This window comes from Pungitius pungitius, chromosome 1 (assembly GCF_949316345.1).
Source record: "Pungitius pungitius chromosome 1, fPunPun2.1, whole genome shotgun sequence".
Lineage (NCBI taxonomy): Eukaryota > Metazoa > Chordata > Actinopteri > Perciformes > Gasterosteidae > Pungitius > Pungitius pungitius.
Genome location: NC_084900.1, coordinates 9538552 through 9791051, shown reverse-complemented (window position 1 = coordinate 9791051; position 252500 = coordinate 9538552). Strand labels below are relative to the sequence as shown.

Here is a 252500-nt window from a genome sequence, read left to right as displayed (position 1 = left end):
AAATAAAACTTGCTCTGTCATCAAGTCAAGCCGGGTTTATCAATGTGATGTGGAATAAACCATGGGGTAGGTGTTTATTTCTAAATCCAATCACAAGTACAACCAGCACTAATTGTTTGGGGTTTTGGCCTCTTCGAAGCAGCAGAAAACAAAACATTTCTTCAAAGGTGTCAGCAAAGTCGCTCATTCACACATCCAGACGTAATGCGACATTCACATAGTCCCAACTACAGGAGCAGGCTGAGGTGAAGGGTGTCGTCCAAGGACACGTGGACACGCAGGGGCCCCCATTCCGCCGTTTCCTCTGAACAAGTGTGTGGGTTAGGGTGTTATTAAAGGAAAACGACATGTGTTTGTAGAAATGACATCTGCGCCATCATCCCAGTTAATGCCAGACAACGGCTAAATATGCCTAAATGTCAAGGAGCGCCTGCAGACAACCACATGGGCCCTTTGCATGTGCACAGCATCAGCATTTTTTACCAGCGCATGATGGATATATCAATTTGAAAGGAAACTTATTGGACATTTGCAATTGTTGCGAACGTGCAGATGCATTTAAGATTCTCTGAAGAATGACACTTGCGTTATGAAAAGTCTATTTAAGGATCAGCAGTATTCTAATTATGAGCACAACATCTTGATAGCAATGGAAAAGCAGAAACCACATAAATCATGAGTAAGACTGAATCTGCAGCTGTTCCATGAGGAAGGGAGGGACAATATGAATGATCCACATGAATATCTCTGTGTGTGTGTGTGTGTGTTCAGTCTGGAGCATCCTCTCAGCCTTCTTAACGCAATGTGACACGAGAGCTGTGCTCAGAGCACTGTGTTAGAGCGCCCTCTGCTGGACTCAACGTGTGCTGCAGCCTGGATGCACGAACACTGCGGACCCGTTTTACTAAGCAGTCCGCCCTCTGTAATGATGAGAGCTTATTGAATGTGTACCACTAAATAATTTATTTCCACGCGATGTGATTTGAAACGTGATTTATTTCATGCCAAAGCTTGATCAAAAGAAACCCCCAGGAAAGGGATACATCAAATCAGTCATGGTACCGTGATACAGAGGAAATAGAACACATAAGAAAAAATATTGGGTAAGAACTCTAATAACAGACATAAGCGAATTCCTCCAACTGTGAAGTGATTCAGTACAGATTCTTATCCCAGCACTTAAGAGTACACCTGTGCAGACAACGGTGAATATTAGGTTTGATGTCTGCCGATGCCGGGAACAGATTGCAGAGGTTGATACATTCCTCGGATTTAGTCAGTTATTTATTCACACAAGTCAACTGAATCTTAAAAAAAAAAAAGAATAATCAGAAGTTTCAGCACAAAAGAACAGTGACGATTATAGAGCAGCATCGGTGTTGCATGCAACGTCCTTAGAATCAGAGCGGGCCTTTCCGTAGTGGCTCCTTTGCGTGTCTACGAACTGACACTATCGCAGAATACGGAGCTTTAATTCATGTGCAACTCAAGAAACCACACGGCCTGTTGACAGCGTCTCGTCATCTCCAACTAGGCCCAGTAAGCTTCAAAGTGAGACGCACTTTCAACACGGACAGTCACACTCTGCTGGGGGCAGAGAGGAAGTACCGTCACATCAACTTGTGTTTAACAATAAATAAACGCTGTGACTTTCTTAAGGACCAGTCCGAACTACCTTTTTGAGCCCGCCTTGAAAAAGTGCTGAGAACACAAATTTACTACCGACTTATACATTCTGCAACACAACCTCAACAACACACTTTGGTTTTCCTCGAGTATCTCTCTCTCACACACACACACACACACACAATCACCAGTGAAAACTGCAACAAAAAATAATCATTCAGTAGTATGTGCAGATGTTGGAGGTCCACCGGTCTGAAGAACAAACAATCCACCAGCAGCAGCTATAAAATCACCACAATTAACCTCTGCCATGTTAATATTTAGAAATCAGGTGCTTTGTAGAGCTTGATGGCCCTCAGATCGCTTTCTGCAATCGCTTCGTGTCTGATTGTACTTGCTGTGTCCACTGCGACGGCACAGCTCCTAATAGAATCTGTGCAGCGAGTGTAAACATGAGGTTGGAGGAAAGTGAAAGAGTGGAAGAATGACAGAAAGTGGCAGATAACAAAAAACAAAAAAAATAGAAAATAAGCAGAGAAAGAGGCAGCTGTCCAGGTCCGGGTGACTCCTGCTGGTGCACACACACACACACACACACACACACAAAGTGAGGTGAATAGACATGATGTGCGGCCAGGTGTGGGACATTGTGACAGGTACCATGACTCAGTGATTAACAGCAAAGGAGCAGATTCCATTCCTCAGCCTCCATCAATACGCTTTTATATGCAAATTTGATTCATCTTAACTGAAAACGGAGTTATATTTTTTAATAATATATATGTGACCATATCATTTTTTGAGGCCTGGTCACACCAGACACTAGCACACCCAAGTTACCCTTCTGGCAAAATATGTGGCTGTAGAAGCTTATTGATGCGGTGGACTAACATTCACTTTTAATTGATGTTTCATCTGTAAAATGTCAGAAAACTATCCAACTTTTTTTCATCCAACCGAAAGAAAGACCAACTATATTCAAATACCATTGATTAATGTCAAACACAATCATTAAATCGTCATCATTTGTGGAGGTGGAGTCAGAGTGTTTGGCATTGACCGTTGAAGTCTGCAGCAATAACTAATACATCAAAACAAATGCCGTCTCCTGTTAAAACAAAGTAGTGCAATTACCTCAACCACAAACGGAAAGAACAACAGAAACAATAAGTATTTTCAGGAGTTCGTACCGTTCCCTCGCTTTCACTACTCTCAGCCTGCAAACACCGGCCTCCCTCGGACCTCAGCATCCACGCATGCTGCTGCTGCTGCTTCCTTTGGGCGTAAGTGCTGTTTGGAATGCTGGTGTGACCGGGCCGTCAGACAGGGAGAACGGTTCAATAAACATTCAGGCCACACCTTGGGACGGCCCATCGAGCTGGACCAAAATGTGCTGTTTGGAAAGATATTTAAGACCACTCAAACGCAGCTCTTTGGTGCATCCCATTACCCAACGCAATGTAAGCGGCATTGAAATGTAGCTTAAGACCTAAAAAGCAATTACATACATCAAAAAAATAAGGATTATGAATACCTGAGGAAGATTAGTTTCAAAATGAAATGAAAGATGCCATGAATCGAGAGGTGGGCGCTGCAACAGAAAGAAAGAGGGCTCAAATCAGAGTCATCAGAGGAAAGAGCCACTGGGGTCCAAAACGAGAGAGAGATGCAGCAATCAAGGAGCTCTTCTCTCTGTGTCCATAGAAAAGTATTTAAAATGGTGAAACCCTAAAGTGTACACACATACGCACGCGCACACGCACACGCACACGCACACACACACACACACACACACACACACACACACACACACACACACACACACACACACTGTGCTGAGCTCCACCACGCTCAGTACACACGTGACGTGTCCTCGTCTTTGTAGCACCAGCTGATAAGTCTGATTAAGGCCAGCTCGTTAGGGGAGGGCCGTCTCGGTGACATCACGTCGGTTGTGCGACGCCCTCGTGATTTCTCAGTAGTAGGACACGTGTGTTTTTGGTTTAAAAGAGTTTGTCGAGCAGCAAGGCTTCGCCGCAACCCTCTCAGCCCCGAGGACAGACGCTCGCCTCCTGCCTCCTCCGCAGCGTCAGTAGAACTTGTCGTCGATGCGGAAGTGCGGCCGGGTCACGTCGTCGGGGTTGAGGAACACGGATATGGACTTCCCAGGGTTCTCGGTCACCAGCTGCTGCAGCCGCTGCGCCAGCTTGTCGTCCGACGGCGAGATGATGCCGTTGGCTGGGTGGTGCCCGGGGGAGCCGTGGCCATTGGTGCTCGCCGTCAGCTCTTTCTTCAGCTGGCCCGCCTGCTGGGCCTGGTCCAGAGCCGCGCGCAGGTGATCGCCGGGATCCGAGCGCACGTGGGCGAGCTTCCTGGCGACCAGCAGCGCCTGGCTGTCCGTGAGGTGCTCCAACATGTTGCACTGGGGCAGGAAGTAGTTTGGGCAGTTTTTACCCAGGATGCAATGAGCCAGGTCGTCCAGGAGACCTAGGAGGAGGCGGCCGGGGGTGTCGGCGTCGGCGCAGGACAGGTAGGCGGAGGGAAGCCGATCGCAGGCCCAGAAGAGGAGGGTACGCAGGTGGTAGAGGCTGAGGCCCGCACGGGGCCGGGCCAGGATGCGGGACAGCACGGCCCGGGCCGCCTGGAACGCCTGGGCCATGGGGTACGGGATGCACTTCTTCAACTGGACCTGGCGAGAGGAACAGAGGACCAACGACATCAGCAGGATTTAAGACACCAGACCCGAGAGACCGGCAGAGATAAATGGAGCGTTTCCGAATTCCTTCCCCCTACCTCGCTGCGGGAGAACGCCAGCCTCCACTCCCTGTCGGGCCGACCGCCCAGCGGGGAGCAGCAGGGCAGCAGATAGAAGCCCGATATGGCTTCCTCCTCTGTGATTTTGCCGTCCCAGAAGTGGTTGGCGGTGAGCCAGCCCTGGGCTACGGCGGGCCAGCCCCGAAAGGACACCACCGGCAGCAGGTCGTACAGCACCCGGCTGGAGCCGGCCTGCGGGGGCAAACGGTGAACAGGACCTTCTTCTGTCATCACGACAACTCCACATGGGCCAAGCGCCATTTGTCATCGGTTGCGCGTTCCGTACCTGGAGGATGATGGTGGTGAGGGGTCCGTTCCTCTCCAGGCGGTCCGGGGTGGGGATGCCTCTCTGGGGGCAGCGCCTCAGCTCCTCTACGGCCTCGCTCACCACCCCCCAGAACCAGTCCGTCACCAGGGAGGGAGAGAAGTAGCATCCATCCAGGGAATGGGGAGAGTCCAGGGAGGGGATGGAGCCTCTACCTGAGTGAAGGGAGGAATAAATGTAGAGTCACTGCTTACTAGATTTACCGTTATACACATATAATACATCACAATACTGGACTGTTGGTTGGAAAAACCAGGCAATGTGAATGTTGTTGTTGCGGCCCTAAAATGCCTTTTGAGAGTTTGTAGAGGCTTACTGCCAAAAGCAAAGGGCCCTGTCACTTTTAGACCTCCTGTAACATTCAGAGTCTTCACTAAATTCCCCCCCCCTAGCCTGCCAGACCTAGACTACAGAAATACTGTAGCACAAGAACCTGAGGGAAATGTTACAACTGGACAATGTTGCAACACAATTTCCCAAACGGCTGAAAACCAAAGGCAGTCATATCCATAAAAGTTGAATGTTTTTCTCCACTTGGAGCGCTCGCCGACACACACAAGCTTGTGATTGATGTCGCATTGTAATCTGGCTTGACCTGTCAATTTTGCGGGGAGGCGGTTCTGGGTCCTACTATCTGATCCAATGGACCAATTCCTCATGCTGTCCTTACTGTGATTCCTCTTTCCTCCCAACACTTGTTCCACTTACTCATTTCTGCCTCCTCCTCCTCCTCCTCCTCCTCGGTGGTAAATGCACTCTCCTCCTGGCAGCAGATGCTCCAGCGGGACATGACGTTGGAGTCGCAGAGGCGCAGGCTGAGCCACGAATGGCAGGGCGGGGAGTGCCTCATGTCCAGGGTGACCGGCTGGTTGCGGTCATGGAGCTTGAGGGCGGGTACCAGCAGGGTGAAGTCCAGGTCGAAGTCGGCCCCTTTGGCGTAATTCCCGAGGTCCTCGGGGCTGAGGTCCAGGACACCCTCCCGGGCCCCGCCGGACAGCAGCAGGTACTCGTTGGCCACCGGGAGGCGCTGGTCTACCTTCTGGACCAAGCCTGGATGGGTTGAGGGGAGAGAAACCCCAAAAATGAATTCAAACTTGGCACAATTGGCATTCAGAGCCAGCGGTATGTGTGGGAATGCTGGTGCAGCGGGCGGAAAGGTTTAGAGAAGCTCTCTCTCGGATGCATGCGCACGTTACAGAGTGCATTTCATATCCAGATGAATGGACAGAAAACAGCAGGCTTTGTTTCAGCTCCCTCACACCATCTACACCACGGTTGGCCGAGGGGTTTCTCTCGTAGACGATGGGCAGGAAGGAGGCAAAGGGAAACCAATTAAAGGCTATGTTCGGTTTACTATTTCTGTGCAGTTCATTTAGTTAATTTGCCGCGATCTGGGACCAAAGTGATGCTAAAACGCTAAGAACCCCTTGTTTTCCAAATCCCTTTATGGCCACTTAGCTGCGCTGTGAAATGACTCTGAGCCCCAGCGATTGGCAGCAACAAGGTGGGGGGGGAGGTCGATTACCCGTGCCGACCTCGAGGCCGACGGCTGGCAAAGGTGCAGTGTGAGAGATTGTGAGAGTTCAGGCACACAACCCCAGCGAGCGCCAACAATTGGGAGTCAGGGGACGCATGCTTCCTCATTTTACTTTACACTCATGTGTGGTACTTTGCGCCAAGTTTCCACGTTCCGCCCACACAATCATTCCTCGCTTTCTATCACGAAGGCACGGCGGTTTGACGGGATACAAAAAGAATAGGTGTTGAAAAATCCAGGGCGCGAAAAGAAACGAGCGATGAAACGAGGGAGTCAAAGTCAAACGCGATCTCTCTGCTGCTTTGCTTTTTGACAAGGAGCACAGTGAAAGTGCTTCATCTGACGTGACCACTCTAGGGGGGGGGGTCGTCAAAGAGGAATGCGACAAGGCATCTTCGGGTTTCCGGGTGTCTCAGCAGAATCGGAGAGCTCCATTCATCTCCCGACTGCTGCAGCCGTTCCCACAGCACTTTACCCAGAGGGCCACCGTTCCTCAGGATCCTTAACGGATGCCTCACTTTTATGAAACTCGTCCCCTCGGGAGGAACGCGATCGGCGGGCTCACGGCGGGCTGAGAGCCTCTTGTAATGGGTGTATGTGTAGAGCCTGCCTCAATAACTGCAAAAGCTTCTCTCAGCCACGGGCAAACTAGACTTCAAATGAAGAACGGCACTTTCTAGTTCGATCGGGAGAAAGCTTGGTTTCCCTGGTGACGTTACTAATTTAACAGGTCGGGAATGAGAACGGGTTGTTGTTGTTGTTGTTGTTACATAGAAATCTGACAGGTCTGAGGTGATTAAAGGAACACTAAAGCTGCCCGATTGGTAACAATTAGGCTATGGAATGTCCAATCAACAATGTCCTTAGGAAAGTAACTGAGGACATTTACTAAAGTTCTTGACTTTTCTTTTAATTCCACTTTATACTTCTACTTCAGATCAGAGTGAAATATTTGACTGCCCTACATTGATTTAATAGCTTCAGTTTATAGTGTCCTATTATTGGGTAAGATAAGACTACAAGTTCCAAGCTGACTGCTCCCATTTGTCTGCTTTTAACTGCCACATGACAAATTGGACCAAATAGGCAAGAAGGAGGAGAAGAGCTCTGAAAAAGAGGAGAATCTCATGTCTCCAGCATGGGCTCCAGGTATAGAGGGTCGGGGTGGGGGGAGGGGGGCAATTAGGAGCCTTCACCCAAACACTGGCTGTGGGAAGTTTGAGGATTGAGCCAAGGGACACAATCTATTTTTTAATCCCAACTCTGAAATTGACAGCAGTCGCACACTGCTCCACTGGGCGTCTGCCAGGCGGCGCGCGCGCACCAACGCACGCACAAGAACACAGTCCAGCGCACGCGGCTGCAGACACACAGTGCGAGAACACAGCTGGAATGGAGACACTCTGAGGCTGCTTTCACAGCCACGGATTAAACGTAATCCCATAAGAAATGTCTTTGAATGTAGATTTCCATTAGAGGGAGATTGAGAGCTATTTTCGGACGGGAGGCGATTCGGTGTGTGAAAGGACTATTTGCTGGCTGCTGGTTACTCCGTCAGTCTCCCAGCGCGGCGCTGGTAAAGCCTCCCTTCCACATCCAACTGTCATCGCCAAAGCCAGGTCAGATTCAACAAGAACCTTATTGCATCGTTGTAGCGGCAAAAGGGTTTGACGCGTGATCTGTCAACAGTAAAGTCACGGACCAACCTTCAAAAAGGTTAAAAATGGCAGTTGTGCTGCAATCAAGGAGCAATCATGTTGATCCACCCGCTGATTAAATGTCCTCTTCCAGGAGATGAGGCAGATTTTAACATCAATAAATCATCGAAACTTAGTTGGAGGCAGATAGGTACAATTACCATGAATAAACCCCCCCCTCCCCCACCGCCCGTGCGGCTGTGGGTCCGCTGAGGGGAGGAGAAGGTGATGCTGGACTATTAAGAGAGGCCAAGCAGCAATGCTCCTCAGGACAAAGATAAGTGAGGCTTTGGGGAAATGTTGTGTTGCATGAAGCAGGATCATCACCCCCCCTCACAGCCTGCAGGGAGGGCCAACCACACAAAAGCTTGTGCAACTCCTTTATGAACTGCATGTCCAACTTGAATATATATGCATTTTTTAAATTTGCGTTGATTATTAAGTAATGCAGCTAAATTGGACGTTTCTGCAAGTTGTTTCTTCAGTGTACCTGAAGTCGTGGAGTAGGATGCTGTCAAAATGGTGCACAATCACATCCCCTCCCTCTGTGTGACCTTTCTGCCTTTTCAGATGATAACATCATCATCCAACACCAGAGCACGCAATAACAATGGGGTTTAAAAGCGGGCTGTACCCAAAAAGTAGCAATTGAGTTGGTTTCAAATGACTCCTGACTAATATAGTCTCAACCGGATGTTATCGGCGCTGTTCAACCGGCACTTTGTGCACACTCCCTCGCACACTAATAGCGGGATTAATCCCAGAGAGACAGCTGCTGAGAGGTGAGCTCGCTCTTTATCAATTCATATCAAGGCAGGTGATTAGCTCAAAAGTAGGCTTTTTAGACGACAGGGATGGATTTAAGTTCCAACTTAATCCGATGGAGGTGGGGGTCGGAAAACCACTCCGCCAGGTGTGTGTGAGAAATATTACAAACAGGGCCAAGAGGGGCCTCCCATCTCATGGCCAAACGCCCTGCAGGGAGGAAGGATGCAGAGTGTCCCGGCCCAGCTGCTCTGATGCCGGTCGTAGTGTGACGCCGCGTCCCCCTAAACAGCAGGACATTACTACGGAGAGAACAAAGTGTCACTGTAGGTTGATGTTTACTTAGGAGGGCGGCCTCATCACGCACAGCTGATTTAACAGCTTTTTTTTTTTTAAACCATTAAGTTTACTCATATTATTATTTGGCCTTTTTTGGTTAACATTGTGTCATAATAGTGTGATTGCACTTTTTTGTTGATGGAGACACCTTCAAATGGCAAAAAAGTCATCTGCGTATACATTTCTTTTTCGTCTGTTCTATTTCTGCGTTCATGGAAATGTTTTGTTCCTGGTATACCATAAGTACTAAAGGACAACAGAGTTGTTCTCGCCATTCAAATGGGGAATGTTTATCATTTGATGCAAAACAGACATTTAGAAAAGGGGATTAAACGGCTTTATTGCGCGCTTTCCTTTGACGCACGGAGGGGAATTGTTTATTCCAAGTGTTGTGTCTTCATTAGTTTGAGTGTCAAGAAAATCCTGCAACAAGCGTTTAAGCAAAACCAATTATGTGCTCAAGCTAAACAACTAATCTTCAACTTCAAACAACATTTAAGGTTATACGTTTCCAAAAATTGCACTAGAATCCTTTTTCAAGCAAGACAGAAACTTTTTTTTTGCACTCCAAAATATTGGGCTACATACAGAAAGCTTTTTCTTTAAGGAGAAGTTCAGAGGGTGTGCGGCAAACACACTCAGCCCTGCGCCCCGAGCAGCTCAGACAGCGAGAGCCTGCACATAAGATACTGTTATCAGTCGACAGCTTACATGGCGAGTGATCCTCCCTCTTCGGCTCAGGAGTGTGATTATGAAAAGAGCAAAAATCACAATGTCAGCCTTGGTTATTAAAATGAGCAGCACAGTTGATAATATGTCATGCCATGTCAAAACACTGCATACTGAACATGCCCAACTCTCCGAGTCGTATTTAATTAGAGAGCATGAAAGCAGCTTAATGGGCGATGGGTGATGTGCGACCGAGGCCGCGCTCATTCACAGGACACTCGGCGGCGTTCACGTGGCACGCCGTTGTTGCTTCATTCGTTACAGCGGCTCTATGAAAGAGGGTTTGGGAGCTGAGCTAAATTAGCATCGCTTCAACTGCTTCGGCATGCAGTCGCACCCACGTGCCAGCTGTGCGACAATTAAGATGTAATGCAAAGAAAAGGGGAGTCGGTAAGGTTGCCCGTCTCACCTGCGTCTCACCCCCCCCCCCATGACAACCGAGCAGAAACACATCAGTCATGTGCTGCTGCAGTGCCGTGGATGCACTGCAGCCTGACTGAATGAGTGAGTGAGGCCTTATCCCAAGAGGAATACATTTGTTTTGTTAAATCTGATTGTTCAAATTTAACCAAGATTTAAACAAGATCAAATATGCATCGCTTCTCATGATCGTTTGTGGAGACAGTTTTAAAAACAGCCGACATTAAAGGCTGTCGTTCACAAACAAAGCTATTGTGAACAAAAGGATTTTTTTCTTTTTTTTCATTACACTGACAAGGTTTGAATGTGCAAAGACACAAGAGGGACGTTTTCACATTCATTTGCTGGAGGTGGAGCGTTTCTAGGTCATCATTGTGGGTACAGGTAATATTTGTGAAGTCACAAGTAATTTGGAAGTCGATCCTGGTGTGCTCATCAACTTAATAGAGTGTGATGGGCGCACACATGGCGATGCAGAAGGAGTACATGTCACTTCACAGATTTAAACAGGACAGTTCAGAAGAGGATATCAGAATCAAATCATTATTTATACACATGCCTGATGTGTGAGGGATGAAATGAAGTGTGGTGCTTCATGGTGAGCTAGCAATGATGACGTTTCATTCAAAGTGAACTTAAGGAATGTTCGGAAAGTATCTCTGAGTTCTGTAAAAACTTGTGTTGTAGATTCTAGTGGGACTGATCAATGTGCGGGTCCCCGTGCATCGCTCGTACAGACGGGCTTGGTTCCTCCCTTCATTCGTCATCACGGCTCAAGGGGAACTTTTAACTGGCGCCGGTCGTGACTTTGAAGAAAACAACTTAGGTGCTGAGGACCCGTCTGTCACCTCTCTCCACTTATCACTGTTCAGTCCCAAATGGGCATCCGGCTTAATGGCCAAAGTGTGAAGAATAGTGGCAACAAACAGAGCAAAGACACTTCGCTCAGTGTAGGACAGGGGGAAGATCTGCTGCTCCCAATTAACACATCAATCTCAAAACAAACCGTTAACTTTCTTGTCCTCGTCTAGGAATGTCAATAAGTGGGCCAAGACTTTGGAAACTTGCATCAAAAGTATCTATTTGCAGATGCGTCGGGGTGAAGATGTCCTCTGAACATCCTCAAGCTGGCTATCAAACTTTAAACATACAAAAAGTCAACGGGGGGGGATTGTTTTGGCCTAGCAATGGATCTTCTGCTTCACCGGGGAGGCATTTCTACATTCATCGCACTTTTGTTTTTCTAGAAGATGTATAGAGTAGCCCCCTTCGCGCTTGCCTGAAGGCAAACCGCTGTGTTTACTCAAATCCAGCGTAACTAAGAGCCTCTTCTTGGATCCGTCTGGCTGAGGAAATTCAACGGGTGTGTGCGAGTCTAATCGCGTTTTCCTTCCTGCCCGGCCGGGTCCCAAAGCGCAGTGGGGATCCCTATGCAGCTCAAACTCGCGTTCAGCATCCATGACCACAGCTTCCTCTGCAGCCCGTGTATGACGAGCCTCCTCCAGCACCAAGGCCCCTCCATCAAAGGGAAGATATTTGCTTTTCAGTGCTGCCTTCCATCCGCCACAGGGCCTTGAGAGGCACGCAGCTCTCACTGTGTGCTTAAAAAAGGTATAGTTCCTCGCATGAGGTACTTGTCCCGAACTTCCTATAGAATAGAAATGGCGCTCGGCAGACCTCCACTTTGGAGACGCGGACAGGTGCGCCAGCAGAGCACCACGGGGACGTACGGCTGTGGACGGGGCAGCTGCGGCTCTTTATTTCGGGCAGCCGACGAAATAAAACACCAGCTTAAGTGTCGGCTACATGTAGAATAGTTTCCGTGCTTTTCCACTGCTGTCGAGCAGCCCTTTCGGATGGTGAACATTATATAACATGTGGCGAAACGGCTTATTGGACGAAAATTGCACTTTGTTTCTTGTTTCTTCTGAGGTTGTATCTCTACGGTTGAAATGCACTTATTGTAAGTCGCTTTGGATAAAAGCGTGGCTAAATGACATGTAATGTAATGTGTGGCACCGGACTCCACTGACAAAAACATACATTTCACAATAGCGGAACGTGCTGGCTGAAAAAAAGTGGTTGTTAAATTCTACAGGACTAGTACTCCCCACTGCTTCGTACAACATCCAAACTCCCCCCCTTAACTTGACATTTTTGGAATCCAACACAAGCGCTGTGTGTATAAGTGTCAGTCTATTTGGGGGGTTTTTTCCCCCCATTTTCCTTTCTGTCAGAGCTGTCACAGCATGGTGGCGAGGCTCACGGTACGAAAATACCAGCAAAAGCAGCCTCAACAGCTGAAACACAAAAGTTATCTCCAGCCAACAGCGTGTGGGAGCAGGCCAAGAGGAAAGCAGAGGGCTTTGCACCCATATCATGGAAATCTGAGCAGTAATGTCAAGGCAAAAAAAAATACAAGCCAGTCTGGGGAGACTAGTGGGAAACGTGCAGGAGCCGACGGTCAACCGGTGTAACACTACCATCAGGATGCTGGGCAAATGGGGTTTTGTTTCAAGTGTACATGGGCAGCTCGATAGTGATATGAGAGGACAAGGATGACAGTAGGGAGGGGGGAGAGTGCCACCTATTGGGCAAACAAACACCCTTCAACTGAATTCAAAAGAAACCGTTGGGGATATCTCACTTAGCCGACACCCATCCCCCGGGGGAGGGGGGGGTTGAGCATGAAAGTAAGCACGCCTTGATGACAGAGGGCACAGAGCAGCACACCACTACAACGTGTGTTGACTTGTATTATGTCAGTTATAATCAAATTGGCATCTGCCCACATGTGAAAGTATGGAAGTAAATCTGTGCCATCGGGGGTTGAAATAAAAAGTTGATTGAATTTCTAGCACTGAATATTTATGCATTGAAATTATGTACCTGAATGTTTTTCAACATTAAAACACCGCAAAAAAATTCAACCTAAAAAAAAAAAATGTTGAAATATTCGAAATGGAGGCTACAATATTCAACCGCAAAAAATTCAACCTTGGCACACCAACATACGGAGGTTACAATATTCAACCCCAAAAATGTCAACCTTGGCACACCAACATCCGGGACACTAAGGAAGAGCAATCGATTCTGGATTCTAGATCAGTAGCGTGCGTCAAGCTAAAGGAGCGAGCACCCAAAACACCTTCGGCTTTGGATTGTAAACATGTCCAATAATAACGGGGCTTTTACTCTTCTTCATGCCATCAGTGTGGCAACGTATGAAGAAATACATAAAAGAACATATAATGTTCACCCTAAACCAAAACGTTTGCTTGCCACTGACGATATACAACTCTATTAAAATATACAAATCAACTAAAATCCCTTAGACTCGGTTGGCCGAGTGTGTAGCACAGCCGCTCTGTGGCACAACGTTATTTTGCGCGACACGGTTCGAATCCCGGTTGTGGCGGACTTTTAATAAATGTTCTTTTATGTATTTCTTCATACGTGGCAGTGACGTAGTGCTCACTTATACAATCGTAATCGCTGCAATGGATATGGGATGCATTTTTGAACATTTTCAGCACAATATGTTTGCAAATGTGTGACGACTCAAGTGACGGAGGCAGACAACACCTGCCTGCCGGGGGGAAACAAACACGCACCCGTAGCCAAACCAGTAGTTCAAAAACCAGTAGGCACGTAACACCGTCACTGAAAAATGGGTTCTCGTTTCAGACTTTACGAGCAAATACAGGATCCCTTTGAGATAAAATCTAAAGCCTCGCATTAAGACGTACATCCCTTTACGTAAGACTCTGCGCTACTTGCAGGTCGCTGTGTTGTGCCAGATCCTCAATAAAGTTTACCCATGGTCATGAAGACTCATTTAACGTTACGTGGACTTTGAATGTCGCTTAATACCCAACTGAGATCGGCTTGTGCCGCTGTGAAAAAGGATCCTTCCACCGACGCTACTGCGGTTATTCCTGCATGTCCTGTCGGGTTTATGCGTCTGCACGCTCCGCTAAAGCCGCTGCCCCCCCCCCCCACTACGATACTTCAAGCGCGTTCCTGGTTTTCAAAACTCCGCCAATCACTCCTAACAGCTTGTCCAAGGATCTCAGCATCATTAAATGAATTCAAAACTAGAAGAAGAGGCGTATTGTGAGCGGCTGTACGCTCTCGTTTAACTTCCGCTTAGTTCATGTCCAACACAGTCTGTTAATGTACAAATGTCAGCTGTCTATTACGGAATCTTACAGAAACAAACCACACTGATGACATGAAGAAGAGTTAAAGCCCCGTTATTATTGGACATGTTTACAATCCAAAGCCGAAGGTGTTTTGGGTGCTCGCTCCTTTAGCTTGACGCACGCTCCTGATCTTGAATCTAGAATCGATTGCTCTTCCTTAGTGTCCCGGATGTTGGTGTGCCAAGGTTGAATTTATTTGGATTGAATATTGTAGCCTCCGCATGTCTGTGTGCCAAGGTTGAATTTTTTGCGGTTGAATATTGTAGCCTCCATTTCGAATATTTCAACATTTATTTTTTTTAGGTTGAATTTTTTTGCGGTGTTTTAATGTTGAAAAACATTCAGGTACATAATTTCAATGCATAAATATTCAGTGCTAGAAATTCAATAAACTTTTTATTTCAACCCCCGATGGCACAGATTTACTTCCATATGAAAGTTTCCAATCATTGCATCCACGCCAATACAAATCTAAAAAAAAGGTAAAAAGAATGTGTCTGCTAGGGGATTTAAATGAAGATGCACGTGTACCCTCTCATTGCAGACCAAGTCTATAGGTTTTATCATGTTTATGACACATGCCGTCTCACAACCTGAGTCATAAAAATGTGGCCTCCAAGGAGAGCCGGGTCCCATTCGGTTGAATTGACATCCTGCAGCTTTGTCCCTTTAGCCCGAATCCAAGTTGTCAAGTTTCTACCCACAGAGATAAGCAAATCCAAAAACGACCACCGAGATGCTCCAGGTTTCAGGCTCAGAGAAGAGTCACAGAAATAGAGAATAGAGATTCGCTGCCATGTCCAACCAATCGCACAGTATATCAAATCCACGCTATCACTTCAAGAATGCCATACAAAAGGAAAACGAGAGGACACGTCGACATTAGACCTTCGGCTCTCACCTTCTCAATGGCATCAGGAGATTTGCATAAAGCACAATGATTTCATAGGAAATGGATTAAGCTATATTCGTCTGAAGTCCGAAATTGATTTTACTCATCATGTCACACAAAGTAAGCTGAACGCAAGCACAGCTCACTGCACGACGAGGCCTGTTGAGTAGCGAACGTAATTGTACTGGGCCACTCCTTGGAATGGTTTCTCATTAATCTCAGTGACTCACCCTGAGTGAATGTTATAATGATAACGATTCATACACAACAAAAAAAACAAGGGTGTGAATTAAGATTCTTTAAACAAATTGTCAAACAGCAAAGTAAGAAATTCAGTTGTCCCGATTACTTAGTTGCGAATGGACTATCGGAGCAGTGTGAGAAATGTATACAAAAACGGTAAATAAAATAAATAAATAAAGTCACCTGTGATTTTTTTCGTTTCATTGTCGTTCCCTCTCTAACCATCCAATTCATACCTATACCTATTCATACAGATGAGAAAACGTTTGGGGAAAAACCACAAATACAAAGCACATCATCCAGTGTGATTCTCCTGCATGACATACCGAGCATGTTGAAGATAAAGTCTTTGGCGGTGTGAACCTCTAAGGCGGTCTGGTCTCCGAAGTCTCCCTGCTCCAGCACTACCAGCTCAGACACCTGGGCCGACAGCTGCTCCAGGGTGGCCCCCGACCGGAAGTCCACCTCTGACAGCTTCTTGGCTGGGGCTGGGGAGCGCGGCGTCACCGCACTCATCAGGGTCTCCATCTCTATAACCCTGTGTGTGTGTGTGTGGGGGGGGGGGGTTAAGAGAAATTGTATTATTTTTTTACTGCTCCTATATCTAGAAGGTTGTAATGTAACAAAAGCATGATATTCATGGCTAACTCAGTGCAAGTGGGTACCTATGAGGGAATGATTATGCGGTCACAGCACCAATAGAAACTGTTTTGAGGGTGTTATTTAGCACCAAAGAAGGAAACTCAGGCCTTTATTTGACTGGTTTTCAGACTTTATCCCACAGCTCACTGTGTTTTAAGACTGATTTAGCCCTTGCGCGGGGCAGTTTTCATTTCTTTATAATGCCGGCCTTGTTTTCAACCGCCTCGAGGGAATTATGAGACTTTGCGGGGCAATTCCGGAGGAGCACGTGAAATCGGGGACTAACTCACATTACCTTTTAATAACATGAAATGTGTTGCTGATGCCGTGGCAGTTAAAGCCAGTCAACCTGATGTTAGGTAATGATCAGAAGTGTATAGTTTAGCAACCGCAACTAAAATGCATTGGTGGAATATTCATACCGTTCATTTCATAACTTTTGTATAAGTGGATTTATGACTCACAGTGCATGTGCCCGTGGGGTGTCGTCCTCTGTAAGTAAGTTCCGTTACTAAAATCACGTTGGGTTTATAACCGTTTGAAACAGTGAAGCCTGAAAAGTAACGAGGCAAAAACTTGCAGTGCCGGGTGCAACGACAACATGGCCTCTGCCCCTCCGAACCAGGTCAATTAGCGAGCAAGCTCCCCTGCCCCCTAGCCGCTAAGCTAATAGCCGAGCAAATTAGCCAGCCGGCTGTCTGACAGTTAACATCTAGCTAATTAGATAATCACTAATATTATATCTGGTTAGCCTGGGCTGGAAAGGTCAAAGTGCCTGCTGTAACGTCGCATTAGCAGGTCAGGTGACTGGCAGTGATACGGTCGGTGTGGTACCTCGCCCATAGTCGGCTAATTTATTTTATTAGCCAACTAGCTTTTATCAAATTAGCATGCTAGCTATCGCTCCACGTATGAGCGAAGTGCAGCGGCACACATACGAACGCACACCAAAAAGCACGCATTCACACCCAAATCTAGAGCCACGCGCACACACACACACACACCCGCATGCCCTCAGCTCGGGTGTCGTTAGCTTGCGAGCCGCGGGTCACAGTGAAATCGTTAGCTTCGCCGGCTAAAGCGGTCCAACATGGCTCACACACGCACACACGCACGCACGCACGCACCCGTTACACGGTGACGCGAGGGAGTTGCTTCGCTATCTGCTACGTTTGCTGCTGCGGTGATCCCTGTGCTTCCGTCCGCCTCGTTCAGCTGTCATTTCCAACAGGTCCCGGGCGCCACCTTCCCCGTGGCAACACCGTCCCGCAAATCACGCTCCTTCCCTGAGGATCCAGGGATTACAAGTGTGTGCGGCACGCCCCACATTGCAAAAAAAAAGTACGAAGGGATCGTGAGAGGTCAGGTTCTGATTCGGATTGAGCCCGTGTGGTGGCGAGGGAGCGGGTGAGGAAGGAGTGAGCTGAGTCCAGTCCGGCACGGCACGGCATAGGCAGCCTGCTGCTGCTTATGGAAATGGACGCTGCCTCCATGCACACCTCTCTCCTTTAATGATGCTTGGATTACACTAAACGTGTCCTCATATATATATATAAAATTGGTTATGTGATCGGGGGTTGGGTTGTGCGATAAAATATGTTAATGTAACAGGTACAGCTTGTAACTGTAAGAATGCACACAAGAGGGTGGGTTCTGTTATTGTTAATTTTGGTTATATTTGTTTGGGAGTTTTGAGCAAAAAAATAGAAAATCTCCCCCAACTGAACCCCAAAAAGTTTTTCCCACAATGCAGACCACCCTGATTTCTGTCTCTCAATGTTTATGAAAAGCAAGAACTGATTTGGGGATGAATGAATAGTTGACCTTATACCCACATGTCAAATACATCCTTTATCTATATTGTTTAAATTAAGAGACAGATTTAGAGCAAAACAAAATGATGTATTACCTAGTGTGCTTGTGTCTTCATCATTCCAATACCAACTAAACTAAACATCTTGTAATGTTTTATTGTTCAATTGCTGGGAGAAGTGCAGAAATCTTCTATTCACTCCAACTTATTTACTTCCTGTATCACTGCTGAACCTCTTTGGATTGATGGTGTCTAGAGCAACCTGTCAGACCTTTCTCTCAGCCAGACCACGGATCAATCGCTCAAGAAATGAGTGTCTGTCCAGCTCACTACAGCTCCTCTTTCTTTGCCCTCCTTCGGCAAAAACGGTAGAAATGAAGAAAGAAAACACATTAGCTGCTAGTTTAATATTTCTTCCTAACTAACCCTGTCTAGAATTGATGCTACCATTAAAGAAAACGTCTAGTTTGCAACTAAAATAAGGCAAAACATTTCCGGCGTGTGATGGAGATCAACTAATGATCTGCTCTTCAAGGATTCAATCTAGGACTCTGTGCTTCTCCAGCAAAATGAGTGATTAAAGAAACAGAGGAGGCGGTAGTTAATACGAGGACAATTAAGACATAGGAAAGGAGAACTGAAGAGCAGAACGTTTTTTGCCTTTTTGTACAAACATAGTAAATGAAAAGCATGTTTACCTACCACTGAAGTTCCCACTGACTTATTCTATATTTCCCAATTATTACAAATAAATATTCATAAAACCATTTTAAACTACATTTATTTTAACTTTGCAACAAGTTTAAGTTAAAATATTAAATTATTTAAATCTTACTAGCAGCATAGCTGTAGACCTTTAAGCCATGGTCCAACAAAATTACTGATTACTTACAAAAAAAGGTCCCACATATTGTGCCATTCAATTAAGTATAAATGTTTGTTGCTTGTTGATATTTTGTATTCCAGCTGTCACAATAGTATGGTAGACCTTGTATAGATGTAGTATGAGCTGTGGCACTGTTTTTGAACAGAAAATGTAAAGAACATAAGGTAATCGCAAATTAAATGATTGCTTTTTCTCACCCTGTGAAACATATATGTAACAAAACATGACATATTGGTAAAGAGTGCTACACGTTTCCTTCCGACTCATGAAACTCACACGTTGCTAAACACTGTGACGTGGCATTAGCGTAAAACCAACCAACCAACCACACTCACCATCTAACATCCCCCCACCTGGCTAAATAACACCTTCCAGACATTTCATCGTGGCTGGTGGTGGTGGTGGTGGTAACGGTGTCATGGTGACAATGACAGCTCCCCGGTATCAACTGGTGAGATCCTCTAATGCATTTCTGTCTTCACTGCGCCGCCGACTGGAGTGAAATGATTGACTATAAAACCGTGACACGGGGGGGGGGGGCACTGATGGTGGGGCCTCAGTGTCCATTGAAGTGAGGGAATCATCCATCTGAGGTGGGTGCTGACGCTGGCCGTCATTTAAGTGGCTTGAAAAGGTCACGCGCACGGGCCCGGGATGGGGGAGCGCACCTGGGCGCCCATTACAGCACCTTCTGCTTCACTGTGCCAGGAGCCGCCGCCTGATTGATGCCTGAGAGAGGATTTGGCGCTGCTGCGGTGTCCATTATACAGCATGCGCTTTAATATATTGCCTGTGTGTAGGGGAGGCTGTTGATATTTGCGTGCCTCCGGAGGAGCACGCCTTTCCACCAGCTCTCCATCACCGTAGAAGCTCATGGCTATTGATTCTCACACAACCAGCCTCTTCATCGTCAAGCAAAACAGACTCGGACCATGAAATCAACGGCACGAGGAGGCTTCCCCCTCAAAGGAAGAAGATGATGCAATTAAATCTGTGCGCGGTGTAAGAGAAATAAAGGATAGGAAAGATCCCGAAGTGCAGCCGAGGTCCCCGGAGGCGTCATTAACGGAAGTGTCTGTGTTTTTTGTTTCTTTTTCCTCTGACGCTCACTACAGTACGGACCCTAATGCGCAGCCAAAGGCCCAGACAGACTCTCTACCAGGAGGGTTCCTTCGGCGGACCATCCCACCTTATGATGTGTGCTACATGCAGTGCCTACAAACAACATTCAATCAAACGGCAATGAAGCGGTCTTCTTTGCACCGTGATCATCGACGCCTCCAAAACAAACATGTTTAAATCAGCAGCACGGGTGCAGCCAATAGGCCGTTTTCACAAGACTTTTTTTCTTTCATCACAAAGGGCCGGTGTCGTTCATTCTGGCTCCCTCTCATGTTGTTGTTGTATCATTGCGTTGGTAAATTACCACAGTTAGTAGTAACACGAAAAGGTCTGCTTTGGAAAATAACTTTTAGATTATTATTATTAAGAGGGGGGGGGGGGGGGGGGGGGGGGGGTCAGCTGTGTGCTTCAGTAGCTTGTAGTATCAACACAGCTGTTTCTGGAAGGCGCAGGACTTTGACAAAGAGACAACCGAAAAGCACAAGTCAGGGTTTTCCGAGTCACAAAACACCCCTTGGAATAGAGTTAAATCAGTAATTCACAACAACAGTCAAATTGAATCTACTTTACACTGTGAACTGAGCAAAAACTGATGGTATGAAGAGATCTGTCTGAAATGTACTTTAAAGGAAATTAAGCTGTGACTGGCTTAATCTCCTTTACAGTAACTTCAGTGTCTCACTTTCTATTTGTCCTCACACATTAAATATGGGACATCTTGATCGAGCAGGATTTCAAAAGTATCCCTGTCAACTGGCAGGAGAGAAATAAATAACCCTGAAATAAGATTAGCGTGAAACCCGTCACAATGTCTTGCTGATTTCCGTCAAGAGAATCACATGATTATCACACGAAAATAAAGTATTTAACGCAGTGCTGAAAATGTGATGGCGGTGCTTTAAATAAATAAATAAATAGACTATACCCACTGTACATTCCAGCCGTGTGTCTGCCACCGACCTGAGAGTTGTGAGTCAGACAGGTGACTGGGTGTCGGAGCTTTCTTTGCGGCGCGATTGCTTGGTCCTGGAATAGCCGAATTCTTCCCAATAGCAATGTGATTCTAATGAGGGTTCTAGGAGTCGTGATCGAGAGCACATTGGCAACGTGTTCAGTCAATGGTGCTTTCTTTTCTGGGTACGGAGCCTCGGCTCATGTGCCGAGAAATTGACCCGGGGATTTATGCAGCTATTTCTAAAGGTTCCCATTCGTGGGCATAGAGTCGGGAAGGCAAACGAGTGTTTCAATGGATTTCACTTTCAATTTTAACGCGCAGTGGTTGGAACACGGCCCCGGCTATGGGGAGGCCATGGCTGATGAACTCCTTTGTGTTCTGCTACTTAAAAAGGATCAAACGCTTGAAGCTGTGAGGACATTCAGCACCGCGAGAGATGGTTTAACATGGACTGCTTTAGGTGTCCACCGGAAAGCACACACAGTGAGGAACCACGCTCCGCTCGCATTGGCCAATCGGGATTAGTTTGCATTTTACCGCTACAGCGGTATTGCCTGTCAATAGCGCGAACCGCAAGGAAAGCAATTGAGACCAACAATAATGTGCATGTATATATGTCAAAAATAGGTAGAGCGTATTTTAAGGCCTAGTTTCCACCCGGTCTGTAAACTCTGCCAATCACAGCTGAATGAAGCTGTAGTGCGTTTTAGGACAAACTTCCCTCTCTACAGCGAAAAACAAAGTTGTCACAGCTTTTAAGATTGGTGGCTTTGTTTTAGCTTTTGTAAACATCCTCATGTTTTTACCTGTAAACTGGATGGATTTTGCAACAATTTGTAACCAAATTAACTAATAAAACCGTATCAATGTCAGTGTGACAATTAAACATGTTTGTTAGTTTGAGCAGTTTACGAGTAAAAGTGTGTATGGAGCCTGGTTAAGTCAGCATCAAGTCAAACTGTAGCAAATGATCCTTTTGGGTAGCACAGACCAAAACAAATGGTGTGGGTGGGGGGGGTCATCTTCTGGGGAGCATGAAAAGGATTTCAGCCGCTCACCCAACCAACCTTCCCCTAAGCGGGTGTGGCACCAGGGACCCAGCATCGGTGCAGGGTGGAATTGTTGTTGTTGTTGTTGTTGTTGAGCGGCCCTGGAGAAAGCTGCATGCTGAGATGCCGGAGGACAACCACTCGACCGACAAGAGACGCACTGGTGTGAAAAAACTGGCCCAACAAAGATCACGTAGGAAAAAAAAAATGTTTATTTCATTAGTAAATCCTTCACATTCCTTTATTTTATTTATTTCCCATACCTCGAATGTATAAACGGCATTTACTGCAGTAAGAGGCAATATAGCAAAAAAATTAAATAAACCAAAAGATCTACCAGGGTTTCCTTCCCAGAAGACAATTCACCTGCCATAAAAACTATTCAGTTTAAGCGCGGCGACAGCAATCCCAAACAGACAGCGATGGTAGAAAAGTGATAATCCTGCTGTGACTTTATCTCCCGCTGACACCCTCCACCCAGGACAGGGCGGGGCTTGGATCAGTGACATAACTCTCAGTCTCTGAGCCAACTCTCACAAGGTCTCCAGTTCCTCCATTTAGTGTCACGTAGGGGGGCCGCCTCTGAAGGGTGGGGGGGGTGGGGGGGGAGGGAGGCGGTCACAGCTCAGAGAATCAGAGCCAGCCAGCCGACGATCATGGCCATGCCCCCGATGGGAGCCACCTTTCGCAGACCAGGGTCCCCTGTCATGGCCTGGTGATACAGGGAGCCACAGAACATCCCCATGCCTGCTATCAGCAGGGTGCCCGCCTGTGTTGAGGGGGAGACGGGCGTGAGACACATTTTCTATCCGTCTGTATTAACTCGTTGCAGATGCACAAGGTCAGATGTAAGTTTTCTTATGTGGACGGATCACGTGGCGCCGTTTAAGCAGGAAGTTGCCATCACCAGAAGTGGCGGGGTGATGAGGGCAGTTCATTCTGAATTGGAGAACGTTCCCGCAGGAGACACCGAGCCTGCAGTCAAATTCTCCAAAAGCTCTAACTAGATGTGACAGCCAAGACATCCTGATTGGTCTGGACACCACGTGGATCACAACTAATCTGGCACGAGTCCCCTTTTCCGTTTGTTGATTTTCAAATAAAATCTTTTGTGGTTAATGACTCTTTATATAACCTTCGCACCTTCCGATACTTGGCACTGTAGGCTCGCCATGTGCTGAGGGTTCTATTAGTCTTGGTGTGATGAAGCCTGGACACACGATAGCCACGGCTTTGTAATTCTGGCTTAAAGGAAAACTGGTTTTCTGAATGTGTGGAGTCTGGGCGGACGGATAATGGCACGATGACTCCATCACGCTGGTTACATTTTAAGGGACACTCATGTGCATCCAGGCCTGAGAGTTTCTATTGGGCTTCCATACTCACCACAGCAGGTTTTTTGGAGTGGGCAGCACCCAGCAGGGCCAGGCTGTGGTAGAAATGGTACTTGTTGGCAGTTTCAAATAGCTGGAGAGACAGACACACAGAGCACTTAGAAAGATTCTGCAGAGAGAATCAAGGGCTACTACTGTACAGTGTAAACAGACTACAACGCAGTATTTAAAGGATAACATATTGTTCCATTGGTTTGTGTCAAAGTGACTAATGGAGACAAGTCTATTTTGTCATTTGTTGCATTTCATTGATTGTATTGAGGGAGGCCGCTGCAGACAGCAGCCACTTAGCAGGCTGCTAGATCTAAATTAGTGTCCGATGTCATTATGGAAATATCCCTACCGGGGGATAAAACCGCTTGATCCCTATTTGTTATTTTGTCTAACCACGTCTCGCTGGGGAAAGAGTTGTGTATTCTTACGGCACAACTGGCACACTCCATGCCATGCCATGTCTCACACACGACTCACTGTTTATTTCATCACTGTGCTAAAATCATTGCAAAACTGCATATCAAGATCTAAAAGGTTAGAAGAAACAAAAAAAACAATTGTCCTAGTAGGCCTATTGTATACATACCACTCTCTGGTAGTCATCAGGGTCACTGTTTTTGAAACCTAAAGTGACAAACATTGAAGACAAAATGACAGTAGGTGTTATGAATTAAAGTTGCTTTCACATACAATCCAACACACGTAATGAGAACTTTGATTGGAAACAACAGACTTCCCTTTCTGTTCCCCCACGCTCTACTTTGGGAATTATTATTAATGGATCTAAAACCACCAGTGGTTCTCAACAACGGGTTCAGGGACCCACAAAAGGTCCTCGAGTGAGTTCCAGGAGCTTCCCCCCCAAAAAGGGGAATACAGGAACTTAACCGAAGCGAACCAAATGAGTAGAAGCTACAAGAAGACAATTTTTATCACAGACTTTCATTCCATCTTCTCAACTTTAGTTGGAAATGTTGGTCTTAATCAAATCTAACAAAACAAAATATTTTCAGAGGGAAGTCTGTGAAGCAAAACGTTATGAAAGGGGAAGGTCTGTCACCTAATGTGTATCAATTTAGGTGTGACCAGGTGCCCCTAGTCAACGCTTGTGCACAATGTCAGGTTGCAAACAGCAGGTCCTGCGGCATTATCTGCGCCCCCCCCCCCAGCAGACCCAATAAAACCTGCCGTCTCATAGACGCACTTTAAACGCTCTCACTGAGGCTATACAGTAACGCCTGGCTACACCGAGGAAACGCACAGTCGCAACTTCTAGCTGCACGATTGCCATTAACTCCCAGGCGTCTTGCGTCATGTCTCACAATGGGAGCGGGTCACCTTGATTACACAATTGCGTATTTTGCGTAAAAACAGCGCGACGCGTGGTGTTTCTTTTGGATGCCGAATAATTCGCCACGCAAAGAAATATAATGCGCCGGTATTTGCTCCTTTAGTGTTATGCAGCCGTTACAGAAGCAGAGCTTAAAATGGCTTTTTTTTGGAGAGGACGGAGGCTGGAGTAGCAAACATTGACATTGCAGCCTTTTAGGACCGTGTAACGTTGCATATGCGGAGCGAGAGACCGGTGCGTGAGAATGGGCTGTAAACTAATGAAGCTGTCCTACCGTGAGCCCCGTATGCCCCTGCTGCCACTGCCGAAGCCCCCGATAGAGCCGCTAACCTGCGGACAACAACAGCCGCAGCCATTTTCGCAGGCAGGCGGAGAGTGACGGCAATGGTGCCTTCGCGGACCTATGAAGAGTCTCCGTGGGTCAAACTCTGGACGTCATAGAGGAGACACGGGTTTTCTGTTGTTAGGGTTCATTTGGGTTGGGTTGACTTGGTTAGGTTTAGGAAATACACAACAATCTGTAGTATAGGCCACGTTGTAAAAAAAAAAAAAAAAACTACACAGAGAGGGTAAGCAAATAATTGCAACTTAATTATGGGATACGTCTATTATTAAGCTCACGAACGTTTCCATGCCCCAACTGTTTATTTTAGTTGTTTCCAAACAATTAAATAAAAAGGCCCTACAAACAAAATAAAATGTATTTTGGCTATACACCACTTTTCGGTGAGTTATCCCTACGTATTGCTAATTACGATATTCCGCTGAGACATTGAAGGCAGCATCACGGATAGACAAGCCTGCGTTTTAAAGCCAAGATTTCCGTCCGCCAGGCACATACGTCACGTCACGCTACAGTTTCAACCCACAGGCAAATGTCATAACTCTGCCAAATAGATGTGACACTGACACGATACTTCAGCAGTCTTGTGATGGCGCAGGCTTCCCATTTAGGCTGTGCGGCTTGTATCATGACAGCGTTGCATACTATTGACCCACTGGTCAATGACTTCATTTGATTTTGCAATGAATTGAATAGGCTACACTTTGCAACGAGCATAAGAGCAAAAAATACAAAATCTGCTCTCAACGGCCAATTTCGATAAACGGGAAAAATGCTCATACTCACTTTCATCTCTACTTGGCAAATGTAAAAGAATAATCAGACAATTCCCTTTACTTTTTTTTTTTACCCATCTGATATGCGTTATTCATAGCAGGGCTGAATTGTACTCTTCTGCTGCTTTTGAATGAATTATTAATCTTTCTCTTGGCTTGAGAAAAGGGCCTTAATGCTGCCCTTTATTCAGGATCACAGAACGCACCAAATTGCCACATACAGAATGATAAGGTCTGGCGCATTAGGTTGCAGCACTTTGCAATTTGCACTTAGACCATCACCACAACGTAAACAATGGTGATTTTCTCTGCGGGTACTATTTATGATGTAACCCTTTAATGACAATGCACATCCCTGCAGAGAGCCCACCAAAAGAGGGTGCTGTATCGCTTTCTAATCTGCCACGTTGGTCCGCCCTAGTCTCGTGTGTGTGTGTGTGTCTGTATGTGTGTGGAGGGGGAGTGGGGGACTTCTTCCAATTATCATATTGAAATTACTCAGGGTCACACCGCATTACTGGCGAGCCACTAGACCACAGTTTCTGTCGAGTCTCGTCCTTAGCTGACTTTGACGCAGCGTTGACACAATGCGTACGATTAACACCTCTTAATGACCATGTCGCTAATTAAAAGTAGGCCCTATGAGTCACAAGCCCTCATCGTCAACCGGACTAAACCTGTGGCCGGCGTGTGCCGACGTTTGTGTGCAGGGACTTTCCTTTCATGCAGAAGGATGCTTGCTTACTGCATACGCAATCCACTCAAAAAGCACTTGCGCACTCACACCCACATACACACAGGTCCTTTTCGTTCTGACCCGTGGCAGAATGGGACAGCGAGGGCAACAATGAAGGATGGCTTCACGGCTGGTTTTTCACAGCACGGGCAGCAAATGATGTCCAAGTCCCAGCAGCCGTGAGGTTCCTCCAAGAGTCCAGATGCATCTCACCGCCGCCGCTCCTCTCGGGGCGGGCCGCTTTGCTCATCCACACAGGAGCCCCTGCATATATGTGTCTAATCCCCTGAGATCCCCCCCATAACAGTGGACGCCAGACGAGCAGAACATCACTTGCTTTAAACAACGATATGCGGTGAGGGGCCTCCTGTGAATTGGAACTGGTGGCTTGTCTTGCAACCTTCACATTGACATGACAGCTGCCGTGTATCATCCTGGTTGCCACCTTTCTGTGGGAGCACGATTATGGTGGGGCGTGACAGTGACAGAGACAGATGCTTCCGAGGGATTCTCCCATATCCCAGCTCTTAAAACCAGTGTATCTCACTTTCCTATCAGCTTAACGTGGGCCTATGGCCCAGGGCTGTTTTCAACATCCAATTTCAAAATCTTGTTCATTGTGTTGTAAGGTATGTCAGGTTGCAATACATCTTCGGAATATAAGGGATTGTTTTAATGGATGGTACGCAAAGTGGAAAGCACCAGTCTGGTCAACATAAAAATAAACATTCTGCACTTTTTTTTGTAGTAGCAGGTAACAAGACAGATAGGAACACCTCACAAGCCGCATAGTTATTTAAAGGACACTATAGCATACAGTCTGAGTGATGTTTTGTGAAATGGGAATCATGCATGGTCATACTGTTGGGAATGTCAGAAGTGTCATCCATCTCCTCCGCTGTCACATGCTCTCATGTCTCGGAGTGGAAATGCAGCAGGGGAGCTGCTAAAATCAGGACACCTCCATCCTGCCGGTAATGAAATATCCTCTGTGTTCTGAAAGCTCCGCCTGGTGGGTTACCGTCCTCCGATAGATTCAAATTTACCTCTTTGTGTTTTGACGGTTTGCAGCCCTTCACTGTCTTTTTCTCACTTTGAGGAGCCGCAACTGCCGCCAATTATCTATCCGTTCGGGCGCTTTCATGTCTGTGAAGTCACAAACGTACGGATTGTGCCCTTGTGTCGCAGCTTTTCGTGCTTCAGCTCTGTCACTCATCGATGTCACTACATCCCTTTCAGCTAAAGTAGGAAAGGATGAGAGGGAGAGGAAGCGAGGTTGAGAGAGGGAGAGAGATAGAGAGAGAGAGAGAGAGAGAGATGCCGGGCCTGTCAAGTGACATTTTGTCTGTATGTCCCGGCTATTGTGTGTTAAGGGTGACAACACCAGTCATTGCCATTACACTGGCTGGTAGAGTGGCACATACACTGGACAGCCCCAGGTACACACACACACACACACACACACACACACACACACACACACACACACACACACACACACACACACACACACACACACACACAAACAAGAGTATTTGCCTGCATTCTCATGTTAACACTTAAAAATAAGGCAGCAAAGTAGCTCTAATTCCTTCTTCCTCTGTTGATTCGAAAGGCAGCTTGTTTCTTACTCAGGTTGTTTCTTCACTCCGCACAACACAACCAAAGCACATTAGACATATTATTAATCCACTGGATGATATTCAAAGCCTCTCTCTTTTGGATGTCAGGTTGTTTGTCCCCAGCACTTTAATGCACATGCATATAAAAACAAACAGTCGGCATCGCACAAGTATTTAATCTCAAATATGCAGACACGCTCATACGGACACACAAAGCTGCAGATTCAGGCGGCTCCCCACGCTGAGTGAGCATAATTAGCACACTCGTTAAGCTCATCTGCATCTCTCTTCAAAGGAGATCGATGCAAATGGGTAGGATTTAGCCACGGGCGGCAATTAGGCCAAAAGATTTCCGAGCTGGAGAAAGTCGGTTACAGCGAGGCAACGTCGGCTTCTTCGCTGGTAATAAATGCATTTTGTGCTTAGTGGAATCCAAAGTGAATGCTTTCATTTACTCTCCTGTCAAATTGAGTTCTGTTTAATCCTGTTTGGTAGCAGCCCTCCTGGTTATCACAAATTCCTGGGCTTTAGGGTACAAGTATCGGCCGTGCGCCCTTTATCCTGACGTGCAGCTGTACACTTTTTAGCAACTATTAACTCAATCTCGCATACACCATCCTGCAATAATACAAACTAACTTACATCCTAAAGCCTTAAAACTAGCAGAAATCTAGATGAGATGGTGTCATGAATTAGAGTTCATTCTCTCCCAGACTTGTGACACTTCTCATATACGGCTTTGCAAGTCCGACTTTCAGACCCTGCTGGTTTTCTAAAGGGTGTCTGGCCCCCAGAAACACTACCGCTTCTGTCCACAGGGACCGCCAAAAACAACATGACAATAGCTTAAAATAGAAAAAAATGGCTACTTTAAGTAATTAAAACAACATCGAACAAACATCACTTCCTTCCTTCACCATTGCGCCGTCCACCTACTACTTAATGCTTGTGTGAGTCGGAAAGTGAGATACGCAGCGGATTAGCCCGCAAGCATCTTAATCAAAGCCGTCATACAAACTGCTTCCCGGGCAGATCGAGGCTTCATCCTCGGGTCTGCTGCAGCTCAGGTCATCCATCTCGCTCACTTTACCTGGCTTATTCCTCACGTCTGCCGGCTCCATCAGTCGGTTGTCACACTAATGAGTACCCTTCGGAATGCTTGCTTTTCTACTACTAAAACTGAATTTTGCACGTATTGAACATATAAATGCCTAGAGCTAAATTCAAGGCTGGGAGCAGGAAGGTGGAAGAATGGAAATGTATAATGTTATACGACTTTAACAGTGCAGTCAGAAGAAAGAGACCTTGCCATGTTTCTGCAAATCACGGATAGTTTGAGGTTGAAGTTTTGGGTTTTGGTTGGACCGGTTGGACCAGGTAGCGTAGTACACAAGTGATGGAGTACACCCAGTTACCGTTTTTGACAGTTGAGAGGAACAATAACGTCACTGTGTGCTAATTGATGCAAAAACCAGCTTTCACCCAGGGGACGGCTGTCTGGCTCCTCTGTAAAAACCCATAGAAAACATTGTGCGCTTGTGTCTTGACTTTGTTAGCCTTGTTACGTAGTGTTACATAAAAAAACACAGCCAAGAGCGGTTATTTATTCATACCGGTAATGCTGTTTCTGTTGTTACGTTGCTTTGTTATTATTTTAACATAAACCATGATCTTTATTCAGCGATGGCCGTGGGACTTCATCCGTTTTTCTTTTTGGCTTCTTGGCTGCAGTTTCATCTTTGGTTTAATTTGCCGTCACCACAATGCAATGAAGGTGAATAGCATTTTTGACGGATGCTCTGAGCATTTTAAATATTTATTCTGCTGCAGCGGGTTACTCTGGATGATCTGCGCTTTCAACTTAAGATGACGTCACGGTGTCCAACGACTTTTTCAACACACCATCAAAACAAGCATGTGCACATCTCTCACCTACCAGTAGTCCACATGAAAATTGTTAAAATAGCTTTGGTCCCGTGAACATTTAAGCTTTATGGCCCCTGGCATCAGAACCAGCTGCTTGTGACTGTTATCATCAGATCATATGCCTTCCAAAAAACAAATTGCTGTTTTTAAAGAGGCTCAAACACTCCGTTGAACTGAGAGAATCAGTGAAGTGTTACTTGATCCTTTTCTTTTACATACAAATTTAAACAATTGCTACGTATTGATTTGTGCATGTTTCATTCCGTAGAGATGTGCCTCTCCTGCAATGCCTCTACTTTTCCCTTTCCTTTTAATAGCTACTGCTCTATTCCTCAATGGCCATTCAAAATCCACAAAGGAATCTGTCAGCCATTATGCTCTGTTGTACAAATTGGATGTAGTATCATCCAAAGTACCTTGTATTTGTTTAATTATTACGTCGATCCTCCTTTGTGCCACTGCAACAAGCCGAGCTCCCCGTGGGGACCATTGAGGTTCCATCTAATCACCTCATCTAATAATGCTGAAAAGTCCAAGTGTTCTACACATCACGAGTAAATTGTTGCTCAAAGCCGAACGCCATCCGTCTGGAACAACGACGCTGCTGGTGATGGAGTCGTTGGGATATGTGTCATTTGGCTACGGTTCCCAGGGGAGCAAGTTTCTGCTTGCATAATGTTGATTTACTTTCGCTCCGCATTCCAATCGTCTCCATTTCCGAACACTTGGCTCACAAAGCAGCCGGCTGCAACGGAAACAAAAGGAATGGGAGCAGTGGGCGAATCAAATGTATCAAAAACAATTAGAGTCAGCCAAATGTGAGGCTGGGATTAGTCTGCCCAACAACCTGGAAAATGATGTCTCCTTCTGCTTATTATTCATAAAGTCTATGTGCTCAGAAACACACTAAAGTAGGCCGGACAAATGAACCGGATCGCACTAGTATGTGTACTGCTGCTTATCGGTGTTATACAGTGACAGAGTGTGATGTAAAGGGACAGCGTTTACGCATGATAGGATTTCGTTGCAAGTCAGCTTTTGTTTCTGTTTGTTTCTGTTAAATTTGATCCGCTGTACTTGCTGTAGTTAGGCTGAAGTTTTTTTTGCTTAGGAAGGTTCCTAACTGAGTGAAATGACCCACAAGTAGTGTAAGTGTGCGCCATAATAAGAGCTGTTTGAATACTCCAATGCTAAGGAGGGAAGCTTCAACGTTTCCCTACCTAGCTTCTTTGACATAGGAATCACTGGACCAGTGGCAGCTGGTCCATGGAGGCCGATGGGGCGTGGCCCCATCATGAGAGACAGAACATTTTTAGTTGTTTACTATATTAAAAAATATAATAATGAATAAAAATATTATATTCTACCAATAGTCAATATTTGTGTTTTTGAATATGTGGATTATATACTCAGTATATTGGGCTCGGGCCGGGTCCCAAAGGCGGTGGGTCTAAGAACCATTGAGCCAATCACAAGTTAATGAGTGACATTATAATATGAGCGTCCTAAAATACGTCATTAACATGCGTCAGTCTGCAGCGCATCATAAGCACGTAGCTTAGTGCAAGTGGGTGTGTGTCTTTGCACTCTGCTCATCAATGACTGACTGCCCCTTTAGTGGATTTTTGCTCGCTCCAGGTTGGAGTTGTTTTGTTTTTTGTTCATCACTAAAGAACCACGTTCTGTTTAAAGTCATATCTGGTCTCCAGTGTCAGTCTCTGCGTTTGAGTCCTCACCCAGCCGTGAACCGTGAACCTAAGTCCGGTTGTCTTTCCCTAACTCCTCAGAAGAAGTTTTTTTTTGACCATTTGAATCCAGCCCCAGCTTCTGGGGAAATAGGGATTATTTCGAAAATACCAATATGAAATAAGGTTGTTCAGATAATATTTAATTGTATCAATCATGCTATTTTCCGATCTCAAAATCTTATCTTATCCTATCTTATTATCCTCATCAATTCAACATTTCTGGAAATATTTCCTCATAAGAATAGAGGGAAACGCCTAACATGACCAAAATATCAGAGTAAGCCTATGATAGGTGTGATGAGTACAACTTAAACTATGCAAGGCTCGTGTGTGAATGTGATCAAAACATGTGTGAGCCATACAAGAAAATGAGGTCTCCATCCTTCTTCCCTCTAGTTAACTTTTCTCCTAGACATAAATAAACCATCAGTCTTGAGCTCGTCTTTCAGCAGGGTCCCTCACTTTACACACTCACACACTTAACACACACACCCCATACAGGCACAACCCTAACTACAGTCAGGGCTTGCACCTATTACTGTTTTGTGCATATATGATCACAAGGCTGTGAACCAAAAGTTTCCAGGGCACAGGAAGTAATGAAAAATGCAGTGTCACACTGTGTTTCTCACTTTCTTTGTAGCTCACTGCAGCAGCCATTATCGATGGCTCCGCAATTAGCACTGGACCAACCTATGGACATGGGGACCTTTAAAACCAGATTTCACTTTAGATAATGTGTATCTGGTAGTAGCGGATGCTGAGTTAAAAGGACAGAATGGAAAGGAGAGGTGGGTATTGTCTTACGGTGGGAACCAATGCAAGTTTAGCATTAATCTGACAGTCTACCCGCTGCTGCAGATCAGAGGAAAAGGAAACGATCCGTGACCTCAAGGGGCCGCAGGCTTGCTGAGCAGCGCAGATATGAGAAAACAAGGAGGCGGGAGAGCAGTAACCATGCAAGGCATGGGAGTTCTGAGTGAGCATGGGAAATGGTGTGAGGGTCTTGAGGGTTTGAGAGTGGAGAAAACTGGTTCACATGCTGGATGGCGGGGGAAAGAACAGGATTACTGCGACATGGCATGCGGATATCCACATAGAGAAAGGCAAACTGGTGCAGGAGGAGGTGGAAACCAGAGTGCACTGGGCGATACTACGTTGGCGTGAGCAGGAGACAGAGAAGGACTGTAAAGTAGTGTTTTTACTGGGGAGTGATAACAGTTACTAGATTTCATACATTTTATACATTAGGTTTGATCTGTGATTAGAGCGTGCTTTATTTGTTTGCTTGGGGGGTGCTTTGTTGAGACCTACTTGATCACCAGCAACCCTTACCAATATTATTGGATGAGGTGCAAACCAACTTATGCTAGCTTATTCATAATGTTGGACACTGGAAAAACTAGCATGGCGGGATTAGCCCTTGGTCCTTTTAACTCGAGCTCTGTTGGTAACCACCAGTTTCTCCTTCACCGGGATTCCCATTTATGCATATGATCAATTTTTGTTGATCAATTGTTGAGGGCTAAAAAATGATTGAATTCAGCAACAAATCTGTGTGAAAAGTTACATACTCTCCCAAATTGCTGCAGCAATGAGCATAAGTAAGCAGAGGAATGGCCATCATTCTGTTCAAAGTCCTTACGCACCACAAAAATGAATCGGCTTCAAACATGGCATTTACAGTTGATCTGCTACATCCACCAAATGATCCCATCCCCAAAATGTGTCGCCCTCTCACAGATGAATCTATCTTTAGATTTATTAATGATTAAGCATTTGAGTAAATTTGCGGCATCGTCTGTCTCTCCACCTGATGAATGTCCAATTTCCAATTTCCAATTTTCCCTGCTCTGTCTTAGTTCCCATTGACTCCCGAGCACTTCATTGCTCCTCTGTGTTCACCAGCAAAACGCTAACTTTCTCTCCGTTTAATCAATAATAGCATTATTGACCGTGGACGAAAATGAGTCAACGTGCCTGAATCAGTACAAGTTTATGTGACTGCAGAAAGAAGAAGGACACCAGCAGCACTGTGAGACACAAAGAACAACAGCCTCCCGCGCTGTGACTGGGCCGCGTATGTGATCATCCGGAGAGCACTAATGTACTATTCTGTTGTTTGGTAATAAACCACACTTTCATCATCACATTACAGCAAAGCTTACACCTCGGGGTGACTGACAACTGATAGCTATGTTTACTGCTAAGTGCCATTAACGCTCCATTGAACTACATAATGTTTAAGCCATCATTCTGTCGCATGCTTTGAGTCACACGCCCCAGTCTCGGCGTGTAGTTGCCTCTTCGACCCACATGAAACACTGTTCCAAGAAGTTATTGACCTCGAAAAACACATAAATCCAACCACGCATTGGATAAGTGAGTATGTGGGAGACAGCACAGGACGCCTGAAGGGTAAAGAGCTGGAGAAAAGGGGAGAAAGTGATGTCGGAAGTGCACCGGATACGGAGCCGGAGGCAGATGCCATGGAGTTGGGCAGGAAGGTAGAGGGACGAAAGGAAGCGAGAGGAGAATAAATGCAAAGCTACAGGGGAGTCAAGAAGGATTACCCGTGATGAAGTTCAAAGGGAAGAAGGGTAACTCGGTGTAAGGAACTCGGACAGAGTGTGATGTTTAAAGAGGTTTAAAGGTGCCATGGTGAGAACAGGGAGGACAAGATCAGGGGAACAGAGTGGGAGTAAGGCGTGAGACTCCCGGTGTCGCACAGCGTGAGTGGGGAGCAGTTGAAGGACGCTCACGGGAGGAGACGTAGCACATTTCATTAAATGAGCATTTGCTGCCGTGCAGTTGCTCTGCCTCCCCTGGCAAGCTACCATCGGAATGGGCTAAAGTAGTCTCCCCCCCCTCCCCCCCAAAAAAGCCCCTGTCATCCATGAGCTGCACTTTGTTCTCAGCACATGTGAGTGTTGACAAAACCTAAAATTAGTCATGAAAAAATTCACAAAAGCATCTCACTTTGATATTCAATTTTTAATCTCTAACAGAATGCAAACAGGAGGGATTGGCGCGCACGCTCAATAGGTCACGTTGCAGCAAAAGTAAATTAGGCGGAGAGAAAATGGTCTTTCTGAACACTGCAGGTGCTTTAGAGAGAAAGGTTAATGGCTTTATGAGATTGCAATGACATATTATTGCAAACACCCCCAAGCAAACAAATGATTTGATTGTAGTATCGCAGGTTGCAGTGGTTGAGGCGGCCTGTCTTAATGGAAAATTAAATCCAAAAGCATATGTGGGATAGTGTATGTGTATGCGTATGTAGATGCTTGTTTAATGTTTGTATTCATGTGTAGAATGTTACCACATGACTTTCCCTTGTCCTCTTCCAATGGAAAAATGCCATAGCCGTTACAAATTTTCCAGATAGGAAGGCCGAGTCTGCAGGGGCCTAGCACCCTGGGGCCACATTAAAGGTCCTTTTGACTGGTCACTTATGCGTAAAGCTGCACCAATCTAGTACGGCCCACCAGAATGTGCTTCCAGCGGCCCGAAAACATACATAAACACTGCCGAGAAATTCTCCACAGACCTGCAGCTCCCCCTGGGGCTCCCCAGTAGCAAACCAACCTCTAACACAACACACCTCACACCAGGGAGTGCATGAGTGTGTGTTTCCTTTTTGCCAAGGGAGAGCAAAAGGGACTGCGTGCATCGTCTCACACGTGTTTACCGCCGACTATCATTGCAGTCAGTAAAAACCCAGAGGGTGGGTGTGTGTGTGTCTGTGTGTGTATATGTGTGTCTGTGTGGACGTCTTGGTTTTGGACTCAGTCGTAAGGTCTCCCTGGTGGGCCATTACCTCTGACACTTGTCAAGGGTCTATCAGGTGTAGGACATCAACATCCCCCCTGTGCATGAAGACAGACGCAGATCCCGTATACCTGCTCACTTTGTGATATCACAGAGGGGGGGGGGGGGGGGGGCATACATCCACTGATAGAGACATTTTTCCGAGATCACGGCCCCAAAGCGGTCTTTCTCTTCCCTCGCTCTCCGCCTCAACGGTGTCCCTCAGGTAGCTGGATGTGTCCGGAGGTAAAGAGCCCAACAAGCCGACACCATGTTCTGGCTGATGGACGACAGGCTGGCTCCCCGACATGAGAGGAGAAGCAGTACTTGCCCTGCCTGTGGGGTTTATCCGAGGAAGTGAATAAACACCGGCAGTAAATCTTCTGCACAATGAGATCTGGATGCTTGCCTGAAAGCACAGGGCATAATTTGGAAATGACTGTTGGCGTGGCGCTCGTTATACATGGTGCTTAAGTGTCCGCAGTGTCACGAAGGTGGGTTGCTGGTGCGCAGGGAGGACTCAGACGTAGGGTCTTCAAAAAGGTGCTCTTTAATCCAAAAAACTGAGACGTGCAGACTGACATAGACAATGACGCTACAGGGGACAACAGGCACACAGGGCTTAAATACACTTAGGGAGGTGCAGGTGTTTGGACACAGGTGGAAACAATCAGGCAATCACAGGACAAGGCAGGAAGTGAAGCTAACCCGGGGACACAAGAGACATGAAACTACAAAATAAAACCGGAAGCAGAACGGGGGAAATCAGACAAGGGGAGGGAGGGTGGGGACCCGACGATTCTGGTCCGCCCGGGGGAACTCCAGGTGTTGGCGGCCCTTTGTTGGGTCCTCCAGGGGGCCGGACCGGAACAGCGGCCGGGCTTCAGGGTCTCGGGGGGTCGACCGCAACGGCAGCCAGGCCAGGGCCGAGTCGGGCCGAGACGGGCGTCTTGGAGCTGGGGCAGAGTCGGGCCGAGACGGGAGTCTTGGGGCCGGGAGTCACAGGACAATGCAGGAAGTGAAGCTAACCCGAGGACACAAGAGACATGAAACTACAAAATAAAACAGGAAGCAGAACCAAACCGTGACACGCAGGTTGCAGGATGAAAACAAGCAAAGATGGAGAATAATTCAAAGTTGTTTCATTTTGTGGGGGAGGCTTTTGTCGCGTGAGCTTTGGATTCCTGGAAGGCAGCAGCCCACCATCTATGGATAGTGGAGAGAAGGGCTGAGGCAGATGTTTGGTTGCGGGCACGGTGAGAAGGTAATTAAGTGGCGAGCAGCTGCTGCCACCGCACAGTCTTTACTATGTGCATTGAGGAGATCAGGAACTCAGCCATGCCGGATGTTAGCTGGTTATTATACCTTAAAACGTAAAATAAACACATTTATAAGCCCCCCCCCCCCCCCTGCAAAAAAAGAAAATCTAGTATTCCTTAGGGGACACATTGCTGTTTAGTGAGTACATATCCTAATGTTTTTGTATATTATATCATGTTTTATCTCCTGTGGTATCACTATTAAGCTCATTTAATACCCTGTTTGGCCCTAGAAATATTGCTGTGATATTTACCCAATACGTTGAGCCTCCTATAGGGATTAGCCATGCGGGCAGAAACAGAGATTTACTTGTTCTCTGAGTTGAAAGGGTAAACCACATTGGGTGGAGGGATGGAGGGAAGGGTATGAGTTAAATATCAACGGAGGAGCTCTTAAGCTGGTTGGCTGAATGATAAAGGGACAGAGGGTAAGGAGATATGCGGGCTGGAAAGATGCATGAGGGGAAAAAATGGGCGAGTATCCCTTTAATATCTCCTGACGTCATGCTGATGCAGATCCGTCCGGCTAGCGGGGGGAGAGGAGGAGAGAGGGATGCCGAAATGAAACTTCCCCTCAGCACTCCTTTTTCTGACCTGAGCAGGAGAAGATGGAGCGCGACCCGAGCACCTGTTTTCACCGGACTTGAGCGCTTCCTGTCATCGCGATAAAACTGAGGTGAACGCGACGCAGTTGCAGAAAAGCGACCATATTGAGGTCAGAGGAAAGCGTTGCCAGGGCGACCGGCTTGCTGGGGAGGACACTGCGGTGCGCGTCACTCGCCGGGGAAACGAGCTTGCGCACGTACGGGTGCGCGCCGGAGCCAGCCGACGCGGTCACGGGCATCCACACGACAGCAGCAGCAGCAGCAGCAGCTTTTCGCACGAGACCACCGGAAGACCGAGCAGTCTATGCCCGCCGTCACGGAGACAAGTTGGAGCAATCCGCGGCTCGCACCGGGACTCGGACACGGCGCTCTGCGTTGTCGGAGGTCTCGTTGAGGGGATTTATTGAGGATTTATCGACGACGTCCCAGAAAGAAAGCAAAAAATAAATAAATAAAAAAATAGCTCAAGAACTGAGAAGCTGCGACCATTGGTCAGCACAGGTGACGCTCTCCCGGCTCTCAAATCCGCCGAGACCCCGCGGACACAAGTTCTTTTGGGCTTATTTTTTTCCGTGTCAGGGCCTCGACTCAAACAGCCATTCCTCCGGCGGCAAAGCGGACCGTCGGCCGATACATGAATTGATAAGTGTCCGTGCCGGAGAAGAGCGTGCCCGCTCGGATGGGGAGTCACACCGAGCCGCTGCGCTGCTGGTACCGGAGAGGAGCCCTTCATCCTAGACCCTCAGTGTCCACTGCCCCCCCGTGTCCAGGCATGAAGTCCCACCTGCTGGCCCGGCAGGAGTGATCGAGATAGTGCTGTCGGGTGGAGGGGGAGGAGGGGGTCGGGTGGGGGAGAGGGTGAGGTTTTTCTTAAAGGTGGTGTTTTTTTTTTTTTTTTTCAACGAGCAAGTATTTTACAAAGGCTGGAAATTGACCACCGGTGGAGGAAGGTTTGGTGAAGAGGAGGAGGAGGAGGAATCATCAGTGGGAATCTGGAAGCCCACCAGCAGCAGGATCCCAATCTAACAGGTATGGGCTGAGGTTATTCTCTCTGAAAAATCCGAGTTTTTCATGCATTTGAATGGGAGCATTGTGTGTGTTTGTGTATGTGCTCGAAATGTGTTTTTCAGACCTATAATGAAAAAAAACGAGACATCATGATCTGAATAATGGGGCCAAAAAGGATTTATGTTAACAAACATTGTTAACACAACACAAATGTGTTATCTTTAAGGTGTTCGCTGTCTAGACATTTAAAAACAAAAACAAAAAAAGACATACATAATGTCAACAGGCCACTGAGAAGAAAAAGCATTTGCAGTTATCCAACATGTAATCAAGGAATAACTTGAACAGGTTCTAGTCCACGTGTGTGATTCTGCAGCATTTCTTTCTGCGTCTTGTATGGATGTGAGTGGTTTTTGCTGGTCTGTCAGTGTGCTGCTCCATCACGACAGCAGAGACCTATCTTCGCTCTAACGAGGACCTGGACTCCGAGCTCCTCTGGTGGAATGACGAAAAATAGAGGCTGCCATTCACTCAGGCCCGGCTCGTTGCTCGGCCCTCGCCACATTCCCAATGTGAAGCTTATTAATCATCTCGCTGAGATGGCAACAATGCCACATACGTCTGGGCACACATGGCGGTCATTGTGCACTACTTGGACTGTGCATCGTCTGGAATGGCAGTGAAATGACTTGGAATGGACTTGGGAATTTTACAAGCCAACCTGCACGTGTTGCTGACAGATGTTTGAAGCGATGCTCACACACACACACACACACACACACACACACACACAAAGATCCCTATTCAAAAGTGAAATCATCCTTCAACTCAATTTGAGCGTAGGCTCATGTGGTCTTTATATTCTGAAGACCCAGGAAACTCCAAGGCGATGAGAACATATTCTCCTAAATGCTCCCCTCCACATACACACACACAGACACATACACAAATATATAGATGCACACACACACAGCACGAAGAATGGGGTGCATTTATATGCTGTGGCAGGAGTTGTGGGGCGTTGGGCTCGGCAGGGCCTGTGAGATGATAGGATTCAGCGGGGACAAGAAGACCTCTGTCCTTATCTGCGGCAATGAGAAAGGGAAGGCACCTCCGCTCCGCTCAGCCCGGGCTTCTCTCCTCGGTTTTAGGCGGCTAGTCTGCCCCAGATACGGACATCTCCTCTGCGGGGATTTTAATGGAGGCGGAGGAGGAGGAGGAGGAGGAGGGGGGGGTGGGGGTGGAGGGGTGCAACTGTCCCCGTGCTAAATAGATGTTGTCAAATAGGGGTTGCTGCTTATCTCGACGCCCGCTGGCTGTAAACTTTTGCACACCTGTGGAAGATATTTAAGGAGGATAAGGCGACCCGCTAATGCATTGTGGGGAGTGATTGCAGGTATTTTGGGGCGAGGGGTGGGGGTGGGGGGGGTTCTGCAGCGGTGCAACATGGTGTGTACAAATTGACTTCGTGGCTGATTTACAAAAACGCTCGGAGAAAGTCAAAGACCAGGCGGCCTTCTCCAGGAGCGGCCTGCACACGCCGCTCTATCCGAGCGCGCGCATCCTGCACTCGTTTTTTTTTTCTGTGAGTCTGTGAGCGAATGCATGCAAGACCCCCCCCCCCCCCCCCCCCCGCGGACATCGCTCAGTGCCATCCATCCTGGGCAAGGAGCAGCGAAGCCGGAGGCAGACGCGGGCCGGAGCATTTAGAGCGCGTTGTCGGTTAGATGGATGGCTCCCAGCGCGGGTCGCTAAGCAGTCAACAGATGCAGGCGAGTGTTGTGACAGGGTGGCTTGGAATAGTCATTGCAATCTCGCTTCAAACAGCCATGCCGGTTTGCTGCTAATTTTATCCCTCACTATTTATAGTTTTTAACTGCGGGTGAATCAGTGACAGCGGCGGTGGCCGCTAATGTCAGTTGAGGGATGTCATGTGCGGGGGGGGGGGGGGGGGGGGAAGAATTCTTCGTCATTATGGCAGCCGACAGGTTGACTGGAGAGCTGGAGACTCATCTGAAGAACGCCGGTGAAATTAATAGTTTTGTTGAGCAAAGTCAGTATGAATTAGTAAGAAATTGGCGACCTGCTTTGTGTCACTTCTGTTACGAGAAGAAGAATAAGGAAACTCTCTTTGAAGGCAGCGAGATGTATTTAATTAATCAACAAGCAATATGTCTTTCATAATCGTGGGAACCGTGGCCTGATATTTTTGTGTGTGACATGTACTTGTTGTCGTAACCCCATCTGCGTTTACCGAGTACAAAACTAAGCTGATTAAATGAAAACGGCTCCACAACGGATGCTCTGTTTTTTTCATAGAGCAAGGCTTGTTAATTGATATTGAGCTGTTCACAATAGGAACATGCCTCTGGTTCTCCCCACGCCATCGCCCTTGTGTTGTGTCATCACGAGTTGGCCATCGCTCTCCACCGAGTGAAGTTGACTTTTGGATCGCCGGCCTCCTCGGGTTGAAGACAACATACTTTTGTGCGACCAACTCTTTTCATACCTTCATTCCTCATTTGTGTATTAATTTGTTTCTTTTCTCCATCCATTTGTGGCTGACTCATTCATTTGGTTCAAAGGGAGACTGGATGTTTTTCTTCTTCTTTGAGAAAGGAGTGTGTGTATGTGTGTCGTTGCTATGGCAGCCTCCTTTTGGAAGGATAAACCCTGCAAAGACTTTAAACCTGAAGCTTTTGTTTGGCTTTCACCGGCTTGTATGTGTGCTCCCACATTCGTCAGTGTGTATTAAAGCTACAAAATTAATCAAAAGCCAGCTGACGTTACCATATCGACTGCTGCAATGTCCAAATTGCTGGCTGCTGCATTTTTTCCCCTATATGATAAAGCCCAGTAAACCGTGTTCTCTGATGCTGTGCACAATCCTGACATGAAATCGTTATACTCAAATGTTTTATTCCAATGAAAAATAAGCAAACCTAAGCAGACGGATGGGCATATCTTATTTACGCCAATTATTTTGCCGCGAGGAAAGAAAGTAAAAGTTAATACTGTGCAGTCCTTTTGCATAGGCTCGTCAATCCTGGAAATTACTGAAAGAATAAAAGAAAGGGATGATGTGATATATCTTGCCTGCTCAGTGTTGGTGTTTAGGGCACCGGTCTCCCACAGGTCCTCCCACAGTGGCTCATCTCCCTCTTCGTTGTATCAGCCTGTTGAATGAGATCCCTGCTCTCTGGGGTGCAGGCGGAGACAAGAGGTTGAAGCCATTACTCCTCTGTGTTTTGGTTATCTTCCTTTTTCTCAGGAAGAGAACATTTTCTGCTATTTCGTTTTTGTGTGTCCCCCCCCCCCCCCCACCACCCATCCATCGTCTTACTGTGTCTTTCCCACATCACTCTCCCACTTTTCTTCTCCCTTTGTCTTTAAACCCACATGTCTTTAAGTCAACCTGAGGCGCAGAGCGCCGTGCTGTCCCCTGTGGGCTCATCAAGGTTGGATCAAGGTCGAGCGCTCTCTGACACATTTTTACCTAAAAGAAAAAGAAAAGGTTACTTCTTGGGTCTCCAGCCAACGCAGGCAACCTTCAAGTTGCCACCCCTCCCCACGTCCCGCTGGAACCAGGCTGACCACCGGCCAAGATCAATGAACACATACTCCTCTTTTCCTCAAAGAGATAAAGGCCAAAGGAAGACAGAAGCAGAGGACCACCCCCCCCCCCCCACCTACCCCCCCCTCCAAGAACAACGCTCTCCAGTCGGCAGTGCAGGTGGTTGGTCACAACTGCACATTCCCTCACACATTGGGAAAACCACCCTCTGCAAACCCGCTGTCGAGTGAACGCTCTGAACACAAGAATTTGACGAAGGTGCAAGGCTGCAGTGAGATCTCAGGCCTGCACGCTGCCGAGTCGGGTCCTGCATAGAAAGTGCGATACAGATTTGATGGAATCAACGGCACTGGAGTCAGCATCAGCCGGGATTAAATACATCCTGCTTCCCGGCCAATCAGATTGACTGACGGTCGGAATCCGTGTTGCTCCGAGCAGAGCAGCTGATCCCTCTGGCAACCGAAGAGCCCTCCCTGTATTTCTCAGGCGCAACCATGGGAACGGTACCTGTGTGCTTTGTTTTTGTCCTCAATACCCCTCTGCAATCCCTTTTATATCCTGGGATTTAATACAGGAATTTTACTTCAACATTTGGCGATTAGTGTTTATGGAATATCCTTTTTTTCAATCCCTTCCTGTTATTCATTACAGTCTCGTGCTGTATTTCCCTTAAACACACACGCGTGCGGGTCATCTTTGCTTCGGAAACGCGCGCCGCCGGTTACATCCGGGCCATCGAGGAGACGCAGAGAAGTGGAGTGAGTTATGGTATTGACAGCTTCTCAAGGTCAGGAGTGGCTACATCTCCTGCGAGGGCTCCACAGCAAACCCATCAGCATCGCAAACAAGCCGCGGGTCAACGGACACGCAGGCAGGCAGCGAGGCAGTGAGGGAGGGAGGCCGGCTGCTATGTACCTGCCCTCTTACCCCTGGACACAAACAGAGAGAGGAGGAGGACACGATGTGCTCTGAAAGTCAAGTGTGTCACAAGCGGAGGTAACAACCTGGAGAGGAAACAGGAGGCTAGGAAAGGAGCACAATGTACACCAGGGAGAACGCGAGAGGAGAATGCCACGACGTTACAACACCACCGTCTCTCCTGTTTGCACCCTCAACATCTGCTGTATGCAACCTCTTTCCCGCCGTTGCACACACATTAGTATTGGCTGACACACCAGCACACACATTAGTATGACCTGTCAGCTGAAGCCCTAACAACTGGCTCGAGAAAGACCCGTCGAATGGCGACGCTGGCGAAAGCAGGCCAACGAGCTGAAGGGTTATCACCGCGTCTGCACAGCATAATCACGAGGATTGGTCTAAAAAACACACACACACACACACACTAGCGCGCTGCTGCTTGCGTGTGTGCCGGTGCTTCAGTCCAACGTAATGAGCCGCCGTGTTGGGGCGTAGTCGGGGGCCGTCCCTGCGCCGCATTCCCTTGCCGGACTTTGTCCAAGTGGTGACGATGTGTCCGACTGTTGGCATAGCGGCGGTGGGTCGGCCCCCTGGGGGGCCTAGAAAGACGTAGCGGTCGGCAACATCGCCCCCCCCCCCCCCCCCCCACCTCCTCTGCCGCTGTTGAACAACACCCGCTTCGACCGTCGGAGCGTTTCAAGTACTCCAGTTGATGCATTGTGGGGCTGCCGGGGGTTTGGCTGTTTCAATGGCAGACGCTAATGAAAAGAATAGGCCTACGTAGTGAATTAGGATGTCTCTTTCCTGACAGCCCCTTCCTAGTTCCTGGTTTTAGTTGTGCGTGTGTGTGTGTGTGTGAGAGCCGGCTAGCTACAAAGGCAGAGGCGTGACAGTGATGAATGAGCACCAGAATGGCAGTGTTACACTTTTGCGCTGGCTGATGCCAAGTAGGTAATGATCGTCGCAGTTATTGTCCCAATCAGCAAAGAAAACAGGAAGCTTCTGGATGATCATGGACACACACACACACACGTGTCCACACAAACACGCACACACACATCAGGGAGAGCTCTCGCCTTTGGGCTCATACACAGCAAATGTCGTAAAAAACCACAGTGCTCCCTTCTCCTTGGCTTTTCTTTAACTAAAGGCACTTTCTTTCTTTTGTTCTTCTCTCAATATTTAAGGATGCGACATGTGTGTCCTTCATGAGAAACAATGCGCGTTGGTTGAATCATTCATCCGTGGCTCTTCACACTGTCTCTCAAGGCTGAAGCAATTCTTCTGCTGACAAATAGTAGCAGGAGAGTGGGGCTAAATTCCAATCTGTGTGGATCACTCCTGGGACAAACACCCCGTACGCACAGCTTTTTTTTTGTGGACTATACTTGCACAGGTAGCAGCTCACAGCACCAGGGACATAAATGTCAGTGGTCTGACTCGTGCCAGGCTTTATTGAGTGCACTTATCTGCTAGCCCCAGGCTACAGTATCTTGGTGAAAATGACTCATCTTCCCCTCGCAGTGCCCTTCACATGTCCCTTCTCTCTGAGTTTTACAGAGGGTGTAAGAAAGAGGGACTGGGATTTAGGGCTATTGCGTTGAAGATTTTAGCACAAGAGGAATATAGAAGATGCGAAATTAGAAGTATAGGAAGTATGCGCTCCACATGTAAAAGGGACCTTAATGTATAGGTGAAAAAAAACGCCTCCAAATTAGCCCAGATTGGGACCTTTGGTCACGTGCCAGTGCTGACTGCTAATGAGTGGCTCACGTTTGGATGGCGGAATGTGGTCGGGTCGGGTTGTTTTCTGCAAAGATAAAGACTTGGGAAGAAAGCAACCGGAGCCCCCCCCCCGGTGCCCACATGAAACAATTTCTTTCCGTTTGGGTTTAAACTCCAGAGACTTGGAAATGAGAAGTGGATATAGGAGTAGTGGGCGGCGATTTTTGAAGGCTGCAAGTCAGCAGGATTTTTTTCTGGCCCTGTTTCTTTCGCTGCTTCTCTCTCTCTCTCTCCCCGTCGCTCTGCTTTTGTGGGGAAAAAACACATTTCAAAGGATGAGCTCCGGTCCTCTCACTGCAGGATGTGCTTTACATTCTGGGAGCCAGGGCAGCTGCAAGCATATTTTGTAAGTACGCTGGATGAACGTGGGCTAAGCGTATATTCTAGCTTTTGAGAATTGAATATCTGAATTGTATTACCAAAGGTCCGTAAAAGACCAGAAATGGATTGCTTCTATGTTGCACCGCTTGGACAAATGTGACGAGGTGTAACGAAATTCTAGTAGGTGAGCTGATCAACAAAACTAGAAATGTTAGTGGATTGGTCAATTTAGTTAAGCACACAGGGTGCTGCCAAAATCTGTCTCCTAACCTTCACCCATTTGCGACCATCCATCCTCCTTTTCCTGGTTGCCACCGGTCGCTGTGGCCAGCCACTGGCCTCTCCATTTTCCCCACTCTCCACTTAATTAACACATTGATCAAGATGCTCATAAATGAGCCCTCCAAAGATGTCCTCATAGAGCACTAATTCTCTCACACCCCTTCACCTCATTGGCCACACAGTTCCTACCCGGCCCCTGGGCCAGCCCAAGCATCCGTGGTGTCATCATCTGTGGCCAAACTGATTTTTCGCTCCAAATTTCAGTCCATTAAGCTGATCATAGATTTGCAGCAAAAGCTGGAGAGCGTAAAAGGAGGAATTAAGGCAAGTGGGGAGCAGGGAGTTGGCGGTCAAGGCTGCTCTTGTACAACCCCTCAATTCATTAGACTCACATAGCTCAACCTTTTCATGGCGCCCCCCCTTGTGTCTTTAAATGTTTCTCCCTTCCTTCCGTCTCTCTCTCTTTTGCTCTCGGTCTGGCTTGTCCAGAGCTGTGTGTTGGGTGCTTGCTCAAAGATTTGCCCAATTAGGAGGGCTCTCAGACATCATTTTGGAGAGGGGGTGTTAATAACAACCCCCCTCCCCCCTCCTCCTTGTTCCTGCCTCTTTTGTCTTGTTCCGGTTTACATTGCTTGTAGCCCCTGGACAATTTCCGCCATATTTCTTGACCACTGTGGTCGAAATGTGTGGATAAACTTCCTCCGTTCTGTTTAGTCCCCTTGTTCCAGACGGCACTGACTGAAGACTTGCCTCAGTGATTCCGTTATATATCTTCAGGTCTCCAGAGTCAGGGATTGGAATATTCGCTTGCCTTCGTGTCTGGAAGTCCTTCAAACATAGAATGCTTTGGCAAACTGCCGAGGGGAATGCACACCGGAGACAAATATTTTCCTTTAAGAGTGTAGCGATGAGAGCTTTGTCACAATAAAACTTACGAAGGTTAGCGGCTGTGTAGCAGAGGGGGAATACACTTACCCACCATCACTGCGGAGAGCTGGGTTCGCTTCTCGGCTGTGTTGCTTCATCAACACCGTTGGCCGGTGCCGATTAGGAGGGAGGCCAGTCAGCAATTTCTCTGCTGCACTACGGTAGTGGTGCCTCCACAAGGGCCTCTGTCGGGGGGGGGGATGTCTTTGGCCAAATGAAATGCGATTGCATCCGGTATTTCACTGTGTCCTGGATGGATGGATATGCAGTGGCGCTATGCAGGGTCATTCTTCTGGTTTTTCTGTGTTGACGTCATTGGACCCTGAAACCCTGATTCAGTGAGGTAACGTTGGCCTTAATGCATTCTGTGGTTTGTGGTGATTTTTTTTTTTAAGGTGGTTGAACAAGTTGGAACATGTTGCTATGCGGCACAGACACAACTCAAATGCACTCTGCACGCTTTGTGCATATGCTTTGCTCTTGGTTAACATCGCTTGCCCTAAATCCCCAGACAGCAGATGATGATCCTTTTCAAGGGACCAGCTCCTCGCCTTCTGCTCCTGACATTTGATTTACCTTTTACGCCGTGTAGTTTGCTCTTGTACTAATACCAGGAGTCCACTGCAGACAGAAGCGTGACTCCTCCCACCATGTTCTCCCCCTGATGGTTGGCTGACTGCTAGTTGAGGAAGCACTTGATTTGATGTGTAGCAGAGCACCCATTTTAAAAGTCAATATCGCTGACGATTATGCTCATGTAATTGTGGCAGCCAAAATCGTGATCGCCATTACAATTAGATTTTCTAACCCAGGGCTCCCACTTCAAGCCAACAGATGGTGTAAAAAGTGACCAAGCCCACATAGGTGCATTTTTGGTGATGCCACCATTTCGCATGTTTGTAGTGTTTGATAATCCTTTTAACCTTGACACTTCTGTTCTTTTTGTAAGGAGAGCTCTGACAAAAGTAATACAAAAAAAACGATAGAGCTAGAGTGATCCCTCGTGGCCTTGTGCAAATAAGAGAGAGGCAAGGACAGTGAAGATTCAAAGGGACATAATGCCTGCAGGGCAAAGGAGAGCTAAGCAAGTCCGGGGGCGAGGGGAGGGGGGCGGCGTGTGGATTTCTTTCTGCTCATGGGGTCGCCTACTGTTGCTAAGGCTGGAGGGAAAGGATTCTGCAAAGGAAGTTATTGCCATGTGTGACCCGAGCGCTCCGACTCACGGGCTCAGCCGTTGGGTCGTCCATCTTTCTGTATGCGTGTATGCAAGGAAACAAAAGCCCCATAGAGGGGGCAGAAAATGTTTAGTGGAAGAGAGTCTTCATTGTTGTTCCAGCACATTGTGTTGGGCGGCAGACCTCCGGGTGCCTGAGTAGCTCCCATGGTTTTCCCACATGCAAACACGCATGGACACACACATGCAGGTTTACTCTGCAGCATGAGGGTAAATATGTTTCAGGGAATAATCTGATCTGCCAAGTACCCTCTCTAGCTCACTACTCTATTCTGTCCAGCAGTTATAATGCTATTACATTTACCCTCGTCAAAGCCAGACTTCAAGGTCAGTCATGACCGACAGGGATTTAGAGTCAGAGCTAAGCAGAGAGCAAGTTAAACATTGTGGTTTCATGCATTAGAGTAAAATGATTCCCGTGGGTTCTGCATGTGAAGGTCAGTGATAACACTATCATTTGGGGATGGGTGGGGATATCAAACAGCACCCTGACTCTATCGTCGGTGTGACAGTGAGTCGACAGAGATTAGCATACTAGTCAGCCTGTTTGTATGCGGAACTTTATCCTATTTACAATTATTATTTGCTTGGACTTCAACACTAATCATCAGCGCCTTTACATGAGGCTGTTTATATCACTGTTTATAAAATACTCCAAATCAAAGCATAGGAGTTCAGATTTACGGATGCCGATTCAAACTCCCATGTGTAGCATAAAGCATAGTTCTGTTAAATTATCGCAGTTAAATTACGTTGGGAGAGGGCCAATATAAGTAGTAGTGGAATTCAGCCAAAAAAAGCAAGGCGGTACCCAATTAAATATTACTGTCCAAAACAAATACATAACAATAAATCCAAATGAGCGCCATTAGGATCATTTTCATTCTGCTTTCTGTTAATTGGTACATCATTATCATGAAGTCTAATAATATTAGAATTAACCTTTTCACACTACTAATCTTTTCTGAATACAGCTTAGTAATCCAACTCGAGGATCCCCTTCATGTTAGCTGTGTTATTTAGCCAAACATTAACTATCTCTTTCAACACTGATTTGTTGCTCACAAAGAAGTTGTATTATCAGGCATAGTAATCCTTTTTTTGTCCATTATTTTTTTGTCCTGATCCATTTTTTATTGACTGCTACGGTGTAGAGGTAGGAGAAGGTGATCCCATCAATTAAAATGCTTTTTTTCCGAGCATATTTCATCAATTGGATTGCTGTGACAAAGTTGTGAAGAAATAATTCTTAACCTGCTTTGTACTGTTAATCTGCTGAAAGATTCATAATAATGTGCTTATCACAAATAAGACTTCATTTCACATGTGAGCTGTGGAGTACCTTGTGCGAAGGTTTCATGACACGCGATTCCTTAACAAACCCTCCCCTTCCACCTGCTGCACCGTAATCCCCAGCATTATCCCCAACCTGGAAGGAGTAAAGTGGTGGTAAATTATGACTTCCAGTCAGTCATCATCATAAAGCCTCGTTCAGCTGACGCCAGCCTTGAAGCCCGCGCTGTAAGTACCCGACTTCACACCAGGGGGAAGGGCTTTTTTTCATTACAGCCTCATATCTCTGTCGCCCCCCCCGACATGCTTGAGAACCCCCATCCTCAAAGGATTGAAAACCAGTCACACTGGGACCGGTGTGTGTGTGTGTGTGTGTGTGTGTGTGTGTGTGTGTGTGTGTGCGGGGGTGTGTGTGTGTCTGTTTGGGTTTTTATTTGCTTTGAGTCAACTTTGCTGGATTTAAGGCCAAATAGAAGATTAGGAGGTCGGATCGAATACGCATTTACCTCCTCCCTGCTGCCATGGCTTCTTACATTGAACTGTGACACACTAAATCGCAACCAACATCCAGTCTATCATGTTATCCCCAAATGATGCTCGATTGATGGGTACAGGGCCTGGCACAAAGCGGGAGTCCATATTCGGCGCACCGTCTGTGATGGAGACAGGCAAAGCGCCATCGGCATCTAAAACGCTTCTTTGAGAAGTTGCATCAAAGCATCCTGGAGAGATGAATTGAATTTGTTTGTCATTTGGATTGGTGTAATCTGCTTTTGGACGTGTGAAAACAAACACAATGTCCACCGCATTGTTTTCCCTAGGTTTACAACAACAGGGGAGGGGGGGGGGGGGTGGTCCTAGTAGTTGTCCGCTGGTTTGAGTCTGACCACGTGGCCGTCGATGCGTGCACGTGTGGAGGAGCACAGCCTAGTAGTTCCTCCTGTAAACAGGATCAACTTTGAACGAGTAGTCATCTCTTTGTTCATTTTGGGGTGGGTTGCTTTTGGTGTTCTAACAACAACAACAACAACAACAACACAAAGCTGCTTTCCCCGCAATGTGTTTATTACTTCTTTGTGTTTGGGGCACTAACTCTAGAAATGTTGAAAACTCTGATATCTTGATGGTATGAAGGCTCAAAACAGTGAATATATCTGCACTATATGGAGCCCTCACATCTCTTTTCATTCAGTTCATGCAGAAACACACCATCACACACACACACACACATATACAGGCTCTTCCTGACGTCCACAATCCATTACTACTCTTCTTCCCCTCCCTCGTTTCATTGCGGCCTCCACTTGCAGTTACGTAAGGCCCAAAGCCGGTGTTGCAGAGTGATTGTGTATCTCAAGCTATTTCAGGTAGCAGGTGAACACGGACAACCACAGCAACACTCCCCACACCATCCTGTGGCGTGGATTTAGTCCTGTGTCTGTGAGTGTGTGTGTGTGTCTGTGTGTGTCCACATACATATTAGGTGCATTTTGTTCCAAACTTCACATTGACATTGGAGGCGAAAGGCAGGGAAATAATAATGTCACAAACACATTGATCCTGCGACACAAGTTTCAATGACGAGGTGGACTTTTACAGAGTGACTGATGCCGCTGCTCTGATGTAAAGGATTATCCCATTACTGGGACCTGGGCTTTAGCACTCAGTCACACACCTCAGGGAATGAGAGAGAGGATGGGAAGGCGGTGCGGGGGGGCTGGAGGGGTGAGGAGGGAACGACGAAATGGAGGAGAAAAGTTTAGAGTGATGGAGGAGCGAATGAGAGGGACACGGGTGGGAAGGAGCATTAAAGAGAAGGGTTGAAAGAGCAGAGATGAAGTGAGACACAGAGCTCTGCTGCAGAGATAGAAATAGAAAGGGCCAAGAAGCAGCAGCAGCATGAGGACGCAAGACAAGACAGTACGAGAGGAGGGGAGGGGGTGCGGGGGAGGGGGGAGGGGGGAGGGGGGGGGGGGGGGGGGTAAAAAGCTGGAACACGAGATAAAAGCAGATGATGAAGATTTGATAGTGTGGCTGTGAAAGAGATAGAGAGTGCATTAGGGAACAAAACCATGAATGATGCATCAAAGAAAGGACGGTTTGAGTTATTGGGGCTGGGAGTGGGAAAGAGGGGGTCGCTTGAAAAAGGAATTATATATTAAGGGAAACAGAAAGGCGATTGGCAACAAAAGCAGAAATGGAAGATCTCAGTGGATGGACGAAGAAAGGAGGGAATGAAGGAGAAAATATATGAGATTAAAGGCAACACAGAGGAGCTATTCCTGGACCAGTGTGAAGAGGAAGATGAATAAGCGAGGGATGAATGAAGAAGGTGAAGTGTACATGAGAGGAACACCTGGGGGGGGGGGGTGGTAGTCGAGAGAAAACGGGCTAGAGAGAAAGGCTGTTGAAAAGAGAGGACAGGTCATTATTCTGTCAGCCTCCTTCCCCAGTGCATTGATCCAGTGATCTGCCTCGCTTACACAATCACACACACACACACACACACACACACACACACACACACACACACACACACACACACACACACACACACACACACACACACACACACACAGGGGCAATGCATGTTGGACCCGCATTGATTTGATTGGGGTCCTGTCTGGTCTCGTGTTGGCTCGTGGTTTACGAGTCCAGTGTACCGTACATCAGCACTTACACACACACACACACACACACACACACACACACACACACACACACACACACACAGATACATACACACATACACCTACAGCAGAACTGAGTTTTATGACCGGACTCCAGCGGTGCCCTTGAGTGGGTCCATATTACCATATTGCCAACGCAACGATAATATATATTTATTTTGTAAAATGGACAAATAGTAGCCCTTAATAAGACTAAACTAGGGCTGCAACAACGAATCGATGAAATCGATTAAAATCGATTATTAAAAGCGTTGGCAACGAATTTCATTATCGATTCGTTGTGTCGCGCGACTATTATCTTTGAGTATTAAAAGAAAGTTGCGCGCGCCGCGCAGAGCTGAGAAAAAAAAGTTGAGCGCTCGCGCAGCAGAACATAAGAAAAAAAGCTCCGCCCAGCAGAGCGTTGCTAAGAAAAATAAATAAAAAAGAGCAGAGCTGAGGTAAAGGAAAGACCATCGGAGAGACCCGTAATACTGTGAAACATGCAGAGGCAGAGAAACCAATGCGACCTAAATCCTCCCAGGTATTTCACACTGAAATGGGGGGTGCGGGTCCTAGCAGGCAACGGGGGGGGGGGGGGGGGGGTGGCTGCGGTTGTCTTTGCAGCGCCAGTGGTTTTACGTTCTAATCGCCGCGCTCGACTTCAAGGTGTAACCTTTATTATTGTTCGGTCTGAAACAGCGCGCCCAGTGACGGGTGGTGCAGCAATATTGTTGTCCGGGTGGAAATCAGGGGAAAGGTCGGTCCGGGATATTTTCGGGAGGGGCTTTGAAATTCGGGAGGGTTGACAGGTCTGATTGTAAGATATGCAAAAGCGACATGGCCTGGCACGGGAGCACCACGGCAATGATTCATGATTTTGTGCCTAATATATTTAATTTGGCGGCTGTAAAGTATACATCATGCAATGTGTGTATGTTTTTTGTGTTAGTCCATTTTATTTGCTTACTTAGGGATGTTCAAGGGGCAATCTGTTAGTGCAAAACATATTTAGAAAGTGCACAGTCAGTTCTATTTTTCAATAAAGGGTTGGAAATGAATGTTTTTACATTTTTTATTTTTTTATCCGATTCATTGATTAATCGAACAAATAATCGACAGATGAATCGATTATTAAAATAATCGTTAGTTGCAGCTCTAGACTAAACCCTTGGCCAAACAAACATAAGGTTAATGATTTACTCTGCTTGCCCCCTTCTCTTTGGTAACTGTATACAGAAGCTGTCTCACTGCGTTGAATAGGATGGGTGGCAGTCCTCACAGGTTTAGGAAAAATATTGATTCACTATTCATAATAAACGTTGCGAAATAAGCGCACTTATTTTTTTTCTGAAGGGCTAACCTGTTGCCTGAACCCTTTTTGGGAACGTCTCCATCTGCACTTGCACACAGGCAGTGAAATAAGACGAGTGGTCAGGAGCCGTTACAAAGCGACGTTCGTTGTGCTGACTTTTGATTGGAGTGGGTTACTGTCAGAGAAAGTCATACAGCACCCGTCAGGGCAGTAACACCAGCTGAAAGGAAATGACATCTATTTCTCTGATGACATCTTTACAAGTTAAAGTAATAGAAGCTGCCGCCCAATCATGCGTGGGAGTCAGGCCAGTCGAGCGCAGAGACTATTCGTGTCAACCGCTAAGTGGCGGTGACTCATTCATTGCAATTTATTTAAGGACGAGGCAACACGCACCGCAGAAGTTTTGATTAGGTACACTTCCAGTGAAGTACATTTTCTTATTATAGTCGCTGTGGCTTTGATCATCATCCCTTTAAACTAAAAGCCTTTTTCAAATGGGTTTCTTTGCAGCACCTTTAGATCCAGATATCACAGTAATACTCCCACTGTTAAATGGCTGCTACAGTGGAAATAATTGATGTCTTCCCATGCTTTTCATCATCTTGTCTAGGTCAATGCAGTTTGAATATTTCTTCAATTAAAAAAAGCACATTTTAATATGTATTTTTGGGGGCTTCACGTCTCAGCTACTGTGTCTCCGTGCAGTAGGACTTTAGCCGGACTCCCTCTTTCTATTTATTCCTGTCACTCACTCTGCATGCCTGCTTTCGATACGACACCTGTCCTCCACATTCCTGGTAGCCGCGTCTCGCCGTCACAACAATGCCGGTGTTGGTGGCGCATGGAGTAGTGTGATGCGCTGGGAGCTGCAAGGTTGGCGGTCGAAGTGTCCCTGAGCAAGACACCTAACCCCTAATTGATCCCCAGGCAAAAATGTAACGCATGGGTTATAATGCGATGTAAGTCGCTTTGGATAAAAGCGTCAGCTAAATGTAATGTAACAATAAAGATTCTGTTAAATATCAGGGAAGAACTAATAGGGTGGTTTTATGGGTGAGAAAGACGACGCCCTTCCCCAGCTATGAGAAAAAGCCCACTGGTTCAGTTTCACCGCCTCACTTGTGACATGGTATTTTGCTTGTATTTTTCCACTTGGCAATTTCCCAGAGACAATTTTCACATCCACACATTTCAAGAGCAGAGGAAAGGAAAAAAATTGAGATATAAGGGAGTGAAATTGCTTTGCAAATAGCTTTTTTTTTATTTTCATTTTTTTTACACAAAGTGCATCAGCACGGTTAATGGGGAAACCAACTATAGGGGGACTGCGGTGAATGTGCAGTGGGAGTGGGTAATGTAAATATTATCAAAAAAAATAAATGAAAACTTCAAGTGGAGTGCGTGTACAGTGAAAGGCTGCATTGAATGCATTAGGGGGGGGGGGGGTGCACGCTTTCCTGCAGAGTGGAGCCCCATTTGTGAGGACCGAGAGGACTGCTGTTTATTAAACTGGTGGCACACACTTCAGAGAAGAGCATTTACATGCGAGTGCGAGACGGCGGGCCTCCACGCTGGTCCTGCAGTCGTCAGCGTACAGCTCGGCATCAAAGGTTGATTGCGGTGCACCACGAGGCTTGGAAATTAGACGCCGAGGCAAGTGGGGGCTAATTAGCATCTCTCGTTTGTCACCTTGAAAATAGCTGCAAGTGTCTTGTGAAAAAGACATAAGAAAATGAGTAAATGCTGGTGTTTCATCAAGCGGGCCTGCATTCCTCATTACACTTTCACTACTTGTGCCTGGTATTAATTGTCCTGCTTCTTTACGAGTTGAAAGGCTCGGCGTGGCTCCGCTCCATTAAAATAATTGGCCCGGCGATGCTTTGTTTACGAGTTTCGGGATGAGCCGGCTCCGTCGGGTCATTGCACACTGTGAGGCCATATGCTGGTCGCTCCAGCAGCCACCTCGCATCCGTCATTGGGGACCGAGAGAACTCTGGAGGACGAAACACACACACACACACACACACACACACGCACATTTTTTTGCCGCCTGATTGAGAAAGGGCCACGTCAAGCAGATGTGTCCATACTTGGCGCGTGGACTGTTGTGTGCTGCTGGGACCAAATGGAAAACGACATTGGGACTCGTCTCCGACAAACCATTGGAGATGAGTGTGTGTGTGAGATGAGGCAAACCTCTCTCGCGCACACACACACACACACACACTTACCTCTTCCCTGCACTCGACACCCAACCTGACGGCCCACAAGTGGTTTCAAAAAGAGTTGGAGAGGCTCGGAGTCAAGATGGCCCCGGTCGATTAGGAAGCAGCGAGCGCTTAGCTCCTCGTGTAAAGACGATAATGATGACTGGGGCCGCGGCGGGCCCGGCGCTGAGGACCCGTGAAGAGCGGGCCGAGTGGCTCGGGGGCCAGAGGTCGGGCTCTTCAGGGTGGAGGGCGCTCCGTAATACTCCATGGGAGAACTTATTGTTGAATAAGCTCCAGGGCTGCCCTGGTAATGCAGAAGGATGGCGAGCAGGGAGTGGCGATGTGGCGAGGAGGGTTAGATATTGGAGTCTCAGCCCCGTACTGTCACCCAAAGCTGGTGCACAGCCGTGAGAAGGAAAAGCCAATCGGTAAAAAAAGAAGTGAGTTTTCGAATACGGGTTCATGTCTGAAGATTGTGTTCCCGGAGTTATTTATTATTGTGTGCAGTGTCGGCTAAGATTTGGCATGTTGATTTGAACAATTTCCAGAGACACTCGTCGTGATTCTTTTCTGAAGAGAGCTTGAACGCCTCATAATGTAACAGCAAACCTGGAGTAGCTCTCTCTCTCTCTCACTCTCTCTCCCTCTTTCTCGATTCCTGGGATTTGTTGTTCTCAATTTAACATTATACACGTGTGTCGATTATTAATCTTCACACCATCAAAAGAGAATTGCCGTCTCTATTGTTAAGTCACACGAGAACTTCAGTTACCCACAAGTGCTGGTTTTCTCCAACAGACGTGGTGAATGGAATAAACCTCTTAATATAGAGCTCGGTACAAAACACCCACAGCACTATTCCTCCCCCTCTCTTCCTCCCCCTCTCTGGACGACTCTCTCCCCTTGGCCGCCCTCTTCCTCCCCCCCACTGCTTCCTTTTTCTTTTGACTCTGCATCTGCTGGCCAGATATTACCAATAGACGCCCCGTCGGAGCGCAGTGAGGGAGAGAGATAAGGAGATATCAGCCTGGCCTGCCATCAGCAGAACAGACCCCAGGGTGATGGAGGAGGGGCTGGGAGGGATGGGGGAGGGGGGTGTTTGGATGGGCATCAGTAGACACTGAAGGACAGAGAGTGGCGAGGACAGCGGAGACCTGATTCTGCCAACAAAAGGCTTAGGAGGAAATTGATTACGTTTCATACTGGGGCAAAAGTAATCGGATTTCACAAAACCAATATCTGTAATCACACATACGCAATGGTCATCAGACCAGATAGAAGAATATTAGATTAAAACGTAATCGTTACTGCGTTTGCGAGTTTTGTTGGATGCGTAGGCTTCAGAAATAATAGATTTTGCAATTCAAACGAAGCCCCGCCCCCCGTCACGCAGACCGGCTAATCTGAGCGCTAGCTGCGACCAGCGTGTGACACATTGCAGGTTCATGCACTCATTGCGATTGTGATTTTCAGCTATTCTCTGTGTGCCCTGAAAAATAACCGCCCGCTGTGAGCGGGAAACACAAAAGTAGCTCGAGGGCATGCTTTATTGTGGAAAACATGTTTGTCTGTGTGTATAGAATATTAGAGGAGGTATCCTGCGGGTCGATCCAGAACAAGAACTGAAAGTGGAAACTTCCTCACAACGGTAAACGTTTTGCGGATTGCATGTTCAAACCAAAAACTCTCAAATGGAGAGGCAGAGTAATCCAAAAAGTCAATTGGCTCATCAGCAAACACACACGCATGCCACAAAGATAAATAGGCGGACTGATTCAGATATGCACACATCAAATACAGACATGCATCAAAGTACAAACAGACAGAAATAATAGACTCACCCTGTGGGGACACAAACGCACAAAAAGAGATGCACACAGAGAGAGCCAGACAGACACACAGACACTCACACACACGTTTCATTTAAATCACCACTGCACCCGCTTACGTCCCAACACTCCACTTTTAATAGACCTCAGCCTCTTTATGGCTTTCTGCCTCCTAAACCCATCAATCCGCCCTCCCCTCCTCTCTCCCTCTTCCTCTCCCTCTCCCCCTCTCTCTCCTTCTCTGTCATATCTGATTGGAGCTGTGACGCAACCTGCCTCTGTCTTAGGCTGCTTTATCTTGCTCCATTTTCTGACTGCAATCATTTCGGTTTTTGTCTTACGCCCAGTTCAGTTTCACCCCCTTATTCTTTCCTCTCTCCCCCACCACTCTGTTCCCCCCGCTCTTTATATATATACCTTTTTTTTTACTTTGTTGCTAAGAAGGCTGGAGCCAGTGCGGCAGTGCTGGAGAGGGATTAGATTAAATGAGAGAGAAAAGGAGAGAGAGTAGTGGAAATGAGTCAGAGAACGAGTCCAAGGACAGCAAACAGAAGCAGACGGATCGACTCGGAGGCTGCAAATGAGTGCTGGGGAGGGGAGGGCAGTGGGGGGGGGGGGGTGTGGTGGGGAGGGGCTCGTGGAGCTATGAAGCTATTTACTTGCATTGGTTCAGCTGATCAACTATCTTCATCCCCCCCCATATTCCTCACTGACAGGTAAAGAGGAGCTACATAGTGCAGCGGTCCGTACCAGCAGAAATGCTTGCCTCCCCCATCGCCCCCAGAATCTTAATTTGTAGTCATATCGGCTTCAAATTCATAAAACAATAAGCCTATTTCCATACAACTCAGATGACCTGTTTGTTAACTGTGAGATAATGAAGCGGCTAGGTGAGAGGGAGGCGCATGATGGTGCTGCAGGCGGGTGGTGTCGGCGGGCTCGGGGTCACGGGGGTCCAGGGGCGAGGGAGCATGGAGGGCCTGACCGGTACATCAGCAGCACACCTGCACCTTGCCTCCCACGTCTCACCTCCTGGCTCCTCCAGACAACTCCCACACACCAGTAATCACACTCCATCGCACAGCTCTTCAATAACAATAACCCCCCCCCCCTCCTTCTCCACTGTTGCAACACCCTAAGGACCAGAATGAAGTCCTAGTCTTTGCAATAAAACCAGCCAGTATTTAACTTGCTTTTGTTTTGGCGTGTTCCCTTTTGGATTCCTCGAGATAAGCAAACAAATAAGATTCATGAACATTTCACTTTGAATGAATCTCCCCCACCGGTGACGTCATACTTTTATGTCCCCAGTGGGGCTGACAAGAAGTTTAATTTGTTGGGTGATTAAATCATTAATCGACAATGTCTGTGACATTTTTGATGTACGAGGCAGGATGAATGTGAGAGCGGGTTTTTCATTATACCGAATTAATCACGACTGGTGTCCTGTTCTGACCCCCAGTGCGGGGCCTACTGTTGCCGAGCACTATATTGAGCTGGAAAAGAAAATGGCCCTCGCAGGAGTCGTATCGAGCCGCACAATTATAAGAGTGTCAGGGTGCTCAGTGGTGGAGGGGGTTGCTCGGTTGGTCCAGACGGAAATATCTACATTTTCATTAGTTTGTGTATAACAATCTCAGTTTTCTTCTCGTGAAATGACAAAAATATAGACTCTGAGGTTGACGGCGTGTGGTGGAATGGTGAAAAGTGAAAGTCCAGCTAAGCGATTTAGGGAATGAACTGGTGAACCCAGGCCGCAGCCTCCATTAGACCAAGAGCAGGCGTGAAGAAGTGGCTCGTGCAAGTACTGTAGTACAAGGTCTCTCTGTCAAGTTCAATCAATCCATCTCTGTGGTGCTCTTCCTAAGCGACTCTGACACACACACACACACACACACACACACACACAGGTGAACTGTAAGGCCGTAGCTACACCTGTGTGCACAGGGGTGCGTGTCAGTGGTGAGAGGAGCCCTTCTCAGAATAATAAAGGGGTGGACAGAGGTGAAGAGGAGAGGAAGATGAGACCAGGGGAGGATGAGGAGGGGGAGACGGGGGGGAGGTAGGAACTAAAAATAGCAAAGCCTTTCTCAAAACAGGCTCCTACAAAGTCACATTTGCCCGAAGCAAAAGACTTGAAGTCTCCTGGAATAATAGATTCACTATGCGCTTTTTTTTTTGTTGCTTTCTCATAACGCAGCTTTCTCCCTCTCTACAAGGAGGTGCAGTCAAGGCACAGGAATATTTTGTCCATTTAGACACAAATGTTTCTCCTCTGAGTTTAATTGAAACCCCAAGATCACAGGAGAACGGTTTGTCATATTGACAGCGTCATTTTGACGGTAATGAATATAAATGCAGTGCGAGCCTTTCGGAATGATTTGGGAGTATTTGCTTCACAGTTAATGTCAGTGTCCCAAAACCTTCAGATACACACCCAAGGACTATTTTTATCTGACTGTTCGCACTCTTGAATTGAATTTCAACAGACTAGCACAGTGCGGCTCTGGGTAGCAAACGGCATTACAATATGTAAGTTTGGGAATTTAAAGGTATAAAAAAAAAAGGACCAGAATAAAGGTAAGGTGAGAGGGGTTTTGCATAATAAAGCCCCCCAGGATCGCTTCTGGCAATATTAAAGGCCAAAATTGACATTCAGATATAAATTTGAATTGATATTAAGGAACACACAGAAACGGAATGAGTCTGATGTTCTTAAAGAGACTCTTCCTTTATCGTCCCTGTGGGGGGGGGGGGGGGATTGGCTCGCTGTCCCGCTCGGTCCACACCGAGGACAGAGGTCACAACGAGCTGCTGAAAATGGGCCCCTGCAGCGAGCAGGGAAACGGTGTCTCGCTCAAGGACAATCCGACAGATGCTTGCTTTGACATGGTCTCCAAGGTTAAGGAACATGCTGCTGGCTAAATAATGGATGGCGGAAAAGGAGGATTTCAAAGCGGAGGATGTTGCACCAGTAACAACGGCATGTGGGGGACGCTCCGCGTTTCATTTACAAGGCGTACAACGGAAACTCGCACGCAAAATACTTCGTAAAAGCAACTAGAAGATACACGTTCCGCGTTGCGTTCAGAAGTCCACACACGAGGCCTCCATCCCTCTCCTGAGTAGACATATGAGTTGTTCTATTGCTAAGCCACATAGTACCTGAAAGAGCACTTGTCGCCTGGCAACACTACACCTAATTGGGCATGCTGTGAGGAAGCGGCGCCGCCTTTTGGGACGACAGAGGGCACAGCCATGGGCCAGAGGTTGCTGCTGCTGCTGCTGCTGCTGCTGCTGCTGCTGGGCCATACTGATGAATCCATGCCGGCACCCTGGACACACACTGGCAAACGTTGTTTTTCCTAATTTCCTTTGTATTTGAATTGTTACAAAACCTTTGACCAGGAGACCCATGTGTGTGTTCATTGTGATGCCAAGAGTCGCGCACTTTATTTGAACCAAACACATGATCTTTTACCAAAGCCCATCGAGTCGTATTTTCGCGTAAAACCTAAACGTGGCAGAGGAAGCAGTTTGGAAACGGCCCCATGTGCCACGTTGCACAAACCCCATTACCTACATCTGCTTGATTACCCGCCGAACTCGTGCCACACACACACACACACACACACACACACTCTCCCGGTCCCCCCGACTTCAATCCCTCTCAATTCCCAAATGCCGACAGCCAGTCCGTGATTGGGTAAACAAAAGCCAAATCAAAGAGCCGTTTGAATTATGGCTGCGATTGGTTATTAGGTGAAGGCATTGTTTTCCCTGGCACGCAGGCATCCTGGGGGGGACGGGGGGGGGACGGGGGGGGGATTTAAGCCTCTCCTTTTGGAAAGCATACAGATGAGCCGGGAGGGCGAGGGCGCTGTAGCGCGGTCCACCCAGAGCTGGCCGCGTCTGGAGAGGAATGGATAAACAATCAGGCCGAGTGCTCGGGCGCTTGACCGCTGTCCCTGTAGGAACTTTAAAAGCACCCCTCGACGCTAGCTAACCAGAAGAAATGGAGGCTTGGGGGAATTGGAGTGATTTAGATTTCTGAGAGGGAGAAAAAAAAAAAAAAAAAAATGCTGTCACGTCTGTTGCTCTTCATCCCGACGAGCATAAAGGGAGAAAAATAATTGCCATTATCTTCTCCCAGTCCACTGCGCTGTGGTCAGCCGGAGAAGCAAAGGGAATTACTCATGCGTGCCGACGCTGATGGAAAGGCGCTTTTCTCTGTTTTTGTTTTTACTATTTTTATACTTCTGAAAGCATTGGGAGAACCACGCGCTCAAGGGCATACGGTCGGGGACATGTTGAAAGGCGCATTTAGACATGCTAAGTGCTAGCACTGAACACACACACACACGTGCACGCCATACATGCATGCCCTTTTGTGGGGGCTATGCGTCGCAGCGGTCATCTTTTAGTCAGGGCGCCTATGTGTGTGTATTTTCAGCTCTGCCATCACTCGGTGTGGAGGGGGATTAGGAGGATGTGATCATTTAGGCAAAACGCTCACTCCTCCACTGCCCCCTCTCCCTCTCGTAAACACACACACACACACACAGCGCGACCATAAACACACAATCACACATTCTGTGTAAATTACACATTATGGTAGCTGCTCTGCATATTCATAGAGGTGCTTTGTGCCAAAGCCGTGGCAGCGCTCCACATCTCACAGCAGGGCGACGCAGCCATTTAAATACCGCTCCGCACTCTGCTTTCTGCCTACACCCATTTACAGATGCAATCAGCATTTTATGCCGCCTCAGAGGCAGGGCGGACTTAAAGAGGCCGAGAAGGAAGCGCAGGAGGGGGATCGGAGGAGGTTCCCTGCAAAGGCCAGACAGCGCAGGGGCAGCTGGCTAGAGGGGAGGAGGAGGAGGAAAGAGGAGCAGAGGGACATGGAGGTGAGGAGGCTTTTTCAGTGGAAGGAAGGAGCCACAGCCCCCCAGAGAGGGGGCCTTCATGACTCAGTGGTGGAAGCCTGAATAATTAGAGCCCTGCTCTGGGTCTCTGCCATCATTAGATTGGTGCACATATTAAATATTCAATGAGACATTTTGGGAGGACGTGTTTGGAGAGCAGGCGAAAGGGCAACGTCGCTGGAGCATGTGCCCGGGTGGCGACAGAGATATCAGGGGGGGGGTTTAGGGGCCGAGGGCCTGTGTTTCCCCGACCTGTTTGGGAACATTTAGCCCGTCTTGCCTTTCCTGGGTGTGACTGTTTTTGCTGTCGTCACCGTTGTCTTTGTGTTAAATCGTTTACTCGAGCACTAAATTGTTCATAGATGTTACCTTTTTAATTCTGCTCTGTTTCTGCACCTTATTCATACAGTTCAGTTTAAAATGTGCAACCAGATGCATAAAACATAACTTGAGGATCACCATTAGCTTTACAATAGCACCAGATCTCCTCCATAAGACGAGTCTACTACCAACTCTGCTTTTCCAAAGCTTTAAGAGATACCCAACGGAGTTTGTTATACCAACTATTGTGTTTGGTCGTTCCAGTTGTGAGATGTGCGAAGGTCCTGTTGTGTGCTGTGCGTAACAAGGCCATCGGAGAACAGAACAAACACACACCTGCACTCGCACAGATGCAGGTACAGGGGGCACAGCTGGGGCGGGGGTTCCTAGGGCACTTTCCCAATCGCCCCATTTTAAAGAAACGGCCCATTTGTCTCCATAAGCAACTAAATGGCCGTGTTCCTAGGTCATGTCATGTTGTGTCACAGCCTGAACAGATGCTGAATGGACCCCGACCGCAGGGGGGGGGGGCGAGCCACCTCAGGACCAAGATTTGTAACAGGCCTGCAGATGTGAGGCGACTGCATCCTTGCTGTTGATGCAGCTCTTAAGGATCCCGCTAAGCAGCATCCCTGCCGCTCGTTAGTGCTGGAACTGACTCAATGTGCTTAAAGGGCGTGAAACCAAACGAAGCCAACGTCCACAGCGACAATGGAATCAATTCGCATTGGACCCTATGACTGTGACAAATCTGTGCCATGACGTGGGATCCTTTAAAGAGCTACACTGCTGTTTGTACAGAGTAACAAGACAATATGTTGTAACTGCATTTCCTCATTTGAATGCTCCTGATTGCTTTTTGTGCGATGTAATTCAATTTGTATCTCCGCAAATGCTTTGCTTATGGGGAAAGACAATGTTCAGATGCTCAAACTAAATGCTAAATTGCCTAAAAGAGATAATTGTTTCAAGTTAATGGTGTTTGTGGTTGATATTAGCAATGACTTGAATCACTTAGAAATGTTCTTAGTGGGTACCTTGATTTCTATTTGGGTTTTAAATAGCCAGGATATGTTGTTATAAAAAATGAAGGACAAATCTGTTTTACCTCAAAGTACCTGCACATTTAGCAGTTGTTGCACAGGTCCACAAATCAAAAAGTTGAGTTTGGGGTGGCCGACGTGTCGCATGTAACCGGCGTGGATGTTATTAACGACTCCAGGGGGAACATCTGGTACAAATGTTCTTTTAGGCGGTGAGGTATGAGACCCCCGTTGGCTTTTCACATCTTTAAATCCCTCCGACAATATGACTTCACGCAAATTACAAAAACGAATAATTATCATCTTCATCTAAAAATATATATATATACATTTCAAACTTCCAAATAAGTGTTGTTCCATTCATCTTGAACCATCAAGATAATCTGAACGTAAAAAGAAAAAGCAACAGATGTTGTGATGTTTCAAGCCCCAGATCTTAGTCGGATCCTCCCCTTTCCATCGGTGAAATGTTTGTTTGTGCATCCACCCTGCATTAACGACCTGATCTAGATGTCCCACGCTGCAGACTCTCCTACAGGTCCGTGCGTGTACGGAAGCCCCTCTGGCTCAGACAGGGTTGGCACACTGCAGCGTAGAATAAGCAAGGCCCCCCCCCCCCCCCCCGAAGGAGGAAAGCAATTCCTCTCTGCTTCCCCCACCGCGGCCGGCTGCTGCTCGGAGCTGATGCATCGTCACTGTACAGCGTGCAGTCGGGCTCCATTTGTCTCAATCTCCAGATTCTTCTTTTATCATTCCAGCTCAGTCACTTTTCTGGATGTAACCAAGCGCAACAAATGAACAATAGACCTCACATTCGTTACACAAATGAAATGTGAGAAGGAGGGCCGCCCCAAAAGTCTTATTTTTGTTTTTTTGTTTCTTCGCACCAATGGCGAGCAATGGTGCATTTAGCCGCGGAATAATCGCAGGCATCAATACAGGCATCTAGACTAATGGCCAGCGGACATCAACAAACAAACGTAGCGCTGCAGTAATTGGGCTGCTACACTATCGAAGACGGCCTGCTCCTCAACAGTGGAACACTTGGCTCTAATGATGAGTCAATGGAGCTGTAGTGAGGCAGCACAACGCAGCGCCTCTCGTTCCTCACGATGGATCCAGCAGGCAGAACCAAGCCCACTCCCGAGGATCCAGTCGGCCCGCTTCCGAGTCCATGGCCCCCCCCGGATGGCTGCTGTACATTGCATGCTTCTTCAGGGCCCGAGCCGTGAGCGAGTTAGTTTGCCGCTCCGCAGGGAGAGAGAGAGAGAGCGAGCTGTTACGAGATTACACGGCGGTGTTCCACTCCCGGGCCGGGCTCCGTCTCTGCCCGCCTCGACCCAATAAACACATGTCTTTATTGATCTAAGCGACACCCTTAGATCAATTTTTTTTTTCTTGTTTATTTATTCATTTTTATTCGCACTTTTTCCATCCCCCCGCCGCGGTGGAAGGTGGCCTTCCCTCAGCACCGTGTTTGGTGTTAGCGCTGCGATGAGAACATGGAGGGGGAAAAAAACAGGTCGCCATGTTTTGTTACGTAAACATTGTGTGTGATGTGAATGAATGAATATGCGTTTGTGCATTCTAATGAGCCAACGATGCAGTAGGAGGGGTCGGATGATTATTATGTACTATCCTTAGCTTTGTATATTTAGCTTGTATAAACCCAGCAATCCCTTTTTCATTAAAGTATTTATTATACATAGCACCCTCATGAATAATTGGTGATTCATCATTAACAGAGCACTGATTTAAGTCTCAAGTTCACCCATTCAATATGTTTATTGTGGCCTCAACAGCAGAAGACTGCCAGGTTTTGGAGACATGGTGTGTATTCGTTTGTGTGTGTTTGAGTGTGTGCCACTGCGGTCAGCGGCTTGGCGCGTCACGCTCCATGCTCTCGCTGAACCGCGACGTAAAAGGAAATAGAGGAGGAAGAAAGGGGTGGCCAGGGCGACGGGGGGGCAAAGGAGACGGGGACGCTGGGGGACGGCGCTACAGCGACAGCAAAAATCAGGGCAACTTGTAACTTGTCTTCAGAGGCTTTCACCTTCTCTCCCTCCCTCCCTCCATTTTTTCTTTTTTCTTTACCACAATCGGAGTGCACCACGCACAGAAAATGAAGGAATTACATATTTGGATGAACCCTAAATTGATGTGGAAACAACAATTAAGATAAGGGGACACGCACACTCTCACACAAACACACACGTGCCCTTGCAGCTACCCAGCCGCATCTCTCTCTCTCTCTCTCTCTCTCTCACATGACTTCACTCACTATTAATAATCCATCCCCTAACACTTGTTTAAAGGGTTCCCCTCTGTTTGCCCTCCTCCAATTTATTACTTTTCTCTCTCTGCCGAGTCAGCGGGCCCTGTCATACACACAGACAATGCGGGGGTGGGTTTGTTGGATGCCTCCACAATACTGAGTCACGCACGTTTGTGTCTGCACACGCACACACACATACACACACATGCACACACAACCCTCGTTTACAGTAAACACACCCGTGGCTCCATTTGGCTACCGAATGACCCGGTGGTTACGTTTGCTCCAACTAGAGTCCCTCAATCTGGTTGTGTTCAATCAGCGACAAGTTGTTAGAGACAAGAGGAACGATGGTGTCGGCCCCAAAGACTGGGATGTCCCCCCGATGAGCCATCTCGTCTCAAACACTCAAACAGTCACTGCAGCCATTACACAGCTCGTTGGATTAGCAGCGCAGCGGCCAGTGGTGTGATAAAAGAGACGCGCGTGTGTGTGTGTGTGTGTGTGTGTGCGCTTGTGAGGCGCCGAGGTAGTTCAAAGTGTCCTGTGGATGCGCCTCGTTAATCCATAAGGCTGCGTGTTGGCTGTTGGAGAACGTGACATGAAAGTCACTCAGTCCTGAAAGGTTTTTCAAAATGTTTTCCTTTCAAGGAATAAAAACCGTCGGCCAGTTGAAAGCGGATCATTCAAAGGTCATTTAAAAAAATATATAAAATAAAAACCTATATCGCACACGGGGAATACATGTGCATGAACCAGACATCACAGAAGTGGGGAACATTCTGTAGATGAAAAGAAGGATTCAGGCTGCAATCGCCAATTATTACTGATCAATACGATGCTTATTGATTTCTACAAATCGGCGACTGCCAAATAAGTCGTTTTTATTAGAATTTGGGTTTCGTAGACGTGACAGCCAGACAGCCACATTAGCGTATAGAAGACCTATTGAAGTGGAATTTTCATAATAGTTCCTCTCCTCTATTTCCTCTTAAATACGTCTGGTGGATAACCGATCCACTAATTGGTTATTGGCTAATTGTTTCATCTGTAGACCAGCGAAACAGTACATTCTAATAAATCAAATTGCGCGAAACCTTTGCCCTTTCACACTTCATATCTCCTTCCTGTCTCTTCTCCTGCATACCTTTAGCAAAGGCACAAATGCCATATGAATAATGAAGGAGCCCATGTAATAATGGTTGTGTTGCGTGTGTGTGAGTGTGAGAGAGAGAGGGAGAGGAGCCCCGCAGCATTAGAACAGGTAGCAGCCTAGTTGTTGATGCTGATGTGGTCTCTGTGCGTTTCGACAAGGTTATATAACCGATTCATCATGCTGCGTAGCTGGCAAGCGATGTTGCTGCTATTCATAGAAACGCTTTCATGGGACAAAGTCTTTGACACGCAGACACAAGAACACCAACCTGCGTGTGTGTGTGTGTGTGTGCGCGCTCGAGCACCCGTTTGTAAGGTGCTCGAGAAATGACAAATTTCTTCTTCTGTGCACAAGAATGAGCACGCCGATATCGGGATGATGTGCGTTTGATCTCTCAGAGGCCCGACTCATTGATGCTTCCTGATCAGTCACCCTCTCCTCGCCTCCTTCTTCCTGTCCGCCTGTCTCTCTTCCTCTGGATGAGTCAATCTTTCCGGCGTGGCATCAGCTCTCTCCATCCCTGCCAAGAGTACACACCGCCACGCTCTGGCTCCGCCCTTCATTTAAATACAGAGGAGGTCTAGACACCCGACAAAACAACAGAAAAATATGACAGGACGTGACGATGTGGCGAAACGGCATTTTCCTCATCCGGGGAGAGAAATAAGGGGCGGTGGGAGGTGGGAGGATTACGACTCATTTTGTCAAGGTGCTCTGATAACATCGGCTCTGCTAAGGGAGGGAGGGAGGCTCCGCCCACAGCTTAAATAATTCCTGCAGAATCTTTAGGTGCGTCATGGGCGTGCATGCGTGCGCCGGCGCTCCGCTCTGTGCATGAATTATTGACGCTTTTCATCCCTCCCGCAGCCCGCAGTTGTTTGTCAAAGCACGGCCGCCGGCCGTGACTCTTGTGTTGCACTCCCGGTGTCGTGTTTGGTTAATCGCCTCCTCCGTGTCCGCCATGTGCTCCCCGCCGTGTGAGATCTGTGTGTTAGCGTCGGCGGGGTGTGTGTGTGTGTGCGCGCGCGCGAAAGCAGCCAGTCGCTACGCATTAAACCCCGAACCGTGTTGGAAACCATCAAAGGCTCCATACAGGGATGGCCTTTTTACGGGAGTGGATAAGAGTTGGGTCTCCAGCTCGCAGCTAGCTGTCACAAACGCCCGATACAAAAGCCTCAAATCCTCCCCCCCCCCCCCCCCCAAAAAAAAATCCTCGAAGAGGTTGCCTCTGAACCACTGGTCACGTTTTGAAGGAACAGATAATATTGAGAACAGGCAGCTCGGGGGGGAGAAACCCTCACGCTCAGCCGTTACAGACAAGGCCAATTCATAAGCGGATGCATCTACAACTTCCGATTGATCGGCGCTTCCATCTCACGGGGGACACGCTTCACCGCGGCAGCAGGTTGGCGGCCCAACAGATCAGATTCCTGCCGCCCTTGTTTTGATGCGAAAGGATTAAAAAGGTTGAGAAAGATTGAGAGAGGGAGAGGGGGGGGGGGGGGGGGGAGGGGAAGAGCTGGCGCTGACAGCTGTCCAAACCTCTCAGAGCTATCAGAGCAACTGCAGCACCTCGGCAACCAGACAGATAAGACGAGGTATCGAACAGAATCAGCAATAAGCAAACAGCCACCCAGCGCTAAGTATGACCTGAGGGGGGGGGGGGGGGGGGTCGGGCCTTTTAGAAGACATTACTAGAGGAGCGTGGATTCATACTGGTTACCATTTGGAATTCATGGTGATATTCACAATACGGTATCGGCCGTGTGTTGCTGTCGCCGTGACACACTTCACATTTTGTTTTTGGACTTTGGGAAAACTCTTTAGTCTTTCACGGCGAGGCGAGGACAACGCACGGCCAGCGGCGGAGGATTCATCATTCTCTTCGTAATGCCGGATATGAATCATGCTCTCTCTCTCTGTGTTGTCCCCCCGCCGCAGGAATTAGTTAAGAGCCGCAAGGCCGTCCCATTCCTCATCCATTTACTCCGTCCCATTCGTCTCTGTCTTCCTCAGGTTGTTTTTTTTTTTTTTTTTTCTTTCCCTTTTTTTTTCAACGCTCCGATGCGCTGTCATCGGAGGTTCAATGCATATCTCACTTTACAAACAAGAGGAAGATTAAGAGACACAGCGAGAAGCGACAGACAGCCGAGCCCATTGAGAGAGGAGAATTAGATAATCAGACAAACCGCACGCCACTTTCATTCCAAAATGAGATATCCAGGACCCTGTCGCCGCGGTGGGCGTTCTGGTTCTCACAGACCTCGCCTCAAATTGCGCCAGCATGCGTCATGCATCAGCGCGGGCCACGGGGGGAACGCAGCTGTACCTGCAGGGATGGATTCATCTTCTTTGACTTCTTACCTCACCAGGGATTACTGTTGCCTGGCAACCGAAGGCACTCAAGTCTACGATGTGCGCTGCATTTTCTTTGTATCTCAAGAGCTTCCCGGTGACACTCGAACCTGCGACCTTGTGTTTTAGCAGGCCGAGATCAAGTGCCGTTATCGGTGACGCTCTCTGCGGGATGTCTTTGGGATTCTTGGAAGTACGACGTATTTGAATAACACTTACCATGCGCCCACAAACTGGCTCTGGATAGCTCTAAATAACACTCATTTAGTGGAGTCACTTAACCTATAGTAGCGTTTAAATATCACAGCTGATATGAATGCTGCCAACGTATTATATCAACTTGTAACTAATGTCCGGGTGAGGAGGTCAGGTGGATAAGGGGACTTGTAATGCACACACCTCTCATACTGGAGACTAGAGCTTGTGTCCAGCACTCGTTCCAAAAGACGCTAAATCTCAACAGTATGTCAAAGAGTCGGTCCTTTAGGCCTCCCTCCAACCCCCACCCCCCACGCCCCAACAATGAATACTGCTTGTTGTTAGTGTCAAGGCACAGCTGTCAAAGGTAGCAGCTTGTGGAAGACTCCAGTGATGCGCAACGAATGGGTAGAGTGCCTACAGGCAGGCGAGTAAACAGGCAGGTAGACGGGCAGACAGTTAGAAATGCAGGTAGACAGGACAGTAGACAGGACGGTAGACAGGACGGTAGACAGGACGGTAGACAGGACAGTAGACAGGACGGTAGACAGGACAGTAGACAGGACGGTAGACAGGCAGTTGGACAAGCAAGTGGACAAGCAGGTGGGATGCCCCATCGGGTCTTTTGGACCCAACCAAACGATTGGACGAGCTGATGAGCAGTCATGTGACTGCCACACACACACACTGTTACCAGCTTCTTCTTTTTTTGTAACAGAATTGAATTTAAAAAACAATTTATTTGACCTTAAATGAATTACGTCAGCCTCCCTAGCTTTGACCAAGTGGATTTGCAATTAGCACGATGTTCCCCTGAAGTAAAGAGTCCTGCCCACACACTCTTACCAGTCCATCCTGTCTCTAAAAGTAAAGCATGCATAATGGAGCTGCCAGGTGCATATATATTGTTAAAGGAAAGAATCGTGTAAAGAAGCAAGAAGATGGTCTTCCTGCTGCTCTCATTAAATCTTTTCTCAAAATTATATTATAGCAGTTTCTCCTTTTCCTTCCTTTCATCCCCCACATCTCTCGTTTGTCTCCTTGACATCTTTCCTCCTCTTGTCCTTCATTTGCCCCTGCCCTCCATCCTTCAGCCCACTCCCTCTATTCTCACCTCCTTCCCGCTCAGCCTCCTCCATTTTAGCTCCTCATTGCGGTGCAGGTGATGTCACAGGTGCACTGTGTGTGATATTGCCCTCATTGCCCTCATTTTGTAGGGAATAAGATGATCCACCTTCTCACGGCCACAGTGCCCCCCCCCCCCTCCCCCTCACTCCACCGCACACTTCCACTCACATAAAGGAGTCAATTTGTCAGAGATGTCAGTGGTACTAACAAACAGCCAGCTTCTAGGCATATGCCTGTGTGTGTGTGTGTGTGTGTGTGCGCGTGAGCACGTCCGTACTGGTGCTGCCGCATGGTGTGAATAAGCGTGTGCCAAGTTTACTAAGCAGACAAGTACACGTGTATAATTAGCTGCCGCGTGGATAGCTGTGAAGATATTTTTACGCGTGTGGCGTGGCGTGGGTTTTTCATCCTATGGAGGGGCTGAATGTGTTAATTAACACATGATGTTGTGCCCAGACCCGTCCGCCTGCGTGTGTGTTCGTACGTATTTTCTGTGTGTGTGTGTGTGAAAGCTCCTCTTCATCCGGTGGCGCCTCGAAGGAGCCCGATGACCGGTCTTTTTTTCGACAGGCATTCCGGTCACAGCGGTTACCCCATCACCGTGGTGACTAGGTCATCAGAGTTAATTATTCTCAGTGCGGGTCCATCATGCTTCATGCTGCGGACACACACTCACACTCTTGCACGCACACATATGCTGTCACGGCAAGAAAATAATACAATAGAAAGGCGCCTCCTCCCAGTTACAGTTACGCATTGGTGCCTTTTAAAAAAGATGTGCAAAACAGAAGAACATCCAGATGACCCTGACCTCAGCCACACCAAATATAGTCATTTCTACTCCTCAGTATGAATGACAGTAACTAATGTGAGGCAGTCTTCTTGCTAATTAAAGTCTAGTCGTACATTAATTACCCTGAGATGCAGTATTTAAGGTCTTAATTGAGTGCAGGATGATTTTCCCTTTCACCTTTGCTAAAGAAGGAATTTATTTTTGGATTACTTCATCCCTGGCCACGAGTTGAAAGGACTGAGATGCCGTCGCATCCTTTACACACAGACGTTTGGCAATGGGGGTTTGGCGCAGGGCCACAGCTATTGAAGCTATGCAAAGGCATTAACCCCCAAAGGTCACCAATGCAACCTCAACACATGCACCGTACAGATGCTGGGTGCTGTGAGTGAGTAGGTAGAACACAGTAGCAGCTGGTCCGGTATTTAGTGGCCAGTTAGACACGGATCTGCTGGAGAAACCCAGTGAGAGACATTACAGCGGCAAATACTATGGTATAGTATATTATAGCATTCAGACTTATATATAATTATTATTATAATAGGCGCTACCAGCGTGAGCATTCTGGATCGGTCCGGTGAGACATATCATATCACTCAATCAATTCAGTTATCCCTTGTCAGAAAGCACAAAAAATATTTTTATAGAGCCTTATTGATAAGCCAGTAGAGAACAGTTGTCAGCCGATAACTGTAATAATAACAATTTATTTTTCTTGGTAGTTTTTATAATTAAAATATTCAGTGCTGGACAATATGAATATAAAATGTTTAAACTAAAGCTACAGTTGACCACTAATTGTATGAAATGATGCCATCAGATAAAAGCAGCTGTATCTTCCAAGGCCAACACACCCAAAAGAGTTCTAAAAACATATGTTTGCTGTTTTTCATAACTAGAGAAAAAGTCAGTGCAGCAATAGCTTTAAATAATAATATGCAGCTAAATATGCAGTTTGAAATGTGTGTAAACATGGAAATGGGACAAGGCTCACATCTTTGTTTTGGTATTGTGAACGCACTCTGTCATTAGAATGGGACGAAAAAGAAATCTTTAAACGTGTGCTATTGGATTTCCCTTCCCTTGAATTTATTTTCAGCAGAGCAGCTTTAAACTTTTTGCCCTCTGGCTTTACTTATATAGTTATGTATTTATGAACTAAAGCTGTCCTTGAGCATTTTAAGAAGTTGCTGCATTGGCCTTTAAATGCAATGCTACGTTTTATACGAGACAAGATGTATTTATGGCTGTACGTTAACTTCGAGGCAAGTCCTGGCTGAAGTACGTGGAGCAGAAGGTAGACTGATGTGAGTGGGGGCGGGGCTGAGGGCACAAAGCTCACATAGCTATACACACACACACACACACACACACACACACACACAGGAAGGACCTGCTGTTCAAGCACTATCTGGATTACATTATTGCGCAATAGAGTTCACGGAGTGGACCAAATGTTCCCAATGTCTCCCTGGGTCTGCCTCTGTCTCTCTCACTCGGTGTACCACAGCTGGGAGGCATCCCATAGCTCAAAACAGAACAGCACACACGCACACACAACAAAAAACCCACTCGTTTGGCAAAAAAAAAAAAAACGACACCCTTGCGGCTGTGAGCCCATCTGGGGTGGTGATATGCAAATGAGGGCCCCGTGTGCCTTTGAGCAAGCTCGCCAGGGGATGGTGGGCCCAGCCCGTGGAGAGGTAGACCTCACAGAGAGACGCGGCGAGGGCGGGGAATGCCGTTTGCGAATGAAATGATGGGCTGTCTTGGCAATAACTTGGCATTAGGTGTGAAAGGTACATTCAGAGTACTAAAGCGTTCCTTAATGCAGTGCAAGTGGTGTTCAAAGTTCATCCGGACCATGTGGATGTACAGCAAGCGCTGACAAATCTCACGTGGGACGTCTCCCTGTGAGGATGCAACGTGCACAAAACCTTCAACTCATCTATTGACTTTAGATGGAAGGGGGAGATCACTAGAAATGGAGATTTGGTACACGGCAGAATTCAGAAACTCGGCCTTTTAAAGAATCCGTCGTGACTTTAATAAGGTTGTGGAGCTGAACTCAGTGTAGTCGACACTCTGTGGCGCTGCGACAACGGCAACCATGTATGTGGAGGCCGACCAATGAGTTTCTTCAACATCATGGGATTTAAATAGAAAATATGGTAAGAGAGATTAAAAGAAGTGTTACAAATGCAATCCTGAAACCGTTGAAGATGTTTTCTACCATTGTAATACTATCAACACGTACACTCACCGGCCACTTTATTAGGTACCCCATGCTAGTAACGGGTTGGACCCCCTTTTGCCTTCAGAACTGCCTCAATTCTTCGTGGCATAGATTCAACAAGGTGCTGGAAGCATTCCTCAGGGAGTTTGGTCCATATTGACATGATGGCATCACACAGTTGCCGCAGATTTGTCGGCTGCACATCCATGATGCGAATCTCCCGTTCCACCACATCCCAAAGATGCTCTATTGGATTGAGATCTGGTGATTGTGGAGGCCATTTGAGTACAGCGAACTCATTGTCATGTTCAAGAAACCAGTCTGAGATGATTCCAGCTTTATGACATGGCGCCTTATCCTGCTGAAAGTAGCCATCAGAAGTTGGGTACATTGTGGTCATAAAGGGATGGACATGGTCAGCAACAATACTCAGGTAGGCTGTGGCGTTGCAACGATGCTCAATTGGTACCAAGGGGCCCAAAGAGTGCCAAGAAAATATTCCCCACACCATGACACCACCACCACCAGCCTGAACCGTTGATACAAGGCAGGATGGATCCATGCTTTCATGTTGTAGACGCCAAATTCTGACCCTACCATCCGAATGTCGCAGCAGAAATCGAGACTCATCAGACCAGGCAACGTTTTTCCAATCTTCTATTGTCCAATTTCGATGAGCTTGTGCAAATTGTAGCCTCAGTTTCCTGTTCTTTGCTGAAAGGAGTGGCACCCGGTGTGGTCTTCTGCTGCTGTAGCCCATCTGCCTCAAAGTTCGACGTACTGTGCGTTCAGAGATGCTCTTATGCCCACCTTGGTTGTAACGGGTGGTTATTTGAGTCACTGTTGCCCTTCTATCAGCTCGAACCAGTCTGGCCATTCTCCTCTGACCTCTGGCATCAACAAGGCATTTCCGCCCACAGAACTGCCGCTCACTGGATGTTTTTTCTTTTTCGGACCATTCTCTGTAAACCCTAGAGATGGTTGTGCGTGAAAATCCCAGTAGATTAGCAGTTTCTGAAATACTCAGACCAGCCCTTCTGGCACCAACAATCATGCCACGTTCAAAGTCACTCAAATCACCTTTCTTCCCCATACTGATGCTCGGTTTGAACTGCAGGAGATTGTCTTGACAATGTCTACATGCCTGAATGCACTGAGTTGCCGCCATGTGATTGGCTGCTTAGAAATTAAGTGTTAACGAGCAGTTGGACAGGTGTACCTAATAAAGTGGCCGGTGAGTGTAGAATTCAATTGATGTCAATTTCATCACTGTCTCAAATGGGTATAATACTATGATTAAAAACTGCACACTCTATTACTGATCTGTCATTAGCCGTTTTTACCGCAGTCCATTAATATATGCTATACTTGGATAAAATCTCACCACGCAGAAATACATTAGTCTATTTAAAAATGATTCATACTCTTGCCCCGCGGTCGAGGGTGTTCCCTGCATCACCACAACCCTTAACGGTATAATGGATGTTTACTTTTTCATGCATCATTATTAATTAAATATCCGTCCAAATATATTTTTAATCAGTATTTTGATTGATGATTTCCAGGCTACAGAGCAAACAAAAAACCCAGTTTATAATCAGCCTCTAAAGAAAAACCAATGGTGGAGCGCTAACAATGAGCGGGCCTTGTGAAATGAATGCAGGATATAGAAGACTGCATTCAAAATACAGTACACGTGTGACAAGCAAACTTGCCAGTGGGAAGTGGGAGCTGCTCCCATAATTAACCGTGCAGATGGAAAAATGAGCATGAACAGAAGTCTGTGCAGATGTGCAAAGTGCATAGTAAGTTAACACTTTTTCAGCTTTACATATGGAGATAATACAGAGGGAAGTGGTACATGGAGAAATAAACGCAAAATGCTCTGCATAGATTGTCCCATAAAAGGGTTGAATATGTACAGTAGAGCCCATGTGCACAGACGCACACATTCTTAATCTGAAACAAATTGTTTGTGATCTCAATAATTTGCATATATCAAAAAGCTCTACGAACAAAGAGCACATTTGAAGACATTTCAGTACACAACAGCAATCGCGTGAAGCATGAAGCCAATATGCAGGCGAAAGCTCATTCCAAATGCACCGTGTGTGTGTGTGTGTGTGTGCGCGTGTTTGGTGCTGCAGACACGCATTCCCAGGTCTACGCCTGTGTGAGTACACGTTGCTCCGGAGACCACGTAGTACAACCTGCGCTCTCTCCGTAACATGCGCGCCATTGTGCGGCGGTTTTTGCCGCTTGTCGCCCCCCCCCCCTCGCGTGCGCACTGTTTGTTCGCACACCTGTTAGCTCACGAGGGAGGGGCCGCCGCTTCCCGCTCACACAGCCATGCGGCTCTGGTGAATTGAAGCAGATGCATCGGAGCTTGCGTTTGGTTGGGTGAGCCCGAGAGGCGAGCGGCTGACGCTGGCGTATTGTTGTGAATCAGCCCCCTTTGCCCCCCCCCCCTCCCCCCCTCCCTTTCCCAACAGCCTGTGTCATCCAGCTCCTGTTCCAACACACACACGCTAAAGAGCTGTTAGCTGCCGCAGTTTGAGAGCAGGTGCCAGCGTGGCATGGCAGCGCCCACGGGGCTCGCAGGCTGAAGACAGGCACCAGATCAACCGCCACTTTTCCACATTGTGCTCGCCGGTGGCCGGCCTTAATTATTATGGGCCGCTGTAATTAATTGCCGAGCCTCGGAGCAGCCGGCAGACATGGTCCAGAATCAATTTGGTGGTGTCATTTCGAGGTGGTGTCATTTCGGTGTTTGGGGCTGCCAGTGTGTCCGGCGGTCCCGTAGCCTGCCGGATCCAAGGTTAGATTGAGTGATTTACCTGGGTTTCAAACGTAATTATTCATCAGTTGTAAAACGGACTCTGACTTATGGTCGTCTGGTGCAAGCGCCTACCGTTGCCCTCAAAGGGCAAATGTTCTTGGGAGCTATAAAGATTATGGATTTGTTTGTCCCTTGTGGTTAGAAGCCTAAACACACAAAAAGGGACAATGTACACACACACACACACACACACACAAGGGCCAAGATTTAGGAGGAAAGTAGATGTGTATTGAGTGTTGAATACATCTCAGGGAAAATTGCACCTTGAGGTGTGAGGGCTAAAGAGGAAGTAAAACAAAGGAAGCCAGACCAATATAAAGAAGCAGGACATTTACACGGCGAAAGTGGAGGCCGGGCGCGTGATGATGAAGTTGTCGCCTCTAAACTTTGCATCATCTTTTAGAGAGTGGGCTAGTGGTTGAGCTCGTCTTGACCCTCCCATCCCCCTCAGCAGCCCATCTCAAATTACAGAGACCATCAAACTGCAGCTGCAGTGCTGCATTCATTTTCATGCTTCTGCACTGAGGAGCTGAAGAAGGAGTCAAAGGCAAGCTAGGGGAATGCAAAACACGAAAACACCAAAAAAGAGACTAACCTACTTTACTTCTCTCTGGGTGAGTATGTAGAAACTTATTAAGTGGCAAACACACACACATGCAAGTGCGCACACACTGAAAGACTTTTGCCTGTAATTGCTCCAGTTGGTTCACTGGAGCAGTGCATCATGGATCCCAGAAGTGGGAACAACAGCAAAGAAAAAGGGTCATACACACAGACACACACACACACACACACCCTCACCCCTGGCGGTCTGTGGGAACAGGCCGCCGAGGATTGAGACCGTGACCTCCTCCCTCCTCCCAACACTAAGTGGAACAAGTCTCTCAGGCCTCCTACATCCTGCGCCTTACTCCTCGGTCGGTCTTCAGTGTCTCCGCTTCCAACCTCAGTATTTCCAAAGACTGTCGATGCAGAGACAGAGGACAGTGGACAGAGTGACGGAGAGAGGACATAAAAGACATAGGCGACACCTCGGACTAACACACACAAACACACACGCTGAAGTACAGTGGTGGCAGAGGAGGGGGGATCCAGAAGGGCGGGAATGGCAAGGAAGGGAGGAGACGAACTGACTGACAGGCAAGCGGAGGGACGGCGGAGGAGCTTCAAGCAGCGCACCTCGCTGTAGACGAAGACGAGCAGGACTCTTTCAGTCTGCTGCATCTCATCCGAAAAAGAAAACCCCAACATATATAATCGTGCTGATCATGGACAGTGTAATATTCAGCATGTCTTTCCCCTCAAGATCTCCCACACGTCCCGTCTAGACGAGCTGAGCTATAGATTTAAAGCACTCTATGAATATTCAGGATTCATGGTAGCAGCCAACGGACGGAGGAGGGGGGTAAAGAAAAGACGGAGGAAGATCTGCGGGTGGGAGGAAGAGCGTTTAACCGCCGCAAACTCGCCATTAATAACGCTGATTAGAAACTGAGGGTTGTTCTCGCCCTTTGATATTCATCCCTCACCGCTCCCCTCGGCCCGTGAATTCGACGCGCCACAAAACATTCCCGGAGTTCGACTAATTGAAGACGAAAACAGACGGGAGGCAGCGACCGCCGCCGCGTGCTCCTGTTTTGGGGAAGCAGACAATCACACGCGGCGAGCGCTCTCTCTCGCGTGTCTCGCCGGGCCATCTGTCAGGGACAACCGGATCAGGGTGGCAGCACTCCAGCACCCCCCTCCCACCCTCAACCCCCCCCCCCCCCACCCCCTCTCGGTGGCGTTCATCATTATGTATATCGCTCTCGCTCAAGGTTCATAGCCAGTGGAGTGACACTGACCTCATTTCTCAGTGTCCCGTCCTCAGTTGGCCGGCTCACAGCCTGCTTTTCACAACAAACCCACGGCCCATCGATAGTCCCCAAGATGTCGACATTACTGCTACTGTCCTTCACCTTACTTCGCTGCAAGTATTATATTATATGTAATACGTCTGAAGGCACGCCGTCTGCACTGATATGCCGCTAATATAAAGTTCACTAAAAGTCCTATCTTAGGTTGTTGTAATCGCATTACTCCACATGACACGATCAGATATATTCGGTATTCACTAAGGCCAGGATGTCTACACTGGATTAGGTGTTCAAACCGTAAGACTCTTTTCATTCAAATGAATATATTCCTGATATCCTTAACTCTACACGTTTCGTACCTTTGCAAAGTATTTGATATCCCTTAGAATTTAAATGATCTTGCTGAGGTTTGAATGACGTTTGGGACTTGTTACGTTTGTTGTGGCCTTTAAGTGGTTCTAGATGAGTGAGTATGAATACTCATTGATACTAAAATTACGTTTGATAAAGTATATTCTGTCACGGTTTGGGTTCATGTCTTGTTTCATGTCTCTCGTGTTCCAGGGGTAACGTCACTTCCTGCCCTGTCCTGTCCTGTCCTGTCTGGTCCGGTCTGAGTCCTGCCTCTGCCTGCACCAGTGATTTGGACACAGGTGGAAACAATCATGACACTGCAGACAATCACAGGGAAGGACAGGACAGGACAAGACAGGAAGTGAAGTCACCCCAGGGACACAAGATACATGTTTGTTGCTATATATGATGCTCTGAATGTTTAATAGAGAACAATGTCATTTCTCCCATTCACTTATCGAGCAGCAGCACCAGTGTGTCTGTGTGTGTGTGGGGGTCTGTGTGTGTATTTATGGCGGCGCGGTAGTGTACGACTATCTCCTCCATATTTTCTGATTGTGATCTATAAATTCGGATGAAACGCTCTTTTTATCTGTTGATGACTTAATATCTCTTTACTCCAGAGCCTTGATGGCAACTCGGTCAGAAAATTGCAAATTTCACTCACTTTTACACAACTTCTATTGCGTTCCTAATCCTCTAAGTCAATATTTTAATGCGAAGCTTTTATCTGTCCCAGGTCACAAATCCCTGTCTGTAACTGTAAACAAAGTCCAAGTGCCTCTCTGCGTGGCAAGAGAGCAGCTGTAAGCTACGGCTGACATTCATCAGCTTTACTCTAGCCATGTTTTGTCCTCCTGCATCCTCCATTCTGCCACTTGCGGCCCTCTGTGTTTCCCTACAGCAGCGTTCATTTGCTCAATTACACCCCACTCGCCCCGTCCCTCTCCAAGACAGTGGGCCCATTTTGTGAAGCCGTGGCCCCATGTTGCCTCGGGCTACATGCTCACCATCGATGCATCGCTGCGTCCTACTCACCCGGTTTAAAGTGTGACCCTCCATTTACCCCCGATTACCCCCATTTAGGCTATTGGTCTGCATTCACATCCCATTCCATTATTGGTAGTTCGTTTTATTGGTAGTTCCAGCTGGATATGGTAAGTTTGGTAAGTTTCCAAACACACGTCTTTCCCAATCATTCCCTACGTTGCTTAGATTTTATACACAATTTGTTTTTTAAAGTGTCATTTGATGAGATTTTCTCATTTTTTGTTAAACTGTTTTATATAAAAAAGTAAAAATACTCATATTGTTTTTGTTTGTGGCCTGAAAATATACTTTTATACCACACCAGAATGTGGCACAGCACATTTCATTGTGCAGCCATGCTCACGCCGCACTTCGTTTGCATATCATGGCGAAAGTTTAACTGTAGAAACAAAGGAATATAACCTCCTTTACTGTTGGAGACCTAGTAGCCTTCTGAGAGAATCTGCAGTCAGTGGAATCGGTCACAGGGATTAAACCAAAATATAGCTTTTATAATTGATGGCGCACCAACAATCGATATCGGATCCCTGGCCGATGAGCTTGAATAGCCGGATTGGGTATCTATTTAATTCCGTTTTTATTCTATACATACACTGAAATGTAAATTCCTTTTGAAGAAACTATTTTTCTCAACTATTCAGCACACTAAATCTGTGTCTATGACAATATTAGGCCAGGCCTGATGTTTCCTTTTCCATTCTCGTCCACTCAACGAGGCGTACAGCTTATCAATCAAACACTGGTATCGGATCAGTACATTCCTGTTTAAAATGCTGATGGGACGATGCCTTCACTGACCACACAACTGTAAATCAATGCCAGTAAGGTTAGTGAAGTGCCTTTGAACCTGTGATGCAGCGGTCACTCGAAACCAACAACTTCAATAGTTTGGAAAGTTCTGGGAAAGGTAGCTAGTGTATTCATAAAACCTGCTCATTATTCATCACGCTGAAGATAAGCGTAGTTGCATAAAACCCAGTATTTGATGCTGGAACACTATAGAAGAAGCGTAGCTGTTCACAACTTGAAGGTAAAGCTGGTTTTTCATAACAAACTTAAGACCTTCAAAAGAGATACCAGAGGAAGAGGAAGGTAATCAGAGCGTGACGGCCGGGCCAGTCTGCACGAGTGTGTGTGCTTTAAGATGGAAGCGGAATCCGTCAGGCTGGATACGCTCAGGAGAGGGAGGAGATGCCCGCAGCGCATTCTTACCGGACTAAATGATGGGCCTGCGTACAGCCTGCCAGGCCGTGCTGTCAGCCTGTGATTAATCTACCACTGGCTGTCTAATTACCACCCGCGCCCCTCCGTGTTCCTCCGCCCCGCCGCGGACCCCGCTGACCCACGCCGGAAACTCACGGCTCCCGATGCAAATTAAAGCCCTGTAAATATTTGTTTTTAACTCTTGCCGACACATTGTTTTTCAATTTTGCGCTCCAGTGGTCCGCAACCTCAACACCACCCTACTCTACACACTCACACACACACACACTGATTTGTGTGTGTTGTCAACACGTTTTCTGACTGCTCTTCCTCCTCCTCCTCCTCTTCCTCCTCGATGTATCTCTGCAGCCTCCCATTGTGTCTGTATTGCAGCTTGCAGTCCATCATCCCGTTCCGGTCCACTGTCATCCCAGTCTAGTTTCCTTAGTGCGTGAATAGAGTCCAGGAAGGGAGGGAAGACAATGTGTGAAGATAGAAAGGATGGAAACCACATATTTTACACAATTGCATTAGCTGACGGCAGCACAACATGGTACGGCTGCATTGTGGGTAATGTAAGTTACAGGGTTTGTAGAAGAGAACAAAAAGAGACAATGTATGTGGTTCCCCTCGATTGAAACCCATCAGTAGCGTGACAGTTTGATATGAGTGGGGTGTAGAGCAATTAAACTTTGATTGGCTTTGGATGAAATGGAAAAAAAACATCATAGGATGAATCTTCAAGCAATTTAATTTTTTTTAAATTCTAACGCTCCACCTGAAATCTCTGCAATGTTACACGTTTGTATTACATAGAGAATTTGTCAAATGAAGTAAATTATTTAAAATGAGGCATTTCTCCTAAAACCATTAGCTTCAACATAATGCCAGTTAAAGCTCCTTGTCCATCATGTGAACGTTGTAAAATAGTGGAGCGGTTGTCATAATGACATTCCCATACAATAAGCTACCTTCATCCTTCATTGTCAGACTGGATTGCAGAATTAGGACGATGTAATGTGCCTCAATCACTAAGCCGTTGAAACGGTGGTGCAAGAGAGTTTAACACATTAATCAGCCAGCAAATTAGTCTGTTAGTGAAGATCAAAAATATTGCTTGAAATTTGTGGTCACATGTGAAGGGAACCAGAGAGTTTAGCACGATGCTGTAGGACAGTGAAACAAATGACTTATTATGTGATATCACAAGGGGGTGGTGAGCTGCCTTAGAATTTGGAGAGATCAGAATATATAATGAAGCTGAATCTCGAAATGGCTTCAGGGTCCTGCCTGTTTACTGGCCCCCTTCTTTCCTAAAAAGTGACATTTTATTTGATTGGTCTTGGTCTGCTCTTTACATTCGTCCCCTTCTACATATGCCCCCCTTTAAACTGTACAGCATTAAACTGTGGTCCCAATCTGATTCCATTTTCCCCCACGCCGAGAGGCAGATGGAGGAATGAAAAAGAATAAATAATAACAATAATAAAATGCACTGACAGGAGCCTGAGTGAGGCCTGACCTGGCCGCCGGCTCTTGTCTTTTCGTAACCCCCCCCACGCACACACACACCGTCAGCACGGTGGCAAACATACAGAAACACACACACACAGGGGCCGCGCCCCGCCCCATCTACTGCATTAAAGTGGCATCTGCAGAGATGAAAAGGGCCTTTTCCGTTCCACCACTCAACTTCCACTCTAGCATGTCCTCCGAAATGACTGTGATCAACACCTCTAACTCGGGTCCCACGGATAAAAGCACTCACAGGGGCATCGTGGATACAGAAAAACTCCCAATTTCTGCTAAACGTGCAAAAGCCAACACATATGATCAGAAATGCTATAAAGGACACATTGACGCGCTTAAATGTCAATTTTTATGTCCCGGCCTCGATGTGCTACTTAGCCGCTGTGAAAACAAATGAGCTGTGCCCAATCGGATGCTGTCAGACCTTGAGAGCCTCGAGGTGGTAATGAGCGTAATGTATTGGTGCGTGAGCCGGCTCCTGGCTGCACACTGCCGTGCTAAAAATGGGCTGCTGTATGCGTTCTGTTGTTCGTTAGTCTCGTGACGCCAAAATTTGTCTTCATCTGTTTTCTTCCTTCAGACCGTCAGTCATTTGGGGGGGGGAGGGGGGCGGTTGGGGGGGGGCGCCTCTCTGACCTCATTCACCCACTGAATTCAGCCTGCACCGCCAGCCAGGCAAAAAGTAGGGTTACTATCCGTCATTACGTCCAACCCGCACTAAAGGACTGCAAGACGAAGGAAGAGGTGGCAAGCAATTACACGGGAGGTCTTCGTGGGTGGTTCGGCTGCCGGATTGGAGTAGAATTGGGTGGGATTGGTTTTGGTGGGATTTAGATTGTGCCCAGTAAGCTATGTTGCAGAATGGTGATGTATTCGATTGTCAGACAGTGATCCCCAGGCTGATCCACCGGAGGAAAGCTTAGGAAACTTTTTAGCTAAAGAGCCTTGTTGAATTTGTAAAAACAAACGAGCAGCTATGAGAAAAACAGGAGAAAAATGGAAATACGAAAGACCAAGGATCTGATAGTTGTTGTTGATTGTTGGGCTTTAACAGTCCTCCTCAGGAGGCCTACCCAATTCGTGAAACTAATGCAAGGACATGAATCTCGAAATTTTTTGTAACCGGGTCCAGGAAGGTTTCTCTTCTATTTCTTTGGGGCTAACATGTGCATGTAGATTGGGTAGATTAGACCTGAGTGGATTTAGATCTAGTGGTGTGTCCTGGTTATTGCAAGAGGAATTCGGGCTCTTTGAAGCGCCGTCAATCTGGTGGTACCTTTTTTGCAATTACTCATTAAATGATGGAGATTTTACCGATCTGGGTCAATTTACTATTTTGGGTAAGGTCAAATTGTCTTTGGGTAAATTACGACTTGCATCCCCTTTTTTGGTGGGTATTTTCTCTGTTCTGGATCAGATTAGGCGTCTGATTATCCATTAGTCCTTTTTAAATTAAGACTCTGGTCTTGTATGGCTCAGCAACATTTAACATTTTGAGAAATGTACATTATTTTGAGTAATAACAAAGGTTTTGTTTGTTTACCGGAAACTTTGTAATTTGTGGTAAAGTCAAGGAGAGGAGCTAGACACCAAACAAACGGGATTATAGTAGAATCATCGTTCTCCACAATGGACCGTATCCATTTTGGTCTACACATAACTTTAATCCAAATCCACACCCAGGCTGTATAAATTTAAAGGAACAAACCTTAATTTCCTCTCAAATTAGGTGCAATTTCAATCCCGCTCAATGATCACACTGCAGTCAACACGAGCGCAGACTTGACCTTGACATGGCAGATTAACGGCACATCAATTGCCAGGACGCCGCTGTCACTGCACATAAAAGTGGCTCCCTACATGAATTAAAGATAACATTGAATCATAAGCATTATGTAATTCTTGTCTTCCTATGAGTGAAGAAGGCTCTCCCCCTCATGGCAACAACATCAACACCAATGTCTGGTGGCAGTTTTTGAAGCAGAGATCAGCTGGATAAAGCACGAAAAACAATTTGTGGGATCTTATCTCTGTTGAGGCCGGTTTTAATTATTGAGAACACAAGTAAAAGGCACGTGCAACATGGAATACAATCCAGTTATCTATTACCGAATATTTCACTAGTCTCAAGTATTTCAAATCAGTTCAATAACACTCAAAACATGGCAAAGCTTCAAAACACCTCCTCCCATTGCTTCCTGATCAATTTTGCATCTTCTATATTCAGCTTTGACTTGTCTCTCTAAAAGCGTCTGGTAGTTTCACTGCGAAGACCCATTAAAAGGTTCGGTGACCCGTTTGTTGTGACACGAGCCCAGAGTGAAATCACTTCATCCTAACTGTGTCAAATACATATAACCCCGCATTAATTAGCTCACGGTAAAGAGTCCCCCTGCCAGAGGCAGAGTTCGACGAGGAGCACCATGAGCGGTGTGCTGCCTGTTTCTTTACTGAATGAAATTGTTTGTGGAATGTGCTCATTGTCGATCGATACCGGCCTCGCGTCCGTCGATGGGGACGTGCAATCAGCCAACCAGTAGACATTGTACCTACTAGCTTAGCATAAAAGTCATCCACCTTCTCATCTTATCATGGTAATGGCGCAATTTCTTTTTTTTTAGACGGATCAACTAGGATTGCCCCCGACCCGTCTTTCCATTTAACACAATGCAAAAGGTCTTTATGCGTTAAGGTCACTAGGGGTACAGCGCCGCAACGCTTCTCGATGAACGTGTTGAGTTGCATTTGGCAGATTTTCTGTTGCGCTCTGGCGCCCGGCTAACGCTCCACGAGAGATTCCTCAAAACGGAGTATAGCCAAAGCAATAGAAGAAAAGGTAATTGTTCAGACACACGCCAGACATAGAGCTGCTTTATTTTACCTTTTAGTATCGACGCTGGAAACATTCAGTTTGGTGTTGTGCTCTTTGCGAATCAGTAACTCTGCTTTCTTCTCCCCCTTAGTGAGAAGTATTTAGCTGTCCACTTGAACCCTTTTTCACAGCATTCGTGTTGCATTCATGAGTGGGATATTGACTGGACTTTGCAAATGGTACAAATTTTATAGCCAAGCAGTTGGCCTGATTGGAAGAAAATGGCCGTACCGTCTAATTGAATTTGTTGACAGGCGAGAGACGTTGCAGTTCAACATATCAAGCAGTAAACTTGCATCACAGGTTTTTGGGTCAGCCTCAGGCTGGGTCAGACCCAGGCGGCACAGCAGGCTACGAGAGCAAGATGTTTCATGTCTGATGGGCTGTGACCCTGAATAGTCCTGAAGAATGATGACAAACGAGCTTCATACCAAATTTCAATAATGTTTAGTCACGTACTGCTGGGCGGCATGGCCACCGGGGGCAACACCAGCGGCTGGACAAACTTTGCATGAAATTGGGATTTTTCGAAACCAAAAACCCTTCAAACAGCACACAGCTCCTCTCTTGGGCACAAGTTGTCTTGGTGTCTCTCTGGTCTCTCGTTGTTCCTCCGGCATCGCTCTTTTCCCCTTGTTTTCATGTAGAAACCATGTATAGCACGACTCGATCTCAATACACGTGGGACAAGTAGCTCCGGCCGCTGCGCCCTCAGCAACGAGGTGTAGAGATCAATTCTGCTGCCTGCCAGTTGTTATGACGGCACATGAAAAATTCATACCGCCAGGAAATCTTACCGGTTGAAGCGGTTTACCGCCCGGCCCTGGTAAAACGTTTTGCATAAGGCTTTGCTCATCCTCAATGATACATTTATTCATTCCCTCCTGTTGAAATCCAGGTGGCAGTGTGCAGGCTGGTCAAGAGATGAAAATAGAATCCTTTGTGTCGCCGTGTTTTTAGATGACAAATTCCGAGTGAGTGGGGGCTGGAGCAGAGAAAGATGGACGTCTATAGTGAAAAGACCCATCTGGTCTCCCTCCTTCTTCCTTTCTCTGTGGGCTGGTGCAAAAAACATTCTCCCGATAGCATGAATCACCCACATGATAGTGCTGCGTGAATGCACCGACACACACTGTGTGTTCAGGAGAGCCTGCTCCTTTTAAGTCTGTGTCGGTAAGTGTGATAGCACGTGCTCTACCTCTTTATATGGCCACGCTCAGCTCTCCTTCCACCGGTCTCCCCCCCCCTCCCCTCTGCTTTATCAATCACTTAAGCTCTCCCGCTGCTCACAGCAAAGTCAGGCCTATTAGGCCCTCTAAATGAGCCAATTAGCAATTAAACACTCAGATGCACCCCAAAATTCCGGAGGTCCCTTCAAGCACCGTAACGCCTGCCAGGACCTTGGAATGGAACCAAGTATTCTGGGTGGTGCGGGCCAGAAGAGTCCAGTTGTCCTCTCCTCGGGCCTTTAAATGTGTATCTCGTAGATGTCGGCTCCCCTGAGACACTCCGGGGTCAGCTAAGCAGCACCTCCATGAGCCTTTTTACTCAAGCACCCGGAAGAGTCTCCACTGACCAGAGAGAGGCTTTTCATTAACACCAGGACCTGTTTCCCCTTACTCTGCATTCTCACTTCTCATTATCGCCCCGTTCCATCTCACATTCCCTTTTATGTCTTTCAGAGGATGAAAGCGTAATGGTAAATTGTTGGTGTGTGTGTGTGCGGGTGGAGTCCCTGAGCGCAGCGGGCCGGCCCCTAGACTCTCTGTGGTTTAATTAGAGCTCGTATCGGGCTGCCCGCTTCTCCGTAAGCGCGGGCGCCCCGGGGACGCACGCACACACACACACACACACGCAGGCGGGCGCGTGGGCGGAACACACAAGTCCACGACGAGAGGAACAAAGGCGGGCTGCAGTATCTTTAGGTGGAGCGCACTGTACCAAAAGAACACAATGAGCTTTTACTGATGGTGACGGTCACGCTTGCAATTACCGCTTTCTGAGAGAACACAAATCCCCCCCCCCCCCCCGCCACCCCCACCCGTCTCTGTCTCAAGGAGCTTTTTGAACATCACAAACTTTCTTAGCACATTTGCGTGTCGGTGAGAGTGAGACTGGTGGCCTGCTTATCAGCACATATACTCATTATCTTTCGTCTTGCCTCAAGACACTTAACTCCCATACTTTTAAATTCAAACGGCTTCATTGGCAGTGGGTAAAGAGGGGAAAACAAAAACACAGAGGCTCTTCAGGCGATCCAGTAATACGGTTAACGATGACTCGGTTAATGGGACAATTAAGGCTCGGCAATGAAGCCAGAGAGAAGCGGGAAAGAGGTAGTGGTGAATTGTTTAAACCTGATAAGATGGAAACGGAAACGTCCGGACATAAAAGAGACGTCTCGGTTTCTCCCGCGCAGTCTTCATTACTGCAACAGGCCTCCTGCCGTTACGTAACGCCGTCCGACAATGCTGTGACGCCGTAATCTCCTCCATGCATCGTGCTTTTCCTGACTCGGCCTGTTACATGAGGATTTGCACATTTCCACAGTAGATTACATGGGTGGGTGTACAGTGGGTTGAAACCTGTTCATGTGTGGGTCAATTAAGGCTTACCGTGTGCATGCGTGTGTGTTTGTGTCTTTGTTCTCTGCATGTAGCCCCAAAAAATACCCTTGCTGTTAAAAGCAGCTTACAGGCAGACATTGTTGACCCTTGACCTTACTGGGCAGTGAAAGGCTCATCTTGATCCCAAGCGTCGACTCCTGATCGACCCTGTGTACTCTACATAGGCTGAAAGGGTTCCTTGAGAAAGGGAAGTAGCTCCAACGCCGAACATTGTGGATGCAGGGATGGAGTTGTTAGCTGCTGTTATACATAACTACATAAAACTACCAGCAAATGTTAAATGGAGGTTTCCTTTGAGTGGCAGTATGATGTGTTCAAGCTCTGTTCAGAAAAACATGTATGATAGAGCTTTCATGATGCAATTAAAGAAAATCTTTCTGAACAGGAAACTGGAAACCTGAAACCTATTTAGCTATTGCTCCCTAATACAGCAACATGTTATTATTGCACTACTCAATTACTGACGCTGGTGGGTCAGACACAGCACCGGGAGAGGTTGGGTGCTTTTTCTCTCCAAATGGAGTACACACTAGATGTTTTTGCGGCTTATATTGCATTGCCAAAAGTAGACAACAGATCACAAGAATTACATGCTGGAGAAATCCGATTGTAATCGTGTGAAGGAAAACACATAAAAAGTTCCCCAATGAGCCTTTTTGACTTGATCTCAACAAGGCTGTCTGTCGTTTCATCTTGACTGCTTTCCTTTCAGGGTATGTTTTTCTTTGCAGTTGAACAGTTGAAGGGCGAATGTTGCTCTGACAACTTTTAATGGAATATATTTCTGCCTCAGATAAACTATAATCTCTCTTATCTTTCTCTCTCCTCCCACCCCGCTCCCCCCTTTGCCACCATCTCTGTCTTTCTGTTTTTCCCTTCCCTGTGTATCACTATCATTTAAATCTCCCTCATCCTCCCCTTTTCTGCCTCATTCTGCAGATTTCAGTGGCTGAAAAAAAGGCGTCGATCAAATGATCTGGATAATCGAGGACCGATAGGGATGGAACGCAACAGAACCATGACTGGGGTAGCGTTTTGGATCCTTGTTGCTCAGAATCAACACTGACCTGGCACCCAGGCCGAGGTCTGGCCTCCTTCCCCCGGCGACTTTTCTTTCCCCCAGCGACTACTTTGCCCTCCATCTGACCTCCAGTCAGAGCACCTGGCCTTGATCATACCCTTTCAAGGTCTGTCTGCTTTGGGGTTTTTACAACCTCTTATGCTTTACTTTCCAAACTGTTGGTTATAATCCACACTCTCTCATAAAAAGACTCAAGTACCCTAAAAAAGACCATGAATCCAGTCATGTACCCCCTTCCGCTTTCTCTAAGCAAACAAGGGCGGCAGGCGTTGTTGTCCCGAACGCGCCCCCATAGTCTCCTTACGGACTGGTGCCTAGTGGGCTTTCTAGGCCTCATTGTGCTCTTCAGCCTGGCCTCGAGTCAGAAAACGGACCCTTCCAAGCACCCTTTAGTTACTACCAATTACGGTAAGATCAGAGGCATCAAGAAGGACTTGAACAATGAGATCTTGGGTCCTGTAGAGCAGTACCTTGGCGTCCCCTATGCCACGGCACCCATCGGCGACCGCCGCTTCCAGCCGCCCGAAGCCCCGGGATCCTGGCAGGAGATCCGCAACGCCACCCAGTTTGCCCCCGTGTGCCCTCAGAACGTCCACGGCGTGCTCCCGGAGATTATGCTGCCCGTGTGGTTCACCGACAATCTGGACGTGGCGGCGGGTTACATCCAAAACCAGAGCGAGGACTGCCTCTACCTCAATATCTACGTGCCCACTGAGGATGGTGAGTGGGCATTATTAAATGAAGGGTCGGGGAAGGCTGGGGGATGAGGGATTTAGTGGGTAACAGTGGGTTGAATTAATAAATTGCCTGTTTGATAAGCCCCGCCCCCTTAGGTACTTTATGCCTGTCAAGCTTTCCATACTCACCCAATACGTATGTGTTAGGGCAGAGTATCTGTACACATTATTTTGAAGGTATCATCTGAAAAAGGCCAGGACAATGTTGTATCCAAATTCTCCCTTCAAAAAAATACCTCAGTAGAAAAAACAATTTAATTTATTTATGGATTTGATCGTTGCCATCACGGCAAGCATTCACCAATGTGAAGTGACGCTTGATTGGCCCACTAGCGTTGCAGCTTCAACCCATACGGCTCTTAGCAAAGAGATGCCTGGCACCACTTCCAGCAGCTAACAGCGCCAACAACAGCAACATGGCTAACAAAGCCAACAATTACAAGCTTTGGGGGTTCTGATGATACCCAGCCCCAATAAGGTTAATAATAATAATGGGGACAGATTCACTGTGTCATTTTTATTCTGGTGTGAACCGATGCTGATTTTACATGACCGTTATGGGATTGTTGAAAATTCTTAGCTAACATTTTATACTTCCAGTGGACTCAAAACAAAAACGTCGTAAAGGGGTGTAAATGAATTACTCCAAGGCCTCATAACCCAGGTGCCAAATCTGCATATTACCCCTCAAATACAGCTCTTAGTACAACCCTGTGTACACCACTTTAGCATGCAGAGAAATCCAGAGCTTGACAGGCCAGCTGTGCCTAGTTACAGTTGCTGCGCTATGATTGGACAATTGCTGTTCACTGGTGGGGTGCAGGGAACGGTCAATTAGTACAACTCATAAGTGAGAGGAGTCGAGGGAAGTTCACTTTATGTTGAAAAAACTGTATGCAATACCTTAGAATGTTTTAATTACTTTCCATGCACATTGACTCCTTTAAACGCCATGAATATTTGATATGCATATGGTGTGTGTTTCTGTGGGGTCTTATCTTATATATAAAAAAGAAGCAATATGCAAGATATAACATGGATCATTTTTCAATCACGTACACTGGTTTTACAGTCCTTCCCATTCAAGGTGTTATAAAGCAGGAGAACAAAGGCCAAGACTGAAGCAGTTTCCAGGTGCTTTATGAGGAAAAGATAAGGTGACATTTGCCTTTTGCTATTTTTTTTTACCTCACCAAGAAGCCGCGGCTCTCAACTCAGATCTTTTCTGCAGACATTTTTTGTCTGCCCGGGCCCTCTTAGGTATGCAAGCAATAAAAGCGAAATGTTTCCACTTTTCTGGATGTGATATGAAGAGAGGAGACTCTCTCTCTCTCTCTCTCTCTCTCCAATGCCTGGGGCATTGTAAAACACGTGTCACGTTTGTCTCTTCATTTCTTTACCTCTGTTGTAAGCTGCACAACGCCAGCCCCTTTTCACAAGGAGAGGACGCTGTAAGGTTCCCCATCCAGAAACGTCCCAACACAGTTTGTGTTTTCTTTTTTTCTTTTCTTTTTCTTTTCTTTTTTTCTTGATAACCACATGCACTCAGGTTTAAACCCCAAAAAGAGTTCTCCATCACCCACTATGACCGCGTCGGTACCAGCGCGCGTGCGTGCCTTGATGTTCACATTCATCCATGTGTCTCTTGCTCTCTCCGTGTGGATCGGTGTGTACGTCAGTGCAGTGATGAGGCAGTGATTTCCACTCTGAAAATGTTCTTCACATTTCTGTCGCCCTGTCAGCACTTCCGTCACTCGACTGGACATTTCTTTCTTTCGGCCCCCGGCAACACTTTCTTCCTTCGTTCCTTCCGCCTCTCCGCTCCTTCGACGCCAGCTCCTCGAACACCCTGCCATTGCCACTCGGGGTGCTCGTAGAACGCCGTGCATCAGGTCTAGAGTCATTTCAGAGTGTCGCACAGCTGTTTATTCCCCCGTGTTTTAGTGAGATGTACAGCTGGTGATATATAAAGCAGAGAGATATACAGCCAGCCTCCCGCTCACACACACTGTCCCTTAGGTGTACAGTGAGCTCTCTGGCAAAGTCACGCAGGTGTGAAATAGTGACCTTCATTCATCAACCAGCGGCAGCAGAACTACATCGTCAGCACGATACGTCACGTCTCAGCGGGGCAGATGTTTAATGCATTAGAGTGGATTTATTGCATTGCGACATCTATATTCTAACAAATGTGAGTTAATTTGGTGTTAAAAACGTTCCGCGGCAACGTGTGAACTTTCCTCCTCCGCGGTAATCGCCGCTGTCATGATTCAGGCGCGACATTGCTGGCCTCAGCGCTTCTCCAACCGCTCCGGGCTTTTCTTCACTCTTTGTCCCTCGTTTGCTCTTTACTTCACCTCCCGCTTGAATGTGTATTCTTCTCCTTTAAGGGCGGGGAGGCAAAGAGGAAGCGCATAAGGCGGGGAGGTAAAAGCTTTTGGCCGGTAGTTTTAAAATCAAACACTCGCTGTCGATTCCCCTTCTATTCTCTTACTTTTTAATAATGAATGAATGCATCTGAGTCTCCTGAGGCCTTTTTATAGGGCACCCTTAAGACAGAATCCTTCCAAAACCTCCTCCAATTTTAAGTGGATTAAGTCTGCAGAATTACTGCCTAATGCTGCCATCAGTGCAAGTGGAGCAAAGTGGGACACTGTGTGTGAAGAATGTGTTTGTTTGTTCATAGATAAACACATACGTCAACATTTGGTAGCTACTAATGTCTCCTTAATTAATACTTAAGCGCTTATTAGGTTGCAAAACTAGCCATGTGTTCTTTTTTCACTGATTCCACAGCGCTCACGGAGAAATACGTTTCTGAATGTGTACTACTTTGAGAAAGCACATCACTAATCATGTTAGAGTAGTGATACAAAATTACACTTGTTACTATCTGTTAATCTAATGTCCTAATAAGGACTTCAGATTCAATTACATTGTACCATAGTTATTTGTTCTCAATTCATCAATCTTAAGTTTTAACACTTTTCTCAATGTGATTAACTATGTATACCTTCTTTGATAAACAGAAAGATCATTGAACCATATGATCATGGGCATTGAAATACCACAATAATGTAAACCCAGCTTCTCTGCTCGTGGTAGAATATCAGATCTTAGGACCAAAGGGGAAGTTGTTTTGCCCTCCGGCAAGTTGCTCCTTTACTGAATGGTGGAAGCCCGGGCCTCCAACGGGTTCCCCTGGAGAGGACATCACATAAATCATAGCGAGAGGTTTTCATCTTGCTCCTCCAGAGCCACAGGGAATTTATGGACAAGTGGAAGAGAGGCAACGACCGGCTGCTGATGCCTCAAACCCAGAGACGAACCGCATGCTTCTCTCAGCAGTCAGCGGCCATCAACACGGAGCGAGGCTTTCTGATTGGCCTGTTGGCGACATACCGTATCCCTCTGCATGTCCCACAGCCCAAGACAAGACCTTCGCTTTGCTCTCCCTGAAGCGACACAATGGGTTATCCTGCTTGTGACTGGTGTGAACAACATTTGAAGATAAAGAATTCCTGAATGTAAGGATTTATTTCAGAAATAAAACAGACGAGTATGGATCTTGAACAGAAGGAGACTCCGCCAGCCTTTATTGGTGGTCGGCTGAGGTTTAACCCTGATGATCTGTAACAAAATGCCTTCTAAGCGGCTGCTTCTATTCAATTAGTCCTGTTGTATGAGAATATACATCAGTTTGCCAGATAATCCTCTGGGATTTGAACCGCTAACCTCAGCATTGTCAGCGCCATGCTTCTTGGGCTGAGCAGCAGGCTGCCAGCCGGGGGCCTTATAAATTATTCCATCCAATACTTCATCTATCTCAACGCATCAAACTCAAACTCTCTCACATCTCAACCTGCTGCAATATTTCAGTTTTCTGAAGATGATTTGTGGAGAAAGGGTTCGATGCTAACACAATAACAGTGGCCGAGGGCTGCACTGCGACATCGCCAAAGGGCTAAAGATGAATGAATAAATGAAACAAATTAAACAAACAAAATAATAAGGCAGAGGGAGAGATGCCAGCAGTGAGGAAAAAAATATATATAGATTGCTACCAATGCCCGAAAATCTTGATTATTCTGCTCCATCTCTTTCTTTATGTTGCTTCTTTCTGCTGCCAGGCCGAGGTGATACCCTCCAAAGAATGATGGGGGGGAATAGATCCCCGTCTTTCTGCAGGCAGAATACCCAACCCTGAGAATTTACAATTGCTGTTACATACTGTATGGGCCTGTAGCTCCCAGGACACGAACACCCCCTCGCACCTAACCAAAGGTTTTCTTTGATGACTTTGACGGCGAGAAAGAAGACAAAACAGCCCTTAATAGACGGACAAGGACGGAGTCCTCTCTAGTTGGTTGTCTTTGTATAGAGGATGGAGGTCGGGGCAGGGGGGCTTCCTCCGTCCTCTCTTCCAACACAATACGATGAAGTCCATCTGCCTTGTTTTCCACCTCCTCTCATGTTCCACCTGCCTCTTCCTCGCTCCATCCTGAGGCACAGCAGAGCAGACCGCTGCTATCCTGGGGGGGTCGGGATGAGGGGAGAATCAAATCAGCCGGGGTCGTTCGCTCTCTTTGAACCTTTCCATCCTCTAGGACAATCCAATACATGCTAAGACAAAGGCCACCACGAGCAGCATACTAGGTGCATGAGGACTTTTAACGAGTGAAAGAGTTGGCCTGTAAAATGGCTGTTCGAGATCTTGAATAAGTGCTGTGTTTTTGTTTTGCATTGGTTTGGATCGGAATAGACGGGGGGAGGGTCTTTGGAGACAGGGTTTGGAACACCGTTCTCCTGGCTTGCTCGTGATTGTTTGAAGCTCTGTGGATAGTGGAGTTTTACTCAAAGATGGAAATCAACAAGTCAGTAAATATACAAAGAATATTCCCCAAGGATGTAAAAACGGTATCTCTGTTCATATTAGAGAAACATCTGGACATTAACACCCCCCCCCCCCCCCCCCATTTCACCACAGACCTACAATATCCTTTGGTGGAGGATTTTCAAATGGCTGACTGCTTAAGTTGGTTTAATGCACTGCTGAAATTTGGAAGAGGTTATTTAAAATGTGTCCAGAAGTGAGGCTGACATGTTTTACAAGACAAAAAGAAGATTTGAGGAGAACCTCGATGAAGGGTGGGAAAGGGAGTTATTGTGTGAAATAGGGCGAGGTAGCACTTATAGTGTAGTGTAGGATGGAGTTATTTGCAAATCTTCCCTCCTGTGGGATACAGTCAGCTTTTATAATTGTTTCAGGTTTTAAAAGTTTTGAATACTGAGTCCAACTGAAGTGTAACTGTTGCATCACTGGATTGCATTAAAGCCTGAATCAACCCTACAACATTTTGACATTATTACAACATAATAAAAAAAGGCAGAGTAACCGAGCTTTAGATCCTGAGGTAAGTAGGTGCTGCAGAGTGGGCAGGTGAGAGTGATTAAGCTGATGAGGTGGGTGTAGCGGACAGGTGCACTAAATCAGCCAATCAGGTGAGCGAGTGGATGAGAGCAGAGCTGTGACATCTACTTTTGTTGCCCAAAACTAACAAAGTACTTTTATAGCCTAAAGTCACCGAGTCCTTTCATAGCCCAATGTAACCAACTATTTTTGTTGTCCAAACCCGGCGACGTACCTTTGTTGTCTAAATGCAACCAATAGCTTTTGTTCCTCCGATTTTAATAGCGTGACAGCTGTGCCTGGCTACGGTTGCTGAGCAAATGTATCTCACTGCACTCATTATTATTATTATTATTATACTATATTATGCTTGTTTTTCAGACACTTGACATTTAAATCCAGTAAACTGAATTGAGAGATTCTTCTCGTTAAAAATTTGAGTGTAACTGTGTTAAAATAATCTCCGCAAATATTGATGATGACTAATTGGAGATATTATTTGCATAATTTACTTATTGTGGAAGCAAGCAATGGGTAATGCGATTTGATGACTGAGCCCGAGAACACTGCCAGATTATGATATTGATTGCATTTTAAGGATTTCAATTGAGAAGCAGCAGTGTAGTTAATGAGAGACACACAAAGTAAAAGAACCAACGTCGGATGGACGGAAGGATGGAGGTTGAAGGAGTGCATAATTTAGATTGACAACGCGAGAAAGGGGGGAAGTGAGGCGGGGGGGGGGAGGGGGTCGTGATGGAAACCATCCACCACTTCCTGTATCTTCCTGTCAGGGAGCGCATCAAAAGCTGCCGGCATTTTTGCCTTTTCACTAGATTCTGATTGAAGGAATTAGCAAGAGCTCAGTTCCGGCTATTTATAGCTTGTGAGCCAGAGAGATGGAAAGAAAAAAGGGCGCGTGCGTATCGCTGCATGCATGGGTGAGTGGGTTCTAACTGTGGATGCATGTGCGTGCACGTCACATGATCCTAATAATCTCAGCGGTGTGTTCGCACCCGTTTCGTCCAAGTGGGTCATCGCTTCGATCGACTGTCCTGTCTGTCCCCCATCGTCCTCTCTATTCCTCTCGCTCGGCTCATATTATTTCTATTCTGTTCTCACCCAATGTTCCATCGCATTTGACTTATTTCATCCCTTCCTTTTCTTTGAGCGTGCCTCCCCCCCCCTGCCTCCCGCCTGAAACTCTAACAGCTTTCCAGTCGTCATCGCCATATGCTTTGGATGAGCAATGAAGGCAGAAATAGGATTTAGCTGTGGACAGCCCATTTAAATGATCGGTTTAGCCTCAGGAGAGTGAATTGACTTTACAACAGTAATTAAATAATAAGCTCTCCGGCTTTGACTATCCATGTTCTTTTGGCTTTGCTTCTGTAGCGGTTTACAGCACAATCTGGGATATCATCTGGTTTAACTCTGATATTGATCAAGTACATCTAATGGGATTTGATGAAGTCTGATCTGAGCCCTCTCCCATCGGTTAAGCAACTTTAGAAAAAATACGCTCAGGTGGGGCAGCGGTTCCGTGCCACAGGAGGCTCTGTTCCAAACACACTATTTATAGTGCTTCTACACGTACATTACGGTGTCTTGGTTTCCTGCCAACCTAGCGACTGTAAAATAAGACAACGCAGTCATTTTTTGTGAGCGGTGTAGATCCTTTATGTCACACACATGTGGTTTCCCTGCATGCGTGACATGTAGGCTCATTAGTATGGTAACTAGCCCATTGGTTGAGAACTGCTTTCCCAAAAGTGCACCATGTTTGTCTATCCAGCCAATCCGAGCAGACCGGTCTCTGCTCAGAGGGTTTTGTTAAACAGATCAAATGTCTCCTATAAATTGCGTTTTTGAAGCTGCTGAAATAATTAAATTAAATTAATAACGTCTTTTCACTTCATATTACAACAAAGACACTTAGTTGTTATTTCGTAACATACAGTATGTTAAACTAGCTAACTCACCAATTATCTGTGCTTCAGGTTAAACATTAAGTAGGCTTCCGCCTTATAACGCAGCATTATTTCATTAAAATATGCTTCAGTAATCGTTTTTTTTTAGCACACTCTTAGCTCACTGTGCTCCAGCAATCACCATAAACAGGATTCAGCTCTGTCATGTAAAGTAGAGCGGGAAAATGGACAGTCATAAATTGTCCTCGGCACCTAGTGTGTTCGCCTTTTAATAATTAATCCTTCAGTTTATTGATACGGTTCACATGCCGAACTGCTGAGTCGGCCCTTGCAGGCCAGCCTGGTCAGCTATGCCGGTATCATGTTCCTGATCCTGACCAACAGCTTTTTGAAATTACAATAGAGATACTTTTTATATATTATAGTATAAAAAAAAGGGCACTGCAGTATTGCCGGATTGTATGAACACAGGGAAATTGATATTTTATGTTTAAATACCATTTTTCTTTTCTTATTTGAAAGACTCCATTTTAAGATTCACTTGGAGAAAGAAGAAAATCAAATTATTTTGCAAGTCCACGAAGGATTACAGCACTGAAAGGATCATATACATCTTTTGCCTCTTTTCAAGGAAATATGGTAGTATTATGAAAAAAAGACAATATAGGAAGGTCATAGAGCAACCAGCAACCTATGGAGCGCAACGCAAAAGGCCAGATTCAGCTGTTTGTGGATAAATAACGGCTCCAGATACCCCCAAGGCCCAGGTACTGATGGTGCAGATGTATGCGAAGTCATACAGGCAAACCCTCATCAGTACATGCACTGCACACACTTTATGTCACACACAAAAACAAGACTCACCCTTTTTGGCGCAGGGACACATACGCATGCACATGAACTGCTTATTCTGCATTACAAGTTATATTGCCTTTTGTCACTCTCCCATCCGCCTCACACATACACACTCCATCTCTTTCAATACAGCTCAAAGGGCCATCTCTTTAGGGCTTCTGAAGCCGAGGAGGCCGGTGGCAGTGAATGCAAATTACCCCTTCTTCACGCACACACTGACACAACTCCCTTTGCCAGGCCCCGCTGCCTCCCATAGCACTGAATAGTAAGGGCAGGGGGAATGAAATAGAAAAGGGAGAAATTAAAAGAAAAGTGAGGGACATGAATAGACAGAGAGAGCAGGAGGTTATCCAGAGGTAAGGCCTCCTCCTCTGGTGGAACACGTCTGCCGATATGTTCTCAAAGGAGAGAAGTCGATGCAATGTTGCCACGCAATTTATCACTGGCAAGAGGAGCTGCCGGGTTCGAGCTGACGGCGACTATTAATGGCCACATGTTCAGAATAATCCATGGAGTCGTGATTTCATCGTCTGTGCAGTTCCAACACCTGGGTCAGTGGAGTGAGCACAGACACTCCATGTAGCGCACATGTATGCACATGTGCTGATGTACACACAGCGGGGTGTGGGAATGATATTAAACAAGATAGGGAATGATCATCTTGTGATTGTTGGATAGATTCAATGTGTTTACTTAAAAGCATCCTTTGGCAACACTTTCTACTTTTCACTCAAAAATATTCCTAATGCTTTATTACAATAATAAAACACAAGGTAAAGCATTTTATAATAGCAAAATTTGGTTGTGATTGGTTTTTATGATTCATTTTATTCTTTTATAATGCATCATAATTAATGTCATTATAATATGTTCTATGTGGTAATTCTTTTTTTTTCCTTTATCTAAATGGTTCTGCGGTGTAGGGTCAACAGTAGAGTACAGTCACTAAGCAAGAACCTACTACCATCGAGTATCAGTCAGTCAGGCAATCTAAGGTTCATTTGGCCGTTCTTGTGAGGCATAAAAGGCAAAAAAACAGCAGCTGATGTCAGCTCAGATTTCAGAACCACGGACAGCAGCAGAAGAGCCAGCCATGACACCGCAGCGCTCGGCCTCTCCCACTGCGTCCATGTAGTCCTTCACTATACAACCACCCACTTCTTAAGGAAATCCTATGAAAACCATGGTTAAACTACTCAGATTAGCTAAATAGCACCGCCTTAAATTTGCCTTTGCACATTACACTTCTAGGCCGAGAGAGACGATCAACTTCCCTTACTTTACTTAATTTCTTACCTTTGGTAGATACACAGCAGTATTAGATTTAATCTCTCACAAATAGTAGATTTACACATCCTTTGACAAGGTGTGATACAACTTAAATATTAATTCTCACTTAACTTTCAGCCAAAACTACAAATTAGTGAATAAATAAATGAAAACCTGAATAAAAAAAAGTTGTAGTCAAATGTTAACTCAACATCAGATTCAAAATGAGTATGTGTAAAGATGTTTTTTGCCACTCCACTTATATGTGTCAAATGAGTATGCCTAAATGTGTGTGTAACATAAGACGTTAAAGTATCCTGTTAACAAACTAATAAGGAAAACAGATTTAGTATCTAAACTAAAGCAATAATTGAACAGTTCAGTTTAAAAGCTTTAACATGTGTCTGTCCGGGTTCTACAGAGATATGAGCAATTTTCCAATGAGGAACTATATTAAAAGCTGTATTCTTAATCAAGGTGTTTTTTCTATTGGACTTTGCAATCGGCGGCACACAGGGCTGCCCCCCACCCCCCACTGGGTTTTACAGTAAGTGCTCCAGGTTTAGTCTGGAGGTGACACAACAGAATACCCTGTTGCTGTTTTAGACTGGAGTCGCTCGGGGGGGAAACAGGAAGGATTGAAAAAGAGATGTCAATTAAACTGTCCAAAGGCATTAAAATAACATGTTTTCGGTTATATACCGTAGTCAGCTCTGCCTTATTTCCCAGGAGTCTCCTTGATTTTTGCATTCAGATTTAACAGGATTTCAATACCATTTTAGAAGACCTTAGTGGGACAAATTGACATAAATAGGAATCTCCCATGATTTCAGACTCAATGATTGCGGACATAATTCAGAGTGGACCTCTCATCTAATAGAATATGCACAGCTGGCACTTAAGGACAAGGACAATGTACGAGCCAGAAGAAGACACAAACAAAGTGAAAACGGCCATGTGTATGCATCTTCGTGTCCCTCCTGGGCCTTTGACCTAAATTAGTCTCCGTTCTCCATCTTGGCCCTGCCTCAGTGTTCCACTCTGTCAGCATTAGGAGCTCGGCCTCATCCCCTCTCTGGTTAGTAATGTCCCAGTGCCACGGCCCGCGGTGGAATGAGCTCTTACAAGGCCGGCCTGTGAGGAGGAGATGGATTTGGATGGAGGCAGGGGGGAAAGATGGCAAAGGGTCAGCCCCAAACAAGCTCTGTGCTTCAACTCTTTGTGTCCATGGTCTCAGTCCAGCCCTCACAACACATTCAGCTCTTCATACACACATGCTGATACTGCCGTTTCCACTCCCCGTGCACACTGGGAGCTTAAAGGGGGTCTCAAGTGGCATTTATGGTTCATTTTAGGACATTTAGCCTACAGTTTGTAAACGTGAGCTGCCGAGTGCAAAACCCCCCACATTTATGAGGTCTAAAAAGGTTGTAAAGCTACAAACAGGCTACTCAGACATGGAACTGGCGGCACCACAGTTTGCCATTCTATACAGTGCGCACAAACACAATGATTGTTCTTTTTACGTAATTATACACCAACACTATCATATTGTTAATATTGTATTCCTCTTCTGCCTAAATGCTGCTCACTGAGAAAAGACAGGCGAGGAGGAGGGGGGGGGGGAGCAGAGAAGACCTGTGTGTTACATGTAACAGAAGCTGCCTTGGTGTGAAAGCAGCGAGAGGACTTCAAAGGCCACATGGACAGATAAACAGTGAAGTGATCTCCGATCATGCTGGGAGGGACACGCACAGATCACCAACAAGCCTTTGTTTGGGCACAGAAATAGCCCAGGGGTTGAATGACTCCTCAAACACCCAAACGCTGATTGGTTCCTTTTTTTATGTCTTTTATGGACAACCCCCCCCCCCCCCCCGCAACATACCGCAGGGATTACCTCAGAGATGAAATACTACATGAAATGGCAACGGGGCAGCTGAACCTGTCTGCGTTTGATTACGTAACCTTCCGCCGTATTTTTTTTCCTGTTCCCCTTTACCTCCTCCTCTTTCCACATATGTCAAGACAACGTAAACACCCTTCCCTCCTCAAAGGTCATCCCAATGAAGAGCACACGCAGCTCTTCTGACAAAACCGCAAATGTCAAAATGGTAAATATCACCTCTGGAACAGAAGGAATGAATAGAATAGAAACTTTTGACTCGGATCATTTTTCATCCAAGAAGCCAGTAGTTAAACTAAGAATGAAGCTTTGTCTGTCATCACTCCGTTAACGTTAAGTTAGTGTAAATGCCATTCAAAATGAATCACTTAAGTGAGAAACAATTAAAAAAATCGACCCGTCATACACACTAGACTTCTACCAGACCAAGTGTTTGAATCAAAGTGCTGATAGCAGGCGTTTTTTTCATTCAAAGTTATGCGGGTCTAACACTCGGGCTTCAACATGACATCTATTTTCACAGCATTCATGGAGGCAACGAGCAGGCTGGATAGAGGTCGGAGAGGTTGTTGGTTCTGATCGTTTTAAATGGCCGGGTTGTCTTGCACTGATCCTGTAGTGCACAGTGCATGGCTGCATCGCAATCAGAATCTAAACTCTAAAGCACACATTTATAGTCATAGTGTATGCATGAACGCATGAGGAGATAGGTCCACGTGTGTGTGTGTGTGTGTGTGTGTGTGTGTGTGGCTGCATAGGGAGCAAATGGCTTTAACCTTCATGCCTACTCGATCACCACCACCCCGTAAACGTCACTACATCTGCCTCCCCGTCAGTCTTCACATGTTTGCCTCTCGTTCTCGCTGTCATCTCCCAGCCTCCGCTTCCTAACTTTTTCCTCCTTACCTCCCGTGTTGTTCTTTCTCCCTTTGTTTTCCCTGACTTCTAGCTGCTGCTGCTTAAATAACGGTAGCATTTTTAATCATATTTGGTCTTTCTCTCTTTTACTTTGTTGCCTGTTTTTTTCCTCAAATGTTATTGGAAACATATTTTAGTGTGCTGTTTAGCTGTAAAATGGCAACGCTTTGTGGCCAAGCCGCCACGTTGTAAACCGTACAGCTAAAATCATTCACCGCCCGTCCAGCCAGAGCGAACTTTGTCATCAATAGTGACAGAATGTGGATTGAACGTGATCCGCACAGTTGGAGTGGAGTCTAGGAGCAGCGACGGCTGCATTTGAGACGCATCCGGTCTGATTGGTCGTCGTTGGAATCTCGCAGATGCCATTAGGAGCTCTAGACGTAGGGACAGGAACTAACAGTTTATCCTTCTCACATACAGCTGTCAGAATAAAGTTCTGACGGTTTAAGAACATATGAGAAAAAGTTGTTTTTCCCCAAGTTCCCAGCTGTGCGTTTAAACTCTTTCACTTGCTATTCCTCTGCTTCCCTCACTTCCATCCCACACATTTTCCCAACCTTTATACCTGTACAAATAACCTTTCCATTACCTACACAGCTTTCCTCTCCCTCTCTGTCTCGTACGATCACATTATTTTGAAAAACGTGTATGTCAGCATAAACCCACGTCTTTGTCCTCTCCATCTTTCTCCTTTCTATTTTTTTTCAATTTCATTTTCTCACCCATCAGCCAGGTCTAAACATTTTTTTTTCTTTTCGTGTCTCAGTCTTGAGGCTTGAGGATGAGGCACCATGGGAATGAAAATAGAAAGGGAGTTGGGAAAATGGCAGACAAAAAAAGGAAGTGAGGGAATGGAAACGAGAGAAGGGGTGTTAAAAAGATGAATTTATTCTTGTTGGGAGGGAGTGAGGGGGAGAGGCTCATGGGTGAATCGAGGTGGCAGCAGCACGTGTACCAAGACAATTCAGATTTAGTCAGCCACACAGGGTGAGAAGATCTGAGTCTCGCGGCGCAGTGCCTGTCAGAGACAGACAGCTGTCAAATCCTCTGTGTTGAGTCTAGAAGAAATCGGTGTGTACAGTACATCAACTCCAGCCCACAGAGTCCTTCAGATGCTCCATCAGAGCCCAACAAATACCAAATGAACATGGCCCCGAGTGGACCAACGCTGGGTCTAACACGGAGCATATGAGGAACCCTGGGTGGACAGGTTTTAATAAAATAGACCCATGTGAGTATAGTTGGTAATTGTGAGTTATTTAGCTGTTTCGTAGTAGATAATCCAACAGCTAATAATAAATGTCAATGCTTAATTAAACGCCTGTTCTATAGTTTATGAGTGATACTCATACTGCCCGGGTACATTGCAGTGGTTTTAGGTCTCATATTTGCTACTCCTTTATGTTTGAAGAACCCGTGTGAAAATCACATTATCAAGCTAATCAAGCTTAAATTAATGAAAAGGTTTTGTATTGAATATCTCTAGTCTAGTTATTTGCTCTTTATTGCTGGAATTGGAAATGTTCCCTTTTGAAGTACTGGTTTTGCCTTTTAAAGACTTTCAAATGACAGTACAGCGACATGTTTAATTGATCCTTTTTTGTGTTCATACTGACTACTACTAAAAGGTAGAAGTAGAGCAAAGCACGCCAAAGCCTGCTCAACCACTGCAATTATTTTCTTTATTCTTCCCTTTTAAACCTACGCCACCATGACTGCATAATGTGTCTTTGAAGTTTTTTTCTTCAAATTTGTCATTTGACATTGAAGTTGCTGAAAAGGCTATTATTCAGCCAATGCTGCTACAGGCGAGGTAACTGTGTATTGATTGTGATGGACAAGACGAGAAGGAGAGCGGCACACTCCTCATACAAAGTACTCAGACTGCAAAGGAATACAAAGGACCTTCTGTCATTAGGGAAATGCACAGAGGGCACAAGCTGGGATCTCCAGCTGTAAATTGATTCATTCTACAGCTCTATAACGTGAGAGATGAAGCCAGTCATGCGCTGCTTTTTAGTGCGTCGTGCTCGCTAGGGTTTCCACATTCTGCATTCTGTAACAACGTCTGATAAACAGCCAGGCAAATCACAACATTTAATTGGAGGGAACTGAAGTGAGAGTAAATGATACGAGAGCAGCGGATTGTGACGGGGTGACTAATGACGACTATACGAGTCCCTTTGGAGGGTTTCTGAAGGGTGAGGCGGAGAGCACCGCCCGGCCAGCGGGCCCACGCCGCCGCCGCCCCTTTCAACCGCCGTCCAGGTGAGAACGGACCTCGCCGGGGTTTGTAGTGTAGTCACAGGTTACCAGCCGGGCGGGAGATTGGCATATTGTCCAAACATCGAACAGCCGTTATCCCTGTTACTCATAGTCAGCCTCTTCTCTCTCTCTCTCTCTTTCTCTCTCTCTCACACACACACAGACAACACCTACACACACACCACATCTCATTGAGTTATTCGCTGCATTTTGGCTGCCGTGTTTTCGCTCTAGGACAATGTCCCCATCTTCTCACTCTCACTCACTTGGACACACACACACACACACACTCGCGCGCCCCGTGTACAAGCGTCCATCATTCATGGCCGAGGCTCACTCACAAGCTGTCAGGCTCTGTTCCATTTCCTCGTCCATCACGTCGGACTGGCACACGTTGCCTAAACGAGCTACTCAACACCTACTTACTCGTGTGCCTGCACACACACACACACACACACACACACACACACACACACACACACACGCTCGCGTCCATAAACAAAGTAACGATCGTCTTTCTTTGTGCGGGCTACTGTCTGCCTCAAATCACACGGCGGTACCAGATGATTGGTATTGAAGTGCTTCCGTAGATGTTAAAAAAGGTGTAAATACTGTACATTGTACCGTGCCGTGATCTCCGAGTCCAAGATAGATAGTGAAAAGACCTGCATGATAGTTTCAGATCAATCTCAATTTATTGAGATTGAGAACATTAATAAACTGCAGCAGTTGCAGCGCGTCAACCACCCTGTGCCCCCCCCCCCCCCACACTGCTGACACCAAAGGTATTATTTTCATTTTAAGTCATTCTGAACACAAAATGATAATAAGGAAATGAATAAAACTAAACTTTAGTTGATGCCTTCACAGGGGAGAGAACTTTCAATCAAATGTTATTACTATGGTTACTAACTTGGTTTCCAGTCCAGAATAACATGAATGACCCTCGATCAACTATACGGTGCTTAAATAGTTAGTGTGGTTGTTTTTTGAACTTGTGTTAGTCAATCTGTAGTATTATATATTATATGGTCTAATACTAGACTAACACTCTATTTCTATTAAGACATTTATAGAAATACATGTTTTAGTTCCAGCTTGTTATTGGCTGCATTATGGTGCACTTGACACCGAAACATAAAAATATTCCTATTTCGTTCTGCACACATTTTGAAACCCACCTGTTTATTATACCAATGACAGGTGTATTCTATCAGTATTCAAACCAATTTCACTGTAGCTCAGACGCATCTTGGTCTACTTCCACCCTTTCAGTCTGGAGGAACCATTGTACAGAGTTTTCATTGTAACAATGACTTTTTTTAACCTTTATATAAAATAACATCTCTTTGCAAAGAGCATTTTCTGCAACCTAAAAGCACAAAATCAAACATTTATTTGTAACGATGTACATGTAAGGGCTATATACAGTTTTCCAAACTACGATCAAAGTGACCCTGCTAGAAGCAGAAGAATAGTTCATTAAAGTAAATATGTTCTTTACGTTGTAAATTTAACCTTAATCCAATAAAAATGCCACTGTCTATGACAGAAAGAAAGGGCATCATCTAAAATAATAAGAAGAGAAAGTTTGTGAAAAATGTATTGTAAATGCTTACTTCTTAGTACAGAGGATCTTTTTTTTGGAATACAGGTACTTTTGGATAAAGGTTTTCATCTTAAATCCATACTCAATAAAAACAGATTCATTATCCCACAAAAGGAAATTCATCCATGTCCAAACACAGCATGCAGACGCTTCATTTTTGTTGCATTTTTTTTTCAATTTGTCATACATTATAAAAAAAAAACACTCTGATTGAGCAACCAGTTGAGACGCAGAACTCCTTGTTCTGGATGAACATTGACTGTGCACCTGGGTACACAGCAGTTAGTGGGAGAAAATCCCGTCCGTCTTTCCTTGGCTCCACAAATGCAGCTCACAAGGCACATAATCACAAAAACAACAAGTATTGGTTATTTGGTTTCTCTGTTGTCTGTCGTTTTTGTCTGATCCCACGCCTACGAGTGTGCGTCTCCACACACCTGGATGTCTGCTCTGCGTGCGCACAGTGGAGGTGTGAGGGCGGCGACGTGCGCGCGTGCATCTGTGTGTGTGTGTGTGGCCTTCGGGAGAAGTGGAGCCAAAGTGAAGCCTTATATAACCGGCTTAAAAGTGAGCTGCGGTCGGACGGCAACAGAGCGAGGAGAGAGCAGGAGGCGGTGCGGTCCCACAGAGAGGACCATGAGCACCTTAAGGTGCAAAATGCTCTCGGGCAGCCTCTGTTACGCACGTAGCCCAGCTGATCGGTTACAACATCTGGGGTAAAAAAAACATGTCCTTTTTTATGTCTATTCTGGGTGCGTTATAATTGTTTTTGTTGTTATTTGTGTCATCTAAAGAATGGTGTGTGTGTGTGTTCGCGCGCGCGTGTGTGTGTGTGTGTGGGCACGTCAGCAAGCGGTTCAATTGCACACGTCTTCCTCAGCAACTTTGATTGGGAAAAGTAAAATGTCAAGAAAAACAGGTTGTTTTTTTCCTTGCCTGCTTGATTCACACTGCTCTGTTCCTCGTCCACACTTTGAAGGGGGGGGGGGGGGGGGGGAAGATGTCAATCAAGCTCAGTTTTTACTCTTTTTCTCAGTGTGTTGCCAGGCCGGTAATGGTTGCTTGATTTCTGCCATCCCCGTTTTGTCATTTTCCTCCCTTATGACGGACATCTGACTATTTGAACCCCTTCATCACTTGACGACCCTTTCAGTGAGTAGTTCGGACATTGCGATGTGTGTGACGCAGGTGTTGTAGAAATCGTATGTCATCAGGGGGTTATTTAGCTAAAAAAAAATGCTTTGCTGCATTATCTCAAAAGAGAAACAACAAGAAAAATCAAGAAAGACGAGAAAAAATCGAAACCCAAGGTCCACTTACTGGCTTTGTGATGCATTCAGCTGCATCTCACCTCCCTCAGTGGAATGATTGCGCTCGGTTCGTTATCGCTCCCGGTCCAGGAAGAGTCAGCAAGCTGAGAAAAACAACTGTTTCCAAGGACAAGAACGAGTTCACACATTCAACAGTTCAACCAGATTTTTCAGTTGGTACATGCTACTGAAGAACACCGTGAACTTCAGCTCTGCAGGCTTATACCAAGAAATACCAAAAAACATACCAAAAAAACAATATTTATGTGTTAGTGCTCTCAAACGATTAAGGGAAAATGTTTTAACATGTTCACTTCTTCACTTCACCTGTGAGGATTAAAGTGTTTTTCTTGGCATCAATAGTCTGGAATAAATAACCACCATTGGTTTGGATAATCTTGAGTGAATGAAATACTTGCCAGACTAAAGCACTGTGTAAAGTCTGATAATGTTTTTGAATTTAACAACATTCCTGTGAAATGATCAGACTTTCTGAGAAGTTGAAGTTAGTTTGGATTTGTTATTATCAATGTAGGCTTCCACTTGTGCCTTACCGTGGTTATGTTCTTCATGCAATCAATTACATCGTAGTTGTACTTTGTGTATTTTGGTACTCAATGTAAAAAAAAAAAAAAAGGTGTGCTATTTATTTTGAAATGCTGGATCCAGTCTACTGGACCTTTATGTATTTTTCTATTTTCTGTGAGGTCTGCATATGAATGAAGTGTACTGTACAATAAAAATGACAACGGCAAGGATGACAAAACAAGACGAGCATCCAAGCTGATTTTGTATTTTTACTCCAAGAGAACGAGAAGCAGGAGGAGTCACACCAGTGGTTTATCAAAAAATAAATGGATGGAAAGCAGAGAGGAGGAGGGTATTTTTCTCCCCCCCCCCCCTATCTGTCTCTGTGTCTGTCATGTCTTCTCCACTCTTTTCATTTAACAAAAACAGCCAGTGGGCCGATGGAGATCAAATTACACTCACCTTTTTACCTGCACTCCTCTGCTCAATTAGCTGCATGCTAACTTGTCATTTCAAATTGACACGCTGCTGTTGTGCTATGTAATTATTCACCCGCCTGTATCTCTGATACAACCACTAAATAATGACAAACACACACAAAAGCACCTGTGTTGTATCTGCCACATGTTTAACATGCCGTTTCCCATTGCAGGGTCATCGTGTGTTCGGTAGTCTAATCACTACTCTGTGTTCAGTGTGTCAATCGCAACCGGTCCAATTGTTGTACATTTTCTGTGTGGTTTCACTGCTCAAAGGTTCGCCGTTAAGATTTTGGGGGTTTGAGCATCAGGACCCCAAACCCCGCTGTTCTCTTCTTTGCCTGTTCCTTGGGTTACGTAGCGGGAGGTCAGAGGTCAGAGGCCTTGATACTCCATTTTACCTTTTTACTCCCCTTTGCAAAGCTCCTAATACAAAGTCAGGCTCAGGGAACAAGGTTTAAAAGGGAGAGTAATTTGGACCATGAACAACAGCAGACGTTTTCCTCCGCAGGGGGGAGAGAGTTTTCTTTGATCTTGTGTCTTTTCTTGTTATAAATCTGTGTCTGTGATGCTTTTTGTTTTTGCTTTTGTACTCTTTTTAAAGACAAAAACCCAACACAAAACAATAAGCAAACCATGAACTCTTGCTGATTTGTCCTTTTTGCTCTTTCTTCTTTTCTTTTTTTGATATTCTTTTTTTTCCGTTTTTGCCAGTAATCTTTTTTGAATTTTCTCTTTTCTCTTTTTCCCCCCTTTTTTTCTTAACCCTAGGTCCGCTCACAAAAAAACACGATGAATCTTCAATGAACAAGCCTCGAGACGAAGGTATTTTTGTTGCATGTTTTTCCTTTTTTCTTGTTTTGAAGTCTTTTTGGGGGCTGTGTACACATTGAGTGGAAAGCAAACACACACACACACACACACACACACACACACAAGTCAAACATCTCTTGGGTGGGACTTTGGATATGAGATGCATACCGATGTGTTGGTGTAAGTGTATGTGCCGATGCCTTTTTCCTATGCAAACGTAACCTAAAAAAAAAGATTAATAGCCTTATATAAAGCCTGGCTGATGAGACCCAGACCTTCCTTTTACAATCCTCAACAACCAATGGTTTGTGTTTCCCAGAGGTCGTCATCCGGCACTCAAACAACAGAGAGACACCATCATCCCCAATGTGCCTTTGAAAATTCATTGGCCAACAAGCAGCGTTGTCCCGGCGCAACAAAGCGCCTTTTGAGACGAGCTTACGCAGTGAGGTGCATTATTAGCGCGACCCAAGCCTCACCTCAAAGATGAAATTGCTATTGGGTGAGGACCTACACAAATATTAAGCTAGCCTCATTCCGAGTCAATGATGATAACATCAAATCAAAGAAGGACCAAAAATAAATATTTGGGACATCCAAGGACACTTGTAACTAAATGACACTGAGTAGGTGATTCCATCTGCACTCTCGCCCTCCCTCCCTTGTCCTTTAGGACTTGTTTCATGGAGAGAAAGATGACTGATGGTATTTTGCTACATATTTCTCTTGGTGCTATTTTGAGGGGGTTGTGCGGTTGAGTCTTTTTTTCTTGCTCCGTGATGCTCTTTGATTTGGGGTATTTTTTTTTAAAGTTGGGAGTCGGAGGAAGTTTGACACAAGAGGATCTGCTCGGTGATCAAACGCGCCGGCACAGGCGCGTCTTTTTTCAGTCAGCAAGCGTGCAGGAAAACAGCCGAGCCCAGTCAAGATGCTTTCCACCTCCCTCTAAATATTCATTTCATCACTCATCACAACATACAATTAACAACATTGGATGTGGAGCTCTTGATCCGAATCCTAACAAAATCCCAAACTGGAAATCACCCGAGGTCATAGTAGAAAAGAAGTCATTCACGGATATTCACGTCTTGCTTAACAATACAAAAATTGACAGTAAAAGAAGTGTAACCATATGCACTGCCACGAAGGAAGTAGATAACCTTCTATCCATAAGACTGCAGATAGGTCGGACGAATACAGGTAACCCTCAGCCACTGGAAAGTATAGTCTAGTTAGTTCCACTGGTGTCAGAGCACAGGATCCAAATAATACTGAAGTCAAGATCATAACCACAACAAAACAAAATAAGGCAATCCACCAAAATTACCCACTAATCAGCTTGTGGTTTCTGTCTAGAAAATCTTGGTTGTTCTCTTTTAGCTTTGTACAGTAATAGTGGGTTATTAGTTTAATATATGTATATATTTAATATATATATGGGGTTGCATTGAAGAATATATGGTAGGTGTATCTGGTTAGCAGTAGACTGAAATTGAACTATAATTAATTGTGTAAATCTTACAATAATTATGATATACCAATAGTAATAGATCGCACAAGCTATAGTCAAAGCAGCGATAAGCAATGGTAGATCTGTGCAATATCTTTTTTAGAAAAAAAATAGTAATATAGTGACATTAATAGACTGATAATTTAGAGAGATTATAGGTTGATGTTTTAAGTACATTATAGATTACTATCAGCTGAATATCTGCAAAAATCTATGTTATAATGGTAAAGTAAACATCCCCCATTTGCTTAAAGGTAATACTCTAAACGTGATTAGTTTGATGCTGTAACCTTAAACCTGGAAACACTTCCGGAAACGCGGTTCTTTCTTTGCATTAACAATTAATCAGGGCTGCAAATTGCTCAGCTACCAGTTTATGATTTTTTTTTTTTAATGCGCCTCCATAAGATATCGTCTAAATGCTGTCAAAGCCTCTCCCTAACACAAGCAGGGTAGAATTTAGTTAAGAAACACTTCATCTAATACAGGTTACTATATTTTATAAGTGTCCCTTGCATATCCTCACTTTACACTTGGGCTGCGCCGTGCTTCGTGATGTACGTGCACAGACAGTAGAAGGCCGTTTCCACATGAATCTGCTGCAGGCGGAACGTTTCTCTGAGATTAACACGAGGACATCCGGGCAGGATTTGGTGACATCACATCACATGTCTGAAAGCCAATCGTGACCAAAGATGTGAGTTACTAGGCATCGGAGTGAATCGCACGGTTGGAGCCTTCGGCGCACGTCCAAGTAAGAGACATCTCGGGTCCGGCACTTACACTTCTGAAACAAATTATGTTAGCACATTTATATATTCCGGTTGTTTCTTAGGGGGGAATAACTACATTTTATTGTTCATAAGAAAGTCTAAATTCTTTTAATCTTTCAGAACTCCACTTCTTATACATATTTATGATTACATTATTCATACAAGCAGAGTTTTTGGTTTGTCCGGATCTTTAAATACGTTCAGTGAAAACAATAACATTAGAACCAGCGTCCTGTAGCTGCACATTAAAATGAAACTGCCCCTTTTATGACATTTAGGAAATTCCTAGAACCTATATACAGAGGACATGAACCGTCCTCATTTAGGACTTTGGCCCTGATTACAAATACAGTGAATCTATTATGGTGAACGCAGATTAACAGTACAGTCCCAGTATTAATGGAAGCCCCACAACTTGGAACTGAAAAGCTCCATCAATAAAACAGGGCTAAAGTGGGACTGCTTTTACATAATGACTGCATTGTGTCAGAAATACAGTAAAGGGACACAGCGGGTGGTTGTTTGCAGTATGACCTTTCTGCTTCTTCCTGCCTGCTGGAAAGTGATTCATGCTCACACACTCGAAGCTGTGTCACATGAGTCCATGTCACTCATGAGCGTGACTTGTGCCTCCTCCCGCCCGAAGCCAAAGCACAGTTAACTGTCAACAACCAGCCATGCTTTGAGTCGCCGCACAAATTAAGTTCCAGTGCAAGAAACCGGATTCGGAGCGAAGAAACGTTTATAATCCTAAGCGACCCCTTTTTTTCCCCCATCAAAAAATAACATCTTGACTGACAATTCCAAATGAACACCCCTTAATACAAACGTGGCCATCTGTTATCAGTTTGTCAGATTCCTTCCCTCGTTCTTTTATCTCTGTATATCAGCCGCCTTTTTCCCCAAAATCAAGCAAACCAATTCATGTGCTCTATTCAAATTTTTGAAAAGGCAAATACTCTCCTGGAGAGGAGCAGCAAGGGCCTAGGGCAGCGTCCTCAGCCACAGAGATGACTCCATGCAGCAGCAGTGGGACTCGCTCTCTATGCGTCAGATGTGATACAGCAAAGGCTTCTGGGCCGTAGTGCTGCTCAATGTTGATGTTCAAAAAGATGGGGCTTAGAGCACAGCGCTGTGTCTAGGTGTGTGTGTGTGTGTGTGCGTGCGTGGAGCGGATTAGAAACCAGAGCGAGATTTGAGTTAAATCAAGAAAGAGACAGAGACAGAGAGTGTGTTACTGTGCCGTCCCGTGTGTCAGCTCTGATCAGAGACAAACCAGAGCCACCTGAGCCCCAAAAACCTGGAACATATTTCTGCCAGGAACAATGTCTCATCTCTCGGACTCACTCACACACACCCACGGAATATTATTAACAACGCCACACAATGCACACATGGCAGTAAGAGGAAATGTCCCAGCAAAACCAAATCAACGTGTAATCAACGGATGAAGTTCATCTTATTACTTTTAAAACCCGTTGCTGGATCTGACAACATGGTTGATATTTTTAGTCCCCTAATATTTTGAACAAATAAGATGCAAGGAGTGTTATGTCACTGTATTCGTAGAAATGTGACACAAAAGCATCCCATTGTGAATTGGTTAGTAAATTCTTAAATGGTTGGTAACTCTGATATTTGATCAAATGTGCAGGACTAGCGAGCCGTCCACCAGTGTTTACAGTGACACACATATTTACGGATTTATCTAGATTGACCTGGAAGAGGATACAGACAATATAAGAAGATAAAATGTCGGGAAAATCAAATAATATGAATAATAAAAACAACTGTCTTCCGTCACTTAACCTCTCTACGCCTTTATTATTTTTATTCCGTAAGAAGAAATAAGGGAGATTTAAGAGAGCTACAGGAGGTTATGTTAGGTCACATGCAGCAAGTCACTTCAGACTCCTCTCACGTCCCTCCAATAAATCCATTACGATTAGTTATTCACAAATTACAACCAAATAAGAGCCTCTAGATCACGTGCTCCGATGAAAAGCTTCCTGGGCAGTGAAATAGAACAACGAGGAGGACAATGCGGTTATTTGCATTTTATTGAAAGAAACAAACACTTTGTTTAGTTTAGTCCGATTTAAATGGGTTTCGTCCTTTCAAGGTGACGTGTGCCAAATTATATGATGGATTAAAAATGCATTCAAAATGCATCATCACTATCAGTAAGAATACGAACCTTACAGCGCGGCGTTTAATTATAGTATTAACAATGTGTATCGTTATTCAATTACGGTTTCCATTTACTTTCAACAAATCTCTTAGCAAATGCTATTTGCAACAATAACCTGGAATGCAGATGCTCTTCTTTAATAACACAATTAGTTGGGTGCATGTTTATTGAACGAATGGAGCTTCCTTTAGTTTGATGTAAAATACAAATAAAGGAAAATAGACCCTATTACGTTAGATCACGGCTACTTTTCTTTGTGAGCCAGGTGTGGGATTGCACGCAGTTCACCACACTTCCTTTTAAACGAAAAATAATCTAAAGTGGATTTCAAGGTTAATTGTGATTTCCTTTGTGCTTGGAAATTGGGTTTGTTCTGATAGTATGCATTGAGCTTGTAAGAGAAACCTTTCCTTATTTGTTACCCAGTCTTTTGCACGGAATTATGGGGATTTCTTGGAGGATGCATTCGGGTAAACAATAATTACATTTTATCAGGACACCGCTAGACCCAAATGGCTGTGTTTCACAGAACAGATAGGGAACGTCAGGTCGCTACTGTTGGAGAGTCTTAATGGAACATAAGGGAAAGTGTAACAAAGCCTCAAAACCACAAGGGAGATACAGAAAAAGAGTAACATCTTTCAGTTGATCATTGGATCCATTATTTATATGAAAAATATTGATTGGTGCAGCTTTACAAGTTTTTTTTTAACATTACACAAGGCCTATTTTTTTCAATTATTATCCGTGGAAAAGCAAAGAAAAACAAACGTTGAATTGATTCTTCAATAATTTATAAGAAAATAATAACAAAAAAATGAAAAGTCAGTCCATATTGCAGCTGTTTATATTCTGTCATTAAGTTAACTGCTGCAGAAGGAAATGTAAGGAATATGCTGCACATTCCTTACAGTACAAGCTACTTAATTTTGATCTACAAACTGGAAAATATACAGTGGTGTATTCGGAAACACTGGGCTGTAGGTCAAATTAGTTCACTTAGTACATCAGCACCAAAAGCTTCTTAACACTCAAAGGTGGATACGATACGATAAAGGATTTGCTCATAAAAAGAGTCATTAGTTTTATTACACATGCTAATCTGAACGGTAACACATTTCCTGGATAAACATTGGAGCTGCTCTGCGCTTGGATCGTGCTACTTAACATCAAAGTATATAAAACAGTACCGACTTAATTGCCAATTTAAGTGGAACAACCATGGCCAAGATGTTTGCAGTCCAGTGCAGCATTCACGTGTTTCTCCCACTGTTCATCTCATACAGGATTTAAAAAAAAACCTCTGGAACGAATAGCAAAAGGAAGCACAGAAGCCTCGTTAAGCTTTATCTATAGATGTTACTGTGCCTGGTGACAACGGAGCGTTCAAAGCCACAACAATGGCTCCGCATTAAACAGGCTGTTGATTAACTTCCTGTTCCACTGGAAAGTGGTTTTGCTCCGTCCGGATGAGTGAGCGCGCCTTACCGGAGCAGCTATGCCTTTTAATTGAATCTGTCGCGGAGCGGCCCAAAGTTGCCTGGACGGCTGTACAGCGGTCCCGGGAAATATTTTTTTTAAATTGGTTGCTGGTTATTCATGAAGCGGTTGAAGTCTGGGGAGCCGAAGAACAACATAAATCGATGGCGGCACCAGAAAAAGTTGCATCTCTCTCGTTGAAGGCAAACGAGGTGAAAGACGTGGGAGACGCTCCCTCCTGGAAGGGCCGAGTCGCTAGATGCTACGGTGGGAATCACAAGATTCTGTCTGTAGTGAGACCGATGCAAGCTTTTGTCTCCAAAAGCAAATTTCTCCCAATAGTCTCCCCCTTTCTCGCCAGTGTGTGCCCCTTTGTCTCTCTGTGTTATGTGGCGCATCCGCTGTGTTTATAACTCTGTTAACGGGCGCCGGCCTGTGGGCAGTGCAGCATCTCACCATGTCGGCCTCTCTGTTCCTGCCCTCAGGCGGACACGGTTGCTTTAAAATACTTCCCACTACTACAGTACTCGCTCAGCGTACCTCGTTTTGGCAAAACAACGCCTCGCCAGGATGGAAACTCGCCATGTTTCCTCTTTTTTTCATATAATTAGGAGCATCCAGGGTGATGCTCTCCTGCTAAATTTCTTCATTTCCTTGAGGCTTTGTTTGTTTTTCCGTGGGCACACTGTACCAGACACATTCTCAAATTGGGAAATAAAAAGACAAGGAGGCTGTGAGCAATCAGCAGTGAGAAATGTGGAGGCCGGCGTCCATTCTATCAGTCATTTCCCCATTTTTATATCCTTACGCGCCGAGCACAAATGACTTTTTAAGAGGATTTTGAATGGAATGAGGTTGCGCCCGGACAGAGTTGTTTAGCATATAGAGAAATGATGAAGGGGAATGGCGAGCTGAAAGAGGAAGGGCAGAGCCAAGCTGACTCTGTGCAAATGCAAAATTGAACAAGAAAAACAGGAGAGCAGAAAAGCACACACGCTAGCATGGCAAAGAGTAGCACAGCGTAGCACAAAAGCCCCGCAACCGAGCACAAAAGAATGTTCTGCGGTAAAAAGAATCCAACGCTACTGTCAAACCAACTTTATTTTAACATTACCACCGAGGCGTCGGCTCTTGCCCGTCTCTGCGTGGGCCCGTCGGTTATTTGCTGTTGTCCCAGCACTCTTCCGCTACCTCGACGCTCGGCCCACGTCGTGTCAAGGTTGTGCCGATATCGTGTCGAATGCACCTACTCCATCGTTCAGTGACGGGTAGCATTTTATTGAGCTTGCAACCTTTTGACGAGACAAAGCAAGCGAGGAGGAGGGAAAGGAGGGAGACTGGGGGAAAGATGGAGATGAAAAAGGATTGGAAGGCAACAGAAGAGAGGGGAAGGAAAGAGCTAGTTGGCGCCTGTCAGATAGCTTAGTGTTGGAGAAAAAGCTCAACACAGTTTCCGTTTTTTTTTTTTTTGTTGCACTTATTTATTGGTGGTTTATTGCCACGTCAAATAGCTATAAGGTAGCAAAGGAGAAAACAGGGGGAAACCGGTGTGGCTGGCTCAGCTTCCCTCTTCTCTCTCCACAATGCTACCTTTGACCTATTTCATCCAAGTCAATAAACTGTAGAGTGCAGAAACAAATGAAGTTCTTTGAATTGTGTTGCAGAGGAGACGTCCCGGCAGGCGCTGGTGGGATCGACCACACACTCAAACTGAAGTTTTATGGTTGTATGAGGCCCAATTCTGCATTATGATAGAACAAAATGAGCATTCAAATGTGTAACTCTCACCAAATGTCACGTGTAGTTTTACCTTCATCAGGGCTTTTGAGAGAAGGGTTCTTTTGGATGATACTCCGGGACAGCTGATCATCCTCAATGGCATTTCTCTGCTAGTTATGTTTGCTTTGGCTATTTCCATAATGCAGTATTGCAGATAAAGTTGCAACCATCGAGGAGAGAATTGCCCCAGTAGGCTTCATGGATGAAGAGGTGGTGGTGCAGGGATGGAGGAGGCTTAGGCGCAGGACACAGCCATGGACATTAACTCTTTTTCATCCCGTCATGCCAAAAGTTTTTAAAGTCCACCCACTGCAGAGGTGGACTGGAAATATGATTAAAGAGAATCAACGCTCTGTTATTTCAGTGTGAATGTTAAAAAAAAATTATGGTGTTTTATTTTATTTAGTTACTATTATATATCGTCTCATTATAATATTCAAACATAAAATTTAAGAAAACCTTTTCAACCTTTATCTTGGGGCTGTCAAAATGAGCCGAGCTTAATGCAATCATTTTACATTTTAATGTAGTCAACGCAACTTTGTTGACCCCCCGGAAACCAAACCGCCGCGTGCTGCCGTCAGATCGAAGAGAGACCGAGACGGCAAGATGAAGAGAGCTATTTGCATTGGGAGTAAAACAAACAGAGGCGCGACATACAGTGGTGAGCTGTGCAGAGGAATTCCTGTGGGATGAGTGGCAGACGGACCACTGTGTCCCTAAAAGACAGTGGTTTGAAATGGTCCTGGCTAAATGTTGGGAGGTTGTTGGAGAGTAGAGAGCACAGCAAAGCGCATGAGGACAGCAGGAACAGTCGCCAGCTCAACATGTTGCACCCAGTGGAGTTCTGGCTCCAAGATGATCACTTGTGCGTAGTTTGTTTTAAAAAATACAATAAAACAACAGTGTCAAAAGTCCACAACTTTGTGTCTAAAATCCAAAACAGTCTTAAGAAGAAAAAAACTGATTACAAAAGGTGCAATTAATTTAGTTCATTTTTTTTAAGCCCATATTGGCATGCAAAATATTTATAATGTTATGATGCATCTTTAGGTGGTTTTCTCAAAATTACTCCAATCTCCGCTTGAGTTCCACTTACACCCACTCAACTCTCAATTGCACTCCTCTCTATATTCTAAAGGTTTTTACTGAGGGGTTTATTCATATGTTATTCTGTAGAAACCTCTGACTCCAATGTGTCAAATTTCATCCAATATTCAGATTATTGTTGTGGAACTGTATTTAAACTAGCACATATTTATATTATTAAACACAACAATTTCATAACCCAACACCGAAATAGTTCTATTTTATATTGCAAGTAAAAACACTGACACTTGAACGGTATTTGATCCTAACCAAAATATATTCATCCATTGAATTCAATTCAAGCCTATGCAGTCCAAGTAATTACTGTATTCATTTATTATATTTCTGAATTCCTTGATCATGCAAATTCATCATGTTTGCCAAGGATCAAACTCACCCATTAAGTGCAAAGTAAAGCACATATTCTAATATACTAGACCTACAAAATCAGAAGTAGTGTCTAAAAGTATTTGTCTTTGCAGCACAAAACCAGTATTTTTAAAAATAAACAATGTAATCCTCAAACAAAAGGTAAACTGGTAGTGTTGTGATGTATATTAATAGTTGAGCCTGTGCAAACGTTCTTGGAAGGTGCATCTATCTCTCAGCTTGTTGTACGGAGCCAAACAGCCCATTTTAGACTCTGGATCATTACAGGGAATAGATGGGATCAAGGTAGAAAACTTCCATTGGTCATACTCCAAGTGGATTTTAAACACCAAGATGTTGCTGCTAGCCCGCGGCCATTTTGGTTTAGTTGCACGAAAAAGGGGGAAATGTGGCTGCAGTGAATCTGAGTTGCCATCACCAATCAGTGCTGGAGGTCTGACAGCTCTGTAACAGAGGCAGAATTTGCTGCTCCACCATCAGATCAACTGTCAGGGCAGACAAGACGAGATAAGTGGCTGATAATCCATATCCCCCCCTCCCAGGGTGACATGGAGCACAAACAGGAAGATCTCAGTGCATGTGAAAATGTTTGATTACAGATGAAAAACTCACACACACACACACACACACACACACCCTGTGGTGAAAGGAAGCCAGGATCCTGGCAGCGCAGCTGTATCTGCTAAGGAAACACACAGTCACGTACAGCACTGACATACTGAACACTGCAGGAAGGGACAACCATTCATGCACTTTCGCCGTTACAAAGCCGTCACCTTGAGCAAAGTTGCTTTGTTAAGTCAGAGCAGTTCCATTTTTTCAAAATGTGTTGTTTCCTTTTCTATTTCTTGTGTTTTCTCCTTAATCGCATTGGTAGCCGTCAGAGTTCCAATTAAGGAGGTATTGTTTTGTATGAGTTGGAGAGTCTGACAGTATTACCTAATGGGAACATTAGTGTCTAACTCGACCACATTCCTCTGTTCCTTTTGCTTGAACGTTCACAAATAGAAATCACAAACTTCACCCACCAGATAATGTATTCCACGGATACCAAAACATGAAAATCATATCTTTTCATGCTATGTATGTACGTAAGACAAAGAAAGCACAGTATGTTCATATGTTTGCATATATATAACACTCATGTTTAAGTACTTTATGCATGTTAAACTGTGAAGTGTAGGAGTAATATGCTTGAGTGAGTGTGTATGTATGTCAGAACTCAGATAGAGTCCATCTCTATAGGGGGGACGGATAAGCCGGCCCCTGGATCTCAGCTTGTCCTTACAACACACACACACACACACACACACACACACACTCACTCAGTCCCAATTAGACCTCGACCACCCTGTGAAACCAGGGCTGGAACGGCAGTCACGGTAATAGCCGGATCGCTATAGTGTAGGAGGGAGGGGAGTAGCAAGGGCAGAAAGGCGGGGGGGGGGTGGATTGGGGATAATGAGAGGTTACGTGAGGACAGATGAGGAGATAGATGGGGATGAACGCTGGACCGGGGATGATTATGCCATATATGTACACAAATGTGTTGATGCGAAGGAAAAAAATGCATGTATAGCAGATTTGATTGCTTGAGAGCCTTTCTTTGAAATTCGTCCCTTACACTTCTTAAGAGTAATATCCTACCATATATGCAGTATGGATACATCCACATTGCTACATTCTATGCACTCAAGTGTTAAACCCAAAGCCAGCTCCAGGATTGCTTGCAACTACTGCACCAATGACACACACAAACACACACACACACACACACACACCCCCTTGTGCACACCTGATCCCACTTGACTCATGCGCTCCGTACTTCCTTCTACCTGCTCACCTGCAACCCTTTCCCACATCAGCCTCTCAGTACACCAGGTGGCCCGGATCCGTTCGTTACCGGCCCGACCATCACAGTGTTTCCTAGTTGTCATGGCAGGAGTGTTTTTCTTTTGTTGCTGTTGCTTTGGTGCTTCTATTACCCCTTTTACCTGGACCTTTACCTGCCTGCCTGCCTTCATGGAAATCCGTAACTGCTAGTAAGCCTATATTTGTTTAATGAATAAGAGGAATGAGGATGGTCGTTGAGAAACAGGACTGAGGATTATATTCAAGCAATAATACGTTAGAAAGTATTTGAGGAAAAAGGAGTTCAGACAGTTTTTAAAGAATCGTTTGGTTTGGTCTGCAACCAATGTCTATTTGAAGCATTTTTGCGATGTAATAGAAGGGTACAGCTATAAGATTTGTTCGATCTGTAAATATTTGTATGTTTCTGGTTAAGTATCTCTCCCACAAAATTTCTCCCAAATCATAGCCCCATACATGGACATTCTCTCTGCAACGTTAAGTGAAGTGAAGCAGAATAAAATGAGTGAGTATGTTGTACAAACAGTTTAGGCAACGTCTCCAAAATGGCTGTTTAGGCACATCTGTGCAGTTTGTATGTTCTCATGTTCCAAATGATTCATTAAACTGCTGTTATGGTGTTCAACACATCCGAATACAGTAGTTTGGGACATTATAATTAGATAGATGAACATATTTTAATGTGGAATTACCGGGGGGAAAAAAACATCTTTCCTAGCTAAACAGGTAAGGTAAGAGGATATTTCTTACAATTGTTTGATAAAGATATTTCTGGCGTTCTTTGGCTCTTACTTCGGCGGTGCTTGACGTTAGCAGGACTTGGCTTATATGTCATAAAGGGTTAGGATAGTCTTTAAGCAGTAACAGTTAGGATAGACTGAGGAGTAGCACCATGGTTTTTTTTTTACCACGGTGACAGTCCTATAAGTGGCTCATCAATCACCATTACTATTGTGATACTGTTATATATCTTGTATTTATAGTAAGCTATCGTGTGTTTTTGTGTTTTGATATTGCTTCAAACAAGGCAGTGATTGTTAAGACTGAGGCACCGAAACCCACTTACAAACCGGGGTATTTCGTCAAACATAAAGAATGTGGCGAGGAAGAAAGGGGAGACGGTTCAACGGAAGTCCAAAAGGCTTAAGGCTCAAAGAAAGGGAGGTGGAAAATAGAAGAGAAGCCTGTTTTAGGAGAAAAGAGAGGGGAAGCAGTGGGAAAACGAGGACAATGCCCGTGATTGTATCGCCTTTGTCACAGTGGTATGCTGGAGGACAGCAGGACTGTTTGTAAGAGTGTGTATGTATCCCCGTCCGCATTAACTCAATTTGAGGAAATGATCCGCTCCCTAATAGTGAGCAAAATGAAAAGGCAGCCTAATCCATCATATTTTTATAATAAAGAATTGAGAGAGTGGAATTTAACTGTAGGAGAGCTACAAAATCCTATGATGAGAAAAAGATGGAGGAAGACAAATGAAGGGAAAGGGAAGGTAACAAAGGCCGTAACAAAACTAGAGACTAACAGCTAGAAGATAGCAGGTGGTAGACCAAGACAGAGGGCAGGAAGAGCGGGAGATGAGGAGAAAGAGGTTATAGTAGAGAAAATGGAGATCAGAAAGAGGCTGAGAGGATGAGAGAGAGGCCCGGGCTGGTGGCTGCAGGAGGACGATGAAGAATGCAAGATAAATTGAGAGCGAAAAGGAAGCGCGACAGGAAGAGGCGAGAGCCCTTGCTGGTGGAGGAAGGGAGAGGCGAAGAGGTGGTGGAGAGCAAGGGAGCCATAGATGGACAGCAAGAGGAATTCGAGAGGAGCACTTGTGTTTTGGAGATGTTATTGAGTCCAATAAGAGCATGTTGTTGTAAGATGGGTCAGGGTGGCTAGTCTTATTTTTGTGTCTGCTTAATCTGCTAAAGAAAAGAAGAAGCATTACTGTCTAATTTGAGAAAAGGAAAGAAGGCACAGGAGGTGTTGAGCTTTAAATACAAAACAGAGAGCAGATAAAACCAACACAGTGATAACCAGCCTGCTACTATTGGAAATGTTATGAAACTGTGAAAGTCTTTATGTATAACAATCATTAAAAAACTGGGACAACATTTGAGTATTTTGTAATCCAACCTACTGCCTAGAAATAAAACGATACATATAATAGCAGTTTTCTACAGTTCAAGATGGATGCTCTGGACACATGCGCTCAGGCAGACAGCGAGAACAGGCAACAGGCACGTGCACAGGCGCACGTGTGTGCCTGTGCACGTGCACCAACCAGTAAGTGGAAAGTGGAGCTTTTAGTCTCTCAAAGTTATTCATTTCTTTCTATATACAGTATTTTAGCACTTTAATCATGAAGAAGGAATTTGGGGTCTTTTGCAGAAGCATTTCCCCTCTACATTTCATGCTTAGCAAATTTTTCAGGCTTTTTTTTGTCCCTTTCAATGTTTATTGCAGAATGTTATGGTTCTAGCATAATCTCATCTCTTCGACATTTTAGATTGAATGGCGTTAGTTATTTGGAACAAGAAGCAGAGGTAGCATGGTGCTAAAGGTAGAAGCAGAGGTAGCATGGTGCTAAAGGTAGAAGAAGAGGTAGCATGGTGCTAAAGGTAGAAGAAGAGGTAGCATGGTGCTAAAGGTAGAAGAAGAGGTAGCATGGTGCTAAAGTTAGAAGAAGAGGTAGCATGGTGCTAAAGTTAGAAGAAGAGGTAGCATGGTGCTAAAGTTAGAAGAAGAGGTAGCATGGTGCTAAAGTTAGAAGAAGAGGTAGCATGGTGCTAAAGTTAGAAGAAGAGGTAGCATGGTGCTAAAGTTAGAAGAAGAGGTAGCATGGTGCTAAAGTTAGAAGAAGAGGTAGCATGGTGCTAAAGTTAGAAGAAGAGGTAGCATGGTGCTAAAGGTAGAAGAAGAGGTAGCATGGTGCTAAAGGTAGAAGAAGAGGTAGCATGGTGCTAAAGTTAGAAGCGGAGGTAACTAAAGGCAGAGGTAGCCTTAGGTTGTCCTAGACCAGGGGTGTCAAACTCAATTCAGGTTCGGGCCAGATACAGACTTTGACCGAACGCGGGCCATTGCCGATTGGGGCGAACGGCTCACGGGGTGTGGTGGCGCTGACGGGGGGAGGGAGGGGGGGGTGGCGCTGACGGGCCCACGAATGCGCAACGACACACGGAGAGTGCATTGTGGGATTTGTAGTATTATGGTGATGCGTGCAATATATCGGCAGGCCAGCTCTAATAGTAAATAGATTTGATCATGCGGGCCAAAGATAATTCATTCACGGGCCGGATATGGCCCGCGGGCCATGAGTTTGACACATGTGTCCTAGACTTTGCAGGGGGGAAACTTACTTAATTCCAAATGCAAATTTTAGTTGATGTTTAACTAGGGTTGCCACCTATCCCCTAAAATACGGAATCGTCCCGTATTTGAACATGAAATAGCGCGTCCCGTTTTGAATCAATACGGGACGGGGTTTGTCCCGTATTTTCCGAGTTGTCTTCAATGCAACCCTACTTTTATTTAGTTAATTGAGAGAACATTATTTATATCACACATATATATGTTCACTATACAATAAATATTTTCACGTAACAAAGTCATTGAGTTTTAGAATCATACTGAATTAAATCGATTTGTTAGTTGTGTATTGTTTAAATGCAATTCTTGGTGTTAGACTCTTTTTGTACACTGGATTATTTGGATATGTATGAACTCATCAGTCTTTTTAAATTAATAGAGAAATGCAGAAACACGTATTTTGAAACCCCAACGCTGTAAAAGTAGGGAAATGTCTTCCTTTTTCTCTCTTCACTTTGCTTGTAAAAGCTCATTCCCTGTATCCAGACACCCTGCTGATTCTAACAACTATTATAACACCAGTGCAAGGACACACACACACACACACTCACGCATGTCCCAGATGCAATCAGTGTGGCCTTTGCCTTGATCCATTGTGCTCTAACGATTAAGCCTTAGCCTTGCTCGGTGGCCTATAGGCCAGCTCTGCTGCTGTGCATCTCATCACATCCCATTCATCACACGGTGTCTGTCTCCACCTCCAGTCCTCTCACATCGGCCTGCCAATGACCTACTATTGACCCATTTACACACACACACTGTCATTTGTGACAAGCACCCATACAATCAGTTGTGAAAAGTTTCTTATTTTAGCGTTTCCTGAATGCGGTTGCTTTTGTGTCCCAATTTACTCTAGGTCCGTGCAAAGTCTTTGTTTGCAAAATAAGATTAGAATCAGCTATTCTTACAGATCCATCATAATCTAATTGTGTTTCAGCGATTTTGCAAACGAGATCTCCCATGTTGGCACATCACAAATGTTTGTTTTCTTTGTACAAATTCAATTCTTTTGAGACAATTCTTCAATATGCAACATTTATGATTTCCACGCTTATAGCTCACTTATTTAAAAATATTTCACTTTTCACTACGCAGTTTTCTTTTTAGATATTTATAGCCACACATTTGTTAAGATGCTCGAGTTGGTCATAGATTTGTAGTAATTCTAATCCATCAAGATTAAATTACAGGTCTCAGAAACACAGAAATGTATTCCTTCCATTACACTGTTACAATATTCAAGACTCTCTAACCTTTCTGTTAATTGGACCACTAGTACAAAGAGCCTCTATGTATTTGCACACAGATGACAGTTCATCATTTGCTGTGAGCAATTTCCCTATTATTACAGCTTGGAACCTCTGTGTAAAAGGTCAATATTTACCCCCCCCTCCTCACTCCCACACACACGTGCTTCAGCACACACACTCCCTGCACAATCCATACAAACGCAGAGGGAAATGGTTGAAGAGTAAACTAAGTCAAGTTTTTGTGGGAGAAATTTGAATGCTAATTTTGAGAAGGCATAAAACTCTTTTCGTTTCACACCATCGTGATTCAATATGTTTTTGTTCTTTTAATTCACGGTACCCTTGTAGGCTACGGCCCGCCTCCATCTCTCCCTGCTCAGTTCAACTGGGTACATGATTTCTCCGCTGGCTTCTGTTGAATAGTAATATCTGCTTTTTAAACGTCGCGTGCTCTACGCCGGGCCGTCTCTATGCCGCTGTAGCTGCCAGGAGAGCCAAGTTAGACAACATGCAGCTGAGGTCGCTCCCATGTTAATCCTGAGCTGTTGAACAATATGAATGTACACTTTAATAATTTAAACCTCTTCATCCGTTATCCTTCCTGCTACACCCGGAAGCTCAGCTCGCCTCTCTGCTGTCGGTGTTCGCCGACGCCGCACGTCTTTCCCCATAAAATGATGACAGCGCGACAGACCACGCTCCGTCCCCCGGGCAGACGCGTCTCATCCGGAGACCAGAGTGGCGTCTCCGATGGGCCCTCGGTGGGCGGCGTGTAAGCTGGAACACGCCACACAAGTTCAGGGCCTAATCGTCTCATTGTCTCCGTTCTGCTTGAGAGGATCAGCAGCCATGCTAAGCTCCTCTGGGTACCGGCCCTCAGCTGCTCTCTGCCATCATGCTTTGCCGTTGTTGCCGTTGTTGTTGTTTTTATTTGTGATCGCAGAGCAGACCCAATTTATGTCGGCGGCATTGTTTGGTTATTTCATTTGGTTCACCTTTTCAATATGGATTTCACTTAATCATTTTTTCTCCCCTGTCTTCTGGATTTTGTGTTGTTCTTGAGGTGTTGTTATGAGCAATGAGCACAGCCTCGACTAGCCTGTCAGTATTTATTTTCAGTAGTTATTCACGTCTTTACTCGATGGTTTAACTATAATGCCTGCGGTGGGGGAAGTATTCTGTGAGTAAACATGGAGAAACACTCTGCTACACATACTGGGCTTTGTGAAGGAACAGCAGTGGTGGTTTGTGTTTCTGTTTCTGGCAGAACCCTATTACATGCTTTAATATTTAAAAAACACATTATTTTTCTTATACCGTCTTAGCGGCGATGGCTGTAAACATCCTCCCCGTTGTAGCACCTGTCTCTTTAAGCCTTTGCATAGATCGTTCCTAAGCCATGGGCGGTATATTCTAATGAGCTTGCATGTGACGTATGAAGGGAGGCCGAATCTGAATGTCTTGTTTAATCACATGTGTTCTGATAGCCGACAAAAAAACTCCATCATTTATTATTTTTGAAGTACATTTGCTTTTAAATTTACGTGAGTAAATTTAGTTACTTTCCACAACTGATCAGAAAAACAAACTATATGAAAAATACCAACGAACAAGGGGGGGAAAAAAAGCTCTGACGGTGACCTGTTGCTTTACTCCTGCTGTTCCTTTAGTGTCACATGTAAACAGTAGTCCAACACATCTCATGCCATGCCACTGTGAGTAAGCCTCTGCAGCAGCAGCCAGTCTACGTGGAAGCATTTGCCATCTGTCCATAAGCTCACATAGGATGTCAAGGATTTGTTGAGGCTTTTGCATGTATATTCTGGACGCAGAACAATACATGCAGTATAAAACCCTATGTTGTCATCCAGCGGCTTGTCTGAAGACGGGTTGTGAACAAAATAACTCTGGTTAGGAAACTAAATACTATACACTGTATATATACCATATCTTCTCCCAGTAGAGCTGATGATGTTATTAGTTTCATTCATTCTTTTTTTTTGTTGAAAAAAATGATGCGTAAGATTTGCACATTTGAAAGAGATAAATGACAGAGGGTTTTTTACAGTTTGTAGAGAGGGAGAGAGAGACCCTGGAGGGCCTCAGCCCTTCCTGTCACGGTGCCAGAGCGATTGGCCCTGTAAGTGATCCACGGACACAGAGTCTGCAGGTCAACTGTGACAGCCTGCCCGGTGTGTGCGTTTGTGTCTTGTGTGGGTGTGGGTGGGTACATCACTGCATCTGCAGCCTGTCCCCCATGATGCCAGTGGCTGTCAGTCTCCATGTGTGTGTGTGTGTGTGTGTGTGTGTGTGCGAGGGCGCTTGTGTGTTCGCCACTAATGAAATGAGATTCAGGTATGTGTCGAAGGGCATCACAGGGTTAGAAATGCACAAGAGCAATATGTTGCCACGGCAACAGTCAATGACACTATATCCACGTAAGAGTGGCTCATGTAGGGGGAGTGAGAGAGAGAAGAGGTGGAAACAAGTTGAAGGGAAGCAGTTGCCATAGTGACTCTCCATTGCAGGTACCTGTGAATTTCTCCGCCCAGTGCGAGTGTGTCTGCCTGACTTTAGCTAATTCTATAAAGTACGGCTATGTGCGAGGTTTTAGGATGCATATTGTCTGCTGAATCGTTTGATTCATGTTTCAGCGGGTATTTCACATAGCTCTTCACCGCGTTTGTTTGTGTATAAATACAGAAGCAGGTTTTGCAGGAATTAGACACCCTCCATCTCTTTTCCCTTAAAACAGATGCTGTCGTGGTTATTTATTTGGTTCTTCTGCACTACTACACTTTCATATCCCCAGGCCTATACACACACACACACACACACACACACCCATGCAGAAACCAAGAGGAGCTGCCACTGTGCCACGGTTCTAAGTCTTGTGCGCCATATGCCACTGTAGGCTTCTGGCAGGAGTATCCTTCTCAGTCACTATGGGGGACTGGTTCAAAGGCCAACGAGGGCCCTTCAGGGACCAGGCTGCATGAACACAGCACTGCGCTAGCAGCCATATGTTACAGCATCTGACATGGACTCTGAAGTATTCTGAATGCATTTTAAAAGACGGATCCCAGAAACTCTTTATCATACTTTTAATGAACAGCGATTTGATTTTTAACCTTCAGCTTGTGTGAAATGTTCCCGTTTACTGTGTAGATGAAAGGAGTTCCACTCTTTTCAATAGTATTCAAGAATACATAACTATTAATGTATCTAAAAAGGAGAATGATTTTTTTTAGTGTGTCAGAAAAAGGGGGAAGCACTTCATGTTCATGTTTTAAGAATAACAATGTAAGACTCAAAATACTTTGGGTTGAAGTACTTCCCGAAATCAAACCTGCTGTCATCCGTCCCAATGATAGAAATTACATTTTAACATGGAACCTTTCTGTTATCTTTCCATTTCCCACCTCAAGGCAGTATCCACAAACAATTTGTGCCGGTGCGAAAAGAAATGATGGCCCCCAAAAAAGCGGTGGTTTCTAGAGATTCCCCACGGGGTAATCGACCCAGAAATAGGTCGACAAAGTTGTCCCTGCCGCTCAGGGCGACTTGCTATTTGCATTTATGGGAGTTCCAAGTTCCAATGTGCAAAATAAAATGAGGAAATTATGGAAATTTAGAGAAGACATGATATATTAAGAGCCAGTGGCCATTTATTATCTGTTGGTGGCACACCGGATGTTCTTCAGACCCCGGCTTTTCTCTTGGCACTCTTTGCTTTAATGCACAGTAACTCCAGATGTCACACTGAAGGTTTTTTTTTTACCAATAAATTGCCCTTGTGCCGCCCAGTTGCCCGTTTTATTTTTGGCGTCCCAGAGCTCTTTTTTTACGGTGTTGAAACATATTTTCTTTGCACCAAAGAGCTCTGTGGTGTGAGCTTTGATACCAAACCCTTGAGCTCTGAACGATTGTGCTCAGTCTGAACTAATTACCTATTTCTGCCATCAAAATGCACTTAACCCTTGAGCTCATCAGCGCTATGCCAATCTGGGCCTCAGTGTGAAATATAGACCGTTGGAGGCAGCCCAGCTCCAATATGCTACGCTACCCTTCGAGTGTCTGCAGACATTATTGCTTTAATTCCCTGGAAACATTTTATTGGACTCTTGCTGTGGCGTCTTTTCTGCCGCTGGAATCCTCCCCTGAAATATAAATTACCTGAAGCTCCCGTTTTAGAGCAGACATCAGCTGCAAGGAACAGAGCCGTTCTCAAGCTCTGATTAAAAAAAAAAAAAAAAAAAAACTATTCTCATCCAGCCCAGCAATTTGTTCAGCATTTATATTTTGGTCTAACACAATATGTGTTCAGAGAGAATTTGTGAGGTGTGAATACAGTTGTTGAATACAGTTATTGACTTGTATTGCTGCCCTTTCTCCTGTGTGTGTGTGTGTGTGTGTAGATATCCGGGACCGCAGGAAGAAGCCGGTGATGCTGTTTATTCACGGCGGCTCCTACATGGAAGGCACCGGAAACATGTTCGATGCCAGCGTCCTGGCCGCCTACGGCAACGTGATCGTGGTGACCATGAACTACCGGCTCGGCGTGCTCGGTAAGTGGCTGAACAACAACAACAACAACAACACGTGCGCTCTCGCCGAGACGTCCCTGTCTCCGCTCTCTGAAGATAACGGGGCTGATAACGCATTCATCTCCTCGCTCGCCAAGCAATCATAATGGCAAAGTGGATTTCTCTCAGCAGACTCTTCTTGATTAAGTCGGTGATGAATGACTTTAATGCAAGTCATCTGTATAATGACAACGAGTGCAGGCGTTGATCACGGCGCTCTTCTCTTCCTGTGGATTTTTTCGAACACTGGTTTACACCTTGTTTGAATAGAAGGGTTTTGTGAAAAGCATTTTGATATTTAATTTGCACAACAAAAAATGTTGCAGCGTTTATAGGCGATTTGATGAGATTTCTGTGGTTTTTATCCGGATTACAATTGTAATACAAAATGTTCACAGAGACGGCGATAATCATTTTTTAGTTGAGGCCAAAACTCAACATTGTTTTTTTATTTTTTATTGTTGAAATTTCTCAAATGATCAAGGATAGTATTATTATCTTATTACAAGCAGTGAGATTTCTGTATTCCTTTCTATTCTAAGAGATGAGTTATATTTATAACCTTATGCTTGAGTTGGATTGATGGACTTGCATCACCTTTGACCTCTTTGCCATATAACCATTCTCTCTATTATTTATTTGGTGAGCAAATCATGCCAACTGTCTCAAGTTAGTAACTTCCTTGGAAAAGGCCTGTATGAGAGGGGGAACAAGCATGCAAACCACATACAGAGCTGGCATTTTTACTCACACAGAAATGCACCTTACAATTCTTCATTTTAACTGCACGCCCGGCACCCACAAACTCTACACATCTGTTTTGTGTAGCAAATGAAATCCTCCTACTAAGAGCAAGGATTGTAAAAAAAAAAGGCTGTCTTTACGGTGTGTTTAGGTGGGCGAAGGTACGATCGTGAGGCACTTCTGAGCCGTTTCTACGACACAGCGCATTGAAGGAGAGGGATTTGGAAAGTGTTCAAAGTGGCTCTCTGGGCCGAGCGTAGTAGGTAAACTGTAGCCTGTCTGTTCAGGTCACATGAGTTTCTGCCATTGCCAGGTCTGTGAATAAAAATCAAATCATTCGTCGCCTCGGCTCTCTGGCATCAGCTTGTCATCCTTTTCCTGAAAACACACTTGACTTGGCCTCTTGGTTACTCCGTCTCGCTCTTTTGAGACCAAGTAATTTAGCTTGGAGAGGAGGAACATGTCTCTAAGGAGGCAGGTGCTAACAAAGGAAACTAAATGCATTAGGTATTTCATTAGCCAAAGAGAGTGGGGTGCTGGAAGCTTCTCATTTGTTTTGTTCCTTTTCTTTTTTAAGGACGTTCCGCGCCGTCCTCTGAGACTTGCACAGCGTTTACTGTTTGTTTTACTTATTCATGACAGACTTATTTTATTTGACTGCAATAACGTACAATGTTTCAATTCTGAAATTTGATAAAAAAATGTGACTATTATCAAAGATTGTTGTTTTTATATTTTCCGTGGCGTGTAGGGATAAGGAGTTAAAAGATATATTTTTTGCACCTCATTTCTTCCTGTAGAGCTAAGATTTTTCTTATTATTTTGACTGCGAAGATCAAGGAACCCAGCAGCATTTCTCAAAAGAACGCCTTGCACTCATTGCCCATCCCCGGAGTCCTCCAGCTACTTGCAGTAGACATGTTCTTTGTATTTGTTTGTATTGATTATTTTGGGGGAGAGGCTTCGGAGGGTGGGCCCGAAGGGACGGGCTGCAGATGAGATTTAATGACTTTTTTAGAACTCGCGCTGCTTTTGTTTTCATTGGCTACACTGAGTCGGGTTCTTCAATTGACTCATTTATTTTTATCCAGCGTGCACTTTCTGGTTCCTTTAGAAGTTACCTACCCAAGCTTTAGACAACGCCCCAGGTTGGCCATTTAGAAAAGAATATACACTCAGTTCTCTAATAGAATTATTATCACCATTTTTCTACATCCAAGTGGTTTGAGAAGTCCTTCCACCCTGCTGGCTTGTTAACGGCCTGTCAGACGACCGCTTTCTCTTGCCAGTTTGTCGTTGCAGTGACGTGGCGTCATGGAAACGTGTGACTTCCATCTGTAAGAATGAATTTGATGATTACACCATTATCATGACACAAATAAATACCACGTTGTAAGGGGAAGTTATGTTTGGTTTATTATCAAATCTGTTGTTGATCTGACAGTACTCAACACTCAACGTTTTGAAATAACAATAATAAAGTGAGGTACCAATATGAGCAGCTATTCTAAGGTTGTTACTGCATTTGAATAGAGAAAGAAAGAAGATGACCATAGTGTACTATGTACAACTATCTTGGATTTTTACTACGTCACTGGATGCGGAGGACTGGATCTTACTCCTCTCCTCTTCCAGCATCTTTACACACCTCTCCCTTCGCTAGTCAGCTGGCGTCCCTTTCATCAAGGAGAAGGCAAATTGAGAGGGAGACTTTTGTCATTTGTATGCAAAGAGAACACTGAGGCTCCCTCCCAAATGTGAGAGCCATCCAGTCTGATTTGGCCATGATTAGGAGAAATGTGAGTAATCTTCCATCCTGTGTGATGGATGGCATTTCCCCTTGACGGAGAGACCGGAGAGAGAAGCAGAGAAGCCAGTATGGGGTGGTAGAAATGCGCATTTGTGTGTTTTTTTTTCCTTTTCATTTTTTTTTTCGAGGTGGTGTGCGTCCAACACGTGTAGCTGCGTGCATTCATGCATACCAATGTCTGCTCTGTGGACACACTGCGAGGCTTCCCCCTGTGTTTGTGTTCTTGCTTGAGCAATCGGACACGCTGATTTGGAAGGGCAGCTCAGGAATTTTTGATTCAGGAGCTAGATGTAGTCATGTGAAATGCAAACTCAATTCTGCGTGCCTGCCAGACAGAAATGGTTATCTTCAATCTCTGCAGCACATATTGGATGTTATAAGTGTAAAGGAGTTTTTTTTTCTTTTTGGTCTTTGGTTTAGTATTTCTGATTACAGTTGTATAGAATGTGAATGCACTGGTGCAAAAAAGTTCTCTGCCACTAGACTTGAAATCTGATTGTCAAGACAGAGTTCTACAATTGTAATTGTACGTAATGGTGAAAGACATGTCACGGTTGCTCAGAAGATTGCTTGAAATACAAGAGCACAAAGGGAAGGTTTGGGTATCTTTTATAAAAGGACTTGATTCTAAACCCATGATGTAAACAGAAGTATATTCAGTTGCACAAAATGCCAGACCTTTACAGTGGAATTTGGTCTAACTGGTGGACCTGCTGCACAGTAGGAGGTTAAGACCACTGCTTAGGGACCTGGTGAGTTTCCTTGCTATTCCATTTGGACCACCTTAATTGAGTTAATTGAGTATTTGTGAAGAAAGCTTAGTAACGGCAGAGTAAATTTGTATCCTTTGGTATAATTACTGCAAAAAGAATCTTGTCTCTGCTTTTTTTCTCGCCGTAATTAATTGTGAAACAGTATTTAGGGCTCTCGGGTTGTCTTCAGTAGCTGCAGACACAATATATTCAATTAGGAAACTAGGTAAATGCATCTCTCGGGCTAACACCTATGTCACATAAACTTCATGTATACACCCATGCATTGTCGGTATGAGAGCATTTAAGAGAAGATAAATCAAGCACAGAGAGACAGGAGGTCAGGGAAGATAAATCGCTCCTCCTGGCTGGTTAAGATACGCAACGTTTATTTCACAGCCACCTCTCCAGCCCGGCCAGCGTTGGGAAAATGCCAACCGACACGGCTCTATCCATAGTCTAATATGGAAACGTACCTGTCGGCTCGGGGACGAAGGAGAAGCATTCAGCGGTCTATAGCAAAGTCTCTGCGGGTTTCAAAATGGAATGAAAAGCTCCACCGGGCCTCCAAGAGCTTGACCTTGCCTCGGCTACGTTTGCAGCAGACGTGTTCACAGTTCATACGTCACCTCCACCCCAATGAGCTTTTTATATCCTCCGTCACAATGCGAGAGTCTGGGTGGGTGAACGCGAGCAGGGGGGAAGAGATGAAAGGGAGACTATGCATTCATCCAGACATTAACGATGATGATGGGAGCAGAGGGGTGGAACAGAGTACAAAGCTTAGAGCATTTTCTGGAGCTGCAACACTTATGTTGACATGCAGCACGAGCTGTGTGTGTGTGTGCACGTGCGTGTGTGTGCGTGTGCGCGCTGGCCGACATACACGCACTGAGTAGAGTTGAGAGATTTTGATAGATGAGAGACGTGACAGTGGGAGAGAGATAGGAGAGGGGGGGGGGGGAGTGAATAGAGTGACTGCATTTGCTTGTGATGCTAAAAATAAAACCTGCAGAGCCACGTTTGAGTGTGCACTGGAGCAGACGGATATGGCATCCATTTCAGTGTATGGATTGAACACAGACTACACACACACACGCACATACACACGGACCTCAATGGGTTGACCTCCTTACAATATGTCCACCTTACACCTGTGTGTAAAACTTTGGAATTCAATATTGAGAGAAATTGCCTGCTCAACAATTTGTATGTGTGTGTGTGTGTGTGTGCATGGGCGGTCTAACGTCCACACAGTGATGTGAAAAGTGACTTGACAGGACCAGAGAAGACATTAAGACACACGCCTCTCCCAAAGGCGTGTGTCTTTAATATCACACCCACACACACTGTTCTCAGTCTCCATAGCAACCTCCGGCGGAATGGGTGAGCAAAGCCCTCTCGAGTCTATGTGAGGGAAGCAAAAGGGGGACTGTGGTGTCTTAAGTGTGTGTGTGTGTGCTCGGTGGTGTGGAGTGTGCGACTTTGAGAAAGAGGACAGGCTGGTCCACTATTATCGCAGAGGGGATTAACACCTCAGCTGGCCAACATCTCTCACACACACACACACACACCAACCCACACAATTACAGACTGATACACATTCCCATGGGCAGGTGAGACGCACACATTAACACAGCCACAGACACGTGTCGAGTTGGCTCTCGCAGCTCCCCTCTCAGCACTCAGACCGGACGTCCTTGGCCTTCACACTCTCGCCTGGCATGCCTCTCCTTTCTCGCCTCCGTCCGTTGATCCAATCCCCCACTTCACTCCTCTTCCCCCTTAGTGAGTTACACCTTCAGGAACATGTGGAGTGCAACACTGCAATCATTATTGGCCTCATTCTTACCAAGAGAGTAATCTCAGCAGGGATGGATACACTCATGTAATATGGGTGTAGATCAGACAAGCAAAGTTTAAAAAAAAAATATGGGGTCTGCTTTAAAGCAGTCTGACAGTCCAACAATGTAACAAACCCTCTCAACCTTCACGCTCTGGGCTTTTACGTCCATGTATTTGTTTCACTAGTAACTCAACACATCAGGTTGCTCCCTCTAAGCCAAAGAACAATTCTTGCATTTCTCAACCTGTTTCTCTGTTATACGGATCTGAGGGAAACGGGAACAAGTGCATCGGGGCAAGCGGTGCGAGCATCCTCAGGCTTTTCTCAGAAACTTCAGAGTTACGTGAATCCTTCCAATTGCTTCTGGTCGGAAAGGATCATCTGTTGTAGCTGACTGCGCGTTAGGGGCCTACTTAAGGGGCTACGTGCCGGACAACCAGACAATTCGAACAGCTTCAGGAGGCAAGCGTTACAGCGTTCGCCTCTATCCACTTGTCTTACCTTAACCGTGTGTCACGAGGCCCTCGCTTCACTGAACCAGAGGTTTGTGGATGACGAAAAATGAACACAAACACACACACACACGTGATTTCCTGCCGGCATTGTTTTTAAACTGAGTTATGGGGAAGATTATACTGATGTACGTCTTGCATGTCAAACAATCAGCTTTGTAAGTGAGGAACCATGGGCTGGTAATAGCCAGGGATGGATCATCATTACGCAGGGATGACAGCCGCTTGAATCATCACGCGCCGCTACGGAGCTAAACGGGAGACTCACTTCTCCCCCCGGGGGATGGGGTGAGTTGTTTCGGGTGAGCCAGAATAGCATCTCGCACACCTTTTTTTACTTTCAGAGTGACAATCGCAAAGACAGGCCATTAGTGGATGTGAATTTAAAGGAAAGGAGTCAGCGTTTGCGATGCAATGCTTGTGTGCGTGCCAAACTCAACACAGCCTTTTGAGCTCAATTTAGAACGCAGCCGACAGACGCAAAACAACACATGGCGAGAGGGTGCAACAGCGCAGCGGAGGCGCGTAGCTCACACATATGCTCAGCTGAAAGAGGAATACCCCAATGCACACCTTTTTAACTATCATATGTCACCAATTAAGATCACTCTTAACTGTGATTCAACCGTTATTTTACTTATGCTACTATGGTATACTATGCTATGTTATTATACCCTCTTTTGTTTGGTTACTTCTTTACATCACGGTCAAAGGAGCAAGTGACTAGTCGTTCGCCAGGTGAGTAAATTGAGAGATTTTCCATGTCCCGCTCTGGAAAACCTCCCCTCATTGTGTGGCTTTCTCACTTCCTAGTCTACAGAGGATGCTGTTGTTGGTATTTCTACCTGTTGAGTTTCACTACCATCTAGAAAGAAATACAGAAGTGGGGAAACTATATTCCTACACATTGATGATTGACAGTGATACCATTTTCTGCTATTGATTAAATGAAAAACTGCCAACCAATTATTTTAACCCCGGAAGGCAACTCCTAGAACTGTTAGGAAGACACATCAATTGAATAGTCTTGGCCAATACATTTATATGTATGTATGTATTTATTTTGTTCAGATCAATACAAAGCCAAACCACTTACTGGTGGAATTGGCAGATACACAGCAGAACGTGCCGCAGACAACCATATTGAACTATGCAACTATAGTTTTTACAAACTATATAATGGTGAATTTTAGCACCCCTCTTACTCTTTAGAAAACATCTGTTCACTGTGTGGTTGTAATGTGCATAAGCACCCGTCGCTATGCCTTTGTCATATTACCGCTGCCGGATTTGAGTCTAGTTTATGAATGTATTTGCTAAAGATGCCAAGATGTCCTAATGTCAACATTCAGTCTGCAAGCAAGTGTTCTTTTCATGCATTTGACTCACGTCCTCAGCGCAGTGAACGATACGTCACATAGAGAAAGCCCCAGAGCGATCAGAGATTTAAAGAATGAAATAATCACACCATTAACCAAATGACACAGCTATGTAAATAATAATCTTTGAGAAATGTTTTTTAATTTAACATCATGATTATAATACTGCATGTTAAAAATTAACAGTGTAATAAGTCACGTCTTCAAAACATTTTTGCAAAGTAACCATGGCAAAGCGGGGTGGACCTATTGGGGATCAAAGTTCAAAGTGCAATACTTTGAAAGCAATTGAAAAGCCCAGTGCATACGTACTTTGTAAGGGCAACTGCGGTACTTGATATAAATAAAGATGAAGAGATTGAATCGCATCCCAAATATGGCTCTTAATGAGGCATATCAAACGTTTGGATTCAGCGACCAGGATCTGTTTCAGCAATATAGATACAGATAGGAACAGGCTTTTAGCTTAGCAATACAGGCCAACATTCAGCTGGGATTGCTATCCCCCTGGAGCAAATATCCGAGAAGCTCTGGATTCAGCACCTTGGACAGAGGCTGTGGCAGTGTTCATAATTCTATGGGTGGTAAAGAAAATATCTCTGCTTCTATTTTGCATCTTTTCCTTATTGTCTCCCCCACTCTCCAGGCAGACACACACACACACTCACACACACACGTACTCCCTCAGCATATTAATCCAGCTTGTGCCTCTTGTCAGCTTCAGTATCACTGGAGCTGCGGCTGTTGGACCCCTGCTCGCTGTGTGTTGGGCGACTCGGGGGCAACGTGAACCATCTACCTTCATGCATCTCCACCATCTCCATCACTGCATTAACTCATCAAGTCTGGCTCGCACGTCCCCTGTGGCCATTAATGTGTGTGTGTGTGTGTGTGTGTGTGTGTGCGTGCGCACATTATACATGTTGAATGTTTAACACACACAGAACAACACTCACACAAGCAGTGTGAATGATAATAATAGTCAGTTGCATTATAGGGAGAGTGAGGTCAAGGACACGGCTGCCTGGTGTCCACCACGCGGTTGGCCAGGGCATCTGTGATTGACGGGGGGAAAGCTCGGTAATGTCAGAGGCGCGAGGAAAAACACTCACACACATGCACACAGACGCACACCGCAGCATGTACACACGCATAATAAAATGAGACAGCAGAGGGTCGGGGGAGATGGAGTTGGACAAAGGAAAAGGGAGGTAAATAGTGAGCGAAATAGAGTTCACCCATCCGAGCAGTTCACCCTGCTCCCACAAGCGCAAACAGACACACACACACACACACACACACACACACACACACACACACACACACACACACACACACGGTAAACACAGACTGGCAGCAGCAACTCACTGGCCCCGTAACAGATGCTGCGAGCAGTGTGAGAGCCAGGCTCCACCTGCTCTCCTCTGCTGCTCCACCTCCTCTGTGGTCCACCGCCCCACCTCCACACACAGAGAGGCACAGTCTGTGCTGCCCCCCCCCACCACGCCGGCCAAGCCACCTCTCGGCCCGGTCAATTTCCGAGCCATGTCCCATCGCAGCTCTTTTCCTCCACGCTACGAGCAAGCTATACTCTCGCGAACCCCCACACAGGGAAAGACCCATTGCAGTTAATACTAGTGAACACTTTTTATTTTCCCAAACGATGCATGCATGTTATTAGGTTTCTATTAATCTACTTAAACACAAGCTGTGAATCCTAATTTTGGCAACGTCGAGAGCCTCTACCCACACTTTAATTTGAACCTGTTATGACACCTGGCCCATCAAATGGAAAATCCTTGAACCTGAATCTCTAATCTTTCTAAGTTATGTAAATATGCTTTTTCTTATATTCCTCACCTCGGCATATTAAATAACTTGCATATCAGTTGGTTTATATGTGGTAGTGATTACAGAAAATGAATACGTACACGGTGGGGGTTGTGTGTGGGTTGTGTCCACCTGTGCTCCTCCAGCTCTCCCCTCCTGATCCCAGATGGAGCAGCGCAGGCACCTCCTTCGCAAGATGGTGGAGCCTCGTTATCTAATTAACCGGCCGATGCCGGCCCGGGGAACCGGCGGGTCTGTCCAAGCCGCGGTTTACTCACCTGGAGGGAAGGTTTCTCTTCTACTCGCCGTAATTACCCCTTGCAGCCCTAACCGGCCTGCTCCCACCCGGCACGGTGGGAACAAAGACGTGCTGCTGCCGAAAGTTTATTTTTCTCAAACGGTACACGGTCTCATGGACACATGCCCAGACTCGCACTGATTGCAGTTCCTGTTTTCATAACGGAAAGCTCTGGATGAGGCAGATGGTACCGCTGAAGGAGCTTCGGCTCCCGCGTGAGAGGAAAAACATTCCTGGGATATTTCGCTCCAAAATAATGGCCCCCTGAAATGGTTGCACGAAGCCTCGTGGCCGTGCAATTACCATGACCCGTGGAACGTCACTGGCATCCAAAAGTCATTAAAAGCTTTCATTTTAATTAAGTAGATGTTTTTATGCTTGAACAGCACCCTGAGCATGTACCCACGCCGCGCTGAGTTTGTAATCCGCATGCAAGGAATCAGCCCATTGGTGATCTTGTCTTTCGCCGCCTGCGAGCCTTTTGTCAATGTTTGTACATGCAACAGGCAGCCATAACTGTTGACTGTTGAATTAGTAACAAACCATTATAAAGCCACCTTGTCTTTGGTGTGTGCTTTTGCTTGTGTGTTTGTGTGTGTTTTACATACAAAAAGTGGAAAAACCAGACAAAACCCTTCTACAACAGATTGATCGCGCGCTAAACCCCGTTTGCCGAACCGCGATCGTCTAAACGTGGCTTAGAAACCGTAGCTAGGCACAGCGGGCCGTTGAGCTTTGTCATTTATTCGATGCCAAAACGGTGTGCGTCGCGCGCCAACACCAACATCCCGCTGCGTCTCGGGAACCAAAAATACAAGTGGAAAAGTAAAAAGATTGGATTAAACAGTTTTCATCATTACCCCTGGCGAGGCTTGCTCCATTCTCATTAATTAGCAGTGTAATACTGGGATTAGTAACCCTGAACGTCAAAAAGACTGCTACGTGGCAATTTGTATTATGCAGTATGTACATTCCTGTGCTCTTCTGGGTAGAACTCGTTTTGAGTCGATTAGCGCGGCATTGAATGGGACCAGCAGAAAAGTATTTCAAAAGGCCCATATTGAAAATTCAGTTCAAGTAGACGTGGTATTAGGATATTTTCACCTCTTTACGTTGCCATCAAACGGCCCTTTTCCGATAGCGAGCTGAAGCTGTTATGTCAACTCTTTCAAGCCACCAGACCTTTGCAAAAACGGTAATGTTATGTTGTTGTGTGCCTTTTGGATCTGAGTTACTAAAGTAAAGTGCTTCCCAGGAATACAAATGGAGAGTTATAGAAAATCTGAAAACATAAGGGTGCCTCACACTGGAGCCAGCTGGAAGCGGTTTTCAGCCAACTTGCTGAGTTATAGCATCACTAACTCTTAGCAACGGTGGACCGACTGAAAGCGGTAACTCTCGGGGGCCAATAATTGATTACCAAACTTGACGAATGATGTCTATAGAAGTTATGCCTTATGAGTGAGAACTACATCACCCGTGAGTGGGAAGAAATGAATGTTCTCCACGGTGCTTTATAACGTCGCGTGTGTTTATGAACACACCGCAACTGGATCAAGAACACTAGTCGACACACGATCTTGATGTCCAGTCTGTGACTTTTGCCAATGCATGAGAATTTGTTCTTCTTTGTGGTTTCCAGAAGACATATTGGCCTCCCCAAAATCTTTTTAATTAAAAAGAAATACATTTGCTTAATTGTCCAAGGAGTGTTTGAAAAGATTTGAAAAAAAACCCCCCATTCAGTTCTACTAAAAACGTGTCCTCTGTAGTACATGCCCAAAGATGTAAAGGGGGCGGTTCCTTGTACACAAACAAAATGTTGAGACTTTGTATTTCTCCACAAAATAGGAAAGGATCAAACGGTGGGTGTTGCCTGACGCAGAAGTCTGGGTGACTTTGCAGAAATTAGCTGGCTCCGATTGTGCTTTGAGCAGATTTGAGTGGTGGAAAAGGCAAATTGGATTTGGCACTTGATCTGACAACATGGCTTTGTTCTTCCCTCCCGTCCTCAATATGAGTGTAGTAAATGGAGAGCGGCCCAATATGGGAATAAAATGAGGGGATTTGTTTATTCTTTTTTTTTTTTTTTTTTACGTCTGTTACCTTTGGTGTGGAATACGTTTGTATATGGCGCGAGAGGCATTTTAGTGCCTGCCTTGATTTAAATATATCTTTGACGCGGACGACTGTTCGAGTAAACAAACACACGACACATTAAAAATGAACACGACATAAAGCATTAATGGTTCATGTGAGGCACATTTTGCTTTCTTACACTAGCAGTTTACTACATGCTTCAATAATTCATTTGATATACCATGGGTTATGTATGACTTGAATGCAGCTGACGTGTAATACTCCAAGGAGCCCTTACCCCTCCAACAATGTTAATTTTGTGCGTGTGTGTGTGTGTCCGCGCGTTAAGAACATCTTGACTCCTAAACTATTTCAAAGCAGTGGGGTTGTAGATCGTCCACCTCAGCTCTGTGGCGCCACATTTCCCAGCGAAGGATACAGCTGTAGGGCGGGACGGCTAAGAGTGCGATTACGTGCTGCTCTCTATTCACACACAACGTTGCCCTGTGACGCGTTTCCTGGCCGAGTTGATATTCACGTGAGGAAGAATAGAGAAGAAAGGGGCTCCCTCTTTTCTTTTTACCTCTGTAGTGAGGAAAGTTGCAGAGACCTTCGCCAGGAACTCTGTTCATTCCCCGCCTTTTTATTCCAGCAACCACCACCTCCCGTTTCAATTCCTCAGAAAAGACATTCTTTCTATGTCGCTCTGACACGGCCCCCTATCCCTTTCCATTCCCCCCTCATCTTTTCACACATTTTCAAGTGGTCTGTCTTTTTAAAAAGAGAATTGAATTTCCAAATTCAGTCATTAGTTTGAATACCAGATTAATTTCGTTATAACAATGAGTCCTTGTGCTCTTGGTTGATGTGGCAATTAGCTGTTTTCCTGCAAAAAAAATGTACAAAAGGGAGCCAAAGTTTAATTTTGGTTACTAAATAGAGTGAATTTTGTGTTGTAATGGTAGCGTTGTCGTTGCAGTCAGCTTCTCCCAGTTAGGATTCCTTCAGTGGTAATTGTTGAGGAGGTTCTTTCCCGCTCTCCTAAACCAACAGACCGGCTGATTAAAACCGGGAATGACGCTAAATAATAAGTTACAAATTGGATTGTTTTTCAAGCCTTGTTTCAAGAACTCAGCTTGTTTCACTGAAAATGTAAGATCCAGACTTTCAATGACTCAACATTTGGTTTTTAGACATTTTAAATGCAGAAATATTAAATGTTACATCTTGTTTTTACCAGGCGTAGAATAGTGTTCTTTTACTAGATCTCAAAACTAAATGAAATGGATTGTTTTAGTTCAGGGAGAGCTAGTGATAGATGGCAAGGCCCACCCAGGGTGACAACAGCTGCATTGGGGCACGAGATGGAAGGAGGAAGAGGATGGTGAAGAGGGCATGGGTGAGAGAGTGAGTGTGGATCAGGATGGACAGAGTTGAGAGGAGCTGCATCCAAGAGAGGAAGAAGAGCAGCGGGAGAGCGGGGGACATTTTTCAAACGGGGAGAAAGTGTCAAATCTTCACTTACGGACACAACGTTAGATCTTAACAGTGTTATGCTTCTATAAATAGTGGGGGGGAAAAAAACAAAAGGCGGCAGCCATTTTTCCGTTGTGGAATTCCGCTTCACTTGCATTTAGTCGAGCAAACGCAATGGCGGTTGGTTAAATTCCGTACGGATGTTACTCCACGTGGTTCCACACACGTGAAGCTGACTCAAAGAACGTGTAGTCTCCATCACAATTCAAATTGTGTTCAACAAAAGAATCTCTCTAGATCTCACAGCCTTGTATGGGCTTTGTTATTCCTCCAATGTTCTTTCACGCTATTATTAGCACTTTGCTCTTACAACCGCCTATACTTATATGTAAATAACTAACTCCCTGCCACTATAACTCCCTGCCACAAAGTAAGAAGACAAGCCCGCCGCACTTCTTCATCCATCCACCGCTTGGTACGTCTCTGCGGTATCCAGAGCCAGGTAGGTCAGAGGAGCTCGAAGTGAAGCCCCCGACTTTCTCTCACAGTCGGCCATCTGTCCTCCAGCCCCACCTTTCTATCATCTTCTGTCCTCATCTCCCTTTCCATCGCTCTACTCCCCCCCCCAGCATCCTCAGCAGTGTGGGTCAGGCCAGTTCAGAGCTTCAGGGTGAGCAGTCGTCTCCCGTCGTGACAGCCTGTCCAAGCGAATACACCTTCCTCCCCTCTCCTGCTCCTCCTCCTCCTCATCTTCCTCAACTCTCTGCCCTTCCTGCCCCCCCCACCCCCCCCCCCCCCCCCCCTCGCTCTCAAACTGTGAGTGGCCTCCTGCCCTCTTCGCCATCCTCTTCCTCGTCTATCTCGTGCTCCCGTCCCGCCATTGTCATCTTTTCTTCCTCCCCTGTAACCCCGCGTTGGCCCTCCCATCCATCACCGGCTCTCCCTGTCCTCTCTCGTTGCCGTGCATATGTCTCAATCCCTAATATCTGTCCTTCTGTCTCCGTCTCTAACAGTTCATCTGTCTCCTCCTCTCTCCTCACACGCATCCTCTGTCCCTCATCCGTCACACACTTCATCTTTTTTTTTTTTTCCCTCCATCTCTTTTCTGTTTTTGTACTTTTTCCTAATGAAAAGATCCGTTCGTTCTGAACCTGCGGATCGTTCATCTTCATTTTCTTGCGTTACAAGCAGTCCGTCTATTCATTAATCTTTAGCACTCCCCCTGTCTTTGTTCCTCTATTCTATCATCTATCTGCCTCTATATGTAGCTCCTCCAAACTACTCTTTCTCAGTTAAAATTCATTCCCATCTGAAATATATTGAATTCTGAACGTTTGCAGGTACAGAGCACTCATTCTTTCTACACGTGTATAAACTTCAGTTAATGATTAGAGCGGATAAACCGCCATGAAAAAAAGCTTCTTCAGTCTGCATATACTTACGTTCAATAAAGACGATGCTTTTACATGGAATCACTGTTGATTGCTGTAGAGTAAGGCGTTGCCACATATTCCCAATGGAGACAATTAGTTTTCAGCATTTAATGCAGCCAACAGCAGAACACACTCTATTCATTAGGTTTTTTTTTATGAACTGCCTAAACAATGACAATGACAAGAGTTGGCTGCTGATGCAAGCCACTGGTTACGTTTTCCACAGTGGAATTTCTCTTTTTTTCTTATTTTGATCTTGTGCAGATTTAGGTTACAGCGCTCATTCACTTTCTTGGATTGAAAGATCAATATCCATCTCATGGCCCTCCCTTTGCAGGGTAACGTCACCACGTAGGTCTGAACCTAACTCCACCCACTTCATCATTTGAAATAAATGCTTAAAAAAGAAGCCAAAGGGCTGAGGAGTGCATGGATGTGATGGGCGTTAACGCTCTATTCTTGGATACGTTTAGTGGCATGGATCATTTCCAACTGGTCGACTCCATGTCAGCAGTGTCCTGCTTCAACAGTAACCTGTTTTGAACCATTTTTATTCAGCACCTTCAGTATTCACATTCCACACTGAATAAGATAACTTTGGGGGTGCATGTAGGTTGGTGTTTGACCTGTTTGACCTGGCTATACTACCTTTCCAGTCTCCTGGCACTATTTTCATATTAAAAAGGGCCCCTTGGAAGATTTCTTCTTTAGTTTTTTATATTTGAACTGACCCAATAAGTGATGTTCATTTTATCTTAGAAAGTACTTTAGCCAGTAATCCCCTATCATCATCTAATCAGGAAAAGATAGGCATATATATGATATATATAACATAATATATACTTTCATTATCCTGAAAGTCCAAACAAACCAACCTCAGTGCTGGATCAAGTCTATCAAGTCTATCTTCCCTTTCCATTTAAAGTGATTGAGATGCAGAGATTGCACTGTTACCTGACCTCTGACCTCTCTTTGGACAGGGCAAGAATAAAGAGTTTCAGAAGATGAATCAATTACCCACCACATTATAAGGCCAGTGCTGCTGTTTTCTTTCCCCTTGCATTAGTTTGTACGCCAGCATTAGCAAATGTCACATTTCCTCTCATTTAAATTAATGATCAACATAAGCGCTGACAGTGTTCATTTTTCTATCTTGTGTTGGCATTAACAGAGTTTTCCCTCTTCATTACGTTGAATTAGCAGTTAGCATCAGTCTGGGCCGTGCTAAATTTTTTTTTCTTCTCTTCATTGGTTTGCATTGGCCGTTAGCGAGGACGGTGCTAAGGTTTCCCAAGTCATCTCCTATTAGCAGCTGTTTAGCCCCGGCTTTCCCTTCCCATTACTGTGACTGACAGCGCAGCCGGTCGGTGGAGAAACAAGCAATCAGGGGCCAACACACCAATGCACAATTCAATCTGCATCTGCATCCAACACACGCGCAAAAACACACACACACAAACACCAAGCAGATGAGACAAACACACTCAAAAAATCTAAATATCTCACTATGTGACCTCTAAAGTACATATTGTTGTCCTGTAAGCCCAGTGTTTCCCCTTCCATTGGAACCATTGGAACCATTGAAGTTGCAAACCTAAGGGAAACAATGAAGTCACATGCTATTTATAACAACTACTACAAAAAGGGAAATGCATATATGCGCACGCAGTGACTCACACACACGATCAATGGCATTCAATAGATGTGAGGTTGTCATGTCACGTGATTTTGTGGATCTGGTACTTCGCTATGTTGTTTAGGTTTTACTTTATGTTGTGCTTGTGTGTTTTTGTGCTCCTGTTTTACTGCTGCTGAATGGAAATGTACACCTGACGAGCTCAATACAACACGTCTTAACCATCACCGCACAAATTATTTAACTCGTAATCGTTCTGTAGAAGATGCTGCGAGAAAGCAAATCCAATTCTGCATTGATTCTACTACCCAGCATTTGGTTGGGATTGCTCTGTTTCAACTACATTGAGATGCAACATCTCAAGAGATGATTTATAGCAATTTGAACCGTTACACCTCACCAAAACCAATTTGAAATCTGATGTAGTATTTCAGATTTGTAGGACTTTTTTTCTTCGTTTTTCTCTTTAGATACGGACACAAGTGTGTTGCTATGACTGATCTTTGTGTTTTTAAGACTTAAATACATTTGTGAGGCGGAACTTCATGAATTCCACCACTTACCTACTGTTGAAATTCCCAAAACAACTTATTTTAACTCATTTCAGTTTTACTCGCGCTAAGAAGCATGACTCAATGCTGCTCGACGGTCCTTGAGTTTTGCGCGACGCGAGAGACCACAGCGTGAAGGGATGAAGAAATCTACGGTGGAGAGAAAGCCGGAGAGAGAAGAGAGCAACCAGGGAGACTGATTGGGAAAGAGGAAAGAGGGGTTGATAAGGGACGGCAAGGAGAGGAGGACCGTTGGAGAGCAAGAGAGTGTATGCGAGGCATTAGGGTTGACAAGAATGGATGGGATGGATCAGGCAAGCGAAAGGGACACCAATCAACACCTCCTGATTGCCTCAGGCGTCCCCGGGGGAGAGATCGATCTGCGGGGAAGAGGGGTAGAGGGACAGAAAGATAACCACTCCAGGCACCCCTCAAAGAATACAAAGGGGTGTCATATCTTCAGCAGTCTCTCTGTTGGGCCACTCGGGCGAATGAGACAGACGGCGCAGGGGCTTGATGTTCAGCCTGGTGCAATTGTTGTTGACTTAAGAATATCAATGCGTCAGATACTCCTCTCCCCGAAAGCATGTTCCAGCCAATCTGTCCGCACGTCAATCACTCAACTTTTGTGTTTGTAACTCATTACTTAAACCCAGTACAATTCACTGCAGCAGAAAGTGGAAGGATGGGAGAATGATCACATATTTGCGAGCTTGACGAAGACTGATCTGTTCCTCCGTGTGGGAATCCAGCGTGAGTAGCCTCTTCTGGCCCAGTCCCAATAAGTCCTCAAGATGAAAACTGGGATGAGACTGGGATTTGTCCTCTAAAATACTCGCAAGTGCTTTTTTATACGGTCATTATCTCATTAACCTTCTCCTCATTTGGGAAATATCAAATCAAATACATATTTGTTAGGTGTTTTTAAAGAGACTTAAGGTGAGGATGATAATAAAGCACCTCGATTGTCTGGCACGCCCAAACTTCAGAACTTCTACTTCACTGATTATAGGCTTTAATTCCTGACTTGTACTCAATCATGTCAAAATTCACCTATGAATACCAACTATGAATATTCACCGGCCACAGAAAGATATCAATGGCATTTTTCGCATTATATCTCTCTATTTGTGTCAGATGCAAACCTTTTTCAATTGCGGGATTGAATACAGCATCCTCTGTTGTGTATTGTTATGCAAGCTATTTGAATGAGAGATATTCTCCGAGGTTACTGCTGTGTAGAATTAGAAAATGTCTGCTTTGCACCATGGAATTACTTGACGCTGCATTCAATGTGTGCTCAGGAAATTCAGCCTTGAAATAAAAACATTTCTTTATGGTTTACCTCCTTGTATTCACGCCGCTGTGTGAAAGCACTCATCGCAAAAAAAAAAAAGGTTTTGAATATATTTTAAATTAACATCCATTTAAAAATCTTCACTCATGTGTAAAGGCCTCAAAGCTGTGGCGTCTAAAAAAGATCTAACAGCTCAGAGTTTGACTGTGCTTCTTCTATTTAAAGGGCGGCGACATACCTCCAAGTGTGTCTTAATCAAAGTTGATTTATCCATACTAAGACGGGGTGCAATGAAGAGGAGACATTGAACCAATTATGTGCTCCTTCTCGGGAACCACAGAGAGGCACTCGATATGCGCACGGAGCGCTCAAACTCCCACTCCCGTCCTTCCTACACCCCCCCCCCCCCCCCCCCGCCTCCGGCTCATTGGTTCCGGGCTTCTCGTCACATGACGTGACCTCAAGCAGCTGTGTCTGAGTTGCGTTCCGCTGAACCCAAACATGCCTCAACTCTCCCTCTGACGTTCTTCCTCCGACCTCCGACCTATGACCTCCGTCTCCTGTTGTCAGGGGTTGTTAATGAATCGTGAGGCGCTCTAATTCGTATCTGCAGCTCCAGTAGCTCACAGAGCCGCTCGCCGTGGAGAGCCGAGGCGACGAAGTCAGAAAAAAATCGAAGGTTTCTTTGGTTTTGTTTTCTCCCTGCTGGCATTTAGTAAACTCAGAGGCAGGCGGTAGTTTAAGTCGGGGAGAAGTCTGAAAAGGAGGCTGATGGGGGTTGAAGCTTTGTGGTTTTTTTTCGAATAGACTCTGGCTTCAAGAATGCCGTTTCTCACATTAATAACCTTTTTTTTTAATGTCCTGGTCTTGGCATATCTTCACTGCAGTGGCTTTGGCGGTTATGGTCGATAATGTTTGTGTGAGGTTTTATATGTAAAGGTTTGTCCGTTCGTCAGTCCCTGGGTCCTGGACTCATGAACACGATACCTCAGGAACGCCTTGAGGTAATTTCTTCACAAAAATCCACTTGGTCTCAAGGATGAGCTGATTGGATTTTGGTGGTTAAAGGTCAATGTGATAAGCCATGACTTAAGACTTCATGTTATGCTAATTTTGATGACTTCACAGGAACGTTTAAGAGGATAAATGGTGGAGGGATGACATTTTGGTTGGCTGGTTGGCAAAGGCATACTACCACTCTACTACCTCTAGTTTGTATTATCATTTCAAGATGCTGATATATTTTTCACCCTCAACACCTTTTAATAACATTTATCATTTAATCCTATAACCTTTTAAGAATAATCTTAGTGCCTTAGCAGGTTTCAGGATACTCAGTTCCTTTATTGTGGCTACGTGCACTAGGTCCGTAGCAAAGCCATAGCTGACGTATATCACCTTAAAATAGATTTTTAGTATTGAATTTGTATGAACAGGTGTGAAAATAGGGATTCCCCAGTTTAAAAACTATAGCAACAACTGTATAAAGAATGCCACATAAACAAATGTAACAAAATAATATAGTTGATGGTTATAGATCATTTGCGTGGACATAATCATATCCCCCTCGCAATCAGCTAATTGATTATTTTTTTTTAAAGAAATAAAAGGGATACAAATCCCTCCAATAGAGTGAAGTGATGAACTTCAGCTTGAGAACAAAGCTGAGTCTTTGTGCTCGGCGGCTGACCTCTTCACTCGCTGCATACGAGACCTTCAAACAGAGGAGCAGAGGACAGTGATTTCATTATCCATTCGGTGAGCGCTGTGTGTTTGTGTGTGTGTTTGTGTGCGTCTCTAAATGTTAATGATATAAGAAATGGAGAAATGGCTGAATGAAAGCCGTGTGAAATGTCAACTGTGCACGTGTGTGTGTTTCTTTAAAAATGTTCATTATTGCACCCATCTCTCTCTCCCTCTCTCTCCCTCTCTCTCTCTCTCTCTCTCTCTCTCTCTCTCTCTCTCTCGCTTGCCGTATATGTCTGACGCTCTCGCTTTGCAATTATAACCTCCATTAATTATGAATCAGGCCGCGGATGAACGGGGCAAAGCCACCGCCGCCTCCCGCCCGGCGGCAGGGAGACCTGGCAACTTCCTGAGCTGGTCGCCTACGGCAGCGCTGCGTTTTTCATTTCCCATTTATTAATTCAGGTCGCTACTGGTAGGTGCCAGGATTGTAGGGAGGGGGATGCTGCAGGGATGGAGGAGGGCTTGGCCGAAGCACATAGCTATAATTATCACACATTATTAGGAGTGATAATAATATCGCTGAGTGAGTGGAATTTATTTGCCCCTCAGCCTTGCCCATCGCTTCAGTTTGGATTGGGAGGGATGAATTAATAAAAATGTTTCACTAACTAGCTGGTTGAGTGGCATTTCTCGTTCTGCCTTCTCTCCGGGTGGCTTGCTCAGTCGTTCACCGGCACAATGGTTTCAACGAGACCCACTTTCAGTGGGAGTGAAAATAGGAAAAGAGGCGTAATCAACTAAATTGAAGCACAGCGATGTACTTCGTCCACTTCAATTCACCACAAGCTGTGTGCGTTTCTGACATTTTGCATGTGTGTGTCATATTTGTCTAAAGGGTCGGCCTGGGAAACACGCTGCACTATTTGTCAGAAATGTCATCACCACACACCGACACTGGATCACCTCAAATCCGCCCTGAAGCACAGCTACACGACTGGAAAAATGGAGGGAGAGAGAGAGAGAGCTTTTTTCACAGAAGTTAATGGGTATCATGAAAGTTCCACGCGGTCTCCATACGCTGCTCTCGAGCAGGTCGGAGATGATGCTGCTTGCAACGCTGAAGAGAAAAATACATTCTGGAACAAACTTAGGACAACTTAGGCATCGATACCTTCCCGAGTCGATGAATGAAAGAGCCCTCCCAGGTCACACGGCTCTGCTAATCTGCCCGTTGGACTCCGAAAGGGAGACGCTTTTCACGCTGATGTCAGAATCGCTTTGTTTTGCCCACCAAACTTTCTCCCAGCGAGTGAGTGCGGAGGGGCCACGTGAGTGAAAAGCGATTAGCGCGTGGATGGGCTCATGTCACTTTGGTTATTTAGTTGGATGCTTTCACTCTCACCCCGTCATAGTTGTTCTGTTCCACAAAATGATTTTACCAATTGCCAAGCAGTATTAGATGATTTGATCTCTCGGAGCCTCTAAAAGTTATTTAAATGGAAGCATTGGTTATGAAGATGAAACATCTTTTTGGTGGAACTGCTAACTTAGCTCAATATGACTTTGATTATTTACAAATATGAAAATACATCTTTGAAGACGTGTTCGCTGGCTTTAATACAACACGCCTGAATAAAAGCCTCCAGGTTAGATTGGTTGGTCCAGTTTTTGTGGAGTCAGTATTGTGTCATAACCTAGAACACAAAGATAAAGGGACACTGCAAAGATGCACTAAGTAGGAGACTTGGAGGGTGTTATTCGTTTAGATCACTTTGTAGAGATCTACCTTCGCTTTGTCACTTGGGCCCTTTTTGGTCGGGTATCACTGTCATTAAATCAATGCTGTATTTTCCAAAAACTTGTTCAGAGAGGGTTTTTTTTTCCCCCTGTTCGCCCTAGCTTTGCAAACAACCACTCAAACCCAAATAGACATCTGCATCGTTTGAAGTGGCGATCCTCTCTGCTGTAGTGCTGCGTTAAAACTCAAGCTCGGGTGCAATAACAATTAGCAAGTCTAATGGCGCATCGACTGCCTCTGCATGCATTCGTTTGCTCAGCAGCCTCTTCCCCCCCCCCCCCCCCGTTTTAGCCGACTCTGATCAAAGCAATCCGTACGGTGAGGTCGTCACGCGCACGTTGCCACAGAGCACTGAGCTATTGTTAGCGTCGCTGTCTGCGGTGGACAGCCGTGGTGGTGCGGTGGTTTGACAGCCCAGCGGTGAATAACCTCCCCGATCTTTAACAACAACAAGGCCACGCTGAACATAACTCTTCCATCACCGGAAATTATTTTGTAGGCAGGAAATTAAAAACATACATCAGCCATCGTTTTGGCATGTTTTTCTTCTTTCTTTTTCTTTTTTTTCTTTTTGTTTTGATTGTAAAGAAACTCACATATATGAAACACGTCGGTCAAAGTCACCTTATTAGCTCTGACGAATCGTCAGCACGCCTCCTAATCCTGCGTTTGTGCTATTGTGTATGGGAATGTACGCCGTATCGGTGCAGAGTCAGTGTAACGATGGCTTAATGCTCTCATCTCTCTCGGCCCAACATGCACACGCAGACACACGCGTTCATACCAAGTCCCGTTCTGGCCAGAGAGAGATATTATTTAATGGAATCATGCTTTTTCTGCTCTTATCGGTCCTCCCACAGACACCCTTTTTGCCCTGCAAGGTAAACAATGAGAGGACAATGTCCTTTGTTAGGACGAGGAGCCATTATTCTACCTCCGCCCCCCTCCTCGTTCCCGAAAAAACAACCCGCGCTGCATTCACACCTTCCCCACGTTAACTTGGTGTTGTCCCACTACCTCAATTCCACACACCCTTCGTTGGCAGCGGCGACGAAAGGCAGCAGGTTACTCTTTTTTTTTTGGTGGGGGGGGGGGGCGGAGGGGTTTCAACACGATCGAGATGTGCTCAAGATTCCGCTTATCGTAAGACGGTGAGGCAGCGGGGGAGTGATGGAAGCCTTGAGAGGGAGGAAAGCAGGTTGGCAGCGGAGGACTGAGAGTACGGGGGGAGGGCTGCGCAATCGGCCCCGCCATCATGGGCTGCTGTTAACATGGTGACTTCAGCGGGGCGGGGAGAGGGAGATGTGCTGATTATATGTATTGTCTCCGTGTGAGTCGACGTGCACGCAGCCTAATAATGTCATCTCACTTATTCTGCATGATTGAGGTTTAAAAAAAAAAAATACAATAATATGCAATATAATGTGTTTCTTCCAGACACACACACAACTGGCAGCTTTCGCAGTACCACTAAATATGGAAAAACATGGACTCTGTCATTAAAACATGATTCATTGTCCTTCGAGGGGCTATTAAGAATCCAAATCTTGCAACATTGTTGAAAACACACCATGCTCATGTCGTCCAGCCTCACGTACGTGCGCCCACATTTACACCATGAGTTATGGAGATAGCAATCTCTCATTACTATATGGCAAACCTCTTCCTTCCGGGAGAAAGATGCCTGTGTGTGTGTGTGTCTGGTTATGGATGTTATTCAGCTAAATTATGAGCCCCAGACCATCAGATAAAGGCAGGCGGTATGAATACCTACATCCAAACCCCCCCCCCCCCCCCTCCTCTTCATGAATATTATAAATGTGTAAGCCCAGCCAATGGCCAGGATGAAGGGCCATGTGTGAATAAACTTTCCATAATTACAAGTAATTAAATCACCGCAACCAATCTGCTGCCATTCAGTCCCCAGGTCTGAACACGCTCTCATCCCGCATGCACAGCTCTCCCTGTTGTCTCCAGGTTCAACACGTGCACACAGGCGTGTTCTTCCTTTTCTCCTTTGGCTCAAAAGCTCCAGCCCTTCCTTCTGTCTCCCTCCCCTCCACGTGTCCTGCTCTCCTCTTGCCTCCCAGTCTTGTAGGGGACCAATCAATCCCATATTCTGTCTTTAATGTGCTCTATCATCATTTTCTCATTATAATCAGAGTGATTAGATTCTGGGGGTATATGAGGGATTCTGAGAGGTAATTAGCAGAGTAATAAATCCAAGTTCTGACAATCTGAAATAAGAGACGGATGGTGGGACTTTGAATCTCCTCTGCATGAGAGGGAGGAGGAGGAGGAGGGGGAGGAGGGGAATCGGCCTCTTCTGAAAACTCTCAGAGAAGATACATTAGCAGCAAGCCTAATATTATTTTGCGGCAGTGGGAGGAAAGGACGAGTGTGTAAGTGGATATATTTGTAGAACAGTAACACGTTTTTGCGAATGTGTTTGCATTTAACTCTTTTCCTTCTGCCGTCTCGGCAAATAAAGCTGGGAGCGGATGTCACACCGAGGGTGTTTTGACTGAAACGCAAAGCACTATGTATGTATGTATGTAATGTATGTATATATGTATGTATGTATATCATGTTACCCACCGATCAGTATGGCCCATGACGGCAGAGGCAAGATCCACCTCCTCTGTCACGATTAGGCAACTACTATAGCTTCCGCCTAGAATCATGCAGACTGGTGCATACCATCCCTCGGGGTGCCAGAGCACCTGTTACAGTCTCATGGGTCCAGTGGCCTCAGGTGTGCGTGTCCCGGCCAGCGGAGCGCGTGATTAGCCAGCTCTGTCCACCATCCATCTTGTGAGAGGACAAGGGTGCGATAGGTTGACAACAGACGCGGCGGGCCTGGCCCCCGGGATACTAACTAAATTTCCATCCACCTACCAAACGCGCACTCTCTCTCACACGCACGCACACGCACGCACGCACGCACACACAGCAGCACCAAGCCTGGAGGTTAATGGCTTTGACTCCTGTCCACTCCATCCCTCTCTGTCTTCTGCTTTCACTCTCACCCTGTCATTTCTTTGTCCTAATCAAATGTTTGCGCTCTCCATCCTAATCTCTGTCCTCTTCACCTCCTTTTTCATGCCTCTCCTTTCCATTTCTACATTTGTTTCCTCCATTATCTTTCCATCTCCTCATTACCTCACTTCAGTACTCTCTCTCTCTCTCTCCCTCTAATGCTGTTTTTCTTTAACTTTACCTTCACATTAGCGTAATGTGCGTAAGGAGGCATAGTAGGAAAACAGGTACGACAAGATGTGTTGTTCACTCCTCATTCATATGTTTCAGTTTGGTTTGAGTTTTTCCTTATTTAAGTGTAATTATTTAAGTTCTAAATTCAGTTTCAAAAGTCTAAAATGTAGTAACCAGCGTTACTGGTGAGAGACAGTATATGACAGGTCTAAAGGTGTTTTTAACTGGTGTTCAAAAGGTCTAAAAATGTAGTGAATATTAATATTATTCAAGTGTGCTTCAGATGGGCCAAACCACTCCTGCCGCGTTGTGCACGTAAGAGTTGGAGCTCTGAATTGGTTACATTACATGTAACCAATTAAAGTTCAAGTTGAAGGCACCGTACTGACACAGAGGAGAATGGTACACACGCACACGCGCACACAGAAGCAAGGCAGTTCTAGATTTATAATGCTTTGCAGGAGCATAGGAAGGACTTTAATACAGCAATACAATCACATCTAAAATACAATAAACCAAAGGCAAGAACAAGAAAATAAATAGTAAAAAATTAGGGCGAAATTGCAATTTAGAAAGCAATAACAACGAATAGCAAAAGCAAGCAAATAAGTAGTCACAGATATAAACCAATTACTTTATTTAGCTTATTGGAGAGCCGCAGTGAACATGAATATTTCCAGTTTAACTTCAATGAGCAGACGGAATGAGCAGATTTCAGATGGTTTTTCCTTCAATGACCTGTGAAAGCCCCTTAATAATAATAATAATAATAATAATCCAGGCTGATAGAAACAAACGCACAAACCCATTATTCTCTACCTTCTCTAGACAGAAGTTTGTGCCTTTGTTTTTCAGGTGGGATTGAGCTGTTTAGTTCAGTACTGTGTGTGTGTGTGTGTGTGTGTGTGTGTATGTGTGTGTACCCTAGTTTGTGTTTGTACTCCTCCCCACCGTCTCATGCTGTGTGCATGAATAAGTAAATGTCTGTTTGGCCGCTCCGCGTGAGCCCACCTGCCCGCGTTCTGCTGCCTCTGACCCGGCCAAGTAAACTCCTCGATGGAGACCCACCACTGTTTACACCTGCAGCACAATGTGGATGCTACTGGGGAGTGCAACACTGGGAGTGGAGAAAAACACTCTCCAGTTGCTAGTAAGTCAGAGTAAAAGAAAACATTACACGTCATCCGACAGTCCTTCATAGGTTTAGAGCTATTTCAATTCCGTACAGGGGGCCATTCTCAATTGTGCACCAAATGTGTATTACTCCTCAGCTCAAAACGCGTCTCCCCAGTTTGGTCCTGTTTCAGTAATGAATAACACAAAGTGCCAACTTCTTTTTGCCTGTCTTTTTTTTAACATTTACATGTCCTTTCAATACATAGCCCATGCAGTATATAGTTAAGCATTTACACAACGTCTATCGCCGTTATAATGCATTTAATCTGGGGTTTGGCCATAACATCTACATCTATCTGTAGTGAAGAATTAAACATGGGCGTGCAAATATTTAAAAATTTGACCTGTCAGACCCAACATTTTTAGCTGTTACCTTCTTTACATGAGTCCATATTTGACCATGATTGGCTGTGACATCAATGGATTCTGCTCCATAAGTAGGTGTGCTGAACCAAGGTTAAAGGTGAGCGCAGACAAACCTCCCCACTAAACGTCTTCTACGGTCAAACTGCACGTACATCGTTCTGCACAGCGAAGGAGCAGGAAGCAAAAGGCATTTTTGACCGCATGGATACTTGAGATTAAATGTTGAGACTTCAAAAGATATTTGTGCCCTGCTTCTCAGCATTTTTCTGTGCTGTGATAATACCACATGTGAAGCCCAAAAGGAAACTGCCCAAGGCAACAGTGAGGGTTCTGCTCCTCTACGCATGTGTCAAATTTCTCTCAACTGGGATTTGCAATCTACTTTTTCATATTCTGGAACGCAGTGGTGAATTGCCTCATTCTTTTGCTATGTGCGCTATAAGAATGGGATTTTTTAAATGTTATTATGATTTTGGCTGCTCCATGTCCTGTGTCGACGTGTCCCTGAGCAGGACACTGCTCCTACATTGTGGGATGGGTTGAATGCAGAGAATAATTTCCCCACAAGTAGAGATAAAAGATACTTTCGTCGTTATTAAACCGACCGACATAATCAAGAGCTGGCTAGGCCAAACCGTCAAACCCCCGAATGTACCTGCTCGGCCCCCCCTGTGTCCTGTTGTCGTGTCGGTATCTAATGTGTTATGGCTGCCTGCTCTGTTTAAGAGAATTGGGGCGTTTAAAGTAATGCGATAATGCGTCTCCGATGCGGTGTCACTCAAACACAACACTGCCGGGAAAAAAAAAGACGACCGACGAGTGGTAACTTTATGTATTGTGAGTGCGCGTGTGCTCCCCGCCCCCCTCCTGTTTATGCTAATTTACAGCATAGTACGTCTGTTCTGTGCTATCTGCAAGCCAGTTTGCGTGTGCAATATTGCTTTTTTTTTTTATTGCATGTGTGCAGAAAACGAGTGCGTGACAGAGACGGACAAGGAGCGTCAGTCTGTGCAGTCAAACACTACTCTCTGCGTGGCATTCATTTAACCAGCGCTGCAAGGAGCAAGCCAGTCTGCTGGTGCAGCCGCTCTGCCACTACTTATTAATCAACCTGGCAGACAGACAGTGGTGGCGCTGCCCCTCCGCCTGCCAAACGGGGGGAGCTGGCCTCACTCTGATAACTTCCAACACTCCGCACCCACCGCTGCGAAGCTGCCAAATTAGGAGCAACTCTGGCGAAGATAAGTCTAATAGTCTTATGCTGTGGGAGGGCGATAGACCGCGGGCTCGCCTGGAAGGCCGGCGGTGCGGAGCGGGAGCTGCGGGGCGGGGGTTAAAGGAGGAGAAGAATACAAAAGGTTGCGAGGACTCGTATCAAAAGAAAACTGAAGAACTGTGAGCTTTTTTTCTTCCTTTTTTTTTTTCCTACTTCACCCGGTGAGAGTTGCACGAGGGCTGCGTTTCTTGGACCAGACCCGATGCAGAAAGTATCCGCGCCATAATGGCACGTTGGCTGAAAGTCAGTGCACATTCAAAGTGGAGCAGTTTCTCTGGCAGCAGATAATATGATGCCTGTTTACAGTTTACATTCATGTGGTAGTCCAGCAGAGGGAATGTCACTGCCAATTTTTGCTGGCAAAACCTCCACCGGGCACAAAAAAAAGAAAATTGATCTCCCAAACTGTGACTTTGGATGGGTCAGAAGATTTAATCCCTCCGCTCTGTGCTGAAGTGTAAATAATTGTCTAAAACCTTGAGTGCAGCTCAGTGGAATCTGTAAGTGGATTTTGTTTTTGTTGCTAAAGACGACTTTATGGCTTGGTTTTTGATGGTGATTTAAAATCATCTGAATAATGGACATTTCTGGTCTACAGAACCATAACATGTTTAATAGAGAAAATGTGACACACTAAAGGCTTTCCACGTCGCATTGCATCTGTTTATATTGTAGTATGAATTATTCATCACGGCTTTGGAATTCTTTCATGTCATATTTTTCTTTTCTGTGATTCAAGAATCAACAGTATGTATTGACTGTGACAACTCTCTCTTTTTGCCCCCCTGGCCTTTGAACACGCTTTGTCCACATTTGAGTCCTTTTCACAGGCCTTATGGCCCGAGCCATTCTTTTGCAATAGGAAAAGTGATGACATTGACACAGTTGAGGTACCGACCTCTCAGGCGTTAGTTTAAAGTATGAATCCAAACCCCGTTTGCTCCTGACCCGTCATGCATATTCAGTAAGATTACAGGAGATCAAGGAGCATAAACATGAGGGAGGCATATAAGAGTACTCAGAGATATAATCAAACCCTGATAGCGGCGGACGCACTAGCGGCATAATTGAAGGTCACATGGCACGCTCTGGCCAAGGATTTTTCCCACACAAGGATCTAGACAGAAAATGTAATAAAACATTGTTTTTGAACACGTGGCAGCCTCTGGTGCTCAGAAGTAAAGCCAACAAGGAAGTGCCTTGATCTTGCACCTTTTCTGATGGCCATCAGGGGGCGACTCTTCTGGCCGCAAAAATAGGTGAAAATGTTTAAGTTCCTGAGAAAAGGCCCTCCTTTGCACGTGCTGGATGAACTCGGCAAATAATAAAGAAATGGATTTAGAGTCACGTCTTCTTCAACACATCATGGTATGAGATGTCCATTTAGTAAATGGTGGTCCCATTCATATGGAGGTGAATACCACTGCATAGTCAAGTCTGTGAGTTGCCATTGTAAATGTTGTTTATATATAAGAACATAACTTAAACAACACATACAACAACGGTCAACATACTTATTTTGCTTATTACCTTCTTACATGTTTCCTTTTCTGCCTATTAAAGAAAAGCAGACCTTATATTTAAGATTTAAATAATAGAACTGGAGTTTTTTTGTCTGTCTAGGCTGCAGAAAAGCGAAAGGTGCATGTGCGTAGCATTCCTGCTTGTTGTCGGGTATCTGGCTCAAATTGCTTAATAACATTGGTCAGGACAATACCTGGCGGGCACATCAGAAAGTAATAGCAATATTACAGGCTGTCACAAACCATTACAAAACCATGAGGAAAAGAGAAAGTTACCATTATATGAAATGTAACAAGAAAAAAAGCCCAAAGAACTTTTGTGGCTTGTCGGTCCGTTTGCAGCTTTAAATAGAATCTACGGGGCTCCAAAAACGTCTAAATTCTCTACATGCAGACTGTAAGCATGAGACTAACACAATGTAAGAGGATCACAAATATGTCACCAATTAGAGCAACACGGTTCTGGGTTTTTTTTTCCTGCTGCATTTCATGCTTTTCCCGCCTTTTGAAACATCACATCTGCAAAGGCGGCTTCACTCCGGGTGAAAGCGCTCTTTCTGCATCATGATGAATTGCTTTTCCTTGACACTGAACACAGCACGTCATTTATACGGCTGAGTACTTGTGCTGCAGCTCATGCTCAGGCAGTTCTGCCTTTAGAGATCAGACGGCGGGGACGACGGACGGCGAGTTGAAGAAAAAAAAAAAGAGGAGAGGGGACGAAATGTATTCTACAGCCTTGTTTTGAAGTCGGCAGCTCAGGGACGATCTCCGAAATACCGCCATACTGTAAACAGTTCTGGGACACACACACACAAAGCTCCATTAATGCATGGGCTTGTCCAGGCACAGCTGGCTGAGATGGAGAGAAGAAAGGCAGCAAGGGACAGATACACCAGATAACTGGTGGAAAATTGCAGGAATAGATACGCACTGTCAATCAAGGTACACTGCGTACTTCTGCCTGACAGGTGCTTTCTCTTTGTGGCGGTTTGCCCTGCTGTTTGTTCACTCCTTTTTCATCGTTGTTTGCCGGGGGGGGGGGCGAGGGAGGACAGCGAGACACTTTTATTAGTTTTCCCTTGAATATTCTGCTGATTAGTTTTGTTTCTGTCGGTCCCCGGCCATCGCTGCCCCTGGCAACCACACAGTCCTTGTGATAACTGGGATGCTGCATCGTACATCTGGCTTTCTCACAGAGACGCCGGGGACGTCGTTCATCAACGGATTCATCATCTCCGTTAGACTTGAAAAAGAGGTTGAATCATTTAAATGTCATTTTGTTCTGTCTGTAAATGATCATGGCGTGAGGGACTTTGGTCGTCGGGGCCCTGCTGGTTGAAGAGACAGATGTTGAAGATTTCTTTCGTTTACCTTCTTTATATTTCTACACAACTAAACTTAAAACTATGTTCTTTTTTTGCGATTACATGCAATTAACAGCTCTGGTTACTACAGTATTAAACACATTTCTAATCCTAAAATAAACTGCATCAAATTGTTTGATATAAAGTATTAAAATAAGAAACGCACATCAAGTACAAAAAGTGAAAGGAAACTTGCTCAACACCAACCAGATCCAAAATTGAAATGCCCCTCTATGCATCAATGATAACTATTCAATAAAACACGTGTCTTGGTGTGGAGGTTTTTAGTTCAACTAATGTTCATACATTTTAATTCATTATGAATAAATAATATTTTGCTCTTATCATCACTTATTTATTATAATTCGGAGGGAGGAAGTGTCCTGACTAGTTTCTCATAATGGACGGTGAATGGTACCGAGTTTGAGTCTTTGCGATCAAAATACGCTTCACTTTTCAACGCTCTATTCAACAAATCATAATTGATGAATTGAAGGTTAAGAGTGAGCTTGTAATAATGTTGTCAGACACTCGTATTAATAATAATGGAAACCTGTCAATAGATGTACGTGACCAAAATCTCAAACATTGTCCTCTTAAATACAACATAGGAAAATAAGGTCCAGGTTGAACAATGACCAAAGTTGACCAGAATTTACCAATACATTCTCCAAATTGGAGAATTTTCCTCTTTAGTTTAGCCGTCCCATGTGCAGCTTGGACCTGTTGACATTGAACTCCTGTCCTACTATACAAAGCCACCCCAGATGTGTAGGACGTCAAAGGCCACGATTCTTGTGGAAATCTTCATTTGAAGCTGTGTGTGTGTGTGTTAGTGTGTTTGTTTGTGTGTGTGTGGAGGTGTGGGGTGGTGTTGTTGAGAGGTTGTCGTCCACACACTTATGAGGCAGGAGTCAGACTGGTTTATTTCCGCGCTGGAGATGAAGCTCTCTTTGCCACACACACACACACACACACACACCTGTTGATGCTGGGCCTTATCTCGCTATTACCTTCCAACACGGAAGGCATTCAGCATAACTGACAATGTCCCCATCGTGGCAAGAAGCACTTTATCGTATCATTTGCATATTTTAATTACACTGCCGTGGAAGCTGGAAAACACGAGCTGCTGGGAGAACGTCTGTTATGTTGTTTCCCTTTTGATGGACGGGGGAGATCGCGTACAGCTGCGTGTGTGTGTGTTTTAGTGTGACGCACACACTGATCGGGTGAGTCAGCGAGGTTGAGGTCTGGTATCAATCTTGCAGCAGGGTGAAGAGACACTCTCACAGCATGAGGCCGTCTCTGTGATTTGAGGAGGAAGTTATCCGATTGAATAATGAATCCAGAACACCTTTTTTTTTCAGTGCAGCCTCACCCGCGCCGCGTCTCTCTGTTCACTTTGAGTCCCAGTTTAGCCGTAGCTGTCACTGCAGAACAGTTTGCATGGTGAACAAAAATAGATTCCAACGTCCCCATCGTGGGCTGGTAACTTCATAGACTGACTATCATAATAAAAAGCGGTCACAAAATGGCTAAATGAATTGATTATGTGAATGCCAGCTGAAGGAAACCAATACTCGGGTGAACTGCTCCATGCTGGCTTCATTCAGCGCCATGCAACCCGAGTGCTGCGTGCGGAGGTGTTACAGTATCTAGGCCAGCCCGGCGGGAGCTCCGCTGTGAAGTATTGCAGCATTTTGCCAGCGCGTAGTGGAATGGCAGAGGTCTACTTTTAGCTCCAGTGATGCACAGACACAACGGCCATTCACTGCACACCACAACGCTTCACACACACACACACACGCGCACATGCACATAAATATACAAATTAGTACTTACACACAAGCACACTCCGAGTGTATATCCATTCATTTTTGCTGTTTGTTTTGCACAGCTGCTGCTGGAGCAGTCATGGACAGCAGTTTGGGGATTCATTAGCTCTTGTTTCCCTCCTCCATTTTTTTTTTCTACCTCCATTTCTGTTTAAGGGGATTGTATAAACTGAATTTTCTGTAGAGTTGGACCACTTTAGGGATTTCTTTTCCTATTACCATCTTCTGGAGTCTGTCAGCTTACTCATTATGTTGAACACGAATACTGTGCTTCTCTGGTGGAGAAAGCTGAAGCCAAGTGATGTCATCATGGTTATCTCAGTTTGGTTTTTAAATGAAGTAAATGAAGTTGGAAAGTGGGTGCATGGAGTCTGAAATGTGTTTGCATCGACCAATAAATCATATTAACTTGGTTGAAAAATGTAGGATCCGGTGTCTTTGGAGCTTTTCTTATATGGGGAATAGCTGTCAGAATATGGTGTAATTCTCTAACGAGCAATAATATGTTTTAATTCCCCCACAGAAAACATCCATAGTTGTTATTCAAGTTTAATACAAAACGACACCTGGACTGTTGGAGTAGTTTCCTCTTAATTGACTGACAGTGCTGCGAAACAACACACAACTCAACAACAATCTATTTAGCTGATTTGTTGTCACCTGAGCTGATCATGTTCAACCACTTCAGTGCATATATTATGTGAGGACAGATAGTTATCCCTATAGATAGTTAGTTAGATGTATGACCACATAAAAGGTTACATATAAAGAATCACATGATTGGACAGGAGCAATATGTCAGAAACCAGCAGCTTGTGGCAGAGTAATGAACATCTCAAAGATCAGTACCAGACATATTTTAGACCAGGCGTCTTCAACTAAAATGTGAAGAGTTCCAGTTAGAGAAAATGTCTTGAAGCAAAGGTGCGTAAGATCATAGTGTGACTACTTAGTGTGATTGAATAGAGGAATAGAGTTGTATCAACATCTGCATGTAATTAATATACGACTAATAAATCAAATTTACGATTCGAAAAAAGAAAAAAAAATGGAAGATGAGCTTGACTTTCCCCTTTTCTGCTACACATTTGGACTTGACAGTCCCAGCTAATTATGAATAATAAATCTAAACACGTTTAAACAATTGAACGGTTTAATAGAATATATACATCCACTCTCCCACTTTTTTGGTAAGTGGGAGAATTAAGATTATGTTTTTCCTGCCGGGACCTGGGCCTGAATGCATCAGGGCCGTTCTCCTCACGTGGAGGAGCTCATTGCGCCTCATGATGACATTTCAACAGGTTCTAACCACATGAGACACTGGTTTAGTGCTGCAGTGAGAAGTATGAACAAAAAGGAGTCCGTCTGTTATGGATTAAATGCTCTGACGCTGTCCATTTGTTCCACATTTTTATCACCCGTCCCTTTCTCCGTCTCACTCGTCTTTTTCTCAAATTTTTCCTACCGTCTTTTTATTTGTATTTTACCGCTACTTCTCTCGTCGGTATGGAGACGATATCATCCTGCCTGGAATGCAAACACTCAATTGGTCGAGTGATATCAGGTGGGACGGTTTAACTCGAATGCAATTGGTCAGTGCTTTAGGCCACTTTTTGCCACGTTGAAAAGTGCGCTGTCACGTTTAAATCACAACAGTCTTTTTTTCTGCATCCGCATCCGGACCGCGGTCCGCCAGTTAGTGACCTCTGTTTTAGACCCTGGAATGTGGACTGAATGTTGGCATGAGGCAGGTCAAACCACACCGGGAGTCTCAAAAAAGTGCATATGACCGCATCACAGGAGTCTTTTTAGCCCGTGTCCATCACAGCGACCACTAGAAAACAATTACTGTAGCTTTGTACAGATGCTATCCACGCAGCCATACACATTACACCATGCTTTGTGTCCGATCTGGCCCATGGCGCCCCTATTTCACCCGCCATTACCCCCTGACTGGAAAGAAGCCCCCAGGGACGACAACACCCGAGGGAGCTGGATGACGGATCAACAGGAGTGCAGGGAAGGAAGAGATGAGGGAAATAATGAAGAAGTAATGAGACAGTGGAGATGAAGGCTTTGAGTTTCTGAGAGCGCCGCGCACAAACACACTCACACACACACACGCGTGTGAAAAGGTTCATGGTGCGAGTGTGTGATCAAGCAAGTGAGCTATTGCTCCTTGGGGGTTGTAAAAGTGTTCACAGGGCAACAAAACCTGATCGATAGACACACGGCGGCACTCTGTTAAGACCCTAGTTAAAGGAGGAGAGAGAAGTAGAAACCGGGCCCGTCTTTGCGTCCCTGTGGACACACAAATACACACACACCTGAAAATATACATATCACACCTGGACCTGTGACAAAAACAAGAGAAATCGCACTCCTCATGTGCTTAACACACACACTAACACATGGACGTGGATGTGCAGATTGAGGCTCTGAGAGTCGGTCGTGGGCACACACACACTCCTACTCTGCAGGGAGCTGGCCCGGTTTCTCTTTCACCAGCGTCCGCACACATTTTCTCTCTGGATGATCTGGGTGTTGTCGTACCACACGAGCACGGAGCAAACAGTATGACAACACGCGGCTCGAGACAACATCAAAACCCATTAATGCAAACACACACTCGTGCGTGTCCTCGACTTCTTCAAAGGGGGAGCGAGAGAGTGGCAAGGCTTGAAAGAAGCTCTGATGACAGTGCACCCGCTAACCACCAAAAACACACACACACACACACAGAATAGGACTTCAGAGGCTAATAACGCAACCCTAAAGACAAAAAACCTCGAAGATGCAAGGACTGAGCCTCAGAGGACTGAGGAGATCAAGCAAAGGCCGTCCGATGAAAAGGAAAATCTGTAAAAGAGAAAAGGATGAAATGGTCAAATAAGCTGATGGAAATCTGACAGAAAAGCATCATCTTTACTCTTTTATTGCTCACGACTTCATTTCCTTTTCCTTGTTGATTTGCCGTCACCTGGTGTTTTTTAGAAAAAGTGTTTTCTGCAAACACAATAGCGACAACTCTGTTTTGCTAATTGAATGCTTTTAAATTGGAAGCAGCAGCTAAAGGAAATGTTAGCACTAGCATTAGCGGTAGCTTCTTGCGCTATACAGGCTAACATCAATGTGCTAAAAACGACACGCAGTAAAGTTGGATTACATACAACCAATATTTTCTTCGTACGCAAGTAAGCAATTAGTTTTCCCCACAACATCTTCTGCCTTTTTAAAATGAGAGACATTTGCTAAGGGCGAGGTGACGGAGGTCTCACGTCCCACACTGCTTTTTGTTTTTCGGTACAGCGCATTAGACATATCCACACACTTCAAAACGTCCTGGCCAGCGTGAGGAAACATAATCAGTATCATTTCACAGTTAATTTGGTGGCCACAGCCAGGCAATAGTTCTTGAGAGGGCGATCGTTGCGTGATGCGGCAAAGGGTTTTGGTTGATCTGTGGACGGAGAGGTTTGCTGGGCTCATGGCAGTGGTACTCTGAGGCTGCACGTTTGACAACGGACTCTGTCCAACAGGCTGTCATCAGCTGCTTTAGAACCAGAGCTGTGTGTGCGTTTGTGTGTCCCGTGGAAAATGTGTGAGTCCAATCCATTATTCAGTTGCCCCAAGCCACCCACATCTGTTTGTGTCCCTGGACGACACACACACACACACTCACACACACTTTCTCCCCTTTGAAAGACAATAATTGCTATGCTGCCAACACACACACACACAGACCTCACGCAGAGAGCACTTGCACCCAGGCCAACCTCAAACAATGAAATTACACAGAATAAAGTGTGTAAGGAGCACAGTTTGTCATCCAGCAGCCCCACCGTTAAACAAATCATAATCACACGTATAGCTGCACCCAAAGTCACAGATGCACGCACCTAGAAATGCGCGCAAAAATTGTGTAAGATTCGTGTAAGAAGGCAGATAAGAGGCAAAATGTTGAATTGACGTTTAAAAGTGACTGTCAAAATGCACAAAATTAAATGGCATGCGAGCGCCTCTGGGTGTATGTGGGTGTGAATGCGTTTCCTGTTCCATGTGGGATGGAAGCAGAGGGGATGTATTTGCATTATTCCCGTCTTTGTGTGCTCACGTGTGTGTGTGTGTGTGTGTGTGTGAGAAAGAGAGGGAGGTGGAGAGAAAAGGAGGAAGTCTTCTCTCCTTTGATCAGTGTGTGAGTGTTTATTTGTATGCGTGTGTGCGTGCGTGCGTGTGTGTGTCTGCATGTGTGCGCGCGGCGCGTGCGGGCCAACCCCTGGTGTCTTGGAGGCAGATGAAACACTGCCTCTATCCGGGACTCACAGAACACCCACTATCCGTCCCACCTCCTCCTTTACTCCCTCTCCTAACCCCCCCCCCCCCCCAACCACCATTCCTCACCACAGCCATTTTAAAGGCTATTCATGTGGAGCCGAGCTTTCATCTGGTATCGCGCTGCTCTAACCAGCTCCTCTTGTTTTTTTTCCACGCCTTTTATCATATTATAGAGGAAGAGGAGGACGGGTGAAGTGGCCTGCTGCTGTACACTGACTCAGTAGGATAGACGCCGCGTGAAGGCGCCGGAAGGACGGCGGCTTTAGCTGTAACAAGACAACGTTGGGGGGGGTCTCTGCTGTCTCTCTGTGGCTGTGATTGGTTGCTTCTGTACATCATTCTTGTAAGAACGGTAACTGTAATGCAAAACATAGCAATAGGTGATCCATCTTTATGACTTTGCCCAGTAGTGATGAAAAGGTTCCCACATGTCGATATCTGGACACTGCTCCCGCAGTGTTGCAAGCAACTACTCTGACATAGAAGTAGAAGCGTCATCTTGCATCAATCAGCCTAATTGATGACCTCATTAGCACATTTGGTTATGTTTAATATATCATGGCGATTACAGCAAAGCATTAGGCAGCTTATTTGCCTCGTGTTTGTGCACGGCTTAATTAATGCACTCAGACATGCAGCTTGTTTGTGGCGTTTAAAGAGCAGCACAAAGCCATTAAATGCATGATGTGTTTACTGATATTTTAATAATGATACCTTTTTGTTTTTATGGATCACCTGGGATGATGAATATTCATCGGTTGGACATGCAGAATGAACAGAGAAATTATCATATTAATGGTGATTTTCTGACCTTCACTAAGTAGAAGCCTTTAGCACAAGATAAAATATCATCAAATATAATAGTGGATTTAATATAAATATGTTTGTGTAAAAAGGTGGTCAGGCAAACTTCAGTGAGAAGAAGTGACATCCTCCATTAGGTATCTTATTGTTCAGTATCATGTTTTGGCCACTAGGTGTCACTGTGTCTCATCCATTTGAGAAGTACCTTGTTCAGTGGCGGTGAGGTCGAGGCCAGGCTGTTAGAGATGAAACAATCCTGTTCCTGCTATTGTAATTCTTGCTATTGATTGTGTCTTTGAATCAAGGGGGTTATGTTTCCAGTTTGGTTAGTTTTTTTGTCTGCTTATCATCAGGTTTACTGATAAACCCACCGGCCGGATTTACATTGTTATCATTCCAGCGTACACATTTCATTCGCTGTATTATTTCCCACACAAACATTTATTACTGCTTGTATACTTAAACTTGCCACTACACCACAATACTTAACTCCTATGTCCTGAACCAAAGCCCACGGACACTAACATCTTTGTAACTAGCGACATAAATTCAATAGATAAAAAAAATAAATGTTTGTAAAAAAAAAAGAAATTGTGATAACAGTAATTGCGGCCAACAGCAGACAACAGACTTGTGTTTGGAAGGATCCAAACATTTGACTGTACACAAGTGTTTAACCTCCACTGTACAGGTTGAACGGATGACCTTTCCAGCCCATCTGCCTTTATTAAAGCTCTAATGAGTCGCATTAGGATCTGAGAGGCCGCCAGTTAATGGGCATTTAAACAGAAAAGATGTTCGTCTTGGGTGGAACAATCGAAGATACCGAGCAGTAATAATGAGAGGCAAATGTCAGAAAAGTTAAGCCATTATTACAACGCTCGGATGAATCAGCGGTTTTAGAGCGACTTTGATGAACGCTACAATTCCACAAGGGAAATTCCCTTTGCGAAAAGGATTTTGTGCCACTGGTAAAGACAATGAATGGAGATAAGAAATTGACCAAGTTTAAGTCAAGAAGATCAAAGTATTGAATAAGTTAGGGCTGTGCTTCCAGTGATGCATGCACAGATGTTCATGAAGTCAGTCATCATTACGTAACTGGATTAAGCATCTGCATTATCCAGCTGTTCCAATTGTCCACAAATCCCATGAAGGGACCAGAGTTCATTAGGTCTTAGTATGCTTTTATTTCCATTTCCCCCAGCAAGTATCTGTGTTCTTGAAACGTACAGTTTATCTCAAATGCATATCAATTTGTATGTATTTTCTTCTTTTTTTCCAAAGTAAGTAAAGTTTTTATAGTTTCAAAACAAGAGATCTCCATGGCAAAGAGAACATAATTAAATAAAAATAAACTGAAATGAGGTGTAAATATACCAATACAAGCTGAAGGGTAAGAGATTTCAAGAATATGGGATGACATACAAACTTTTCTTTAATATAGTTCTACTTTGAAAAGTTAAAATGTCCCCAAAGCTTTTTACTGTAAAAACCTCTCTGGATTCTGTTTTAAAATGTCATGCCATATAACACTATTGATAAGGGCAAAGAAGACATTGTACAATGCTCATCGCTTGTAATCCAGTAATGGGTGGGATTCCGATTAGCGTCACCTATATTCGCGGGCGTTTTTGCTGTCGGCGTCTTTGTGTGAAAGTCTCTGTTAACGCCATTAGACAGAGCTAACGCCATTAGGCCAGGAGCTGAAAAAAGCAATTTGGTCTCACTTCCTTTGCTGTCTCTGTGTTCCGTGTGTCAGTCGCACACACGCACACACACACTCCAACATATTTACTCTCATGCGATTCCTTCTCAGTCAGAAGCTGATTTACAGACCAAAGAAGGGAGCATTTGCCAGACAGATACTGAATACTAAAAGTACAGATATTAACATTGTCTTGTATCTCTTTCTTCTCCTCCCATCCCTGTATCTCTCCTTCTCCTATATCCTCCTTTCTTTGTTCTTTTCCCATCTGTCCTCGTCGTTCTTCCCTCACCTTCTTCCTACGTCCACTCTGTCCCTACGAACACCCAGGCTTCCTCAGCACAGGGGATCAGTCCGCTAAGGGGAACTACGGCCTGCTGGACCAGATTCAGGCGCTGCGCTGGCTCAACGAGAACATCGGCCACTTTGGCGGAGACCCGGATCGAATCACCATCTTCGGGTCCGGAGCTGGGGCGTCCTGCGTCAACCTCCTCATCCTCTCGCACCACTCGGAGGGTAATTTCACTTCTCTTTGTTTGCATTCGTCTTTGTCTGTCACAACATCATTTACTTGGTATTAATACAACGCCCAAAAAACCAAAAAGGAGGTTCCAGTATTTGTTGCATGTGGTGAAATCCAGGAATCATCAAGTCCTGTGATGTACGCTTGACACCTCTATCCCTCAAAGGAAAACGCTGCTTGTCCTCTGAACTGAAGAATTTAAGCGTCCATGTGGCGTGTGAGTGAGTCGGGGTTTGCTCCAGGTTGTTGTTGTTGTTGGTGTCCATGGAAGGTAAATAACACCGGAGCTCCAAACATTTCCCCACATCGCCGGACTTGTGCTCCGTTAACGGCCCACCGCTCTGCAGCTCAGAGGCTCTACCTCCATCCGTCTGACCCCATGCTCCCCATTACCAACAACACACCCCCCGGGGGCTAAGTGTTAACACCAAACCACCGGCGGTAAGCGGCCCACGGACCGACCGGCTTTGATCTCAAACGAGATCCGAGCGGCCAAGCGGTCACGCACCCGCCGCCTTTGATCAAGCTGTCCTTGAAGCTCTCCTCCTCCGGTCCTAACTTCTCTGTTCTGTACACTGCTCAAGGAGTCACCCTCAATATCTCACCCCGGTGTTCATTTTCTGCCTCACACGTTCAACACAAACCACACAGGACAGAAACGGGGAAGAAATGGTGGGTGAGGAGAAAGCGAGAGATTAGAGAGAGTGTGTTCACACATCCACGCATCTGTTTTAATAACCGCTCTGTGTGTGTGTGTGTGTGTGTGTGTGTGTGTGTGTGTCTCTCTCAGGTCTCTTACCTTGACTCATTCTATGCCTTGAGAACAGATATGTTTACCTTCATAGATTGTGTGTGACTGTCTGTGTTCATCTAGCACTGATTACCACTGACGTGTACTAACCCTTCATATTAACCCATGCACACTTATCCTTTCTCCTGTGTTGGCAGGTGATCCACTTAACAGTAAAAAACACATAAGAGCCCAATTGGTATATTATTATATCATGATGACAGTGGTCTAATAGAAAACCTGCTTCCTGCCTTTAACTCTTAAGAAGCACTGTGAATTGGTTTCATTTTTGAATAAAGAAAAAAAAGTTACGTGAAAGGAAAGAATAATGGCCCTATACCACTCTTGTACGTGCATTAATAGTAAAAGTGTTTGGTAATTGATGTTTAGACATTCTTTTATCCAAAAGCCATCCATGCCTGTTTGTTTTTTTAGATAGTGACCAGAACTGTTGTTAGTTATTGTTCATTTTGGGGAGGGACCCTAACGGTTGGGAAAGCCTGTATTAACCCCTTGTCTCCTGTTGTTGACAACCACCCCCCCTCACACCGCCACCAGTCCATTCTCATGCCTCCGCTTTGTCATCACCCCATCGCCGCCGTCACCATCCTCGTCTTCGTCAGCATCTAACATCGGCCCTAAAGGCGCCGCCTGTCTGTCATTCTCCCCACTCCTCCCCCGCCCGGGGATAACAGGTAAGGAGTCCGTCATCCCCGCCCTTAGAGGGACACCAATCATGTCGACAACGCCGCGTCACAGATGAAGCCCCGGGCAGCGGGGCCTAGCGAGATGGATGGCGTGATGGGAGTGTCAGTGAGGATGGAGAGAGCGGTCGTTAGTGACAGTGATTTGATGGAGGGCAGGGAAACATACAGGGGACGACAGTATCCATGGTGCCTCGCGTTTAAAGGGGCCGCAGGGTGGGTGATCGCATTGTTGAGGGAGGCCGAGTAAAAGAACAGACAAAGCTGGGACGTGGCTTATCAGAAAAAAGGAAGCCGCCAAATGTACGGCGCGGGGAAGGCGACGCTGGGAACAAATGGAACAATCCCCCCCTGCCAGCCGTCTCTTAGTCTGCCCCCCCCCCCTGACTCCCTCAGTACAGATATGTAGGTATAGCTGTTTCCAAGCTACTTTTTACTACTATTGATTTCCCAGGGAGCGGTGGCGCCGCGGCTCTGCCTAATAATTAACTGACCAATCGTTCAGCCCGAGAGACGGGAGGAGAAAAGAGGGGAAAAAGGAGAGTGAGAGGAAACGAGTGAGGCAGGCGGCCTCCTAACGAGCCACTTGAGTGTTTCAAACGGCAGCGAGGAGGAGACGGGGAGTTGGAGAGACTAAGCTAGAGAGAGAGAGAGAGAGTCCGACAGAAGAAACAGCCAGCACAAGAAAAGAGGGAAATGGACGTATCAGATGAGCTTATCCCCGGTCTTGCGTCGGCTTCTTATTTCATTGGCGCTATAACGTGCTGTCATTCTAGTATGACGACATCACAGCGCCGTCTTGCCTGCAAAAGTGCAACTAATGGGGCAATGTAGACATCAGACCACCTGGTTGCATTTTCAATGTTCACATTTACATATGCATGCACTGATACCCCATCTGTCCTCTCAGGTCTGTTCCACAGGGCCATCGCCCAGAGTGGAACCGCCATCTCCAGCTGGTCCGTCAACTACCAGCCCCTGAAGTACACAAAGATCCTGGCCCGGAAGGTGGGCTGCACCTACACCGAGACCGCTGACCTGGTTGACTGCTTGAGGCGCAAGAACTTCAGGGAGCTGGTGGACCAGGACATCCAGCCAGCGCGATACCACATCGCCTTCGGCCCGGTGGTGGACGGAGACGTGGTGCCCGACGACCCCGAGATCCTCATGCAGCAGGTGAGGCTCGGCTACCAGGGTCTCACGTGTCACATGTCAGATGTGGCTCAGACGTTTTGGGTTTTGGGGTTTTTGGTGGAGGCGTCTCGAGGCGTCTCGGGACGGAAACATTTAAAAGCTGCAGTGAACTCGCATCCTTAAACACATTTCCGCGGTGGCGTATTCTGGACCATGGCTCACAACATTGTTTGCTTTTGAGCTTGTGCATACCAACCGTTTTCCACAGTTTGAGCGTGTGTGTGAGCAGTCCAATCAATCACTGATTCTCTGTTCTGGGCCCCCACTAAGTCACACCGTATCCCCCCACAGAGTGAAGAAAAGAAAAAAAAAAGAATAAGAGTGTGACTTAGTTTTCCATCTAGTAGAGTAGCCACATCTTGGAGCCTTTAATGTGTAATGAACTAGATCATTGCTTACATTTTCCTCAGCACCTACAGCTTATATTGTTTGGCACCTTTTGATGGATCACAACATTTCTGATGAACATGGGGCAGTATTACAGTAGATCATTAGACTACTTGACTCTTGGTGGTCAAGTAGTTCTGGTGGTTCCACCAGTACAAGTTAGTTATACATAAAAGATGCAGATTTCTATTTTATCCCATTAAATTCTGCACTTAACATGTTCTTCCCCTATTTTGCCACCAGGGGGAGTTCCTGAACTATGACATCCTTATAGGAGTGAACCAAGGAGAGGGACTGAAGTTTGTGGACGACAGCGAGGACAACGACGGCATCTCAGCGGCCGCATTCGACTACACCATCTCCAACTTTGTTGACAACCTCTATGGCTACCCTGAGGGTGAGGATTGCCACCATTAAATCCCTTTCAGGCTTTAATGTCCTCCACATTATGTCATCTGCCGTCTCTCAGATGACAGAACTTGACAGTGTCATTGTTTTTTTATGCTTATTAATAGTCCCAGTGGCATGAATCGTCCTGGAGTCAGTACACATTAAACTGAATTAAAAGGATACATTACCATAATGAGAAATAAACAGCCTGAATCATTATCACAGCACAATAATGACCCAAACACATAAGACATAAGATAAACATGTTTCCTGATCCTTAAAATACACGCTCACACAAACAACATTTTTTGATCATTTGATGTTATCGTGTATTCTGGACTTCAAATACATCAACAGATACTAATCAAATATGTCTAAATATATAATAAGTCTTTGCAACATCATGTGGACAGAGAATTAGAAAAGAACCAATATGTGAGCTCAGCCCAAGTGAATCAACCAAGACGAGCATACTAAAGAGATTGCCTCTCCTTGAGATTATCTTTCACCACGGTGGGTCTGTGCTCTGGCCTTTGAGGCTCCGTGGGCTCTAACGCTGCCTCTCATCAAGCCCCAGGCAGCCGGCTCCCAATCACAGCGCTGTTGTTCATAACGGATCAGCCCGCAAAGCCCTCGCAGCGGGCCGCCTTCAAAATACAGACACGTTTGGATAATGCGGCCTTTGCTTCCTCTCAAGTGCCTGTCACTCACTCACTCCGTCGGGGCATATTTCTCTCTTTTGCCCTTTTGTGTCGCTCAGTCTGTCCGTTCGGCTTCTCTCTCAGCTCTATCTGTTTATCTGTCACACGTTCATACAAACTCCAACGCCTTTCTTTTCTCCCTATTTCAGTCATTCCTGTTCCACCACCACCTGCTCTGAAGGTCTTGACCACAGTTACCATGTGTCTCCACTTCCCTCTTAACGCATCATATTTCTTTCTCTTTGTCTTCCCCTTTTCCTCTCCCGCGTCTTATCCTTCAGGCAAAGACATCCTGAGGGAGACCATTAAATTCATGTACACGGACTGGGCGGACAGGGACAATGGCGACATGCGCAGGAAGACACTCCTAGCCCTGTTTACGGACCACCAGTGGGTGGCGCCCGCAGTGGCCACCGCCAAACTCCACGCAGAGTTTCAGTCGCCGGTTTACTTCTACACGTTCTACCACCACTGCCAGACGGAGACGCGTCCCGAGTGGGCCGATGCAGCCCACGGAGATGAGATACCGTACGTGTTCGGCGTTCCCATGATCGGTGCTACAGATCTGTTCCCGTGCAACTTCTCTAAGAATGACGTGATGTTGAGCGCCGTGGTCATGACCTACTGGACCAACTTCGCCAAAACCGGGTAAGATTTCATTGCACAATGCCATGATAAGTTTGGTTTTAGCTGTAGTGTGGCTGTACGATACACTAGTGCAGGGCTGGTCGAAATAGATCAAAGGCAGTGCCAGTAAATGCCTGCCATTGATAAAAAACAATCACGTCCCACATGCGCGGTCAACCACGGGAGCTAACTGAAAACTAATGCTAATGCTAACTAGCAATCACTGCTAACTAACGCAAAGCAACCCAGGCTGACTCCAATCAGTGCAAGACCAAGAGCGTGTGGAATGGTTATGACGGATCCCTCCTTCTGACAGATGAGAGGATTGTTGTTTTTTAATATCGACTCGTTTTGCGCTGACGGTGTGCAGCGCAGTTTGTCCGTTTGGTTACCTCTAGTCGTCCTCTGATGGAAGGGGGGGGTTGATCGCCATGACTTGGTCAGTTGAAAAGTTGCTTCTGAGCCGTAAAAGTGTGGGCACCCCTGGTCTAGTGCCTTTGAACTTATAGAAAGGTTGTTCTCATCTCATGTGTAATTGATATTTTTATGGAAACGCCATATGACAATTAAAACCTTAACTGAGATGTCCCCTCTGTCCTCCATTAGGGACCCCAACCTGCCAGTCCCTCAGGACACCAAGTTCATTCACACCAAACCCAACCGCTTTGAAGAGGTAATCTGGACCAAGTTCAACTCGAAGGATAAGCAGTACCTGCACATTGGATTAAAACCCCGTGTCAGAGACAACTACAGGGCTAACAAGGTGGCCTTTTGGCTGGAATTAGTCCCCCACCTCCATAGTTTACATGAGGAGCTCTTCCCCACCACAACCCGCTCTCCAGCAGGCCCGGGCCACGTCACCCCCAGATCGGGCCGCGGCCCAACCCGTCACCCTTACCCCACCTTTGCCTCTGATCCGGACCTCGACGGTTCAGAGCGTCCGCGACCGGAAATCTTCCCCGGAGACACCCGGGACTACTCCACCGAGCTGAGCGTGACGGTCGCCGTGGGGGCGTCGCTCCTCTTCCTCAACATCCTGGCATTCGCTGCCCTTTACTACAAGCGCGACAAGCGGCACGAGATGCGGCGCCACCGGCTGTCACCCCAACGCGGCGGGACGGCCAACGACCTGGCTCACAGCCAAGAGGAGGAGATCATGTCCCTGCAGATGAAGCACTCCGAGCACGACTCTCACCACGACATGGAGCCCCTCCGGCCCCACGATATCCTACGGCCCGCCTGCCCGCCTGACTACACGCTGGCGCTGCGCCGGGCCCCCGACGACGTGCCCCTAATGACACCCAACACCATCACCATGATCCCCAGTACCATCACCAGCATGCAGCCTCTTCATGCCTTCAACACCTTCCCCTCTACCGGCCACAACAACACCCTGCCCCATCCCCACTCCACCACCAGGGTATAGTGGGGACTAGCACGACACAGCGCCACCTTAGGACCAGGGAGAGTGGCTCTGCTGCTTATCTAGAAGGGAGGCCCCTGGATGTGGGTCCATGTTCTCTTCTCCTATTCACTTTCTCCACAAACAACTCCACCTCCTCCATCGTGCGCTGTCAAACTCAACAGCTCCACCGGTGTCGTGTGGAGAAGCAACTGAACTGCATGGCAGCAGGTGATCCGTTCGGGGGTGATTTAGATTGTTCAACGATCCGGTTTTCAAAGGTATGCCGTTTCCAGACTAAAGCCCCCTGAGACTACGCTGAAAGACAAATGCCTTTTGGCCCTTGAGGTTTTCTTCCTCTTCTTATTTTCTCTCCCTGGTGTGCTACGTGCATTTATCGATCTCTTTTCTACATCTCTGTCTTATCCCTGCTTTGTTCCTCTCATTCATGGGATTATTTCTCTCTCCCCTGCGCTCCTTTGCTCCAGGGACTCACAAGGTACCTGTAGGATGGGGCCACCAGTAATCATATAGCTAGGAAAACGTCGATATCTGATACTGTCATTGTACCAGCATTCTTGGTGCCAAGTATGTACTACTGTGTTTGCTTTTCATCGAGGGAGAAAAAAACAAAAGAAAATCCTTGAGTATTCCTATTTACTGTCAATTAACAGATGCTGTGTGTTCTCATGACAAAGTGCCAAACTGGCCCTCGATTGTGTTGATTTTTTTTCTTTATTTCATGTTTTTCTGTTCAAGCATTTGTTTAGTTGTTGTTTTTTGTGGAAAGATCTTTTGCTGAAAATATAGATATAGAGAAATGATATTATATATAGTTATATATAAATGTGTACAAAGGAGAAAGTATATAAAGGGTTTTTCTCAGTGGGGATCTATGCATGAATTATTTTTCAAGATGATGACAAGGGTGGGTGGGGGGGGGAGGACATTGTTTCTGCCAATGCACGTTTCCCTAATCTAATCAAATCATATCAGCTCTGGATATCTTGGTTTATTTTTGAGAACTCACAGGACAAGAACATCACGGAAAATCCCCCCAAATTGTCTCTACCTTCCAACACGCATTTATTAAACAGATCATCTCAAATCCCATAAGATGTTGATCAACTCTGGACATACTCTTCCATTCATTCTCTCCTACGTGGTGTTAATTAGATCTTTTTCTCCAACCAGGTGACGCCGCAAGCCCATCGTGCAGTAGCTACTTTCTGTCTGTTTGGAGGTGATCGCGTTTTAGGGTGCGGAAAGTACAAAACCTGTTGTTGTAGCTCCACTGAACAGAACTATTTTTGTATTTCATTGAGGGAGACAAACAAGGCAGACGGCCTTTGCTATTTTAAGTACACGTTCTCCTGTGTGCCTGCCTGAGTGTGTGTGTTTGGGGGGGGTGTGATGTCAGAGATATGTCACATTGGCGTAGGTGGGCCACCTAAGCGATAGAAATGCATACACAACCCCCCCCCCCCCCGCCCCCTCGTACAAACTGCAAAACAAGTCCTCCCCCTCCCCCCTCCTCAATATCAACCTTCCTTCTCTTGGGTCTGTTAGTACACTACCTTTTTATTTGAGAGTGACGCTCATATTGCAGAGATCAAATCCCCGCTGTGAGCACCAAACCTCTGAACACCTGACTACACTGTGTCAGATTCTAGACAAATTTCTGACCTCAGTTAAGCTGTGCTAATGTCCTCACATTCAAGGGTAAGTTCACAAAGCTAGTGACTTTTTTTGGGGGAAGCTCATTAGTTGTATATTAAAACTAAGCACACTGAGGGTAACCGGTGGGGCTCGGCGGCTGCGACGCGGAGCTGCAACATAAAAACAGCGCTCATATCTCCCAAACAGGGTGAAAGCCACAACTGCTGTTTCAGATTCTGTGTTTTCCTCTTTGGGGGAGAATGTGCAGGCCTTTAGCTCAGCGATGCCCCACTCCACCTCCCTGAGATTCTCTGCTAGGGGTTTTACACATTGGACGATGGTGTTGTTTGAGCCCACAGGAACACACGGTAGCCTACGTGCAGTATGGGGGATATTAGTCACTGGTGCTGTCTTTGCTTGTGCTCTAGCTATAGCCTGTTTGTTTTCTATTTTATAACTGCCTAACAGGAAGGGTGGGGAGGTACAGAAGGGAGAGAAATACACCTGGCAGCTCCTGTCAGAGATTTTGTACGCCCTCTGAAAGGGAAATGTGCACAATGTAAAAGAGCGTTCTGCGGGTGAATAAATGCAGTGGAACCGATGATGGACAGCAAGGCAAGAAAAGGTGCACGCTGTGGAAAAGAGACTTTGGGAGGAGATTGGAAAAACACTCGGCCTTAAATGTAGAAAACGGAAAGGAAAATGCGGAGATTCAAAGGCATGGTCATCTTTCTACCCACAATGTCTGCCAGGAGGAAACCTACCTTATCTGCCCTACGGAGGATCAAACATCCTGTCCGATGTCCGACCAGACACACGTGAACCCTTTTGTACGGGTTCCTGTGGATGAGGAGGCAGCGAGGGGTTGTGAGGTAAACCTCACCACAGCACAGCAACAATGAAACCACCAGAGGAGAAAACTCTAACAAGGTATTTAGTTCTTTTACCCTGTCTATTTTATAAGCAAACACTGGAGGGAGACATTACGGCTGCTCCACTGCGGGAACTGAATGTGTGAAGAGAAATACCAAACTGGGTGGCCGGACAGAGACAGTAACGCAACATCTGGAAGAGGATCAAAACTGTACATTTTTAAGTGTAAGAATCCAACAGACAAAATATTTGTAAATATTTGTTAGTTTTTCTTTTTTTCGTGAATGAATGAAATGCCTATTTTGTGACAACAAAAGACAACAGGTGCAGTTTGCCACAGAAAATGGCTGCAAGCTGGAGGTTTAAAACTGCTTCCCATTAATAACTTACTAAATTACATTTTCTTCCCTCTTGCCTCGCATCGTCCACAATTGCCAAGGCATCCTGTAGCATCATGATTCCTTACCAAGAAATTCACTGTGACAGAAATGCATCATCACTCCAGAGATGCTGAAGTTAACTTTTGCTTGTTTCCAATGGAAGGATTTTATGGATTTTAGTCCATGGAACAACTTGTGTTCCATAATTTCTTTTTCTCTTGAAATGTACCATGTGATCCAACTATACTGCAGATAAGAGACTAAGAGCCGGGACAAATGTCAGCTTTGACGGGCTGTCTGACGTAATGGTGTGAAGGTGTGGGGGCTCGGCCTGTGATTCCTGGTCAGGATTTCTAAACTGAGACACTAAAAACAAAGTAGGGCCAAATAAATATCCGTCCATTCCAAATGTAGCTGTATTTATATGTAGCTACTTAATTACAGGTGGGATGGATGTGAGGGCTTTTACACCATACGATGCCTCATGGAGAAATAAAATCACACAGGACTTTTTGCCTCCACACACTGTGTTGTATTGCGGTGAAGGAGGTAGTGTGGACCTTACAGTGATGGGAAGGACAACTGGAGAGTTTCACGCTTGCAGCCGTTGAGACGGGATGAAATGCATCTGCGAAAAGTCCTGTGCACTTTTAGAGTGTGAGCGTGTGTCCAACAGTGGATCAGACTGGATGTACGTGGACACACACTTAGCCTCATCTGTGTCATGAAGTGAGTCGCTGTGGCCCGTGGTTTACACCGCTGTGGCTGGATTTGGGGTCACTTTTATTTAAAGGTGCCCGAAAAATACAGTCCGCCAAGCAAACCAAAATATGGCTTCATTATCACTGAGATATTATGAGATCTGAGGTCAGGTTGTTTGTGCACGGAGCGCACATAGTGCAGTGACACACTCACTCTCATGCATCTCCAGCTTGGTCTCGATTGCATCAGGTTGCACCTGTTGTCTTGTGTTTACTTTCTTTGTTGAATTCAGATACCCAAGACCTGAGATGAAGAAAAATGTTAGATAATGGAATTTAAAAAAAGATGATTATTAAAAAAAGGTATAGTTAAACTATATAAATAAATGCGGTGATGATATTTCTGTTTTTATTTTAGAGGTTATTATACACTGTATGCTGTGATTTCGATCTGGGAAACATTAAAGACATTCATAGCCGCTTTGACAATTGTGTCTCTTTATTGATACGGTGAACAAAGGTAAGTATACATTTTAACAGAAGAAGAAAAGAAAAAATGAGTAAATTTATATATATATATATATATATATTTTGCAATGATGAATATGTGTAATCAGATATCAGAATCAGAGAATTTCAGCATATACATAACTTTTAAACATTTTTTTTATCTATAATTGTAAACAAGACCCCATAGAGAATATATATTTTTTTCCCATTTTCATTGTTTTGTTAAAAGCGTTAAATCAGTGTGTTATACGTTTTAATTTTGAAACCGGAAATGTCTTGTAACTTGTCAGGAGACTGAATACTGAAGGAAAATCCGGAAGTGAAGGAAGAGCGTGGCTCAGAACGGCTGTTTTCCAGCTGCATCTTAGGCCTTCTGATTGAATCGTTGGTATCTATTGATTTGTTTTATTGTTACTTGATAATCGCAGATGATTATTTTTGAGACAATGTTTAGTTTTGGATAGTTTTATGCACATCGAGTCATTATAGTTGAAGGCCCAATGAATGGTTCAAATAAAAGAAATATATGGAAATTTATATGTTGCAAAAACAATAGAACATTTGAACTAGAAGGGAAAACCTGAACCTAAATATGTAGATGGTTGAAACCAGATACTAGAAATGAAAACAAAGACTTATTAGATTATGAAGCACGGCTAAACAACAGCATGCATGTTAACATTAAGACTGATGGTTTTGAGAGATTGAAATTGTTAATATTTTGCTTAATGTACTTCTCAGAAATAATAAAAAAACAAGATTCAAAGATCCCAACTACAATTGTATGTCAAACTTAATCAAAGGAATGTCAATACCTCATGACTAATTGGCGTTTCAAAACAAAAGTTATTATTTAAGATGGAAATGTCATAGAAACAAAAGCAACAAGGCATTTAATTCACTGTGTCCATCTTTTCAATAAAATTTGGCATCTTCCTCAAAAACATTTATTTCAGATTCTAAAATTGAACACAAAACATGTAGTATGTTCTGAATTGTGCCTCTTACATATAAATTGCCTCAATATATCTGTATTTAGAATTTTCCTCATTAAAAAAGAAAACATAACATCACTTAAACATATTTTGTGTGATCTTAGCACTGCATTGATTTCTTTCTATTTTCCTATTATGAGCTGTTGTCGTAAAATATGTGTACTCACTATATTTTCAGCTCTTTTAAATTTAGTAAGATCTAATCTATTCATTAGAGCAGGGGTGTCAAACTCATTCCAGGTTCGGGCCAGATACTGCCGACTTCGACGGAACGCGGGCCACTGCCGATCGGCACAAACGGCTGACGGGGGGGTGGCCCTGGCGGTCCGATCGACGGTTCGCTGACGTTGGGACGTATGTACTCCAGTGGCGGACCGTTTACTCTGCGACCTCCTTAAACTGTCTCTGCTCTGCTCACTGAAGCAAAACAATACATGGACAATAAATATCAGAGCCAAGAGCAGCGAGTGTAGTCAAATACTGCTGCTAACACATCCCGTCAGACTAGGATTATTTATTTATATCCATTAATGAACTTTTCTCCTCTTGTTACCCTGGTAACCGCTGTCATTACAGACGGTTGTGTCGATTCTTACTGCGAAAATCTACGTACTTCCGGTTTAGCGGCTACGCTTCGTATTTTCATTTTATGGGAAAAACCACAAAAAAATTAACGGAGTAAAAAGTTGTTGGTATGTTTTTTACGGTAAAAAGGACGATGATAAGGTACACAACGAAAGTTGACACAAGCAGTATGTCGCGGGCCCGCGAATGCGCGACGACACACAGAGTGCATTGTGGGATTTGTAGTATTATAGTGATGCGTGCAATATACCAGCGGGCCAGCTCTAATAGTAAATAGATTTGATCATGCGGGCCGAAGATAATTCATTCACAGGTCGGATATGGCCCGCGGGTTATGAGTTTGACACATGTGCATTAGAACATTATGTAAATGTATGAGGATGTGTGCCTCTGTAACCAGAAAGCATGTCGTCTCTCATTTGGTGTTAAAGGAAACTTTGACGCTTGCTTCTGCTTGCTTACGTGTAATCATTTTCCATGTTACAGGAATGTCTGCAGGCTTTGCAGTGAATTCTTTGGCAAACTGCTTGTTGAACTTTGCCACTACATATTTCCAGTAGTCTGAAGCCTGAAGGCTTACATCTGGAGCAATTCTCCAGTCTGGGTAAATCTCTGCGTAACGCTTGTAGGGGTGCCATTCATTCTTTGTGTCAGAGCAGCGAAATCTAGTGTCACTGATCACACAAGAGGAGCATACGTCAGTGACAAGCTTTTCTGTCTCATTCCACCTGTATCTACCCAGAGCCTTTGGCCGATGTAGTGAGGTAAAGTGCTGGGAGTGGACTTTTTCTCCTGCCTCACAAGGTGCTGCACAGAACGGACACTGTCTACCACATCCAATCATTTTGGCACAAAGCTCATTCTGAGGATTCACATTTAATTGTTTTAGTTTTGTTAAGATGTCTGTTTTTTTAAACTCCTCTCCAAGGAACTGTGCCATGTCCGTCACCCACCCAGTCAGCCAGTGAGCAAACTGTTCCTCGTCGGCATTGTTCAGGATCATGAAAGCACCAAGAGCATCTTGGGAAATGACCAGTTTATCACCAAGTTCCTGGCAGACATTTTGAACAAATGACTTCAGGTTGCCACTCTTTTTGGCTTTAGCTTTGTCGATAGCTTCGTTTATGCTCTTGATACTTGACAGGAGATGTCGATCCTCAAACTCTGACATCGCAGAGCCGTTTGAGAAGTGCTCCACCATTTGGTCCAGTATCCATTTCTTTACATACTCTTCATATGAGCAAATGTAGCTCAGATAGTTCTCAAAGACATCCTTGGATAACAAATCCAATAAAACTGAAGACTGGAAGAACATTCGTGTGCTGAACTTCTGGTCCGTCAGCATTTCACCAATGATATCAGGACCCAAGGAACGGTTGACAAAGTCTTTGACTGCAGGCCTCAAGCATCTCCTCGTGAATTCTTCTGCCTTCTTTTGACACTGGTCTCGTTCATTGAAGACATCTTTAAAATCCGTGAGGAACTTTTCCTTGTTTTGGTTCAGGCATCTGTAGGGATCGTTCACTTCTATGAAGTTTTCATGCATTTTCTGAAACTCTCTGGCTGCAATTCCACAGATGTGCTGTTTGAGAGAAACTTCAAACCCAATGTCTGTCGTAACATCCTGATGGTTTTTCAGCCTCTCATCGATCAAATTCAAAATCTCTTGGATGTAAGTATCATGATAATTGTTTTGACTTTGCATTTTTCCAGCTATACACTGTATGCAAATTGAAATGATGCTGTCTGCAACTTGTTGGACAGCCTTTGGGTGACTGGAAAACCATCCTTGTACTTTCTTGAAGAATCCTTCAGTTACGTTAAAGGGTTCCATTCCACAATCTTGCAGCTTTTTTTTACTTAACAATTTGCATGCATGACTTCCCTTGTGCTTTACATTTTGTCTCAGGTGTTGAGACACATTGCTGTAAATGTCCTTGACCTCCATTCTTGAAAAGGAGAGTTCATTCAATGTTTTAGTCCACATCTTGTCAAATTCTTCGTCCAGCTCTTTTTCTGTCATTTGGACTTTTTTCTTCTGACACTCTTCAATCAATGCACACACTCTCTCTTCTAATTGTTTTGTGTGGTTCTTCTTGATTTTATCAAGTTCCCTCATCCCCTGTCTGATGTCAGCTGCTGCTGTGAGCTGATTTAACACAGAGCTCTCAATTTCACGTCGAAGACTCTTTGCACTATTTCCAAAGTTCTCTCTATATCCTTCCACTAGATAGACATGGCCCTCTCTTTGCTTGAAGTACTTTTCCAGATTTTCAAGAAGCTTTGTCTCCCATGCAGACAGCACTTTGCGAGCTTCACTTTTCAACTCTGTGAGAAATTCTGACATTTCAGATATCTCAGATTTCCCAGCAACTGTTCCAAAGTTCTGAATCCTTGTTTCGGCATTCAGAACCCACGTGTACATGAACTTTTTCATTGCCCAATCCCATTTGTTGAACTCTGTGCACAGCCTCATGTACGCATCAGCCACAATGCTGTTTCTGAAGCTGAAGATGAAGTTCTCGTGCTTCACGGCATTCCAAAGACTTTCTATCCATTCTGTGAACTCCATTACGTCATTAGCAGTTGATTTACAACTTCCCAACATGTGGATTATGTTCTTCTTTAGCTCGTACACGGCTTCGCTGTACCCTGCATTGACTGGTGCCATTGGTGGGTTTCCATTCCAGAGTCCAGGAATGTACCAGTTCCCAGTGTCTGGACTGTACTCCATCACATCAGTGAAGCTCCTGCTCTCTTCTTTCTTTTCCATCTTGGCTGCTGCCTGGGTCATGTCGTTTAACTGCTGCAAGAGCAGTTTCCTGTCTCGTAGGTTCTTCTCATGAGCTGAAACGTCTGACACATTCTGGTGAACAAACTGACATTTGGGCTTTTTGCCCACCTCTGTCATCCTGAGGAAAGCATGCACAACTATTTGAAGGATGTCTTTCATTTCTGTGGAATTCTCCATTGCAATATTGATGATGGTGATGTCACTCAGCCCCACCACAAGGGTTGCAAGCTCATTGTCGTGCTCATGGCTATTGTCCAGCTGTGCAAGCTCTGGTGACTTTAAGCCCTCAGTGTCAATAATCACCATGAAGTCACAGTTCAGAACTTTTTTAACATCTTCATTGATTCTGATGAGCAACATAAAAGCACCTCGAGTGCATCGACCACTGCTGACTGCGAACTGCACTCCAAACATGGTGTTGAGGAGAGTCGACTTCCCTGTGCTCTGAACTCCAAGGACGGTGACTACCAGAATCTTGCTCTTCGGTATCAGGTCATTGAGCTGAGAAAGAACCTCACTAACCCACCTGAGAGGAATGTTGGATGCATCTCCATCTACAAGCTCAAGGGGAAATCCATCAAGTAACAATTCTGCGCAGAGTTTTGGCAGATGCTGTAATTGTTGACGTGATGGAACTCTTTCTTGAAGGGAAAGTGAAGCTTCATAGATCTGACCCATTTCGCGGAAGAAGTGTTCAATCCCCAATGAGCTTTGGGAAAGTTGTCTGTCAATTTCTTTAATTTCTTCTTTATTTTCTGAATTTTTGCATTTTTCTTTGTACTGCTCCCTGAGATCAGACAGTTTCTTTCGGGACACATTATCAAGGTTTATTCGCATCCATTTCAGGAAGTAGCACCTCTCTATCCCTGGGCTTGATATTGCCTGAATGAAACATGTCATTGCATTTGACATGTCATAAGAGTTCTGTTGTTTCCGAAGTTTTCTTTTCTCTTCCTGAAGATCACTTTTGTAGTCTTCTATTTTTTTAGACCCAACATTTCGAAGCCGAAATTCTTCCTTCTCTAGGAGAGTCAGTTCCTTCCAAATTTGGCCTTGCAAAGGCAGCTGGGATTCTTTGTATTCAAGGATATCTTGAATTTCAGAGGTGATGGCATCTGCATTTTTCTTGGCAGTCTGGCACTCTGGGGAGTCTTCATCAACCCAGATTCCCAGTTCATGGGCAATGTCAGCCATTTGCTCAATTCCCATCTTCATCTTCGTGTTCTCAACAACGTTGCTGACTGTCTGTCGCAATTTTTTGACAAAGTCGGCATCATTCATTTGTTTAGCCTTTAAAAGGATGTTGCTTTTAGTCAAGCCCAACTTGGTCGCTACCTTTTTTAGAGCATCCATACTGGAGCGCTGGCTTTGATGGTTTCCAACCAAGAAGATCTGTGCCTTCTGTCGTTGGTTGGTAAGCAGCTCACATTTAGAGTCCAAAGTGTCGAAGAACACAAAAACTGCTGCAGATGTCTCACACAAAAATGAAAATTGTGTTTCAAATGAATCAATGTCCCCACGAAGGTTAGCAACAGCTACTGGCTCACTGAAGACATCCATGTTTTTGTTCCCACAAGGAAGGTACCAAGTGATTTCAACCAGTCCATTGGATATTCTCCTTGGACTGTCACCACACTCCATATCATGATGAACAAAGGTATCATGGTACTGCTGAGAATTACTCAGAAGCTTATTAAGGATCTCTGACTTTGACAAGGAGCACTCACCAAGTCTCACAAAAGATATCATTGGAAGTTTAGAGAGAACAATTCTGTCTTCAATAAATCCTTTGGATTCTGTAAGGGATTGAGGTCTGTACTTTTTAACAATGTCTCTCATGGCCCAAAGCATGAGTGTACACTGCTTTGTGTCACAATTAGGAAGCAGCAGAGGCACAGAAAACTGACACATGGACATTTTATGTGCCATTTCCTGCCGTACCAAACCATCAGAACACAGAAAGAGGGCGGTGATTATGTCGAGGGGGTTTAGCACTTCGCCTAAATTCAGATCCTCAAACAGATCATAAAAATCTAACTCTGTCTTTACTGCTGCAGCATCACAGTTTGGCTCACATTCTGATGTACATTTTGCATTCCTAGCTGTGACATTAACCATCATCAGTTTCTTGAGAAAGTACCATGGTAGATCTGAGTTACACTTGACAGGTTCATCAGTGATGGTCTTCTTGTCAATCTGAAGTACTGTGCACAGGGATAGCTTCTCAGGGTAGAGCTGCTCCAACCCCAGATCCTCCAATAAGGTTGCTAGTGTCTCTGTGGGGATAAAAAAATTTGTCAAACAAAATGTGTGTCCACAAAACATTCATTGAAAGTTCTAGCTGAAATTTCTGGGAATACTGTACAATTTTACACCCTGACTTTGCATTCAACTGTAAACCTCTATTTAATCATTCATTTGGTATTTATGTACGTCCTTGAATTGAATTACAAGTGTGAATAGTATTAAGATAAAGTATCTCGTTTGGGTTTTGTGGGCTTTATTATTGCGTCTAACATTTCCAATCACACTGAATTGTTTGAATCAAATTTGGGGCGGACATGAATTCTTTTTAGTACATGTGAGCACTTGTGTGCACAATGAAGAAATATTATAAAACCAAACAGAAAATGAATTAAAGTTTGGTTTTCATGTTTATTTGATTCATTATTATGAATGTGACTTCATCATAAAATCCGCTCTTAATTCCACTCCCTCCACTACCCTGCTGAATGGAATAAGTCGGTCCATCTGCGCTCAGGAGATCAGTCTTCAGCTGAGACAGGTGGAGACTGATCACTTCATTTTAGTTTTCGGACACTTCTCAGGACCCCGACCTAGTGTATGCTGCCGTAAATTGCAGTTTAAAGTGTAGTTAATGCATGACAATCTCAAGATCTCTATTTGTAGCTTTTTATTTGAGGCTCCTTTCTGTATAATTATGCCTGCATCAGCACATACACCATAAGTCTACTCCAAAAGATATAATGTAAATGTGTTTTAACTTAATTTATTATTATTTTTGATTAGGTGTATATCAGTAAACAACGTATTGCCAAATCTGAATATCTACAGAAGGATTGCCATTTACATTTTTACATGTCATATTTGATATATTTGGATTGAAGTTACTGATGTAGACAGACTTGCTCACAGGCCTGGCCAAGTGGAAAGAAATGAAAAACTGCTTTCCTTAAAGCTGCTTATGGACTGAGAAATAGACTGTTTAAAACTGACCTTTACCACACGTGCTGTGTGGAATGTCGACATTGCTGTCGGACCATTGCATTGATGCAGTGTCGTCTTCTCCTGAACGGTAAAGATCAGCGGATGAATCTTCATCATTGACCCCCTTGATGGATGACAAAATGGACATTTTCAGGTTTGATGAATCAATTTATAATCTCATACACTTTAGTGAATCAATATTTTCCATTCTATTTTTTTTTTTGTAGATATGCAAACTGGCTTTTTACCTCCATTGTGGGTACAGTGTCAGTCACCTCACATCTGGTTTAGGATTATTCAAACAGCTTCTTGCTGAAAGTAAAAAAGAGACAAGTGGTTATGGCTTTATTGCTATTGCTTAAGTGCTATAATATTATGCTTTCTTGACTGCATGGACTAAAAGCCAAAACACTAACCCTACAACAACCATAGCTACTTTGCTTAGCTAGGTTTTTACACTTGCTAATCATGTGCAATGCACATTGTGCATGGTCAGGAGGGGTGCGGACATAAGAATTGGTTCTATTACGTTTTTAACATTGTGTGTGCACTATGTAAAAGTACAACTTTGGTAAATCCTATAACTTAACACAAGTAACTAGACATTTTTAAAGAGCTAAAAGTTATTCAAAGAGTTACTGTGAATAATGAAGTTAGACTTAACATGTTTTGTTTTGTGTCTACATGTTTGGGACTAATGTTTCATTTATTAGAACGTTATGGTCGCCTCTCCCGGCCCCCTTCCTAACCACTTATTGTTTTTATATTACAGTAGTGCAGTCCTCAATAAACATAAGCAGCTTGAATCATAATGTCATAAAAAACTAGAAAATGTTGCCATTTGCAAACATTAATGATAAAGGTGTTTTGTCCTGTGCAGGGCGAGCCCCGTGTGCAAATATATCACAGCAGAACACTCCCCATACTGTGCTGGAGGAAGCCACTTCCTTGATAATGGAGTTTCTCAAAATCGAAGATACTTAAAGTAAACTGGATTAAATTCAATTAGTTTCACATAGCACATATAGAATTTTAAAAAACGGTACGCTGGAAGTATAAAGGGAAAATGTTTTTTTTATATGAAAATAACTTTTATATAATAAGGATAGCTGTTGAGATTTCCATACGTTTCTATAATCATCATAGAAAACAAACAAATCAGTCTTTAAATCGGCTTTTTATGGTATGAAAATATGCAACTTTGGTCAACCCAAAAGAGATTTACGATTAACTGCGCACGTGTTCTGTGTTGAGTCGAAGGAGGAGCTCAACATTTTCTCGGTGAAATATTTAGTATTCGTAATGAAGTCAAACGATTCAGGTTGATCGAAAATAAACCCCAAAAAGGTTTCGTCCATGGAGTCTACAGATACCAGATAAGGTGACGACGTGCCAAGTTTTAGGGAGTTTACAGCGCTTATTGGTTTCCTCGACTTGTTTAGATATTCTCAATAGTCATAACTGCAAAACAACTGGCAAAACAATAGCATAAAGACACCCACCTCCCGCAGACCGGGTGGGTCCGCGGCCATGCAGCAACGTTTCTTACTGAGGTTCCTCCGTGCAGCTTTGAGCGGTGTTTTCTCCTGTACGAGGCGGGCCGCGAGTGCGCTCCCCTGCAGACTCCCCCCTTATGTCCTGCTGGGGAGAAAAGTTTCACATTCGTTTCAGGGTTTTTTGATCACGTGGATTCTCGGAACAGTAAACTGCGTTATGAAACTCAAATAGAAATTGATTGGATGGCCCTACCTAGAAAGTGTTCCACCAACCGCCACTGTTATTGCATAATTTTCCTTCCCTGATTTCTCTTCTGAGGCAGAGATTTCCCTTTTTGGCCATTGTAGGCCCTTGAGAGAAAAAAAGAAAACACTCGAAGAAAACTCCTTCGTCCTTCTTGAACTGATGTATTTTACTATTGATGGAGTTAAGCAAGGCGCTGTTTCTGTCAACAGTTGGTTCGGTGCAACCTTTACTGTGGTCAGGGCTTACGAGCAGAGAAAGAGGTACAATATCTGCAACAGTTTATGAAAGGGTTGTACAATCTGTATTAGAGATTGAGTGATTACTTCATCAGATGATGCATTGCTGATCATTTCTATGAGTTTATTGATTAAAGATAGAGGGCCATAGTTTGATGAAATCTTTCATAATTATTCATTTTCAGTTTCATAATTATTGTAATGATCGCAGTGTTCCTAAAGGATTCTTTTTTTCTTAAAACTGATTTTTTTCAGCATAAGCAGGATGTAACTGTAAACATGGAACCTTGAGACTGACATAGGGACAAAGCATACTGAGGTACCGGGAACAGTTGTATTAAAATGTAACTCCAATATACACTTTCATTTCTTTACCCTGCCTTTATCCCTAATGAATGAGGTGGCATAACCAGGTAAAGTATGTGCATATATTTCTGTGTAGATGCAAGGACACATTTTCTCACACTGTGCTTCCCACTCTGGCCTCAAATGTCCTGTCGTAAGGATACAGTATGAAGGTAGATTTGGTAGAAACTGTTTCAAGAGCAAAGGGTTTTTTTCTAGACCAAAGGTTTTTGTTTTGAGAGCAAAAACAATAGTTCCATAAGCAAAACTAACAAATCATTTATTCTCAGTTTAAATGTTTTTACTTACAAACTTTATTTTGGCTTGCAATGCAAGAAAATTGCTCTCGAAGCATTTCTTTCTTGTTTGCATAATAAAGACACAAATCTACCTTCATACATTTTCTGCCAACTGTTTGTCATTGGTCTATAAATGGACTCATCTGTCGAGAGACATTGGCGAACCTGGGAGGCACCTGTAGAATTCAAGAAAAAGTGGGTGAGAGCTGGAATACATACAGAAGTAATCCAGAAGAAGACATGGTGTCCAGAGTGAGACTAGGACATACAGGAGTAAATGCAACATTATTAATAATGAAAAAGCACGTTGATGTGTAATAATGATAGAGCATGTAATAATGTATTGTCCCAAATAGCATCAAACCAGACAAAGATTGATTTCACAACTTGGTGAAAAACAGATGACATTAAATTTATATGAGTTACAAAAAAAAATAATCTGGTGAAATTTGATTTAATATTTTGTTTTCCTTTTTGAAGATAACTTGGTTATTTGTAAGGATTTAGGAAGGTGTAGGATGATGACCTCCTTAACCACACTCCAGTCCAGATGGTGGCGGTAATGCTCCACAAGTTGGTTGCCAACCGCCAATCAAAAAATCGAGGTAGTTCACTTCCGGGCTGCACGGAAAATAAACAGCTCGCAGTAGTTGGCTAAAGCCAATGCTACTGTAACGGAAATGCATGTAACGCGACCTCAGCCTATATCGACGAATTAAGGCACCTTCTGAAGGTAAGTGTGCTCATCGCATGGATGCACTGTTAGCTTAGCTTAGCGTTAGCTGCCTCACGGCCCCTGTGCTCGGTAGCGTTAGCTTGCTGTAGTGTGTGCGTGTAGCATCGGCTACGCACGGTGTGTTACATGTTTTATGCACGTTTAAACCAACGCGGGATGACGATATATCTGTGAGACAATTAGTTTACATGTAACTTGCTGCTGAATAATAATACAATAGTTAACGTTATATTATCCTGGTCCTATTGACATGCAACTTGGTTCTAATGTTCATAACATGACCATTAATTCCAATAGCAGTGTAGTAACTTTAGTATGATGTCGTTTATTTACTTGTACTATTTCGGCTATTTCGGCTTATTATTTTGTCTGTTAATCCTGTAGTTCTAAACATATAGTACAGGGTTGGGGAAAAAGATCAGTTTAAAACACTTCAGGTGAAATTATGAATGGTGGCCATCCAATCCAAATCTGTTTAGCTCGATTACTTAGTTTTTGCTGCATTTTGTTGTTATAATATCAGTAGAATTACGTCAGGGTTTAGAGCTGAAATTAGTTCATTGACCCAAACGGAATCCCTTTAACAGTTTGCATTGTTTATTAAACATATTATATAATGTAAAGTGCTCAGATTTAGGATTCAAATTGTCTTTGTCTGAAGGATAATTCCTTCAAGCTTTGGATTGGTTGTAGATTGTAACGATTTTTTAAAGAGCTTTGAAGAAAACGTTGCTGGGAATTGTTAAATATTTCCATACAAAGACCCTGCAGATAATGTTGCTATGCAAAATACAATAATCTGTTTGCATGCTGGAATGTATCACTTCATTCAACTTCAAACTTTATTGTTCTCAGCTTGCTGGTTTGGCCCCATCTGCTGTCTAAAGCTCATATCTACTCACTGGCAACATGACAGAGCCACGCAGCTCAGGAATGACCTCGCTGCCTCCGACAGCCCCCGTGCACGCCGACTCCACCCCTCCGGCTGCGGACATGGACCCAGTGGAGTACACCCTTAGGAAGCGCCTCCCCCGGAAACTACCGAAGAGACGGAACGACGTCTACGTCAACATGAAGACGGATTTCCGCGCTCAGCTGGCACGCTGTCAGAAGCTGCTGGAAGGCGGGGGTCACAGGGAGATCTGTGTCCACGGCCTGGGCCTGGCCATCAACAGGGCCATCAACATTGCCCTTCAACTGCAGGCCAGCAGCCAGGGGGCGCTGCAGCTGGCTGCCAACACCTCCACGGTGGAGCTGGTGGACGACCTGGAGCCAGAAGATCCCGACGAGGCCGGCGAGCCAATGACGCGCACCCGCAACAACTCGGCCATTCATATTAAGGTTTTCTACCCTGATGCTCAGTGAGCTGAATGTGTCCTGTTTGTTCCCTCGTGGCGGCTGGTGGGACTGAATGCATGCGTTTGTGTTTGGATACCTATGAGGACTGCAGCAGGAGATACGTGGACAATGTGTTGGTTTAATGTACATTTAACTGTGTTGGAATACTCTCATTCCGTAAAACCTTTGTTGACTGACCATATTGAGCTTGTTCAACTTGTGTTTTTTTGTTGTTTAACTTATTAGACTTGCATGGCTTAGTGCTGCAAAGATGTTTGTCAGGTGAAAACTCGTATTTAACTACTTGTAGACAAGTTTTGCCAAGTGTGTTAAATTTAAATGGACTGTTCAAGTGTTAATATAAGTAATTTAAAAAACGAAATGCAAAGCTTTTACTTTCAAACAAGTTGTAGTAAATGTCCACTAGATGTCATCAGTGTAAATCTATTTCAATTTGGTTTTCAGAACACTGAACTGCTAGTGTTCATATTTAGAGTATGTACAGGATTGTTTTGGTGAAGACAGTTTATTTGATTTCTTGACTAAAAATAAATCGTACAAACAATGTGCTGGAATATTTAACTTTATCTTACTCCACTGACCTGAATACGACCTGGGAGATGAATGAATGAACTGGACAGACCTCTCGTTGTTGTGTTTCCGTCTATCATTTTATCAAAGAATAATATTTTGTATTTAAATAGCAAATTATACAGTGATGGGACAAAAAGAACAGGAAGAAAAACATGTACAAACATCCTAAACAACATCTTGCACTCTCCACAAGATAAAGCAATACGGGAAAAAACAAGGAAGGACACTTAACCGGTCTGAAAGAGTTGAGCATACATTTTGTAGAAAACTGAGTTCCCATGTCTAACTAATTGCCCTCCTGCTGTTTGATGACGAACAAATGAGGAAAGAGGAAAGCAACAGTGTTAACGTCAGATACTGGGAAAAACAATTTGCAATTCCAGCCTCGCAGGATGTGAATTGTAAGAGGGAAAACAGCATTTTTCCGGGCAGTCGGGCTATCAGTGTGTGACTGGAGACCGGCCGAGTGTTGGTAAGGCAACAACAAAAACATCTCGTGCAACGCTCCAACCAGCTGCACTGTCTTTTTACTCCTTTACGTCTGTTGGCTGGAAGGACGGACAATGCTTTGATACTAACCGCTAGTCCGGTACATGGTACGTGCAGGCAGGAGGAAGCGTGCCATCGGGTGTGATGCCAGTTGTTTTCAGTGTTGCACAAGAGATCAGACACCAAAATAATACTAACACTGGAGCTTAAAAGTAGAAAACTTGTATAAATACTTATCCCACAACTTTTCCAAATATATAAAAATATTCATCCAAAAGGAAAAAAAAAAATGAATCCCAGAGAAAGAACTATGACTGTGAGTCATAGTTGAAAAGGCTTGTGGGTCGAGGCCTCATTTGTTCGATGCCTCCTAGCAGTGGCGGTGGAAAGGGATGCCCTTTCGCAACCCTCGGTTCACCGATTTCCAGGTGCAATCAATATTTTCTGGCAGTTTCACCCCACAATCCAAGTTAAGTGCAGGGGTCAGACTTACTGGAAACGCACACATGCACGCCACATACAGATAAAAACTTGCAGCATTCACACACAAACACACACACACACACACACAGAGTGCAAGAGCGTGCCAAAAGACCAGCGTTTGGAGCGGTGCCCCCCCACGGTGTGTGCTTCACCGTGTCCTTATTTCAGGTCTACGTTCCAAGGTGCAATCATCTCCCGCCCATCCAAAGCCCAGCTGGGACTGTCCTCTACGCTCAGCCTGCCTCCCCTCGCGTTGCGATTGGCTTCATCTCTCTTTCTGCACGCTGCTTCCAGCAGCCAGCGTGCAGGTCAACAGTGTCAAGTCCTCTCCTCTTGCCCTCGGATACGCAAATGAGTTTCGCCTGGAGTGGGGAGACTGGCTGATCAACTGACATCTTGCTGACAGGCCTGTGCATCCAACAGAAGGAGGCGCACTTTGCCTCGCAGGAAGTTGACGTGGACTTGAAGCAAATCTGTTGCCGAGGACACCGACCACGTTCCCTCGAGCCCCGCAGCACTCGTTGGGGGCGTGTATTCCTAAAAGACAAAGACAAAGCAACATGTTACACTTGTCTCAATTTATGTTGTGTGTGCTGGGGGAGTCCTCCACTTTTACACAATCACTCACTAGCAGTCTAAAAATATTGTCTGGGTATCAGTGGAATATATCTATAATCTTCCCAGTTAAAGTTAAAGTTTCTTTTTTTGTTCCGCATGTCTTTCATGTTTTTTTTAACTTTATTCCAGATGATGACACTTTCATTTCAGCGACCCCTGAGCCAGATCACAGGCTGTTTATTCAGTTTCAGTTTGTCTATCCACAAGGCCTTTCCGCTTGACCCTGACTCATCTCAAAGGCTGCGGGGCCACAATTTAAAGAATAAACTCTTACAGCAGCTTCAGCGCACACAGTCTTACTCTGAAAGGGTCACACTTTTCACCTTCTCTGTTACCGGAGAAAACACCCTTTTACTGCAGGGAAGCAACAGACCCTGGGCCTCTGAACCTGCCATAACTCACCTGGATGTTGAGGCTCCGCAGCACAGCGTTGATGCTGAGCAGGTTCCTGATGCAGTTATCGATGTGGCTGTGCAGTGCTGAGTTGGTGACTGAGGTCCGTAGCAATCCGAGGCCCTGCTGTAGGAGCCATAAGCCACACTGCACCTCTTCGGCTTGCTCTAATCCCTTGCCAACAAAAAAGGAGACAGAGGAGACGAGTTAAAGAGTCTCATTAGGAGTTCCTGGCCCCCCAGAAGGCTGCATGTGTCCGTGTCACAGCTGATCTAATCGGGTTGTCGGCTTTCTTTAGTTACTTACATTTTTCTTCTCCCAGACATCAAAGTCGACTCTGGTTTGGGGAACAGTGACAGACTCTGACATGGTACATCCTTCTGCACAGGATTTCTAAGAAAAATCAGAAAAGGCCCGATGTTTACCCAGTGGTGCGCAGACGTTTTCAGTGTGGCTGATATCCTTGGCCCACACTATCCCTGAGGCGCTACACCCTGAGATCAGAGTGCATGCATGTTTCCTCTCACCATAGCGACTTCTGCGTCTCGTGCTTCTTTCATGAAATGGTTCAGGACCCTGAGATCACAGATCGGCCTCAGCGGGGACAGTAGGCCTGGCCGGGTCAACTCCAACACCATCAACAGCAAGGCAAGCAGTCCTGTCACACACAACACATACGCAGATCCAGTCAAATGCTGAATGTTATGTGAATGTCACCACAGAATGAAAACTACGGTTGAGGCTTCCCAGTTGCATGCCTTTGACACCAAGTCGGTTTTCCGGGTTGACATCCAAGTCAGTCCAATATACAGTATCATCAGATTTGTGTGACATTCATTCATTCTTGAGTTATGGCTCAAAATCGTGTTTTGTGACGACCTTCTACACTTCTGCCTCTACCAATCCGATTCTAATTGCTTCAAACAATTGTAGCTTGACAACATAATGCTTCGGCATCGGTGGCGCCTTATCAGCTTTCTGTAGCCTGATAAATGGAGGCATTCCCATGTGAGGGAGCAGGACAGTTCATATGCTTCACAGACCAAGCTGTGACATCCCGTTAATCATACATGCGTGTTCTGTTTTACTTTGGGACTAATCTCCCCATTCAGTTCCTTTCCTCGTGTTCCTCCTGATCCCTAACTCGTTACGTCTGAACCCAATCACCTGCCTCTGTCTCTCCCCCCTGCCAGCCCTGCATACATACTCCCCCGCTCTCCCCCTTTGGCTGCTGGATTGTCTTTGTGTTACCCCGTGCATCATCGCTCTCCAGCAATTCCCTCCAGTGTTTACGATGACCGGCCCTCCTTCAGAAGCTCTAAGAAATTTGACTTGAGTGAGTTCCACCAACTTTGAGATGTCTTTCAGTGCAGTTTAAAGAAAAGACGGCTTTCCACCGCTTGAAATGTTTGAGTTAGCATATGACGTCTAAGAAACCATGTGATATCCTGGATTTGGGGCTGAGAGCTGATTCTACCATGACAGTGCAGAAATGAGTGTTGAGAACAGGGTGCTTTTATAATTGTGCTGCTGGTTCAGCTTAATTCATGGAAGCGCTCTGAACTCCCGAGGATGCACTTGGCAATGACAGTAGCTCTGCTGTTGCGGGTCATGTGGGAATCCGGCCTCGTTCTTTTGTGCCACATGCTGAATGTGCCCTTTCACAGAGGCCTGAAGGTGTTATGCAGAAGCATGGTGGGCAACACAGATGATCTTGAAAGGCAGACAGGTTGAATAGAGGCTCGATTAAGTCCCCAGACTCCCAGATAACACGAACAAATTACACTAAATGGCAAAAAAAAGAAGTTAAGCTAAGACTGCGAGTTGGCTTTCATGGAGGTCAATGGTGTAATCATGTTAACCTCTAAGCCCCCTTTACTGTAAGGTCATTGAGCAGAGTCGTTGACACAGAAGATCAAACTTCACCAAGCTTTTCTTTCACAGAATCCTTGTGTATCCTCTAGGATTGTAGTGTATAGTTGTGCATAATGTTATTCAAAGGGAACGGCAAACTTTAAACATTAGTGCAGAGGGTCTTTTCCAGGCCCTCTATGATGCTCTATATTTATAAAAGCCCTGAATAGTCTTCTCTACAATGACATCAGGTCTCGGGATTCCAATAATCTTTAACACAGACCATTGATATATGGATTTTGCAGTGTCAGAGAGAAAGCGTTGTCGGCAAATGACCTCCTTTCCATAAACTCTGACATTTGTCATTGACGAAATGCGGCCACTATAAATATCTACATACAAGTGTGTGTGACTCAGCTGGACGATTATCGCTGACCTTTTCACCTCGGCCATAGCCTACGTGAGAATGCATCAATCTGAACTGAGTACACTCTCTCTCCCTCTCTACATTCCAATGGAATATCAGTCCAGGACTGTGGCCAAACTAAAGGTTAACAGCTTTATCTGTCAACATCAGATGCCACAACCATGTTGCTATTTTAAAACTGGAAGCCGAAGTCCCTAGGTGGCAGTGCTTTGGATAATATCAAGCTTCCCTCCACGTATGTGAAGTGATGATTCGGGAGGATGGCCAAATGATGGCTCACTTGAGCTCATGCTTTTGGCACGTGCCATTAACTCTGTTGTGTGCCATGAAGACCAACAAAAAGGTCTTCCCCCTCACATAGTGCAGAGTGGTAAATAAGTGGAGATCAGATGCAGGTGTGACATAATTTCCTGTCCAGTTTCAGCGGAATCCCTCGTGGCCCTTGATAACCCTTATTCCCTTTTCTGCTGACAAGTATATGACGACAGCACACAAATCTGCAGATTCAGCTTTTGCACTCAATACACCCATGTCCCAGTCTGCTATGTCATGATAGATAATAATGAAACCGTGCTCGGCAACCCCCCCCCCCCAGGAGACCATTGTCTCTGCAGTGGATTACAGTAACACAATTTAATACATCTTTGGTGGCGATTAAAACAGCAACTGGAGTTGATTCACTGCCTTGCTCTGCTCTATAAAAGGTCCAAGACCAATCATCATCATATCATTTTTACACTAAATATTGTCTTTTCTCATGCCATTATCTTTGCTTAATGTTGGCCCAATCATTGAGCATTCAGGAAAAGTTAGGCACAAATCAGAGAAAAGAAAGAAAAAGCAGACTTCCCGTTTTAAACCATCTCAAGATTCGGATATCACCCATACACATTATTGAATACTTCCAATTCCTATTTCCCGAAAAGCTCTCCTGTGCACTGTGCTCAACTCTTTTCGTGCGTGCTTCACCGCAGTATCACGGGAATCTGTCAAATCCTACAAAACTAGAAAGCCGCACGCCTATACGTCCACATTTCATACATCACTAACGTCATTACCGTGTTCTGAACACTGCGCAAACCGATGCGGCGCGCACGCATTTCACACACAAAGTAACGCACGACACCACGGAGTTCCAGGCGCTCTTACCTCTATTCTTTTTCTGCAACATTCGCAAACCGGTGCCACATCTTTAAGAAACATCGTGTGTTTAAATATATGCACGAACTGCACGTGTCAATGTAGAGGCACTGCATCCGTTAGGTCCAACGGGCAAATCAAGAGCGTGCGTCCGTGCTCCAGTCCGACCGGCGTGTTGGTCCGTGTCGAAACCATGTGTGCTGCTGGTGAGCGCAGTCACCTACCAGACTTTGCCTCCCCGCTGCGTTTGGCAAAACCTTTTATTTACCTCCCCTACGGGTATAGAGATAACGCGATAGTCCGCAAGTATACGAGGACGCGCCTTTTTTACGCACCACGGCGAGCGATACAACTTCAACCCGTGCATGCGGTGCCCCGTTTGCGTAAAGAGTGGAAATACGCCGCCTGCTAAAGCTGTTGTACAGAGGGGGTAAAAAAAAAATCATGTCCATAACTCACTGGGAAAGTCCATAGCGGTGTCCGCATAGCCCCTCACAGGGTCCTCGCGGTTTGGCCCATGGGTCCGTCTATTGCGGCTTAATTGGAATCGAAGCTCTTTTGAGGGTCTCGTGCACTTATCCGGTAGGTGTTTCTAAAACTGATCCTGTTTGATTTTTTTTTTATTGATGACTATGAAAATAAAGTTGCATTGTTTCTATGACAATCTGCACTACCTCCTCCCATAAAACCTAATTGTTTTCTTTCATCGCTATCCAAATAATAGGTTATCTCTGTTTATAAAACGTTCAGCCACAATAAGTAAATGATGTCTTTGGGAGAAAAAAAACGCAGAGACTTCCCATCCATTGTTCCGATGGTTACAGTAGTATCTTTTCAAAAGCACTGATTGTGTAAACATTGAAATTAGATCTCAAATGGGATAGTTTGTCCTGATTACCAAAAGCTAATCAGGTTTGTGCACAGCCATACAGTGATCACATGATGCCCCACAGATATGAGGAAAACGTCTTCACTCTGAAATTTGACTTTAAATTAAAGTTAGTAAGTTAGTTTTACTTTTTACATCACTTTAATCATCCTCCCCAACATTTTGTTAATGGCATTGAGGAGGATGAGACAGAATATGAAAAATGCTCCATAGTGCTGGTCCTCTATAATATTTTGACATGACCTTGATGACCTAAATATTGACCTTCAATATAGGGACCTTACCTTGATATAATTTACATTTTCGACATATTCTACATTATCTGGACATGACCTACATCGTTTTTACATTATCGACTTCGCACACAATGTGTTGTTATGAAACTGAGCAACTTAGGTTGTTTGCATTAGGATGTAACACTTAAGTCGTTGGAGCCAGAAGAAATAGCACCAACAACATAAGACTTGGGCATTGTAAATATAGCGCAATCTCAAATTTTCAGTTTCTTTTTTGTGGTTTTGATTTGATCTGATTTATTGTTTTGTTTTTGTTTAAAGGTTTATACCATTACATAATCATTTGATCAGTGGCATATGGTCTTAAAATGCAAAAGATATAGAATATTGTAACCAAGTACTTCAGTAACTTGGGTACAAAACCTTACAGATAATGAACAGCTGGCTGGTGGCCAGTCGCAGGAAAGGGACTAACAGCCCCTCGAACTCACCACTCATCAGAAGGACAAGCAGGACTAGCCAGATATCCGTCCTCGGAGCTGCGTTAGTGTCAATGCATCATCGCTATACAGACACCAAACATGATCCGTCAAGAGGTCAAAATCTTCTGTGATGCCTCTCCAGGGGCCCACAGGTTTGTCCAAAAACGCATAAAAGATGAGGAGGTCTACATCCAACCAACAGAATGTGCTGATATGGCCCCAGCCGAGAAATGTATAGGTTTCTTCTGTGGCATCACAAGATGACACCTACCCCCCCGCCCCGAATCAAAGCGACCTACCCGAGTTAAAGCCGTGGTACAGGAGGGCGAAGGTGTTAATGGTCAATCCAGCCCCCTTACTGCTGCCCATTTCAAAAGTTCCATGCCGACTGATTTGATCTGTATGGAAGTGTGTGACTTATAGGCTAAGGCTTTTGTGGTCTCAAACCAGTTACCATTGCAATTCATTTGAAAACGATCATTTGTGGGGTTTATGGTCTTTTTTTGGCGATCGCCACCGAGCTAAAAGCTAAAATGTCAACCAACGGTCGCACAAAATTGTGAAGTGTGAAGTGATATGAAACACTTGGGTACAATGTGAACAGCAACTGTACATTATCCTGAATAATGCACCCCCCGTGACTCGCTCTCAACCAATCAGAACGCTGGATTTCATCAACATTTATTATTATTAACTTTATTAACTTTATATACTGATCCTGAACTAGGTCCAAGGAGCAGGGATGATTTTCTGGCCGTCATCAAAACAAATCCTATGCTGTAGGAATCTGCAGGCTATTTGGAGGAATCCATGTCCATGAGTGATGGCATCCAGCACTTCTCTTCTCTGCATTTCAAGCAGGCCTGTTTGTGTCACCGACCTAACCCTTGAACGCCGAGTATAACGTAAATAAACTTCCTGTTTTTCTTATTAATGAATATATCAGTCTTTCTGACATGAGTATGAGTATTAATGCTATAGGATCACCGCTGTCAGAAGTGTCGACAAAAAAAATTGTTGCACTGTTTGCTCAAGGGGCTGTTTGCTTTTGTCTGAGCCAACATGAGGGAGAGAGAGGAGAGGGAGACAAGGTACGTGCTGTGAGCCATGCTCCATGACCAGACGTGGGGATTGGGGTGGGGGGCGAGCAACGTGCGGGGATTGCGGGGGCAGGGGAGTCCAGTCACAGTGACTCCGTGGTTGCAATGGGACACAGTTAATGAATTTTGGACGATTTAAAAGTGGACGTCTGTTTTAAAACACGAACCCAAACAATCTTTACCCACGATCAGGATCAGGATACAAAAAAACATACGGCGAGGGAGTCTTTATCATACTCTATAGAAGGCAGTGAAAGTGCACGTTGTGTGTTCGTGCCTGTGTGTGTGTGTGTGTGTGTGTGTGGGTTTGTTTGTTTTTCGCTTTCTCATCCAAGTTTTGGGCCTGCAGCCAGCTAGGTCTACTCCTCTGGCGCGACACAAGACAGGAAGCTGACATAAAAGAATGGGGTGACTGTCTGTGAGGGACACAGGAGCCAAGGCAGGAGTCAAGACAGTAGCCACTGACGAGGTCGGAAGTTATTGTTTCAGCTTTCAAGCATCTACAGTGACTAGAATCGTATCCCTCTATTGAACATAATGGGATTCCATGGTGATGGCCACGTGTGGAGAAATATTCCATGACGGCCGAACCCTATGACCAAATTCTTTCAAGTGGCCCTTTCAAGAGTAAAGCATTTAACCCCCTAAATGCTCAAGCGTAGCTACTTGCGGGCCATCAACGTAACTTTATGCTTCCAAAAAAATCTTAATCAAACAGGTGTGTAATTGTATCGCAAAAATTCCTCAATTCAAAAAAATCTCAATATCTCCAAAGTGCCTTTTCCAAGTTACGTTTTCATGTTTGCCCATAAAATAATAATAAATAATGTATTTTCCAATGCAACCACATCTTTTGCATTTAACTAAAAGCCATCCTTTGAACCCTCCTTATTATTTATCTCTTAATGCCTCGGTTCTAGACTACTGCCTCCCTGCATTCATATTGTGTTTTTCTTATCTGGTACTAATCCGTGCTCTGCTCTTTATTCAAGCCGTCCAATTGATTATGATCCTGACCTGACCAGACCTGGTTTCATTATGTGGTCATTTTGCCAATTCAAGTTTGCAAAGAAACATCGAGGACCCAAGTGCATTTACCTTAACAAAGCGTGCCAGTTGGCTACACAGATCATTAGCAACTGTTTGTAAAAGGGCAGGCACCTTTTATACACAATTGTTTAATAATTGACCATCTGTCAATCCCACGCTTGCTAGGAAAGGAGCGAAAGCATGGAGAAAAGCCTCCAGCGTCGTTCTTTGCTGGCTCATTCAATTTAAATTACTCTCCAATTCTGATATAACTGGTACTATCGCAGCATCTACCTTGACCTCACAATCCATCACCCTGCTTGTGCCCATCCCCTCACCAGCCTCTCTCTTATATATAGACCTTTATTCCACTGGTAGGTCTTCAACGTTGCCATGTGATTTTCTGTCATTTACTCAGAGCTTCTGTTCGGCCTGACCGACGGCCTCATCTGAACTCCTGTTTGTGTCCTTCCCTTGTTTCCAATCCACTGTCCATCGTTGTGACATCAAGTCCCATTGAACACTTTCGATCTTTAATCCAGCACGGGATCTTTTTTGGACAAGTGGTTTGAATCCCTAAATAATGAGATATGCTGATTCTTTTCTGCGGATGATGTAGGGAAAACAAATTAAATGTGTCACCAAGATTGACTTATTATTCTTGAGCGCGCTAGATATTCCAAACATTAGGTCACCATATAGTTAAAAGTCTAAGCTGTGTTTCAATCCAGAGTAGAAAGTTAATCTTTGGTGAACTGTCCGCCTTTGTACCAATATGAACGCGATCCAAATCGTATCCTGTGACGTTAACGTTTGTTTTCCTCGTTGTACTGTCCCCATCAACGTCAGTTCTCATTTGCACACTAAACACTAAACATCAGTTTACGAGCAATCGTATAATAGAGTGGACCTCAATGTCCCCTGTTTGAGTTGAGAGGCTCCAACTACCGGAGACATCAAACATAAAACATTATCTGATGTGTCAATACTTGCATCACACACGCCAGTGTAACTTGAGTCAAACACCACAGGAGAGCACTGATATGAAGGGTGAGCGGGTAGAATGAACAATGAAACATGCAGAATGCCTTAAATATCTTAGGAAAACTATTTATTAACAATCACTGTCACTCAGACGCTGTGCATATAAAGCTCCTTGTCAGTCCCACTCACACAAATGGCACAAAAAGAGATTTGCCATGAAACATAACACAACATTTTTTTTAAATGTAGCTTGGGGTCATTTGTCTGTTCAAAACCCTACAAACAGGCCCAACACCACATGAGTTGATGTAACAGCTCTGTGTATAAATTGTTTTATATATATATATATATATATATATATATATATATATATATATATATATATATATATATATATATATATATATATATATATATATATATATATATATATATATATATATATATATATATATATATATATTTGCTCTTCCAAGAGAATTACATTGGTCTTTGCAGATCTGAGGAGCATCTTCAAGAAAATCATTCTGGATGAGACAATTTGAAATGAAATAGATGAATAGATTCATGTAAATGATTACATGAATACAGCGCCTTCATTTTACGGACGCAGGTACATAAGTGGAACCCAGACACTGCCAAGTGAAAACTAGGTTTCCCTATCTTGGTCTGTCCCGTTTCCTCTCACGGGACCCGACGAGTGTTTCTACTGCAGACAGGGGATGTAAAGCACATGCAGTGCATGGCTGCGTAACTGTCCCATTCTTACTCAAATGTCTGTTTATTCTACTGCGCTTGTTGGCTCAGAGATATTTTAGGTTCCATTGTAGTTCTTTCGGCCTCTTCGGGAAATTCTTCATGGGTTTGTGTTTGTGACAATGAATAAAAGAACGACACATTCTTCGCTCACGATGATAATGCCTGGTATGTCTGGGATGAGACCCGCATTTATAAAGAGGTTTTCTGTCAACATCATTAGGATAATTAAAAGTATTTGAACAACTGACAAAAATAGAATTACAAACTACTGTAAATGTAAGAGAGTGATTCAACACGTCATTCACATATTCAACCAGCGTGGGTGGAAATCGGTCCGTATTGTTCCGTTTGCTTCTTCTGGCGTCAGGTATAACTTCCTCCAACTATACACGACTGAGTTTTGTATTAGGAGCATATTCGGGTCACAAATGGAAGTGTTGTGCTACACGCTCACATCAAGTACTGGGGCTGTATTTGAAATTACTGAAGTTTACAGAAACAAAATTAGGTAGCATACTTTTATTTATTTGGTAGAGACACCACAAAGAAAAAACTTGTAGGAGCCTTAACCCGTTTTTGTAGTTGCCTTTGAGTATTGACCACTGAAAGCATTCTGAATTTCAAAATGTATTATTACATTATATGTACTTTAAGTGACGCTTTTATCCAACTTTCGATAGGTGCATTTCAACCATAAGGATACTGTGATGATCGAGAGGTTGGGATCATGAGGTGATGCACGTGGGTGCACAAAATAATGACGACAACCAATGATTCTGAAGTCTTGTTTTCATCCAAAAAACGTTTAAATCTTAAAAATCTCCCATTGAGGACGCAGAGCGGAGTGTGCGGGTTGGGATGTAGGGTTTCACCATGTCCTGCACGTAGACTGGACCCGATCCATTCACAGCACGGTACATGACTACCAATGTTTTGAAGTGGATAAGAGCAGCCAATGAAGATAACGGAGCACTGGTGTAGTGTGGGAGAATTTAGGAAGGTTAAAAACCAGTCGACCTGCTGCATTCTGGATGAGCGATAGCAGGGAGACCTGCCAGGGGAGAGTTACATGGTCGAGGCGGGGTGACAAGAGCCTGAGTGCGTTCCTGCCCCGCCTTCTGAGTGAGAAGTACTCTGCTGATGTTGTAGAGCGTGTGTCTACAGGATCGTGTTGTCGCTGTGATGTTGGGAGTCAGGGAGAGTTGGCTGTCAGGTGTCACAACGAGGTTCCTCGCAGTTAACACAGAGTTGCCAAAGTTAACAGGTCCTGGGTCGGAGAATCTTTTCCTGGAAAGAGAAGCAGTTCAGTCTTGACAGGGTTGATTTTCAGATGGTAAGCGGACATCCACTGAGAGATGTCAGCCAGACAGGCAGAGATCCGTGCCGCCACCTGAGTGTCCCAGTGAGGGAAGGAGAGAATTAGTTGGGTGTCATCGGCGTAGCTGTGGTGGGGGAAACCATGCGAGTGAATGACAGAGCCGAGAGAGTCGGTGTAGAGGAAATAAGGATCTGGTGTTTTTACTGTGTCAAATGTAGCAGAACGGTCCAGAAGGATGAGGACAGAGGAGGCCATCTGTGGTATGGCCCGCCTTGGAGCCTGACTGGTGAAGGTCAAGGAGTTTGTTACGGTGGAGATAGAAGGAGAGTTGGTTAAAGATAGCACGTTTTGGACAAAAAGGCAAGAGAGACCGGCCTGTAGTTGTTTTCTTCAGATAGGTCGAGGGTGGGTTTCTTCAGGAGTGGGTTAACTCTTCCACAGTACCGATGATCTATACGTGGAGCGCTACAGTCATCTGCTGACAACAAAACACACATTTGTTTTTTTATTTCCAATTTTGACACGTTTGGGGAGAATTCTTCCACTGATGCAGCCCGGATGTATTGACATGTGGATGGCGCACAGTGAGAGGTGCAGAAGGCCAAAGGCCCTGACGGGGGATGTCGTGGTTATCCAGGTGGGAGTTAACGGTTCACTATTCCCTGTCTGCTTTCTGTGGTCACACACAGATAACGCACTGGTTATCCAGTGACTGTCTCTTGACTTTGATCCTACACACACATGTCATCATTAGAAGGACTAATAATGTGTGTTTTACCCCGGGTAGCCATATATCGTTGTCCTGGTTTGTTTTTTTTGGGAAAGAAAAAATCCATAGTGCTTCATGGATCATAGTGAAATCAATTTGTGTGCACTGGATCTTCAAACACAGTTCAAAGTTTCAAACACCCAACAAATAAATAGCTTTGCTAAACAACAAAATGAGATGAGGACATTCTTCATAATGCTTTTACAAAAAATATTTTGTTGACTATACTTTGAAATCACGGCCATCACTACTATTACTGCAAGCTAGCTTTTTACTTACAGCTTCTGTCTACTTTCCTGAGCTGTTAGCAGAGATTTTTTTGTGGAAAAGGTCAGTTGACTATTGATCTGATCTTCCGAAATAAATTCTCCTTTAAGCTGCACTTAATGGTTACATTTGCAAGAATGAAACGAAGCCGACGAAGAGCTCCCGGAGGCATCACCGTCAGTGGGAACAATAATAAGCGGAACGAGTGTTCTTGGAAGTGCAGCGTAGAGACAGCCATCGCGGTTACACCAAAACATATCCGGTAAAGAACGTCATATTATGGAGGAATGTATTGCTCTGCCGGGAATATTTAATATCAAGTGCAGTATGTGACAAGACAAACACGACAGATGGATAACAATGTTGTGGTAGCGGCATTCGAGGGGATCGACTGGGGAGAAAGTAGAGCGGAGGACGCGAAGATTATGAACACGACGGAAACCCTATCCAGCAATGTCCACGCCGGTCTAACTAATCCATATGCAGGTCCCGTGAGGTGTTCTCTGATAAAAGGAGACTATCTCTACTTCCATTACGGCTGCGATGGACAGGATGACAGAGGCTGGGGCTGCGGCTACCGCACCGTGCAGACAATGGCATCCTGGCTTTGCCGCAGCGGCTCTCCGTTCAGGGACGAACCCAAAGCTCCCCCGCGCATCGGGGACATGCAGCGAGCCCTGGTGGCCATGGGGGACAAACCGGGCTCGTTCTCGGGCTCCAGGGAGTGGATCGGAACGGTCGAAGCCTCCCTGATCCTCGACTACTACTACGACGTGCCGTGCAAAGTGGTGCACGTCAGAGGTGGGGGGGGCGAGCTGGAGCAGGTGGCAGTGGAGGAGCTCCACCGGCACTTCTCGGAGCACGGCTGTCCCGTCATGATGGGCGGGGACAGGGACAATTCTTCTAAGGGGATCCTAGGGGTGTGCACCGGGGACAACGGGAGCTGCTTGCTGGTCGCGGACCCCCACTACCACGGAGGTCCGCTGGAGAAGGGCGAGCTGCAGGAGCGGGGGTGGGTGGCGTGGAAAAGCGTGTCATCTCTGGACCAGTCTTCGTTTTATAACCTGTGTTTGCCTCAGACGGCCTCGGACGGCCAGCAAAGCAAGCGACACACCTTCCTGTAAACTACGAGCACATGTTGCGGTGCGAGGACGAGCAACACACGGTGTCTTGTTGGGACCGACTTTAATGGATTGTAATGCCATCCTGTGGATGAAATCAATAGCTACAGCCTATTTGAAGAATATATTGATCAAATAACTTGGAAAATGTTCAACGTTATGGCTCTTTATTGTGTGTGTGTGTGTGTGTGTGTATATATATAATTATAGTTTGTATTCATTTTCTCTCCAAATTTGCAAATTAGCGTCAATCATCAACAAGTCTGTATTTGGATTTAGATAGGCCATGATTGTTGAATACTATGAATATCATTACTTCTGTTCATACTAAAAATGTATTGTAACCTAGCATTAAGTGGATTTTGTTTGCCTTCTTTTGACAAGTCAACTTCCAATTGAATATGAATATACATTTATCATTCCAGTTTGTCAAACATAACAATTTGTAGTTTTTGTTACATGATGGTAAACTCAATGTTTTTCATTTTTGACGTGTAGACTTAGACAATTTAGACAGTGAGACCGACTCCAATTCATTCCCCATTTTATTGTGTACAATGTATGTTATTAGTTCATAGAAACAACACACTTCAAACTTCAACAAAGATCACTTTATCTCAATTATCTGGTACACAGTCGTTGTAGAAAATCTGGAAGTTCTTATCCACATCCATCCTCCCCTTGAGAAACTTCTCCAGGTTCTTGAGAGGAACTTCCACCATGTGGTTGTTGACGCGATCGTTCAGCCCATAAGCTGCAAACACCGGGAACTTGTAGCGCACAAAGTATGGTGCGTTTTGGTCAAACTCGGTGCAGCAGTAGGCCGACCACATGTACTCCGGCACGGCCACCCTGTCCAGGTTGTTGCGACGGATGGTGTGCCCGGAGGTGGTGACCCCGGTGACCACGAAGGCTTTGCCGCGGCAGTAGTTGTTGAGGCGCTTGCGGACGAGGTCCTGGTGTTCCGCCCAGGGGCCCAGGTTGAACTCCCTGATCTGGGGCACCACGTTTGTCAAACTGTAGGTGGAGGCTTTGTCCAGAGGGTCACTCTGATGCTCGTCGGGATTCAGCTGGCCACGTTCGTACTGCACCACGTCAGCGTAGTCCTCCAGGACGGCCTGGGTGTCCTCGAAGTTCATATGCATGCTGGAGGATTGGGGGAAGGGCTGCATGTTGCTGGTGCTCTTCTCTGAGGCCAGCTGGGGAGAGCGAGACAAGGAGAGGCACAATATGGCAAGAATTTCATTTACTGAAACTAATTGTTTATTTGTAAGTTATAGACTTTTTAGCTTCTTAATATATGTGCTACGTTCACAACAAAGATTGGTAAGTGATACATTGAATACATACCATAAATGGCCATGGCTACACTATCTCATGGATATGCCATTCACAGTCAATAAAGCAGCTTATCTCAAGCTTACCTAGTTGCCAGTAGCAACATTAATATAGTAGCCACAGCTCTCTAAACTACTTCAGGTATTAAATATGTGAAATATCTGGCTTTCGTTTCTTTAGACATTAGATTATTGATGAATGTAAGCACATAACTATACATGTTATCAACTATTATGGCCAAATATAATACAGTATGCATTGCCTAAACAACCAACAATGGAATTGAAACTGAGTGAAAAAAGGCTTTTTCGTTCACTAACATTCGGACTTGGAGTTGTAGGAACACTCACCTGGGGCTCAAACATCCACGGGAAGTCCACCCTCTTCTCCCCGTCTGACTTCTTGAACGTATAGGCCGAATAGATGGGGATGTGTTTGTGGGGGTCGTACAGGGTGACGTAGCGGGGTTTGTCCTCGTACCTCTGGCAGATCTTGGTGAAGGAGTTGCGGAGGTAGCCTCTGGGTGGGGTGCCCATGTAGAGGGAGTCCTTACAGCGCTCCTGATGGTTGAAGTCCCCCACCACTCCTGCCCGAGCGCCCCGGAGCAACGCACAGGTCAGCACGGCCATGACAGCCGCCAAGGGAGAGGCCCAGTTTCCTGCTGCAGACATCATCGTGAAGCTCTCCGTCCCTCAAAACGCTCTGTCCTTTTAGACCCCGACGCCACGGCAAACCCTCTGTGGCGCGACAAGTGCAGCCTCTATGACAGCTCTGCAAAGCCAGATACTCTTCAGCTTCATCCGTACTTGCAGCGAACTGGCCTCCCATTGTAAAGGCCTTTCCATATATTCAAAACTCCACGAGTGTCGTCGCAGTAATTCAACCGCGTTGAATGTTATCAATCAAGGAGAGCAGTGTATCGCTGTGAACGGCAGAGGAAAAGAATGAAGCCGACCTTGTTTTGGCTCATTAAAAATGAGACCTTTTGTTCGAGTTTTACGTCAAGCGTTCAGACTGCCGCATTAGATGCGTTTTTCACATACACGGTTGACACAGCAGATGTCCTTTCATTGCAAGCTATGCAGATGACTACAACGTGCGGGCGTCTGCCTCATGTCCGTCACAGCACGGCGACCTGAAGCTTTTATTTTGGTGTCAGGTTGACTGAGCAAATTAATCTCCCCCAAATGTCTGTGGCAGAGGAGCAGGAGCCGGGGGCCGCTTAGTACACATTACAGAGGAGTCAACAGGCGGTCAGTGACAATAAAGGTGTTTTGAGTTTTGAATCGCTGCAACCACAAGAGGTCCTTGAGCGTGCAGTCATTATTGAGCCCCAAAAATCCAGTTGCAGGTTTGCAGCAGTATGTGAGATGGGCCTTGAACAAAAAAACAACACATTTTAATGTGAATTTGTGTGCGAGCCTGGAGAAAGAGATCTGATCCACCAGCTATTAATTGTAGTTTATTTACACAAATCCAAATCAGCCATTTGTTCGTTCCAATGATTTAGTCCATGTTCGAATGTTTGAGGTGACCACAACAGCACTGACCCTTTATAAGGTGTAAGTGATGCTGGTGATCAGTATATAATATTTAATTATTTTAGACTATTAATATACATTTTATTAATTCCAATTTAAAAATGTATAGATGATATACCGACAAAGTTAAAGCTTCTATACATACATACAAAGCTTATTATATATATACAAATGAAAATAGTAAGACTACTCTATAATGATACTTTTCACTATATGTATATATAATGGTGAAGTAGGAAAACAATGTAGACTTAGTAGGAAACGTGTCTAAAAGGCTTACATTTTTGTTTTCATGTATTACTTATAAGAGATCATAAAGCAATTCATGTAGCATCACATAATGGTTGTTGAATGTGATTGAAAACAGAGACGGTTTGATTGTAGTTCACAATGGTTTATTCACACAAATTAGACAAAGCAGCTGGACCTTTTTCCTTTTTCTAAACGAAGGGTTAGCACCGCTATGGAACTCACTCTCTGAGCATGCATTTTTAGCAATGAAAATAATTCCATGTTGAGCTCCTCCATTCGGCTGATGAAGACATTTCACAGCAGAAAAGGTCCAGGCGTGAACAACAGAATCAATACCTTTGAGCTGCTTCTACATCCTAGTCCTGGTACTCTGCATGCTGGCTACCTGATCCCTGTCATAGCTCCCTGGGACACTTGAGCACAACCATTGTTTACGCTACTTAGTTTTATCTGGCCCCTGGTGGGACGCAGTCCCCCACAAAGATCTGAAAGCTCTTGTCCACAAAGGTTGTCTTCTTGAGGAACTCCTTCAGCTTCTCCACGGAGACTTCCACAGCCTCGTTGTTCTCCCCCTCATTCCGGGCGTAGTGGGCAAAAGATGGGAACTTGTAGCGCTCGTCGTAAGGAGCGTTGTGGTCGTAGTCCACGCAGCAGTAAGCCGACCACAAGAAGGCCGGGACTGCTACGCGGTTCATGTTTTCCCGCCGGATCATCTTGCCCGAGGTGGTGACGCCCGTGACGACGTAAGCCGTCCCCTGGCAGTAGTTGTTGAGCCGTTTGCGGATGATGTGCTCCTGTGTGTGCCACACTCTGTTGTTGACGTCGGGCGCCATGGGCACGACGTTGGTGAGTGTGTAGGTGGAGGCCTTGTCGTCGGGGTCGTCCTGATGCTCGTCCGGGTTGAGGGCGCCGCGCTCGTAGAGGATGGCGTTTGTGTAGTCGTCCAGGACGGCTTGGGCGTCTTCAAAATTCATGTGATTGTTACCAAGTGGGAAGGGCTGCATCTCTTCTGTGTCCGAGGCTGTGGACAGCTGTGTGGGACCGACACACGCAGAGACAGTGCAAGGGCGATGAGGAGGATGGCGCGCTACAATGTGGTCACACAACATGTGCTTTATTTAAAATGAAAAATAAAATGCTAATGATTTCAGTCTTCCTTACCTGCGGTTCATACATCCACGGCACGTCCACGCATTTCTCCCCGTCGGAGCGTTTGAAAGTGTACGCAGAGTACACGGGTATGTGGTCCAGGGTGTTGAACAGCGTCATGTAGCGGGGCTTCCTGTTGTAATGTTGGCAGATGAACCGGAGGGAGCTGTGCTCCAGCCCGGTCGGCGGTGTTCCCATGTAGAGGAATTGTTTGCACTCGGACGGGGGCTCCTTTTCCACTCTCCCTCTCGCCAATGACGTTATTAAGTAGGCGAGCGTGAAGGTCTGAGCCCACGGTGCCATGGTCAGGAGGGCTTCGAGCGACTGCAGCTGTCAAATTCAGGTTGGGTGTGTTTCAGTGAGCTGCCACGGCGGATTGACTGGGTCCCCCCGGCTGCCCACGCAGCTCATAGGAGAAAGCTTTCTCACCGTCTGTAATCAGGACCCAACATGCAAAGCAGTTCCAGCACTTCCACACCTCAGCAGATCCGCCCACAGCCAGAGGAACGGCTACAGTCGGCCTCTAATACGCAATGTTACAAATATCTGTATCTACGTATGTTGCAGTACAGCGGGGGGCAGCTTATGCTCCTGAGACCCAGCCCATTCATTTTTGTCCCCTGTGGTGGACATTTTGGTTTCGCACCTCTCCTTTTACTCATCTCAACACAATATGGAGTCTGTATCTGCAGGGCACATTTTATGGAAAGTCAGAGGGTAATTCAAATTTTGCTTAATTATTCTATTTTTTACTATATGATATATATATATAAGAAAAAGAACATGAACTTACTTTTCCCAGTATGTTAGCAACAAAGTCTTTCAAGATTTAGCAGCATTCAAAATAGATGGATGAATGATTTTGTTTTTAAATCAAGTTGAATGTATTATTAGTTTAATATCATTGTACAGCCATAATTTGTTTCTTTTATCTTTTATATTTGTTTTTGAAATTGTCCTGTGGTGTAAAATTAAAATTGTAAGATGTAATGTTTTATTTCTTTTTTTAACTCTAAATTGGTAGGACATAAAAAAAATAAGAAGTTGGAAGACACTATTTTCCTTCAGTTCCCAGGAGGATATTCTTGAGTTGACTGTACATGGCGGATGTTAGTGAACTGTGAGCAATTAGCGTGCATTAGTAAACAGCAGCCCAGAGTGACTGTCCTGGGAGTAGGGGGGTCAACTACGACAGCAGAGCCTTTTTGGAGCGGTTGAATTGTTCATATGGGGTTTAAATCTAAAACTTGTCTCTGTGGCGTGCTAATAGAGAAGTTTAAGGGTTACACGTTTCAAATGGATTTAACTATTAAGGCATAAAGAGGAAATTAATTATTGTTCAAGTTATTGTAAAGATCACATTATAAAAAGGCTAATAGGACAATTTCACAACAAAATACGGGAACACTAGATATCCATAGGCAGTGCACATTGAACCACATAGCATATTTTGCATTATTGCAACTGTTTTTATTTTATTTTTTTTTATTTTATTCATGTTTTTTTTTTACAGATTTGTCATTGACCTCAAACATTGTGAATAATAATAATAATATAAACAAGAAGAGATAAGATAAAAACACATCCACAGAAAAAGTTCTTATACCCTGTTCAGAATAATTCACAAATCCAACATATTTTCTAAACCCTGTTGTGTGATGAATGAAGCTGAACTGAAGGCCAGATGAGATGGTTTCTTACATCGTTGATTACATTCACTGTTGGTTCTGTTGGAGACCTACAGAATGTCAGAGGTACTTTTGTTCAAACCACCATCTGATTTATAATATGTATGTTCTGAATTTGCTAGCCTTGGCCCCCTTTTCCACCTCACTTGGGTTATAGATATTCAACGTGTGGTGGATTTTTTTTTCTCTTTTGAAATGCACATGTGTTAAAGTTGCATGAAATGCAGGATGTAGGGTATCTGGTGATTTGGTTGATATTTGGCAGTCAATGAAGGTGTGGTATAGTGCGCACCTTGTAATGGCCATTTACAGACCCTCACAGTTTATCTGAGTCGGTCCTGTTTGCACAGTGGTTGGCCTTTATCTTTGACCGTGCAGCCCGTCACGGAGGAACACTGGTCAGGTCCCTCTTCTTCCTGAAGGTGTTTTCTGACACACAACCCTTGTAAAAAATAGTCAGATCACTGTCTCCGTGTGCCTGGCTCTTCAGGAAGCTCTCCAGAGTCTTCAGAGGGACTTCCACCACACTGTGGTCAGTCTGTTCGTTGAGTGCATAGCCGGCGTAACCAGGGAACATGAACCTCACCTCATAGGGAGAGTTATGGTCAAACCGCGGGCAGCAGTAAGCCAACCATACGTGTTTCGGGATCGCCAGGCGGTCCCTGTTATCTCGTCGGAGGCTCCCCCCAGAAACGGTCACCCCCGTCACCATGAAAGATTTGCCGTGGCAGAAGTTGTTGAGGCGCCGGCGGATGATGTTCAAGTATGGGGTCCAGGAAGTGTCCAGGAAGTGTGTGATTAATGGGACCACGTTGGTCAGAGTGTATGTGGAGGATTTGTCATCGGGCTCTGATTGGTGCTGGTCAGGGTTCAGTGGGGCGCGTTTGTATTCTACGGCGTCTGTGTAGTCCTCCAACACGGCCTGGCTGTCCTCAATCAGAGGGGGGGTGTCCTCGGTGAGGGGAAGTGCTCTCATGCTTCCACTCTCATCGTTTGAAACCAACTGCAGGGGAAAGGAAATGGATGCGACGTGCTGTTTATCATTTTGAAAGTGACTGTTTTAGATACATTAAGATCTTCAAGACCTTGCAGATTAAAGCACTAGTAATAATATATATTATTATGTATTTGATAGAAATACGATTCCATGCAAAAAAGATCACACAAATCGATTTATAATAATAGTGGGTAAAGTCGAGGGCTTAGACAATAATTTACCAGGTGGTGTTTATAATAAAGAAGTAGTTTTGAGCAATGAGATTATCAAGTTTCTTGAGAGAATCCTGTTTCTTTGTGTGTCACTGTGTATGCTATGTACGTGTAGGCCAGCTGTTTTGTGCTAAGCTAACCAGCTGCTACCTCCTCCTACATATTCACATACAGATAGGAGATTCATCTTCTCGTTCAACTCTCTGCCAAAAAAATAAAGCAAAAATTAACTTTCTCTAAATATTTCTCCCTTTAAAGTATGTTTGGGGATATGTTTGGGTGATTGACAGGTGACAATTGCTCCTTGTTTGTCATTATCTCCATGCAGTCATTGGCGTTCTTTACCAAATTGTGTCACCTTAGCTGAGCAAATGGCAACAGGGAAAGTCCCAAATTCCATCTTTACAAACCATTCTGTTGATGTCACCAGTATTTCTGTTTATCCTGTTGGGTTTTCACTAACATGCATACTAATACATCAGCTTCTACCTGTGGCTCGTACATCCACGGCGTGTCCATCCTCCTCTTCCCATCAGACTTCTGAAAGATGTAAGCTGAATAGAGGGGGAGGCGGCGACTGCTGTCATACAACGTGGCGTAGCGCAGTTTGTCTGCGTACTTCTGGCAGACCCTCCTCAGGTCGGATCCCCTCATCCCTGCAGGTGGTGTGTGCATGTAGAAGAAATGGCTGCAGTCTTTGAAGCTGTCCAACACACTAGCACTTACCAGGGTGGACGGCGCCAGCAGGGAGAAGCAGAAGAAGCAGGTGCAGAACAAATGCATCCTCACACGACCGCAGTAAATACAAATAATACCACAATTGTGGGGGCGACATGTCGTGTCGCACACCTCTGCCGGTGAAGAAATTCCATGTGATGAGTGAATGGTCTGGTTGATATGTAATGGAGCGCTGCTGTTGCCGTCATAATCAGGAAAAATGTAATGACAGTTGGGCACTCTGTATGCAAAGTTGCAGCAGCTTACGGTGGATCTATTGGCTGGACGGTTGACTTATCTGCGCCGACAATGCGTGTGCAGCCATGCATCCCTGCACAGGCCTCTGTCCAGTTGTGTACATGTTATATCTCATAAATTCACATGAAACTTTTAGTAATAATAGTAATAATTTATTAACAATAATTATATAGCAGTTTGTAATTGTATAAGATATATTTCACCATCAGAGTTAATGATTGATTTTCTTATCTACTTTTTCAAATTAAATAATCTCTTCTAAATGTGTCAGACTGCCATTCCCTTTGGTTGCTTATGCTAAGGTGGTTTGCTCAGGTTTCAACATTTACAGTTATAATATAAATTTGATTAGTTCTAGTTTGAACATCTGCAGGGGACACACCCACTGAAAAAGTTGATAAATGTACACTTGATAAATGTACACAAATATTGTTCTCGTTGTCTTTCAAACCCTTGTTGAGGGCGCATAGAATGTATTCCTGGATTGAATTGAGCCTTGCTGCATGTTTACAATGTTGTATCATCACAATATTGTGACGAACATTTGAAAGGAGGCTATGTGCACCTATCCCAAATCAGTCAGCGTTCATTCGTAAACCGTCACTGCTCAACAGCGCCCTCTGCTGGCTCAACCCCACACTGCCTTCCACAAAGTCTCGCACATGCTCAGTTGGATATTGTTGCTCAAAATACTCTATTCTATGCTATTCATTCCGTTCACTTTCAAGGGTGCCGTAACTAATAACTGAACGTATCTAATGATACAACGTTATGTTGTGACTGCGCGTTGCTGCCTTGCGTATCTAACTCACAGCTTTTCGTTAATGCCTAAAACACAATCTTGTGCTAAAGTTGGCCTCGCTGAGCGACTCACTTGCTGAATAAACGCATGTGTTAAAAGCGCTGTATTTGGAAAAATATATAAAAATAACGTTGCAAAGTGGCTTGTCGAGGTCGTCCGGGCTGTTAAACAGGGGTGTGTTTGTGCTGCTACAACATTGGTTAGCTGCTTGTCAATGTCCAGTCACGTGGTGACACACGGACGGCCATGTTTCCGAAACACAAACAACAAGAAGAGCAGCGACTAGGAGCCAGCAGACACATACTGATACGCAGCAGCGACCGTTTGGAGGAGAGGGGGGAAAAAATAATAAATAAAATACAGAGCACGACTTTCTGAAAGTACGATTCTGTCGAATGAATACGTTTACAGTGTTTGGAGAGACCAATGCATACGATATATTGGCTGTAGACACACCGTGCAGACAACCAGTCTGGTAACGTTAGCTTTAAACAGCGAAGGTAAGCCATGGTTCCTCTTTGCAGCTTGTCTTTTAGCTAGCTAGCTAACGCGAGCTAACACGCTAACCTCGGCTACAGCAGCTCGAATGGTTTTGACTCCTCTTGTGTTTATTCGCTTTTAGTACTTTTAAGGTTCGAGGCGTTGTTGTTCCTGCTGTTGTGTTTGGTTTTGTTTACATCACATTAGCCTAAGCTTTACACCGACCACCGAGTGGAGGTGGTCGTCCGCACATTGGCGGAGAAGGCCGGGGACTCTGCTCGCAACACTCCGCCCCCTCCGCCATCATCTGGTGTCATTTGAACCTAGAGGCCTTTACGATCAACGCATACCTTGTGCTAGGCTAAGCAGCTAGCGAGCTAATCTTTCTCTGTTATGCAACACAAATGTGATATTGTGGGTCGCTAATTCCGATGCATCGATCGATGAATGTTATTTTGCCCTCGCGTAAGACGTGCAGCACCGGAGTTTAAAGTCCAACATTGTGATGCCGTTCGCTAATGTAGCTCGCAAACACTGACGGTGGCTAATGTCAACTGGAGCAATTTTGTCAATACGTTAGCCATCTTTACGACGAAACTATTGAGCATCTTTAAGTTGGTGTAAGTGACTTTCTTTGCCATCCATCTTGTCTCGTCTTTAGTGGAGCTTTTTCAGGCGGTCTTCGTGCTTAAAGTCGTTGTCCCGCCACATTTTGAAGAGCACAACATTTGCTAAGTTTCATATGTTGAAGAAATGTCATGTTTTGCAGCAAACCTTATTGTTGAGTGACCTTGATTGAGTTTCCCCGGTACAAAGTTTGAACTTCCCTACAAATCGGCCTGTTGTTGTTGTTGTTGTTGTGGAGTAAAGTGATGAAATACTAAGGAGCTTTACTAACCGCATGCGGTTTACACATGTTGAGGTTCAAGTGAATATTCTTCATTGTTGCGGTTCTGTCGATTTTATTGTGTTCCTTTTCTAAAAATGACAAACCTGTAGGTCTCGCAATGCTATACCATAAGTTATTTTGTATCTGCAGCTATGTATGTAGTTTATCAATCAAGTTGTGGCAACCAGAAATAAGAATAATCATGTAAATAATTCAATCCCATTTCAGGCTTTTGTACTTGTGTGTTTCAATGACTGTTCTAGTTTGACAGTTTCTATCACATATTTTAATTATTTTAGCACCATCTTCCTCTCCATAAAATGTATTTAAAATGCAATGTATCAATGTACACTCGCACTGTGGTCTGGTTGATGTTGAAGCTGCTTTTGACCTCACTTCTGTGTTACTTCTGCCATCTGATTTTCTCATAGTGCAGTTTTGAAAAACTAGATGTAGAAGACCTGAAACGACTGCTAGCTTAATTGACAAAAACTTTCACAAATCAATTGTACGTTTTTATATTGGATCTTAAAATAATTTAATTGAAATAGTGTCCCGGCAAAAAGATTATTTAACTTAATGTCAACGAGTGGTACATTTCTAACCAAAGATTGTGTCACTTTGCACAACATATGAGAGGACTTTCCAAGGGGGGTACAGACTGCAAAAAAAGTTTAGATTTGAATATTACAAGGTGCAGAAAACTGTTTGACTTCATTAGAGTACTAGAAAATAGTTCACATGCAGCAAGTGTTCAGGTTTTCGGGCCTTTTTCCAAAAGACAACTTTCCCCTTTTGAGGCACGCACAAAAACACCAACCCGCACATTCCGAAAGGGCTATTGGTCCAAAGAATGGGCCCCAAAACCGTAATAGTGTCATTTCCCTCGTGTCGTAATCTGAAAATACTCCATTCAGAATAAGACCTGAATTTGGATGTTGTTTTCACGACCCATATCAAACCCATGAATTATTAGTGTGCTTGTAACGTGTCTGTGTTACTTGCAATGGATTCACGTACATTCATTTGTTCATTTCTCACATTCGCTCTATTTGATAAGTGCTTTTTTAGTAATCTTAATTTATCTGACTCAGTTAAATTTCGCTTTGATTTGGCATTGTCTTTTTTTTGCTTGAAGCAACAATAAGAAGGGTCTCCTACATAATTTGAATTCTGACTAAAATCTAAAATAGTACTCTGATAGCATGGAAGCACTGGGGGGCTTGCTAGTAAACTAGTTATGGGTGTTTGAAGTGGCACTGCCATGTATTCTGCAAATTGAGTTTCATTTTTTTTAAATACAGAAATGTATTTTAAATACAGAAATGTGAACATACATGCACATTGTTTTATTGTTTGACTTAATTTAGACTGGTTTCTGATTGATTTTTATATATATAAAATTTCCAGACGGTTAAAAGTTCTTTAATGCTCTGCAGAAACTACATTTTGGGGCACTTTTAATTAAAACACATTTTCTTAACCCATCTTCCCCTTGGATTAGCCTACAAAGCCCAGCAACATAGATACATGATAGACGGTGCTTGGGAAACCAGATATCTATGTCACTGCGTCTTAACGGCACATCTTGACTTCAGCTTGTTGAGATCTGGCTGTTGTGCTGGGCTCCGTGCATCTGGAATGTGATGACCAACGTGAACGTTGTGATGGTAAAAGACCGGGACATTTCCTTCTGCCAGCCCCAGTTGGAAGTCGGTTACTTTAAACATTTCATCAAATTGATGCGACGTAGAGACAATCGACAGGGAGATGTAAATGTTTGAATAAGAGGATGGCAGGTATGTGTTTGACATACAGCAGTTGGGATTTGGCTTCCTGGACATCGGTGTAGTTGCCGTGTCATTTTTTTTAGGAACCATTTCAAAACCGGTTGCTGCTCTACGACATTCCCAAAATATACTGTTTTCTGGATGGTAAAAATGTCCTGTGAGCAGCAGAATTGTGGGGCTATAATTGAGCTCTGCTCTAGGAATAGTTTGCTCGTTTCATTTATTCTGTGAAGGCATACCACAGTGTGTTTTTTTTCTCTTGTCTCAGTGTGCTGTAACGGATCAATCGATTGTATTGTACCGGTACCTTTCAGTTAGTCCAAGGCGCGCCGTGAAAACAGGCAACACGGGGGAAAAATCCCATCACTCTTGTTTTCCTTTTACAAAAAAGGCAGACTGTCAAGCTGTGAAAATGCATCTTACCAACAGCTCACTTGTGCAGTTTTAACCTTATTCAAACTCTGCTTCTTTTTCAGTGGTGCAAAGGGAGGAGGACAGGAAATAAAGGAGTTACCTGGAGGGTCTCCGTCAATCCACATTTGAGTTGGAGTGAGAGGCCACGGAGGGAGAGAGGGAGAGAAGAAAAGAGTGCGAGTCGCGTCTGCTCTTGGCAGCTGTTCCAGCAGCCTGATTCAGTGTTTTGGCTGTTATTTCGTTCCTGCGTTACTTTTTTTTTTTTTTTGATGAATCTATTGATATTTTTAACTTGAGATATAACTGCTGTAAAAGAAGAAAAAAAATACTACTAGCAAGAGTGTTTTTTTGTTCCACTGTTAATTTCCAAGGTTCTTTTTTTTTTTTTTTCTTCTTTTTTTTTATATTCATCAACCCTTTTCGGCTGTGAGTAGCAGGAGCTTCCATTCTCCAAACTATAGCCGAACCCCCTTCCTTATCTCACCTGATAACCCGGTATTCCTCAAGCACCTGAAACTGGCAGCTATTCTCTTTGTGTCTGTGTGTTTGGGGAGCTCTGTGACCACAGCTTAAGCACCACTTAGCCTTCTAGTCACCTACGCCTAACTAAAGCCAGCCAGCCCTAGCCTGGTCCAGCCCAGTCCAGCCTGCCCCGATCATCTGGACAGGGTAAGGCCAACATTTCCTCCCAGTTGTATTTTGTTTGTAAATTGATTTTTGTTTTGTTTTGTTAAATCTTGAATGTGTGTTTCTCTCAGATACTCAGTTCTGTGCAGACGGGAGGAATATGACTGCTGAGACTCTTAACTTCGGCCCAGAATGGTAACTGATCTGATATCTCAACACTATTTCAACACATTTTGGAAGTCAAAGTGAACTCATTAATGGATCCAATGAGGTTTCACATGTGCGATGACTTGCTCGCCTCACTATGAACTTGACCTGCTTGTTAATCTTGTGTAAAATGTACCTTTTACAAAATCGGTGTGACATTATGCAAACGCAGTCATTAACCAAGTAAATAATTGGCTGATAAATTAAGGATGAAAATAATAATTTCATCCGAGGTCACTGTCAGTGTGAAATGTTTTTAGGAATTTCATCCCCAGGGATGAATAAAATGTGGCTGTGTGTGTGTCTAGCAAATCACTACAACTATGCACATGGCAGCATCATGTTACTCAGAAGTTGGCAAATGTCATGTCATTAGGTCGGCGGATGGGTTTTCTCTGCTGGCGTTGCAGAGTGATTTTCACCGTTTGAGCTTTCAGTGGCAGTGGACTCATTCTGCTGTGCATTTGGATTCATGCAAGTTTATTATTGGTCAACCTCTAGACGAGCACAACGCATCTTGAATGTGTAGATTTATGTTTTGTCGTGTCCGGGAGGAAGCAGAAACATATTGCTTGGTATCTCCTCCTCAGTGCCCCTTTTAGTATTCACATCAGTCGCTGCAACACTTATTTTTACCCTCTTTGATATGCCACATGCCATCAACTGGTCTTTTTATGATGCCTTCCTTTTACCTCTCACATCCCCCCCTCCTCCACATCTCTTGAGAGTTTCCATGTGGTTTTGATGTGGGTCTGTGAGTCAATGACCTGGTTTGTCGAGGCACATCAATGGGGCCATTGTTACAACAGCCGGCCTTGGAACCTGGGCTGCCCGTAAAAGCTTTTTTTAATGAAATCTTGAGATTGGAAAGCTAATATGTCATCTGTGTTGATCCAAGCTTATTCAGAGTGACCTGTAGAGTAGAATAGTTGCAACAACATTTGCCAAAAATCCTTTTTCTTGCTGCAAGATGAGGGGAATTTAATCCCGCTTACACACCAGCTTCCATTTGTATGTTTTCTGTGCCAACAGAAGAATTTACACCCTTTTGATTCATTAGACATCTTCCTTCATTCCTTTTTTCTCACGCAGGCTCCGTGCACTGTCCAGTGGGGGGAGTGTGACTTCCCCCCCTCCTTCCCCCGCCATGCCAAAGTACAAGCTGGCCGAGTACCGCTACGGCCGAGAGGAGATGTTAGCACTTTATATCAAAGACAACAAGGTTTGTGGCAAAAGTCTACAGAGCAAATAATGCATACAATTATTAGAAGCTTGTCTACTGTCTTTAAACCTCCACTGACTTCCCCATCATTCCTATTGAAGAACTGTTTGGAGGTCCGTTGCTTTCAGAAGTCATGGGGGAACGTATGAAGATCATCTAAGTGCCTGTTGTTGTTTTAGGTCCCAGAGGACATGCAGGATAAGGAGTTTGCTGCTATTCTGCAAGATGAGCCCATGCAGCCACTGGCACTGGTGGCACTCACTGAGGAGGAGCAGGTTGGTCACCAACACACAGTGATGCCTGCAAACCGCTGAGCGGTTTGAGCTCGCCGTGTGCCGTCATAGCCATCTCACCTCGGCCACGAAGCGAGCTGCTTAGTTGATTAACGAATATGGCTGTGAGCTCACATTCCTCACATTCCTCCCTTTGCCCTCTTTCTGTTCTCTCTCTGCAGAGGAACTTCTCCATGTCTGTGAACAGCGTGGCTGTGCTGAGGCTCATGGGAAAAGGCGTGGGCGGGGCCGCCCCAGCTGGAGTGGCCCGAGGACGAGGTGCCCCGAGAGGCGGTCGAGGTAAAAACTAATGGCAACCCCCCCCCCCCCCCCCCCCCTCCTCCACCGCCCACACCCATTAGAAGGGAAACCGCAAGAAATATAGAACAGCATTGATTGGGCCTAAGTACACTAATGATAAATCCACGAGCACTTATGCTGAAACTCACTCGAGTCCAACAGCAACACAAATGCTGCCCAAAAGCCTTGGCTGGAGCTCCAATGACTGTTATCCAGGCAAAGTAACGGTTTATTCAAGCCAACCACTGAAGTGTTTATTTCCCCCTTTTCTTCCACCGTCTTGATACAGCACACTTTTCTTGGCCCTGTCTGCATAGTCGTCCTTTTGTCCAGACACACCTGTCTGAAAGGGCTGGGCTTGTGAACCCCCCTTGTGCCTCGCACAGCAGTGCGCGCACGCCAAGGGCCAACGCAAACACCAGCCGTCCGCTTCCGGAAGGCCTAGGAAACGGCTGTGGGGTTTTCACAATTTGTGTGCATGTGCTGGTGTTTGTTTCAGTCTGCACCTTTTTCATCGGTGTTCATTTCAAAATAGAAAATGACAGATACGAGAGAGCACATTCCAGCTGTCTTATTACAAGAACTCGGTTCAGATGCTGATGTAAAATATAAACACCTGTGTGTGTGTGTGTGTGTATGTGTGTAATCAGGACGAGGTCGTGGAGAAAGTGGATTCTACCAAAGAAGTATTGAAGAACCCGAGGTGGGTTTCGGACGCAGCGTCCGAGAGATCCACCGTAGCCAGAGCTGGGATGACCGGTAAGAAGGAGCCGGACGGCACCATTAAAGGTCAAATAATTCATGGCTGCATGTTCTCATATGGCGTAGTAATGGCATGTGTCTTAACTGGTGAGTCAATTATCTTCTTCGGAATTTGTATTTGCATTGAGTGTCTTCACCATTTTTAGCTAATACGGGAAGTTAAAGTGGACGAATCTATCAGCGGTGATGTGATGCAGGTTTTGTCCAGAACTATTTCTCTTCCCGTCTTGGTGACTTCACTGATCCGTCCGAATTCCCCCCCCCCCCCCCCCCCCTCTCCTCAGGGGCGAGCGGCGGTTCGAGAAGCCGCTGCGGCGGGAGGTGGCGCGCCCCGGCTTCGAAGAGCCCGTCGCTCCCGTGGTTCCGGGGAGGAAGGAGTACGCGCGGGCGGACAGCGATAACTGGCGCATCCTGCGGGAGGAGCAGGAGGAGGAGGAGGGTGGGGGTGTGGTCGGCGGGGTCGGTGGGGGCGTGGTCGGGAGCGCAGAGCCGGCCACCAACTGGAGACTTACTGGAATCCGCAGGGATGGTATGAGACATACAAACACAAATTAATTGGAGTGTTAGTGTTGCAAATGAAAGCTAAACTGGTGGGATTTCTAACAAAGCGCGCTCTCTGTCCGCTGGTGGGAGTGTGCTCACGTGTGTGTGTGCGAGAGCGCCCCTGATATTTTGGCACTGGACAAATCCGGATTCCTACAAACGGGCCCAAACTGTGTGCTCGACAATGGTTTGTTACACCCCTCAGTTGAGACCATTTGAATCCTGGTAATAACACGATGCGTTATCTTTTCGTTCATACTCTAGTGTGTGTGTTGTGTGAAAATACATAGATAGATAATACATACATATATATATATATATAAATGACGCAGGCAGGTTTTTAGCTGAAACAGGGCACTTTAAAGATGTTAAAAGGTTAAAATGCCACGTGACCTTTCTCCAAAACGCTTGTTAGACTGCACAGAAAGTGGGATTTGCTGTAACTTCAATGTGTTCTTCCTGAAAATTTTAATGCTGTACTTTGTTTTTCTTTTGTGACTCCAGTCCAGTTTGACACTGATGGCGGCCCATGTCTTTTGTCAGATGGCGGTCCTCGCTCAGCAGGCTGGCGGGACCACACGGGTCCAGGCGAGAGTCGTCGCCGGAAGTTTGATTTTGATTTCCGGGACTCGGACGGCCACGGCGGCAGCGGCGGTGGCGGCCGTCGGCGTGCAGGCAGCGAGGGACTAGAGGACGACAGGGACGGCCTGCCCGAGTGGTGTACAGACGAGGAGGATGGAGAGATGGGCACGTTTGACTCCTCTGGAGCGTTCATGACTATGAAGGTGGGTTTTATTTTTTTTCCACGTTCAGCACCTGGCATCAAAAACATATTCACAAAAAGGTTTTATACAAAACGGCCTCAAAAACCAGCAACGTCTTGTCACTATTTTCTCCCCTAATTTCTACAACTTCTCCTGGTCTTCTTGGGTCAGAAGGGTGGGAAGGAGTCAATCCTGGAGGAGGAGTTTGAGTTCAAGGGCATCGAGGAGGACGATGAGGAGGAGTGCTATGCTGACATGGACAGGAACAGTGCTGAGGGAGAAAAAGACAAGGGTGAGGAAAAACTCTTTAATTTGTTTAATTATTTAGTCTCTTCAATGCCCACCTGTTGTTTCAGTGACCGATAAGAGTTAAAAGCAAAAATGTGATGATTGTGGCATCTTTACTTTCTTCCTCTGCGACCTCACAGAGATTAAAGAAGCTGGCTCTGCTGGTGGGGAAGGCGAGACGCAGCAAACGTCTCCCTCCTCGTCTCCTCCCGCTCTCATCCACTGTTCCCCTCCCTCCTTGGAGCCTCGGCCCAGCAACGCCGGCCCAGTGGTGGAAAACCCTCAGCTGAACAACAGCCACCCCGTCAAGGCCGGCAGCACGTCCAGTGAAGGTACGCCTTATCGCAACGCCATGAAGATGGATTTAGTCAGCTGCGGTATCATCAGTCTTTATTGAGATCAAGCTTCTTACAAGATCTCGTATTGATTTAATAAAGCCATGTTCTAATGCGAATCAATATTTAGATGAGTTTTGTGTTTTTCACATGCTTGCTTCACTATTATTCATACCTCACTTCTGTTAGATCATATGTAATGTTATGGGTTAGGTTCAGTGATATAGTGAAGATCACTGAATATTAAGTACTTGAACAAAGAACAGCAGGTGCGCACGGTTTCTGGTCAGTGGATCAGTTTTATAAATTGCATAAGATTTGTTCTTACACAAATCTCTTATTGACTGATTCTTACCAATAGACTCAATCTTTTTGGAATCCCTGAAGCAACCAACAGGATTTCAAAGAGTCGACTTCCAGACCAACACTATCCAAACATGTAGCTATTCATACTTCCAGATCTGAAGTGTTGAGAGTCCTGGCGATGTAACTTTAGAGCTTTTGGCTCTTTAAGTCTCTGACCTCATGGGTGTTGAAGGAGATTCAGCCACGTTGATATTTTGGTTTGATACACAATATGTTTATCCCCAGTCATTTAATATCTTGTTTACTAAACCTGCTGTTGCCTCTGTAGCATATAAAGAGCCACTGGGTGCCCCCCCACCCCTCAACATCTAAACTCTGCTTTGTGTTCTTGTGTCAGACATGGCTACGTTCGGGTTCTCCAAGGTCCACATGAACCCCGACGCCCCCGCCTCCTCCAGCCTGCCTCCCCCACCCCCTTCCTCTGCTGCCCCTCTCCACCCTCCACCTGGAGGAGACACGGAGGACGATGAGGGCATGAAGCATCTGCAGCAGGTAGGAACCACACAGTTCACTCTAATCTACTTTGAAATCCATATTCAATCTATTCAAAACGTGCATGGGTCAATTTATGTTTTGGTGTGATGACTCGCTTGTGTGCGTGCACTCGCATAGGAGGCGGAAAAGATGGTGGCATCGCTGCAGGACACTTCGCTGGAGGAAGAGTGTTTCACCCAGGCTCTGCAGCAGCATGAGAGCAGGAACACAGCAGCCGCTCTGCCGCTGTCGCACGAGGCCGCCATGAAGTGGTTCTACAAGGACCCACAGGGAGAGATCCAGGGTACATTCTGCGTTCGTACACTCTAAGCACGGCATTTTGGTTCATTAACATTGTTTTTTCGTCTGAATGGACGGAAAGGAGAGGTGCAGCACAAAGTCAGGTGCACGTAAACTCATCCCTTCGTCTCCGCGTCCCACCCGCCACCAGGTCCGTTCACCACCGTGGAGATGTGCGAGTGGTTCCAGGCCGGCTACTTCACCATGACCCTGCTCGTGAAGCGGGGCTGCGACGAGGGCTTCCAGCCCCTGGGCGACGTCATCAAGATGTGGGGCCGCGTGCCCTTCGCCCCGGGGCCTTCCCCGCCGCCCCTGCTAGTGAGACAGCCCCCGCCGACGCAGCGCCCGCAGTCCAGCCGGGGGTCCGCCGGGACTGTGAGTCAGAGCTCAGCCAACGCTGAGGATGGGGAGGGGAGGATGCAGAGGAGAGGGAAGCTTGATAGACAGGTTACGGTAAAAAAAAACATTGATTCATTCAAATTCCGTTTAATTTGAGAGATTTGTGAAATTGCTCACGCTTGGTTTTTAGGATTTGTCTTTTTAACAGTGTTACAGCCAATATCCTCTTTCGTCGGAAGTAGGAAAGGGATATGCAAATTCAAACCACAGTCGTATAACCATATTAGCAGTGGCCTGGCATAAAATCCTTGTTTGCATGTAAGCTTCATATTAGTGGCGCAGCACAGGCAGCCTCCAGACCTGCATTTAATGCTGTAATATAACACTCCAGATATGGCCAATTCCAATTTGGCCTATTTCTAACAGCTCTGTATTCAGCAGACACGCAGCCTAATTTGTAAAGCATAGCCTGTGGTTGTAATTAATGTAATATTCTCCACAAGCAATTCTCTCTTAGTCTTTTCACACTTTATATGCATAGCTGTAATTTGGAGTTTTATTTAGGGGTCTCTGTGAATTTCTCAGGGTAACGTGGACCAGGACCGCCTGAAAAAGCAACAGGACCTGGCAGCAGCAGCAGCTCTTTATCAGCAGCTCCAACAGCAGCAGCTATTCCAGCTCATTAACAGGTCGGAATGTGGGGGTGTGATCTACTTACGTTTTGTTTGGGTCCTAGTTTCAGTCATTTCACGGAGGTCTTTTGATCATTTGCCCTTTACGTTCAGTGTTAAACTTGGTTTGGTTTCGTCCAGGTGCAGTGAGCAGGGTATGATGCCTTCGATGAACAGGTCGATGTCAGTGCCAGATACAGGGTCCATGTGGGACATGCATACCTCAGCTTCACAGCCGTCAGGTACTCCTCAGACTGCCACCTGCTTGTGAAGCCCAATGCACGTTCCTGCTTGTGCTTAATTAATCCAATCTGATTTCTATGTAGGCGGTGAAGCCAGTCTTTGGGACATAACAATGAATCCTTCTACTCAGGGTCCAACTCTGGAACAGCTTCAAAAGGTGGGTTCAGCCATTTAAAGCAAGTTCACAATCTACAATTACTGGCTTTCTTGCTTTTTAATGTAGTAAGTGTTTTGCATGTAGAGTCATCCGCTTTGTTGTATCTCATTGTATTCACTTAAAGAGCAAAAAGCTTTCATCTGAAAGCACTACCTGGCACAAAAACTATTCAAATTAGGTTGTGTCCAATGCAAAATGGGATTCCTGTCCTTGTTGCGTATTTCAGTCCGTGCCTTCTTCTCATTTGACTGCTGATGTTCTTCCTTCAGCTCCAGCAGGAGAGGCGAGAAGCTGAACTCAGGGCAAAGCGCGAAGAGGAGGAGCAGCGCAAGAGGAGGGAGGAGAAGAGGAGGCTGCAGGAGGACCAGAAAAGGAGGGAGGAGGAGGATCTCTTCCGACGCAAGCAGGTCAGCTGAATGAACAAGATAATTCAGTTCAATTTGTTTTGTATAAAATTACAAATTGGCTTCGGAGAGCGTCGTCTCTCCTGAAGGAAGAACGGCAATGTCTGTTGCCTCGGGCTGCTAATATCTAAACAGTATTTTCATTTTTTTATTTTATTGAATTGGAATGTCTAACCTTTTATGTTACTGTATGATGTAATGCATGGGTGTCAAACTCATTTTAGGTTTTGCTAGTTTTTTTTCGGCTTGCGAGTTACTTTTTACTCAACTTTTTAATCCAAGTCATGATGATCGTCATCACCTGAAGAATAATAATGATTACGAGCAGTAACCAAACGGAACAACAGCGGTCCATACCGGAAGCGCAAATCGAATCAATATAAACAAAAAACACAGTGTTTCCAGCCCGGTGGGCTTTATTTGGCCCGTGGGCCTTAAGTTTAACACCTTTAGTGATCTCCGTCTTGTTTTCCTGTAGTGTCGTCAGCAGCAGGAACTGATCATGAAGCTGCTCCAGCAGACCCCCCAGCAGCAGGGTCCTGGGGCAAGTGGATCAGGCTGGAGCGGGTCTTCCTCCTCTGGGCTGTCCAAGTCCGGGAAGCCTCCGGCTCTGGCTCTGCTGGAGATGCAGCAGGAGGCCGAGAGGCTGCTGAAGCAGCAGCAGCAACAGAGGGCACAGCAGCAGAGAGAGCGCGTGAGTAGACAAGATGTTTGTTGAAACTGAAAGTCTAATGTGGCGGGTGGGTGGATGGATGCAAATGTCCTTTTACTCATCCTAATGATTTCTCTATCGCTTTCCAGCACTCTGGCATGTCCATGGGGAGCTCCTCAATGGGAGGGCAGTGGGCGGACGGAGTCGGCATGTGGGGCGGGCCTGGAGGTATGGAGAGCAAGGGCAGCAGCGTGAGCTCATCGGGCAGCATGGGCATGTGGGACGAGGCTGTGAAGAACCAGTCCGGTCTGCGTGGCAACAGCAACAACAACATGGGCCTGAAGAACAGCCGCAGCAGCCCTTCACTCAGGTACACTGACCAGATCAAATTAACTCGAATGTGAAAAACACTTTGCACTTTTTCCCCACCGACTGGCAGGTGGATTTTATGTTTTTCATCAGGAATGTAGTTGAGATGCATTGAACCTTCTGTCCTCCCCCCGCAGTGAGCAGTACATGATGCGCCGTAAGCGGACGGAGGAGGAGGAGAAGCTGCTGAAGCTGCTGCAGGGCATGAAGCCTCAGGACGGCTTCACAACCTGGTGTGAACAGATGCTGCACGCTCTCAACACCTCTGCCAACAACTCTTCCTCCTCTCTGGATGGTAGGTTTCTTTTAAAGTTAGCAATGTCAACCTAGAAAGGTGCTTGGTATGTGTTGCAATACAACTCATTTTAGTATTTATGTTCTAAAAAGTCTTGTTTCTAAGGAAACCGTCTTCAACACATTTCATGCATCGCTAATCATCTCTACTGTACGTCTTTTATTAAGTTGCCACTATAGTGGCCTACCTGAAGGAGGTGGAGTCTCCCTATGCAGTACTGGACTTCATCCGGTCCTACCTAGGGGACACAGTGGAAGCCAAAGAGTTCGCCAAACAGTTTCTGGAGCGACGTGCCAAACAGAAAGCCAACCAACAGAGACAGCAACAGCAGGTAGGCCTGAGCTCAAAAGGTCTTTTTAAAAGAGTCCAAAACATAACCTGACATACACATTATATCAATGTCAGTCATCTTTAACCACGACTAAGATGTGCTGAATACTTGGTACATTTTGATTGACAAATCTGGGAAATGTTTCCTGTTGTACAGATTATAGAGAAGAGAGGGGAAAAGAGCATATGCTTAGTTGAGAATCAGGTTTTCAATTACCAACAACAAGCCACGTGAAATAAAAGGGAGGGGCCTTTTAAAGTGTGCTATTTGAATTAATAAATTCCTCCTCTTCCTCTCTTTATGGATCCCAGTTATCAAAGGAAGTGGCTGGATTGAACATGAACTTCCCCCTGCAGGTAAATGCAGAAATGCTTTTGTGCCGTGCGCTGATAGAGCGGAGTTGTTGTGATTGTCTTTCCATGTCTGCCGTTGATTTTTTACAATCTTCAACTGAAACTCAAGTCCACATTACAAGCATCCTTCATGAGGAAAACGGTTCCTTCAAAGAAAATTTGGGAAATAGTGCACACGTGCTAGATTTAAGCTAGAAGTCAAGTTTTTAGAAAACAGAAGCAAAAGCAGTTATTGAATACCACAACAAGAAATAGCATTAATTTCCCCACGAAGGGAATTTAAAATGTGGTTAAAAATGGATTCTAATAATTTTTATTATTATTTCTTTTTAGGACTCAATGCGAGGTATGAATCCAAGTACCCTGCAGTCCATGTTTCAAGCCAACCACATGGGCAAGTCTGGTCTCTATGACATCCAAGGGGGAAAGATGAAGAAGAAACAGCCCATGATGCTGCACTCTGACCCCAGCATCTTAGGTACGTGACCTCATCCCATTTGGCTGCGTTTCTCTGTAAGTGGTCAGAATCCATTCCCCATGTTTGTATTGTGATCATACAAATGCACAAGCCAGACACCGTTGAAGCCAAAAATGCATCATCAGGAATAGGTAGAGTGGGACGTGCTCGTCGGCTCGTTGTCTGACCCATGCATGTTACCTTCTTGGCTTGGATGTGACCACCATTACTCATCAGTACATGGATGTGACGTCATGAGTGCCGTTTCTGCTCACATTTAACATTAACGTTAAACCTATAAAAAGAGGGCTTTTCTTATCAAATTATTTCTAGCTGGCATCCGCCTCAGCCCTTCTAACTCTGCCACGTCCTCTGCTTTTTCTTTTTCTCTTTGTCTCTTCTCTCTGCCCCCCCCTCGCCTTACCATCCCTGCAGGGTACTCATTCCACAACACGGGCGAGTGTCTGAGCCTGAATGAGATGGAGATGGTGGAAGATTACTGATGTGACGCAGCGCAGCAGCAATAGCTACCTGAGGCCTTCTGTCTTTTAATCAGACAAACCTGATGACGAATGTGCACTGCTGGGGGAACCGGGGGGGGGGGGGGGGGGGGAAGGGAGCGAGCATGAGGGGATGTGCAGGGTGGAGGCGCCTGGATCTGCGCCTCCCACTCTTTCCTTCCCTCTGGCGGGAAAATAAATAAATAAAGGGCTCCTTGCTGCACCAGTTGATCACTTGAGCAGGGGAGAGGGGGTGGGGGGGGGGGTTGGGGTTATGTTAAAAAGGAAGATGGGTTTCCTCTGGCACTCAAAAGATTAAGCACCTTATACTGAACTAACGCACTTTATTGAGATGGGATTTGAATTTTCTTTTTTCATGTGTGCGAATGTGAGTTTGTTGGGAATCGGTGCGCGTACAGAATGTGTACATACACATTATCTGTGTGCGTCAGAACTGGAATGGGGGGGAGGGGGTGTGTGTGTATGAATGTTAAGGCTGGTAGGTTTTCAAAGTCAGGGGGACCTTTAGTTGAAACCTTATCAGAGAGCAAATCCTTTCTCAAAAGACAAACACTGTTGATATTTCTCTTGTTTAGCATTTTTTTTACGTTTATATAAAAAAAGTAAAGCTATTGAAAAAAAAATGGATTATAAAAAAAAACTTGAAGATTTGCACTTGCCTAAAAAAAGAATAACAAAAACAACAAAAAAACAAATGGGGTTAGTTCTAGAAGTGAATATTTTTGTGAATGTGTATGTATGACCTTGAGAATGACTGATGTGTGATGGTTGGTTTGTGTCAGTAATATACCAGTCTGCACAAGTTTTTGTTTCAATCTTTTGTTGCTTACCGAGATGTATGAAACATAAGAGGCCATTTTTGTCCTTTTTTCTGTTCAGATGGTAATTTTTGTATTCTCATGTTAAGTGTGTTTCCCTTCTCCAAACAGGGACTTGATCTGTATGTTTTGAGAGTTTTCAATGAATGAATGTGTGTTAGAGAGAGAGAGAGAGAGAGCGAGAGAGCGAGAGAGGGCAATTGCACAACACATCCTTTCTCTCACCAGCTCTTCATCCCCAGATAGACAAAATAAAAAATGCATACATTTGTAAATATTAGCTTCTCACACGATGACCACCACTAGTTGTTTTCCCTTAGCCTCTCCCCATGGGGAGCCGTCTGTAGACCTGTGAGGACTAGCAGGCGGGGCGAATCATGAGGGACATTACTGTGTGTGCATCACAACGAGACTTTGAGTGTGTGTGTGTGTGTGTGTGTGTGTGTGTGTGTGTGTGTGTGTGTGTGTGTGTGTGTGTGTGTGTGTGTGTGTGAGCGGGCATGTTCATTTTATTTCACAGAACTGAGTTGAGACTACAGGTACTCATTCTTTTGAACACGTGCGGATTTTGTATGTGTATGAATGCACATTTGTGCCTAAGAACTTGGATAGGGTGCGTGGCCATTGAGACATTAACTCTTTTTTGAGAGCAAGTGTGATGTGCGTCAGTGCTCAGCACAGTGTATGTAAAGTATGTCGGTTTATATATCGTAAATATTTCTAGTTTAGTCTAGGGGTGATCCATCGGAAGGTTAGTCCAGTCTTGTCCTGGGGGTGTGATCACGTTGCCTTTTGTCAGCTCTCGAACTTGTGAATGAAAGGTGTCGAGTTGCTGACTCTGAAAAAACAAACAGCATCTTAATGTGCAAGTGCACAGAACGGTGCATGAAATGTTAGCATATTGTGTTACTTATTCGTTGTTGCAATTTGATAATGACGAGTTTTCTTTTTTTAATGAAAAATATATATGAATATATACATTATATACAAAGTTTAAAAAGTATTTGGACTAAGATAATGAGCACTTGGGGCTGCTATTTTTGTTGTGTTAATTTTCATTTTTTCTTAAATTTTGTTTTTCATTTTTGTTTCATTATCGCCATGTGAAGTGTGTGTATTACTCTTAAGAAAACATTGAATGTATTCCAAAAAATGACAAGAAACCCGTGCTGATACCAGATTTCTTTTTCCTCTGAAGAATTTCAAAAATGGAAACAAATACAAAAAAGCTTCAAAGAATTTAGCAAGAACTTTTTCTTTTTTGTTTCTTTTTACAAAGTGGAGAAGAAAAAAACAAAACTTTGGATGGATACAGATGAACACACTGCCTCTACAATCCTGGTCATACAAATAGTGACTAAAACTAAAGAAAGGACTCTTTCTATTCCATACTGGAGCTTTGGTTGTTTACAAACCACATGGATAACTGTGGGTGCAGTTTCTATTTTCATTTCTTCCCACATAAAACAGGTGGGGTTTGCAAGTGCGCTTCTGCCATATGGACATTGAGTGGTGTTATTTTTTTCATTTTCATTTTTTTTTTTTTTTTTTTTGAGGAAGAGTGGCAGGTACCCAGAGAACACGGACCCGATCCTCCGACCGGACCTTTCTGTGCGTGCTTGTGGATCCTGAGACTTTATGATCAACCTCAAGAGCAGAGGCTGGAAAATCGAGGATGGGTTCTGTTTTTTTTTTTTTTTTTTGGAGTGTGGAGAACGGCGTGCGGGGGCTGCATAACCCCAGAGGGAACTGAAAGGTGGGGGGGAGGGAGGGGGACAAGTGCACCCTTCTTCACCTGGACCCTCACGAGCACCCACACCCTGCCCACTCGCCGACTCACCTATGCACTTTTGTTCATTCAAGCTGTGAGGTACCATTTTGGGGATGGGAGCACAAATCACAACGGGAGGATTGCTGCGACTTTGACAAAGTCACTGAAAAGATATTCTCAAAACTGATATGAGAGACTCAAGAAGCTCGCCTTCTCCCACCTCCTGTGTGTACATAACCGTATTTTTGTATTATCTTTCAGAGCAGAAAGAACATTTTCCAATGGATGAAGGAAAATTCATGAGACGTCGATTATATGGAGTGAATGTTCAAGTAAACCAATCTTTTTGAATATAGTTTTGAGATGGACTCGTTGCGAGTTGCCCTTAGTTTGCCAGTAACCTTGAAATAATCGGGATGGAAGGGAGCGCAAAAAAAACAAACTTAAAAAAAAACAAAAAAAAACATGGACTGCGTTGGACATGCGACAGCGGCTCCAACACTGACCGACTGACGGCTACTTTTCAAAACGGATGCTGCGGCCGCTCCAAAGAGCCCCGCCCACAATGCGCGTGATCTGCGTGCGGCCAGGACGAGGCAGACCTGAGCTTTTGGCAAGGAGGCTTCCGCTTCCTCTCCAAAACCCGATGACGGCCTTCAGAGACCGCAGGAGGAGAGCGCTTTGGCAACGGTAAGATGTTCCTCTTTCGTCCTTCTTGGCGCTCGGGGCCTCGTGTGATCCGTGTGCCCTGCGGGTTAATGCTTTTGGGTCGGACGGTGTAGTGAGTCTCTCTTTCTGCCTTCTCACAGGAGCCTGGCTGTGCTTTATTCGCTGCCCTCTGCAAGGAGGATCTAATCTACAGCCGACCCATGAACCAGTTGACCCTTAACCTTTTATCATTTGAAATGAAACCCTAAGAAACTCTTCTGTCCTGACCTGGCACCGGGGGATGGAGGCCATCGGCATTATCGGTTGGACAGTGACCAGGTGAAGGTCCGCGTCTTATCAGCCGTGGACCCCGTCTGCGTCGGAGAGTGTCGGGTCTGGGATTTTCATCCCAGACGGCTCGTATGGCCCAGATGTTATCCCCCCCCCACCTCAGCTGGTTTGCGCGGAGGCCTTCGAAACCAGCGGGACTGAAGACTCGCCCAGGCATTTTTTTTTTTTTTTTTTTGGGAGGGATTACATCCAAGTTGCCGGGAATCCCTGCCGCTGCGGACCTGGATGAACTGAAAGAATTGTACATAAAGACCTTTTTGAAACATGACAAAACAGACACGTAGCTACATGTCACATAGACTAGAGTACCGAGGAATTGCAGACGCACACTACATGGACACAAGCAGCAAACGCAACATACACACAATCCCAGTGGCCCTCCTCTGGAACCACATCTGCATACACATCAATACATCAACATGCTACAAAATTGCTACATCAATATGCAGTCCACACACACACACGTATCATCGCTCATAATATAAACGCCGAGCTGTGTAAATAATGTAAATGTGTGTTTTTGATTTTTTGATTTTTCTCTCATAGTGGTTTTGCTTTATTTCTCTGTTAAACATGCCTTAAATTGTACAGTTCAGTCCTGAGCGGCGAGCTGAAAGCGTTCTCTAAATAATCTAAGTTGCAAAACCGCCCTCCTTAACTGTCCTCTAAAGTGAAAGAAAGATGGGAGCTTTCTAAGTCCGGGCCGTCTGTGCTGCAGTCATTTGCTCCACGCGCATCCGTGTAGCTCCACAATGGCGCAGCGGGCGGCCTTTTTGATTAATCTAATTTTGCTGGTTGGCTTTTGTTGCCCTTTTGGTTTCCTTTAAAAGATTGAGAGTGCTTTTGTTTCCGATTTCCTGTTTAGATGATTGCTGGTGCAGGCTTAATAACGGGCTGTGGTCTGCACTGAGAGGAGCTGAGCTGACGGGGAGGGGGGTGCACACGTGGACTAACGGACTCGAGTGTCAAATAGAGATTTGTGTTGGGGCTTTTTAATGGTTAGTGTTTTTTTTTTTTTTACACTCCGGGGGACTTCAAGGTCTCGGAAGCAACTAGGTACTTTTTACACTGAGATGTCAGATCGGGCTTGTAGGGAGCGTGGTTGTAAGGGCAATCTTGCACGATTTGCAATATTTGTGGGTCTTGACACTAAACCGCGAGGCCAGAATTGCTGCAGATTTGGTGGGTGCACTGGTTGTGATGCTGCCTGCAGACCATTATTTGGTAGCACTGAATAGATAAGGAAATTAACCAGGCAGGCGTGTGTGTGTGTTAAAGGAAATTCTATGTCCTCAAATTTGGAAAGTGTCTTGTTCCAGGTATGTATATGTAATTGGATTTAAGAGATGAATGCTTTTAATCAACCAGTTAGTTGTTTTGTATCGTCAATATCTAAACAATATGCAGTTTTTAATCCAAATGACAGCTGATATTCAGTGAATATCTTCAGCTTAGACTTGTAATAAACGTGCACATTTGTTTAGCCGAGGGTTCGGTGGATGGTTACCAGCTGCATCGAACTATGTGACCTGAAGTAGCAACAGTAGGTGCCAGTTTGTCGTAACTGTTGAATTGTGCTAAAGAGTTACCAAGTTAATTGTGATCAGTTGCCAAAACCATAAATATATTATCAGGTCTCATTGGTGAATATCTTTAAGAATACCAATGTTTGACATTTTTAAAAGCTGATGTTGGTGTTAGTTGTTGGTCGCTGTTGGAAAAAGTAAAACAAGGTTGCGTACAGTTCATTTTACTGGATTAAACATATTTTTATGATTAGATAAATACATTTTGTTGTCAAAAAGCCCTGGATGTTTGGTTGCAGTCTTAGAAAAAAGAGCTTGTTATCGGTATGAAGTCACCTGGTTTATTATAGCTCTGGTTACTGTAGTTCCAATAACATAGTTTGTAATGATGTGATGTAATTCCTATTCCTGTCAGCTCAGCTCCTTTGCCTAATAAGTCTTTGAATGTTGTTAAAATAACAGCATATGAAAAGAACAACGGAAATATTTGTAAATAGTTTGGCTTTTTTTGTTTGAAGAACAAAATAAATACTAAATAAATAGCATCTAGCAGTGACTATTTCTTTCTCTCTGTCTGTGTGCGCGCGCGTCATACATAAGCGCGAAGCCGTCATCACTGCAACTCTCGCGATAGTTAAAAACGCATGGCCGCTCACAGTGTTTACAACTCGCAATGAACCGATGAGTAAAAACACTAAAGTCCTGAAGAAGAAGGGCGTAGAATATTTCTTTAACTGGCTCGTAGTCTCCAGCTTGCGGTGAAACCTTCATACCAGCGAGGAGAAACGTGTGTATTGCCAAACAGACTACAACACAGGTCGGTAACATTAGCTCTAGACTGCTAGCTTATGCTAATGCTATCAAGAGCTAACGTGAGGTGGCTATTAACATAATGCATTTTCCAACAAGTTGCGTGATGGGAGCGGGACGTGTACGGGTGATTTAATGCCTCGCTGGCGTGAATTTAGCAATATGATCGTTAACGCTTGTCTAGAGAGGCTGGCACGTCACGACCAGCCACAGGTGTCATCAGATTGTTTGCACGAGCAGTTCAGCTATTCAAAACCCTCAACGAAAACGTCACGTTCCCTCCTTTGAGTCGACGAATGTGTTTGAACTTATTGGACCGCGCTCCTAAATTGCACGTTTTGATATTTGCTCTCCCTCTCCTTGTGTTGCTTGCCCTCGCCTGCCTCCTGTTGTCTCCAAGTTTGTCGGTGCTGTGATGTCCTCGACCCCCAGCAGACTCAAACCCCCCCACTGCAGGAAGAAGCACTATCCCAGTAGCACTTACCTCACCCACGTCTGACAGCCTACCCTCAGACTTGAGGCATCGGTCGCCAGGTGGAGGACAGGAGACACTGGGGAAAACCAAAGGGAGATGTCTGATTCGGCTGGAGGTGGTGAAAGCGGTGGTGTAGCAGGCTCTGTGCAGGACCCGGACGGGGACAGCGACAGCGACGCCCCTCGTCAGGCACCAGCTTTGCCCGAGGGTGACATCTTGGAGGAGGAGGAGACCTCAGAGGACGGGGAACCTTCGTCCGCCAAGCGGCCCAGAGTGAGCGAGGAGGAACCGCGTCCGGAGCCGGTCGGGGAGCCCGTCGATATGCACGGAGAAAGGCCGGCACAGACTGGCCCGCTGCAGGAAGATCCAGCCCCAGCAGCACAAAGTAGAGTATATCAAATGAAACGTGTGTATATATACATAAGAAAAGGGATAGCAATGCTTTGACTCGAGTGAAGATTTTAGGTGTCCGTCAGAGATAATTATTCAGGATCACCAGGGAGTTTAAAGAATTAACCTTCACAAATTGACTCCCTCTTGCTAGAAACGGGTGAACCGGATCACAGTGAGGACGCAGTGGAAGAGGTGCCCGTGGGGGGGGGGGTCGAGGAAGAATGGCCACAGGATGGACATGTTGGGTATGAGGCACCTGTAGAGGAAGGCGAGACGAAACCAGAAGACGATGACGGTTCTGCAGACAGCCCCGGTGCAGAGCAGCGGTAAGTGGATGAATTACTATTTTTATCCCCTCTTTCCACGTAGCGATGGTATCTGGTATTCATTATCTCATTTCCGTGCATGTCTGCTATCGCAAAGCGGTTTACTTGGCAGACGTTATACCAATTGTTTCAGAAAAGTGTAACGTTGAAACCATCAACCGTACTTGGAGTACTGAGAAGAAGCTACAGTTGTAGGCTTTCAAACAAGTACAATGTCAGAATACTGTCAATCTCTAAGCATTTGGACCATGTTTTCAGTTGGCTCACCCCAGGCAGAAAGTAGTGAGTGAGTGAAGGTCTCGTTATCAAAATATTCTGATCATTTTACAGTTGCAGTTGTCAATTATCCCAATGGAAATATTTGTCGATGGTTTAGAAGGGGTTCAAGCTGTCGGGATTAACAAGTGGATGTGTGAAATGTAATTAAGGAGCATATCCACTGTGTGGCGACACTGTCTACTTGATTTGTGCCATTTGACACCATGTTCTAGTATATGCTGCATACAGTTTTGTACCCAGCGAGGAAATACTTTAGATGACGTGTGACTGAATTAAAACAATTCTTAGCAGAACTACAGGTCGATTTTTTTTTTTTTTTTTTTTTTTTTTGTGGTTGCGGTCATTCTGGCAACTTAATTAGTAAGATGGAAAATGTAGTCTCTCAAAAATGGTGTGTGAGATTTTCTTTCCGGTCTGTTAAAGTAGTTAACTGAAGTCTTGCTCTTTTCTGTTTTGCTTCCAGTCTTGGTCTAGATTTCACCCAGAACCCGCAGATGCTCACTGGTTCCTGGAATGAGTACTCCAACCTTCCAGAGAATTACCTCAAAGGCTGCAAATGGTAATCTCTTCTAGAAAAAAGGTCACACCTAGCACGTGGACTAGGTTTTGAAGGTGCTAAAATGGCTACTTCATTATTACAGAAGTGATTAATATGACTACCAAATAGAAATAAGATTGTTATGTCACTTTGCAAAGAGATTCACCATTTAATGATGTAAATAACTAATGAGCATTATTAAATGACCAACATGATGGGTTCAGTTGTCATCTTGTTGTTTATTTTTGAGGAGAAAATTGAATGAATCCTGTTTTGAAGAGATGTTTTTATAATAACATGAAACGATCAGACGATAGAGGGAATTCTGAATGTTTAACACCACACCAAAAATTAATTGATCATTGTATTTCGTATATGTATTGCATGAAAATAAGCACAAAGGATAACTTTTAGAATTGTCATTATTCATTTATTCTTTGAATTGAGGAAACTAAATTGGCCAAGAAAACGAAACCTGCATCTCTAACATTGTGCCGGGGAGCAGACATTGGGTTCATTCTTAGAGCGCAGGGGCAACTCTATTGCAGACAGTGCATTGTGCAAGTGAGGCTCCAAGTAATAAACCTCTCAATCTTATGTCCCAGATAAAATCAATTCAGTTTTTCTCAGTCCACCGCCATCTGGTTCCAATTCCTCTTGCTCTTCTACACTAGGGCTCCTGATGGTTCCTGTATCCTCACCAACAGCGCGGACAATGTGCTCCGTGTGTACAACATCCCTCCAGAGGTCTACAGCTACAACTGGGATTCACTCCCTGAGATGGTGAGCACACCTATAGCTTACCGCCGGGGGTTCCCCACAATATGTTTGTGTTGATATAAGGGAATCATTAAAGGAATAAAGAAGGATCATTACAACAGTGTCTGGTGGGAATGCAGAATAGTGCCAGGATTCTGGACCTTTAGACTTCACTACTACTACTGTTTGTCAGTGACCTAAGCTAGTATTTACACTTTTCTTTAGCCAGTAACAAACAAACAAACCTTGAGGTAAAGTGCAACGGCTCTGATTCGAGCCATCGACTGTTGGGGGACCAAAACGTTTTTTGTATTTTTTCATTCAAAGGGGAAGCAAGATGTTATCTAGTATGCCTATATTTTAAATCAAATTTGAAACAGTTTCTCAAATCGTGTTTCTACTTGGAAATGGCCATACTCTTGGTTATTACTAGAAAGTAATGAAAGGTTGGAAACTCTGGATGGGGGGGCCCTGTCTTGTGAGAGCTCTTTTTTTTCCATTTCTGTCATGGTGATGTGATTTAAGGAATTAAAACAACATTTAACATTTACAGTGGCTTAATAGGGATGTTGATGACATTTCTCTGAAACACTCAGTATGTTGTATCAACTAAGGGAAAATATGTCCGTGTCAGGCAGCAGCAGCCTGAGGAAAGGGATTACTTAAGATCTAACAGAACAGGAAAGACATGGTGTCTTTTAGGTTATCCCAGCCAGGGTCTTAATTGTGTTACAGGCTGATAGATTGGGATCAGTGAACAAAAATAATTGAAATATTATCCCTTTTTCCCCCCATCACAGAGGGAAAAGCGGAGCTTTTATTGCTTCATTTTTCACACGCTGCCCGCTGGTCTGTGAATGTTACTCCACGGTGTAGCAACCTGTTCAGCATCAGAACTGTTCGATCCCATCGGCCACTACGGTTTGTTCTTTACCTTTCTGATGGTTTTGCTTCCCTTCTGTGGCAGAGTCCGGTGCTGAGGATGGCGGAGGGAGACACCGTCTATGACTACTGCTGGTACCCCAAGATGAGTTCTCTGGACGCAGACACATGCTTGTGAGTTCAACGAGGCGTAACTAAAGACATAGAAAGTCCGATTGGAAGGTCTGCCTGTACAATGGTGAAGGATGGGTACGCAGAAGAAGCCCCATGTGGCTCATTGAGGCCGGTGTCACTAGATCTCGGATGGTTCCGGTTGGACGCAGTGCGTTTTTTAGCTTTGCTCGGGCCTGCCTAACAGGCTATTTGAATAAACAGGAAATGGTAGTGCGCTTGTGAGTCATCCTTTGATTTCCGTGGTATTCACACCCATTGTGGGAGCCGGCCGGCATCGTGGAGCCGGCTGTAACGGCCTTCTGATGTGTCTCATTATGGGTGAAGAGTTGGCCTTCGTCTCGTCTGCCTCGCGTTGCGCTCGGCTGTTTGAGGCCCACGGTGCGTTTCAGCATGATTCAGCCCACTAACGGCCTCTCCCGGGTGCAGACATCACCCAAAGAGCGGCATGATTCTGAGTCAGGGCATCTCTTTTCATCTCATTCCTTTTCTTCACTGCCGTGTGTGCAGTGGTGCCGCTCTGAAGGGCTTCTGAAAAGTGTTAATTGTGACATGACGGCGTGTCCGTGGGTGCGCTGTTGAACAGAGAGGAAATCAGTAGCACGCCGACCGAGGCGAGAGAGGCAAGGCAGGTTCAAGTCGCTGACAGATTCTGCTCTGTATACCCCTCAGCCCCCTACCACCCTCCTCCAGTTCCCATCATCCTCCTCCAGTTACTGCCTCCACCCTTCCCAAAGATCCAACTGATCAAGGCCCCCCGCTACGGCACCACTCCACCAGGGTGGGGGGGGGGGGGGTGGTGGGGTCAGGCGCTGTATGGTTAGAGATGAGTTGTGTAAACAGAATAATCCAACGACTCATGTGGACAATGAACCTCTCGAGAGGCCCCTGTGTGTATATCTGCCAAAGCCCTGCAAAGGCCTGTCTGTCACGAGGACGAGGATGGCGGCTTGAGCTTGGCGGGCGATGTTCCTCATCGTCTTCAGATCACCGCCACGTATCACAGGGGAGCCCCTGCAGGGCTCCGCCAGGTGGTTGGAGACAAAGCTCAGAGTCGATGGTTTAAGAGCCAAGGAGAGCCGATCAAAGGTTACGCCCCCCCCCCCCCCCCCCTCTCTGCTTTCACTCTCCCATTTTGTCCCTCCTCTCCGCTCTTGAACTTCTGTCTGTCAAAAGCCGTGTGTTGTTGATGCCCCTCCTGTAGAGCGGGAATAAGGGCCCCTGTTAAGGCCCAGTGAAGTCGCACTGAGTTCTAGGCATCGCTCCAAGCTAGCAGCAGTCTAGCATTATAATTGGGCATTTTCCGGCCCTGCAATAAAGCTGCGGCGCAGAGGGGCCACAACCAGACGCCGCAGCAGTGGCTAATTTCCTTTGTCTAATTGAGCCGCGGCGACGTCTCTGCATTTGTTCAGCGCCCAGTAATTGGACTTAAAAAACCTTTGGCCCCCCATTTAGAATCGATGAGAATGGTCTCCATTAGGACGCACAGCACAGTGTGGTGCATCGGGTTTGGTGCACTGACACGTTCAGGGGGAGAGGTTAGAAAATGAAAACGAGATGTTTGGTGCTCATACATAAGGTATATTTCCAAAGACTCTCAGCAGCACCCTTTGTAGCTTCTCTACACTCACTGCTCATAGAATCGGGTTCAATGACCCACCCTGTGAATTCTTTTTTTTAATAATTTGTAATTTGGCCTCTCGCTGCTGCTCCTCCGTAGTCTTGCCAGCAGCAGCCGAGACAACCCAGTGCACGTGTGGGATGCCTTTTACGGGGAGGTGCGAGCAAGCTACCGGCCCTACAATCACCTGGATGAGCTGACGGCGGCCCACTCGCTCTGCTTCTCGCCCGACGGGACGCAGCTCTACTGCGGCTTCGACAAAACCGTCAGGGTCTTCTACACCGAGCGGCCCGGGAGAGACTGCGAGGAGAGGCCCACCATAGGTCAGTCATCCAGCCCGGTTAATCTTACACATGTGTTAATTGTGGCTGCTTTACATCAAACGGTAACTTAATAGCCATTTAAATCACTTTGAGTTCTAAGCTCTCGCGTTTGTATTGAAATGCAGTGGCCCTTCTGAAAACTCAAAACTCAAAACGTTACTTTGAGAGTGAAGAATATCAAAAGATTGGCATTCACAAGCAAAAATTTCAGAGAATCAAAAGCACAACGAAAAACAATGAGTATGTAGCGCCGATGTGACAAACGATGTGAAGGCGTTTTCTTATTTTCTTCTTCTTGTTTGACAGCTGGGTCTCACATCTAACGGGCTAGGTAGTCAAATCAAAAAGCACAGTTTTTATTATGTGCTTCAGACAACAAAATAAAGAACTAAATGTTTACGGAGAGGACATATTAATACCTGCCTCACACTAGAACCCAGTTTGAGCTGGCTGGCAGTCTGAAATGAACTGAGCTGTGGTCTGCAGAGTAGTTACTGCACACCACCAAAATTATCCTTGAAAGATTCTTCATGTATTTATTTTATTAGTGGCAAGTTATGCAAAATGAGATGGCATTAAAAAAAAAAACTGATAAAATATGCAAAATGCCTGGAATGAGCTTTTTGTCGGTATTAAGTAAAGCTCAACTCTAAACTTTGCTGCCATGATTCCATCTCGCTCTGATAGATTGATGCTGCCAATAGCGTACTTTTCTATTTTGCTCCATCAGCTTGGCCTCACAATTGATAACTGCGGAAATGTATGGTTAATCTCGAGAACAACTTATGTGGCACGCGAGGACTGTGCCAAACCCCCGCCTCGGCCACTTTGTTCAGGAAAACGTGCCAAAATCCATTTTCAAAGAGTCAACTTTGAGTGTCAGTGATTGCGAGCTGTGTCGTCTTGTCACCGCCTTGCCAAATGTCCCTCCGCTGTCCTCTCGCTGCAGTGAAGAAGCAGGGCCAAAGTGGCATCATCTCCTGCTTTGGCTTCAGCCCCTGCCAGTCTGTTTACGCCTGCGGCTCCTACTCCCGCTGCGCTGGCCTCTACTCCTGCCAAGACGGCACCCTGCTGGCTCTGCTGCCGACCCGCCACCACGGAGGCCTCACCCATCTGCTCTTCTCCCCTGACGGCCACTACCTGTACACTGGGGGACGCAAGGTGAACACACACACACACACACACACACACACTTCTATTCAGCGGGACGTAGACCGGAGAGCCGAGGACTCTGTTTCCGGCTTGTTTTTTACTTTCTCAAATAGTACCTGTGATAGCCACCTGTAACTGTGGATAAAAGGCTCTGGTGAAAAGTGTGCACGTGTGTATGTGTGAGTAGGATCCAGAGATCCTGTGCTGGGACCTACGGGAGCCGGACAAGGTTGTGTTTTCACTCAAGAGAAACGTGGCTACTAACCAACGCATCTACTTTGATCTGGACCCGTAAGTGTACTGCACTCATCAGCGATGTGAGCTTTGTGACTGATACTACTCTGGACTACACAACACATTAATACATTCTGCAGTCATTTGTGTACAAACTGCCACATGACTGATTAAATCAGCTGTGGCCTGGTAATTATGTTAATTGAGTCCAAATGTTTTTTCCTGGTTCCGTCGTGTGAAGGTCGGGCAGGTACCTGCTAAGTGGGGACACGGATGGAATGGTGTCGGTCTGGGACACCCAGACAGCGCCTCCTGATGGTAATGAGGAGCTACTGCAGCCCCAGCTCAGTTTTCAGGCCCATTGGGACTGCACCAATGGCATCAGGTATGCAGCACTAAAGGAAGGAAGGGGGGGGCACATTGTTGTGGTTCAGCCTGGCTTCCTAGGTGTGTTCTAGGTGTTAATAAAACGTTCTAATTCGGGAAATTGTTCTGAAATAAGTCAGATAGGAAAAGTAACGGTATCCAACTTTTGAGTTCTAATATTAATTAATATTAATCAAGGGTATTGTTGCTTGGGTTGAGCATGGGTTGCTTTAATATGCATAAAAAACCCTGGTATCCCCCGGTCCATCCTCTGTATAGTTTGTAGAAGACGAAGTAGCTGCTAAATTGGAAATGATGCATCCATGAATGTCCATTTATGACGTTTGGAATGTGGATGCCAATAAAATAACTTGTTTTCAGACCGTGAGATGCTTCACTAAGTTCCTCGTCGTGTTAACATTTAAATCTACTTTTAACGAATATTAAGTGCAGTGCTGCGATTCTGTCTTGAATCCCTACACATCAAAGTATATTTGCACAGCCCAATTTTCATTTCCTCCCATTGTCTTCATGCTGCATCCTCCTCCCTCTCAGTGTTCATCCCTTCATGCCGCTGTTGGCCACATCCAGCGGGCAGCGGCAGTTCCCGTCGCCCGGCGAGAGTGAGGGCGACTCGGCCTCTGAGGGCGAGGGAGCGGAGGCTGGGATGTCGCCTCCAAAGACCCGGCAGGACAACGCTCTGAGCCTGTGGTGGGCCGGGCCGCTCGGCAGCCAAGAGCAGGAAGGCGAGGTGGTGGAGACCTGACGCTCTGCGCGTCACACCTGTCCCGGGATATTTAGATTGGGGACGGCCTTCTGTGGATGAAGCTGACTAAGGGATCTTCATGCTATATTATGTTCTGGGGTGGCAATGCATTTCGGGATAATTTTAAAATCTGGTTAAATATGAATACTTGCGGCCTAATTAACCTTATGCAATTCAGTCTTAACATAACATGTGCAAGTTAACATTTCCTGACACAGATTAAAGGTCAGTGCAGGACAGCCCAGAACTATCTGCCCATAAGACTGGTCAATGCTAAATGCAAAGTAGAGACAAGATGGGGACTCAATTGAGTTATTTTATAATCTTTTGATATGAAACTTTTTTTTTTTTTCGAGGTGAATGTTCTTCCTGATTTGTAAAGGTTCGGAGGGCGAGAAGCAGCCCAGTGTGTCTGGGAGTGTGTTTACGTGTGTGGCTAATGCTGACGTGGATGTTCCTCACTGGTACTTAGCTAGTAAGTGCCATTTGTCCTCGAGTTTTGCGTTTGTAGACTGACGGGATCTTCCGGTTTTACCCTCTTTTTTAAAATAAATCTATTTGGCTGTGTTGTTTCGCTCAGTGCATGGCCACATGTATATTTTTGTAAAGCTGTGATCACTAATGTTTTCAAATGTATGTTCTGTAAGCAGCTAGCTTGATTTCTGTGTCTGCAGTACAACAGAAGTCTAATGCACCCGGAAAAACAAGTGTTTTTGTTTGTTGTTTTTTCCAACATTTTTACCTGTGAGTGTTGATGTGGAAGCACAGAACACATTGTTTGTATAGTTGTATTAATGATGTACTGCGGTGGTCAATGCTAATCGTCGCACCCATCAGTGGGGTGTGCTTTGCTTCAGGTGTTTTTCTTTTGCAGGTCGATCGGATGAAGCACATCATGATCCAACTAAAGCCTTGTATCTTTGACACTGAGGAATCGATCAATTTCGAAGCCTCTCCTGATCCAGGTTTCCCTCCTTGAACTCAGACTTTGTTGCCAAACAATAGCAACTACAATTGCGTGGCTGCCATTGAACAATACTACACTGATTTGAATTGCCAGGAAGCATTAGGAAACCATGTGACCTACGTCTACATGGATGGCTGTGTGTGCCACAGGTGGCTTTATGCTGGATTTCATCAAGCTACAGTGAATTAAAAGCATATCTCATAACGTTATTTTATCCGTCTTTTGTCCCTTTTCTGTTTAAAGCAGTTCAGAGTTGGATGCCTTGTATTAAAACTTCACTCAATGCACCATGATGCTCTACTCGAGTCAAGAGGCGGCTCTGAAAAGCTAAAGGGACCATGGGCTCTCTTTCTTATGAGATGGAAACTATTCATAGCTTTCACCTTTCCCACTCATTCCGTACGAATGCGCACACACTTGTGTATTTGATTGTCTGAAACCACAGGGGCAGCGAGCCGAGTTGGAGAGCTGCACGGCTGTGTTGTGCCCGTTGCTTGGATACCGTCTCTCCGCCTTGGAAGAGAAAAGAAGTTATAAAACCGCCAAGCATGAATATTGGGGCCCAGGGAAAGAGACGTAAACAAGCCAAACATGATAAATAGTGCAGGGCTTTAGTGCCTGCTACTGTTTCGCCCGATGGTCAGGACTCACAGACTGAAGTCTGTTATGAGGGAGCACAAACAGGAAGTGAGTGATTATGGCACTGTGACTGCAGTCGATCTCCGGGCCACTTCCTCTGTGCTCGATGTCGTGTAATGACGTCAGCTGTTCTGTTGCCTGCCTAATCAGTCAACCTTTCGTAACTATGGATGGAGCGGCTCCTCTATGTTTGCACAGCAGCCCAGACTAGAAAAGCCAAAGACTGCCTCTAAAAAGCTCCTTTTGCATTTTTTACACTGACCTCGGGGTTTTTTTCTGTCTGTAGATGTAGCAAAGGGAGGGCTAAGAGGTATTCAATTGGTTGCAATCTGCAACCTCAGCGCTGGATCCTATGATTCATACATCTGAGTTTCCATCGAGTTGGTGCTCGCAGGTGGAACCTGATTCCTTTCCCAAAAGCTTGCATTTCATTTTTGCCCTGAGCTTTACTCAGCTTGGCATTTTATGCGGGTTTTTCTTTTGCCACAAAATCGGTTGAATCTATTGATGATACATAACTGGAGATATTTCTTAAACCAGCTGGTTTATGCGCTATTCCTAGTGTTAAATTCAGCTTGTTAAACAATCCCCCCCCTGAGGCTTGGAATGCATGATCCAATGTTTCATTGGAGTCCACCTCGCCGACGATTAAATTCTAGACACTGTTTGCATAGAAACATATCTGCGCTGCCTTCAGGAGGCCACGTCGACCGAGCCCCGGCTTCGGTGTCACACAGATGACAGCGAAGCCATTATCCCCCTTCCCCAGGTGGCTGAAGTGTAGTCTTTCCACTTGTGCACTTAATGAGCCAATCCACATCGAGTGTTCTGTGTTTCTGTGTTCTCTGCTTCCATTTACCTCGCATCCCGAGTGAGTCTCCATGGCCTCGCATAAGTGCCTTCCATTAGACAGGCGTACACACACACACACACACACACAAACTTAACAGTCCCAGCGCTCATCGCCAGAGAGGGTGCGGAATAGTAAGTAATGGGATCTTGATATTAAGAAAGACATTTGAAAACAATTATTCAAATGGCTGTCTGCCTGTTGAATCTCCTAATCCCACAGCGAAGCACTCAAGCAAACACTCAGAGGGCGTGACCCCGGCTGAATTAGCATGGAGGAAAAGGGGAAACGCGGCTCTGGAGCCGCAGATGCTAAAATGTCTAGACTGCTCTCTGGTTTGTCACTCCCCGCACCGCTTTTCTTTTTTTTTTTTTGAAAAGGAAAGTGGCTTTTTAGAGTACGAGGCGGAGCGAACGGCTTCGCTGTGGCTTTTAAAGGTTGTCATACATGGCATTTTCTCAAAATGTCAAAGGGGCGGCTCCTTAATCTCCGAAGAGGCTTTGAGCGCGCTTGGCAGGCGCTTAGCGGCCTGACCCCGGGGGCCGTGGCACACAGCGGCGCCGAAGACGTTCCCGACTCAATGGGTTGTGCTGCGTTGTGCACAGCTGCTGCTCCCGGGCAGGCAAATGAAGTGTTAATCTCGGGGGCCGATCACACCCGGGCCGCTTGCCGGGGACAAGACGTACCGTCAAATAAGTCTTTTGAATCATGCGTACTCCGAGAGTGAAACCTTTCGTGGGGGGGGGGGTAGGGGGGGGTCTGTGCGTCGAGTGGCTGCGGGTAATGGAGTGGGCCCCTAGCTGTTTAATATTTAGCGATCACTCCACCTTTCATCGCGGTCATCGGCCTATTTGTTCCGCCAGAGGAAGGGGGGATTATCATCCAGTGGTGTCTCCTGAGGGTCCCAAGCATCTTCCTGAGTGTTGGTCCTTAACCGTGATGAAAAGTAACCACTCAAGTGTTTCTCTTCACTACGCCGTTGAAGTATTTGTACTTTGCGTGAGTATTTGCATTTTAGAGCTTATTTATTATATATTTTACCCAGGCTAGGTATAATCCTTAAAACCGAGTGACCAAAATAACCCAATAACGGATCAAAAAAATATACCTTTTTATTCTTCTTGTACCCGCAGCTAGAAAACAACAGGGACTATTCATTTGTCTTTGTTCTCCGTTCAGCTTACCAGGAGGCCTCCAAATAGTATGGTTACTTCAATCCTGTGCTATCTGATAACAAGTGTGGTGGTGGCACAGTCTGCAACTGGGCCCATAGGTCTGACATGAACAGCCTGGAAATGGCATTGTCTTAGAAAACATGATGTACTAGTTAGTCAGAACATGCTTCACTTTGACCAGCCACGCAATTCATAGGTCTTTTATTGAGGGAAGCATCACTAATACATTTCCTAAAAGATGAACAACCCTCTTGAGACTCTCTGATGCCCGATAGTCGTTTAATTTTCATACTTTGACTCGGCTTTGCTGATTTCTCAGATTGTAAATGCTGGACTTTAATATTGTTGCCCTGCAAGCATCACGTTTAGTACTGACATTCGTGGTGCCCAGAGGATGAATCCCGCCCACTGGCGTATCTTTTGCCATTCGATGGACATGTCGTGTCAGCATAGTCTGACGTACCTTCAGATGATCAAGGACCTCTCCCGTCAGTAGAAGTTATGATAGTGCTCCCAAAGTAGTGAAGACTTTCATAAGTGTGTGTCAGAAATGAAACCCGGCTCATTGTTCTCAGTCAGCGATCGAATATGATTTTAACGCCGCCTCTGCTCATTATCGACGGACCCGTCCGAAGTTCCGAATGCTTACGGTTTTTCCCTCTAAAAGCCTGATTCTGCAGGGATATTTTAATAAGACCCAAACCGACCCAATTCATCAGCCGCCAGAACAGCCGCGTTCCTATGAATACCTCCCATCTCCATTCCAAGGGGTGGCACCAGTGATTGACGCGTCCCTGTTCTCCGGTTTACATTAGATGGGAAAATAATTGGCACCTGTATTCCTGCACATGCTCTGAAGCCGGGGAAAGCGGGGCACCGCAAGGTTTCATTTCACTGAGGAGTCTGATCCCCCTATTCACGCCAGATGTGCAGGCACACACACACACACACACACACACACAGATTTCTATCCGGATTACCTGGGAAGATGAATATAGAGTAAAGACGTTTCATCTCTTCATATTCTAGTGAGGCTGACGGGTAGAAACGAGTATAGCTCGGCATTGGCATTTCATTCATGGACACGTAAGCTCAAAATATCAACATTAAGGTATGTACTCGCACGCGGGCACCCACCGTCCCTCCATCCCCGCACCTCATCTTCTTCTCATCAACTCGTCCTCTCCCGATCGCCTCGTCCCGCTCCCCACATCTTCCCTCTGGCGATCCCCTGTAGCTAGTTATCATGGGGGGGGGGAGCCTTTTGAAGTCCATTAAGCATCCAGTCTCCTGGCCGGCCCTGGCAGATTGGATGTGATCTTGGCGGTTTAGTGGAGGGGGGGGGGGGGGGGGGGGATGCTGCCGGGGCAGAGTAATCGCTTGCGTAATTGCACTCTGGGGAAAGGTAGAGCAGTAAGGCCTAAATTCATCCTCCTGTGCCCTCAGGCTGCACGGACCACGCTGGTCCGAGCACCTCGCCTAGCCTCACACCTCCCTCATTCCACTCCCTGCAGTGGCTGGAGGGGAAGGTCTATGGAGGAGGAGGAGGAGGAGCAGTGGCGGAGGGTAGGGGGGGTCAGGTGGAGTAGTGGGCTGGGTCGGAGGAGCTTTGCTCGGGGCTGAGGAGACGGAGGAGTGGAGATGGAGGTGTCCCTGTTGGTGAGCTGAGATACAAAGTCTCAGTGTGGAAAGGCTGTTTTCTTGCATCAAATCACCTCATGCAAGTTGGAAGAGGAGACAAATCTTCCATTTCTGCCAATAGATTCCCCCAAATGGTCTCCCAAGAATGACGTTCCCGCACAGAAAAGTTTCCTTTTCTGTTTTCAGTTTGTTTTCAACCCGTCACAAATACGTTCATCCTTATCCATGTGTTGCTGGACAATTACACCAGGGTGGGTCCCAGTTCCATTCCACCACCATAAGCAGCTGTGGTCACGAGGTGACCAGTTGTGGTGAGATGGTCAGTCAAACAGTAGTGGGACAGTAGGAAAATTGTGCTGATTCAATTAATTAATTAGTTTTCAATTCTTAATTTCAAATCTCTAATAAAACATTGGATTTTTGTTTTTGTTTCATCTTTTAGGATATTTAGCTATTGTTCACGAATGGTTTCAGGCAGACATTTCTTTTTTAAGACGGTTGCCGGGCAAACGTTTGGTTCATAGAATGTTCTTGCAGTGACCTATGAGTCACGATGCAAACACATTTTTTTTTTTTTAACTGAAGGAAGGAAGGTTAGATTTAGGTTTCTGTGAATCAGGAGATGGACTGGCATCGGAAAGGTGGCTAAAGAATCGTGTGTGTGTGTGTGTGTGTGTGTGTGTGAACTGTTTGCTCATGCACAATCAGTGAGCCACTCCGTATGTGTGTGTGATCTGCACATGTTGCTCAACCCCTCACCTCCACTCATTTAAACCCCCCTCCCCCATATCTCTGCAACGGCAAGATACAACCAGGTATGTGTGTTGAAAGAGGATGGGTGTTTGCTGTGTGTGTGTGTGTGTTTGCTGTGTGTGTGTGTGTGTGTGTCAGGAGGAAGCTGACAGGGACAGACAGATGCGGAAGGATAAAGATGTGCAGCTGAGATCTATCAACCGCGCAACGGGCGGGTGTTGCTCCAACCCCGACCCACATCCCCGTGCACGCTCGCACTCACGCGCCCCCCCCCCCCCCCCCCCCCCATGCCTCTCTCGGTGGGAATTTCACTCCCACCAGGGTGCGTGTTCTCGTGCCTTTGGTCTTCGTACGGCCGCCGCCGTGGGTGTCTGTGTATGTGTCTCCGTCCTTGACCTTAACCCTGACAGCGACATGCGTACCGTAAACCATGCACTCACTCTGATTATGTTTGCAGCTATACGTGCTGCGTGAAAGCGATGCTCGGTTTTGTATCTGTGTGTGTGTGTGTGTGTTTATAGTACATAATGTGTGTGGCGAGGTCTGTCAGCTGGAGCAGACTGTTGCCAGAGTCACCAGGGAGAGGATGCGAGTTATGAAGGTCGGTGCAGTAAATGAGGTCAGCACGAGTAAATAAGCCCTAATACACACTGACAGGGCACCTATGGGTGTAAATGAAGCATGTACGCCGACATCATCGCCTTCCTTCTTTCGGCTGAGCACACTCAGTCATTCCGAGAGATTCCGAGACGGTTTGCTTTTTGTTTTTTTATTCACGCCAGCTGCACCTTTGAACCGCTGTTGACGGCGAACCGGTCCGTCTTCCTCCACTAGATTTAGCGCTGCCGTGTGGACGCGCCAAGGTCACAAGAGGTCAGCGCGACGGGCTCCGTCTCGGGCGCCGCTTTCTCTTTTTTTCTTTTCTTCTTCTCCCTGACTACGTGCATGAAACCTCCACGCTGCATTTGTTTCTCGCTTGGGTCTCTTAACCCACAATTACATTTCTCGCCGAAGGCACGCTGTAATTTTGCACCGCAGAGGAAAGGCCTGCGCTTTTGTGTGGACTTGCAGATGACCTCTGAGCCCCGTTAGAGACCACTGATCTGCTCTGCTTAAGGTCAAGGTTCCCTTGAGAAACACACTAAAGCCCTGAAAGGTTCAAGTCTGCAGTCAATGGGGACCTGAGTTTTCTATTGTCCCCCCAACCCCCCCTTTCCTGTCTCCATATTGTCTCTGCCTCACTTACTTTTGCTTTTTCTCCCTATCTGTGCAAAAAACAACAGGGGGGGAATCTCTGCGCATTCAGTGTTTCATCCCTCTCTCACTTATAAGTGAAAGGTTTGCCATGAAAAGCATTAAAAGCATATTCTCCTCTTTGTTGCTCTCTGGGTGTAGGTGTCTGGATCTGTGTTGTACTGCAGCTACAGAACCTGTGGATTTCTTCTAAGAAGCCTCGATGAGTCGCCTGTCATGTGGGCACTGCTCAGACGGTGGATATTGCAAAGCCAGAATACAAGACCGAATATTTCCTGTTTTCAGACAATGACCTCCTAAATACCCACTTATTGAGCTTTACATCTCAATTCATCATAAAATGTCTTTGTAATATGACATGTTTGTTCTCCGATGCAGCTGTGGAAAGCAGTACAATCATAAAGGGTGGTATTGGTTCACTGTACCACAGTAGGATGGAATTCTTTGCTTTGGTAGTAGTGGCCTGGCAGAGTTCACTCACCCTCACAGGGCTGCTGTGTCATGCACTGTTTCTACCACACGGGGGCAGTACAGTCCCAGCTTTAACAGGCCTCCACGTCCCATCACATACGTATAGCTGCATGTGTGAGCAATGTGAAAGTGAATCTGCGTCAGTGTTCTTTCCACAGTGTAAACAGATTGGTGTGTGTGTGTGTGTGTGTGGGGGGGGGGGGGGGGCTCGTCCTGTACCCGGCTTGTCCTGTACTGCATCAACTGAACGGAGCACTTAGAAGCAGTTCTGCTGTATGCTGGATCACTTCCCCTGTTGTCAACAGGAGGGCAGCGGGGGAGAGAATGGGGGCGGGGGCGGGGGGATGACATCCTCCCACACACAGGGAGAGGGAGAGGTGTTTTTTTGTGTGTTTAGACTGGGCTACAGACTTATGAAGTGAGTCCAGTCCACTGATCATGCGTGACATCACTCAACATTTCTGTTGTTGTAGCAACCTACTCCAAAAATCCTGTGTAAAAGCCTCCTCTTGTGTTTAAACGTCGTCATTATGAGCTCATGTAATACTTTGAGGTTCGGCTCTATCCTTAGTAAGAGTACAAATATGCCCATAGGGAGACATTTGTATAATATCCTTATATAAAAGGCCAGGTGGATGTCATCAATACAACCCTGTTGCAGAGCCACGTGTAATGCCCGCTGCACGCGGTGGGGGCGCTCTTGCTCTTCCACCACGGCGTTCA

At 45.2% G+C, this 252500-nt stretch overlaps 12 protein-coding genes across 23 annotated transcripts; 5 read left to right on the top strand and 7 right to left on the bottom strand.

Moving 5' to 3' along the window:
* Positions 1-982: 982 nt before the first annotated feature.
* tmem102 (transmembrane protein 102) lies at positions 983-17690 on the bottom strand. 2 transcript variants are annotated; one of them, XM_037479558.2, is made up of 6 exons: positions 17362-17690; positions 15919-16130; positions 5474-5815; positions 4727-4920; positions 4420-4632; positions 983-4315 (listed from the first exon to the last, which is right to left on the bottom strand). In XM_037479558.2, exons 2-6 carry the CDS (start codon positions 16118-16120, stop codon positions 3716-3718), a joined length of 1551 nt encoding a protein of 516 aa, XP_037335455.2. In that variant the 5' UTR covers positions 16121-16130; positions 17362-17690; the 3' UTR covers positions 983-3715. The 2 variants fall into 2 exon arrangements, with proteins under 2 accessions (XP_037335455.2, XP_037335456.2); XM_037479559.2 differs by lacking the exon at positions 17362-17690 and adding an exon at positions 16699-17347.
* Positions 17691-22250: 4560 nt separating this feature from the next.
* tmem256 (transmembrane protein 256) lies at positions 22251-25203 on the bottom strand. Of its 3 annotated transcripts, none has more exons than XM_062561447.1 (5): positions 25073-25203; positions 24034-24071; positions 23446-23526; positions 22682-22828; positions 22251-22454 (listed from the first exon to the last, which is right to left on the bottom strand). In XM_062561447.1, exons 1-4 carry the CDS (start codon positions 25152-25154, stop codon positions 22685-22687), a joined length of 345 nt encoding a protein of 114 aa, XP_062417431.1. In that variant the 5' UTR covers positions 25155-25203; the 3' UTR covers positions 22251-22454; positions 22682-22684. The 3 variants fall into 3 exon arrangements, with proteins under 3 accessions (XP_062417431.1, XP_062417429.1, XP_037337128.2); XM_062561445.1 differs by having other exon boundaries at positions 22251-22425; XM_037481231.2 differs by having other exon boundaries at positions 22251-22828.
* A 12380-nt stretch (positions 25204-37583) lies between these two features.
* On the top strand, positions 37584-178155 carry nlgn2a (neuroligin 2a). Of its 3 annotated transcripts, XM_037480920.2 has the most exons (9): positions 37584-38715; positions 88761-89622; positions 108894-108947; positions 129041-129190; positions 168278-168463; positions 170875-171140; positions 171789-171942; positions 172918-173284; positions 173870-178155. In XM_037480920.2, the coding sequence occupies exons 2-9, from the start codon at positions 89115-89117 to the stop codon at positions 174687-174689; spliced, it is 2505 nt and encodes an 834-aa protein (XP_037336817.1). In that variant the 5' UTR covers positions 37584-38715; positions 88761-89114; the 3' UTR covers positions 174690-178155. The 3 variants fall into 3 exon arrangements, with proteins under 3 accessions (XP_037336817.1, XP_037336818.1, XP_037336819.1); XM_037480921.2 differs by lacking the exon at positions 108894-108947; XM_037480922.2 differs by lacking the exons at positions 37584-38715; positions 88761-89622; positions 108894-108947 and adding an exon at positions 120051-120188.
* A 443-nt stretch (positions 178156-178598) lies between these two features.
* Positions 178599-188040, bottom strand: si:dkey-85k7.12 (up-regulator of cell proliferation). Its single transcript, XM_037479520.2, has 4 exons — positions 187893-188040; positions 186639-186702; positions 186400-186514; positions 178599-185438 (listed from the first exon to the last, which is right to left on the bottom strand). Exons 2-4 carry the CDS (start codon positions 186642-186644, stop codon positions 180784-180786), a joined length of 4776 nt encoding a protein of 1591 aa, XP_037335417.2. The 5' UTR covers positions 186645-186702; positions 187893-188040; the 3' UTR covers positions 178599-180783.
* Positions 188041-189594: 1554 nt separating this feature from the next.
* pop7 (POP7 homolog, ribonuclease P/MRP subunit) lies at positions 189595-191657 on the top strand. The gene is made up of 2 exons (XM_037480400.2): positions 189595-189746; positions 190605-191657. The coding sequence occupies exon 2, from the start codon at positions 190659-190661 to the stop codon at positions 191112-191114; it is 456 nt and encodes a 151-aa protein (XP_037336297.1). The 5' UTR covers positions 189595-189746; positions 190605-190658; the 3' UTR covers positions 191115-191657.
* An 89-nt stretch (positions 191658-191746) lies between these two features.
* On the bottom strand, positions 191747-197684 carry epoa (erythropoietin a). Of its 2 annotated transcripts, none has more exons than XM_037480399.2 (5): positions 197545-197684; positions 194192-194322; positions 193971-194057; positions 193674-193838; positions 191747-193190 (listed from the first exon to the last, which is right to left on the bottom strand). In XM_037480399.2, exons 1-5 carry the CDS (start codon positions 197555-197557, stop codon positions 193038-193040), a joined length of 549 nt encoding a protein of 182 aa, XP_037336296.1. In that variant the 5' UTR covers positions 197558-197684; the 3' UTR covers positions 191747-193037. The 2 variants fall into 2 exon arrangements, with proteins under 2 accessions (XP_037336296.1, XP_037336295.1); XM_037480398.2 differs by lacking the exon at positions 197545-197684 and adding an exon at positions 197095-197510.
* Positions 197685-204683: 6999 nt separating this feature from the next.
* ufsp1 (UFM1-specific peptidase 1 (non-functional)) lies at positions 204684-206654 on the top strand. Its single transcript, XM_037481173.2, has one exon. It carries the CDS (start codon positions 205269-205271, stop codon positions 206040-206042), a length of 774 nt encoding a protein of 257 aa, XP_037337070.2. The 5' UTR covers positions 204684-205268; the 3' UTR covers positions 206043-206654.
* On the bottom strand, positions 206641-208136 carry LOC119223759 (endonuclease domain-containing 1 protein-like). Its single transcript, XM_037481172.2, has 2 exons — positions 207728-208136; positions 206641-207238 (listed from the first exon to the last, which is right to left on the bottom strand). The coding sequence occupies exons 1-2, from the start codon at positions 208049-208051 to the stop codon at positions 206657-206659; spliced, it is 906 nt and encodes a 301-aa protein (XP_037337069.1). The 5' UTR covers positions 208052-208136; the 3' UTR covers positions 206641-206656.
* Positions 208137-209317: 1181 nt separating this feature from the next.
* Positions 209318-210798, bottom strand: LOC119222690 (endonuclease domain-containing 1 protein-like). The gene is made up of 2 exons (XM_037479503.2): positions 210332-210798; positions 209318-210201 (listed from the first exon to the last, which is right to left on the bottom strand). Exons 1-2 carry the CDS (start codon positions 210620-210622, stop codon positions 209617-209619), a joined length of 876 nt encoding a protein of 291 aa, XP_037335400.1. The 5' UTR covers positions 210623-210798; the 3' UTR covers positions 209318-209616.
* A 1455-nt stretch (positions 210799-212253) lies between these two features.
* Positions 212254-213999, bottom strand: si:dkey-85k7.11 (endonuclease domain-containing 1 protein). Its single transcript, XM_037477772.2, has 2 exons — positions 213706-213999; positions 212254-213010 (listed from the first exon to the last, which is right to left on the bottom strand). The coding sequence occupies exons 1-2, from the start codon at positions 213997-213999 to the stop codon at positions 212390-212392; spliced, it is 915 nt and encodes a 304-aa protein (XP_037333669.1). The 3' UTR covers positions 212254-212389.
* A 1215-nt stretch (positions 214000-215214) lies between these two features.
* gigyf1a (GRB10 interacting GYF protein 1a) lies at positions 215215-235488 on the top strand. Of its 6 annotated transcripts, none has more exons than XM_037477874.2 (26): positions 215215-215493; positions 218629-219235; positions 219325-219388; positions 220493-220622; positions 220802-220897; positions 221077-221194; positions 221845-221953; positions 222241-222485; positions 223043-223284; positions 223435-223555; positions 223692-223883; positions 224590-224744; positions 224865-225030; positions 225178-225401; positions 225951-226054; positions 226178-226278; positions 226363-226436; positions 226706-226843; positions 227319-227534; positions 227642-227862; positions 227999-228156; positions 228324-228487; positions 228799-228843; positions 229174-229318; positions 229733-233097; positions 233217-235488. In XM_037477874.2, the coding sequence occupies exons 3-25, from the start codon at positions 219354-219356 to the stop codon at positions 229798-229800; spliced, it is 3267 nt and encodes a 1088-aa protein (XP_037333771.2). In that variant the 5' UTR covers positions 215215-215493; positions 218629-219235; positions 219325-219353; the 3' UTR covers positions 229801-233097; positions 233217-235488. The 6 variants fall into 6 exon arrangements, with proteins under 6 accessions (XP_037333771.2, XP_037333769.2, XP_037333767.2 ...); XM_037477872.2 differs by having other exon boundaries at positions 225178-225479; XM_037477870.2 differs by having other exon boundaries at positions 223004-223284; positions 223438-223555; positions 225178-225479.
* A 68-nt stretch (positions 235489-235556) lies between these two features.
* wrap53 (WD repeat containing, antisense to TP53) lies at positions 235557-244827 on the top strand. Its single transcript, XM_037477875.2, has 11 exons — positions 235557-235749; positions 236143-236602; positions 236762-236936; positions 237679-237774; positions 238428-238536; positions 239480-239568; positions 241286-241509; positions 242459-242670; positions 242849-242952; positions 243137-243280; positions 243817-244827. Exons 2-11 carry the CDS (start codon positions 236314-236316, stop codon positions 244025-244027), a joined length of 1653 nt encoding a protein of 550 aa, XP_037333772.2. The 5' UTR covers positions 235557-235749; positions 236143-236313; the 3' UTR covers positions 244028-244827.
* The last annotated feature ends 7673 nt before the right edge of the window (positions 244828-252500 follow it).

Bases quoted from the DNA above. Each gene is read 5' to 3' on its own strand.
- wrap53 (XM_037477875.2), top strand. From the start codon at position 236,314: ATGTCTGATTCGGCTGGAGGTGGTGAAAGCGGTGGTGTAGCAGGCTCT. The intron at 241,510-242,458 runs GTCAGTCATCCA...CTCTCGCTGCAG, and splicing joins CGAGGAGAGGCCCACCATAG to TGAAGAAGCAGGGCCAAAGT. The intron at 242,671-242,848 runs GTGAACACACAC...ATGTGTGAGTAG, and splicing joins TGTACACTGGGGGACGCAAG to GATCCAGAGATCCTGTGCTG.
- ufsp1 (XM_037481173.2), top strand. From the start codon at position 205,269: ATGGATAACAATGTTGTGGTAGCGGCATTCGAGGGGATCGACTGGGGA.
- si:dkey-85k7.11 (XM_037477772.2), bottom strand. From the start codon at position 213,999: ATGCATTTGTTCTGCACCTGCTTCTTCTGCTTCTCCCTGCTGGCGCCG. The intron at 213,011-213,705 runs GTAGAAGCTGAT...TTTCCCCTGCAG, and splicing joins CGTGGATGTACGAGCCACAG to TTGGTTTCAAACGATGAGAG.
- si:dkey-85k7.12 (XM_037479520.2), bottom strand. The intron at 185,439-186,399 runs GTCAGTTTTAAA...TTATCCCCACAG, and splicing joins ACACAGCACGTGTGGTAAAG to AGACACTAGCAACCTTATTG.
- gigyf1a (XM_037477869.2), top strand. From the start codon at position 219,354: ATGACTGCTGAGACTCTTAACTTCGGCCCAGAATG. The intron at 225,031-225,177 runs GTACATTCTGCG...ACCCGCCACCAG, and splicing joins CCCACAGGGAGAGATCCAGG to GTCCGTTCACCACCGTGGAG. The intron at 226,279-226,362 runs GTACTCCTCAGA...ATTTCTATGTAG, and splicing joins CTCAGCTTCACAGCCGTCAG to GCGGTGAAGCCAGTCTTTGG.
- tmem102 (XM_037479558.2), bottom strand. From the start codon at position 16,120: ATGGAGACCCTGATGAGTGCGGTGACGCCGCGCTCCCCAGCCCCAGCC. The intron at 4,633-4,726 runs GTACGGAACGCG...TTGCCCCCGCAG, and splicing joins TCACCACCATCATCCTCCAG to GCCGGCTCCAGCCGGGTGCT. The intron at 4,316-4,419 runs GTAGGGGGAAGG...TCCTCTCGCCAG, and splicing joins TGGCGTTCTCCCGCAGCGAG to GTCCAGTTGAAGAAGTGCAT.
- pop7 (XM_037480400.2), top strand. From the start codon at position 190,659: ATGACAGAGCCACGCAGCTCAGGAATGACCTCGCTGCCTCCGACAGCC.
- LOC119223759 (XM_037481172.2), bottom strand. From the start codon at position 208,051: ATGATGTCTGCAGCAGGAAACTGGGCCTCTCCCTTGGCGGCTGTCATG. The intron at 207,239-207,727 runs GTGAGTGTTCCT...CGCTCTCCCCAG, and splicing joins CGTGGATGTTTGAGCCCCAG to CTGGCCTCAGAGAAGAGCAC.
- tmem256 (XM_037481231.2), bottom strand. From the start codon at position 25,154: ATGGCTGCGGCTGTTGTTGTCCGCAGGTTAGCGGCTCTATCGGGGGCT. The intron at 24,072-25,072 runs GTAGGACAGCTT...TTGTCACTTTAG, and splicing joins AGGGGCATACGGGGCTCACG to GTTTCAAAAACAGTGACCCT. The intron at 23,527-24,033 runs GTATGTATACAA...CTGTCTCTCCAG, and splicing joins CTGATGACTACCAGAGAGTG to CTATTTGAAACTGCCAACAA.
- nlgn2a (XM_037480920.2), top strand. From the start codon at position 89,115: ATGAATCCAGTCATGTACCCCCTTCCGCTTTCTCTAAGCAAACAAGGG. The intron at 108,948-129,040 runs GTATTTTTGTTG...GTGTGTGTGTAG, and splicing joins GAACAAGCCTCGAGACGAAG to ATATCCGGGACCGCAGGAAG. The intron at 171,141-171,788 runs GTGAGGCTCGGC...TTTTGCCACCAG, and splicing joins CCGAGATCCTCATGCAGCAG to GGGGAGTTCCTGAACTATGA.
- LOC119222690 (XM_037479503.2), bottom strand. From the start codon at position 210,622: ATGGCACCGTGGGCTCAGACCTTCACGCTCGCCTACTTAATAACGTCA. The intron at 210,202-210,331 runs GTAAGGAAGACT...GGTCCCACACAG, and splicing joins CGTGGATGTATGAACCGCAG to CTGTCCACAGCCTCGGACAC.
- epoa (XM_037480398.2), bottom strand. From the start codon at position 197,116: ATGTTGCAGAAAAAGAATAGAG. The intron at 194,323-197,094 runs GTAAGAGCGCCT...TGTGTGTGACAG, and splicing joins GTTGCAGAAAAAGAATAGAG to GACTGCTTGCCTTGCTGTTG. The intron at 193,839-193,970 runs GTAAGTAACTAA...TTTGTTGGCAAG, and splicing joins ATGTCTGGGAGAAGAAAAAT to GGATTAGAGCAAGCCGAAGA.